The sequence below is a fragment of the Euleptes europaea genome, chromosome 5, assembly GCF_029931775.1.
Source record: "Euleptes europaea isolate rEulEur1 chromosome 5, rEulEur1.hap1, whole genome shotgun sequence".
Taxonomy (NCBI): domain Eukaryota; kingdom Metazoa; phylum Chordata; class Lepidosauria; order Squamata; family Sphaerodactylidae; genus Euleptes; species Euleptes europaea.
This window is the reverse complement of record NC_079316.1, coordinates 83,737,872-84,026,229: the sequence shown is the minus strand read 5'-3', so window position 1 is coordinate 84,026,229 and position 288,358 is coordinate 83,737,872. Positions and strand designations below refer to the sequence as shown.

The following is a 288,358-nucleotide window of genomic DNA, read 5'->3' as shown; positions in this document are numbered from 1 at the left end:
CGCATGAAATCTCACACGAACACATGCAGCTACCTCATACTGAATCATACCTTTGGTCCATCAAAGTCAGTATTGTCTACTCAGACTGGCTGCAGCTCGCTGGGGTCCCAGGCAGAGGCCTTTTGCATCACCTGCTACCTGGTCCTTTTAACTGGTGATACTGGGGATTGAACTGGACCTTCTGTATACCCACCCAATGCTCTGCCACTGAGCCACAGTGAGCCACTGGAAAGAGGAAAACAGCAATAACGGGGAGAGTGGAAAATGGGGGGGGGGAGATAAAGTCGAGAAAGGGCTTAGAAGGGGGAGTTGGCCCAATGGGGGTTGAAGGGACTAATGTTCTTCATGAATCTTGCAGTTCTGTAGCTTGTATTGATATACTTGCCATTTCCCAACATTCCAGCATCATACTGTAGTGTGGCCAAGAAACAACTTAAATGAACTCAATGTCCCATAGGACTGCATGGTGCTTTGCCGGCACTCATAAAGTCTTGCTGTTGCATTTGAGCTGCCCCTTGACCAATGTGGTCCTCAGTTTCACCTGTGGGCATTGCAATAGTGGAAGCCCATCAGCATTTGACAGTCCAAAGAGGAAGATCATCAGGATATTGCCTCATGTCAAATGCACAATTTTTTGATACACAGCAGGATTATTTTGAAGATTACTGGGATCAAGTATGTCAAATTATATTGATTGCTGTATAAGATTCGTCTTCTTCTTCCTCTCCCTCTCCCTTTCCAGTTACAAGCCAAGCCATAAGTCTGATAAATAGCAAATTAAGTTGGAGCAAATGAAGCCATAAGTCTGATAAATAGCAAATTAAGTTGGAGTAAAAACTTTGCCGTTTTTACTTTTTTTTGTTCTGATTACTGAACCAGCTGTATTTGATGGATTTGAATGTTCTCTGGGTTTGTTGTTTTGTTTGAGTTTAGTGCAGTGTAAGCCATGCTGCACTTCACAGTTCTTATGCATATCTATTACATTATGGGCTCTTTCTGTTCTCTTGAGATTTTCTTTGCTTTCCAAATTGCACTCATTGCAAACTGGTACTCACCGATCTCTGCCAAGACTTTGACGGTTTCGGCAGTGACTAACGTATCTCTCTGCCGTTCCATGTGGTATCTTCCTTAAAGCATCCGCAACCTGCCCCTGATAGGTCACCAATCTGTTTCTGGGCTTCTTCATAAAGAAGAAGAAGAAAAAGAGTTTTTATATGCTGACTTTCTCTGCCACTTAAGGGAGAATCAAACCGGCTTACAATCACCTTCCTTCCCCACAACAGACATCTTGTGAGGTGGGTGAGGCTGAGAGAGCGTGACTTACCCAAGGTCACCCAGCTGGCATTGTGTGTAGGAGTGGGGAAACAAATCCAGTTCACCAGATTAGCCTCTGCCACTCATGTGGAGGAGTGGGGGAATCAAACCCGGTTCTCCAGATCAGACTCCACCGCTCCAAACCACTGCTCTTAATCACTACACCACGCTGGCTCTCATATATATAACGGCTTGTATCAAGGACACTTCCTCTTGACTTCCCCCATCAGAATGGACAGCCATTTCCCAACATTGAATTGTCACACTGTAGTGTAGCCAAGAAACAGCGCTCAAGGGCCAGGCACAGGAAGTAAATTCTTAACGACTGGGGTTCACCAAGGCAGGAGCAGGTTTAGGCCCCAGCTGCAATATGGCAGCCATTCATTTGCTGCACTTGGCCACATTTTTGTGGTGATGTCAGAACGTGCCCTCTTCCCCTAACTGTGGACAATCCAGGGTCCAGTGACCGAAATTCTATAGTGGGTGCGCTAATGGGTTTCTGCGTGCAATGATGCATTGGGTCACACAGGAGTCATTCTTGCAATGTCCCACCCTCCAACTCAGCCAACAGGCATTTTTGAACTACTCAGTATTTAGCAATATCCCATTGTTGGGATGGGATTACGACGGACACATAGTACAGTGGAAAGAACAGTCCTATATGGCATGTACTTACTTAGTACTTTGTAGCTCTAGTAGGGGCAACTTTATGTGCTGTTGCAGCTTGGCAGATATTTCAGTTTGGTTTGCTAGTTGTTAACAATACTTGGCTGATTTGGATGGGACAATGAACACTATTCATCTCACCCGGCATTGCTTCTGAAATGGCAGGAAAATAACGAAAGAAATGAATTTCCTTCTGGGTATGTATTTCCATTCCTTTTCCATGGTCATAGAAAAGGGACTGATCCATCTACTTTAAGATAAAATGGATTTAAATATTACCTACATTGCTCCCTGCCTTGCAGTGCAATCCTATTTATGCTACTTTGAAGTAAGTCCCATTTTATTCAGTGGGGTATATATTCAGGTAAATATTTGTAGAATTGCAGTCTGGCTCAGTTTAAGTATGACAGGTTCGTGTCTTTGTTCTCATGAGTAGGTTGAGCTTAAGGACCAGCAAAACATAATACCTTTTCACACAATACAGCAACAATTTATGCAATGCATTGCCACAAGCTGTGGTCATTAGCACAGACAGCTCTATGAAAGGAATAATCAAATCCACGCAGCACAGATCTACCAAGAGAATAATTGAACTGGTTCCAGAGGCAATATACCACTGACCATCAGATGGTGGGAACAAAAGGTATGACTATATGCATCATGTCCTGACCCTGATAGCCCAAGCTAGCCAAATTTTGTCAGCTCTCAGAAGCTAAGTAGGATTGGCCCTAGTCAGTATTTGGATAGAAGACCACCAAGGAATATCAGGGATTTTACCCAGAGGCAGGCAACCCACCTCTGAATGTCTCCTGCCTTGAAACCCCTACGGGGTCCCCAGAAGTTGACTGTGACTTGACAGCAAAAAAAGAAAAGAAAAGAAAAGTCATGTTCACCATCTTTTGGCCAACAGGAAGATTGCAATATCTTACAGGATTGAACTATCGATAGACCTTTAGTATGATCCAGCATGGCAACTCTAATATTATATCCACAACTTAATAGCAAATGGAGTTTTGACTGCTGAAAACTAGTACTGCCCCTCCCCCCCACCCCCTGGGAGTTTGGCTTAAGCTGAGTCAATACACCTTTACATAGCAAGAAACTCCGAGCACATTTGTCCCTGCAAACAACGTCACGGTTGAGCTTCCCCTCTTCCCTGCAGTTGCTTCAGAGGGGAAGAAAGGACTAACCTCTGCTGAACCCTGAGATGATCATTGCACAAGATTTGGGTTAGGAGAGAGGCTGCCAAAGTGCACACGCTGCCTCGGAAGCCGTGGTTGCTTTGGGGGTGAAGGGAGGTTGCAGCCGCCGTTCCCTTCTGAAGCAGCAGTTGAGGACGAGGATTTGTGTTGCTGGTTGTGTTGACTGAAAGAAGCGAGTTGCACTCATTAAGCTGTTCCCTGGCATCTGGTCAATGCAACTGTGTGTGGGGGATATTACCCCAAAGCAGAGGCTACTGCATATATAGGTAATATATAGATGGATCTAGAAGCTAAAATGACTAAACTGAGGCTATCGTATTTTGGTCACATTATGAGAAGACAAGAGTCACTGGAGAAGACAGTCATGCTAGGAAAAGTTGAGGGCAGCAGGAAAAGAGGAAGACCCACCAAGAGATGGATTGACTCAATAAAGGAAGCCATAGCCCTCAATTTGCAAGATCTGAGCAAGGCTGTCAAAGATAGGACATTTTGGAGGACATTAATTCATAGGGTCGCCATGAGCTGGAAGTGACTTGACGGCACTTACACACACACACATAGATGGCACATAAAGCTGAAACCTATTTATTTTTGACATTATATTAATCTAGGCAGCCATTCCAAATAAACATCTCAAGTTGCCATGTGTTTAAGGGTTAGGGTTGCCAACATCCAGGTGGTGGCTGGAGATCTCCTGCTATTACAACTGATCTCCAGCCGATATAGACCAGTTCCCCTGGAACCCTATTGGGGATTCAATATGGAATTCAGATTAGCCCCAAACTAGGAGAAATGTCATCTGGGTTTGAAGGCTATCAGGTTGTTGAAAACACACCAGTACTTACAAGATTGGCAAATTAATCTATATTTACCCATGCAAGAGTTAAGAAGTGAATCAGAAATTAATAAAGAAGCATTATCAGTCTTCTTGGTTCTGGTCCATCTCAGGCAAAATATTGTTCACTGCAAAACAATGTTTTTAGCATTATAAATATCTAATTTGTGCTATTTACATACTCAGATTCCCATTTTTCAATAGACCCTGAACTCATAAAATACTATGTACTGAACACAGTTGCCTCGCATTCTTTCCATTCTTTCTTTTTCTTTCTTTTGGAGTGAGTCAGAGTGCAAAGATTCTTGGACAAGCTGAAAAGAAAGAGATCTGTCTCATTTCCATGGGCACAGAAAGTACCCGCATCTGGACAAAGTTACAGCAGGCAGAAATTGCATGCGGCATTTAAAAATCTGCACGTGGAGTCTCTGTTTCTTGACCATATGAGGCCTTTGGGTAGTTCTATCTGATCAGAAAATATAAAAGTTCAACTCATTATTTAAAAAGGCTCTTTGCCATTTGGCCTCCTGTCTAGTTCTCAGGGAGACTAACAAAAGAAAAAGGATGGAAGCCATTCACCTGGCAGTTACAATGGCTGAAGTTTTTGTTGGCTGGATTCTCCTTTGGGGCCTTCTCTAAAGAAGTCAAAGGAATTCCTTCTACCAAGTTTGATGTGTTCTGGACATGACTTTGTATGCTATGGATTCTTTCTCATTTTCATCCAGAAAATGCTCTGAGCATCTTACACTTTATTGCTGTCTTGTTCACTGGATGGAAATATGCAAATGTGGAGATGGCTGAAATAAATTATGCTGTTTGGTCCACCAGTTTTGAAGGAACAGCAGATCTGATGTGAACTTAAGAACATAAGAAAAACCATTCTAGATAAGACCAAGGCCCACCAAGTCCAGCAGTCTATTCACATATTGGCTATTCAGGTGCCTCTAATAAGCCCACAAACAAGATGACTGCAAAAACCTACTTGCAAAAACCTACTGTGCTATCCTACTTGCAAAAGCTTCCCCATTTAGTTCATGGAGAGGTTGACATGCTTTCTGTGTACCCACAGGACTACTCCCTCTGTTGAAATGAATGGGGGCCTCTATGCACACAGGAATTCAGAATTCCCATTAATGTGCCCATGACTCAAGAACGTAGTAGGAATCTGCACAAATTGTATTTTTTTCATTTCAATTTAGTTTTAATTTTGGACAAGTTCATTTTCTTTATTGAATAATGGGCAATGTTTCCTGTGTCCACTTGGAATGAAATTCTTAAGACTTATACCACTCACCCAAGGGATCTTCCATTCTAAAGTTCAGGCAACTGCCAAGTCTCCATTTCATAACTGTCTCTTGGGTAGAGGCAGATGTGGCAACCCAATAAAGCATGTGGGCCCAAATAATGTATATAAGGGGTTCCTCATTCATAAACTTACACCTAAAGATCCCTTCCAGTCTGGGTTTAGGCCCAGTTATGGGGCTGAAACAGTATTCGTCACCCTGGTGGATGACTTGCTCTGGGAGATGGACAGAGAGAATGTGACTGTTGATTCTCCTGGATCTCTTAGCAGTTTTCAATACCATTGATCATGGTATCCTTCTGGACTGCTGTGATGGATGAAGGCTTAATCGTCAGTAGAAACTGAGAGACAAGGAGTGGGCTGAGCCAAAAGGCTCACTTGGAGTTCTGAGAGAAAGAAAGGATTCTAAGATTGGTCACCTGCGTGTGAAGAAGCTGTGAATGACTCTGTGAACCTGAGGGTCCAGTTTGGCCTAAGCTAGTGAAACACACAACCTGTGGAGTGACAGGATTGAGATTGGGAGGAAAAGGGCCCTTTCTCAGGTCACAAAGAGGGATTAGTCTGGGAAGGAGCTATTCCAGATACAGGGTAATGTGAAGGGATTACTGCCACTGGTGTAGAGTAGTTTAGTAGTGAGAACGGGAAGAGAGATTTGGGTAAATCTCCATACTTCTGCATTTCTCTGGGGAATAGAGATTGAAAGGTCTCTTCCTTCCCTGATAGCCAGGCGGCAGAGTCTGAGTAACTACATCCATAGGAGTTCTGGGGAACAGAACTAAGTTTGTGAACAAAAAGAAACGTAAGGAATGTAACATCTAAGCCAAATACGAACTGAGCTTTTGGGGGCGGAGCCTGAGGAGGGCGGGGTTTGGAGAGGGGAGGGCCTTCAGTGCCATAGAGTCCAATTGCCAAAGCGGCCATTTTCTCCAGGTGAACTGCTCTTTATCGGCTGGAGATCAGTTGTAATAGCAGGAGATTGCCAGCTAATACCTGGAGGTTGGCAACCCTAGAGGGGGGGGTCATCATATCTGGGCTGGGAATGAAAGGCAGTGTTCTGTAGTGATTCTGGTTCAATCTGGAGGGTAGGTTTCAGGAGGTAGTGCTGGGGGGGGGGGAGGACTGCTGCTCAGCCCCTTGGCCTTTGGCCTATGAGGTCCTGCAAGCTTCCTTCTTGTTCCCTATGGTCTTTAACATCTACATGAAACTGCTGGGTGAGATCATCTGGAGATTTGGGCTGAGTTGTCATCAATACAAGGATGACACTCAGCTTTGTCTTGCTGTCCCAGCTGATCCCTGGAAGGCTGTAGAAATCCTGAGCCAGTGCCTGGAGGTAGTTTTGGAGTGGATAAACTGAAGCTTAATCCCAACAAGATAAAGTGTTACTGGTGGATAGAAGGTCTGACTTGGGGTTTAAGGTGTCACCCATTCTGGACGGGGTTGCACTCTCCTTGAAGAAACAGGTCTGTAGTCTGGGGGTGCTCTTGGACTCAGGCCTACTGCTGGATTAGCAGGTGGCAGTTGTGATGAGGAGTGGCTTTTATCAGCTTAAACTGGTTAGCCAGCTGAGGCTTTTCCTGGGCAGAAAAGATCTGGCCACTGTAGTGGCATGCCCTGATTACATTTAGATTAGATTACTGCAATGTGCTCTACATGGGGCTGCCCTTGAGAAGTGTTTGGAAACTTCGGTTAGTACAGAATGCTGCAGCTAGAGTTGCCAGGTCCCTCTTCGCCACTGGCGGGAGGTTTTTGGGGCAGAGCTTGAGGAGGGCAGGGTTTGGGGAGGGACTTCAATGCCATAGAGTCCAATTGCCAAAGTGGCCATTTTCTCCAGGTGAACTTATCTCTGTCAGCTGGAGATCAGTTGTAATAGCAGGAGATCTCCAGCTAGTATCTGGAGGTTGGCCACCCTAGCAGCAGCCAGGATGCTGACTGGAGTGGGGCGTAAAGTCCATATCACTCCAGTCCTGGCTCATCTACGCAGGCTCCCAATTTGTTTCTGGACACACTTCAAGGTGCTGGTCTTGATTTTCAAAGCCCTATATGGTGTGGGACTACTATACCTATTCCCTTATGAAACTGCCTGAACACTATAGTCATCTTTGGAGGCCCTGCTTTGGGTGCCCCTGGCTTCTGAGATTAGGTGAGAGGCAACCCGAGGGCCTGGCCTTCTTGGTCATGGCATCAAAGCTCCGAAGCAGTCACGGGGGTGACTGTAGGGAAACGTCACTACATAAAAGGCCTTGGATAACAGCAGTATTAAGAAAAGGATATATTCAGTTTGTGTTTCGATTGTTACAAGTTCAACTGGACTTTTCTGGATTGGAATGTTGGCTTTCAACTAACAAGGCCCATGTAGAATTAAATACCATCTTTAGTAGTCCTAGCAGATAATTAAGGACATCATAAACTTTGAGTTGGCTGAAGATTCTGAAACAATTCTTGTCAGTAACCTAAGGGGGGAAATTGTGGATGGTCTCTTGGTATTTACTGTGCGCAGTAAGGTTACGTATAACAGTATGCACAACCATTCGGATGCTAAAAATTTTTGAGAACAGCAGAAACAACAAAATGAAAACAATTTATTAGAATTAAAGAGGGCTGACAGTTATCAAACACATTTATTGAAATCTGGCCCATTTTAATTGGAATGACATACACCATAATAAGGTGTATCCTTAGCTGTTGTTTCTTTTACTGTGTGGCTATGTGATTTCTATCACTAACTTCTTCTGCTTTGTTCTTTATTACTGGCTTTTCTTTTTAAACGAAAAGTTAATTAAAAGAAAGACCACTTTGTCTGGAGAGTTAAAAGCAAACTACCAAGAACAAGGAGAACAAAACCCACGTTTCTCCTGGCGATAAGATGAAAGTTTTGCACCCTGGCCTGAATGCCCCAGTTCAGTGGCTGAGAGTGAACACATTGAAACTGAACCCTGACAAGAAGGAGTAGGGTTGCCAGTCCACACTGGGAAACACTATTAGATCCTATTGATTGTATTGACTTAGACTGTGTAATCAGCTTTGAGTTTCAGTGAGAAAGGTAGAGTGTAAATAATGTAAATAAATACATAAATATTACTCCCTCCCATTTTTATACTGGGTGTCCCATGTGCATATGCAAGAAAGCTGGAAGATATTCCTGCCAATGAGGGGCACCCCAGGGTTGCCAGGTCCCTCTTTGCCACCGGTTTTGGGGGCGGAGCCTGAGGAGGATGGGGTTTGGGGAGGGGAGGTACTTCAATGCCATAGAGTCCAATTGCCAAAGCGGCCATTTTCTCCAGGTGAACTGATCTCTATTGGCTGGAGATCAGTTGTGATAGCAGTAGATCTCCAGCTAACACCTGGAGGTTGGCACCCCTAGGCACCCCTGAGATATGCATAAAAGCATTCTGAGGGGCTAAATCAATCCCCTGACAAAAAGCCATTTGCTTTCTTGAACAAGCAGCAAATCCGATGGTATATTTCGATGGTCGGCCACTCTGGAGGAGCAGAGGAAGAGGAGATAAAGGAGGTTGGGTGAGAAGAGGAGAGAGGGTAAAGAGGAAGAGAGGTTGGGCAACAAGAGGAAGGAGTTCAGAGCCTAATCCCTCCTCCCACTAATAAGATTCTTTCAGCTGTGAAAAGAAACACACAGGAGGGCAAAAACTACTTCAGAACTGCCTCCTAACTTTCCCCCCAAGCCAAATCCCCCCCAGGAGAGATCCGCTAAAACCTCTCTTCCAGATGCTTCTAGACTCCAGTAGAAGAGCTACGATGCTTGTTCCCAGAGCTGGTTCCCTCTGGGAAATAGGAGTAAAGGGTGGAAATTGAGTGCATGTGTGTGTGTGTGTGTGTGCGTGTGAGAATCTTCCACTTTGTCCCATAGCTCTTTCAAAGTACAAATGTTTTACATGTCTATGTTGGTTACTATTACTGCAGAAGAAATGCTTATTCCAAAGTAGTCCCCCCTGCCCAGTAAACCAACAAGTAATCACATGGACATTTAGCCATCGTTTTTATGAATTGGCGCCTACTTTGCATTAGCGGAAATAAACTCAGGAAGGCATTTGTATACAGTGCGTCCTTAGTGAAAACAGAGCCCAAGTTCAGAGTAAACTTTCAAAGTGAAAGTCTACAAGCAGTGTTCCCATTAATTCTCATTCATTTATGCAGCTGATTGTCCTGTTTATAATCACTTATAAATTAAAACAAAAAAAACCCTTTGATGGCGTCTCACTCTTCAGGCAGTGTGGGAAGCACAGGGTATGTCTGGAAGGATGTTGTCCCACATGCTTGTAGCTTCTTTTCATCTCAATGGGTACATTGCATAGACAGGGGCCCCTGAGAGGGGAGGACCAAGTGGAAAAATTCCTAGGGCCCAAGTTGGCCGGAGGGCCCCTGAAGTCACTGTCATGCTCTATTAATGGAATGCAATTCACCACCGGCGGGAGATTTTTGTGGGGCAGCCTGAGGAGGGCGGGGTTTGGGGAGGGGGGACTTCAATGCCATAGAGTCCAATTGCCAACGTGGCCATTTTCTCCAGGTGAACTGATCTATATCAGCTGGAGATTAGTTGTAATAGCAGGAGATCTCCAGCTAGTACCTGGGGGTTGGCAACCCTAGCTCTAGTCCATGAATGTTTATGCTGGAATACGATGTTGTTAGTGCCACAAGACTCCGTTTAATCTTTACAGCATGCTGCAACAGAGAACACAGCTGCCCTTCTGGAATTTTTATTGCGGGTCTAAAGCAATTCAGTGGCAACCCTAACCCTTTCCTGACCCAATGAGAATGGTTCTCTATTCTCATGCGTACTATGTGAGACTAATCATTCTTGCTAATTTTTTCCTAGCTTGTTAGTATCTTGGCAGGCAGAAGCGCTAAGATAAATATGGGGGGTGCAGTCCATTTGAAGGCATCGTGGGCCCCAAAGAGTCAGCCGAGGCTAAACTTTATTTTGCACAAGTGGATTGCAAGTGCTTGTTTCCTTCATTACATTTTTAATTCTCAAATTTTTGAGAGTGAAAAAATCGTGGAAGTTTAAGGTGGCATTTGAAATTGATGCTTCCCCACAGAAAACTCACTGGGGGTATCAAACATTACTACGTGAAGGAGAAAACAAGATCACAACTCTTCTCCTTTGGCTTGTTTCGGTTTTCATATGCAGGTTTTGTATAGGAAAGGAAGCATTCAAAAATACAATCACCCTACCTGCAGTACGAAATGGTAATGTTCAGGCATTTTAACCTCTTGATCTGTGGTGAATTGCAGACTTCCACATTGTCTGAAAAAAATGTTTGAAGGCACAGCTCCAGGCAACTTCTCCTCTCTTATAGATGGACATCTGCACAAGGCCTCCCTTTCAGAGCAGGATGGAAAGTGCCATGTCTTACTTTTGGGGGTACTTCCCTGTAAGCAGGCAGGAGAGAGAGAGAGAGAGAGAGAGAGTCCTCAAATGCATCCAGTGTTTTGTGACCTCGGGACTCTTCTTCTTTATCAGAACATTTTCTCAGAGAGGTAGTTAACCTTTCTAAGAAACATATCATAAAATGTCTGGAAAGTCTTGCTCAATCCTGCATCTTTAAAATAGCTGTGGTACAAATCCTAACATATAAAGAGCACAGGAGATAAGGAGCAAACTGCAGAGGCGTCCAAGAAAGTCAGCTGGTGATATGAAAAACATTGTGGGAGAGCAGTTAAAACAAGAGAACAAAAGAGAGATGTTTCCAAGACAATCTTATCTCACCCCCCCCCCACTCCACTGGGACAAGATGCCTGTGGCCCTGAGTTTTGGAAACAGGATCGTTGCCATGTTGTATCTGGCAGACTTGGGAAGGGGCTACTAGTGGCCAGGGAAATGAACAGTAGCCCAACAAAACAGGAAGGAGGTCTGAGGAGATGAGAGATAGGAGTTTGTGTCTTGCTGGCAGGATTCTAGAACGGTTGCAGTCTAGACCCAGAAAGCTTATAGGTGGTATCTAAGTAGAGGTGTCAAACTCCAGGTGGTGGCTGGAGATCTCCTGCTATTACAACTGATCTCCAGAGATCAGTTCCCCTGGAGAAAATGGCCCCTTTGGCAATTGGACTCTATGGCATTAAAGTCCCTCCCCTCTCTAACCCCCCCAGGCTCTATCCCAAAAATCTCCAGGTATTTCCCAGCCTGGAGCTGGCAACCCTATATCTAAGCCAAGCAGAAGGCTGCACTAGGAGCTAGTCAGGATCTGAGAAATCCCTGAAAGAATGGGGGTGGGGAGGAGTGAATGCAGTATCCCAGGCCATTCGCAGTGGTTGTCTAAGAACCAAAGCCAACAAGATGAAGGAAGTTCTGTGAACTGAACTCACAACATTAAAAAAAATTCAATTATCACACACATGGGACTCAATTCAGGTCAGGACTGCGGTGCACAGGGGTTTTAAGCTTGGCCCACACCACTTCTCTGACCTGAACCGATCCTGTGGAACCTGTTTTTGCCTCTTTTGGATAAACATATGGGTATCCTTCCTTTGCTACACTGGGTTTCCCAAATGTGCCTGCACAAGGTTACCATGCAGGCCTTTTCCTGTCTTTCCAGAGAAAAGCCAAGAGAATGATCTGAAGGTACAGGATACAGTCATGAACTGTACTACTGCAGACTGCAGGTGGAATGGTGGAAGGCTTGTGGTAGACTGCTTGTGCAAGAAGTAGGGTTGCCAACCTCCTGGTAGTCGCTGGAGATCTCCAAGGATTACAACTGATCTCCAGCTGACAGAGATCAGTTCACCTGGAGAAAATGGCCACCTTGGAATGTGGACTCTATGGCATTATACCCCAAACCTTGCCCTCCTCAGGCTCCGCCCCCCAAATCTCTAGGTATTGCCCAACCCGGAGCTGGCAACCGTAGCAAGAAAGAATATTGTCGAACGCAGATAACTAATGTGTATGGGAGAAGGCAAGAGCTGCTCTCTCTGACATCTTGTTTTCTGAGTGATTTTTTAAAAATATGGACAAATGTTCAAGCTCTCATCTACTGTCTAACATGGGTGCAGCACAAATAACAGTTTTTTCTACCTCAGTGATAATTATGCTAAAGTTTTACTGCCTGTCAGGACCTATACACTGCTTGAATGGGGGGGGGGCACCTGGGAATTATATTAACGGTGATCAGAGCCCTTCAGAGGAAGAGTGGGGTGTGAATGTGATAAAAGAAAACAGAAGGATCAAGGACTGCTTTTAATTATCAGCTAGAATTCTTGAACCCTGACCTGGATGGCCCAAGCTAGCCTGATCTGGTCAGATCTCAGAAGCTACGCAGGGTCAGCCCTGGTTAGTATTTGGATGGGAGACCACCAAGGAAGTCCAGGGTTGCTGTGCAGAGGAAGGCACTGACAAACCTCCTCTGTTAGTCTCTTGCCTTGAAAACCCCAAAAGGGGCCACCATAAGACGGCTGCGACTTGAAGGCACTTTACACACACACACAGAATTCTTGAGGAACAATCCAGCAGAAATTCAGCCCCTGAGCCACTCAGTAAAATGAAACCCATTCACGCACACACACACACACACACACACACACACACAATCAAAGGGTGTTTAACAAATGGTGGTGTTTATGAGAGATGAAAAATTTCTCACTGACTGCATCCATTTGGCACAGGGAAACGCCTGTCGTTGACATGAACTTATTTGAAATTTGTTTCTGAAAAAAGGTTATGAGTCAAGTGCAGAAGGTACTGCCAGATTATCTGTAGCATCAGTTGTTTGGAATATTAAATGGAGCGTTCCTTGTGTGATCTTTTCACATTCTGTGGGACCAGAGTAAAGTATTGTAAAGGAATATGCTGTTATTCTTTGGTCTTCTGAAGAGTAATTTCTGGAGGGGCCAAAACTCAGTGGTAGAGTATCTGCTTGCCATGAAGAAGGTCCCAGGTTCAATCCCCAGCATCTCCAGTTAAAGGGATTAGGCAAGTAGGTGATGGGAAAGACCTCTGCCTGGAGAGCCACTGCCAGTCAGAGTAGACAATACTGACTTTGATAGACCAAGGGTCTGATTCAGTATAAGGCAGCTTCATGTGTTCATGTATTCATGTGAATACTGCTGCTGCCCATTGATTAAAGTAATTTTAGCTGATCAATTACCTGATTTTTATGCGATTGATTAAATCTTAATTTTAATCTTAATTTAAAGAGTAGGCATGCTACCGAAACCTCGGTACAGGTGCCTTTGTATGAACTTGAAGGAGATGGATTAGACCAGCGGTTCCCAAACTGTGCTCCACAGAGCACTTGGTGCTCCATGAAACATCTCCTAGTGCTCCGTGAAGAGATTGGAAAGAAAACTACTACTGTCATTCAGTTTAGTATATAGGTGCTAGGTGAAAAGTGCTCCATGACTCAAAAAGTTTAGGAACTGATGATCTAGACCCATTTCAGCCTGGATTTGGGACAGAAACAGCCTTGGTCACCCTAATAGATGATAATTTATTTTTGTCCCTTAGCCAGATAAAACAAGAAACATGGACTAATATATTCTTACAAGCAAAGAATTACAGTCCGAGTCTTATAACACTTAAAAAGAAAATTACAACTGAGACACATCTGTCAATTGCGCTAAGAGGCTGTTGCGCTATGGCGTCGAATTTTCATTGCTGCCATGCAAAATTTCGCAACTTGAAGAGTGATAGATGGTCCTCACTAGGAGAGTGACGGGGGAATGCAGCCTTGCTGATTTTCCTGGACCTCTGCGATGTTCAGTAGCATTGATCATGGGATCCTTCTGGAGAGGCAGGTGGGACTGTGCTTCTATGTCCTGCTCTTACTTGACTGGCCAAATCTAGAAGGTGGTGCTAGGGGACTGCTGCTCTGCTTCCTGGCACTTAATGCTTCCTGGCACTTAGTGTCTCCATCGTCCCCCCATGCTGTTTAACATCGACGTGAAACCACTGGGATTCGGAGTAAGGTGCCACCAATATGCAGATGACACCTCGCTTGACTTCTCCCTAACAGCTGAGCCAGGTGGTTCATGTGGAAGTTTTGAACAGGTGCATGGATATGGTAGTAGAAAGGATGAGGACTAGGATCAGCAACCTCCAGGAGGTGGTTGGAGATCCCCTGCTACTACAACTGATCTCCAGGCGACAGAGATAAGTTCACCTGGAGAAAATGGCCACTTTGGAAGGTGGACTCTACGGCATTATACTCCATTGAAGTCCCTCCCCTCCCCAAACCCCATCCTACTCAGGCTCCACCCACCCAAATCTCCAGGTATTTCTCAGTCTGGAGCTGGCAACCCTAATGAAGACTAATAAACTGAAGCTCAGTCCAGATAAGACTGAGGTGTGGTTGGTCAATGACAAAGCTGCTCAAGGGCTGAGCAGTCAGCTTGTCCTGGAGGGGGTTGCCCTCTCCCTGAAGCTTGGGAGTACTGCTGCATCTTGGCCTACAGTTGGAGGCCCAGATCTCCTCTGTGGCACATAGTGCCTTTTATCAGCTTCAGCTGATATGCCAGCTATGGCCACTGTCGTAAAAGTGTGACCTGCCACGATGATCCATGTTGTGATTACATCCAGGTTAAATTACTGTGATGTGCTTTACATGCTTTGAAAACACTGGAAAATTCAGCATTTCCAAAATGTAGCAGCCACGCTATTGTCAGGGGCATGACACAGGGATCACATCACCCCCCACTGCTAAAAGATCTGCACTGGCAGCCCATCTCTTTCCAGGCACAATTCAAAGTGCTGTTTCTTATTTTTAAACCCTAAATGGCTCCTCCCATATTGTCCAGCCCCCCCCCCAATTAACTTTGCCTCATAAGCCCTGCTCTCAGTATTCCCCGCCTTCAGAGGTGAGGCCGGTGGCACTGGCAACCAGAGACAGGGCTTTTTCAGTAGTGGCACCTCGCTTGTGGAATATCCTTGGTGCTCACCTGGCTTTCTTTCAGGCACCAATACATTTCTGTTCACCCCGGATTTTAATTTAGGGGTTGGTTTTTTTAACACTATTTTTGCCTGGCAACTTATTCATTATCTGTTTTTTATAGTGTATGTTCTTATGCTGCACTGTTTCCCCCCTCCCTAATGCTAGATTTTAGTTAAGTGGAGAAAGCAGCCCAGCATAAAAACATACACCATAAAGACAGATCACACACACCTTAAAATAAATTGCCAGGCTAAAACAGTGTCAAAAATTAACTCCTTAATTAATTTATTAATTTATGCTGGGCTTTTCTTCTTCTTTTAATGCTACGGTTTAATTTACTCCAGACAACAGGCTATTGTTAGGACAAAAATGGAGATACAGATGGTTTGAAATGGTTTCCAATTGCCAAAGATGTCAGACAAGGATCTATTTATCTCCTTATCTCTTCAATCTATGTGCAGAACACATTATCAAGAAAGCTGTATTAGATTTAGATGAAGATGGACTGAAAATTGGTGGAAGGAACATTAACAGTTTGAGATATGCAGATGACACCACATTGCTGGCAGAAGATGGTGAAGACTTGAAATGACTACTGATGAAGGTTAAAGCAGTAAGTGGCAATACAGGATTACAGCAGAACATCAAGAAGTCAAAATGGATGTCTGTAGTCATCCATAGATGTCTGAGGAAACTCTTAAAATTGCCAGAGATAGACGAGAAGCAAAAGTAGAAGGTGACAGAAATAGAATCAAAAGTCTAAGTGCAACGTTCCAGTGACTCGCACGTAGAGACAAAGAGACCTATTCTAATAACCAGTGTAAAGAAATAGAAGAGAACAACAAAAAAGGAAGAACAAGAGATCTGTTCCACAAGATCCAAGAAATCAAAGGGAAATTTAAAGCACGGTTAGGCATGCTGAAAGATCAGCATGGAAATACATTAACTAAACAGGACAAAATAAAGAAAAGGTGGGAACAATACGCTGAAGAACTATACAAAAGAGATGAAAGGATAAACGATTATTTCCAAGAAGAATCTTTTGAAGAAGAACCTACAGTTTTAGAAAGTGAAGTGAAAGCTGCATTGAGAGCAATCGGGAGAAACAAATTACCAGGAGCAGATGGGATATCAATAGAATTATTCCAAGCCACAGAAACAGAGTCCATCAAAATCTTGAGAAGAATATGCCAACAGATATGGAAAACAAAACAATGGCCCTCAGACTGGAAACGATCCATTTACATTCCAATTCCCAAAAAAGGAGACATCAAAAATTGCAGCAACTATCGGACCATCGCATTAATTTCTCACGCAAGTAAAGTGATGCTCAAAATCTTACAGCAAAGGCTGTTACCATATATGGAACGAGAAATGCCTGATGTTCAAGCTGGTTTCAGAAAAGGAAGAGGCACTAGAGATCATATTGCAAATATACGCTGGTTACTGGAGCATACGAGAGAATTTCAGAAGAAAATCAGCTTGTGCTTCATAGATTACAGCAAAGCTTTTGACTGTGTGGATCATGAAAAGCTATGTCTGGTTTTAAAGGAAGTAGGTGTGCCACTACATCTGATAGTTTTGATGCGCAATCTGTACTTTGGGCAAGAGGCCACAGTTAGAACAGAATATGGAGAAATGGAATGGTTTCCAATTGGCAAAGGTGTCAGACAAGGATGTATTTTATCTCCCTATCTCTTCAATCTATATGTAGAACATATAATTAGGAAAGCTGGATTAGATTTAGATGAAGGTGGAGTGAAAATTGGAGGGAGGAACATTAATAATTTGAGATATGCTGATGACACTACATTATTGGCAGAAAATAGTGAAGATTTGAAACGACTACTGCTGAAAGTTAAAAGAGAAAGTGCCAAAGCAGGACTACAGCTGAACATCAAGAAAACAAAAGTAATGACTACAGGAGAATTACACAACTTTAAGACTGACAATGGATAAATGGAAATTGTTACATTTTCTATTCCTTGGCTCTACCATAAACCAAAAGGGAGACTGCAACCAAGATATCAGAAGGAGATTGAAAATGGGAAGGGCAGCCATGAAGGAGTTAGAAAAGAAACTTGAGTGTAAGGATGTGTCGCTGATGACCAAGATCAAGATAATTCATACCATAGTATTGCCTATTACTATGTATGGGTATAAAAGTTAAGCAAAGAAGAAAGCTGACGGGAAGAACGTTGATTACTGTGAAATGTGGTGTTGGAAGAGAGTTTTACAGATACCGCAGACAGCCAAAAAGACAAATAAGTGGGTTGTACATTAAATAAAGCCTGAACTCTCCGTAGAAGAGAGTTAAACATTATGAGAACATAAGACTCGCTGGAAAAGACAATAACACTAGGAAAAGTTGAAGGCAGCAGGAAAAGAGGAAAACCCAACATGAGATGGACTGACTCAATCAAGGAAGTCACGGCCCTCTGTTTGCAAGGCCTGAGCAAGGCTGTTACCAATAGAACATTTTGGAGGACATTTGTTCATAGGGTTGCCATGACTCGGAATTGACTTGATGGCACTTAAACCACACATACAGATTTTAAGTAATGTCTTTTAATGTTCTGTTTTGATTATTTTTATTCTGTAAGGTTTCTTGGATTGGTTGCTTGAGAGATGGCACAAGCATTTTCTAAACAAACAAATAAATAAACTTTGAAAAAAGAAAGAGGTGCTAATCCTCATTATTGGAAGGACTGAAAAGAGGAGGAATGTGCTGTGAAGAAGAAAAAGAAGAGTTGCTTTGTATATGCCAACTTTCTCTACCACTTAAGTAAGAATCAAACCAGCTTACAATCACCTTCCTTTCCCCTCCCCACAACAGACACCCTGTGAGGTAGCTGGGGCTGAGAGAGTGTGACTGACTCATGGTGACCCCAGCCATGGGGTGTTCAAGACCTCTCAATGAGAGGTGGTTTGCCATTGCTTTCCGCCATGTAGCAACCCCAGTTTTCCTCAGTGGTCTCCCATCCAAGTACTGATTGTCGCTGACCATGCTTAACTCCCAAGCCCTGACAAGATCAGGCCAAAATGGGCTATTCATAGGGTTGCCTGCTCCGGGTTGGGAAATACCTGGAGATTTTTGGGGCAGAGCCTGAGGAGGACAGGGTTTGGAGAGGGGAGGGACTTCAATGCCATAGAGTCTAATTGCCAAAGTGGCCATTTTCTCCAGGTGAACTGATCTATATCAGCTGGAGATCAGTTGTAATAGCAGGAGATCTCTTGCTAGTACCTGGAGGTTGGCAAACCTAGCTATTCAGGCTGCTATTAGAAGGAAAAGCCACCTTTATTATTTCTTTTTCATTCTGTTACAATAAAACAACAGAGATAAAATAGTCTCCCCTGAATAAATGTGTGCCCTTAACAGTTAGCTCCATTGATTAAAATTTGGCCTCCCTGATTAAACATCTCAAGCCTTACTTGGTTAATCTGTTCATCTGTGCATTTATCTGACTTTTTAAACCCTACCCTTCCATATCTGCTAATTAAACCAGTTAAAGCCTACAGCCCCATTGATTACACATTGATTGTAAACCCGGAGTACTAAGCTTTCTGTTTTAAACCAGAGTTTTATAAAACAGGAACGATCATCAGTATTCATCAACAATGAATTTGGCAGAAGGCACAGTTAGTCAGGTGTGAAGTTGAAATAAAGTATAGACCAATCAGAAAGCATGAGAATACATGAGAATCTGTTGCATTATATCGCATGACGTAATAAAAATAGTTGAATCATTTGCGTCAAGTGAAAGGGACATATAATTGAAATTAAGCAATTTTGATAAATTCAGTGCAAGATCTCATCAGATAATGGCCACATCAGAGCCATACAGAAAAACCAAGGAATTCTCAATATGTCAAAAGAATACAGCAATTCTTCAACAAAGTGCTATTAAAGAGGAGACACAAGAATAAGGGAAACACAGATTAACTCCAGGCAAAACATCCTAATAAAGATGCTAGAAAAAAATGCATGATATCTTGGGGTAGATCTAACCTACTTTTCTTCTAGAGAAAAAGGAAAGAGGCATCCTCTTTTACCAACTAAAAAGGCCATAATGAGAATTATGGGACCTGCGTGCACAAAAGAAATGCGGAATGGGGCTGTAGTATGAAGGGGGACTGGGTGAGATTGGGTGAAAAAAGCCCTCTGGATCCAACCTATTGTACCAAGTAAGGAATTACACCAAATAGAAGAACTGGGGCGTAATCCAGCCAAAGTTAAGTTCTTCTGATTTCTATGAGTGAGTTAAGCACAAAGGAACATACCCAATTCAGGCAATATGGTCCAACTCCCAAATCAAGCAGATGTGAAATAATATTGAGGCATAGCTAAGAGAATGACACAAATGGCTGAGCATAATCATTAAAACTATCTGATGGCTGGTGACTTCTGACTCACAGAAAATTAGTCAATTTTATCATCGTTCCTCTTTGCCAGATTCTTTTAAAGGGAACATAATAAGATGGTGCCATTTCACGTCTTTCCTCAGCTACGATTGCCAACCTGGAGGCACATTATTGATAACAAGTTCCAGATCCTACATTCCACTTTTTCTTTCACTTGGCTTGTGTGTTCTTGATATGTTTTCATTATCCTACTTGCCTAATGGCTCCACGGAAACAGCAAATAATCTGCGTACAGAGATCATCCTTTCGGGCAGCCCATTCCTGAAGGGGTGTGTGGATGCGTGGCAGCCAGGAGCAGCATAGCTGCACCGCCTCCACAGAGGCTTCCTGGCTGCCCCGGAGAAAACAAAACAATTTAAAATGTCAAATGGGGAAAATGCCCCCAGAGAAAACAGCGAGGCGACGCCACCCAAAAGTGGCGTAGCAACGCTGCAACTCGAGGGGGTGTTCCCGGGGCAAAAGGGGTTACGATGCTGCCTAAAGGCAGCTCTGCCCCCTGGAACACCCCCCTGCACTCTGGTGCAGGCTCCCACTTCTGAGATTTCGCTCCTGGTTTGGCTGCACCGGCGGTGGAGCCCTGCACAGTGGCATGGGTTACCAATGCCGGCATGAATGCCCCCCATGCCAGTGTAACTGCCCCTTATCCTGAGATAAATGGGGACTTAAGTTGGTGCAGGGTCACACCTGCTCCTATGCCTATTTGCTCCCCCCCTTCAGCATTGCACTCTAACTTTTGTATTTCTGAAATATAGCATTAACCCAGATTGTCAAAGTAAGATTTACTGTAATCCAGTGCTGGAATTACCACTAGTGTGAAAAGATTCCAGTGTTTATAACTGCAAGAGCGGTTTTAGCCTATCAGAGGTGTCTTCTCAGCACTATTTTTAATGCCCATTCTTTTGATGTATGTATGTATTTATTTATAGCCCACCTTACTCCTCACTGGGGACCCAAAATGACTTACACCATTCTCCTCTACTCCAATTTCCCCACTGTGAAGTAGGTGAGGTTGAGAACGTGACTGACCCAAGGGTAACCCAACCAGCTTCCATGGCAGAGAGGGGATTTAAACCCGGGTCTCTCAGATCCTATTCTGAAATTAACCACTGTACCTTGTTTGTTATTTATGAGTCATCTGGTGCTTTTGTTTAATTTTCTACCTTGTATTATAAATACAGTATTTACCATTTATACAACATGTTCCAGGTTTTCAAAGTGTTTATATTTGTGTGTATCTTACAAGGTGTTGGCTGAGGCGTTGTTTGGACTTCTTCCTTTACAACTCACATTTTCTTGTCCATTGTGTTATGCCACACAGCTTTAGATAAAGTGAAACTGGTCTTTACTGCTGCAATCAAACTGATCTGGTTTTTAGTTAATGCAACGGAATCTATTTTTTTTTTTATATAGATTTTATTGGATTTTATACTAAAAATTTTCCATTGCATTAAACAACATCTATGACAATATAAAATTTCAATTCTAACCTAAAGTTGTTATAGTTCCATAACATATAATAAAGAAAAAAAGAAAAAAAAGAAATAAAAATTTTTGACTTCCCCTTCACCTCTATCTTCCTCTTAATAAAAAGTTCATCTCGTCGTAGTTAATCTAATCTTAATAAACTATCAATATCCTGTATAAAAAAAACCATAATCTGTTAGTAAATATAATTATGCTTATTCATTATAAAAAAAACCAAAAATAATCCTCTGGATCAGATTAGAAAATATTCTTCCATTCTTCCCTATTTTAACTCATATTCACAATAATGCATCCATGCCTCCCATTCCCCCAGAAACCGAACGTCATTTTCTTCATTTAGAATAGCTATGAGTTTTGCCATTTCTGCCACTTCAAACATTTTAACAATCCAGTCTTTTTTCTCAAGAATTTCTAGCCCTTTATTCCCAAAATGATGTCTTAATCTTAATTCCACTACATTAATAGCCATGCCACCCGTCCACACTATCAAAGCCTTTGGATCCAGCAATCATGTTTAAATCAATCCTTTAACCATGGTCTAATACTTCCTTCTGTAACTGAAATAGACCAGTCAGGTATGGGAACAGGATTTCTTTGTTCTCTCTCATTTCCTCAGACAGGATACATATCCAAAAATAACTCTTTCTGGGCTTCATCTCCATCGTGGCTTCAATCTGTATTCCTTGACCTGCTCTCTTCTTCCTTATATCTACACGTCGTTCCATGACTTTTTAAAATGAAAAGTCTATTTCTTGTATGTCTGATCTCTTTATCGCCGGCTGGTTGCTTTCTTGAACATCTGTCTTCTTCTTTGTATCCTTGTATTCTTCCATGACTTTTTGGGCAGAAGAGTCCATTGCTTGTATGTCTGTATTTGTGGTCATCGTTTGAATTTTCAAGACTTTTATGTCTTCTATAACCAGATCCAACTTCTGATTGCCTACCTGTGATGATTGGTCAAGAGTCGTCATCATTGAAATCAGTTGAGCCATCTGTGTTGAAATCTGTTTTAATTGTTTAATTGTCGCCTCAGAATGTTTAGCAAGCATGTCCTGTATTTTTTTTTCCATGTTTGAATTCTGTAAAATTCCCTTTGATTTCATAGGAGCAGGGCTATGTATTAAGCCAAAAGAAGCTGGTAAAATACATGTCCACAGACAGGGCCTTTAAAGTTCTAATTAAAAGATAATAATTCAAACATCAGCCTTATAATTTTTTCGGGTTGAAAAGAGTCGAAATTGGCTCTAGAATTGCGTTTTAAAGTTTTGAAATACCAGTGAGTTTTTTCGGTCGCTCTAGGTCGGGCTGATCAGGAAGTATACAGGAAGTTGCTAGTGCTATGGACCTTCTACCGCCTCTTCTCGATGGTCGTTCCTTCAGGAATGATTTCCAAGTAACTCGAGTGCGACGCGTAATCGGTCCTACAACTACTTCCTGTTATTTTAGTTCCGATGATAGATAGGTTGTTATAGAGGGTCTTCCGTTCCAGGCGCTCCCTTACTGCAAACGTGGCAGGATATTCTTCGCCGGAAAATCAGGAAGAAAAATCACCCTCCCCTTCCCTTGGACCCATTAGTGATAGTTCTTGTCAATCAAAAGGTATCCTTCCGACTCTTTATTATGGTTTAGGCTGATCGGATTGATAAGGCTCCTGTCGCTAATCCCGATGGCTAACTCAGATCAAACTTTTTCAGTTCAGATTAAGGAGGAATGGGGGTCCCAGAAATTTTCTTATCAGCCCCCCGTCTGTTCAAGTTTCCAGTAAGTAGACGAAGAGTTCTTTTGTACTCACTTGGGTGTCAAGAGGTGAGGTTCTTTTCTTTATGTAGTCCTTATGTTGGTATTAAGGTGGTGGAGGGTAGAGCTTGATGCCTAAGTTGCGTTTTGGCGATGTCCTTCCCTAGTGCCCTCGCAGGACCGGCGTCCAGGACTCCGAGGGGCTTAAAAAGCCCCCTCAGAGTACCTAGGAGGTCAAACCGCGTTTGCGGGCTGCAGGGAATTCCTGATTTCCAGCCCACTTGCAAGGGTCGGATTGGGGTATCTATGTACCCCAGAAATAACGCAAACTTGGATTTCTCCCAGGACAGCCTGGGGAAATGGAGTGCTCTCCCCAGCAGCACCACCGGAAGTTCGCAACGGAATCTATTTTAAAGGCCTGATTTTTCTCCTGCTTGATCAAATAAACCAAGATTTTAAGGAAGTGAAGTCTTTTTTTAGAATAGGAATTATATTTGCCTTGGAATGTTCCACTAATTCATTTTCATTGATTCTTTCTGTAGCGTTCTCTTGTGAAATAAAATTCTTCAGACGACAGCATTCACTTTGAGCATTTTCATATTTCAGATTCCATATCAGTATCGTGGGTGTGTAAATCATGCTGATTAAGGGAAATTTCCCTGATCTGTTGAGGCATTTTTATGAAGCAAAAAGGTAGTCAATTTGTCAATACTTCTTTAAGGGAACTGAGTAGAAAAGGCGGTCCTTATGCACAGAACTGAAAGGCTATCAGGCATTTGTTAGTTTATATGAATTTAATCTCCTTTGAAAGATCTTGGCATTGCTGTCTGATTTCAAGTTGCACTTTTATGCAGTTTTGAATATATAACTTTGCATCTCATGCAGGAAGAACTTTTCCTTCTGCATTTTTAAATTTCTGGACAGTTTCAGATGGAGGTAGATCCGGAAGGGCCGTAGCTCAGTGATAGAGCATCTGCTTGGCATGTAGAAGGTCCCAGGTTCATTCCCTGGCATCTCCAGTTAAAAGGACTAGGCAAGTAGGTGATGTGAAAGACCTCTGCCTAAGACCCTGGAGAGCCACTGACTTTGATGGACCAAGGGTCTGATTCAGTATAAGGCAGCTTCATGTGTTCAGGTATGGGTGAAGTATGATGAATCAAATCACCTAACACTGGATATCCACAAGAGAGCTGAGCTGCTTTCTATGTCAATCGTTGCTACTCTAAAAACTATTTCAGAAAGAGATGTCTACTGTACAGTACTTATCAATTAAAACACTCAGAATTTATAAACAATATGCTTTTGTTGTTATTACATTATAGTGACTCACTTATTTCCTTTCCAGGATATATGATGTGCCAATGTAGCTCAATTTCAGCAAATGTATATAGCGGCCATGTTCTGTTATGATCTATGTCTCTTGGCTTTCATATTGTTTAGTAAATAAGATTTTTACAAGTGGGGTACCTGCAAGGACTTACAGGGAGCATCTGATTTCCCCCTCCTTCACTATGTCCTCCTTTTCTGCACAACAGATTTGCAGCAAAATCTGAAATCTAACAAAAGTGGGTTAACCCCCCCCCCCCAATGATAAAAGGAGCACTTGTAGCTTTAAAAAACAGAAGCCCTCAGTGGCCATTGATAGGCAACCACACCATTCTAGGCTAGATTTCTGTCAATGAAAGGCGGGGGGAGGGGAGGGACCCTTTCCAGGCTGTTTTGGCTTTTGAGGGAGGTCTCTTTGGAACCAGGCCTGGCAGCACCACTGGATGACTTGATACTACCCAACTACATGACTCACCTAGGCCTGGCTGCCTGCTACTGTTCAACAGCAGAAACCTTATGAAAGCCAGTGTGGTGTAGCAGTTAGAGCTTCAAAGAAGGGTCTGGGAGATCCAGACTCAAATAGCCACTAGTTGATGTTGGGCCCCTCACATACTGTCAGCCTAACCTTCACGTGGTTGTTGTGAATATAAAAAGGAGAAGAGGAGAATGATATAAGGAGCTTTGGTCCCCACTATACAGAAAGGCAGGCATAAATGAGATAAATAAATATCACTGAAAATGGGAGGCAGATAAAAGGTAGGTTAGTGAATGACTGAGAAGGAGAGAATGAGGCAGGGAAAGGTGAGAGGACATGGGGTTGTAGGAAGTAGGGAAACAATAATGTGAGATGGGGGATTCAGGGGAAAGTGATGTGCCCCCCGCACAAGTCCTTGATTGTTTCCTACCATGCAAGTAGGCCTGACCCAGTGGCCAGCACCGCACAACTGACCCATAGTTTTCCTAGGTAGAGGCTGCTGGGGGGTGGAGAGGGAAAGCTGAAGACTGAGGGACAGATAAAAGTAGGTTGGCTATTTGGTGGGAAGGAGACAAGGAAGCAGGAAAGGTAAGGGGCTATGGGGACTTTCAGGGAAGTAAAAGAGGAAATAGTGGGGAGGGAAGATGCTCCCCCGTGAGTCCTTGTGGGTTCCCGCTTGTATATTGCAATATTCAAGTCGGCCATAGAATCATAGAGTTGGAAGGGACCACCAAGGTCATCTAGTCCAACCCCCTGCACAATGCAGTTAATTAACAACTACCTCCCCCCACATCCCCAGTGACCCCAACCCTCCCCCCGCCATGCAGGATCCCACAATCAAAGCACTCCTGACAGATGGCCATCTATCCTCTGCTTAAAGATCTCCAAAGACGGGGACTCCACCACCCTCCGAGGCAGCACATTCCACCGTTGAACAGCCCTCACCATCAGAAAGTTCTTCCTAATGTTTAGGTGGAATCGCTTTTCTATTAGTTTAAATCCATTACTCTGTGTCCTAGTCTCTGGAGCAACAGAGAACAAGCTAGTTCCCTCATCAACATGACATCCCTTCAAATACTTAAACATGGCTATCAAGTCTCTTCTCAACCTTCTCTTCTCCAAACTAAACAAACTCAACTCCCTAAGTCTCTCCTCATAGGGCATGGATTCCAGATCTTTGACCATTCTGGTCGCTCTCCTCTGGACACGCTCCAACTTGTCAACATCCTTCTTAAATTGTGGAGCCCAAAACTGGACACAGTATTCCAAGTGAGGTTTGACCAATGCAGAATACAGTGGTATTATTACTTCCCTTGATCTAGACACAATACTCCTATTGATGCAGCCCAGAATTACATTGGCCTTCTTAGCCACCATATCACACTGTTGACTCATGTGCAGTTTGTGGTCCACTAAGACTCCCAGATCTCTTTCACATGTACTGTTGTCAAGCCAGCTATCTCCCATCCTGTACCTGGGCCTTATGTTGTTTCTGCCTAGGTGAAATACCTTACACTTCTCCCTATTGAAATCCCTTTTATTGCTTATGGCCCAGCTCTCCAGTCTATCGAGGTCATTCTGAACTCTGACCCTACCCTCTGGGGTATTAACTACCCCTCCTAACTTGGTGTCATCTGCAAATTTGATTAGCATGCTCTCTATTCCATCATCCAAGTCATTTATAAAAGTATTAAATAGTACCGGTCCCAGGACAGACCCCTGTGGTACCCCACTGGTCACTCCTCTCCAGGATGAAGTTGTGCCATTAATGAGCACCCTTTGGGTTCGTTTGGTCAACCAATTACCAATCCACCTAACAGTAGCAGTGTCCAGCCCACATTTTACTAGCTTTGTTTCAAGAAGATCATGGGGGACTTTATCAAAGGCTTTACTGAAATCAAGGGACACTACATCTACAGCATTCCCTTCATCTACCATACTTGTCACTCTTTCAAAAAAAGATATGAGAGATATGAGAAGATACTTATCTGAGAAGATGCCATATCTGAAGATACTTAAATCCAGTAATTGGAGCTGTGAATAGGCAATATAAAATTTTTTTGGGGTGTGTGTGCTGCCCTGTCACAGCTGACTTATGGCGACCCTGTAGGGTTTTCAAGGTAAGAGATGTTCAGAGGTGGTTTGCCATTGCCTGCCTCATGACTCTTGTGTTCCTTGGAGGTTACCCATCCAAATTCTAACCAGAGCCAACCCTGCTTAGCTTCTGAGATCAGGCTAGCCTGGAGCTATCCAGCCCTGACTTGGATGGCTAGGGTTGCCAGCTCCAGGTTGGGAAATACCTGGAGATTTTGGGGGTGGAGTCTGAGGTGGGTGGGGGTTGGAGAAGGGAGAGACTTCAAAGCCATAGAGTCTAATTGCCAAAGCAGCCATTTTGTCCAGGGGAACTGATCTCTATCGGCTGGAGATCAGTTGTAATAGTGGGAGATCTCCAGCCACCACCTGGAGGTTGGCAACCCTATGGATGGCCCAGGCTAGCCTGATCTCATCAGATCTGAGAAATTAAGCAGGGTCAGCCCTGGTTAATACCTGGATTTGAGACCACCAATGAATACCAGAGTTGTTTTGCAAAGGAAAGCAATGGCAAACAACATCTGTTAGTCTCTTGGCTTGACAACCCTACGGAGTTGCCATAAATTGGCTGTGACCAGATGGCATTTTACACACAGATCTTTCTACAAACCTGAAAAAAGCTCCAGGATTGGTGAAAAAAATGAAAGCTAAAAACAATACACTGAAAAAACCCCAATGATCAAAGGAGCACCTGTAACTTTAAGAAATGGATTCCCTCAGTAGCTATTACTTGGCAATCTCAGCATCACAGGCTTGATTTCTGTGAGTAAAAAGCAGGGAGGGGTAGGGTCGTTTCCCAGGCTCTTTTGGTTTTTGAGGAAGGACTCATCAGGGCCAGGCCTTGGCCTGGCAGCAACCACTGAGTGACTTGATGCCACCTGAGTTGCATAACTCAACTAGGCTTGGCTGCCTGCTACTGTTCAACCACAGCCACCCTGTAAAAGCCTGTGTGGTGTTAGCAGTTAGAGCTTCAGAGTAGGATCTGGGTTCAAATCCCCATCTTGCTGTGGCAGCCCACTGGGTGATTTTAGACCAGTTACATACTTTAAGCCTAACCAACCTCACAGCATTGTTGTGAGGATAAAAAGGAGGAGAGGAGAATAATGTAAACTGCTTTGCTCCCCACTGTGGAAAAAATTGGGATATAAATGAAGTAAATAAATATATCTGAAGATCTCTTTTGGGTAAGTGTGGCCCCAATTCGTGGATTTAAATTTCTGCACATAGGGGGCACACTTGGGAAATAGATATATAGATTAGGATTAGGATTTATTTATATAGAAATTTTATACACCACCTTTACAGAGACCTGCTCTGAGGCAGCTTTCAAAGTAAAAACAGCAGAAATACCAATTAAAAACTTTTCATCTGAACACAAAAAGACTTTAAATCAAGCAATAACAATGCAAGATATCAATTCTGCCATTAAAAAAAAGAAGGACAAAGCACCTGGACCAGATGGTTTAATTGCAACTTATTATAAATGCTTTGAAGAAATATTAGCAATTCCATTACAAAGAGTAATGCAAGAAATTCAAAAGAGAATAATAATACCATCCATTTGGCAAGAAGCAAACATAACTGTAATATATAAAGAAGAAAATGATCCTTATTTACTGCAATCATACAAACCAATTCTATTATTAAATGTGGATTACAAAATTTTTACAACAATATGGTGGAAAGATTAAGGAAATGTATCCCAGATGTTATATCAGATCTTTATTGAATGCAACTGAATATTCTAAGAGATATAGAGAAAAAACTGCATTTATTGTCGAAGGCTTTCACGGTCAGAGTTCATTGGTTCTTGTAGGTTATCCGGGCTGTGTGATCGTGGTCTTGGTATTTTTTTTCCTGACGTTTTGCCAGCAGCTGTGGCAAGCATCTTCAGAGGAGTAACACTGACCAGTGTTACTCCTCTGAAGATGCCTGCCACAGCTGCTGGCAAAACGTCAGGAAAGAAAATACCAAGACCACGATCACACAGCCCGGATAACCTACAAGAACCAACTGCATTTATGTTTTTGGATGCAGTGAAAGCTTTTGACAATGTGTCTTGGATATTTCTAATGAAGGTTCTACAAAATATGGACTGTGGAACAGAATTTTTGAATTGGATGCAAAGCATTTATACATGGCATCATGCTAGAATATTAATAAACAGATCTTTAACTGAAAAAAGCAAAACAGCAAAAAGTAGAAGGCAGGGTTGTCCAATATCGCAATACTATTTATATTAGCAATGGAAATATTAGCAATAAAAGTCAGACAAGATAAAAGGATTTCTGGTATAAAGAAAAATAAAGAAGAATACAAAATGAAAAGTTATGCAGATGATGTAGTAATAGCAGTAACGCAACCGAATAATTTTTTAAAATATACAATGGAGCACATAAATAGTTATGGAAAATGTTTGGGATATAAATTGAATAGAAAGAAAACAAAGATAATGTTATTAACAGCAATAAAAGAGGATGAAGTGGAGATAGAAAAAATAACAGGCTGTGTAGTTACAAAAAAACCCAATAAAATATCTTGGTGTATATGTAACAGGGCAAAATGACCCTCTGTTTAAGGGTCTGGATAAACTTCAAATATGTTATGCAAAAATGGGAAAAGTTTAAAATTTCCCAATTGGGAAAAATATCTACAATCATGATGAAAGTATTGCCAAGACAGATTTTTCTATTTCAAATGTTACCAATTGTCCTTTATAAAAAGACTGAAAACATGGCAAAGAACAATAAACAGCTTCATATGGAGTGGGAAAAGACTAAGAGTAAGGTTTAAGATATTACAAGATGAGAAAAAAGAGGAGGGCTGGTGATTCCAAATTATCAAATTATACTGTCAAGCGGTAGCATTGACATGGATAGCAGATTGGATTACAGATCCAAAACGTAGAAATGTGAAAATGGAATTAATTGATATTAAAGATGGAATTCTTAACTATTTGTGGTTTAAGAAAACAACCCAGAAGCAAGATGGGGAACATATCACGAGAGATGGGCTACTTAGAATATGGTTCCAATGTAAAAACAGGATCAGTACCCCAATTTCACTATTGACATTCCCAGTGGATGCAAACTGTGATAATGTCATACAAAGAGAAACAGAGTTTATAACCTTTGAGAATATCATGGACAAGGAGGTTAAGATATAAACTTGGCAAAAAAATTAAGGATGAAGGAAAGAATATCCAATGGCTACGATATAATCAAATGGTCTCAATAATAAAAGAACAGTTAAAAATGAAGGTGGACTTTTAAGAGAAAAAATGGCCTTTGAACATTTAATAACGGGAGATTCTGGACACTTGTTAGGGAAACTATAAACTGTTACTTCAGTATAAAACTAAAACAGAACAGGTAAAGGATCATGATAAAGTGGACGCAAAATCTTGGAGCAGTTATAGATATGTCTCAGTGGGAGAAATTATGGTCAAAAGAAATTAAGTTTATGGAGTGTCAAATGTTGAGAGAAAACTGGTATAAAATGTATTTTAGATGGTATATATCACCTAAAGATATAGCAAAAGCTAGTAAAAGGTCTGATGGGAAGTACTGGAAGTGTCAAAGTATAGCTACAACATTCTATCATACGTGGTGGACCTGTAAAAAAGCAAGAAAATATTGGAAAATGATACATGACGAAATGCAAAGAATATTGAAAATTGAGTTTGTGTTAGATCCAAAAATATATTGTTAAATATTCTCCCACATAACATACCAAAAATATATAACGAACTATTTAAGTATATCATGACAGCGCAAAAGTGGAGTATGCAAGAAAGTGGAAAGCAGAAGATTATCCAGATGCAACTGAATGGGCGAATAAAGTAGCAGAATATGCAACTATGGCTAAACTTACATCTTGCACAATAGATCAACCTGAGTTTTATGATAAAAGTATTCTTTGATTATATAGTTGTTAATTAATAAAAAATAACAGAATTTAAGAATTTAAGTGAAAAATCTATTGAGAAATATGAAAACATAATAATCCAAAGAATGTATAATCGAATTGAAACTATAGAATAAGTTCCAGTATAACGCAAGAATCTGATATGTATGTCTGTATGTTTGTATGTTTTGTTTATCCGTTTATAAATAAAACAATGATTTAAAAAAACCCAGCAAAATAAAAGTGGGAAAAGGAAATAAGATTGCCTGGTCTCACTGTGTTGTGGGACCAATCAGGACTGGGCCAACGTGGCATTTTTAAATGGCCCCAGTTCAGCTCTAAAATGGCAGCGGCATCCATGGGTCAGACCCATGGACACTGTAATGTCTAGGTCAGGGGTGTCGAACTCAATTCTTACGAGGGCCAGATATGGCATAAAGGTCACTTGGTTGGGCCGGCCACGCCTTGCCCGCCCAGATCGAGAATGGGATGAAGGTGGCTGCCTTGGCTGGCTGACGGGCTGGATAAGAGCTCTCAAGGGGCCAGATCTGGCCCGTGGGCCTTATGTTTGACACCCCTGGTTTAGGTTGACTCTGACAGAGAATTTGAGCGCCATTTGACAGGATTATCACTTCAGAATATAGATTCTATATGTAGCACACATTAAATATGGATGAATATAGTGTATCTTCCTTCCAAATGCGGGAAAGGTAACATGTTGTTTGAATGTTCTCATTCTTTCTTCATTTGAAGCTGTGGTTTCACATAGTTATTTAATGCCTCTGTAAAACTAGAGTGCGCTACACCATATCTACTATCCTTTGAAAATTTCTGCTGTAGTTTGACTTGTAAATCAGAAGATGACTAAACAAGTTGAACAATGCGTGAAGCTAATAAATTAGGCTGTGTTTCTGCAGAAAGATCTGGTAATGTGGTGTTTCCAGACCTGTAGCTCATTATCCATATATGTAGTCGATGGCTGTTCTGATGTGGCTTCTTTCCCAGGATTTAATTTGAGTTTGGGCTCTCTGGAAAACAATGCCAGCCCTTCTGTGGTGGGAGACTTCCATGCATTTCTTAATCTGAAAAGAAGCAGGGGGGAGGAGGGCAACTGTATCCACAACCATTGTGGTGTTAGTGGCCAGAATTCCTGATTTGGAATCGGGGACCTGGGTTCAAATCCAGCCTCTGTCATGAAGCTCACTGCTTGACCTTGGACTGATCACTCCTTTTCAGCCTAACTTGTCTAATAGAATTGTCGTGAGTACGTTGCCCTAAGCTCTCCTTGGAGGAAAAGTAGAAAAATAAAGCGGCCAGAGATGGTACCCCCACACTTATCCACTCAATTGGAGATGGTCCAGGGCCAGGAGCAAGCAAGAAGGGCTCTGGAGATCTGGCATCCAGGCCCAACGAATCCCAGGGTGTGGCAACAGCGGAGGAACCATGGTGTGACTCAACCTCATATGGGTAGGGTTGCCAGCTCCCCCCTCTCCATCGGTGGGAGGTTTTTTTGGGGTGGTGGGCTGGGGCGATAGCACATGTGCAGCTGTGCATGCATGCAATCGACAGTCCAGAGAAGCCTAGTAAATAACCACCCACCTGGCAACCCTCCTTATGGGGCAGGTCCAGTCAAGAAGACCAGATATGGGGATATGGGGAGAGCACCTGGTGGGGTGGGAAACTGTAGAGGCAGTCCCAGCCTCATCAAGTCTGAGTGGGCTTAAGGTTAGCTTCTTTAGAGGAGGCCATGGGGGTGATGTGGGGTGTATCAAGACCCAGGGAGAAGCCCCATTGGCCCAAGCTCTTGCCAGTCTCCACAGTCTAGCCCCTGGATTGGAGGGAGAGAGAGAAGCTGGGGATGTCCCCCCCCAGGGAACCCTTCAAAAGGTGAGTCCAGGAATGGCCAGGGAGGAAGGGCTCATCCACTCCCTAGAGTGCAAAGGGGGAGGCCATGAGCAGGCCAGAAAGAGAAGGAACTGGGGGGAAGCACACACCTCAGCCTGTCTGATAACTTTCTAAGACCCTGCCTGGGAAGAAGGGAACCCTGGAGGGTGCTACAGCTTCAGCCCTGTACCAGAGGAATTAAAAATAATGTAATAAATACATAACAAATGGAATAAATATATGTATAGAGTCTGCTTCTTTTTCTGTGGAAAATGTTTCTTCTGGAAATTGTAGCGATGATGCCATTTACAGCAGTAGCATAAATACTTTTTTTCTAATGTCAGAATGGACATCTGAGAATGGTCTTCTTTCTCCTTAATCCTTTCACTCAACCACAGTGGTGTGTGTTGGATTTAACAGAGATGATAGTGGATCTTTTTTGTCTCAAGTCAAAGATTTCTGTCCCAAGTATCTTAGATTTCTATCTTCACAGAAACAGATGTACAGGGCAGAGATGCAAACAGGCAAAGATTCTAGGCAGGAGTCTTCAAACATAGGTACATAATCCAGAGGGCTTATTTTAGGAACATCATGCTGCTCTAGGCTTTCTGTGGGTCCCTCACATTGTCTGGCCTGACTGGATGTAAATAGGGTCATGCAAAAAAAAAAAAAAAATCAGTACAGTTTGGATTTATTAGGCCCAATTTTTTTCGGCACGCCTGGAATAAGCCAAATACCCATACCAGTATAGGGGTATTTCAGCTTTTTTTTCTGTCTTTACCCCCCCCACCCAAAAAATAAATGGTTCCATTATAGTCTTTGGGGATTTTTTCAAAGCTCCTGTGGGGGCATTTTTGGAGGTAGAGTCACTGAATTTGCAGAGTAGCTGCAAGGGAAAGGGCTGTAGCTAAGTGGTAGAGCATCTGCTTGGCATGCAGAAGGTCCCAGGTTCAATCCCCGGCATCTCCAGATAAAGGGACTAGGCAAGTAGGTGATGTGAAATACCTCTGCCTGAGACCCTGGAGAGCCGCTGCCAGTCTGAGTAGACAATACTGACTTTGATGGACCATGGGTCTGATTCACTATAAGGCAGCTTCATGTGTTCATGAGTGTTCCTTAGACGGACACCAAAGTTTGGTGAACGTTCGGACAGGAGGTCCAATTTTATGGGCCTGCAAAGGGGTCACCCCCATCCTCCAGGCATTTGTGAGCCGAACTGTTCATTGATTTTCAGGTTCAGAAGTTCAGTGTTGCTGAGGAGTGGTGGAAGGGGCCAATTGGAGGATGGTGCCTCAAAGTCTGGGGGCTCCGTTCATATCTGTGGCACATAGCATGATGTCCAGGCAAATTAGCTTCCTAACTGAAAGAAAAGGCTTAAATGCAAGAAAAATGAGGCACAGAAAACATTTCTTTTGGTGGCAAATGACATCCTGTGAACTGTCCTTTATTGTGGTCATCAAAAATCTGATTTCAAGAGATGGTCACGGTGCGCGGAAACAAAGCCTCTACTCTGGGTTACCTTCAATTTGACAGCAGGTTTTCGGGAGGGGGGGTGATATTGGAGCCATCCGAAGTCATGACCATAGCAGCTCTTATGAAGGAGATTGATCATCCGCATGGGTGAGCAGTCTTCTTCAGAACAAAGCCTGTTCAGCAGTTGTTGAAGCTGGTGCTTTTAGTTGGAGTTTTTTTAGTTGGTGCTTTTTAGTTGGAGATGGGACTGGGTGAGCCCCGTTTAACAACACCAGTCAAAGATAGAAAAATGGGAGAAAGCACAGAGCTGCACTTTGAGCAAAGGCGAATAGTCGAAACCTGAAATAGCCAAATATTTGTTCAGCTTTTTCAGGAATCGCCTATTCGGCTTCAGGCAGGTTCCCAGGTTTTGGTATTCAGTCTACACAAAACTCGAATATTGCCGAAACGGCTAATTTCGGGTTTATTTTTGGCTCGGATATATCGATAAGCACAACCCTGCTCTATGGCATCGAAGTCCCTCCCCTCTCCAATTCCCATCTTCCTCAGGCTCCGCCACAAAAATCTCCATGTATATCCTGACTTGGAGCTGGCAACCGTATGTATGAATGAAGAAAACATTGTGTGCTGGAGGCCTGAATGGTTCATTGGAGGAGGAGAAGGAGGAGGAAGAGGAGGAGGAGGAGAAGGAGGAGGAGGAGAAGGAGAAGAAGAAGAAGAGCGGCAGTTTGAGAAGTTTTCCATGAAGTTCCATCTGGTTCATTGCAACCATTGTGGCAATTCTAAGAAAAGCAGTGGAATTCTTATCTTAATCACATGAATGCCAAGAATCTTTAACAAGCATTATAATGAATTATGTAATTATACTGTTGCTCCTTGTCTCATCCTCATCTAGACAAACCACTTTCACAATCAAATGCATTTTCTTTTTCGTTGGTAATCAAAAACAATTAAAAAAACACCAAAGCCTAAATTCTATTGCTACTCTTGGATGCATCTAAAACCTATAGTAGGCCTTCAAAGAGGCTCAAATCATTAAAATATAGCTCTTTGTAAAAACCACGGATCATTTTTTGAAGAGAAGCCTAGTCCCATCTTCAGCAGCCATGAAGAGAAAGCATTATTGACTCAGAGCAGACTCTGGCATTTGATTGATTAGTCTGCTAATGTGAGATTCTTCATATGATCAAGGCCGACATGTTCATCCAGGCAAGCAATTCTTAACATTTCATCATGTGTTTCTGAGAACTGGGATATGATTAACTATAACCCACCAGAGAATCATCTAATAGTATCAGTTAGTTCAGTAGAATATTTATGGGGGGGGGGGGAGAGATTAAAGTGGAACCCTATGAAAAATCATACCATCTGACAGTTCTGAGAGCTCTTTAATTTGTATCTTGCAATACTTGATAAAGAAGACTTGTGCTAATCAGAGACGACTTTCTCCTCTGCACTGAATTAGCCCAGAGGATGCTGCAGGTCTGGCATTCAAGCTGCCAGCATTTCTCAGACTAGTTTCACCCAGTTCTGCAGGAGTTCTTTTCTTTGCTTTTTTTGTGGAAAGTCATAAGTGGGTTGGACACTTCATGGGAAAAAGCACTGGCTCCATATTTCAGCATAATGAATCTTTGGAGGCTGCACCAAGGAGGGAAAAAAATCCCCAGCAGATTTCATGTTCTTGGCTAGATGACTACAACCAAGCCTTAATAAGCTAAACAAACAAACAGACCTACATGGAATGATCCAAATGTGAGTTCTTACTGACCACTGATCTTTCTGATTAGCATTTCGCTTTTAGAACTATTATTAAAGCTATTATTGGATTAATTGCATTTCATGTTTATTGAGCCATTTTAGTTGGCCTTCCAACCAATTACCAGTGGGACAACTTTATTCCCAAAGCTGGAACTAGATATTATGAGAGCCACGTGGTATTGCCAAAAACATCAGCCTCTCATATCCTCCCCCTTCTTCCTCCCCTCCCCTCCCGATAAGTCCAGTAAAACCAAATGCACAACTTGACACCATTTGCATTGTGAGTTTTTCAGCCTTCATTCTGTGCACTCCATGAAGTGGAGCAGGGGTATGGGGAACATGTCACATGATGGTATCATACATCATTTTATTAATGATGGGACAAACGTATCTTCGGGACCACCTCTCTTGGTATACCCCCCAACTGAAAAGCATTACGCTCTGCTGATGATAACTTGTTGGTGGTCCCCGGCTCTAGGAGTGTGTGGCTGTCCTCGACTAGGGCCAGGGCCTTTTCGGCCATGGCTCCGGCCTGGTGGAATGCTCTACCTAGTAACATCAGGGCCCTGTGGGACCTGAAAGAGTTCTGCAGGGCCTGCAAGACAGAGCTATTCCACCAGGCCTATAACCGAGGACAGCTGCAGGTGAGATCAATACTGGCCTCCCTACCCCACCCCCCCTTTTATTTTACGATCAACTTGCTGGGGGGTGGATAGCCAACCCTGTTTCAAGCTTTTCTATTTTGGGTCTTTGGTCTGGCATTTTTGCTGCAATAGGCCCTATATACATTTGGTGCCTATCTTTTTAATAATTGGGGGATGGTTTTATTGTTTTATCTGTTTTATTGTTTTACTGTATCATTGTACATTTTAAAGTTGTTACCCGCTCTTAACCCCGCCTTACCAGGGAAGGGCGGGCTAGAAGCATGAAAAATAAATAAATAAATGGTGAAAAGCAAAAAGGTTTGTGAAGAGTCCCAAAAGGATCTCTGCAAAACTGGGAGGCAAATGGGGGGTGGAGGTGGATAACAATATGGCAAATTAGGTTCAGTGTAGGTTCAAATGTAAAATGATGCACATTGGTGCAAAAAAATATCACAAATTTTTTTATCTTGTTTGGTTAAACTTTTGATTTAATGGTAGGTGCAGTGAAAATTCTATGCTTGGGATTATTAGGGAAGCGAGTGATAATAAAATGACCACTATCATAATGCCCTTGTACAGATCTATGGTATGACCTCATTTGGAATACTTTGTACAGTTCTGGTTGGCCCATCTCAAAAAGGATGTATGTTAACTAGATGCTTCTTTCCCACTCCCAACTTAAAATGCAGGGATCTCATATCACTTAACACTGAATAAGTTTATATTTTATATTCTGTGCCCAGTATTTATAAATTGCATATCACTTGTTGGGATTAAGCTTCGGTTTATCATCCACACCCTGGGGTACAAGATGGAACTTTGTGGGACCCCAGAGGCCAAGAAGCTGAACATGAGCCCCCAGCATTACCTTCTAAAACCTAGCTTCCAGACAGGACAGAAATCACTGCAAATTGGTGCCTCCCATTCCCAACTCCAAAAGGCAGTCCAGAAGGTTTCAGGTGGGTCACCCTATCGATCTGCAGTACAAGAGCAAGACTGGAGCCCAGCAGCCCCTTAAAGACCAACAAGATTTCCAGGGTATAAGCTTTCAAGAATCAAAGTTCCCATCACAGATACGATGTTTTGACTCTTCAGAGCTTACACCCTGGAAATCTTGTTGGCTTTTAAGGTGCTACTGGACTCAAATCTTGCTTTTGTACTGCAGATCAACTTGGCTACTCACCTGAAACCTTCTTCCAACTTAAATTGCTCTTCTGCCAGAGAAAGAAGAGCCAGTTAAGTGGAGGAAAGCTCCTTAGGCAAGAAGAAGGCTTCAAACTTTGCTAAACTGAGTGGTAGGGTACAGGCCTGTATGTGATGGGGACTGTGGGGATATGTCAAAGATCCATCATAGGATAACGATGAGAGGCACAGTGCAGAGGACCATGATGCTGAGCTGCACTCCAAAGTGTATTCCCTCAGAAGGTAGTTCCGCTGTAAGCCATTGGATCTCATAGTAAATATGCTGGGATGGTAATTTGGTGAGTTAACTGGTCACAACAATGTAAATAATAATATAAGCTTTATATGTAGTCATAAAAATGTGTTATAAGCCATAATGTTGTTGAAGGAACTACACAAAATCATTTTTAAGGAAGGCTGTTGTTAGCTGAGGGAAGATCTTTTAGACAGAAGATGAAGTGGAGGCTTGCCACCAAATCTAGCCTATTTTTGTTCAGCAGCAAGTTCAGTTGATTTCAATGGACCTTCATAAGAACATAAGAAAGGCCCTGCTGGATCAGACCAAGGCCCATCAAGTCCAGCAGTCTGTTCACACAGTGGCCAACCAGGTGCCTCCAGGAAGCCACAAACAAGATGAGTGCAGCAGCACCATCCTGCCTGTGTTTCACCGCACCCAAAATAATAGTCATGCTCCTCTGATACTAGAGAGAATAGGTATGCAGCATGACTAGTATCCATTCTAACTATAGCCACGAATACCCCTTCACTCTGCATAGGACTGCAACTTTAATTGGGGCTCCTAGACAGGCACAAGGGTATTTCACATGTTCTACAGAGGCTCAGAGAAAGAATACTTTATGGGTCTCATCCAAAGGGCTCTGCCAAAAATACATATTTTGTCCCTTCATTGGGGGCGGGTGTGTACATCTTCCATACTCAGAAAGGACCAGGAGAAAATGTACTGAAAAAAAATGTGCCAATTGCCAGTCCTTCCTCACTGCTTCTTTGAAACCTTAAAAGTTCTTTGAGATGTGTGAAGAAGCTTTCTTGCTTAATTAGGGATCTGGGCAAAGGAAATATTTGTAGAAGACCTGATAAGATAAGGAGTCTGCTGTTGATAAGTTAAGCATAACAAGCAGTGTAGATACGATATATGTGTGTGTAAACTGCCATCAAGTCACAGCTGACTTATGGCAACCCCAGCAAGGGGCTTTCAAGGCAAGTGAGAAGCAGAGGTGGTTTGCCATTGCCTTCCTCAACAGCAATAGGAGAAGGAGGGTACACGGACTGGCCATAGAGATTAATCTAATTGACACCCTCCTGTTCTAACCTTACAAGTAGTGCCACCTGCCGAATGTATTTACTCACTTGTTACATTTATCCTCTGCATTACTTTCATCATTGAATATACATGATATGTATACATGGTGTGGAGTTTGTGACAATTCTGTTGCTTTAATCCAGGCCAGTGTTTTAGACTGCTCTGGTTTACACCAGGACTTACTGAGGACAAGAAAAAAGGAAATTGTTGTTATTACAGCTCCACACAGGAAAAGGACCTGTTTAAGACTATGCTGCCTTATTATTCTGCTGCCTAGCATTAAGGACACAATGCAGGGGATCTTAGAGGGTCTCCCATGCAAGAACAGGGCAGATCCATATCTGTTTGCTGTGTCATGTGCCTTCCAATGATATACTGGGAATGCCTTTCCTTTCCTTTTTCAAGCTCCCATGACCAAGGTCTTGAGCAGTAAATGGGGAGCCTTTGTTTATTTAAGGAAAATATGGTGGAGAGATACTTGGCCACCGCCAGTGTTGTTCTTGGTTCTCTATCCACCAACATAAAGGGGACTATTTTATCTTTTGTTACAGTGGCAGGTAATTTAATTAAAATAGGGGTAATCCATTGATCGTGATAAGAATTGTATTGGGGACATTCCAACATCATATGAAATAGCATGTCAACTCTCTTCAGATCACATGGACAGAGTCTATCTGAATAAGGTAAGTTATCGTATCTTCCATTTAACACCGCCGAAGAAGCGGCATTCAAACGAGGGAGCATAAAAGCTCTACGGTAACAAGGGACTGTTAGGTTACTAAAATAAGCTGGGGTTCACAGAGGTGGAAGGATACCCAAAAAATGGGTAGAGCATACTCTCCGAGCACACATTATAGAGCTGGAATCTAATTTTTAAATATAATTCTTCATGGCTAATATAGTTGCTCTTTTCCCATACTTAATAAGGTATCCTTAGATAGGCCTAGGAATGATAATTTTTTTAAAATCAATTTCTTGCATCCAGCGGGAGAAGAACCAGTCTTGATTTAGTATGCAGATAAGGCTATCCTTCTCAGTTCTCCAGTTATGATACTGGGAATGCAACAGTGATGTTCCTTTGGTAACATCAGAAGTAATGGTGCAGAATTATTTCCTCATGGTCATATGTCACCAAACAGAGCAATCTAGTTACGATGTTCTTTGAATATGTATTTGTCCTTTGGGTACATTCATGCAATTTCTGTCTTGTCCGAGTACTAGGAGACAAAAATCAATTGACAGATGCCTGGATCTGGAAAAGAAAAAAATCAGATTGGAATTAATGTTTGGTCCGTATCACATGGTCTGAGAAGCTCAATGCTGCCCCCCTCCCCAGTAAAAAACATTGCCGAGAGGCATTTGTAGGGGAGAGGGAGGTACAAAAGAAAGGTGCATCCGCTCCCTGCCTGCCACTTTCCTCATAGAAGTCCTCCCCAGCCTTGGACTGAAACTGTTAGCCTCAAATTTAGAGGAGTCTTGAAATGTTGTTATATAGACTTAGGACAACTTGCCATTTTTATTCCTCATTTCTGTCTGAGGTGGGAGTGGTGTTGCCTTTGTATTTTGAAGCGGAGTTCCACTATCACAAAAGAGAAGATTGGAATCAGCAATATTCCGACAACCGCCATTGTCCAGTATACAAGTGTATGTGAACCCAGATGTGGCCTACTGTTGTTTGTTGGGTCTCCCCCCTCTGTCTCCTGAAGCAGACCAGCCTTCAGTTTTGCACCATATCCTGCTTGATTTCCCCAAGACAAAACTGATACTCAAGATTGCTGCTTGGTTGCAGAAGACCCTGGCAGAACCCAGGTAAATCCTCATGAACTCCAGCCAGAGGGACCAGAAAGTCTAGATACTCTTTTTTTACTGTGAAGGTGCAAGCCAGGAACAATGTCCCCTGACTTGCTGCTGAGTACTGTGTACAACATGGGGAAGTTGTGAAAAGAGTCCAGCAAAGCACAGGAAAAGCAGCTGCTAGACAGCGTGCAGATGCCAGCCTGCTGTTTAAGTGAAAGACACCCATAATGCAGTCATCAAACCCCAGGGGAGCAGCCTTCCTGTGGTGCTATTTCTTGCGGCTGTGGTATGAATGCGAAGACTGTGAGGGTGGTATTTGACTGCAGGGCCAGCCATGCGGGACTTTCCTGCTCAACTGGCATTCTGCTAGACAACTTCAAATGGCAGCTTTGAGTTGGGAACTAGGGTTTGTGTGTCACGCTAGTGCTTTCTGTCCATAGAATCTTCAAACCCGCTATATCAGTATGCTCGTAATTCCTTGTGAAATCATTTGTACTCAAATATGATCAAAGGTGATAACAGCAAATGGCTTTGCTGAGACTGTGAAATAATCAAGCAAGCAGATTGCATTTGCTGGGATTAAAAAAGAAGTACCAAAAGGGATTGCTCTGTGAAATTCCCAGTCATTCCCTGTGTGCATACCCTTTTGTACTGTGCATGCATTCCATTGGGTCCTCCATCTGCCTCTTTCAATGTGCAAATAGGTGAGAGATCAGCTAAGGTTAAACCTATGCCTTTGGATTGCCAGAACACCCAGTTGTATGCATGCACCTGATTCCTAAGTAAGTGCCTTGTAGATGTGTCCTGAGATACTGCACTTTGGTGTGTCAGTTCCAGATTATATTTATTTATTTAAAAAAATGCTCCCTTTCCACCCAATCAGGATTATTATTTCTCAGTTGCTGTCATGGCAGAAACTCCCTGAAACAAAGCTATATTCCAGTGACGTTTGTGATACTGATAGTGATGCAGTGAAATTAGGAAGCAAAAATAAGGAACAATGTTGTCATCAGTTGAGGAGGGGGTGGGAGGAGAATCACAATAATAGAATTTATCCTTGTAGCACCATATGCTATGTATAAGTTTTGAGCATTAATAGCATCTGAACCTAAGGAGCACGTAACAGTATGGGTATGTGGAGATGACCTTTGGAATGGAGATCTGTTCCATATGCTTACCGCATACAAAAGCTAAAAATAATACAGAAAACCTCATTGCTGACTCATCTGAGTTCTACATCGGGAAAGATGGGAAATATACAGAAGAAATCGTTTTGCTCGTGCGGCATACTTTTTCACAAGATGTCATTGGGCAGGGTGGGTGAACAATAGGTAGAGCTCTCCGATGAGAGCTTTTCAACCTACCACCACCTGCAGTCACCCTATAGCTATGCAATTTCCCAGCATTCCATTCTTTACTTATAGTCGGCAATGGAGAGAACTGCAGTGTAAGGAAAGTGGAAATTTGTGTTATCTTTTTCTGCTAGCCCTGTAAATGTGTGTGTGTGTGTGTTTGTATAGCTTTAGTTTCCTGAGCTTTCTGGGAGAGGAAGTAGGGCTAAGAGATCAACTGGACCTATGATGAGTAGGAAAGGAAAAGGAAAGAGCAGATATTTTGTAGTCATTTTGTAGTAAACCAACAGCTCTGACCAGAGTACTTTCATAAATAAAGGAGGTAATCAGCCAATAGTACCCAAAGGGATTGGAGGCTGATACATAAATGGCTTCATCCAGTTATTTATTTATTTTTGCAAACAAAGACTATCTTAGGAGATCAAATCCCAGTCACCATTATACCTCTGCAGTCCCAATTCAGGTCCCATTGCATTAAAATCAGTTTCTTCTGCTGAGTTTTCCAACATCTCCAAAGCAGATTAATGAGGCAAAGACAGTGGGAAACAATCACCATAGTTCATCAGTCAATCGGTAGTGAAATGAATAATTAGCACTCTCATGGGTGGTCACTGAGTACTGAATCAAAGACAGCAGTAATCTGCTGACTTTGCGAACCATTGATCATGACTTGAACAGTTATATATAGAAATGAGGGGTTTCTATGCAAAATGCAACATGCTTCCAATAACTGAAAGCTCAAATAAAAGCTTGGTGTGTGAGATCTTGCAGGAAAAAAATTGAGGTTTTCAGCGTGAGTGGGGGTGGATCTAAAAATTAAACAGTGTATACATATACTGACAAGAAAACAGAATTTGCAGGAGAGGTTGGACAGGTTATATTATTCATAGCAATACATATTGGTTTCATCTATCATCCAATGACCCCTCCCAGCAAAAAGTCCATCCACGAGAACATGGCCCTGCCCATTGGCCAGGGTGCACATCCCATTGCAAAACCATTTCTAACTTATAATTTTGCAGAAGACATTTTAAACATTCTGTTATTCCTGAATTTTTAATGCTTCTGCTGGGTTTAAAACCAACTAGATTGCAGTCCGAGCTGGTAAGTGGAAGAAATTATAGGGTTGCCAGTTCTGGGTTGGGAAGTTCCTGGCGAGTTGGGGGTGGAGCCTGAAGAGAGTAGGGTTTGGGGAGGAGAGGGACCTCAGAAGGGTATAACACTCTCCAAAGCAGCCACTTCTTTCAGGGGAACTGATCTCTGTAGTCTGAAGATTAGTTGTAATTCTGATCTCCAGAATTAAGCTTGGCAACCTTATTTCGCATGGATCTTCTTCAGAAGCTACTAATGTACATTTGCTAGTGGCAATTGAACTGAGGATAAAGGAATAAGGTCGTCAGCTCTTGAAATACTGTCTATTCCTTTCAGGTTTATATCTTTTTTGAAGACTGAGTGGGAAACTAAATAGCCATGCCCTTGTGCCTCTGGCAAGGGTTCCCCTCCCCCAAGATGGTTGACAGTCCTACCAGGAAGACCTCCGTGAACTGGTTTCCTCATAATGTTTCAGTTCTTCAAACAGCAGTTTGAAGTGGTTTCTAATCCTGCCTAGGACTTGAAGGTCCAGCACAAACCATGCTTTGTTGGTTCAGATGTAGACAGGGAGTAACAAACATGCGTTTTGAATTCAGAAGTAGGAGTGGGTGGGTGTAGGAGGAGGAGTGGAGAAGGGCTATGCAAATTCAGTGATCCCCCAAACTGTGGTTCAGACCATTATATCTGAACCCAGCCCTCCATGTAAGAATGGATCCACCAATACTTACTGTGTTAGGCTACTTCTAGGGTCAGTGTGACCTGGCCTAAATCCTGGGTTTGTGTATTATCTGCCTCTTCTCTAGTGACAGAAAGAAAGTGTACCAAAATCTCCAAACATTTAAAATCAGCTTGTTAGCTATCTTTTGTTTAAAGAAAGTCGAAACAACAAATGAAGAAAAAAATTCTCATTGGCATAGTACAGTCATTTTGCACATGATTTAAATAAACATTTACGGTGACAAAAATGTTTAAAGCTCTCTTTGTTGTTCTCTGGCATATTCTTTTCAGAAGAACTGGTTTATGAAAAGAATGAGAAAGTACTCCTTCTCCTTAATAACGAAACATCACATATGTGGAAGTTTTACCGCAAAAGAGCATGTCTGCATCTTGAAGAGAAGCAAGGAGTTTGTGAATTATCACACATACATATTTCGATGGCTGTTCCTTTGAAGAATTCTGGTGTCTTGCTGTAGCACTTTGACCTTTTCCTTTTACAGACTGGGCAGTTATTCTGTTCTTCTCCCACAGGCTGGCACAGCTGGAAATGTACCCGTAATAGAACAATAGCAACATTCTACTTGTTTTCCACAAAGAGATCTATCAACTCCTGCTTTAGGTGGACAGCAGATCCAGGGCCTTGGATTTAATAGATTGCAACAGGGTGATTCTTTCTATGTTTCTTTATTGTCCTTGTTCGTATCAAGGAAATATGGCTGAGTACATGTGGAAGCAATCACTTACCAGCTATCACAGTTTGACCTTCGGATTCCGCCCCCCCTTCTCTTTCTCTACCAGGCCTTGTAAGACAAAAATATTTCAGTCCCAGAGATGCCAGCAGAGAATGCTTGCTGTGGGTGGCTCTTAGGCTAGACCTTGGCATGAATTCGATTTTTTTTTAAACCTAAATCTTAGTAAGCAGATAAAGAAGTATTTCCATATCTAATAACACTGCTGCTTCTTAACTTTTTTCCTGTTAACAATAAGACTTGGTTGACATCAATGTCACTCTTCTGTAATTGGGGATTGTTCTGCCACTCCGAATGTCTCTCTATTGATATAAATAAGAATGCACAGTGGTGAGAAAATGGGAATTTTATGATCTTCCTCCCCATTTTCTGCAATGGTACCACTGGCAGCCTGTTTGAGATTAATCTGATCTGAGGTTTACTTCTGAGACACTAGTACAAAAAATAAAATAAAATCCCCAGCTGATAACACTGGCCCAATCTATTAGGCTAAATTTGCTCAGGGTGTCAGTATTCTCTTACATAGCTGTACTACCTTTAAGGGTTCACACACACACACAACTATAAAAAGCCACATTCTACAATGTGGCTGATATTTCACCAAAAGTGGAAAATGTTAAAGAAAATAGAACAATAGAATCATAAGAGTTGGAAGGGACCACCAGGGTCATCTAGTCCAACATCCTGCACAATGCAAAAAATTAACAACTACCTCCCCCCCACACCCCCAGTGACCCATACTCCATGCCCAGAAGATGGCCAAGATGCCCTCCCTCTCATGATCTGCCTAAGGTCATAGAATCAGCATTGCTGACAGATGGCCATCTAGCCTCTGCTTAAAATCCTCCAGGGAAGGAGAGCTTACCACCTCCTGAGGAAGCCTGTTCCACTGAGGAACCACTCTAACTGTTAGAAAATTCTTCCTAATGTCTAGACGGAAACTCTTTTGATTTAATTTCAACCTGTTGGCTCTGGTCTGACCTTTTGGGGCAACAGAAAACAACTCAGCACCATCCTCTATATGACAGCCCTTTAAGTATTTGAAGGCTGATGTTTTACCAAAAGTGAAAGATGTGGCTGATGTTTCACCAAAAGAGGAATGAACTGCTTTAAATGAACAAGTATGATGAAGCTTATTTGCCAGCAATGATATTATGCTAAAAAAGAAAGGTCCTTTCATGGGACAACCCTTTTATTAAAATTGCTCTACATTTTTAACCTAATTGATGGTCACACACAATGTAAGCCATTCAATGTATTTTTAAAAATGCTACAGCTCCTGGTTAAGTTTTCTTCTTTGTTTGGTCATAGATTGCCCTTGGAGAGATTTCTCCCCCCCCCCGAAAAAAAAGAACAATCTAAAAAGCTATGTGACCAAGGCTAGGAAATGTATCAGGTAAGTGACTCATAACAGCTTGACAACAAGTCCGAAGTATATAACAAACAATACAAAGGGTGAGATCCAGCCTGCTTTTTTGCTCACTCTTGCCAAATTATTCTCCTTAATACAGCCCCCCCATCCCACATGGTATTTGGCCATGCAGGTCCCATGATGCTCACCATAGCCTTTTGGGTGGTCAAAGGGGGACTTATTAGTGAAACCCCTCTCATTTTCACCAACAGAGAAGATGATACAGCGGGGATACTACCCCCAAATCTATCCAATTATGAAGCAGAATGGGTTATCTAAAGGGAATACAAAGGATTCTTCACCAGTAAATCCTGACAGTGTGGGATTTACAACAACAGTTGGATTAGCTCTTAACGAAGGACTAAATTCGGTGTGATGGGGACCACAAAATGTTTCCTTGGTTTCTTTGTATCAGTTTCCACGATTGTGCCCTTATCCTTCTAGAAGTTGCCATTCTCAAACAGGGTTGCCAGCTCTGGATAGGGAAATACCTGGAGACTTTGGGGTGGAGCCTGAGGAGGGTGGGGTTTGTGAGAGGGGAGGGACTTCAGTGGGGCGTAAGGCCATACAGTCCACCTTTCAAAGCAGCCATTTTCTCCAGGTGAACTGATCTCTGTTGCCTGGAGATCAGTTGTAATAGCAGGAGATCTCCAGCCCCCACCTGGAGGTTGGCAACCCTACTCTCAAATCAGGGGCCTACTATAGATTATATAATTCATGGCTCATATCTAGGGTTGCCAGTCACCCAGTGGGGGCAGGGGAAACTCTGGTGGGAGAAAAACAAAATTTAAAAATTGCCATTGGGTCCATAGAGGTTTTGGCAATTCCCAGAGAGGACTAATGTTATTTCTGGGTTTTCCACAGAAGGGGCATCAGTCCTGTCTAGGAATCGCCAAAACTCAATGGCCAATTCCCCATGTCCCTGCCCTCCTCAGTCGCCCACTGGTTGCCAGGCTATGCCTGGTAACCCCACTTACCCTATGGTATTAATATGGTTTTGAATTGCTAATTTACTTTGCCTAGCCTTGGCATCTCTAGATTATAGCTAGGAACAACAACAAGAAGAACAGCTTTGCTTTCCCTTGGCAAACAACTGCTTTTCAAGAGTTGGCAGGCTTTTTGTACAATAGAACCAAACCACTGATACTATAATGTGCAGAGAATTGAGCTCTGTTGTAATGTCCTTAAAATAGTCCTTCTGTGTCTATCCTGAAGAAGCGGAAAGCTAGGAAAGAACATAAGCAATAGCTACAGTTTGTCAACAGGAGGCTTGAGGATAGGATTTCAAACATCATTGTGTCCCCTCCCTGAGGAAGGGGAAGAGAAAGCAGGAGCTGACAGAACACCTCCGACAAATTGGGGAAACCCCCTCCCCACACATATATTTTCTACTCCTAGTCTAATACAGTTCCTTACATCATTCTGTTCCCAACAACGTCAAAACAGATGCTTCTGAGAGCTTGTAAGTATGGTATGAAGACAGGGTTGTCCTACTGTTATCCAGATTTTGTGGCAGATTTGGGGGTACAATTAAAAAGCATCATGGCAATGGATGCCATATAAATATTAAGCCTCAGGCACCAAGATGTCTTGGGCTGTATCTGCATGAAGATGATAGTCATTTATTTATTTAGTACATTTTCATCTCACCCTTCCTCAGGAAGTTCAGGGCAGTGTTTACACTCACAATAATCTTGGGAGGCAGGTTAGGTTAGTCCAAAGTCACCCAGTGAAGTTCAGGGTTAGGATTAGAGTTAAGGGGATGGAGATACGAACTTGGGTCTCCCAGATTCTAAGCACTATTAACCCACTGAATTGTGATTGTTGGTCAGACCAAGTTGGCTCCAATGACATGACCCCTACCTCAAAAGGGCCCCAAAGTATGGGGCCCTAACAAAAACCAGTCAAAGACAGAAAAAGGGGAGAAAGCACAGAGCCGTACGTCTCAGCAAAGGCAAATAGCCAAACCCGAAAGGGGCTTTTTTGGGAATCGCATATGTGGCTTCGGGCAGATTCCCAGGTTTGGGTATTTGGTCAACCTGAAATCTGAATATTGCTGAAACGGCTAATTTCGGGTTTATTTTCAGTTTGGGTATATTGATATGCACAACCCTACAAACCACCTCTTTCTGCCTTTTGTCTTGAAAACCCTATGGGGTCGACATAAGTTGGCTGTGACTTGATGGCACTTTACAATCACACAGTATTAACTGAACGTGATGTGTCCTTTGCGCAATACCTTTATATTTCCCTCTTCACACGAACACATGAAGCTGCCTTACACTGAATACGTATACTGAGAACTGTCTGCTTAGACTGGCAGTGGCTCTCCAGGGCCTCAGGCAGAGGTCTTTCACATCACCTACTCCCAGATCCTTTAATTGGAGATGGCAGGGATTGAACCTGGGACCTTCTGCAAGACAAGCAGATGCTGAGCCACAGCCCCTCCCCAATCAAATCAATTCATTCATTCATAAACCTAATCAAATCAATTTATTTGAACTCAGCAAATCATTAATTTAAAAAAGCCTTGCCACTGGCAGAATTTATTACTTTTTGGCTCTCTTTGAGGAAAAAACCCCTCATGTTTTTGTCTTTTTTTTAAATCCTCCAGCTTAAGCAGCAATACTCAAGAGATGAAATTGTGGTAAACTCCCTTCATGGTTGTAAAATTCTACCAGAGAAAAATAAGTAATTTATTTCCTGCACAAAATCATCTGAGGAAGACATTCGATGTATTAATATGTGATTGGTCATTTGAATGTATTAATAAAACTTGACTCTTCTTCTATGGAGATCAGTTCTCCTGGAGAAAATGCAGCTTCAGGAGGCAAACTCGATGGCATGCCAATGATTCTAGGTGAAATCCTTTGCCAGATTTTCTCCTTTTGCCCCTAAATCTCCAGGAACTGCACAAGCCGGAGCTGGCAACCCTATCTGCCATGGATGCTTGCTGGGTGACCTTGACCAGTCACCAATCAAACAGTCTCACCCTAACCCCATGGTTGTTGTGAGAATAAAATGGAGGAGACGACAATAATGTAAGCTGCTTTGGGTCCCTATTAGGGAGAAAGGTGGGGTATTAATGAAATAAAATAAACGTGTGTATTTCCCTGTGAGTGGAGATGCAGGGCTTTTCACATTATATCCTGCAAGTACAACCTCACCATCTTTGGGACAAATGTCACTCAGATAACAAAGAGCAAATGATCATTTATGTATTACTGATGCCTCCCAATGTAGAATTTTGATACATTAATTTGATACATTAATTGAACAAAACCATCTAGAAAGGACTTCTTAGGGAAGCCAGTTACAGACATTCAGTTTTGTTCTAAGGCTTTCTTGTTTGTTTTGTCTGGATTTTGCAGAACTGGCGATGCTATAGCTTCTGCTCCCCTTTCTATTGCAGCATGTAAATGAACTAAGAAACACAGTCATTTGCAAATACTTGTTTTGATAATTCTGGCTGCTCTCTTGCCTGAGCATCAGTGGTAAAAGTCATGTGAGGGCTACCTTCTTTGTAGAAAAAATGAGAATTGATAAAGAAAAGATTCCATGCGTTCTCTGAATTTAAGATCAGCTGAAATGCAAAGCAGTGAGAAGTAAGTTCAGTTCATGACAGATTTTCAGCCCATTCCTGAGCTGGTGGCGTACAGGGACGGCGGGGCGTCTTCCTTAGCCAATTCCCGTACGGCGTTAAACAAAAAAAAAAGTGGTTTCGCGGCCTTTTCTTGTTTAACTGGGGCCTTTCGCCCCATAGGGAACAGTGAGGCTGCGTCTGCTAAAAAGCAGGTGCAGCACCACCGTTCCCAGAGCCGGCAGCCTCTCTACGCCATGGAGGGGTAAGGCACTGTCCCGCGGTGCTCAGCTGCCGGCAGGACTGGCCTCGCCGCCAGCGTAAATGGGTGTAATCATGCAATTACACACACTTACGCTGGCGGCGAGGTCACGCCACCTCCTAAGAGGTTTCGAGGCGTGGGGTTAGGGTGAGACTCCTTGACCTTTTCCCATATGATTTTCCACTTCATCCCTTAGGAAAGGAAGAAAAGGAGATCTCTGACAATGGAACAGCTGTGGTTCGGGGCCAGACTATGCAGTACAGTTTTAAATGAGTCCTGGACCTGACATGCTTTCCCCTCAGTCACACAGCAGCTTTGGGGGGACATAACTTTTACAGCCTTCAGGAGCTCCATTTGGCTTGGGAGCACAGCGTGGAGGAGGGGTTTCTGACTTCCCGTGCCATTTTCCCAAGCCAAAGAACTCCAGCGGGAAGATATTTGCACCACTTTGGAGCTGCACATGCTTGATACTCCACGTGCTTCGGCAGGTTTTAGAAATGATGTTCCCTGCACCTGCTGTGGCGGCTGAAGGGAAAGTGACCCAACACATTTTTAAAAAACAACATATTGTACAGTTTGGCCAAGAACATCTCCTCTGCACGCAGAATGTCCCAGGTTCAATCCCTGGCATCACCAGTTAAATCGATCAAGTAGTCAGTGGCCTGAAAGACATTTCTAAGGAGACCCTGGAGACCCAGTGTCAGAATGAGCAGAAATGGTGACTTTGATAGACCAGCCATCTTACTCACTTGAAGGCAGTTTTATGCAGGGGCGTAAACTATGGGGTGGGTGGGTAGAAGGGCTCAAACCCCCCTGGGATTTCCCAGTGGGGGCAATGCCTCCTCTGGGCAGTTAGGCCCTCCAGGATTTCCCATAAGTCAGCTGTGACTTGATGGTAGGGTTGCCAGGTCCTTCTTTGCCACCAGCAGAAGGCTTTTGGGGTGGAGCCTAAGGAGGGCAGAGTTTGGGGAGGGGAAGGACTTTAATGCCATAGAGTCCAATTGCTGAAGCAGCCATTTTCTCCAGTTCAACTGATCTCTATTGGCTGGATGTCAGTTGTAATAGCAGGAGATTGCCAGCTAGTACCTGGAGGTTGGCAACCCTAATGGACATCCATGACCTTGAGGACTGATTCATACAGTTGTTGTCATGTGATGAAGTCAAGCATTGACTTTCCCTTGCCATTTTGGTGTGGTGCTGGCAAAGCTGCCTTGTGAATGCAACTAAATCTTGTTACTTACTGTGGCTAATAGAAGATTTCAGTGCCCTAGGAATATATTAACAGTGGCTAAATGAATGACATGTAGTTTGGTTTAAAGTGGCAGAAACAAGAAAAACATATTATACGAGAAAAGGGAATGCGTTGTGCTCAATCAGGACAGAACGGTGAATATGAATAAATAAGCTGTAACATAGGAATCCTGTTGTTATCTTATACTGTATATAGATATATTGTATTTTAAATCATGATTGTCATTTTTTCTGCTTCTTTCAGTTGCTGTTATCGTTTATTGTTATTGTTGTTCTCGAATAAATCTCGAATAAATAAAAGAAAAAAGAAAAAAACATATTCTAAAACGGATTATTTTTTGTTAACTACTGGTATCTGAGTCAGAAGCAAAATGTTTAATATTTTGACCTTACTTTGACTTACAGCTAAAGTTATGATTGATACTGGCTTACATGCAATGCTGTGTTTCCGTGGGTGTAGGAACAGCCTTTCAGGAGGCATTTCAGGCTACAGTGGGAGGGGAGAGGCAAGAAACTTGTGCTCCGTGGGCGGAAATCCTTCCATCCAGAGAAACGCAGCATTGGATCCAAGCCACTATATTTTGATACAGTTATGAACGTTAAACGGTATGTTTTAATCACAACAGTGTGGGAGAAAGTCCCCTCATGATGAGTTTAAAACAAATGGATTAATGTGAGGAATTTAATTTGTATGATGACAGACCATTTTTCTATATACCCCACCCCCTCCTCACCAAAATCACAATCACATACGAACACATTCATTTCCTGCACATTAAAAGAAACAGCACTTGGAGAGTAGATGTGATCTCATCTTGGTAGACGTGTTTATGGGCTTTTCCTCTTCCAAGTTCCTTTCTCCAAAGGGATAGCTGAATACCTTTTCAACAATTCCAGCTACCACACACGCATACCACTATCTGCATCAGCAGCACTGGACAAGATCCCTAGAACGATCCCTAGAATGATCTGAATAACATGATGCACTTCTACTGCTGAATTTAAGCACACCTTACACTGTAAGATATACAGATAAGAGGTCACCGGGGAACCATGGGTAAGGTTCTAGGAGGACGAGCAAATAATCAACATTTTAAAAAATCTATGAAGTCCTATATAAATCTTGATTCAACTGTTTTATTCTGCCCTAGTCAGCTGCTGATTTCCTGCAGAGTGCATAATGTATGATCAGCTGCCATCAGCACTGGGGTGGTTGCTGTCGCTATACTATCCTCCAAGTCACAGGGAAGGGAAAAGCTACAAAATTGAGTAGCATACGCTTACAGCAGAACGGTGTCCTGTTAAATTCATAAACCCAAGTCCATTAGAAACAGCAGTGTGCTGACTGGCATCCCAGTTCTAAATGTTATAGCAAAATATATTTTCTTTATCTCCTCCACTGCTCTTCCTCTAAGAGTTCAGAGTTGCTCACATATGATTCCCAGGTGATCTCACATCCAGGTAGCTCATGGGAACAGACCTGCTTAGTTTCAACAACTGCATGAGGTGCAATTAAACCTTTCTCTAGCTGTAGCATGCCTTGCCGAAAAAGTCACTGCACACAGCTGAGGTCTGCAAATCTTTGTGATCCCCCTTTCCCAATCCCTGTTACTCGGGCCTTTCGGTATATACATAATTACAGTAATGTATACTGTCGTCATTGCAGTCCATAGAAAGAAAGAAAGAAAGAAAGAAAGAAAGAAAGAAAGAAAGAAAGAAAGAAAGAAAGAAAGAAAGAAAGAAAGAAAGAAAGAAAGAAAGAAAAGACTCTTTCTTGTGAGAAAATGCAAACCCACAGAAGTCATAAAAACTGCAAACTTTGCAAAATTACAAGGACGCGATCAATGAATTGGACATAGTTGTAAAACTGTTGTCAAAAACAAAAAAACAAAAACCACCACCCTACTGTCCATTCAAGTATCCTTTTAGAGGCTTGAAAATAAAATCTGTTTCCTTACTGAGGACTTTCCTCCCCTCCATTTGGCACGCACTCTGTTGTGTTATTGTATAGTTTTACTCAAGACTGCTGGATTGCTGGCATTTAATTTTGAAGGTGGGGGGAGAGAGAGAGGGACAGAGGCAGGGAGGCAGGGAACAATGAAGCTTTTTACAGAGTCAAGTTTTATATGAACACAACAAGTAGACATTTAAAAAGTGCTCCAGATATGTGGCCTAGCTCACAATCTCCTCCATCTGCGTTTTCAGGATATGTTATCATACACGTTTTTTCTGGGATGTGCATACAGAAGAAAATAACCACAGCCCCCTTCCTTGACTGCGGTAGGGTTAAGGTTGCACTCTGCAACATCTTTCCAAATTTAAACAGATAATAAGCAACGACATTCAAGTTAAGTAAGCAGAAATGATCTGCATCCTCATCGTTGTGCGTTACAGGCGTTCTCGTAGTCTCGTGCATGCTGTTCGGCCATACTGAATATGATACTGCATGGGTCCTCGGCTGCATCAGAGCTCCTACGGAGGCTTAACAACCTAAGGGCATGCCCAGATGGTACTTTTTATGCTCTCAGCTCAGCAGAACCAAATGAATAATTAGTCTAGGCATGTGTTTGCACAGGGCCCTGACTGTGCAGGCCCTCATCAGCCTAAGGGTATGTTTCCTCAATGGTGTCCCATGATTGGGGATGTTTTTATGCTCCACTGAAAACTCAAGGAGTAGGATGAAGCAGGTAACCTAAAAAAACAACAACAGATACCTTACATAGGCTTAAACCATGATTCCTATAGAAAGCTCGCTGCCTGTAGTTCACGGTGTTGTTAGGTGACATGTACTGAACAATAAGGTAAGGTAGGCATCGCTAAATATTCTAAACCTTTCACTGCCTTACTGCCACACCATGTCATGTACCATTCTTAAGAGTTTCCAGGTGTCGATTGTTCTGAGTGTGAGCCAGCGTGGTGTAGTGGTTAAGAATGGCAGATTCTAATCTGAAGAACCGGGTTTGATTCCCGCTCCTCCACATAAAGCCAGCTGGGTAGGGTTGCCAGGTCCCTCTTCTCCACCGGTGGGAGGTTTTTGGGGCGGAGCCAGGGGAGGGCGGGGTTTGGAGAGGGGAGGGACTTCAATGCCATAGAGTCCAATTGCCACCCAATGGCAATAGCATGTAAATGTCCAAAGCAAGTGAATGACACTAGCAGGCGTGATTGGATCAGGTGAGATACGCAGAATGGTAGCAGGCATGGAGAAATCAGCTTTCATAATGAGACAGGAATCCCAGATCTCTATTCAATCCAGGAGAATGCATAGTCTTGAGCATCATTATTAGTTGTAATTCAGCAGTCTCTCTTTCTAATCTCTCTTTGAAATTTCTTTGTAAGAGAACTGCTACTTTATTATTATTATTAGCTACTTGTACAGATCTATTCTTATCCTTCCACTGCCTCTTCATTACATCATCTTTCCCGCTCTCTTCACCTTAAGTGAAATCTGTGCTGTTAGATTTTCAACATATAGCAGCACCTGATCAGCAACGTGGCCATTACAGCTCAAAAATATCAGTCTCTGCTATGTCCATTCCTCTAGTTAAATCAAGGTAAATTTGTACTCAATCTTAGGGTTAATCTGAATGCAGTTTGAATCAGCTAATATGAATGCTACTTGCATCCAGAAATAATGTAACATCTGAAGCCTCGGTAGTGTCTGAGGAGTGGCCATCAACCCAGTGTTGATTCTTCCTTGGTTTTATTACAGCAGCTTGTATAACCATCTGTCAGCATGGCTCTTGAAAGGGTATATGTTGCGGTGCTAACAACCTGTCTAAACATATATACACAAGTGTAGACCTGTGAAATTATTTCATGGTTTGTGTATTTTGGTCCTGTCTCCTTTTATTGCATGCTGCCTTCTTTTTAAAATATATATACTTCCAATTAGGGTTGCCAGGTCCCTCTTCGCAGATGGCGAGAGGTTTTTGGGGTGGAGCCTGAGGAGGGCGGGGTTTGGGGAGGGGAGGGACTCCAATGCCATAGAATCCAATTGCCAAAGTGGCCATTTTCTCCAGGTGAACTGATCTCCATTGGCTGGGGATCAGTTGTAATAGCAGGAGATCTCCAGCTAGTACCTGGAGGTTGGCAACCCTACTTCCAATACAAGATACAACATTTAAAAATAAATAAATATTGCTTTGCAGCCAAAGGTAGACCCACAAAAATCATGGCAAGAAGAGAAGAGTGGCAGTGTGACCCTCTCCTTCTGCTTTTTGGGACATTCAACGAATTCACAGGTAGCCCATGTCTCCACTGAACCCAGCTGCATTCCTTTTATTACTATCCTGTTCCCATTTGCCTGCTTATGGTGGGAGGGCTCCAGTGGGAGAAAGGTCTGGGGGTGGAAATAATGTTGAAAGTACCACGTAAGTATAGGTAGTAGCTGGAGATCTCCTGCTATTGCAACTGATCTCCAGCTGATTGAGATCAGTTCACCTGGAGAAAATGGCTGCTTTGGCAATTGGTCTCTATGGCATTGAAGCCCCTCCCCTGCTCAAACCCCGCCCTCCCCTGGCTCTGCCCCAAAAACCTCCCACCAGTGGTGAAGAGGGACCTGGCAACCCTATGTAAGTACCATCTAAATATGCTAAGTAATACGTTAATAACATTTTGGGGGACTGCCAGAGCACCATTGTCCCTACCCCTTGTCCCATCCCTAAAGCTTCAGGGGATGCCGGCCAGTGGCCTTGCATCCTTAATACTGTTTGATCTAAAAACCACTGAGGCCTCTCTCTCCAAACTTCCATCAAGGGTGCTACCTTCATTGTTAATACTGCTAATTACAACTGAGTTACAGGGACTACGTGGGGCCTGCGCAGCATATAATCCAGTGCTTAAAAAAAAAAAAAAACAATTATTGGAAAAAAACCAATGACAATAACAACAACAACAAAGCAGAATTACTGACAGTTCGTTATTTAAAATTATACACACACACACACACACACACACACACACACACACACACACACACACATATATATATATATATATATATATATATATATATATATATATATATAAAGTCTCCCATGCTACAGCTTATTTCTATGTCTTCATATTCATCATTATGTCCTGACTGAGCGCAATGCATTCCTCTTTCCCGCCCTTATTTATGAAATTCTCTATATTACTTATTGTATGTGACCATACCGCATCTAATCTTATTGTATCTCTGTTTTTCTGATATGCTGTTAGCTTAATTAAAACATATATTTCTTTAACTTTAACCAGCCATTCCTCTATCTTTGGAGTTGATTTTTGTTTCCAGTGACTGGCAAAGGTCGTTCTAGCCACAGTTATCATATGAAACACCATACAAAGTTGATCTTTAGCTAGATCCAGTGCTTTTTAAGGAGACAGGAAGGGTATTTTTAAAATTGAACCGAAACACCTCAGACAGATTAGCCAATTTAGAATTTTTCCCATTGTGAATCTTTCAGGGCAGGAAAGCTGCTTGATGTCAATGGACTTGGGGTGTAACCCTGTTTAGGATTGTGCTGTAACTAGGGTTGCCAACTTTAGGTTGGAAAATACCTGGGGTTTTTTTGAGCGGAGCCTGAGGAGGGAGGGGTTTGGGGAGGGGAGGGACTTCAGTGCCATAGAGACCGATTGCCAAAGCGGCCAGTTTCTCCAGGGGAACTGATGTCTATCGCCTAGAAATCAGTTGTAATAGCGGGACCTGGAGGTTGGCAACCCTAGCTATAACCCATTTTTTTTCTTGAAGAAACTAGGGTGATGTGCTCTTATAACAAGTCCTCAAATTACTAGTCCTTTAACACTTGTAACTTTCATAAGGCAATGTCTCTAATTTATAGATTCTACCACTACAACTTCTGTATTGAGTAGGACGGAGTTGTTCATCTCATCCAAAGAAGATCTTCCATTAGAAATATCCCACACACAGCCTCCAGAATCAGAGCCCAGAGGAGGGAAAAGGATGCCCTTCTTGGAGTCTGCTGTCCAAAGACACTGCTTCACCTGGTTTTGCGGTGAGGCTGATCATGGTTACTAGATGGGTTAAGGTTCCTTTTCATTTAGGAATCAGAGCTTCAAGGTAACAGGACCTGTCAATATAAATGTATGTATTTACTTACTTCAATATACCCTGCCTTTCTACCCTCTGGGTACCCAAAGTGCCTTACATTGTTCTCCTCTCCTCCATTTTATCCTCAGAACAACCTGTAAGGTAGACTAGGCCGAGAGAGTGTGACTGACCCAAGGTTACTCAGCAAGCTTCCACAGCAGAGAGGTGTTTTGGACCCAGGTCTCCCAGATCCTAGTATGAACCCTAACCTTTTGAGTTTGGACACGAAATCAGTATTGCCATAAATCACAAACAATCAGACCAGGAGATATGAAAAATCCCTTTCAAAACAGACACCCTGAAGAGGCACCTCGGTGGTCTTTGCTGAGAATAATAATAATATTTTATTTGAATTTCTACAACTCAAATCTTTAGTCTCTGCCAAATTGTTTCATTGAAACCAAATTAAAGGCAACAACAACAACCACCTGGAAAGATGCCAGACGAACAGAATCCACAAGAAGGTGAAAAGCTATTCCTGACAGATTAGACAACTATCAATCATTTTCTGGAACGAGTTTCCCAAGACCCTTAATATTAATTCATACACGAAGCTGACAAAGCAACGCAAAAGCGCCCTGAGGAAAGTCTTTGCATGCTGTCGTTTGCACATCTGCAGCAACTGATTTTTAGCAGTCATTTCTCTTTCTTTCGTTCCAAAAGGGTAATGCTGGATAATGGTCAACTGTTCACCTTTTGCAAAGTACGAGTCTCTGCTCCCATTCGTCACATGAAAAAAAGAATAAAATTTGTGGATGCATTTTAATGAGGTGTATAAATAGCAACTAACAATCTATTATGCCCGTAAGGCTGAAGTACATCTAATAAAAAAATATGCTAAAGCATGGATGAACTCTGAGTCTTCTGCTAGTAATGGCCAATTGGGAATAAGAGTTATTTCTCTATAACAGATGTGGAGATTAAAGTTCACTGGAAGAGCATTCTCATAGTGAGCATAGCATGTATTATTCTGTAAAAAGAAAAACTAGTCCTTCAAGAGACTGTGGAACAACTAATTTCATTATTCAGAGGAAGTAAGGGGGGCAGAGGGGGAAATGGGAGAATTAACTCTTTTCTTCTGAGTGTTCCTTTTGGTGATTTCTTTTTTGTCCTCTCGGGGTCTGCTGTACATGTTTCTCATTAGAGGCAAGAGAGTGGTACTCATATGGACAGTCAGCAAGGCAATGCACATATAGAGGCCTTGCTCATCAACTTTTGTCTTCAGTGTAAAAATTCATTTCAAACAGATGTCCTTTCTAAAATTACCGGTTTTACTGGGCACAAAACTTGGCTTCCCAGGACTGAATCCTTTGGGTTTGACAATAAATCAAATGATGCCACTCGGGGGTTGCTGTCTGAAAACAATTACCACCAACTCCATCCCTTCCCCCTTTCCCAGATCTTTTATGCTTTACTTTCATACATAGAGGCAGGCATAAGGAATATAAGAAGTAGAATGGTAAGAAAATAATTTTTACCCTTGCTAATGGATGATGAGGAGAAACTGTGGAAATATGGGCAGATAAAGGCTTTTGGATGCACACCTTAACGTGGTGAGGGGGTTTGTGTGTGTCAGGGAAGCTGAGAGCAATACCATAAGGGGTCTAGACTCCATCAAGAGACTCCTAGCGGAGTCACTCAAGACAGGAAGAAAGTAGACTCCTTTGAAATGTAGTGTTGGAGGAGAGTGTTACGGATACCGTGTACTGTCAAAAAAAAAAACAAATTAGTGGGTTATAGATCAAATCAAGCCTGAACTGACCCTAGAAGCTAAAATGACTAAACTGAGGCTGTCATACTTTGGTCACATTATCAGAAGACGAGTCACTGGAAAAGAATCAGGCTAGGAGAAGTGGAAGGCAGCAGGAAAAGAGGAAGACCCAACAAGAGATGGGTTGACTCTATAAAGGAAGCCACAGCCCTCAGTTTGCAAGACCTGAGCCAGGCTGTCAAAGATAGGGTATTTTGGAGGATGTTGATTCATAGGGTCGCCATGAGTTGGAAGCGACTTGACGGCACTTAACACACACACATACAAAGGCTTATCACAAGCTCTTTGTCCCTGTTGATTTTGTGTGTCATCCTTTGCTGGCCCAAAGAAACCTGAGGCATTAAATTGAAAAACTGGTCTGACTCAGGACGACATCTAAGGCTACCTGAATGGCATAGTTAGCCTTTCCTCATGTAGCTGCTTCCCACAAAACCACACTGGTAATAAAAGAAATGTCAGAGGGCATGCACAGTGCAGTCCTAAGCAGGCTTGCATCCTTCTAAGCCCATGGACTTTAATTGACTTCCTATGCCAGTGCTTCCAAGGGGAAGGTTGTACTGGCACAGGGTGCGAGTAATGCCCCATCCATGTGATGTTCTCATTTCCAGCATGACCAGAGTAGTGTAGGACATGGGCCTTGTCAGCCATACCAGTCAGGTAGCATAAAAAGGACCCTCGGTTATTTGAAAATTTAGCAGCAACTGTGGTGGTACAGAGAAGGGTGGAGGTTTAAAAATCTAGCCCATAGTCCAACTTTATATAGAGGCTCCACAGCAGTATATGCAGAGACTGCTGGTAGTCTCTTCTCTGTCAGGGAGACATCGAGGAACAGCATGTGTATTGGAATCCTGGATGAGCGGCTTGCATTCCATGGGTACACCAACTAACATCTGTACATTTTTTCAAGTCCAAGGTCTGGGTCACGCATTCATTTGATTCCTTTACAGCAGCGACCTTGAAGCTCTGGAAGTAGGGTTACCAACCCCCAGGTGAGGTCCGGAGTTCTCCTGGAATTACAAGTGATCTTCAAACTACAGAGATCAGTTCTCCTGGAAATGGCAGCTTCAAAGGGTACACCATAGTATACCAAAGAGACTAGGAGAAATAGGGTTGCCAGTTCCCCATTAGGGATAGGGGATCCCCTCCCTATGCTCCTGTTTCCCACTGCAGCTCTGAGAAAAAAAAGGCTTGCGGGCCTATGGCATGATATCGCTTCTGGGTTTTCCCCAGAAATAGGGTTGCCAGCTCCAGGTTGGGAAATACCTGGAGATTTTTGGGGAGAAGCTGGAGGAGGGTGGGGTTTGGGTAGGGGAGGGGCTTCAATGCGAGAGTCCAATTGCCAAAGTTGCCATTTTCTCCAGGGGAACTGATCTCTATCAGCTGGAGATCAGTTGTAATAGCAGGAGATCTCCAGCCACCACCTGGACACTGGCAACCCTACCAGAAGTGTTGACATGCTGTTGCAGATGGCCTCCACCATGTCCCTGCCCCCTACTGCTAGCCAGGCCTAGTAACCTTAAGTAGAAACCAAAGTTCCCCCCACAAGCACTGCTCCCAAAACTCTAGTAATTTATCAAACCAGAGTTGACAACTTTACCTGGAAGCCACTGATAGAATAGAGAAAGGAAGCCCCTGGTCACTACAACAGAGAGTGTGCACCATCATAAAATGGCTGTTATGGGGTGCCAAGGCCAGTCACAACATGTTGGGAGGTTACCAGCTCTTCTGTGATGGTCCATTCAAACATGCAAGTTATCGCTTATGAACTTAAGATGCTGGCGAATATCCAGACACTGGCCCATTGAGCTCTGTACACCCTGTCCCACTTCTCTGGTAGATCTCTGTAGTCTTTCTTAACACCCGAGACCCTTTAACTGGAGATACCAGGGAATGAACCTGGGAACTTGTTGATGCAAAGCTTGTATTGTGTGCTGTGCAGCTGAGACACGGACCCTCCCCACGAGGCTATACTTCATGTACCAAGTCAACAAGTAATGAACATACATGCATGAACCCGCCCTTCATCATACAGAAACGATAGCTGTACAAAAAAGGAATTTGAACTATTAAGTAGCTGGCTGAAACCAAATTCATTGGTGTGAATATACTAATGTTAAACTGGCTTTGTGCTCCATGATAACTGATAACTTTTCAAAATGCTTTACAATTATTTTGAAGGGAAAGCTTTAAGAAATAACTAGGATTTAATCAAATGGAAAAGAATAAATGGATGATCAGAATGTTCTTCATCCACAACAATCACACAACCACCTTACATCAACAATACTTGCTAACACTAGCAAAGGAGAATCAATTTTGCTTGCAACGTGTCAGTTTGTGGTTTGAATGCTGGGCAAACCAGTTTTTCTAGAGATAGAGGCACACTGTGAAAGAAAATCATCATTATCCTTCACAACCAAAAGGTCCATTGTGATTCCCCCCAAATTGCAGTGATACATGTGCTCGGCATCTCTGAGCAGTGAGAAGTCTGAAGTATTTACTTTATTTATGTACAGGTGGAAACACAGATCCACTACCACCCATCAGCTCCAAAGAGGGAGAGAGATCCTGCATTCCTGAAATGCTTCAGCCCAGAAGACAGCCTTCTTCTCTTTCTGACTCTTCTAATGTTGTGTTTTCTTTTCACACAAATACCCATCTGCTCCTTCCCTTCAGCTGAGGAGGAGTCACATCTTCCAAGCCCTGAAGGATACTGAACAAGACCACCTTCTGATACCTAAGGCCCATTTGAGGGGATATCTACAGATGTCAAAACATATTACAGCATCTTTTGTCATGCAGGATAGAATATCTGCAGATGCCCCAAGAGACTTCTGCCCTCTGTCTTTCTTTCTGGTCTTTACCCATGGGAAAATCTAGGGCAAATCTAAATGTAAAATATACACTGTGCTATAGTTCTTCTATCAAAGATCCATCCCCCTTTTTTCACCAGTGGGGTCTACTAGATTTGGCCCGATTTCCAGTGTGCCACACAATTCTTGAATGTATGAAATAATAAGAGGGGAAAGGTGTTGCTATGGCAGCTGTACACTTTTCTGCTTGGAGAGAACCCATGAGAAATTCCAACTGAGTCAGCAGCAAGAATTCTTCCCTCCTGGGGACTGCTGCAGCTACATACGGCTTCCATCTTCCTGTTCTCTTCTTGGTGAGAATGTGCTGTCTGTTTCCATTTCTTAAATATTTCATTGTTTTCAGTCTTTTAAGGTTCCTCAATTTTGGTATTACTTTACCTTTTTTGTTTTGTTTTGCTATTACCTTTGGTCAGAAATGTGGTAAAGGGTTTAGATTTAGAGCTTGATAATAAAAGGTGATTCAGAACCACACAGAGACAATATCAGAGGACAGCCGTGTTCTGCGGAAGAACAGCTAGATTATAGAGTCCGGTAGCAACACAGAGACCAACAAGATTTTTTTGGGTATAAGGTTCTGAGAGTCAAAGCTTCCTTTGTCAGATCTGACGAAGGGAGCATTGACTCGTGAAATCTTATACCTCAATTTTTTTTTGTTGGTCTCTAAGTTGTTACTGGACTCGAATCTAACAATTACACAGTAGTTGCTCCCACATGGAAGTTTTGTTCTGGTTTTGCATCCAAACCATTGGGGGGGGGAGCGCCTTAATCAATCATGCACTATGCAGGTTTTTTCCTGCTTCACTTCGAACTTTCCCAAACCTGGTTTAGCACGATCTTCTGGGAAATATCACATTCAAGTTGTTTGCACATCATGTGGACAAGGAGGTGGGCATTTATGCTGGTCCCACTCACACCAGTGCCATTTACTTTTCATCAGCACACACCCCGCCATGGCCACCATTCTCTACCCCACTGGAGGAATTTTTAAAAAATCAGTAATTGCTAGATCGCTGTAGTGTTATAGTGATAAAGCTATTGATGGTTTTTGAAAGCCCCCCCCGCAACGTCCACCAGGGGTAAGGGGGAGTACTGTGGCAGGCTGAGGGAAGGAAAGTACAGAAACTTTGCATTATCAGCAGCAATGACAGCCCCATCAAGAAGAGTTGCCATGTGGAAGCCACCAAGATGTATAATTCAGCGATATGAATTAAAATAGAAGTAAATTGGTGACCACTGGTAAAGTAGTGACCATGGTATTATGTAATGGCAAATAACAAGTCTAATGTTACCTTAAAGAATAACAAGACTCAATGTGGAATGAACTGATGGGGTAAGATCTTACTGCATCATAGGCAGCAGGAATATTTAGCAGGAGAAACAGGAGTGTGTGTAATGTGCTTGTTTGAAACCTAGGTTGCTATTTCTGTCAACCTAGTTTTTGAACTTCTGCAGAGTTATGATTACCATATTCCATTTCCCCAAACCTAGGCAGGCTAATTTGCTTACTATACACATTGCTAATTATGCAAATCAAGCATGTGAATGGATGCCTTGTTTACTAGTTGCTTTGTGCCTGTTCCTTGCAACTTGGGAGAAAAGTTGGGGGATCCATGGCAGCAACTTTTTACCAGCCGTTTCCTCAAGTCAAAGCTTGAAATTAGGAAGAAATGTAACAAATATGCTAATCAGAGCTATAACTTCTTTCATTAGCTAGGTTCAAAGACGTTCAGGAGTGGGCTTGTTTTTCACTGAAAAATAATACAGCCTATGTATTTTATGTTGTATCGCTAGATCTAGAGTTTCTATAAAATAAAAGCTTGGGATCTGGATCAGGCGAGGGATCAAACAGGCACTAGATGTCCTGACCAGAACCTGGATGGATCATCGTTTCAACGCTCGTTTCTGTATGAACCAAAATGCAGGCAAAGGGCACTCTTAGCTCCCCCCTGTTGAATCGGGTTGCCAAGCTCCAGGTACTAGCTGGAGAACTCCTGCTATTACAACTGACTTCCTGCTGATAGAGTTCAGTTCACCTGGAGAAAATGGCCGCTTTGGCAATTGGACTTGATGGCATTGAAGTCCCTCCACTCCCCAAACCCTCCCCTCTGCAGGCTCCAGCCCAAAACTTCCCTCCGTTGGCAAAGAGGGACCTGGCAACCCTAGAGAGAGAGGAGCAAAGGAGCAGCCCAAAGAGAAGTGACAGTTCAACTGCAGAGAGGAGGGAGAGTAAAATCAAGCACCCAGTGGTCACCAGGGATGACAGGCTGCTGGCTGGCATCCTCAGAAGCTTTTAGGATAGGGCGACTTAAGATGTACACATCCACTCGACAACCTGATGTGACGTCACTGCACTGGGTGATACTCTGGCATTTTGGGGGATGGCCAGAGTGTTGCTTTATGCACTGACGACACATCTGCGTTTTGGGCGGATGTGATGTCATGTGTCGCCAGGTGTTGTTTCCAGTCCCTGGCCTTTCTTTTGCAGCTCTGAGGAGCTAGGGAGACCTCTCACTACAAGGAGCAGGGAGGAGAAATGGATGCTTGTACTAGCCTACTCGGGCAAAGGCCTGCTCAGGAGTAGGGTAGGAGAGCTAGGAATTCGGTGTGGCACTGGGCAAGCTGTTAAAAGGCAGAGGCAGGTGGTGTTAAGGGGAACTGAAGGGTTAGTTTACTGGTAGTGGGAAGAAAGCATGCGAGAAAGGCAGGTCTAGAGTCTCTATAGCCTTGGAAGACCAAATCCTGCTTGGGGCAAGGGTGAAGGTATTTCTGCCCAGGAGGAAAGGGGAATGGCAATCTGCTCTATCAGGGACAATGTAGGCTTAACTATCTCATGGTCGAATCCTTAATTCAAGGTGTAGGAGCCTGAGGCAAGCGATGAAGAGGACATGTGCTGCTCAGAAACCAGGCCACCTTCGCCAGAAACCTGTGTTAAAGGCAATTGCTACCATTGCCAGGGTTGTCCTTCCCTGACGTTGCTGTTGGAGAGGCTGGAGGAGTCAGGGATGCCCCAGTGGGCATGAGGTCCCTGGCCCAATGAGCTGTACACTACCTGCTAGTTCTTACCACCTAGTTTCATTTCAGCTGGCTTACTTCTGGAATGTGAGGGGGAGAATGTTTTTAAATGACTTGGAAAGAAATCAGCAGATACGGAAACAAAGTATCATTTCCTTGCATTTGCCATAAAGAAACCACAAACTGGGAACAGTGTTTGCCTCGTGAAGTCTAGTTTTGCCCTTCAATCAGTGAGTTTTGAATGGTGCACCTGGGATTTCTTAGAAGCTCCTTAGAGCTTTCTTCAATTAAAAGCGTAAAGATGGAGAAAGCTTTCCTGAGAGGCAGCTCGCTCAAAGCTCACCGGTAGCGATCCTTCCCTGCAACGTGCCAGTTCTTGGTTATGTTTGGCTGCACTTTCATGTGGGAGCATGATGTAACCTAACTTGCTTGCACGGGTGTAAACTGATGGTATGGCCTAGTATGCAGCCCAGAACCTCTGAAACATACACTAGTGGTAGAGCGGTTTGAGCGTCCAACTAAGATCTGAGAGCTCGAATCCCTACTCTATCATGGAAGCTTGCTGGGTGACATTGGGCCAGAAACTCTCTCCCAGCCAAACCTTCCTCATAGGGTTGTTGTTGTGTGGATAACATTGAGGAGGGGAAATTAGGTCTCTAATGAGGAGAATGGGTATAAATATCTAAAATAAATTAATTGAAATAGTTCATCAGCAGGCAAATCAGTAAGGGAGGGGAAGCCTGGAGTTAGGACGGTTGAAAGCAACTGCCTTGAATTGTTAAGCTTTATTGCCTTCAACACCTGGAAGTCCAGCTGTGTCTGGCCCTTGACACTATTTGTTTTCAGCAGCACAGGAATACATTACAAGGTTTACAACAGGAATAGGTAACAGCGAGGGCTTCTGGGGGACCAAATTGGGTTCCCAAAGACGACTCGGGTAGACCAAACATATTACTGATTACAAGGATCCCAAGTCTTCATCGTCCCACAAACTACGGTGCATCTCAGCTACTTTCTCTTAAGCTGAGGCACAGGCAAAGGGCTCTTTAACCCCCTGTCCAGATGTGAACAGCAACAAAGGCTTCTGACAGGGTTCTCCCTTTATGTACCTTAGTTGTTCACTCCTGTCACACGCCAAAGCACAGCAAATGGTAGTGAGCCCCTGCAAAGCCAAAAAGGAGGCTTCTGCCAACAGTAGGGTTGCCAAGTCTCTCTTTGCAATCGGCGTGAGGTTTTTGGGGCAGAGCCTGAGGAGGGCAGGGTTTGGGGAGGGACTTGAATGCCATCGAGTCCAATTGCCAAAGTGGCCATTTTCTCCAGGGGAACTGAACTCTATCAGTGGGAAGTCAGTTGTAATAGCAGGAGTACTCCAGCTAGTGCCTGGAGGTTGGCAACCCTATTCAACAGGGGGGAGCTAAGAGTGCCCTTTGCCTGCATTTTGGTTCATACAGAAACGAGCGTGCAGAACTAATATTGCTGCCGCTTGAGCCCTTCATTGAATTCAAAAGATGTCCCCTGTTAAAAAGTAGTTGTCGGTATGAATGTGCACTGGAGTTCTTTTTGTTGGCACAGCCATGAAAAGAAGAGGGGGCTCCCCCCCCAAACACATATACACACACAGAGCAGTTTGTTGCCTGCGATCCTGCAAAGGAGAATTAATCAGGGCTGATCCGAAACGCTCATCTAGCTTTGCATCATTTGCCCTTGCCATGGAAGGGAAGGAGCAGCCCAGCCTTTAAGCCAAAGCAGTGGGAGTCGAAGCGATACGTGGAGTACGTCAGCTGCACAGCGACGTGGTGGGAATTTTCAGAATACTCATGCTCAGCTCACAAAAATAACAGACAGCTTCCCAGACGTTATGAAAACAACAAGAATAGCAATAATTGAGAGCGCGAGGAGTGAGGAATGACATCACTCAGCTGCAGTCGGAGAAATGCACGCAGGAGCAGGTTGTACTGCTGAGATGTCTGCTCCACAGCTGTAATTTTAGGAGCAGCTTCAAATCTGGGTTATGTGGCTGTTTTACGGATACTAAAGCCGGCATTTTCTCCCATTTAGAAGCAGCGCTGCTGGCTTATACAACCAGCCAGGGGACAGGGAATAGGGAGCAGAAGACCATTTTTCTCCCTCTCTCTCTCCGCCCCGCTCTTTTTTGGACGGGGCTGCCCGCAGCGCCAGTGACGATTTGACTCATTGGGGGATGAATGCTCATATTTTTCTTTTCCTTAAATGACTTGAAAAAAGTTGGCTCCTCTGTGGTTAACCCATCCAAGGCCTCTTCCTGTAACGCAGAGGACAGCAAGATTCAACATGTGCTGGCTGTTTGAAGAACAGATTTGTGCGAAATTAAAATAGCAGTTTGGGAAGCGAGGAAGATACTTTAAAAGGTAGTAATCTGAAGACCATACAGCAGTCGGCCTATTAAAATGATACAGTGGAGGGACAAATGAGTTGATAAAAGGGGTATCTTAAGATAACTGTACTTGGAAAGGGTACAAGAGGAAAAGTGTGAGACTTGTAGGGGAGGCGAATTTCCTCCCCCTCCCCGGTCCCTATTTCCCACCCTTTTGTTTTATATTCCTTGCCTCCTTGCTCCCCCCACTGAATGCTCATGAGACATCAAGAGATCTCAGCAGACAAATGGCTGTTGAGATCTGGTGAGGTAGTATTGCAGCATCTGGACACAAATGATTTTATGTTTAACTCCCCCTCTTTTACGTTTCTGCAATACTGAGGATTCCTCCTGGTTAGTAGAAGCAAGTGCCTGTACTGTACCTTGCTCCATTTTGGGGATTTTTAAATCTATACCCTGTGGCCATGTTCAGACTTCTGCTGACTGATTGAGATCGAGCCCATTGGGAAGAGTGTGTATAGGGGGGGATTGTACTTGTCATCCACAGCAGGCACAGATCTAAAGGGGGAAAGAAAGAAGCTATTAGTGCCCCACAGAAGGCAGTTTGCCGAATTCCCTGTCTTTTGCTCATGGTGAGTTTGGTGGGAAAGAAAAACGGCAATGATAGTGTTTGCTAGAAATCACTTTCAATGTGTGCTTTGCATGGTGTGACAAACAGACGAACTACTTATCATATGTGTGTACTCAGTATGATTAACACTTGAGAACACAGCGTTTGTGTCCACTGTGAATAATCATGGTAACATACAAGATAGTGATAGTAATTAACTTATGGAATTCACTGTCATAAGATATGTATCAAATTGGTGAAGAACAAACAGGAGAGAGTAGTCTAGATGTATAACTGAAAAAAAGGTCTGGAAAATGCATCACAAAGCACTTGGGGTAAAAGTTGGAAACCAGGCTAACACATTTTTGCATATGCTGATTCTGAAATTTCAGGTTCCAAAACTGAAATTGGAAGTTGAAAAACTTCTGATGTAATGATTAAGAGCAGTGATTTGGAGCAGTGGACTCTGATCTGGAGAATCGGGTTTGATTTCTCCACTCTTCCACATGAGCGGAGAACCAGGTTGGTTTCCCTACTCCCACACATGAAGCCAGCTGGGTGACCTTGGGCTAGTCACAGCTCTCTTAGACCTCTCTCAGCCTCAGCTACCTCACAGGGTGTCTGTTGTGGGGAGGGGAAGGGAAGGTGATTGTAAGCTGGTTTGAGTCTCCCTTAAGTGGTAGAGAAAGTTGGCATATAAAAACCAACTCTTCTTCTACCTACCCACCCATCTAACTTAAGCCCCATACCTCACAGGAGACTTGGAATGGTTTACAACATTTAAAATACAATAAATACAAATACAATACAAATAAATATATGTATAAAACAATAAAACCAATTAGAACATCAATTTTAAAAACCAATCCGAAGGATTAAAACAACTGACTAGCTCCCCGGTTTGTAACATTGGCCAAAGGCCGCATGAAACAAAGCAGGCTTGCCTTATGGAATGCTAGAAGGTCCCGCAGGGCACGAACCTTCCCCTGGAGCTAGTTCCAGAGACAGGGGGCAGCCACTGAAAATGGCCTTGCCTTGGTGGTTGACAGGCGGGCAATCCATGGGCCAGGCACCTGCAGAAGGTCCTGAAATGATGATCAAAGGAGGTGCGGGGGTCATGCAGGTAAGACAGTCCCAGACCATTTAGGCCTTTATAGGGCAAAACCAGCACTTTGAATTGGCACTTGAAGCTGATCAGAAGCCACTGCAGGTCCTGAAGTATATTGGTGTTAGTGTGCATACCAGGGAGACCAGGGATGACCACATCCTTTGTCTGAGGCAGCCACATTCTGGATTGCCTGAAGCTTTCAAAGCATCTTCAAAGGCAGCCCTACGTAGAGTGTGTTGCAGTATTCTAATGTGGAGGTGACTGTTGCATGGCCCACAGTGGCAAGGTCAGAGAGGGACAGATAGGAGGCCAAGCTGGTGGGCTTGGCATAGTTGATAAAACACTGTCTTTGCCACCCTGGACATGTGTTTGTCCAGGGTAAGGGAAGAACTGAGTTACACCCTTAAGCTCCTAATGGAATCCACTGCAGAGAGCTGGACTCAGTCAAGCGTAGAGTTGTCCTCAACAACATTTCCTAGCATCTCCACACAATTATAGATTCCTTGTGGGGAAACCATGACAGCTAAGCCAATGTCAGATTCATTTAAATGTGTAAATGCCCCTATAGAATAAACAATATTTCTGATAATTAAGCTTTGAAACCCTTATGACACATCTTCACTCCAGACTTCTAACATTTTTAAACTACAATCATTTAAGCTAATGGCTTCCCTTCAAAGAATTCCGGTCTGCTAGGAATTCCATTCCTCTTACAAAGCTGCAGTTCCAAGCAATTGTCATGGTGAGGCCAAACATTTTAAAGGTATGGGAGGGGAGGTATGCAGACGATCCCAGGTTCAATCCCTGGCATCTCCAGTTAAAGGGACTATGCGAGTAGGTGATGTCAAAGACCTCTATCTATGACCCTGGAGAGCCGCTGCTGGGCTGAGCAGACAATACTGACTTTGATGGACCAAGGGTCTGATTCACTATAAGGCAGCTTCATGTGTTCATGTGTAGTATAGACATGATCATATATGCAAAACGTTTATTCTGTTGCTGAGCAGCTCTTCTGCTCTTGAGGTAATCAAGATAATGCTTGGCTGAAGAGCGTGCTGTCTTCCTCTTCATGTATTGTCTGATGATCTCTAGAGTTGGCTCTTTCTTTTTTTGATTTCTTCTCCTCTCCTTATTTCATGAATTTCTGCTTTTGTCTTCGTCATTTACTTAATACATTATGACCACATCCTTTGTTATGCACATTCTGGCTTCCAAAGCCTAGTATCATGCACACAAAAAAAGACTCCGCACACATCCTTTGCAATTTAACCCATGATTATATCACATATGCCACAGAGAAATTCAGCATGTAGTAAAGCTTGGCTTGGCCATCTGCCCATCTCCCTCAACCCATCTCTAACAATTCTTTTGTGGAGTAGCCTGATAATCAGGCCCAAGAGAAGTTTATACACTTTAGTCAGTTTCCCAAACTGGAGAACAAACTGCATGCTGAGCTGTTGCTGCTATGTCGTTGTACCTGTGCAGTGCCACAGCGTGTACATGTGCCCTTAGGCCATTATGCGGAATTAGTGGTTGATTCTGCAGTGTGTGCACCGTGAATGGTGCATACACTACATGCAAAAGCATGGCACTGTGATGCCATGTGGATACCACACTTTGCTGAGAGATACATGGAAAGTATATTAGGATGTGTGTTGGATTCCTGGCTGCTGCCCAATCCAAGCCAGTCAGCCCAATCCAAGTAGAGCCCATCTTATTTCAGTTCACTGTTTTCCTGCCATCTTGAACCAGCTTCTTCTCAACTTAACAAGTCAGTGCTACCCTGGGCTGGCAGCATAAAGATGATAGCTTCCTTTGGTATCATACATTACCAAAAACCTATGTCATGTCTGCATTTATTTATTTTTGCTGTCTTTCTGAAAAGACCATTTAGCTATACATCACATGGTCAGGGGCTCTCAGGCCAAGATTCCAAGAACCTTTGAAATTGAAGATGGCACTCCAACAAACCCACATTTTAAACTTCTGATGGTACCTCCATTTCTTTTGGTACTCTGAAATGTATGTTATGGTCTCCGTAATTGTAAAATATTAAACCAGGCTTATTTCGGGTAAAGAGCAAACAGTAAAGAATTATTCTAGGGCTTGGTTGCAAGGCAGAGGACCACAGCAAAAGCAGCTGACCTATATTCTAGTAAGATGCAATAGCATTAATAAGTTGGTTATACTGGAAACTGAGGAGAATAGCCAGCTTTGAATACTGGGCTTGCCGGTATCCCAGATAATCAGTGGTTGGAATCAGATTTTGTGGCACACACAACAACTAAATGTAATGCTGCAAGAGAATGTAAGGCAGCAACAGAATGAGAGTCCAAAGTCAGTTTTTACTGTAAATGCTGCAGATGATAGGCCTCAAGTGGCACTTGTACTTGAACTGTGGTTTTCCATCCCAAACACAACCTACGTTTTAGCACATGGTGGTATGTCAGGGACTCAGAGGTCATTTATGCATGTTCACCCCCGGTCTGCCTTGGTTGTTCCTTGGAGTTATGCATGAGTTTCCCATCCATTAGAGATGACCTCGCTTCCAGCCCTCACAAATCTCAGGACTTCCTGTTCCTCTATTAACCCAGTTCTTCCATCTCCCCTGAGCTCAGCCCAGGTGAAATCCCCATGCCTAAGTGCGGGAAACGGAAGCTTGAGGGAGTGATGTTTCTCTCACAGAAAGCACTACAGCCAATTACAAAGCAGTCTGTCAAGGAGTGGGCATTAAAATGCTTCCTGCTTCCTCAGAGTTCTTTCTGAGCAGAAGACAGGATTTTAGAAATGAAGATTGGGTCCCCCCCCCCTCATTCCTTTAAGAGAGCTCTGTGTTTTAAAATGCTTTTTTATGCGGCAATTTGGTTTTGGGGAGGGGACTTTTCTCTCACAGTGAGTACTACAGCCAATTACAAAGCAGCATTTCAAGGGGTGGGGACTCAAATGCTTCTTGATTCGAGCTTTGAGACTGCTGGTGCATAAATTCCCAACTGGAAAGTGTGGGTCCAGTGAGCAACGAACCTCAGGTAAAACTCCCATGCATAAACAACCAGAATGGGAACTTCTGAAGGTGGATCTTGTACATGTTACTGTTGCTTCAAGGCCCATTTCTGGAAAACCTGTAGCAAGAAGAGACTGAAGTAACATGACAGGAAACTGGGAGGAAGCTCAGCCCCAACCTAGCGGAGCCTCACTGTGAATGTTAATTATATTGAAGTCAGTATGTAGACTTGCTGAACCGTAATCTTGCTTTGCTGAGATTGTGACAACGGCAGACTGTGCGCAATCCATTTCGACAGCAATGTGAAGAAAAGATAAAAGATGAGGAAGGAAGGCGATCTCTGTGGTGGAGCAGGTGATGCAAAAGGGTGCCATCCAGCCCCAGCGGAACCATGTTCTAAAAAAGACATTTGAAGCTTAGTTGCGGTTGACCACAATGTTCTAGTGATCAGCTGAGTGGTCAGATGCCTAGGGTAACTGAAAGTCGGTTCATTTTCCCACAGTAAGAGAAATGTACACATTTGCAAGTGCATGTACGCACACATACACAAAACCTTTATGCATGCATGCATGCAGAATTCATTTGTACATTACAGATGTTGGCTGCAGCAGCAAAGCTGAGGATTGTTTTCCCTAACCCGTGTGACTTTAGACTGAGGCAGATCTTTGGGATACAAACAAACCTCTGTCCTTTTAATTGCATCAGCCTAACCCTTTCTCCCTTTTAAAATTTCACTTATAAACATAAGCAGCCTTTTGAGTACATTATTGATATATGCGCTCCCACAGTTCAAGAAGGCATGAGAGCCAAGCGCTCTCTCTTTTTCTATTAAGGGCTGAGGCCAGCAACAAACAAAGACGCCTCCATCTCCAGGTCTTAGGACAATGGGACATTGTTGGGTTTTAATACTTGAAGGAGCCAGATCCTTATGTAATAACGTGAATCAAAAGAGCTCTGTTGAGGCTTTGTGGAGGATTCCTGGCCCTCCAGTGGTTTAGTCAGCAAGTACTTGTAACTTGGCCTTCTTAGTTGTGGCACCGAACCTCTAGCATTTTCTCCCTGCACAGGCATTACCGGCTGTGGCTGCCTATGGTTTTAAGCAGTTAGAATGCTTTTGCTGTGCCACGTTTTGCAGTTTGAATGGGAATACGTGCTCAACTGTTTATACAGCCAAGTGTGATAGTTCTGGATTATTGTTCTCCCCCTACTGGGGAGGGGCTGTGGCTCAGTGGTAGAGCCTCTTCCTGGCATGCAGAAGGTCCTAGGTTCAATCCCCGGCATCTCCAGTTAAAGGGACTAGGCAAGTAGGTGATGTGAAAGACCCCTGCCTGAGACCCTGGAGAGCCGCTGCCGGTCTGAGTAGACAATACTGACTTTGATGGACTGAGGGTCTGATTCAGTATAAGGCAGCTTCATGTGTGTTCATGCGTGTATCCTTTTTTTTGGGGGGGGGATCATGATGATATTGGACTAGGTCTTTTTGTACACCCCTTTGTACACTTCTGCTGCAAGAGTGGTTTGTAAGCTTTTAAAAATAAATCAAATGAACAGCAGATCCAGGCGAAGCTATCAAGGGCTGAGGAGCCGGTCAACTAACAGGGACAAATCATTCTGGTGCATTCTGTGTGACACACAGACAGCAACAAGAGGGTGCTTAAAAGGGCTGTGTGCGCGTGTGGAATTCAAGGGGTTAAGGTATCATCTGTGGCTGCTGCAATGGCTTTTAGCATTAATCCTCCTATGCTGTGGGGTTTGGGAAGGGTGGATGGGTCGTTTTAATGCTGTTCAATTCTCTTTTATGATGATATGCACTCCAGTCATTCCACTTGTAATTTAATGATAGTGCTGAATGGCTTTTCAAGTGGGACAGTTATCTTCTCTCCCCAATCAGATGTTTTTAGACAGTGAGCACAGCAGGGAGTTCAAAATATAATGTCAAAAAAATATAATCTTTTGCTGGCTTTACTCTGGCAGGAGATTAATAGTGCTAGTCTTGGGCAATGGGTAACCTTTCCTTTGGAAGCCTCCTCTCTTTTCCTAACACAATGGGTGTTAACGCATGGCATTTTGTCTGGCGATTCTCCTTCTCATGTCCCACGCCTTTCTATCCCGTGATCCAAATTGAAACACATGGTGAAGTCTGAGAAAAGACTGTTCATTCTGCGGCCTGATGTCTGCTGGAAATTCCCCCTTTTCGCCCTGTATTCCGCCGGTCTCTGGCTCTGGAGGCTGAGCCCCAGCAGTGCCATTGCTGCCATGGGCTCCAGACTGAGCAGGCACACAAGCCCGCAGAAGGGCTGGGTGTCCAGACCGCTTCCCATTAGCCTCCCTGATCTGTGGCTCCCAAAAGCCACCTGTCATGCTGAGGATGGGTGGAGAGAGAAAGGGGCGCGGGACTCATGGGGCGGAAAGTTGCTGCCACCAGGGCCAGGCAGTGGCTTCTACCTGGTGGGGAGTCAACCCGGGAACTGAAATGCACCGGCAAACACCCGTGGCTGCTGTGAAACTTCAATTTTAATCGTGACAAAGCAGGACTTGGAAAACCTGGAAAAGTTTCGGAAGGAGGTGGGTTGATCCCGTGGGAGGGAGAAGAGCATGCATGTTCACTGCGGAGATTCGTGACATTCGCGTGAGAGTCGCAGGACAAAACGGCCATGCGTTAATGCCCAATAGCTGCAATCCTGCATGCTGTTTTAGCCAGAGTCATGTAAGTGTCAGAGTCAATGAGTCTAGATCTCAGATTTGGACCACTGATATTAGCCAGGGAAGAGGAATGCTAATTATGGGTTTTTGCAAAGTTTGGACCCCTCTTTACAAGTGTGCAAGCAGCAGCAGCCCACAGAACTGCAGTTGTTGTTTCAGGAAAGGGGATGAAGGTTTGCAAGAGAGAGAACATGGATGACAGATCATAAGGGCTTATGGGGAGAGGCTGTGGCTCAGTGGTGGAGCACCTGCTCGGCATGCAGAAGGTCTGTAAGGTCTGAGTTCACCTGTTGAATCCCAAGCACCAAACGTCCAGACAGGGTATTCTAAGAGGCTGGTTTATTTGGGAAGCATAAGGTGAGTAGCAGTAACTTACAGGGGAAGGTACGAGGACTCTACTGGGGGGAATACAAGCAGGTTGGAACATATACAGAAAACCAAAGGCACAGTTGGTTACCAGGCCGAGCCTGGTTCCCATGGTAGATTACAGTTATCACGCAAACGGGGAGTAAGCAGTCATAACAAGCTTCTGAGAAACAGAACCTTGAAGGCCAGCTGCGCTCCCAGGCCTGGAGCTCACATTCTGCCCCCCTAAGGCCCCCCTCCCCTTCTCGTTCAATGGGGCGGGTTTATCCGGATATGAGGCATGACGAGGCATGACGTAGTAGGCAAGGGGTGGAGATATGACGATGGTTAACCTATTCATCATGGGAGGGGCTGAAATGCTTCCAACGGACTAGGTACTCCAGCCCCCCCTATGGATACGGGAGTTAAGAATCTTGGAAACTTCGCAGTGTCCCTCCCCCCCCCCCACCATTTCGGGAACCTCTGGGGGATTTTCTGGGTGCCACTGAGGTGCTGGCACGTACTGTTTCAGTAAACTGACATGAAACACTGGATGGATTCTCTTTAACGTTTTAGGCAGTTGCAACTCCACCGTTACCTCATTAATGATTCGAGAAATAGGAAAAGGCCCGATGTACTTCTCACTTAGCTTTCTAGAGGGTCACAGAGACCGCAGATTCTTGGTGGAGAGATAAACCAGATCACCCACCCTGAATGTCGAACCAGGGGCCCGATGCTTGTCAGCCTGGGCTTTATACTGTCTCTTGGCCCATTCTAGGTTTTTGGTTAACCAAGGCCACATAGACTGTATGGTTTGAATCCAATCTGATATCTCTGCACCCCCCCTCCTCCCCCGACACATCCATCTGACCTACAGGTCCAAATTCTTTGCCTTGCACAATGCGGAAGGGGCTGAAACTCGTGGATTGATGAACAGAATTATTATATGCAAAAGGTAATAGGTCAACCCAATCATCTTGGTGATAATTCACATAACAACGGAGATAACATTCTAGTACAGCATTGACTCTTTCGGTTTGTCCATCTGTTTGGGGGTGGAACGCACTTGACAACCCTTGTTCCACTCCAACTAATTTGAGGAACGCTTTCCAAAATTTGGCTACGAATACCGACCCGCGGTCAGAAATTATCTTGCGCGGGAACGAATGATATTTGAAAACATGTGTTACAAACAAGTGAGCCAGTTTTTGAGCTGAGGGCATGCCAGCGCAAGGGACTAGATGCACCTGTTTGGAAAAAAGGTCAGTAATCACCCATAGTACAGTTTCCCCCCGGCTTAACGGCAGATCAGTCATGAAATCCATGGCAATGACTTCCCATGGCCCCTGAGGCACTTCTAAAGGTTTTAGTAGCCTGGTTGGCTTGCCGGTAGGACATTTTGTGGTGGCGATATTGGACAGCTGCAGATGAAGGAGTCCAGATCTGAACGCATACCCGCCCACCAGAACTGACGACGGAGCAAATGCAACGTTTTAATGAAACCAAAGTGTCCAGCGGTTTTTGCTCCATGAGCAAGTCCTAACACTTCCGCCAGTAAAGCTTTAGGTATGTACAATTTAGTGTCTTTCACCCACATTTCCCCCCATCACTCAAGACCAGAAGGTAGGGCATTGTTATTCATCTCTGCTTGGCATTCGCGGATCAAAGCGCGAACTGTGCAGTCCTTCCGGGACGACAGGTTCACTCCCTGCTGGGGGCTGGGCTGGAGTGTTACCGCTAGCATCTCCGAGCGACAGTGGAGGTGAAGCTCCCTCAGTGGGCAGAGAGGAGTTACTCACGGTTTGGGTTTGCCACGCTTGAGCATGTGTTTGAACTGCTTGGGTGGGTAAGATACCTCTTTGCTCTGGAGTAAACAGGGATTTGGTGGGGCACTCCACCTTAACTGGGTATTGGGGAAAGAGCGTCAGCTAAGAGGTTTTTCCTGCCCGGAATGTGTTTGATCACAAAACGAAATTGAGAAAAGAAGTCCGCCTATCTAACTTGTTTTGCGGTGAGTTTGTGAGTTAAGGCCTCAAGGTTCTTGTGATCCGTCCAAACCTGGAAGGGAGTTTCAGAACCTTCAAGAAAGTGTCTCCAGACTGTCAAAACATGTTTCACCGCTGCTGCCTCTTTTTCGGAAATGGGCCAATTAAGCTGAGCTTGGGAAAACTTTTTTGAGAAATAGGCACATGGGTATAACTGGCCGTCCTCACCCTCTTGCAAAAGAGCCCCTCCCATGGCAACTTCAGAAGCGTCTACTTGGACAATGAACGGGCGGTCACAATCCGGATGCTTCAGCCCCGGTTCGGTCGTAAACAAATGTTTCAAAGTCTCAAAGGCTACCTGACATTCCGGGGTCCAGTCTATTTTTGCGGAAGGCTGGGTAGCAGCAACCCCCTTCCCCTTGGTTTTTAGGAGAACAGTAATTGGAAGCACCACCTGTGCAAAATTGCTGAGGAAATTCCGGTAAAAGTTAGTGAAACCGAGAAATCTTTGCACCTCTTTGCGAGAAGTTGGCGGCTCCCAATGTGGCGGCTCCCAGGTTCAATCCCCGAAATCTCCAGTTAAAGGGACTAGGCAGGTAGGTGATGTGAAAGACCTCAGCCTGAGACCCTGGAGAGCCGCTGCCGGTCTGAGTAGACAATATTGACTCTGATGGACTGAGGGTCTGGTTCAGTGTAAGGCGGCTTCGTGTGTTCATGTGTATCTATGTTGGAATGGACACGAGTTGTGTTCAGAACTATACATGCACAGGGAAATTCACCTTTACAAAGAGTTTCACTGCTCAGTGTGGCTATGAGTGCTGCGAGGGGGGAGGAGGGCTTCAGGCTTCCCTTCTACTCCATTTTTGCAAGCAGAAACAGCTGCAGGAACAAACGAGCCTGTTTGCCTCTTCCTGGACTCCACGTGCCATGTCAGGTAGCCGTTGTAATGCATTGATAAGCCTTACCTGTGTTACCACCAAATTCTGGTAGGTAGATTTCTTCAATCATACCGCAAGAACTCCATATTAATCTGCTGTAACAACAAAGAGTTACGCTTCTCTGTCTCCCATCTTTGTGTCCAAAATCATAATATGCACCCCCTGCCCAGTGGTCTCAATGGATCCCTGTGTCTTATTAACCATAACCATGTGCAGGTTGGCAGCCGACATGACCAAGACTCTGCCTCATTCACTAGTAGGGTCGCCAGGTCCCTCTTCGCCACCAGCAAAAGGTTTTTGGGTCAGAGCCTGAGGAGGGTGGGGTTTGGGGGGGAAGTACTTCATTGCCGTAGAGTCCAATTGCCAAAGCGGCCATTTTTCTCCAGGTGAACCGATCTCTATCAGCTGGAGATCAGTTGTAATAGCAGCCAGATTGTACCTGGAGGTTGGCAACCCTATTCACTAGATGTAGGTGTGTTTTATCAAACAGTCAAACACCAGGCACATTTCCAAACAGTATTTTGGTACCATTCTGGATGCAGGTTGCTTTGATAGACAGGGCAATCCCAAACAAACAGCAAGGATACTACCCAACCAATACAATGCCTGGACAGTAGCTGAAGATGACATCATCAGTTGATGATGGATTTCAGCAAAGCGGCTTACCAATTGCACATGAAAAGCTGGATTAGAAACAAAAGCACCCCCTCTCATTCCTTATGAATGTCTGCTTGCCGGCTCAAAGTAAAAAGGCTCAGGAAGAAGCTTCCTTTCTTCTTTCATTTGCGCTGCCAGACACAATCACATGTAAACTCTCCTTTATGATATGATTTTGAACGTCACAGTTCATTGTTTCACTTCTGGTTTGTGAGGTTACAAGCCAAGGAGAGGGGGAGAAGCAACGTTCTATGGTCTGATGTGCAAAAGTTATGCTATATAGCTGGGTTATATCAGCCACTGAGTTCTGCATTTTCCAAACAGGAACTCACCACTTGACATGATTTGCTATTTGAGGAACAGCTGTTAAGAAACATGCATGCTTCTGCCAGATGAGGTTCTGTAATATTTAAAAAGAGGTATGGAGGTTGTGGGTAGATTTGCCACTGAAATTGGGCTTAAAGCAAAATTTTATGTGGATTTGGGGGGGGGGGAACTCCTTAGGTGAACCTTTGGGAAAATTAGCAAGTTTTTTAATGTAACTTTCGACATTTCTGTGTGTGTGTGTGTGGGGGGGGGAATAGTGGTGATGGCTTCACACCCTTCAGTTATGGGCAAACACAGTCCAATCTAGTTAGGTTGAAATAGCATGAATTAAACTGATTAGACCTGTTGTTTTTAATGGGACTACATTTCCTTTAATTGTCTGTATGCTTTGTTTGCATGCAGAGAGCTGATTCATGCGTGCATATAAATCACTTGATTTCTTCTACATTACTCTGCATGTGATGTCTTGCAGCAGACAGTGGTGCGGTTAAATACTTTTCGACCTTGGACCTAATGCTGTTATGTGTGTGTACAGTGCCGTCAAGTCACAGCTGACTTATGACAACCCAGAAGGGTGTCCAAGGCAAGAGACTAACAGAAGTGGTTTGCCATTGCCTTCCTCTGCATAGTGACCCTGGTATTTCTTGGTGGTCTCCTATCCAAATACCAGCCAGGATCGACCCTGCTTAGCTTCTGAGATCGGACGAGATCAGGCTAGCTTGGGCCACCCAGGTCAGGGCGATGCTGTTATAGGAGATGGTCATATATGCTTTAAAAGTGAAGCTGCACCCTGTTTTTGAGGGACCTCCTGCTGAATCCCGGAAGCAAGATGACTCCATTGTAAAGCACCGTGTTTTAGGAGATGTGTGGTGATATCAAAATTCTACCAGTGGAGGCAGATTTGTGATGGTTCATTCATTCATTTTGAGCAGCACTTGATGCTTTTGCATCCCAGTGGTGAACCTTAAGCAGACTGGAGAGCAGGGTATAGAAAAGCTCCTCAGAGACTCAGCCAAACACTCCTCGCTGTACCGTGTGGCTCCCATGCTAAGGTTACTTTTGGTGTGTCATGCATGATGTAATTCTCTAGGCTGCTAATAGCAAGCCAAGAACCTCCTAGACCTCAGCTTGATGCATCCAGGCATCCACTGCTGTGTGGAATACACACAGCCCCTCAAATACATATATCTCTTATGGTCCTGAGTAATTGCTTTCTCACAAGCACTACTTGTGAAGTGAACAACCTATGTATTCCCTCCCCACATCAAAAGCAAACTGTTCACTGCCCTCACACCACTTTACTGGGATCTCAAGCTAAACAAGCCTAAAACCTGCAGTTGGCCATCTCAAAACAATCCAAGATGCAATCAGATATAGGGAATGATGGGGAGCTATCTTCACAGTCCTTTTCCTTCTATCAATAATAAATATTTGTTTAGACTCGAGCCAAAAGTATGCTAGGCACTTTGTAATCCATGGAACGGAGATGATCCATGACCCAACTGGGTTACAATTTATATAAGACTTGAAAGGGATGATTAGAAAACAAGCATGGATTACTGATTCACTAGAGTGCATTATTACTAGGTTTGGAATATGAATTTTTCTAGTTTGGCAGCATTATGAAATGAGTGCCAATTCCTTGATAAATTCTCCTCTCCAATTCAGAAAGTTAAATGAGCTCCTGACATCTGCTATTCAATAAGGAGCTAAAGCACATGTATGGTTCCGCGTATGATGTCAGGAGGGGACGTCAGGTGCCCCGGAAGCAAAATGTTCCTGGGGTATGTAGTTCCCAGTGCTTCAGAAATCCCTACTGAATATTCAGGCACCTTAAAATGTTTTAATCCCGGACACCTGAAGGGGTTTATGTGGTGGTAGTTATGTGGCGCCCTGACCTGGATGGCCCAGGCTAGCCTGATCTCGTCAGATCTCAGAAGCTAAGCAGGGTCAGCCCTGGTTAGTATTTGGATGGGAGACCACCAAGGAATACCAGGGCTGCTGTGCAGAGGAAAGCACTGGCAAACCACCTCTGTTAGTCTCTTGCCATGAAAACCCCAAAAGGGGTCGCCATATGTTGGCTGCGACTTGACGGCACTTTACACACACACAGTTATGTGGCAGTAGTTGCTAAACCGAAACTAGAATAGTCCAGAAAGAGGATCAGTGTATCCAGTTTCTTTATAAGTATGCCAGAAGTTGATTCATTTAAATCTTACAGTAGACTTGGCAATGATGCAACAGAAAGCCATAGATGGGGAAGCCCCTTTTAAATAGGTTCCCTAGAACTACAGATCCTTGGCCTGAGCTACCATGTTTGTTGATAGGGACACTGGACAGTATAGTCGATGTATGTGTGTCAGAAAGGCACAGACCTAGCAAATTAACCTGACATAAAAGCATAAAAACCGTCTTATTGGATCAGACTGAGGGTTCTTCTAATCCAGTATCCTAATTTTGAAAGTAGCCAGCCAGATGCTTCTGGGAAGCCCACAGCATGGCATGGAAGCAAGGCAACACCATTTCCTCATTATTCCCCAACAGCTACCTGGAGTTGGTTCTTGTAGGTTATCCGGGCTGTGTAACCGTGGTCTTGGAATTTTCTTTCCTGACGTTTCGCCAGCAACTGTGGCAGGCATCTTCAGAGTAGTAACACTGAAGGACAGTGTCTCTCCTCTCTCCTATTTAATAATCCCCAGCAAGCCAGGCTCAGGGCGGATAACAATAATTAAAACATAAATACATCCAATATATAAATCCCGTACATCCTTAAAACCATAACCATTAAAACCCTACTCAGATGGCCGTAACTAAAATCTAGGTGCCACAGCAACAAATGTCAGCAGATCAGCCCCCCAGATTTCAAGATGGGGGCAGGATGGGGAGGCCAGTAAAGATGGATCTTCTTGTGGCTGTCCTCAGTTATAGGCCTGGCGGAATAGCTCCATTTTACAAGCCCTGTGGAACTCCTTAAGGTCCCGCAGGGCCCTGATGTCACCAGGAAGACTATTCCACCAGGCCGGGGCCAGGGCCGAAAAAGCCCTGGCCCTTGTTGAGGACAGCTGCACATTTTTAACGATGAAGAGGATGTAGGATCCTGGTACAACCCAACTCCCTCCTCAGAAAGTAATGGGAAGATCTTCTAGGAAGAAAAAACGATTCACCGTCCCCAGTCATTTTCTTGAAGAGGTGGACTGTACGAGGCAGAACCACTGTACTAATGTCTACTCGAGGTTTCAGCTGATTATTTTACTGATTATGCAAAGACTAGCAATGGAACCTGGCCATGTGTGCATGAATCATTGTACCATCATCGACCAAAAAACAGTGTATCGCCACAGCTAATCACTTTAAGAGCAATGAGGGCAAATAAGGCTGAAGGCAGTGAAGGCAAAGAGGATAAAGGAGAAGGGAGCCAAGGAGCAGCAGTCGCCACCAGGGTAATAAAAGACACCGAAGAGTGTTTAAGTAACAGAAATATATGCACGATTGTCAAAAGTCACTGCAAACACATGACTCCCAGCATTCTCGCTCTCTATTGCCAAAGTACCCATAGAGATAAAATGGCTATAAAAAGAGGTCTAAACAAGCTTTTGTTTAGCAGCTCTTGGTGCACTGTTTGTTTCTAGGGATGCTGTGAATTTTGTTCAACGGTGGTGATCAGATGTGATCTGATTACTAGGCCTGTTCTTCAGCACTAAATGTCTCAAATGCCTGTGATGAACAGGTGTGTATTGGGTTTGTGTGTGTGTGTGTGTGCAAATCTACACATGCATGGAAACACTGTCAGTTCGACTAGGTCAGCAGCCGTTAACACTGCTATGTAGTCAAACACTGAATGGGAGGCAATTTTTTTTAGACACAGAGTTTATTTATGACTGATTTATATGATTTGAATGCATGAACACATGAAGCTGCCTTATACTAAATCAGACCCTTTGTCCATCAAAGTCTACTCAGACTGGCAGCAGCTCTCCAGGGTCTCAGGAAGAGGTCTTTCACATCACCTACTTGCCTAGTTCCTTTAACTGGAGATGCCGGGGAGTGAACCTGGGACCTTCTGCATGCCAAGCAGATGCTCTACCACTGAGCCACTGCCCCTCCCCTGAAGGGGATTGATTCTACTGTCTGCATGTCTGCCAAACAAAGCAGCAGTTCAGAAAGGCTGGAGGAAAGTAGAACTCCATGAGGCTTTGTGAGAGCTCACAGGCATGTAAAGTTAATTGTGTTGTGCAGTACTGCTACGAAGGAACAGTTGAAGAAATCTGCTCAACAGCTATGAATGGATTGCTGAAGAGATGAACAGTCTGTCAAAAAACTGGTTTTCAGTTCACAACTGATGAATAGAACATGAGCCAAACTGGTTGGGTGTTTGAGCATCTCTGTTTCTTGGATGACGGGAGATGCATGGTCTCTTATTATATCTTGGTGATGGTGTAGTAGAGAGGCTCTTATGTGACAGGGACAATCCACATGGCAAGGGACACAACACATTACAGAGCATTTGCCATGCACAAGAAATCTGTACTTGGCTTTAGCAGCATGTAGACAGGCTTAAGCAGGGTGAGTCAGAGTGAATGTCTAATGTCTGGCTCACACAGGCATGTACTTTCTCTGCACTTAATTACCGAAAACCACACGGCCAATTGAATGTGTGAACTGACACTTTTTGAAAAGTTTTGCTTTTGAAGGGATGTGAAAATTCTATCTGTGGTATTGTATCTGTGATAATTGAGTCACACCATAAGCCATCAGTTGGGGGAACATGCACATGTGGACTACGCATAGGGCTTTAGCCTACCATGAGTCCTTCTATGGAGAAACTTTCTGACAGTTAGATTCCTCAGTGGAACAGGCTTCCTCGGGAGGTGAAGGGCTCTCCTTCTTTGGAGGTTTTTAAGCAGATGCTAGATGGCCATCTGCCAGCAATGCTGATTCTGTGAATTTAGGTAGATTATGAGAGGGAGGGCAGGAAGGGTTGTGTCAAAGTTTGGCTCTCATGGCCCTTTCTTGCATGCCCACAGTAATGCTAATCACCACATTGTGGTCTTTATGCCAATAAAGGTGTTTCTGATCACATTGGGGTCAGGAAGCAATTTTTCTCTAGGCCAGATTGGCCTGGGATCCTGGAGGGTTTTTGTTGCCATCTTCTGGGAATGGAGTGGAGGTCACTGGGAGTGTGGGGGTTGGACTGGATTGTGCAGGGTGTTGGAATGGATGACCCTGGTGGTCCCTTCCAACTCTATGATTCTAAGATTCTGTGAAAGGAGGGCTTTCTTCTACATGGTCGGCGACTGACAAACTTCCTTCTTTCCAGTTTCATAGTCCATGGGTCTAGTTAACACAGCCCCATTATGCAGGCTTTACTCATGGTGCATTGTAGGTGTGACCCTTGGGTTCTCACCTCCTCTTTACTGTGCATAGAACTTTCGGTGTAAACTGGAGCCTATGAATGAACAACCACAAACAAGCCCTAAGCCATCCGTTGTGAGAAAAGAGGCTGCATATCCTGGCCCGAGGAATTTAGTCAAGTTAGGCCCTATTCCATCTTTAAAGGTGCATTGAAGCTGAGTGTACAGTCTTTGCATTCTGCCTTGACACACATATAACCTACATTCCAGATCATGTGTGAGCCTTCCCTTAGATTGCTGCATTGATTCATCATCCCTTCTGCTGAAATTACATTGACTGTTGCAGGCTGATGTCATTAGTAGAGTTGCCAGCTCTGGGTTGGGAAATACCTGGAGATTTTTGGGGCAGAGCTTGAGGAGGGAAGGTTTGGAAGGAGAGGGGCTTCAATGCCATAGAGTCCAATGACCAAAGTGGCCATTTTCTCCAGGCGAACTGATCTCTATTGGCTGGAGATCAGTTGTAGTAGCAGGAGATCTCCAGCTAGTACCTGGAGGCTATAGCAAAACAATTGACAGTGCGATGCTAATTGGCTGTGCAAAAATAATCAACACTAGGCTCAGTTCTACACATATATTCAAAAGGAGACAGTCAATACAAAAAGTAGTGCAAGCAATATCTACAAGTGAGCGATAGTTATACTTCAGATTCCTGGCACCCTAATTTCTTGGACTGAACTTGGCTCGCGCCTTGGACTGCCCTTGTCTGTGTTGATATGTTGGACACTGCCTGAACCGTGAACGACCTTGGACTACTTTCCAGACTACGCTTCATGCCTCTGGACCTCGCTTTCTGCATGCAGAATGACACTGCTTGTCTTTCGGCAAGAATGGATGCCAAAGAATTCTCTGATGGTGCCATTTTCAAGTTCAATGAGTTTTGGTCTTAATCCACTTTTTCAAAATTGGAGTTTTGAACTTTCTACACAAACTACTTCCCCTTCTTTACAGGAGCGGGAAGGATCTGCCAGTTCAAAGGGAGAGGACATGCCTTGATGTTTTGTCTAGGAAGGACCTGTAAGGCTGTGAGCAGGAGGAAGAAGAGTGGGTGTGAGCTCCTTGAAACCCATAATTAAAACCACATACGTAGGCATTGTCGTTTTGATGGAACCCTACTGGCCTAAATAATTAAGCTTCTTTTTATAATAAAACACCCATTTTTTTTAACATTTGCATGCAACGTTACACTAACCAACTGGTGCCTGTGATATAAAATACCATGCGGAATATATCTGGAATGGTGTGAAAGTCACCAGTTTCAAAGGCCTAGAGGAGAATTCACAAGGCTGGAGAAGAATTGAAAGGGCCATTGTATGTTACACTAGAAATGAGTAACCCAGATCTGTGGATCTGCTAGTAAACCACTGTGTGCCTCTGGTTTTCAAAAGGTCTGGTCATAAATAAAGAACAACTGCAGGGGTGGAAGCAAGGTTGTAGTCCAAATTCCAAGCTGCCTGTGAGGGATTGGGATGCTTGTCCAAGTTACAGCCTATGACAGGTGGAGACAATGGTTGTTTATGAATGGGAGTTTTACCTGAGGTTTGTTGCTGGCTGGACCCACACTTTCCTGTTGGGAATCGATGCATCAGCAGTCTCCAAGCTCAAATCAAGTCCCTGCCCCTAAAAATGCTGCTTTTTAATTGGCTTACTTGTAGTGCTTCCTGTGAGAGAAAATTCCCCCCAACCCAATCGCCACATAAAAAAGCATTTTAAGACCACCACCAACAACAACAACAGAAACCCAGACCAATCTGAAAGGGAAGGGGGGGGGGGAGAAATTCAAGCCTCGGTTTTAAAAAGCCTTTCTTGTGCTCAGAAAGAGCTTGCAGGAAGTATTTGAATCCCCGCCTCTGGACATGCTGCTTTGCAACTGGCTGTGAAAGAAACCTAGTTTGCCTGCCCCACACTTTGCCTTATGCATGGGGATTTCACCCAGGCTGAGCTCAGGGAAGATGGCAGAGTCGGGTTAACAGAGGAATGGGAAGACCCGGACAATGTGAGGATTGGCAGTGAGGTCATCACTAATGGACAGAAAACTCATGCATAACTCCAAGGAACAACTGAGACAGACCAGGGGGCAAACATGAGTGAAAGTTCACATGCATAACCGACCTGAATTCGGGTTAATATATTCTGCTTCTGACAAGAGCAGCGGGTTAGTTGGATACAGCTGTAGTTCCTAGGGCCACAAAGAGGATGGAACTAGGGGGACAAAATTCCAGGATCCCCGGTCACTCCGAGGGCCCACAGAACTGAAGTGAGGTGGAATCCCAGAGGGAATCTTTGTCTGGAAGCCCAAGGTGACTCTGGGTGGCCCTGGTAATCCCTGGGCATTTTGTGCTTCACGCCAATGACACTTTTCTCTTCAACCAGACTTTCTGAGAAGGTGCGAGAGGCCTCACAAGAGAAAAATAATTTGGTCATGGTTGGGTTTTATGTTTCCCCTCAGAACATATTCAGAATCTAAGATCTGGCTTACCTTTTATCCTTACTTTCTTTACCTTCCCAAGCCCTTCTTTTTCTTCTCAGTTCTGGTTTCTCAGGCCATTTTTGAAATTCAGGCAGATTGCTGAGTATACATTAATACAGCTCTGGGAAAAAAACAAACCCATAGGTCTCATAGCTTAACATAAGTTTATGCACTCCTCAGGAATATGTTATTGATTTCACTCTTAGCAGCCAACAAATTCTGCAGTCTATAATTTTGAAGAATGTTTGCCTGGCTGAAAAACACCCATCTTAATTTGATTTTAGTTGACTTTTATCTCTGAAGTTAATGGGGAAATTGTATACCAATTAATACTGCTCCAGTATAGGGACTGATGGGGTCTGTTTAGATTTTTACGGCTATCGAAAGCTGATTGATGGGTGGGAATCACTGTGGTGTCAGGTTGCTGGCGTGTGTGAAATCAGAGATCAAATTCCCACAATGTCATGAAACTTCTTACGTTAACATGGGCCAGCCACACTTTCTCAATCTAACCTACCTTGTGAAGATATAATGGGGATGGGAGAACCATGTACATTGCCCTGATCTCCTTGGAGGAAAGATGGGGTGAGAGTAATAGAAAGATAGCACATCTATCAAATGGATATTTATTTATTTAGAAAATTCATATGCCACTGTGGCACACTCTTTGGAACGACCCACCTGGTGGGGCAGAACATGCCCCTAGGCCCAGCAGCAGGACTCACCTGGGTGGAGCAGAATGGGACCAGTAACAGAAGGCTGCAGCCAGGGTAGCCTCAGCAACAGGGCAGCGTTGACAGTCTGCTACAGGGAGGCTCAGAAGGCAGGTAGGGTTGCCAACCTCCAAGTAGTAGCTGGAGATCTCCGACTATTACAACTGATCTCCAGTCAATAGAGATCAGTTCACCTGGAGAAAATGGCCACTTTGGCGATTGGACTCTATGGCATTTAAGTCCCTCCCCTCCCCAAACCCTGCCTTCCTCAGGCTCTGCCCCAAAAATCTCCAGGTATTTCCCAACCTGGAGCTGGCAACCCTAGTAGAAGGTGAGCCTAGATGAGGGAGCAATGGCTGCCTAGGCCCAGGTGGTTTAAAGCTGTGGAGAACAAGAGCTGGCTATGGAGCAGGGAACACAGACAAGGTTATTGCTTAGCACAAGGACCAGGTGAGGAGCTATAAAAAAGGAGGAAGGGGGGAAGAGAAAGGCAGAGAGAGGAGCTGGCTCAGAGAGAGTCCCAGGCAAGGAGGCTGGTTACAGTGTTGTGGCCCTTGCAATGTATTGTAACACTGAGGTGGGTAAAGCTAACCAACACCTTCAGGGGCTTGGATTGGTCGACTTCCAATAAAACAGCCCGTGCAAGTAATAAGTGACTGGGTTGGTGCTTTCAAGCCCCCCATGAGTCCCAGGTATGAAATCCCCTTGCCCCCAGAGGGCATCACAACCATGTATCCAGAAAGCCTGCTTGAAGCAGCTCACAAAGCAAAACACAATAAAATGCTGAAGACATCATAAAACTAATAAACAATCTAGCCATTAGAAACCCAACCAGCTTAAAATATTCAGCAGCCTGAAATGATCCTCTTAGCCATGACTAATTCTGCAGAAATAGCAAGAGCAGTTAATAGGGTTGCAAGCCACCAGGTACTAGCTGGAGATCTACTATTACAACTGATCTTCAGCCGATAGAGTTCACCTGGAGAAAATGGCCACTTTGGCAATTGGACTCTATGGCATCGAAGTCCCTCCCTTCCACAAACCCAGCCCTCCTCAGGTTCCGCCCCCAAAATCTGTCGCCGGTGGCGAGGAGGGACCTAGCAACCTTAGCAGTTAGGGAAGGAAGGAAGGAAGGAGGGAGGGAGGGGGAGAAGTAAACAGTAAAGAAGTAAAGAGTAAAAACCTTCCAGGAGTCAAGTACTAGAACAATTCTATTTTGCGGCTGAGTCTTAATTCTACTGTGGAGATAATGGCATGCAGGGTGTTAGAAGCTGATCCCGGCATTTGTTGCATGAGAATAGGCTAGCTACACAGTGAGATATTGCCCCAGGCAAATCTATTGGAAGCCTCATGGTGAAATTTTCTTGTTCTAAGAAATCAAGATTGTGGTCCATGGATTAATACATCCCCAATGCAGTAGTGAGTTGGAGTGGCAGTCCATTAACTCAGGATTGCTGTTCATTGGTGGTAGACAGCTTAGGGGGAAAGTCAGCTCTTTCCTACTCAAGCTTATAGTTTGGGTCTGCTCCCAGGAAGAGAGAAAGGAGAAAGTGGCTACTAGTCTGGTGTTGATCCCTAAAAAAATCTCCATGCAAATGCTGATTAAAAGAATTCCCCTTTCACTGTTACTTCCAGTGTGGTGTGGCGGTTAAGAGTGGTGGGCTCTAATCTGGAGAACTGGGTTTGATTCTCCACTCCTCCATGTGAGCGGCGGAGGCTAATCTGGTGAACCAGGCTGGTTCCCCCACTCCTACGCACAAAGCCAGCTGGGTGACCTTGGGCTAGTCACAGCTCTCTTAGAGCTCTCTCAGCCCCACCTACCTCACAGGGTGTCTGTTGTGGGGAAGGGAAGGTGATTGTAAGCCGGTTTGATTCTTCCTTAAGTGGTGGAGAAAGTCGGCATATAAAAACCAACTCTTCTTCTTCCCCTCCCGTCCATACTGTGATCAAAGTGCAGATGTTAGTTTTAACAGTACATTTATTTCCCCAAAGATACAATACAGACTGTTAAAATACTTTCCCTATTTTTTTTATTTTTTTTGGGCAAGGTAATTTTCTGCCTCCGGAAAACGTTCAAGGTGTGTGTGCGTGTGTGTGTGTGTGGGGGAGGGAATATGGCTTGCTTGCGATCATTTGTCATCCTCAGTTCCTGAACAGGACATGCGGGCTGACAGTTTGTTAATTAAGCTTTTCCAACACAGCATCGTAAAGCCTTCTTTCAGCAAAGAGTGCACTTCTTAGCCAACACGCATTATATCAGACAACTAGTAACTCCATTTCTCAGCTGAACACTTTCCCCCAAAAAGTTCTGTTTTGTTTACTTTATTTACTAAAATATTTATATCCCACTTTTGTTTTTATTAATATCACCATAGTGAATAACAACAATTAAAACAAGCAGAAAACCCTGCATAAAAATAAGTAATTGTAGCAGAAGAGCAGTGCAAAAAGGAGAAACATAAGCCAGCAACAACATCAAAAAGAGCAACAGAAGAGAGGAAACTGTTTAGTCAGGTAAGCTTTTCATGAAAATCGCCATATTTGAATGCACACAAAGCTGCCTTATGCTGAATCAGACCCTTGGTCCATCAATGTCTACTTGGACTGCAGCGGCTCTCCAGGGTCTCAGGAAGAGGTCTTTCACATCACCTACTGGTCCCTTTAACTGGAGATGCAGGGGATTGAACCTGGGACCTTCTGCATGCCAAGCAGAATGCTCTACCATTGAGCCACAGCCCCTCCCTAAATGACAGTGTCTTATACTTTATCAGACCATTGAAGAAGCCAGACCAATGAGAAGCCAAGGATTGAACCTGGGACTTTCTGCATGCCAAGCAGATACTCTTCCACTGAGCCATGGCCCCTCCTAACCTGGAATGCTATTAGTGAGGAAGCAGGACAGATATCACTTGGGAGAGAATTCCAGAGGCTTAGCACTACTATAAAGCTTCTGAGTAGCAGCTCACAATATTTGTGAGGCTGAAGGTATGGAGATAGGCCTCTGAGGAAGGTAAAAATGTGACAGTTTGTATAGGAAATCTAAAGTGGTGTAGTGGTTAGAAGCTGGATTAAAACAAGGGACTCCTGGTTTAGCCATGAAGCTTGCTTGGTGTTCTTGAGCAAAAGAAAAGAGGGCCACACCAAACCAAATGAAGATAAAATGATTGTTTTATTGCTTGCTTGGGACATTTGAGTTAAGAAAGATCAGGGGCAATTTAATTATTAAATACTTTCCCCTTGCACCAATTGCTGTTTTTTGTCTTTGTTTGGTGACCTTGAGGCAAATTCTCTCTCTCAACATAACCTACCTCACAGGATAAAATAAGGAGGGGAGAACCAGGTAAGCCACTCTCAGCCCTTTAGAGGAAAAACGTGATGAAAATATATTAGACAGACATTTTGGGGAGATGATGAAATGATATTAAAGTTTCTCCATGAAATCAGTACATATAAATAAGCCTGTAAAGGGTCCCTGTAATGCTTAATCTGTTAAGTAAGAAATACCAGGACTGAATCCTGGATGGAAGTGATGAAGGTACAGCAACATGAAGAGATAAGGGGATGGCTTTTGAAAATGGAGGAAACACGTTGGGTGAGTAATGGTTGGGGTTAGCCTCAATTTTATCATTAAAGCAGGAGCCCAAAGTCTTCTGAGCAGAGAGTGAGGAGGTGGGAAGTCAGTGATGCGGCACTCAGTAACATCAAACGTACAAAATCGTTGTAATTATATTTAGCCATGTAGACATAAGAGAGTAGTGGAGTTGTACCGAATGAACTTCCAAAGTTGAGAAGTAGTGGGAAGGGGTGTCTAGTCTTTGTGAACAAAGACTAGAACTGGCAGAATCTAAAAAGAAGTTGGCCAACTCCACCGCTTATGGGGTGAGGTGTGTGGGAGAAGGAGACCCATCCAAAAGAGCACGAAGCAACTGTGGTGGGATCAGAGAAGGAGAAACAAACTTCAGTGGAAAAGCTTATTGATGTTGACTGTTTTCTACATGATTCCAGACGGAGGTGGAGATGCAAGTAGCCATGAATGGAAAGAAAAAGAGGCGATTTTACTTGATTTTCCACAGTTGTTGCAGCTCCCTCCCCCTAGTGGCACAGTTTCCTTCCAAGACTCTCCTGGTAAAAGACTTGAGACCAATGGCAAAGTGACTGGGAAAGGGGAAGATGGGAAAATCCACTCTGTCCAACTCCTTCTGTGAACTTTTCCAATGGATCCAACCCTATTTGGATGGGGGTGGGAAGGGACTTGTGGACATAGGCAGTGGTTTAATTGAAGCTTCCATCGCTGAAGAGGCAAGTTACTTTGTGTGTTATCGTTAAGTGTTAAACTTGAAACACAAGTGGATTGTGTCTTGAGCACACTTCAGAGGACCACCTCTGGGTCTTCGGCATTTCTTTCTGTTTCCATTGTGGTGTAGGAGCCTGCCTTTCAATCACAAGTAATCAACGTCTGAACCAAACAGGTCTTGCTTGTTAGTGCAGGTATAACTAATCTGTGCAAATAAAATTAACAACAATCAGAAACAATGAGGGACGTTTGTTAACTAATCATGAAGAAGGATCAGATCATCGCTTTATGTGATAAAGAACTGCTGATTCAGGATCTGAGATGGCTTAAAGTCTTTGATTTCATGTAAAAGCATCCATTTCCCCCCAAATAAACCTTCTCTTCCCAGCTGTTTTTACCTGCAGTAGGGAAAAAACTCAAAGACAGCCTTCCTGCCATGTGCAAAGAAAACAATGTGTGCGTGCGTGAAGGGCTTATTTTTAAACAAAACCCAATTCCTTCCCACATCTTATTCCAGTGCTCTAACCATTTTCTTCTGTCCACTCTCCAGTATGGGGAGTTATCTGGGCAGGGATTAAAAAAATGAAATCAGCTTAGTATAATATGGGAAGATAGTAGTAGGGGAGGTCCTCTGTCCTTGCTAATGTGTTCTAAATTTTGTTTAAAAACAGACCCCTCCTAATTCCCCTACTTGGGAATCCAGGGAGAGGAAGAAAAAAACTTGCATGCCGACTCACACCTTGGTATACATGGAGCATTAAATTGCTTCCAAAGACATAGATTTTTCTTCTATCCACCGGAATATCATCCCAAATGGATGGGAAGCAAAGAAATCACAGATGGAAATGTGTCTTCCACTGAAACCAATGGAAAAGAACAAGGAATAAAGAATCTGGTAACGGAGTAGTAAGTATAACAAAAACCAGATACGAAATATTAATAAATAAAATGGTTTGATAGCAACGCCAATAAAATTTCTATGCACATCCTTATCAAAGGCTGAAAGTGGAGGAGGAAGAAGAGGAGGAGGAGGGAGTTGCTTTTTATATGCCAACTTTCTCCACCACTTAAGGAAGACTCAAACCAGCTTACAATCACCTTCCCTTCCCCTCCCCACAACAGACACCCTGTGAGGTAGGTGGGGCTGAGAGAGCTCTAAGAGAGCTTGACTAGCCTAGGGTCACAAAGCTGGCTTCATGTGTAGGAGTGGGGAAACAAATCCAGTTCACCAGATTAGCCTCTGCAGCTCATGTGTAGGAGTGGGGAATCAAACCCGGTTCTCCAGAGTCCACTGCTCCAAACCACTGCTCTTAACCACTATACAACGCTGGCTTTCTGGACCATGAAAAAGTACACCAGTCACCAGTTGCTGGTGATCCTTATGCCACATTTCCAGTGTTTTAGTTTCCTTTAAATCATTATCACCCACTGTGGATGCAACGCAAAGGATGCCTTTCGTTGTGGTCAGAAACATTTTTTTATTCCTTGATGCTTGCAATGCTGCAGCCCAATGGAAAGAGCGTGCGTGTTAGAGAACACTTCAAGGTAACAACTCAAGTGGAATGAGATTGCTGGAGACATAAATCTACTTAGTTTCTTGCAAATCCTCTTAATTCTTCCTTTCATGTGCACAGCCAGATTGTTCCTGGCCAGACCGTTTGCAGCATAAGCAACACATTTCATCGCTATAGGCAAGTAAATGGGGGTGGGGGGAGGGAGGGTAAGATCTCTAATATTCTGGTAGTGACACATTGCGGACATTGTGACACACCAGATAAATGTAATGGTTGAAGCTCAGTTAATTGTCATAACACATTCTTTATCATTTCGCCCAGTCATTAGCAAGCTGTGTGCTGAGCACCACAATGCTCTGCAAGAAAGCATGGTTTCCCTTGAAGAGTCAAAGCATTCACGGGCGTGAATTCACTACTATTGAATTCATGCCATCAGAAGGGGGAAGATCCTTACAGCATTAATTTGGCCTTGTTCTGCCCTGTAGGGGCAGGATCATAATCACCAGTGAGACAGTAAAGATGCATTGGACTTCTCCAGTGTAGCCCATGCAACATTGGACAGGTGTGGTGGATCTCATGCACATCACATAGGACCAGGAAGCATGGTTCCATCTCTGACTAGGGCTGACAACCTCCAGGTACTAGCTGGAGATCTCCAGCTATTACAACTGATCTCCAGCTGATAGAGATCAGTTCCCCTGGAGAAAATGGCCACTTTGGCCACGGGACTCTATGGCATTGAAGTCCCTACCCTCTCCAAATCCCGCCCTTCTCAGGCTCTGCCCCCAAAACCTCCCACTGGTGGCAAAGAGGGACTTGGCAACCCTATCTCTGACCCTTGACTGACTGGGTAATACAGAAGTGTGGGGCTTCTGGAAGGCAATGTTAAATGGGCTACCTTGCAATGACAAGCATGTCTGCTTGCAGTTTTGGGAGCTGATGGAGAAAATCTATGTGCATCCTTTTGAGAGTATTTCTTTTTGCATCCCATCACATCTCGCTCTTCCCTCAAGAACCCCATGGTGGTGTACAAAGTTCTGCCTCTGTTTTTCTTTGTTACAGCACGGTGAGCTAGGTTAGCCTGAGTGACTAGCCTAGTGGGTTTATGATTAACATATTTTGAACCTGGGCCTCCCAAGTCCTAATTTGACACTGTAATCACTACACTGTGATGGATGTTGGTGTAAGATTTCCTTCAGTTTAATCCAGAAGAAAACTGTGCCTCAGGTACCAAAGGGCTGGCAAACATCGATCAAATTAAATAGTAATCGCCTTAATACTTACAAGGGTCTGATCCTACACCTCGAGTGTTTTGAACCTGGCACCAATAGGACTCATGGGCTCCAGTCTGTGGTTTTGTGTCAGCTCAAGTAACTGATTGCTGTTTCATGATTGCTGTCTCATCACCTCTGACTTGGTCCTTTTAACTGGGGATTCCAGGGATTGAACCTGGGACCTTCTGCATGCCAGGCAGATGCCATGCCCCCCTTCATTTTGGTGCCATATCTTGGCCCAGCAGTCCTCATGAAATTCCTGGAAGAAGAGGCTGTTTGAAGGTAATTGGGACTCCACTGCTGGGCAAGGTGTAAAGTTGCCAAGAGAGGCAAGTTCAGGTGAAGGCTTCGGCCTCTATGCCCTGTTATTGGACCTCCAGAGGAACTGGTTGGCCACTGCGTGAGACAGGATGCTGGACTAGATGGACCACTGGTCTGATCCAGCAGGGCTGTTCTTCTGTTCTTATACCCGGCCCAACTTCCTTCATTGTGGCTGTTTCATTGAAAGTTGGCCTTTACCATGCTGAAAGGCAGAGATAAAACTAATTGTCTGGGAGGATTCAAGGCCCTGCATCACTCCAGATATAATTATATTGTTTGGAGACTTGGATGGCTCTATTTTTTTTGTCACTATGAGATATCATTGCAGCTCTACTTGTGTCAACAAAACTACCACGGCCCCACAAAATTCAAATGTTTTGAAATATGCTCTGCAGGGGCATCAAGTAATCCCACATCTCACAAAGCACCTATTCTGTGACAGTTGCTTCTAAGGTCTGATCTACTGAGTCATGTGTAAGGTGGAAGAGTCACCATAAGGTAATGTTTCCTCTCAGTTATTTATGTGGTTAAATGCTCTTGCCAAATGAGTCTACAGGTAGTATGGGAAAGTTTCAAAGTTATCTTGTTGCTTGGGAACAGGATATGCTTGTCCCATTTACTTCCTGTTCCTCTGCAACACCACCACATCCAAAATACAGCTTTCTCATAACCACAATGGGGAAGATATAGAGGCTGCATTTGGGACATGACATTGTTGCAGAGAAACAGGAAGCAGAAGGAACTGGAGCATTCTCTTCCTGTACAGTAAAATAACATCCAAAGCATGTTTTGAAACCAACACCCATCCCCCATATCCTAGTCTTGTTTATGACTGGGTCACTTGAACATTTCACAAGCCCATTTTGACATGTGACTATGAAAGAGGAACATGACACCATGGTGGCTCTTTTACTGTTCATTGGGTGTTGGATGCTACAAGAATGAAGAATGTATGTTTCTCCTCCCAGCTTCTCATTTTGGATGACCCACATTTTCATCAATTTCAGGGGATGACTTGGGTGAAGGCAGTAAGCATACTGCCCTTTTCCGTATACTTTGGACACCCAGAAAAGCCAGAAAAGTTATGGCAGTTATTGTCCCGAGACAGAGCAAATAAATAAGCAACATTCACTACTACTGCTATAAATCTGAGAAACTTCTGAAGTCTTTTCATGATTTATTTTCTTAAAACAGAGGACATGTGGGTCAAATATACTGAGTTTTAGTATATCATTGTATAATTCATCATCGATATGAACTGATGTTGGAAAAGAAGCCCAATGAAAATCCTACAAACTGGACTTTAAAGCCTCCACAATACTCATGGCTGACTCTATACAACCATCAAAGTTGGAATGAATAAATCCATCGCCGCCGCACAGAAGGAACGGTTTGGTATGAAGAGTTATTTGTCCTGGACAGCCAAGGAATGCTTTAGTAACCTGTAAAAAAGAGGTGCAGGAGTGAGAGGAGGTAGCTATTAATTAAATTGAATGATGTATGAGTCATAGCTCAAGGAAATGTGTCTTAATTGGAAGTGACAATCCCCTAATTGTAATAATAATTAACATCTATCACAATAAACATTTTATGTTTAATGCTCTGTTGTTATTTGGTAATGTGCTTTATGACTTGAGATTGAGAAAAGAATTGAAACCTTTATAAAGCTCAGAAATATATTCGCACCCACTAATTTCTGGATGATTTATACCTGGGAAAATTTTTTGAACAGCTTAAATGGTACACACCCATTTCTTGTCCCAATTAGAGCTCAAGATTTCTTAACATGAGAATTAGGACCTCATTAAACAGATGCTACTTTACCATAATGTCACTTGCTTGGTTTGGACAAATTTCACATGGTCCTTTGCCCTGGCCATTGTCTCAGGCATCCTACTCAGTTATAAAAGTCAGGTTTTTTATGCTGACTTTACACATACCCACAAGACGATTTTGGAATGAGGTATTAAAGGGAAGCCATTTCTAATCTAGTTCTATCATTGCAACTTTGCAGGGACACGGCAACGTCTCAATTTTCTCCCCTCAACTGGCACTGCTATTGCTACACTAGCTTGTATTTTCACCATTATTATTTTTTAAAAGGAAACAAAGAATAACACGGAAGCCTGAGATGAGAAGGTGCATAGGTACTGAGAACAGTTCCGGAGGGCCTGTAAGATGGAGATGTTCTGCCAGGCCTATGGTTGAGGGCAGCAGCAGCTCACATCAGCTGGCCTCCCCTCCTCCCCCCTCTCCTTTTCCTTTTCTCTTCCCCTATTGGACTCTACTGAATGACTGACTACTGACTTCCCCTATTGGACTCTACTGATATTGATACTGATGTTAGTCTGGCCATTCTCTTTTCCTACCTATTCCACCTCCCCCTGGATCAATGCCACCTCACAATGTTGGTGGCTCCTTTCCCTAATTATTGAAACAATAGATAGGTTTTATAAGGTGGGGAGCCTAATCTTGGAGTGCCACTTTTTATAGGCAATGATTGGGAGCATTTTATTAGGAATATATGATTTTACTGTAAATGTGTGAAATGTTGTTTTAATTTTTGTAATTTATGGTATTATAGATTGTATTAATTACTTGTTGGAAGCTGCCCTGAGCCCGGCTTTTGCCAGGAAAGGGTGGGAGACAAATCAAATCAAATCAAAATAAACAAGAGCGCTGCAGAAACAATGGCGACAATCCAGTACATCTGAAACCTAATGTATGTCCAACCTCTGATGGGAAAATAATTCACTCAATGGTAAACAGCATTCATTTCACAGGGCAAAATAGGCACAACATGTTTTTTTGGCGCTGATTATTTTGGAGGAGGAGGGAAAGAGATTCCTTTTAGCATCAAACAGACCTGTTTACAGAAGGAGAGTACATTATAAATAAAGGGAACATGGCCTATGGTTACTGCTGATGTAGATGAGAACAACTGTTTATATGTTTATAGATATGGAATGTGTCTGGAGTCTTTAAAAGGACAGATCTACAAATTTATGTCAACAGGGCAAAATACCAGCGGTCACTTATCAAAACCTCTCGCTCAGATAAAAGAAGTGATATTGCAATTTTTTATCCTGACCAATTGAGATGCCAACCAGATGCAGGAAATGTGTACAGAAGGTCTTGAGGGCTGGCCAACAGAAAACGACAGCCCCAACGCCTCTTGTTCTCTGTTGGCTTTGCCCCATCTTCTCTTCACTGAGCTCTGGTTTCCCTTCATTTGGTTCTCTTGCCCTGCCTTTGCTTCCTCTTTCTCCGAGGCCTCTTACCCCATCTCCTCTATTCCATGTCCTTGACTTCCTCCCTCTTTCCTTAGTCTCACCAGCTGGTCAGCTCCTGCATCCCCTCCCTTGGTCGTCAATTACTTTTTCTACATCTCTGCATACATAGGCTGTCTGGCTCTTGGCTGCATCCTTCCCCTTTTCCACAGCCTACAACCTTATTTCCATATGGAGCCCCCATAGGAATGTTTACAAAAGTATAGCCTTTGGATAGGTGAAACCTTCCATGCTGAGTAGAGTCTTGTTTCCCCCCCACCATGTGATCTTGAAAAAACCTAGACAAATTATGTCCCTGTTTCCCAAAGTCACATACGATCTTGTAGTGGAGGAACAAGGCAGTATCTGTGTAGAAGCACAACTAAATAGGAGCTGCTCACTCCTGCATGCCCACATTCATTCTTGACACTGGGAGCCAACGTAGTGTGGTGGTTAAGAGCAGTGGTTTGGAGCATTGGAGTCTGATCTAGTGGTTGATTCCCCACTCCTCCACATGAGTGGCAGAGGCTAATTTGGTGAACTGGAATTGTTTCCCCACTCCTATACATGAAGCCAGCTGGGTGACCTTGGGCTAGTCACAGAATTCTCTCAGCCCCACCTACCTTACAGGGTGTCTGTTGTGGGGAGGGGAAGGGAAGGTGATTGTAAGCTGGTTTGATTCTTCCTTAAGTGATAGAGAAAGTTGGCATATAAAAGCCAACTCTTCTTCCTCTTCCTCTTTTTGACGGTTAGTGCCAGGCTTATTCAACTCAGCCTCTTTGCAGCTTGCCCACACTACTGCACACATATTTTCCTTCGTGTAAAGTGAAGCAGGTCTGGTAGCCAGCCAACCTTTTGAATTACCATCACGGAAAGCTTAACATTCACATTTTAGCAATAGCTAGCGAAAGCATGCAAATAGGTGTGGGTAGAAGAAAGGGGCTGATCTACTGGCTGTTAAATGTCAGATCTGCACAGTTAGACGGCAGACGCCCACCCATGCTATTTCTGGGAAGAAAGGACTGTGAGGGGCTTTCCCTGGCTAGAGGTTATCCAAACACTCTCCTGGTTGGAGAGATAGAAGGCTTGAGCAGAAAAGGGAGATGGACATGCAGACATATGGGATGCTATTTAAAGAAATATCTGTCAACTCTCTTTTCTAGTTTAATGCCTGTTTATATGGGATTATGTTCAAACTTTTGTCAGACACACTCACACATCAAACGGCATCAGTAATCCTGGAACGTGCAACTTTTAACTCTTTTCAGCCCCAAACTAAATGCAGCTTCCAGATGAAGCATTTCTTATGGAATACCCACCACCGGGCTTCGACTTCAGCAGTCCCATTTCATATAGCCAATTTTTTGATAAAAGCAGTAAAGCCATCTTTCTGATTAAAGCCATTCCGTATTAATCTGCTTTATTTGATGATTGCATTGCTTTATTTTATTCTTGTTTATCACCAAACATTGCAATGCTTTAGCTTCATTTAGCAGGACAGTTGTTAAGAAAGAATACAAGCCTTGGTATCACAAATATTGTAACAATGTGTGAACTGAAGAGTCCTACATGTCTTTTCTGAGAGTCTACTGAAAGCCTGAAGAATAAAGTAAGGTAGAAATTAAAGGGAAAACAATATGAACACTGCTAATGGATGTATGTGGAGAAGAAACATTAGATGTAGGTAAGCAAGATGTCATTACTTTTCTTGTTAGATTTTTCCATTATAATGCAAATTTGTATGAACATTCCCAGGCAAACCTTCATGTTCTTTTTAAAAATACAGCTATTGAACATTTACAGTCCTAAACACTGCTCTTAACTACACCATGCTGGCTCTCTGGTAAGTCAACATAGTGAAAGGGTTATATATTGTGCTAACTGGAATTAGTCATTAATTACAGGTGGATCTACATGTTCTACTATTGTATATAAAGGCAATGTTGACCACTATAAGACAGACATGCCTAAGAATGTGATTGCGTAAAACTTCATTGCACCACCGTAAAGCAGCTTTTATGTCATACTGTTGCTGATCTGTTTTCTTAATCCCATTTCTCAACCTTCAGCTTTCAAATGATCGACAAAAAATGTATTCACTTAGAGCATTTCAAACCCACTCTTCTCCAAAATCTGACTCAAGGGTGCAGTGCCTTGAGTGCCTTTTAAAAAATTGTTTTTTAAATGTAATTTTAGCTAAAACTATACAAATACCTCTGAAATATCCCACACCCAACCCAACACCAATCTTATCTGCTCACTTAGCACAAAGAACAAACTTGTGAGCCAATGGGCGGGGGGAGGGAAGGGAAGACAGATAGTACCATATCTTGGGTTGTACAGTACCGTCAAGTCACAGCGGCCCTAGCAAGGGGCTTTCAAGGCAAGGTACAAGGAGAGGTGGTTTGCCATTGCCTTCCTCTGCAGAGCCTTCCTTGGAGGTCTCTTCCAAGTACTGACCCTGCTTAGCTTCCGAGATCTGACGAGATTGAGCTATACCGTGCCACCTTCCCTCTCACAGTCTTATCTACATGCCCTCTCTTTGTGATGGACCTGAAGCATTGATGCAGGAAGGCAGCAAAACCTTGTGTGTCCCCCCCCCATGCATCTGCACCCTTTAGAAAGCTTGGTGGCTTCCCAGAAACCACCACGTCCACTTCTCTCATTGCCTACCAGCTGTCATAGGCGCACCATGGCAGGGAATTATAACTTCCTTGGATAATGGAAAGGACAGGCTTTTAGGAAACAGTCTGAGATCCGACAGCCTCTGGTAGCCTGTTCTGGCTTGCTTGATTCCACCTTCAGCAAATGAAGCCCATAGAAAAAGCAGCCTCTCTCTGGAGGGTGCAGGATACAGTGGATGAGTCATGCAGAGTATCACGGTGACATCTGCTAGCACTGCTACAGTTATGGCTCCATAAGCCTGCCTGTGTAAAGCCCCTATTCAAAAGGAAGGGGAGGGGGAGAGTTAATGGCTGGGGGGGGGGATCTCTTCCCTGAACTGTAAGGCAGTGCCAGACTGAATTTTTTAAAAGCTGCAGCTGCTCAAGAGACATGTGTGCAGGATGAATCCAAGCGCACAAGTGCAGGACCGACTCGTGCTGTGGCGTGCTCATAGAAAGGTGGGCAAGGCTATCAAAATAGCAAGGGTGGAAAAGAAAAATCGATTGAATTAGAACCCGTGTATTCATTTAAAATGTGACTAACTGTAGATAACATTTATCAAAATGCCTAGTTTTCTGAAGTTCAACAATTCTATTGAAACAGGCATGGTATTGCTACCTTGTCTTTCTCTCTCTTGTTCACCTGTTCTTTTGCTCCATTACTCTAGAAGGTGAAGCTTGTTTTTCCTCTTCCTCCTCCCTACGTTTATTGGGATCACAAAGGGGGTATTTCGCAGGCAACTTCAACAGAAATTTCAAGACATGGAGCAGAACTCAGCACTGATGGTCATTTTGGTGCATTTCAAACTACTGCTGACATAGACAATATAGAATCACCAAACAAAATGTTTTTCTCTTTTGGGTTGAGACATCATGGGAATGCAAGACACAGATGAAAAAGACAGCAAAATATGTTGTTGTTGTTTTTTTAAAAAGGAGAGAGAGAAAGACTGAATTGGAAAAATAACGCCCCCAATGTTAAGCTTCCTCCTTAAATCTTCCTGGATTTTTTTATTTAGTTTTGTGCTCCTTCTTCTGGATCAAAAGATTTGTTTAGAAGTGCAACTGAACTACAAATGTCAGGTTTACTGCTCTAGTTCCTTTTCGTTATGCTTGCCACTAGGAACAGGAAAACATAAAAGCCTCACCCTTGGTAAGAACGCAGGCTACTGAGTAATAACAACATCTCTGATAATACCGCACTGTTGCTAACAAAAAAAAGAAAAGAAAAAGAAAAAAGGAAGAAAAAGATTGCCCCCAAGATAACAAGCCTGTTTGCCTCTGGTGTTGAACTGGCACAGAGAAAATCCAGTCTCCGTGCCATTCAGCATGTAGTCAGATCAACTAAGCTCACCTGAACTTGGGTAGTGATGGGGATGAGAATGGGCAAGGTTTTTTTTTTCCTGCTACAGAGATCCCTTAAGTGAGTCCCTGGTAGTGAGGGATACAGAAAGAGATAACAGGGGGTGAACACAAGTAAGTGGGTAAGGCAAATGTAGACACACAATGAGAATCTGCCAGTCAAGCATCCCCCCTTTTTCCTTTGGGCATTGTATTGCATTTTATTGTATTTTAACATTGTTTTTATTGTAAGAACCAAGTCTGGTGGAGCATGCAGGAATGCATGCTTAAAGTAAATACATATATATCTAACTTGTACCCTGCATTTGAGAATGCAATTGCAGTGCTAAAGATTAAGAGCTGGGAGCTGGAAAATCCACTGTCAGAATCTCAGCTCAGTTGCAGATGTACCGTTGTATGAAGTGGAAATAATATCACTGGCCCAACTTTATAGGTTGTTTTTTTTAAAAAAGATGGTTCAGTTACTGTGTATGCAAATCCCCTTGAGGACGCAGCATACTAGAAAGCATGGAAATTGCTATGCCCCATCCACACCCGTTCTGGAAGAAGGAATGCTTTGCTGCCAGCTCACCTCTGGACAGAGTCAAAGGTAGGAGGAATAAATTGCCTGGGCTCAAAGTGGTCGAACTCCATGAGGTGGGCAACTGCAGAGAGCTCGCTCTGTGTTTCAGTCCTTGGTTGGAGGTCTAAAAGGTGGGGAAGAGGCTGTGGAGGGGAAGTGAACCTATGAGGGGTAATGGGTATCCTCTGTCCCTGAACATTCTTGAGGACACACGCACACCCTAGACATTCAGCATGACCATATAAGGTTATGATGACCTGATGATGCTATCTTTCCCAACTCTGGTGGCTTCCGCAGGGATACTTGGCTTGGCTTTCAAACCAGAGCTTTCTTCTCCCTAGCAAATCCTCCAATGATCCTCCAATCCTGGTATTTCTCTTGTTGTTTCCCATACCAGCTTTTCTACATTCTGAAACACCACAGTCAAAGCGGGTTTGCTTGCCATGTGGATGGGAAGGTTCAGATTTTTAAACCTCCCTGGGCACATGTGTGCCATTTTACAACACCCATCCTCCTTGTAACTGCCACTCCTGGAGGGCTTTAAAAAACCCAGCATTCATGCTAAAAGCTGGTTTGGAAGCCAACCGATGATGGGAAAAGGGCTTCTCTTATCCACCCCCTTCTCACAGGCTGCTCTGTGATCAGTACTTACGTGCCCCCTTTTCTCCACTCCCCTTGGAGCTCCCACCTCACACGCTCCTCTGTTGAGCTCCAGTCTCACACTACATGCTACTGCCTACCTGCCAGTCCTACCTCTGCCCACTAGCTCCTTCCAGGCACAGCATGCAGAATGGGATTGGAGCCTAACAGAGATGCACTCTCAGCAGGGGTTCAGAGGGGACAGAAGACCAATTTCCAGCCTGCAAGCGCTGATCACAGCCTCAGGCTGAGAGGAGAAGCTCCTTTCCCAGCCCGTTCTTAGATTCCCAGCCAGCTCCAAGCACTAACACTGACTTTTTTTTTTTTTTTAATCCTCTAGTGCAGGAGTGGGGACGGAAGGCAGCATGGTATAGCCTGATCTTGTCAGATCTCGGAAGCTAAGCAGGGTCAGCCCTGGTTAGTATTTGGATGGGGGACCACCAAAGAATACCAGGGCTGATATGCAGAGGAAGGCACTGGCAAACCACCTGTTAGTCTCTTGCCTTGAAAACCCCATAAGGGGCCGCCATACGTCAGCTGTGACTTGACGGCACTTTACACACACACAGTGCAGGAGTGTCGAACTCAATTGTTATGAGGGCCGCATTTGACATAGATGCTACTTGGTCGGGCTGGGCCTTGCCACGCCAGACCAGAGTGTGTGTGCGTGTGTGTGTGGCTTCCTCGGCTGGCTCGCGGGCCGGATAAGAACTCTCAAGGGGCCGGATCCAGCCAACGGGCCTTGTTTGACACCCCTGCTCTAGTGTGTATGCAAAAATGGCAGCCACGGGGCAAGCGTGAAGGGAAGTCCAATGTAGACTCCCCACCGTGGCTACAAATGTTTCTTCCCTCAGGGCAGTAATGAACGAAGAAACACTGCCAGGAGAAAGCAACCCTTCTGTATGAAGTGTGAGAGGAATGCCTTTCAGATGTGCTAATGGAGGCAAATCCATCTTGCCTCCTTCTTGACCCTTTGCATTTTGAAGGGGAGGGCCCCTTTTCAGCTGGTGCTCAGTTCACGATATTGCCAGGTAAACATATTCTTTTACTGATGCTTCAGGCACGCCATACATAAAGTTCCTACACCGCCGTACTGCTTTAGGCCGCTCTCTAGTCTCACCACACTGTAACTGGATTCTGTCAGAGAGACTTTCTGGCTAGAGAAGCTTTTGATTGCTGGTGCTAATGTTGTCTTATCATAATTAAACCACAGGATCGAGTGCTACAGCTGTGCTGCTAAGCAGTATCAATAGAAATTCGGGAGGACTAATCCCACATCTTCCATGGATAATTGTAATGTCTGCATTTTAATCCTAGGATTGTATTTGGCCCATTTGAAGGACATAATGGCTGCACTGAATTAACAAAAAGGATAAATCCTGCTTGACAGGGTCTGGGGAAAACCCGTCCATCCTTCATTTCCCTATTGCTGCTGTGGCAAGTGATGACTGAAATTTTAAAACAAAGAAGGTAATTATTGAGCACCATTGTATGATTCTTAACAGTGGTCAATTCTTGCACAGAGCTTCTCTTCTGGAGCTTAGTGGTAAGTTTTCATCATCTGTGATGGACTAAAAAACTGGCTGCGTTGACAATATAACCAAGTGCGGATAAATGGAGCATCTTTAGAGCATGCAATCTGACATGAGGGGACACACTATGAAGACCTGAAATGTGATGCGGCAGGAACCTCTGTGACTTTTCATGCAGTGCGGCAAAACAGCAATGCAAGAAGGAAAAAAAGAACTGGAATTTCTTCTGAGCTAGCTCAATCACATGTAGGAAAAATCTGATGCTCTCTCCTGGCGTTATCTGATTAAGGTTGCCTATGTACATGGGATTAAATTCCACTGAACTCAGGGTGTCTTGCTTCTAGACTGGTTTCAGTTCTAACATTTCTTTTTTGAGGGAGGGGGTGTGTGTTATCTAAATTTGGGCTAAATCTGTAATCCATTTGGGGGTGTCTTCACACATTACCTTTTAAGATGCACACCTGAAATGTAAAGGAGTAGTGTGAAACTCAGATGCTTGCAGCACTTGTCATGCCTGTATATGTGTGAAGAAGTCAGAAGGGGCAAACCCGCGTTTTGCTCTGCAGAGAGTGTGAAATGGCCCAAAAACTATGACTCTTTTGCAGACTCTTGCTAATCTATCTCAGAGCTCTGAGGATTAAATACCTTGGCCCTAATTTCATCCAACTATTACACTGTAGGCATTGTGGGCGCTACAGTAGTATGAATGATAAATTATAATAACCACAATAAACCTAATTAACAACCTGGTGTTTTTATCTTTGTAATTAAATCTAGCTGCCATAATGATAACCACTCTGGAAATCCTGCTGCTGCTGCTATTATATTATCATCAACATAGATTACCTTATGATGGTATTTTTAACCTCTGGTCCTCAGACAGCTTCTTGCTGCTTTGGAAGGCTGCTTCTTGCCATTCTGCCACCAGAATGCCTTTTGCCACTCTGGGGAAAGCTCTATTTTTCACTTTTCTCCAGCAGCAACACAAGCCTCAGTCTCCAGCAGTTACAGACTTTTGCTAGAGGAGACTAGGAGGCTGCATAAATGAAAGAGTGCCCCAGGAGGTCAGGGTCTGAAGACATGAAAAGCGGCAACCATGTTGAAATGGAGCAGATCTGGGTCTGGTCCTTTATGGAAGACCATAGAGGGATCCATTTGTATGCCGCTTTGAGTTGGATTGGAAGAAAAGTGGGGTATAAATGTAACAAAAGTCTGAACTTGTTGATCAAAGACATGAAGAAGAAGAGGAGGAGGAGGAGGAGTTGGTTTCTATACCCCGATTTTCTCTACTGAAAGGAGTCTCAAACCAGCTTCCAATCACCTTCCCTTCCTCTCCCCACAACAGATACCTTGTGAGGTAGGTGGGGCTAAGAGAGTTCGAAGAGAACAGTGACTAGGCCGAAGTCAATCAGCAGGCTTCATGCATAGGAGTAGGGAAATCAACCCGGTTCACCAGATTAGAGTCCGCCGCTCATGTGGAGGAGTGGGGAATCAAACCAGGTTTTCCAGATTAGAGTCCACTGCTCTTAACCACTACTCTGCTGTGCCTGTTGGCAGTAACATTAAAAAAAGACAACCCCCACCTCACAATATTAGTAGAAAACGTGCATATCTGACTGAGTGTGTGTGTGTGTGCGCGCGCGCGTGTGTGTGTGTGTGTGTAAAGTGTCGTCAAGTCGCAGCCGACTTATGGCGACCCCTTTTGGGGTTTTCATGGCAAGAGACTAACAGAGGTGGTTTGCCAGTGCCTTCCTCGGCACAGCAACCCTGGTATTCCTTGGTGGTCTCCCATCCAAATACTAACCAGGGCTGACCCTGCTTAGCTTCTGAGATCAGACGAGATCAGGCTAGCCTGGGCCATCCACGTCAGGGCGCATACCTGACTAGACTGTCTTTAAAAAAATTAAAAACATTAGCTCCAGGGGAAATGTCAGGGGATAGACTTACTGATTTGTTTATGATGATAAAATGGAAGAACCACCCACACTCCTGTGTAATCAATGAAAGAAGGACAGGATACTTGTTAAGGGCTGAATGACAGGGTTTGCTACTAGGGTTGCCAGGTCCCTCTTCATCACCTGTGGGAGGTTTTTGGGGTGGAGCCTGAGGGTGGGGTTTGGGGATGGGAGGGACTTCAATGCCATAGAGTCCAATTACCACAGTGGCCATTTTCTCCAGGTGAACTGATCTCTATAAGCTGGAGATCAGTTGTAATAGCAGGAGATCTCCAGCTACTACCTGGAGGTTGGCAACCCTATTTGCTACCTGGGCCAATAAAGGCAGCCTTGCTGATATGCCTCTCTCTGATGCAGCCAAATGGAATGAATCGATAAAAGTGGAGATAGGAGTTTGGTGAAATGTGAATGTCTTGGATGGATCTAGGGCTAGGATCAGCTGCAAAATATCTTAATTAATCTGCCTCTGAAATGTATGTGCTTTTATATGTCAGACCATAAAATGCAGATGCTAACAGGCCTTTTCCTGTCCTGTCAGGCTTAGATGCACAACCACATTGGGAGGAACAGTTCGTATGCTTGCCTGATAGCATCTATGGTGGAAAAGTGACTTCAGGATTATTTCCCAGTAGTGCGCCTACTGGCCAATATACCAGAATAACAGCCTTTACCTCAACAGAAATGCTTTTATAGGCGGTGCCAGTTCTTGAACTAATTATAATATTATTAAAGTTCTAATCCTTGAGAAATTTGGAAAAAGAAATCTAACAGAGCGATGTAACCAAATTTTGTGACACCTCTGGTTCAATTTAAAAGTGCAAGGGTTTTTTTTAAAAAGGTTTCTCTCTATTCAGGATGAAACTGCAATTGACCTTTCCCCCAAGCATAACAGAAACATAACTATAAAAATTGATGCCCGTTTTCTGTGTCAAATGCATATAAATGGCAGAAACAAAGAAATGAAAATGGGAAATTGGCCAAAGAAAATAGGCTGAATGGAAATGGCCATACTAACCATGCACAAAAAATGAAATAAACAAATCATACATACCTAAACACATTGAACTAAATGTAAATAATAAACCACATATAACATATAAACAAACTGCAGCCCATTTTCCACAATGTAAACAAAAATTCACTTTCACAAATTATATCACTAGATATATTCACACAATTCTCTTATAGCAACAAGGCTAGATTTTTAACGTGGTTGAAGGCTATAGGGTTTTGAGAAACTCAAATCAAACTGACATCATCTAGCTTTAAGTTTCCCCATCTCACCAATCAATGCTATGGGGTTGGGAGGGAGTAACTGGTAAAATCACAGCATGATGACATCAAAGAACACGGACAGATTTAATAGACATCTTGTGATAGATTATAGTTCACCTTGGAATGAAGCTCAAATGAATCAAGTAATTGTGACAGAACTTATGATTTCAAGATATTCCCTTATGTTAGTCCAGTGTGTTAATTTGTAGACCTTCCCTCAAGTCACATGTTCACATAGGCAGTTCAGTTAGTTGAGAGTGCTTGCATGAACTGGTTGGAGTTGCTCCTTAGATTAAAGCTGTTTGAACAACTCCTCATTCTCTATTTGGGAACCCAGAAACATTATACAAATGGCAAATATTTCTGAACCTGATTCCAAGTGCTCAGAACCCCACAGAGTATCCCAACCCGCCTCCATCCCAGTGTAACAGTTGATGCTGTTGTGGAGGGAGATAAAAGCAGACAGTTGGTCAGGAACAGGAATGCCAGTCCCCCCTTCCTTCTCTTCCCCTCACAACTAAGGTCATTTATGCATGGGTACTTTCACTCATGTTCGCCCAGGTCTGAATCGGTTGTTCCTTGGAGTTATGCATGAGTTTTCCGTCCATTAGAGACGATCTCACTGCCAGCCCTCGTAATGTCTGGGTCTTCCCATTCCTCTGTTAACCCGACTCTTTCATCTTCCCTGAGCAAAGCCCGGGTGAAATCCCCATGCACAAGGCAAACTGCGGGGCACACTAGCTTAGTTTTGCTCACAGCCAATTACAAAGCAGCATGTTCAGAGGCGGGGATCGTAATCTCACAGTAATCACTACAAGCCAATTACAAAGCAGCATTTAAAGGGGTGGGACTTGGTCTGAGTTTGGAGACTGCTGGTGCAGAGATTCCCAATAGGAAAGTGTGGGTCCAGCAAGCAACAAACCTCAGGTAAAACTCCTATGCATAAATGACCGAATATTTGTTGTGGCAAGGGTTACATATCCTAGAGTACACCAGGTGCCTTAGAAGCAGTGTATCTGAAGCACCCATGAGAGGGGTAGAGGAATGCGGAAGAAGGCTAGAGAGAATCTTTCCTCCTACTGGCCAGCTGGCCTGCTGACCGCCACCACTGCATGCCTCCAAAACAATATGCAGGTGAACTGACAGTGAGAACTGGACGAGGAGAGGGGATGGACCATTTTTTCTCTGAGGCAGAGAAGTGTTTGGGGGCTTTAATGCTAATCTCACTTTGATGGTGAACTGATGAGGGGGTATCATTTACAGCAGCAGCAACCCTATACTTCATAAAGGGGGAAAAAGATTTTGAAGGGGCTGACTTTTAGCAAAACATTTTACATGGTGGTCCATGTTTATTTTCCCCAGTCTAGCTGGAGAGTTTTTGAATAACAGTTTGGATATAATTTTTTAGGCAGTTGTTTAAAAGATATGAATTTCACTGCTCTTCAAATTTTATGGCTTCAGCTATTTTATGGGACGGCAACAGGAGACCATGAAGGGCCATGAAGAAGTTGCAGTTTTTGTTTCATTGTGAGCAACTGCCAGAGGTATTCTTCCCAACCACTGTGGGATAATAAGCCCTACAGCAGGAAGTGAGCTATATATTTAGCTTTCTCATCCAATCCCAGGGAGAGCAAAGAAGCAGTCTGGCTGAAGGCACAGCCTATGATTGTGGCACATATATTTGGAAATTAGCAGGCAATCGAGGTACGGATGCCTCCTCTCTCCATTTTAAAAAACACACTTAATTAAATTTTGGCCTGCAAATTCTTTTGTTCTGTCATAGAATAAAGAAGTAAGTTAGGCCCACATATGTGGTCAGGTCAGTGATGGTGTTGGTGTAGAAACTTTCTGCGTGACCAGCCTGACCAAACATGACTGCATTCGGTACCTCTGCAGCACGCAGCCCCAACCATGTGGAAGAAGCAACCACATCAAAAATATAAATATGAATTTTCCTCTAGGGTAAGTCAGTTCTACAAGCTCATCTAACCAAGCTCGACATACTTTCCACAGTTTCAGGAATAATTCTTAACTGGAAATTCTAGGGACTTGGATTTATCTTTTACAGTGCATGTGCTGCTGAGTTTCAGCAAAGGTGCAGAATATTGATAAAACAGTAATTCCTCGGTATCTAAGCATTTCACTATCATCTGTTACTAGAGATTACCTGAGAATATCTCCACCTCTGGCACTTGATGCTTGCAGGTTCAGGTACAATAGGTATAATATCTCTTAAGTGTTCGAGGATCAATTGCTGAACCTTTTCTATGTCCCACTCCAAATGTTCAATTCCAAAGGACACACTAGTGTGGACAACGACAGATGGCCCAGTGTCTGATGATTCTGCAAGAAAGACATAAAAAGATGGAAAGACCTCTAGCGATGGCTCAAAGTGAGATTTCCATCCCATCAAAATATTAATCATAGCTCTGCTGAATTCAAAATGGTAAGACGCAGCCAAGGACGTCAGCCTACCTAGAAAGTGTGGCACCACAGGAGGCATCTGCAATACTTGAGATGAATCTTCTCTTCTGTCCCAGCAGAACATTCAGATTCAACTTCAAGCAGTTTTCAGATGCAACAGGAGATGGTTGGCAGGTTTGAAGAAGGCCGAATTTTGGCAGCTGCTGCTTTTCTCGCTCCTGCAACTCCACTGACATAATATACTGCATTGCCAAAATCCCCTCTTCTACTTGGCTATTAAAGGTTTGGCCACGCCAGCTTTTCCTCCAAAGTAATAATACTAGCTTGAACATCGAATAATATAATGTCTTTTTCAAAAATTTGTTGCTAACCTAAATTAGGAGCAGACCTTACCTCTTTAGAGATTTGAAAGTGTCACTGCTCAGGGATATATATAATGATAGCATGTAATAGCCTCTCATCAAACAGTTTTGCTAAGATCATAAATGTATGCACAAGAAAGAGTTGTCACCCAACACCACCAGAGGCCTGCTACCTCTCTGGACTCACCACCTGCCTCTTCTCCACCTGCTATGCACCATACATGGACTCCTCCTGCTCACCACAGCACATGATTGACAGGACTGAGTGAACATATTCATGGAGGAGAGGGGTATTCATGGCTACTAGTAAAAATGGATTCTAGTCATGATGCATACCGATTCTCTCCAAATCAGAGGAGCATGCCTATTATGTCAGGTGCTTTGGAACACAGGCAGGACAATGCTGCTGCAGTTGTCTTGTTTGTGGGCTTCCTAGAGGCACTTGGCTGGCCACTGTGTGAACAGACTGCTGGACTTGATGGACCTTGATCCAGCATGGCCTTTCCTATGTTCTTATGACCAGGAAGAAGACAAATAAGACAAGTTATGGGCACACTGTCTCACGCTAGAGTTGGAAACTTAAAGGCTGGGCTTGAAAACTGGTAGCAATGGGCTACACCTGACTAAAGGTAGTGCTATCATACCTCTTTCAAGTCTCAGAAATAATCACCTACTCTCAGCTCCATGCATTCCTCCTTTCTTGTCTCTGTTGTTGGTTACTCTAGATTCTAGACTCCTAGCCATGTGTATGAGATTTATTTGCCAGCATAAACTCTACTTGGTTTGTTCCCCCAAGGAGTACTGTGAGGGTTGTGTTGCCCAGAAGCAATGAACCACAGCAAAGAAGGGAAGCATCCCAGCAAAGTAAATGAAGAAATGGCTGAGAGGGACATGGTGCTCGCTCAGCAAGAAGGAATAGCAATCAAGAAGCTGTTTTTGTTGGGATGGCAGCAGGGAACTTTGTGTGACTTCGGCTGAAACTTAAACTGCTATGGATTTTAACACTGAGGTTATTGGAGCAAGATCATTCTTAAAATTAAGGGTTATTCTTGGAAGATGACATTCAAAAACACACTGAGCAAAAATCAGATTTTGAAGGCGATGGCTATGTTTTTGGAAAAATATCACAGCTAAATTCTGTGAAAAGAGTGGTGTGGTGAAGTGTGGAAACTGACCAAAAATAAAAGTGATATAATAGGATTACGTCTTTCTGTAATTTGTATATTTGGTGCTCTGTCTACACTTTGCTTAGCATGTGTCTCATCTGATCGCAGGCACACAAGTCATTTATCACTGAGAAATGTCAAACACACTTGCATTTCTGGCCTTATTTTGGAGCCAAAATGTAAACAAGGGCTCAAACGTTTGGGACAGTCCCACTTCTGTTGTGTATGACCCCTGTGATACTTCAGAAGCAAACCTAACAAACTCATTACCACTCAAGGGGGATGCTGATTATTTATCAGGAGCCAGAAAACAGAGTTGCATTTACCTGTAACTACTGTTCATCAAGGTCTTCCGTGCAGGCACACATAGGGACTGCGCTTGCGCAGGCTGAACACTGAAGATTTTCAAGCTTTTAGCCACCAGGGTGTGCTGTGCGTCAGAACCCGCAGGTGCGAGAGCTGGAAACACGAGTTACCGGCATGCTGCGCCCCCTTCCCTCAGTTCCTCCTGAGCCGCCAGAGTCAGGATTAGTCAAGAGCTCACAGAGGGGCAGGAGGAAGGGAATGTGTGCCTGCACTGAAGACCTCGATGAACAGCGATGACAGTGTGCAACTCTGTTTTCATCGTTGGTCTTCAAGTGCAGTCCCACATAGGGATAGTCCCAAGCTTTACCAGGATGATGAGGGGAGCTCTGTCACTTCACAGGAACAATGACTAGAGGACTGCTTTCCCAAATGATGCTTCATCTCTTGCCTGAAGATCTAAGGCGTAATGATGGATAAAGGTGTTGGCTGAATACCAGGTTGCTGCCCTGCAGTTCTCCTTGATGGAAACTTCCTGCAAACAAGCAGCTGACAAGGCTTGGGCTCTGGTTGAATGTGCAGGATTCTTTATGGGGCATGGGACCCCCAGCTTTCTCATAGCGCAGCCTGATGGTAGCCACAATCCACCCAGAAAGGGTTTGTGGCGATTACCTTTTACCCTTATTGGGACCCAAATGACACAAAAACAAGGATGTATCCTTCCTAAACTCCTTAACCCTGTTAAACCCTTCCTAATCCAATGAATGGAGGGCGCTTTCAGCATCAGAAGAAGGTTTTGGGGGGAAAACTGGGAGAACAACCTCCTGATTCAAATGGAAGAGTGTTGCTCCCTTAGGTAGAAACCGTGCAGACTGCCTCAGTACCACCCGCTAAGGAAAGACCTTCATGAAGGGTGGGTCTATTCTTAAGGTCACAATCTCCCTCACCCTGTGGGCCAAAACTATGGCAACTAAGAAACAGGCTTTCATGGAAGCCAAATGTAAGGGGCATGACGCCAGAGGCTCAAATGATCTTAGCCCCATGATCTTAGCCAACACCAGGGAAAGGGACCACTGAGGAACAATCAGAGCCTTGGGTTAAATAGACCTTTCAGAAAGGTCTTGGAGGTTCTGTGGGAAAACACAGTGGAGCCCTCCACTGGTACGTGGTGTGCTGAGATAGCAGCTAGGTATACCTTTATGGAGGAGAAGACCATACCCTCCTTTTTGAGGTCTAGTAGGTACTCAAACACAGCCGGCAAAGGAGCTTCAGCCAGCAACAAACTCCTATTTTTACACCACTCTAAAAATTTTGCCCACTTAAGCCCGTACTAGTAGATGGTCTACGTGCCTGGAGAAGAACGTTCCTCACATCTTCTGAGAACCCTACCATGGAGCCTGTTATTCCCCATGCTGCTAAATGCAGATGGTTGACCTGATAGTGGTTGAGCCTCCCATTCAGGAGCAGGAACGGATCCGAAGACTCTTGTAAGCATTCTCTCCAATCACTCGCTCCTGTCTGTTCCATGGGAGCCCATAGGGTGTCCATCCCCAGGGCATCGGAACCATGGTCGCAATCCGAAGGGCATCCCACTCGGGTTTGCACTCCAAAAAAGACATAGGTAGAGATTCCAAACGGGACATTGGAATCTTAGGCGACATAGGTAAAGCCTCCTCGCCTTCAGGAGAGGTTCTCGGTGCTGGCTTCTCTGAGTGGTTCAACAGATCTCTTAGGTTCAGTGACCCTTTTTTCTGGATCCGGCCACTTCTTCTTGTTCCTCTTCTTGTCATTAGACCTAGGATGTTTACTAGGATGCTCAGACGAGCATCTCGGGACCGGGGATATTGATTGGTGTCTCAGTTCTGCGCAATGGGTCAGGGTAGATCTGACTTGGGTCTGCTGAAGAGCTCTTTGGTGTGTGTGTGTGTGGAAAGCGGCAGTTCCGACATCAGTTTGATTGGGGCAGATAAAGAAACTACAGCCTATTGCCAAAGGGCAGCTTTAAGTTTGGCAGCTCTGTCATTCCTCGCCTTGAGGGTGAATTTTTGGCAAACGTGACAGGCGGATACATTATGCCCCTCACCCAGGCAGAGCTCATGCTCGTCACTCTGGGTCATCTTAGCCCTACAGCTGGTACATTTTTTGAATAAAACCTTTTGGACTATATTAAAGGATGTAGGTCACCAATATCTATGCAGGATAGGAACCCCAAACAGAGTACTTTACGGCAACTACTAGAAGAAAACAGCATGGCTTGCAATGAACTGACTTCGATGGTGGCAAAGTAAGAACTCAGGGAAGGGGGTGCAGCACACCATTAACATGTGTTTCCAGTTCTCATGCCTGTGCATTCTGGCATGCAGTGACCCTGGAGGCTAAAAGCTTGAAAATCGTTCAGTGGTCGGCCTGCGCAAGCAAAGTCCCTATGTGGGACAGCACTTGAAGACTGACAATGAATTTCTTATTATGGTTGAAGTTTCCTTGCCTAGCCCAAGAGAAGATAGCAGATGCCAAATGGAAAACAAGCAAATAGCATCAACAAACCCAACTTGAGACAAACAGATTTAGCAATTGTGGAGAGCGACTGAGTGAGAGTCCAGCAAGGAAGACATGCTACAGAAGAACTCCTTTATTAAACCAGCTCATTATACCCAAGTGAATTCTTGGTAACATTCTAAGAAGTGGAGTAAAATAACTATATTTGGTTAAACATTTCTAAAAATAAAAGACAAATTAGGCATTCCTCTTGTCAACCACATGGCATTCAGGTCCTGTTGATTCTCCCCCTCCCCATCCGATTCTCATTGCATCTTTATCATAAACCTCTTGTGTAGGCATATATTCTCTCTCTCTCAGCTGTATTTCCCACCCCCACATGTTCTTTTTCCTCATTGTGACTGACAATGCAATCTTAAGCAGAGTTACACTCTTCTAAGTCCAAAGAAGTCAATGGTCTGAGCTGCATGGGTGGATATGTCACTGCTTAGTGGCCAAGCTACATGACTTCTGACAACTTTCGATATGACCCTATTAATGCTACTACTTTTGCTGCTCTTTATCATCCATATACCATGTTTCCAACTCATAGGCTGTGTTATCTGGCAGTGAGTAGTTGACTGACCTACAAGATGTGTAGCAAATTGCTATATGCTCACAAACAAACAACTAGAATGTTAAGGATGCTTTTTTTTACAAAACATCCTCTAAACAGAAAGGTGAAAATACAATGGCTGATTCCACAATTCTCCATGTACAATATTCAGAGCTTTGAAGCTTTTGCAGCCGTCTTTCCTCTGTTACTGTCAAATGAACAGCCTTTCATGGTATTTATAAACATTGGTCTTTCTGCCAAGGGGTCAAAGTGCTTGTATTCTTCATAGAGAGGGGTTTTAGAAGCAGTAAAATCCCATGGTGACCCCCTATATATAATTTCTTTCAGTTGGTAAAGCAAATTTTGAAGTGGTCGGACTGGCTTTGCTAAATATTTCTGCTTGTCCTTCTGCTTTATCTACTCACCCCTCCCCCATCTGTTTGCATATGCTTCTGCCTCAACACTTCATTCTAGCCCTGCTCTGAAAGAATTTCTCATTTCATACGCTGTCTTGCATATGACTCTAAAAAGGTAAAGGCAGTCCCCAGTGCAAGCACTGGGTCATTACTGACCCATGGGGTGACGTCACATCCTGACATTTACTAGGCAGACTATGTTTTACGGGGTGGTTTGCCATTGCCTTCCCCATCTACACTTTACCCCAGCAAGCTGGGTACTCATTTTACCGACCTCGTAACGCTGGAAGGCTGAGTCGACCTTGAGCCAGCTACCTGAAACCGACTTCCGTTGGAATGGAACTCAGGTCATGAGCAGAGCTTTTGACTGCAGTACAGCAGCTTACCACTCTGCGCCACAGGGCTCCTTATGACTGCTTCCATATTAATCCTCTGTGGATCTATACCAGCACACTACCCAATTCTCATCCCAATCATGCCAGGACTCCCATTTCAACTTCTATGCACTTCGCCGCCTAGGCTTGTTGCTGCCAATGGTGCCAAGCAAACAACTGAATGTGCCCAGTAAATAGCTTGGAAAACGGATTGAACCAAGGCATGTGAGATGTTCTGGGTACCTACTGAACTACCCAGATGAGTTAGGTACATTTTGAAACACTACTACCAAACTGACTGAAAAAGTCGTCAAGTGCTCACTTCAACACCCAGAAAACGGGCTCTTCTGTTCTGGCTGCCATTGCTGTAATGAAGTCTAGACAGCGAACTCTGTGAACATGATAGGCTTCCTCTTGCATGGGGTGGACAGTATGCTGCCTGGAAAGCCGTTACCATCAAGCACATTAAGGACAGCATCTTGGATCATCTATACAGCATTGCCCTAGTAGCTGATAGTGGTCTGCTGGCATGATCAAGAAGATTGCCAAATAGACCAGGATTAAATCCTGCATGAAAGCATACCATGGCAGCCACTTGATACCAATCAGAAATATTCTCTTGATATTTCCATAGACAAGCCACTGGACATGTTTAAGGACTATAGCACATGGGACAAGGTCGACATGAAATATGAGGAAAGTTAGAAGGCAGCCAAGATCAAGTAGTTTTTCCAAAGATTCAGATTCTGCATCACATGCAATGACATCAATAAATACTTTCAATGCTGTACCCACTACCAACCTAAACAAAGGTCCTTGTGTCCCAATGTTGATATTCAAAACATATAATGGGTCAGAATGTTTAGGGGGGAAAATCTTAATGCTACTGGTGGTGGAAAGTGCCACCACGTTGCGGCTGACTTATGGCAACCCAGTAGGGTTTTCAAGGCAAGAGTTGAACAGAGGTGGTTTGCTATTGCCTGCCTCTGCATAGCAACCCTGAATTTCCTTGGTTGTCTCCCATCCAAGTACCAACCAGAGCTGACTCTACTTAGCTTCTGAGACAGGGCTAGCCTGGGCCATCCAGGTCAGGGTCTTAGTGCTACTAAGCCCTACTAAAGATATGATTTAAATTAATTGCTTTCAGTTTTCATTTGATGAGCTGTATTATGCATGGACTGTAACTTACTGATGAACACCATTAACAAAGTCCCATCTAAACAGTTCAATTAAATGACAATATTATTGCTGGATAAATTATTTCTCCCTTGCTTCTAATAAAAAAGGGTCTTTGGAATGGAATGGATTCTTTCATGCTCTCCCAGAGATCATACACAAATGTAAAAAGCAAAAGGGAGTGTTAATTATTAATACAATTAATTAAAGAATACAGCTTCAAAATGGCTGCCAACATCAGGATAAGTAAGAATTGATGTTAAATGGCCATTTAAATATTCTAAAGGCTCTAGCAATTTGCAGTTGACACTGATAGACTTGCGAGTTATTAAAGATGCCCAAACAAACAAGTATTAATACTTCAGAAAACACATTTATACTATTCCTAACTAAGTTACACAGCTGAATTCAGTAATGTCCAAAACTATGTTTTTTTTGCCATCAAGTCAAAGCTGTTTCACTATGTAGAGTTTTTGAGGCAAGAGATGTTCAGAGGTTGTTTGCCATTGCCTGCCTCTGCGTAGCAACCCTGGACTTCCCTGGTGGTCACCCATCCAAATAGTGACCAGGTCCAACCCTGCTTAACTTTCAAGATTTGACGAAATTGGGCTAGCCTGGGTTTTAGAGTAAAACTATCTCAGGAAACTGTAAGTCAAAAAGAATCAAAGAACTGGCATAACAAAAAAATCTCTCTCAACATATTCTACAACTTGAGAACACCCATCCTGGGGATCAGAGGTGTGTATATGTATGTGTGTAAAGTGCTGTCAAGTGGCAGCAGACCTATGGCCACCCCAGCAAGGGGCTTTTAAGGCAAGTGAGAATCAGTGGGAGTTTTCCATTGCCTTCCTTGGTTAGGGTTGCCAGACCCCTCTTTGCTAGCGATGGGAGGCTTTTGGGGCGGAGCCTGAGGGCGGGGTTTGGGGAGGGACGTCAATGCCATAGAGTCCAATTGCCAAAGCAGCCATTTTCTCCAGGTGAACTGATCTCTATTGGCTGGAGATCAATTGTAATAGCAGGAGATCTCCAGCTAGTACTGGTGTGTGTGTGTGCAAAAATAATCAACACTAGGCTCAGTTCTATACATATATTCAAAAGGAGATAGTCAATACAAAAAGTAGTGCAAGCAATATCTACAAGTGAGCGATAGTCGAACAAGAGAACATAGTACAAGTATCAAAGAACAAGTCAAAAAACATCATATACAACAAATCTATGTCTAATGTTTCTCTCTAGATCTTTAAGACTTTCCAATTATAATATCAGTCTTTGTAAGAGCTGGTCCAAAAAGTGGAAAAGATTCCTTTAGATTTTTCATAGAGTCCGTGTCGGGAATCAGACTCTTTAATCCGCTGGCCGTGTGCTGTGGGAGATTCAAACGAGGACCAAGCTGGCACTTAATGTAAAATGGAAACATCTTCCAGGTTATAGACGCTTTCACCAATAATGGCTTCTTCAGCCTTGTTACTTGTCCCCCTGGACAAACAGGTTCCTGTTCTGTTAAAACAGTACAAAATTTATTTTGTAAAATCCATTGCTGTATGTCAGCTATAAGAGGAATAAGAGGTCTTTAAGCTGGGAAATGTTTGAGCCCCCCTCTACTTTTTGACCAACTATAATTATGTTCTGTGAAAGCTGAGTTCGTGATCGCTACCCAGTTCCGATCTTAAAAGAGCTGATGTCAAAAGTCACGGCCACAATCAACACCTTTGTTCATGGTTTCTCCACAGGGTTGTGAAGAACAGAACGTGCAGACAAACTGAACCACATTGCTTTTAGAAGTGGCTGCTTCGGTTGGTGATTGAAGCGATGTTTGCAGGGCAAGCTGAGAAAACACGTGCTCTAGTTTCAATCAGCGGACCGAGTCTGCAGTTCAAAGTAAAATTTTTATTCATGTGTAAAATGCAGCGATTCAGAAACTGTCTTACACAGTTACAAGTGTTAAGCAGTTACAAGTGTTAGTCCTATTTTCCATAGCAAAGTTCTTTGTGTGATGGGGTCTGGTAACAGAAACATGCCTGGGCAACGCATGTGCTTCACAGCAGTGTGAATATCATATGTGATCTGGGCAGTTACATGCTCAAGGATACAACTGATGTGCTTGGCCTTTCCCCCTGCTCCCTCAAAAGCTGAATGGCTTAACCATGCCTCAGGCAACTCTGTAACAAAAGCCCAGCCTGTGGTTTCCCTAATAAGGTATTTTAGTGGGCCGCTTGACATTAAATTAAAATTCAAATACCTTTATTGGCATAGTACAATGTGTAGTGTATAAAAGGATAAAAAGATAAAAGGATAAAAGTTAGAGTAAAATAGATTACCGGTAATATAAATCGTTCCTTAATGTTGTGAGTCTACTTTTGACCATCGGTTGACTACTATCGTCAGAAATTTGGCCACGTTTTTGGTTATCTCAGGGTCCTTATCAGCTAATAGTTTGTAAAGTATTTTTGTATTATTTGAGGAGAAATTCAGAACTATAGGTTTTATTAGGTTTCCTCTTGGTGAATCATAAAAGTGGCAGTCCAAGAGAATATGAGACAGGGAGTCAGGACATCCTGCGCCACATCCACAGATCCTTTCAGAGTAAGGTGTTTTCAGAAATCTGCCACAGAGGATCGCTGAAGGCAATGAATTATTCCTAGCTTGCATAAAGACTTTCCTGAGCTTAGGATCGTCAAGACGGTCCAGGTAGTTTAAATGGAAATTAGGTGGAAGTCCGAAGTATTGAGGTGAGCAAATTGGCGGCGTTAAAGGAAATTTGCGCTGGAACTCGTGATCGACTAGTCTTTGTTTTATTAGATTTAGAATATAACTCTCGCTGGACAAAAGCAGGGAGTCCAGGTCGATGCCTATCTGGGCAATTTTCTTTCTTATCTTGATTGCCCATTCAGAGCGTTCAGTCCAGTGGGGGTCTTCTAGTAGGTATTTTAACAGGGTTGATTCCCCCACATGACAGTGGCTCCATAGCCAACATTTTTTGGCAGATGACAAGGCCCTAGTTGTTACTAATTTTTGATTTGTTTCGGAGCAAACACTTGACATTAAGATGTTGGCCACATAGAACGGAAGTTAGTCAACAAGAACAAGGGTGGAGAAATGCCCTCTGCCCTAGAATTCACCACAATAATTAGGGTTGCCAACCTCCAGGTACTTAGTAAACAGAATGTTAGCCTGCTGTATGGAATTAGCAGAAATAGACCAGCAGTTTTGTAAAGCCTATAGTATATTAATGTGCATAAATAGCAACCACAGAATAAACAAAAATGATATTGACATTGGTTCTTGTAGGTTATCCGGGCTGTGTAACCGTGGTCTTGGAATTTTCTTTCCTGACGTTTCGCCAGCAACTGTGGCAGGCATCTTCAGAGTAGTAACACTGAAGGACAGTGTCTCTCAGTGTCAAGGGTGTAGGAAGAGTAATATATAGTCAGAAAGGGGTTGGGTTTGAGCTGAGTATTGTCCTGCAAAAGTATTGTCCTGTAAGTATCAAGATAATGTGCTAATGAGGGTATGGTATGTTAATATGGAACCATTGTATCCTGAAGTGATCTGTTAATGTGTGTAATCCAAAGCTAATCTGTATGGCTATTGTTGAATGTTGTCTTTGTCTGGAGGTTTTTCAGGGCAGGAAGCCAAGCCTTATTCATTCTTAAACTCTCCTCTTTTCTGTTAAAGTTGTGCTGATGTTTATGAATTTCAATGGCTTCTCTGTGCAATCTGACAAAATAGTTGGTAGAATTGTCCAGTCTTTCAGTGTCTTGGAATAAGACCCTGTGTCCTGTTTGTGTCAGTCCATGTTCAGCCACTGCTGATTTCTCAGGTTGGCCAAGTCTGCAGTATCTTTCATGTTCTTTTATCCTTGTTTGTATGCTGCGTTTTGTGGTCCCGATGTAAACTTCTCCACAGCTGCAAGGTATACGATATACTCCTGCAGAGGTGAGGGGGTCTCTTTTGTCTTTTGCTGATCGTAGCATTTGTTGTATTTTCTTGGTGGGTTTAAACACTGTTTGTAGGTTATGTTTTTTCAAAAGTTTCTCCATCCTATCAGTGACTCCTTTAATAAATGGCAAGAATACCTTTCCTATGGGAGACTGTTTTTCTTGAGTTTTCTGATTTTTGTTTGGTTTAATGGCCCTTCTGATTTCATTCTTGGAGTAGCCGTTTGCTAGCAGTGCGTGATTTAGATGATTAGTTTCTTCCTTGAGAAACTGTGGTTCACAGATCCGTCTTGCACGGTCCATTAATGTTTTGATTATTCCTCTTTTTTGTCGGGGGTGGTGGTTGGAGTTTTTGTGTAAGTAGCGATCTGTGTGAGTTGGTTTCCGGTAGACCTTGTGACCTAACTGAAGGTTTGTTTTACGGATGACAAGGGTATCAAGAAATGGGAGTTTACCCTCAATTTCCTTTTCCATGGTAAACTGAATGTTTGGATGGATATTATTAAGATGGTTTAGAAAGTCCATTAATTTTTCTTCACCATGGCTCCAAATGGTAAATGTATCATCTACGAACCTGAACCAGACTGTAGGTTTGTAAGGTGCTGATTCTAATGCTGTCTTTTCAAAATATTCCATGTAAAAGTTTGCTATTACTGGACTGAGTGGACTTCCCATAGCTACTCCATCAATCTGTTCATAAAATTCTTGATCCCATAGGAAATAACTTGTTGTCAAACAATGGTGAAATAAGGCTGTTATATCTTCTGGAAAAATCTGGTTAATCAATGAGATTGTGTCTTTAACTGGAACCTTGGTAAAGAGGGATACAACATCAAAACTGATTAAAATATCCTTTGGATTGAGTCTTAACGGACTGATTTTGTTGATGAAGTGAGTTGAATCTTTGATGTAAGAAGTGGTTTTTCCAATGTGGTCCTGTAGGAGGGTGGTCAAATATTTAGCTAATTCATATGTTGGGGAACCAATGGCACTCACGATGGGTTCCGTTCCACTCCGACCCATCGTGAGTGCCATTGGTTCCCCAACATATGAATTAGCTAAATATTTGACCACCCTCCTACAGGACCACATTGGAAAAACCACTTCTTACATCAAAGATTCAACTCACTTCATCAACAAAATCAGTCCGTTAAGACTCAATCCAAAGGATATTTTAATCAGTTTTGATGTTGTATCCCTCTTTACCAAGGTTCCAGTAAAAGACACAATCTCATTGATTAACCAGATTTTTCCAGAAGATATAACAGCCTTATTTCACCATTGTTTGACAACAAGTTATTTCCTATGGGATCAAGAATTTTATGAACAGATTGATGGAGTAGCTATGGGAAGTCCACTCAGTCCAGTAATAGCAAACTTTTACATGGAATATTTTGAAAAGACAGCATTAGAATCAGCACCTTACAAACCTACAGTCTGGTTCAGGTTCGTAGATGATACATTTACCATTTGGAGCCATGGTGAAGAAAAATTAATGGACTTTCTAAACCATCTTAATAATATCCATCCAAACATTCAGTTTACCATGGAAAAGGAAATTGAGGGTAAACTCCCATTTCTTGATACCCTTGTCATCCGTAAAACAAACCTTCAGTTAGGTCACAAGGTCTACCGGAAACCAACTCACACAGATCGCTACTTACACAAAAACTCCAACCACCACCCCCGACAAAAAAGAGGAATAATCAAAACATTAATGGACCGTGCAAGACGGATCTGTGAACCACAGTTTCTCAAGGAAGAAACTAATCATCTAAATCACGCACTGCTAGCAAACGGCTACTCCAAGAATGAAATCAGAAGGGCCATTAAACCAAACAAAAATCAGAAAACTCAAGAAAAACAGTCTCCCATAGGAAAGGTATTCTTGCCATTTATTAAAGGAGTCACTGATAGGATGGAGAAACTTTTGAAAAAACATAACCTACAAACAGTGTTTAAACCCACCAAGAAAATACAACAAATGCTACGATCAGCAAAAGACAAAAGAGACCCCCTCACCTCTGCAGGAGTATATCGTATACCTTGCAGCTGTGGAGAAGTTTACATCGGGACCACAAAACGCAGCATACAAACAAGGATAAAAGAACATGAAAGATACTGCAGACTTGGCCAACCTGAGAAATCAGCAGTGGCTGAACATGGACTGACACAAACAGGACACAGGGTCTTATTCCAAGACACTGAAAGACTGGACAATTCTACCAACTATTTTGTCAGATTGCACAGAGAAGCCATTGAAATTCATAAACATCAGCACAACTTTAACAGAAAAGAGGAGAGTTTAAGAATGAATAAGGCTTGGCTTCCTGCCCTGAAAAACCTCCAGACAAAGACAACATTCAACAATAGCCATACAGATTAGCTTTGGATTACACACATTAACAGATCACTTCAGGATACAATGGTTCCATATTAACATACCATACCCTCATTAGCACATTATCTTGATACTTACAGGACAATACTTTTGCAGGACAATACTCAGCTCAAACCCAACCCCTTTCTGACTATATATTACTCTTCCTACACCCTTGACACTGAGAGACACTGTCCTTCAGTGTTACTACTCTGAAGATGCCTGCCACAGTTGCTGGCGAAACGTCAGGAAAGAAAATTCCAAGACCACGGTTACACAGCCCGGATAACCTACAAGAACCAATGAACTCTGACCGTGAAAGCCTTCGACGATATTGACATTCATATCATGTTGTTGGGAACATACATTGTCCCAAAATAAGTCACAGAGTTACAGATATTTTGGACCGTTAACATTGACGGTGAGTTGAACAATAGCGTACCACGTAAAATAGCACATGTTGACGTCTTGCGTAAGTGGCTCTTAATGTCCGTAACTTTGAGGTTCCGTACTTCCCCTTTATAAATATTGGGGTGCGGTCCTTGCTTGACAGGGGTCCAGTTGTCACCCTGTTTCGGCCTATTTAGGCCTTCTTCAGGAACCACTATAATTATGAAATTATAATAATGACAAAATAGTACAAATGTACAGAATGAAAGGCATCTAGGCATATAGGGAAATTTGCCTTATACATTTAGCTGTTACATATACCAAGCTAAAAAACATTGTCAAACTTCTTCTATGCACATTAATATACTATAGGCTTTACAAACCTCCAGGTACTAGCTGGAGGTCTCCCACTATTACAACTCCAGCCGACTGAGACTAGTTCACCTGGAGAAAATGGCCGCTTTGGCAATTGGATTCTATGGTATTTGAGTCTATGGCATTGAATGCTAGACTCGATGGGCTTTGGTCTGATCCATGGCTCTTCTTTTAGGTCCATGTTTTCACCTTTTCTTTGTATCCTTGTATCACCTTTTCTTTGTATCCTTGTATCCTGCCTGATGCTTGAGCAGACCTTTTCTTTGTATCCTTGCTCTGTCTGATGCTTGAATACATCTTTTCTTTGCATCCTTGCTCTGTCTGATGCTTGAACATACCATGTGAATTCTTTTTATTTTTTGTTTATCAAAATTTCTTATATTTTGAATGTTCAAAGTCTCATCTCTGTAAACACACCAAGCCTATTTGGATTGCTATTGAAAGTGCGAAAAAGGGAAGGGTCTGTGGGTCAGCTTCCCATCCCTTGAGCATGATAGCTTGAAACTGAGAAGGTACGATACATCATTCCCCTGCTAGCTTGAAGGGGTGAAGTAGGAGATGTGGCAACTAGGCAGAGCCTCTAAATGGTATTGCAAATACAGAGTGCTATATATGAAACTTTGTCTAGTAGGAGATACTCTTCGATTTGCTGGTGGCAGTGTTTACTACCTAGAGAGAAGTCAGGAAGTGAGGGAAAGGGGACTTGGGACTGCTGCAAGCCTTCCCAACCTTCTGGAACAAAGAGGGAAAGGGGCTTACAAGTTCCTTCACACCCCATATAGATTTGGATTGCAAATACTGGTCAAGGAACACGAGGATCTCAACTGCAGATATACGAACGTAAGACCCTGTATGCCGTATACACTTTAGATGATTGCTTCATCTACCTCAGTACTGTCTAGTCTGACTGGCAGCAATGCTCCAGAGTTTTATGCAGAGAAGGGTCTTTCTTGCTAGCTTTAATTGCTTTAATTGGTTGTTCTAGGGATGGAAACTAAAGACCTTCTGGCTGTCCAACACCTTATACCTTTGGCCATTTCAGTAGTGACATTATCCTGCTGAAAACTTTTCAAGAGAAAACCACACCATGCTTCTTCTCTCATGAGATTTTTGGGATACTGGAGCCAGAAAACCAAGTCTGTTTTTATACATCAGCTTGCTGTTAATTTGGGTTTAAATTATATTATTGATTTCATTGTGCTTTTGTCGTTGTATAATTGTACATGTTGTTAGTCACTTCAAGGGTCTAATAGGCTCAGAATATAGGATAACATCTTTTAAATAAATAACAAAAAATAAACAGAATACTAGAAGTCAGCATCCATCATAATTGCATTTAACTGTAGAATGAAATGGGAGAAAAATAATTTTCTGAGGGATTCTCCCTTTCTGCCTTTACTGTATTGAATAGAAAGGTCTGAATGGAAAAGAACTGATCTTAAAAGGAAAAATGGCACCCTTGTTTTGTCGTAGAGTAACACTATATAAAGGACAGTTGGTGTTCAATTCTTTGATTGGATTGGATGTCTCTAAATTGTCACAGTACTTTTCTGTAGAGAAAAATAGTCTCCAGTCTAATAAGATGTATCTAGCTATGAATAATGAATAAAAATAAATTCCTTCGAGTCTAAAAATAAACTTGGAATTTCCTCTGAAATGTCAGCACTGACGTTAATGTACTACTTTGCAAACGGATGGGCTGCTCTTGATTCTCCTATTAAAAATTCACTTGGCTTGCTAAGTTTCTTCTATCCCACATGGAATCACAGTAATGTATAGACCACATATTAGAGGGACCCATGCAGCGAGAATGCTGGGTAACTTGTTCAGACTTTTCTCATCTTTGTGAATAATTTCTCAGTGTCCTTGTAAGGAACAGGCAGACAATAAAAGGTGCTATAAAGCAAATAAGCGAGTGTAAAGCATTGGTGGAGCAAAATGCTGAGGCAGGGAAGGCTATCCTATAGAAAGAAAAGTAATACGTAAAAACAGGTCAGAGCTTAAGCAAGTGTTTCTTTTAAATCTCATACCTGCAAAGACAGCCACAGAAGAGTTGATAACATGCTGACATTTAATGGTATTGGAATTTAGAAGTTCCCACAGAATGTGAAGCCCCCCCTCCCAGATTTACACATATAAATTGGGTAATTTATTTGGTCAAATTCCCAGTGTACCACAGATCTGGTTATAAACATGATTGATATTTAAAAATCAGACTATGCCACAAAGATTTACTGTGAACATATGCTACAAAGGAAGACAGTATACAACCACCAGCCCCTTTTCATTATGGAACACGTTGCACCTTTGAGCCAGTTCCTTATTAGCAGAGGGTCAGCATTTCAATGGACAATGGCTGGCTATGAATCACATAGGCATCTGAATGACCATGGCTTCACACCTTTAACAGGGATTTGCTTTTGATATTTTGGTTATTTAAAAAAATCAGAAATGTGGGATGTCATATTCCATAATTGAGCTAGAATTTTTTGAAAGATCCATATTAACGTTGGCGTGATCAGAACAAGCAACTAGCATAGTACTAAGGAAAATACAGGAAAAACTATCAGGAGCTCATTTTGTCCTTGTGCGGAGAGCACACAAGTGCATGGAACCATTGTATAGTCCATGATATATTTGGATTGTTTTTCAAAACATGATCAAATCCCCCCGCCCCCAAATCATTTTGGATAATGCTGTCCTTCAAAGGTCAGCATGCCTTTTATACTGGTATATACATGCATCCAGTTGACAGATGTCTATAGATAGAAGACAGATATATTGATCACATGGAAGCAGCCTGAAATACCCTCCATTTGGTGACAGAGTCATACCCCAGGTATGACTTCTAGAGTAGCTTGATGTATGAATCTTTCCTGATCTTGCATACCAACACCAGCTACTGCTAATGTGGAACTCTTCCTTTGATCAGGAGCATCCCTGTGGCAAGGCGTTCTAGATACTAGGTGGAATGCTGCACTGATCCAACAAGGCTCTTCTAATGCTAGTGTTGCCAGCTCTGGGTTGGGAAATACCTGGAGATTTCTGAAGCGGAGCAGGGGTTTGGGGAGGGGAGGGACTTCAATGCCATAGAGTCCAACTGCCAAAGCTGCCATTTTCTCCAGGGGAACTGATCTCTATCAGCTAGAGGTCAGTTGTAATAGCAGGAGATCTCCAGCCAGTACCTGGAGCTTGGCAACCCAATCTAATGCACAGAAGGAGGAGCAATTGCTAAAAGGAAGTGGCCTCCATGTGGAACAGATAAGGCATCAACCAGCCATACATGAACGACATATCCCTTTAATACGAAGTTTCTACTTCTTGCTATGCCTTTTTAAAATTTTTTTAGCTTGGTCTATTCCTAGGTCATGGAGTGGGTTACAAATTTTAAAAGAGCAATCATCATCCAAAACACTAATCAACTGATTGAGAAAAGATCAGGCTAAATAAATAGAATGCTTGCTAAGCCAATTCTGAGTTTATTTCCAATTTACCTGACTGCAGTTTTGCATTATTAAAACATGCTTCCTTTTGCACAACAGCCCTCATATAAAGATGGCTGCATCCCTCCTCCATCTCTAACTATTGTGACCAGAATTAATTAGCAAACTAAGAAAAAAGGCATATATTTGCTTGCTCCCCACAAAGAATTCATTCTTCTTCTGAAAGCTGAGGATTTTGGAATATTTGACATGAGTTGTGGGACTGGAAACAGGGAATGTTAGGGGCTGTGTTGCATGGACGGCAAGGCCAGTGATTAGATGACAAAGAAAAAAAATAAGGAGATGTGTTCTAAAAAATGAAAAGCAGATTCCATCAGGGTACCCATGCAGCAAAAAACGAGAAAGAATTCTTGTGTCACCTTAAAAATGAACAGATCTATTGACTCATAAGCTTTTCGTGGGCTTCAGCCCATCTGATGAAGTGGGCTTTAGCCTACGAAAGCTTCTGCTACAATAAATCTGTTTGTCTTTAATGTGTTACAGGACTCCCTCTTGTTTTATGTCAAATTACAGCAGCTCTGGCTTCTGAGATTTCGTCATCCACTCATTTTTTACAAGTTCCCTTTTGTTAAAGCACAGAACCTGGCTTTAAATAAATGAGAAAGCTAGGAGTCTCAGAATGCCAACATCCATGCTACATACCAAATTATGAGCCTGTGAAATGGGGAGGGGCTGTGGCTCAGTGATAGAGCATCATTTGGCAAAAATGTTGTCTGTACCTTTGGCATCAAGGGCTTCCCTGTGAGTGGGTGAATGTTGGCCCCAAGTAATATACAACAAGTGAAGAGAACTAAGTATGATCTTAATGTCAAAAATCCCCTTAGCTCTTCTTTACTGTTTATCTTTCCCCCGTTCAGCTCCTTTTATAGCCATTCCTTAATGGAGAGTAGAGAACCATCTTACAAAACCTTTGAGATTAAATAGACACACCCACCATCACAACTATTTCTGTGTTGCTGCTAAAGCACTATTGTCCTGATACTTTTCTTGGAAGAGAATTGCAATTTGCAAAATTCAACTAAGTTAACAAGGGACAACAGAGCACAAAAGAGAAGGAGGACCATATGTCATAATGAGGTCCTGTGGGACGCAATTCATCTACAACTGCTGGTCTTTGGTGTGCTTTAAAAAACAACAACCTTACAACAGTTATATAGTTCACTCCCCTTGAGAAAGCTGGCTTTCTTAGACAAATTTTTGCCAACAAATATTGGCAGATCTCCTCCCCCCATACCTCCATTCCTGTTTATAAATCTGTGTCATTTAGGATGAGCGTGCTTTGGTACATTTTAGCCTGCTTTTAATCCGCTAGCAGCAGTTGGTTTAAATCAAACTTCCTTGAGTACTGGCACAACGTTTCCGCCCAAAAAGGACCAATTTAGAGAGCAGTGAAAAGAGTTATTGGGAGGTGTGGGAGAAAGAGGTGTTTGGAGACGGGGTGGTGATGGGAGTGCTTAGGAACTACAGATAGTCCTGGCAGGACAAGGCAGCAGTAGGGTAAAGAAAAATCAGACTGATTGCGATAGAACAGGTTGTGGTCAGCCTAGAAGGGTTGCTTCGGCGCAGGGGGTGATATTGAGAATTGCACAAGACAGGGAGACTTCTAGGAATCCTGTCTAGTGGCACATGCAAAGTGGCTCTTTTCAAAAGACCAAAACTGGTCAAGGGTGAGGGAAGCCATGGAAATGGGGAAGGAAAAAGAAATGGGGAAGAAAAAAGTAGCCAGCTAAGGAAGATTCCTTGGCAGATGCTGATAATTTAGAGAGAGAGAGATCTGGCATAAGGAGGAGGAGTTGGGTAGGGAAAAAACCCCACCTTCCCTGCTTTATCTTGGGAAGTGTTTTTCTCAAGGGTTAATTCCCATGGGCCATTGTCATACCTATACTAATCCATGTAAAATAAAGATACTGGCTCTTTTAAAAAATATGGGAATAACCACAGTATATGTGTAGTGCAAAAATCGAGAAGAAAATATTTGGACTAATGTATCTTCCCCATCAGAAATGTACATGGCATTTCCCCCCCCCCCCCCCGGGGAACAGAGTGAGATTGGCAAGAGGTGCTGACTGAAGCGAAAACTGGGAAGACACTGGTGACCCTTACAGAGGAATGGAGCCGCAAGGATATTGTGGTTCACTGTATATGCTGACCCACAGTTGGAGATGCGAATTCCCTTCTCTTGGTGCACGGCTGAGGACAGAGACTTTTGCTATGTCTGACATTAAAAACAGCTATACTGTTCAGAAAACTGCACTTTACGAACCCACCAGTGCAGAACACTGCATCCCTTCCTGTATAACCAGGATAAATCCATACAACTGTTCATTGCAAATCTGAGGACAGAAATGAAGATGCCCACCCATTTATGAATGGTCCATGTATATCCAAGTTATCCATGTACGAAACAGCAGGCTGCGAGAGGAAACACATCACTCCGGTGCTCCTTATGCTTCGCTGCTCTTTGTTCAATACTGGATTTAGGACAAAGGTCTGGTTCTTGACCTCCCGTGCCCCCCTTGGGCTGCACCTTCATTGGCCTCTCAAAACTACTTACATGACAGATGCATTCATTAGGGTTGCTGCAGTTTCATGGCCCAGGGTGAAATGAGCAGGTGCAGAGGGCAGACGCTCCGGGCAGATGGCCCACAGCTGTGCCCCCAAACAGCAGACCCCTCAAAGATGACTGATCTTTTCTAAACTTGCCAGAGCAAAGTGCCATTGCGACAGCATCTTTGCAATAGTAACTCTGCAGAGCAGCTTGGCATAGGTCACCTGAAATAAGCTATTCATGACTATAGTGTTCAATCTGTGTGCCTGCCTAGATATAAGGCAAAGGGCACTTGAGCCGTTCAAAGTGGGGCAACTTGAAATGTACATTTTGGCTGGAGTTCTACCAAAGGGCACATTATTAAGACAGACCGATACTCACCGATACACATATGCCACAAAGCCCAAACAAAAACAAACAAACAAAAACTTGCACAAACACAACATAACCGGTTCATGATTTTTTTCCCATTGAAGAAACAGTAATTCTTTGCAGATGCCAGTACTGGGGCAGATTCTGAAAATGCTTATGCACCCAATTCATGTGGTCAACTGTACTTTCCAACAGTTTTAAATCTATTGTATAACAGCAACAGAAAGCTCATGAATATAGAGAAACATTTCTATTTTACATGAAGTGAAACTGGTTAAAGTGATACAGGAAAGGAAACTGGTATCTGCTAAGCCCAAAACCTGCTAGTCGGCAAAGGGAGACAATGTTTAAATAATACATTTCAGAATTAAAACAGATTTATTTAGATTCTCTATCCATTAATCATATTTACTTATTAGCAAAAGATAACATAATGACCGCAGTCTACTGATGTGCGCAACACAAGTACATGATCAGGGCTGAAGCGGGGAGGGGGCTTCCCCCCCAGGTAGCTCTTTTTGAGGTAGAACTCCTTTTATACTCTGCTGAGTTCAATGTGGGAGTGTGCATTACACATGGACACTGAAGCTCTAAGGGTCCAATCAACCTGGATGTGCAACCATGATAATTTGTGCACCACTGAATCTATGCACAAAATGTGTAAGTCTTGAGATGTAGGGCTAAACTAGATGTGACATTTGTCACGTGGTCGCCACAGGAAATTGCAGCCACATACCAGCTGCCAGTTCCCCTTGGGAACTCCATGGAAAAGCACTCCATGTAAAAGCAAGGCAGGAGCCCAATTCTGGTCAAGAATGTGTGGGGGGGAGGAGAAGCTCCCATCCTCCCCCTCACACCATTTTTAAAACCCAAAACAGTGTCAGGGGGACATTTTATGCTTTGTTGGGGTCTGTACATGCAAGCATTCAGTGCTCATGCAGACACCCGACAGAGCAAATAGTGTTTCTGGGGTGTTTTGGCTCTAGAACAGGGGTGTCAAACATAAGGACAGAGGGCCGGATCCAGCCCCTAGAGAGCTCTTATATGGCCACGAGCCAGCCACCCCCCTCTCAGTCTGGGCTGGTGAGACATGGCCTGTCCTGACATTTATGTTATATCCAGCCCTCGTGACAATTGAGTTTATCATCCCTGCTCTAGAAAATGGCACCGGGGCGGGGCGAGGGGGGGGGGAGGCACTAATCCAAATCAGGCCCCTGCAGTGCTTTTACACCAAGTTGCCATGGGGACTCACAGCTGCAATATGGCTGCCAGTTCCCTCTGGGAATATGTGACAAACATCATATCTAATTTGGCCCTTATTCAAATCATTGCACAGCATTTAGTGAATGTATGCATAAGCACCTTGAACTCTGGAAACAGAAAGGTCTGGACTTCATTCAAGTATTAAACTTGGCTCCATAGCAGCACCTCTATTAACTGAACTGCCATGAACTCAACGTAAGGACTGACTGGATTCAGCTTCTTCAGTCCGGATAACCTGATGCCAATCTAACACATTATAGACAGCACTATTTATCTCAGCCTCCTATTACCTAAATATTGGGGTGTATCCTTCAAGCTCATCAGACAAATTAGTAGCAGTTTCCCAATGTTTTCAGAAAAGCCATGAAGGTCACCAGTTACTTCTAAGTAAGCCTTTTTGGCCCTGAGTCTGTGCTGATGACCGGAGCATTCAAGTCATGCTGGCAGCTTTCCCCCTTTTGTTTGTCTGTGGAAAGAGGACTCTGTGTACCCAGTTGGCAGAAGGGGTGGGATATTGTGGATGGAAGAGGGAATGTGAGCATTAAAATACATGAAAAGTGTCCAGTAATTCCTTGTGGAACAGTCACATGTGGAACTCTTTGACTGCAAGAGCATCTCTTACCACTTCCCTGAAAGAGTCAGCACTGTATGTTTAAAGAACAAACATACATAGCGGTGCTCTGCTGAAGGGAAGGGAGAAATTTACACATTAAGAACTCTGACTGCATCAGAGTACATTTTGGACTATGACCCAGGCTTATGGAACCCACTATGGGCATCTTAACTGTGTATTTACGTCTAGTCATTTATTACAAAAATTTTTTTATGCTGCCTGTAGTGGAAATCGCAGAAGACAATTGTACCCACGAGGAGGTAGGTGGTGCTCAATACAGCCCTTCTCCATGTGAGAGCAATCTCAGGGTATCAGGGAGTTAATTGTCACACCGTACTGTAAATAATGAGCACCTGGTGGTGGGGAAATAAATCTGGCTTCACTCACTACTGGAGAGAGGAGAAGAGGGCTCCAGATAAGAAACCAGAGACAGAGAGAAGGAGGGTCTGAAGAAGAAGGTCAGGCTGCCAGACAGGACGGAATGGCTTGCTTGCCTCCCAGGAGATGACTTCCCATCTTCTTAAGGTTATTAGCCTGGATAAAGGGTTATTTTTGTTTCATGAAGCTGCATACCTTTTTCTCCCCAATACCTGCCTGTTGGAATCCGTTTTTTCTGAACCATGGGTAATACAGCTGCCTTTGCACCTAACTTATGGTCCCCAAAGAGGTGAGCAATCAAAAACATTAAAATAGGCTTTAGAATAAACATACACACATAAAACAATTAAACAAAACATATAAATGGGAAGGAGGGTCAGTGAGGGAATGTCATACAAAACAGAAAAGTCTTCACCCACCAGCGGAATGTGGGGGGGACGACGGATGGGACAGACTAATCTCCCAGAGAAGGAATTCCATAATTTTAGTACTGTGACCAAGAAGGCCCTTTCTTGTGTTCCCTCTTACCTAGTCTCAGATGGCAGGGATATTCAAAACAAGGCCCCCTCAAGATGTTCGTAGGGGTTGGGTAGGTCTATATGGGAGTGAGGGGTCTTTAAGGTATGCTGGCTCCAAGCTGCATAGGTCTTTAAGGGTCAATACAGCACCTTGAATTGGGCCTGGAAGCAAACTTGGGCCTTGTGTAGGTGAAACAAAACGTGTGTGTATGTGTGTAAAGTGCCTTCAAGTCGCAGCCGACTTATGGCGACCCCTTTTGGGGTTTTCATGGCAAGAGACTAACAGAGGTAGTTTGCCAGTGCCTTCCTCGGCACAGCAACCCTGGTATTCCTTGGTGGAATCCCATCCAAATACTAACCAGGGCTGACCCTGCTTAGCTTCTGAGATCTGACGAGATCAGGCTAGCCTGGGTCATCCAGGTCAGGGCAGGTGAAAAAAATACTGGAGCAATATTGTCCCCATTCCAGTCAAAATTCTGGCGCAGTATTCTATACCAATTTAGCGTACCATCACTCTTCGAGGACAGCCCCACATAGAACACGTTGCACTAGTTAAATCTAGAGGTCACCAGGGAATGCGCCAAAGTGGCAAGATCTTTGCCCTTGTGTATGCCCTTCAGCCAATCAAAATATTCAGTATTAGTCACCCATTGGGGATGTGGGTGGGTGGGGGAGAGCTGGTTTAATTCACCCCTTAACTGGGAGAGCTGGTTTAATTCACCCCTTAACTGGGAACCCATGACTGGTGCTATTAATGCTTACAGTGCTGCTATGTTAATTGGGCTACATTCATGAATCCTGGTCTAGTCACAAGAACTGCACTGGGAGGCTGCATGCAGCCTGGGACCATGTAGGAAAATACCTATCTGCACACAGGGTTTCCAGGTCAATGTGGGATACACCGTAGAACACGCATTGTTCTAGCTGGGTAGGGATAATATTCTTTAGGGGTACAGCACTGGTGGCTTGAAAACTGGTACAAACCCAAGCTTCTCATCATTTAGAGAAAGGCCTCGATGTTCTAAAAAATATTACTTGCCACTCTCACTCCCCTTCCCCGGATTCATTCTACATTAATGTACTTAATTAAGCGGAACGCAACATCTTCTTCACAGTCATTTTCATTGATGCTCCCCAGAACGCTCATAAAAACAGCTCTTTGCAAAGGGGGTCTTTGTACAAATATACTAAATTACAGTAACCTCAACATTTTTTCCATGTTAAAACGTGCACTCAAAGAGTTGGACTCAGCCACGATTATACATACAATTCCTTCCTGGATCTGAGCACCCTCAGCTGAGTGGGGGAGGTGACCCTACGGATGGATGGCAGAATATACGGATGAAACAACAGACCCAGGGTACTTCTTAGAAAAGCAGTGTTTTGATGTGTGTATGTGTTTAAATTCTCTGACACTGCTTTCATAAAAATGCTGTAATATAAACCATGGGCTGGGCAATGTCCCCCCCCCCCCTTGAAGAACCCTCCTACTTTCATTGCACGTTTTATTATGGGCCAAATGTGACATTAAAGTTTTATCCCCTATGGCATGGAGTTAAATACTTGCTCGGTTCAGAATAGCAACACTCAATTAAGTAGAATTTTTTCCCCATGATCTACACCCTCCATTGTTACTGTGTTTAAAGGGAATAATGGAAGCACTGACCTATATTGCGCTTCTTATTATCGATGGAGATGAAGCGTATGCAGGGATTACTGGAGATGTACTGTGCTGCCCAAGGGACATCAATCTGTGTGCCAGCTTCATAAAAAAGGCCCAGAGCAAAGCGAGAGGAGTAGTTCACGGATTCCAGTTGCTGCCTTTGACTTCTGTTAATTACTGTGGTAGGGAGGAAAAAAAGGAATTAGTCAATTACTTTTCTCTCAGAGCATTAAACCTGCAAATAATACTAGAGTTAAGCTGCTTAATCTTTTTCCTAAAACAGCACTTGTTATGTGCCTAGGAAAGGACTGTACATACCATGTCATGATTTAAAATCATGTTAAAATAATGTTTAAAATCTCTGTTATTCTTCTGTGAACAATGACCAGATAATTTTAGAAATGTATCAGTATACCCTTTTCAGAAGTCTATTTTTGGAATCTTAGCTTCTTATAAATATCCAGTTTTTAAAGGTTTTTAAAAAAATGTATTTATGTAAGCTTTCTCAACTATTTTTAAATCCTGTAACGGTTAGTCTTGTATTATTTTGTATTAATTCCTTAAATTTTATAAAATTTGCAGTACGTTCAAAGTTAGGGGGGAAATTTCTTTATAAAGTTTATAACATAAAAGCTTGATCAAAAAATTAAAATAAAAGTTTTGTACTCTTGACAGTATATTAGGGGTGTGCACTAGAAAAATATTGTTTTAATTCTGTAATCAGTCTTAAGAATTCTCAGAAATGTTGTCATATCATGAACACTCATCAGATTCCATTTCTAGGGCTGCCAACTCCAGGTACTAGCTGGAGATCTCCTGCTATTACAACTGATTTCCAGGAGATAGAGATCAGCTCACCTGGAGAAAAAATGTCTGCTTTGGCAATTGAATACTATGGAATTGAAGTCCCTCCCCTCCCCAAACCCCACCCTCCTCAGGCTCTGCCCCCAAAACCTCCCACTGGTGGTGAAGAGGGACCTGGCAACCCTATTCCATTTCTGATTTCATTAAGATGTCTGCCCATTTTTTCCCATGAGGGAAAAATGGCAGATTTTCCTGAGAGTATTTGCTGAAAAATATCCAATCAAAATATCAGGAAACTTAGTCTACCCTCTCTTCTAAAGATTATCCAAGTTTCAATTGACTTGGACAAAGGGGTGCTCCCAGCACAGAGGAAAAAGGCACGAAAATGGCTGCCGGTTTTCTGAAATGGCTTTAAAAAAAACCCCAAACTTAGTAACTGCAAATACACGTGAACACATGACGCTGCCTTATAGTGAATCAGACCCTGGGTCCATCAAAGTCAGTATTGTCTACTCAGACCGGAAGCAGCTCTCCAGGGTCTCAGGTAGAGGTCTTTCACATCATCTACCTGCCTTGCCCTTTAACTGGAGATGCCGGGGGTTGAACCTGGGACCTTCTGCATGCCAAGCAGATGCTCTACTACTGAGCCACAGCCCCTCCCCAAATAAAAGTAGCCCTTCCAGACTGTCTGTCTAGTGACACATCCACCTGCATCACTGACCATGCTGCAGAAGAAAGGGAGCCTACCTATCCAAACCTAAGCAATGGAAATGTGATTTTACCAAAAAATAACAACAATAACCACACACTAATTAATCAGCAAAACAGTGGAAAACGCGTAACCCAACAACTGAAGGCAACCAGGAAAGCCAACAAACCATGAAAAAACCCACAATGAGAAACAAGAACCACACTCCTGAAAAGCGCAAAAAAAGAAAAAAAGAAGAAAACACAGATAATCAACACAAAACAAATATTAAACTGCAGAGAACCCCAAACAACAGCAAAAATCATACCGCTCCGGAACTAGAAGAAGAGAAGAAGGTTGGTTTTTATATGCCGACTTTCTCTACCACTTTAGGGAGACTCAAACCTTCCCTTCCCCTCCCCACAACAGACACCCTGTGAGGAACTACCTCCCTACAACCAAACGTTGCCCTCCCCCAGTAACCCCTTTCCAGGGGAAAAGGACGGAGGAAAGCAGATCTGTCTGTCGAGAAGTGCAGTCCGGGCAGGATCCAGCCGGCCTGAATCGAGTGTAATGCAAGCAAGGTGTTTCTCCCAAGATGCAAGGAGCAGAGCGGCACACACGCGGCGCAAAATGGCCAACGTAACAGGTGGCTGCGGTTTTAAAATATTCTTCCCTCCAAGAAAGACTAGCCACGGAAACTTGCCTGATCAGTCCCAGGGCTAACACTGGCTGGGGAGTGGGAGAACCATTTTTAAAAAATAAAACAACAGGCAGGCAGGCTCTGTTACCTTCCTGAGAATTATTTGACAATGCTGCCACAGTTCTGGGAGTTATTCTGGGGAGACTTTGAGTGTCTCAGATACAGCCTACCCAGTCTGATGCCAGTTAAGTTGGACGACTTTAGGGTCAACAATAGCTGACTGTACACCCTTAATGTATATAGCGTAGGGTTGCCATGGGGAGGGGGGGCTTATGAGCTGTAAATTGAGGCCTCAGCCTGGTCACTGTTGGCACGTTGACATCACTTCTGGAAGTGACGTCGTCATGTCACCGACAATGTGAGAGAAGCTCTGGTATTTGGGCAAAAACTCTATGGTAGAAGCTGTTTTTACCATAGAGTTTTGTCCAAATACCAGAGTGTCTCCCACATCATCAGTAATGTGATGATGTCACTTCCAGAAGTGACGTCAATGTGCTGTTACCAGGATGAGGCCTCTATTTACGGCTCATAAGACCCCCCCGCCGGCCAGCTGAACCACACTGGGGAGAGGGCCCCCAAAGTGGGGGATCCTCCACCTCTGGTGGGGCCTGGCAACCCTAATATGGCACCTCTTCAGAGACCTATTTGAGGTGGCTCACCACATAAATATCCTTATATATATAAATATCCACATAAATATCCACATAAATAAAACACGATAAACACAAAATCATTAAAATTAACAAACCATTAAAAATCCAGCCAATAAAAACCCAGCGGATATAACATCATAAAAAAGAGCATCAAAGGTTTAGCTTTCACCCAAAATTGTGAAGTGTTCTGTATTCTTAATTCACGTCCCAATACATGGTATCCGATTTCTTAACAAAGCTGAGTTTTCAAGTCTCCTGTCCTAACTGCCATGGGTTTTCCCATTCACTTCAATGATAGTGTGCAAATACCAACTTTGTTCCTGGAGAGTTCCTGGTACAGAAGGGAACGAGGAAGGCCACCTTTGCATTCATTTTGCACATGCACCAGGGTACCTTTGTCACCTAGATCTGTGGCCTTGTGTGCTTATTCATTTCATTCAATAATCTCTAGTTCATTCATTCCAGTATTTCAGTATCACTGCTATTCATATCAGCTGCTCAGGGTTTTACACTAATCCCCCCTCCCAGATTCCAAAAGCAACAGCCACGATGAAAAGTTCTAGAGAACTTGAAATCTTGTAAACTGTTCCGTGTCATTTTTGGCTGGTTCTAGTAAAAGTAGAGCCCCTTGAGGAGCCCCGTGGCGCAGAGTGTTAAGCTGCAGTACTGCAGTCAAAAGCTCTGCTCACAACCTGAGTTCGATCCCAACGGAAGTTGGTTTCAGGTAGACAGCCCAAGGCTGACTCAGCCTTCCATCCTTCCGAGGTCGGTGAAATGAGTACCCAGCCTGCTGGGGGTAAAGGGAAGATGACTGGGGAAGGCACTGGCAAACCACCCCGCAAACAAAGTCTGCCTTGGAAACATCAGGATGTGATGTCACCCCATGGGTCAGGAATGACCCGGTGCTTGCACAGGGGACCTTTACCTTACCTTTTAGTAAAAGTACTATGTGGGTTCTATTTTTGGATTCTGCTTTGGAACAATGAGGTTATCTGCATCTTTCTCTGAAATATCTTAATCTTCAATTCTTTGCAACTAACAACGCAGTCTGGGACAGTTACCCATAGTGCACTTAAAGTAACTGACTATAAGAATAGCTTCCACTGAATGTGAAATTGCCGAAAATTTGTCACAGCAATTTAGAAGTGCAATCAACATGTGTGTTTAGAACAGTGATCTTAAGACCAACTTATCTTCTCATTACTAATCAGTAAAGTTCTTGAGTACATGATGAGCTCTGGGCTTGGCTCTTAGTGACTTCCAGATTTGGGAGTTCATGGGTACAAAAATATATCTATATTGCTATGAGTACAGATAAGGTCATGAGCCACAGACAAGAACGAGTACATTCATGATCTTAAGTTAGAAGAGCTGAATCATTCAACATAGCATCAAAGTGATTCTCATGACAGAACACAGCGAGATATTTATCCCACTTTTCAGCACTCTAGACTCCCCTTCTACAGCAGCTTCCATTGTAAAAGGAAAAAAACAAAACAAAAGCATGCTTTAAGATATAATGGCAGATACCTAAAAAAAAAACCCTACTAAAAATGCTTGAATTAAAAATACAGTAGATAAACGAGTTGCTTTAAAAATTGCAAACTGTTTTGTGGATTCTGTATTATGAATAAAACCCTTTTACATAAGTAAAAAACTAACAATCTATAAGAAATTTTAATTGGCTTGTAGCTTACAAAAGCCTGGAGGATTGCTTTTTACTGGGCAGCCGATTGCACATTTATGCAAGCCTACTTTCACATGCATCCAGTCCAAAGAAACACAGAGCCCCCTTCTTGGTCTTAAAAACAAAACAAAACCCTACCTTGAAAATGCAGCATTGTCACCACAGAAGGGGATGGACATATCTGGGGAAATGATCAGCTAGAATATTGCGTAAAGTGAAAAGCTAGGAGTGCTGAATTTTGCTTGATCGACACAGTGGGAATCAATATTATTGTTGGCAGTTTAGGGATGGCTGTCACTACATTGTATTACCCACAGAGCAATTCTAAACAGAATTACACCCTTCTAAATCCATTGAAGTCAGTGGGCTTAGAAGGGCGTAGCTGGTTAGGATGGCATTGCCCAGGGGCATTTCTGAAGCACACACTACTCAGTTGCCATTCCCATAGAGCAGAAGGAAGGGCTGCTAATCCAGAACTGTCATATACTTCAGTTGCAATGGGAGAATCTGCCTTTACCATTCTTTTCACTCATTCATCAATGCCTAACCCCCAACCCCACTGAGGTTGAGGTTGACCAACTCTTTAAAAAGGGCACTGCATTACGTCTTCACTAGCCTCCATGATCTGGTATTCAATGAAGAAAGTATCACCCAGTGGCATAAAATTCACTTTCAGTTATTTCTCTACCACAGCCCTAGTATGTAAGAAAGGCACTAGGAAAAGTTTTTTGCTTTCCAGATAACAATCTGGTAATTCTTCTTTACCTTTAAACCCTTGAAGTCAATGGGATGAGAAGGGTATAATTGCACCAGGAGGAGATGTGGGTTCTCCCACTTGCTCCACAATTCCAATCCTGTCATCTATCACCTACCCTTACCTAGGGAGAGTTCAGGCTTTATTTGATCTAGAACCCATTTATTTGTCTTTTTGGCAGTCCATGGTATCCGTAAAATTTTCCTCCAACACCACATTTCAAAGGAATCAACTTTCTTCCTGTCAGCTTTCTTCAGTGGCCTACTTTCACACCCATACATAGTAATGGGGAATACTATAGTTTGAATTATCTTGATTTTGGTCACCAGCAACACATCATTACAATTAAGTTTCTTTTGTAGCTCCTTCATGGCTGCCCTTCCCAATCTCAATCTCCTTCTGATTTCTTGGTTGCAGTCTGCCTATTGGTTGATGATGGAGCCAAGGAATAGAAAATCCTGAACAGTTTTAATCTCTTCATTGTCAATCTTACAGTTGTGTAATTCCTCAGTAGTCATTACTTTTGTCTTCTTGCTTTTGCCAATTGCTTTGAGTGCACCTTCCCTTCACTTTCTAAAACCACAGGTTCTTCTTGAAAATATTCTTCTTTGAAGGAATCTGTCATCCTTTCATCTCTCCTGACAGTTCTTCAATGTATGTTCCCATCTTTTCTTTATTTTGTCTTGTTCAGTTAATGTGTTTCCAACTTCTTACATTTTTACATTAATGTTTTATATTTACATGTGATGTCTGATGTGTCTTCCGAATGATCTGTGAACACACATGATCTCACACGATCTGTCCTATTCGTGTTTGCTTTGTGCTCAGTTCACAAAATGAAGTCTTGCCCTAGGTTATTCAAACGCTTCACTAGTGTTACTTCTAAACCAGGGGTAGCCAACCCCTGGCATGCAAGTCAAACCAGACCAGTTTGCTTGGCAAATTGGCATGAGATGTTGGTTCTCTGCTCAAGTGACCAAAGTAAGTTCGTGCCACAAGTTTTCCCTTAAGATGGTTTGCGCCAAAGAAAACAATTCACCGGTTAATCTTTTAAAATAAATTTATACAGTTTCTTAGTTACTGGCTGTTTCCACAATAATTATTTGTAGAATTTAATTAAATGTATCTTTTCGTGTCCACATTTTATATCGGAAATGTTTTGCAATCGGTTAATCTGCATAGTTTTGACAAACACTTATATGACAATGTATTTCCTTTCTCTGTTTCAAAGACGACTTCCCCTTTGGTGCAGACATGTCAGAAACGCTGTTCATTTCTCTACCCATCTCCCTCCCCCTCCTCCTGCCAGCCATTTTCCAGCATAATTTTTTTTTAAAATTAAAGCATTGGGACTAACGAAGCAATGTAGAAGCGTTTCAGTGACCCTCCACGTTGATCTGCGTGGGGTCTTGACTGCTGTATTTTCTGTGTGTTTCCTTCATGCACAGGGACGAGTGGGTGGTGCTTTGCGGCTTCCAGTGATAACTGAAAACAGGCATGCCCCCTAGAGAACATACAAACAAGCGGGCAGGCAGGATAGCCGAGCTTGCATCTGCAATCTCCAGAGGAACCACAGTGTGGGGGAAATGACTGAGCTAGCTACATCAGAGTAACGGTGGTATGGTTACTGTTACATTTCTTTGGATTAAGCCCGTGTTGGCGAACCTATGGCACACGTGTCAAGTCCGACACGCCAAGCCGTCTCTGTGGGCATGCGCGGGGGTGCTGGGGGCTTTGAAGGGAGAGCGGAGCCATTCAAAGCCCCCCCTTCCCTGGACTCCCCGCAGCCCAGCTGGCCGAGCTGGGAGGAAACCTGAGTATTCAGGTTAAATTGCTGTGTTGGCACTTTGCGATAAATAAGTGGGTTTTGGGTTGCAGTTTGGGCACTCAATCTCTAAAAGGTTCGCCATCACTGGATTAAGCTATGTGTTCCGCCACAGCGTTGCGTTCATCTCTGCTGCCTCTGAGGCAGTGTCAGTTGACACCACCATCTTGCTTGCAGAGACCCATGCAACCCCTCCTACTGATTTACCACCACGGCTCGTGGCCATGACTGGCCCCTAAGCGGTGATGGCGACAGCGGGAAAGGGGAGGATGCTGCACCTTCTCCATCCGCCAGGAACCGCCTCAGCTGATTCAGCCAGGCCGCTTTGGCCTCACCACTTTGGACACCCCCACTGGCTGGGCAGCTCCTCCAGACCCGCCCTCTCCGCAGCCATTGGCTGTCCCTGGGTGTGAGCGTCATGTCAGTCCCTGCCATACCCTGCCAGAAAATATTTTTGTTAGTCTTTAAGGTGCTACTGGACTCTTGCTCTTTTCTACTATGTCAGTCCCTGACACAGATCAAAGGGCACAGCGTTTCATGCCTCTCCTATCATTTTTTTTTGGGGGGGGGGGAAGTGCAGACTGCATGAAACATTCCATGAGGAAAATAGGTAGTAAGTGATTCATGCAGAAATGGCCACTGGTGTGCTTTTTCTTTTAACCAGAAGAAGGACGTACACAAACTAAACTGTATCTCTGCCAAGAATCTATACTGTTGCAATGTTATTTTACTAAGACGTTATTTGACAAGTGAGGGTTTTGCAGGCATGGGCGTGTTTGGGGGCACAGCCTGACTCTGGGAGACACGCATAAAAGCCCTATTGAACTGTATGTGAAAGTAACATTCATGTTTTGTATCAAAGAGACAAAATAAAGATCATTTAAGTGTTATCTTTCACCATTTGCTTAGATCAGGGTAAAAGAAACACTGTATAACGGTGCATGGATATATATGTCTGCCATCTTAAGTTTTAAGCTAAGGACAATTAGGTTAGCCAAGTAGGTTAGCTAAGGACAATTAGGTTAGCCAAGTATAGTGAGAGTTTCAGTTTTTTTGGAAATTCCTTTGGGGAAGGGCAGCTGGATAGAAAATCCTTCCCATCCCCCCCCCCATTTCTTGAGAATGCAGATATCATGATTTAGTAACAGTCTGAGTGTGTGAATGTGGTGGGATATGTTTTAGACTATACTTTAACAAAACAAAACAAGTTAATTATAATTACAAAACATATTTAATGCAACAGAAAAGCCTAACAGACAATCCCAGTATGAGCACAAGCAATTGAATTACAGTGTAACAGGGATGGTAAAGCTGCAATATTATTGTAACACTTCAATTATGACACAGATTTCTTTGTAAATCTACCTTCCAGATATTGTAACATCCAAACAAGCATTTGCAGGTTCCCAACAGGAATTTTAGTGTGGCCAAGGAATAAATCAGAGACATCCATGTCCAGAAGACAGGAGAGCACTTGCACAAATCATATAGGCTGTGTTGATTCCCATAAATCTAGGAACCAGGATACAAATCAAAACCTATCAAGTGTAAGGAATTAGCTTGAATATTTAATGTGCAAGGAGAAGCCATGGTCCAGTGACAGAGCATCTTTTTTGCATACAAAAAGCCTCAGGTTCAATTCTTGAAACTTTAGTTAAAAAGATACAATCTATTGGCTACCCCACCACTTAGAAGAAGAAGAGTTGGTTTTTATGTTCCGACTTTCTCTACCACTTAAGGGAGAATCAAACCGGCTTAAAATTTCCTTCCCCTCCCCACAACAGACACCCTGGGAGGTAGGTGACTAGCCCAAGGTCACCCAGCAGGCTTCAGGTGTAGGAGTGGGGAAACAAATCCAGTTCACCAGATCAGCATCCACCGCTCATGTGGAGGAGTGGGGAATCAAACCTGGTTCTCCAGATCGGAGTTCTGCTCCAAACTACTGCTCTTCACAACTACACCATGCTGGGTGACCTGTCTGGCATTGACCAGAACCTTGGCCTTTTCTATCATCTGTTTAATGGCCTCTCTGCAAAGGTGAGGGGCTCCCCTTCCTTGGAGATCTTCAGGAGGCACTACAAAGCCTGCCTGTTTGCCAGGGCTTTTGAGGGGTTTGAATGGCATAAAACTTTTCATGGGGGGGAGGGGGAGAGATTTGGGGTTTCTGCAACATCCTTTTTGAGAAACTAAGACCAGAACTGTACAAAGTATCCCAAATGAGGCCGCACCATTGTAATACAAAAGCATTACAATGCTAACCATTTTGTTCTCAATCTCTTTCCGAATATTCCAGTTGGGAGTTTGTCTTTTTCACTGCTTCTGCCCACTGACTCTACATTTTCATCGAGCTATCCACTACAATTCCATAGCGTATTAATTTAGACATACTTACAGTGCATTCCTGAGCCTGGGGGCCCAATGGGCTTAGGAGGCGCCCAGACCACAACGCCAGCGTCCGTGCCACTTGTGCCATGCAAACTGGCACAGACTCCAGTGTAGTGCCACTTGCACTAGCCCTTTAGGACTGCTGCAACAGCGCAGCCCTTGGCTGCTGGCTCAGCCTCCCGCCGGGCTCCTCTTAGCCCAAGTCCTTGCACCGACGTCCTGGGAGGCGTTCCCGAGGGTTGAGCCATCGGTAGGCAGACTCCGAACCCCTCTCAGGCCGGAAATGCCCCCTTACACTTCAGTGGTGCTGTGCCAGGTTTTTGCTGGCGCAGCATCACTGTCCTCTATGGGGCTTTCTCCCCCTTTTTAATTTTTTTCTTTAAAAATGCCCCCTTTTTCCTCTGCAGCGGCAGCAAAAACTCCTTAGAGGCACTGTGGTGCCGCCGTTGCTGGTCGCTGCAGGGCTCAGGAATGAGCTGTTAGTAAACAAAGTTTTAAATGCTAATTTCATGTCCCAATTGACAACGCCTACATGAAAAGAAATACTTGATTAGGAAAAAAAATCAAGTGGGGCTAAAATGCAATATCTGCCTTGGGATATACCACTTGGATGGAGTTGTCCACCCTGATGTGCACGAACAATTCTTTTGGCCCTGGTCAAAAACACATGCACGCCCTCATACCTCAGGATGTTCCTTACGAGCGGGCAGTGACAGAAGGGTCTGCTTGGATCTGAAGCCGTCATGGGAACGGTGATACCACCCGTGATAGTGAGTGACCATAACATCAAGGTGTTGTGCGGTGAGTGGGAGGGGTCCCGTCACCTCCTTGACCCTGCAGGTGGGCTCTCCCCCAGCCACCCCCCTTCTTACACCCCCAACACTAGCGGTGCCACAGTTATGCAATGGCCAGCCGCTGCAGTACAGGCATTCCTCAGAATTGCTTGGCCCATGTACTTCCGGTTGTAGTTCCCCGATTTACAAATCAATAACACATATATGAACTCACTTACACAATTCATAGGGGTAATCAACTGAAAAAAAAAAAAACATTTATTGCAACTTTAAAACTGCCAAGCTTTGCTGAATATTGTATGTCTGTGTAATGGCAGAAGATCACCAATATTGCTACATACATTTATAGAACTAAGATGCTAGAAATAAATAATAAATGGTTTTATTTTACAATTCGAATGGGACTAATAGGCCATTCACAGAGAGAGATGATAATAAGTGTTCCTAGCAACTGATGACATCTTGGTATGTTTTTAGATGTGCTTTTTTCAAACTGTGAACTTGCATCATCAGGGAGAGTGCAACCGCATCTAACACAGTTGGAACACCTAATTCTTGACTAAGGGTGCTTTCACACATGCTGAATAATGCACTTTCAATCCACTTTCAGTGCACTTTAATGATCGTTTGCGAGTGGATTTTGCCGTTTCACACGGTAAAGTCCTGCTGCAAAGTGCATTGAAAGTGGGTTGAAAGTGTGTTATTCAGCATGTTTGAAAGAGGTCTAGGTGTGTCCTCCATTAACAGTACTTCTGTCTTGCCTGGCTAAAGCTTCAATTTTTTCGGATCCATCCAATCCTTTTCTCACTTCAGAGATTGATACAGAACCTTTTTAAAAAGTCTATAATTAACCTTTTTATTTTGGGACATGGTTACTTTCTTTTCGTACATACATGGCACACGGTTACTTTCTTTTCATGTGTACAAAAAACCATTGTTCAAAAATGTTGATTTCTTCCATCAACAGACTGTTTTGCTTAAATTGATTTTATTTGTAGTGTCTGACTAAACTGTGTTTTGGCAAAGAATCTAAAACTAGTCAATCAGATACAGATTGTCCGAACAAGCTGTAGTATTTTGAAGCTGCTGCTGATTGCTGTGTTAAGTTAAAAAGGAAATTGTGGTTAAACTGTAACATAGGTATTTTTAGCGTGGGCACTGTGTTAACAGAATTCAGAAGAACGCTGCCCTGGCAAATTATGCAGCCTGACCTTTTTTACCTTATAGCCTTAAAAGTTGCCAAGTCAAAATTCTAGGAACAAGGGATACAAGAAACATGTGGCATTAGTTCAGTGGGACTGGAATGTTCTGAAACAAGGAATATCTACTGTGCCATGGCTAGAGATATGATGTTGGAAGTTGTGCCCAATTAAATGTTCTTTTGGGATGACTCACTGGATGGGATCTGATCAACATACTTGGAGTGGGAAGGATTCTTTCTTCCTGCCCCCTGGCTAAATTGGCTACAGACCTTGGGAATTTTATGCTTCCCCTGCATTGTGTGGCTGGGCATGCTGCCTGATTCCTCTGCAGCGCTTCACAAGTATTGTGCTATGCTGCACCTGCTCTCTGTGCAGACAGTTGGTAGGTGGATAGATGACCATAGCTTTCTTTAAAGGGGGGAACCAGATGATATTTAGCCCTTTCCAGCTTTCTTATTCTACTTTTGGTGGGGTTGTGATGGTCTGGACGAAGGAACAAAAAAACTGAAAAGGAAAAGTTGTAGTAAATTTCCCCTGCCCTATTCTTCTGCGGTTTATACGGGTGTGCATATCTATACATGCATGGATAAATAGTTTATTTGCGGCCCTTGGCCAGATAAAACAATATACATGGACTAAAATGGTCTTACCGACAAAGGCTTACAGTCCGAGTCCAAGTTACATCTGCCATTTGGACTAAGAGACTACTCTGTGGCAATGAATTTTCATTGCAGCCGTACAAAATTTTGCTACCTGAGAGGTGATTGAGGGATTATCTCCTTGTAGGAGCTTTTCTATCTTTTCTCTTTCCCTGTTGGGTCAAATTCTCAGTATGAGGGGCTCAATAAACTTAGAACGGGGTATAGTGTAAAAGTTACAGTTCAGGAGAACATGTTCAGTGGCATATCTATACAAGCACAAACACACATATACATGTAACAGTTTTTTTTTGTGCGGCAGTATTCACTGGTATAGAGTACTGGCACCTTTTTGGGGGACTCTCCAAAATCCTGAGGGGGGAATTGGTGGAAATCAGTGCAACCTTATGTGGAGGTACTGGCTTTTGTGTTAGGGCTATATTTCAAAATGTCAATGTTACCTGAATCCTACCCAAGGGTTAGTATATGTAAAGAGCACAGACATGGTAAGAACCAGTGACTAGCTGCAGGCATATGAAGTCAACATATCCCTTGAAACAAACTTGAATTTTTACAGTGGTTTAAACAAATTCAATATGCTTGCTATAACCCAACAAACTAATTTCAAAAATGCTAACTCAGGCTAACAGTTAAGATGTAACAACCTCCTTATATCACCTTATGCGGTGGTACTTTCACTATGGTTACTTGGCCACATCAACTGACTGAATTCTCCAAGAAAATGGTATTGCACAACCATGTACTTTTGTCTTCTTTTAAGCTGTTATAATTCATACCTACAGCTGCGGGGAATTACCCTGTTTGTCACAGAAGCACACTGGGGAAATATTTCTGCGACTCAAACTCCTAGCATGGGAAGCTGTCTTTAAACACTGTTGTGACTTGCAACGGTAGACCTGTGTTTTTCAAATGCAACGTGAGACTGAAGCCTTAGGGGTGCCCCTTAAAATAAGGGGTATTTTGCAATTAAAAGCTACACTGTTCAAACCTGACAGCCTTTCACATTGCATAGCTTTGTGTCTGAGGACGTGAATTACCCAAAATTACACATTACATCAAAAGTTGATGAAGTCAGCGTGCGAGACAGCCATTCCTTTGTGGGATTTCTCTACCAGAGAATCAGAAGCTGCTTATTAAGATGCTATCTGTGAGGAGGCTATAAAGAAGAGACTCTTAAGGGGGGGGGGAAGCCATTTGTTAATCATTAAGAATTTTTTTAACTGACACAGTGAAACGAGGCTGGCTGGGTGCCACAGCATAGGCCATTTCCAGCTGCAGAGCATTTGACTGTTTTTATACTTACGTAGGAGGTAGCAAAGGTTATGAGAAAGACATGGTTTTCTTGCTGTGTTTCTTTATCATGTCTTCAGATTTTAAAGGGCAGTGCACTAGATAAATTCAGCCGCATTCAGCCTTCCAATGATAACAGCAATTAAAAAAATCCTACGATGTGCAAAATATATATATATATATATATAGGTGTATATTGAATATGCTGAATTTTCCTTTAGGTATTTTGTCCCGAGCACTGTGGCATAATAGTTATGCCTCCAAGAGCACAATGTTTAGAAACATTACAGCAATTGTCTATTAACGAGCAGCATTTCTAAATCACTGTAACCACAAATGATTTGCTATAAAGTTTATTGCCTAAAGTTTGTGATACGTGAAAGATGTGTAAAGGGTACATTTATGGAGTTATATAATCAAAGTAGGGGAAAAGACACTAAAACGGAATTATATTACAATGAGTTTTATGAAGTATTGTAATGGGCTATGACAACTTACTGAAAGTGTGAATCAGTTTGGGGAAAAATTATTGACAAATTTCAGTCCACTTTACATGATAAGAAATTCAACTGACTATTTGGCGAGGGGCTTAAATTACTCACTAAGAACATTGTTCCACATGTCAGCCTCGCTTTAATGACACCCCTGTCCTAAATTCAGCAAACAGATGTAAGTCTCAATGATGTTAATGTGAGATATTTTCAGATAATAGACACGATTTAACCAAAGCTGAACACTCAAGTCCCTCCTTCCTTCAATGGGAGAGAGTTAAGTATGTCTAATACAAAATGCAACAAAGGAGCTAAAGCTGTGTAAATTTTTATGCACTGAGATTATGAAACATCCTTCTGTGTAAGGAAGGGAAAGCGCACAGACAAAAATAATACATTTAATTTAATTTCAATTTTTTAGAATTTTTTTTGCTTCGGTCTGATTTGAGTCTTTTAGATGGCCTTACTTGTACATATATTGTTCTACAGAATGTGGATAAATGGCTTTTCTTTAGGACTAGCATTGGTCACTCTCTCAAACTCACACACACAATTGCTCTTGGTATGATCAGATACTATAGTGGCCCTTTGTCCTAAAAGCTTTCATGACAACCTGATTGTTCTGAACTGACATTCGAATATTATATTTGGGTTGGACCTTTGTTTTCAAGAGGTCACAATTTATGCATGATCACTACCTTGCTCTACGCCTTTTAGAAAAGCAGGTAGTTTCCTAGCTAAAATTACGAATTCCTATTGTCTGGCTTTAAGAGGTGTTTGCTGGCAAAAGTGCACTATATAGCAGCAGTTTTTTCCCCTCTCATAGACCTATTAATTAAGTTGTAAGTGCTCAATGACCTTTGCCGTAATTTGGAATGCCCATGGCAGTTTTGTTTCCTACCTTGAAGTACAGAGCTTCAGACAATGAATCGGCTCACGGTGCATGCCATCAATGTACAGAATCTCATTGCTTATGTAATCTTAACAAAGCACTTGGCAAAGTAACTTTTGCATATAGCGTAGCACACCTCAAGCAGTTGAGGTGAACAATGAAACGAAAGCATTTATTTTCATCATGCATTACACTGTTAGCAAAAAATGGCACTAAGAAGCTTTCAAGTCACACAAAGGAGAGTTTAGGTTTCCTAGATGGCCCTACAGTCTCGCCAGTGACAAAGGCTGGCCGAGTGATCTTGATGTTTTACCTCCTCCACAAATGTGAGGCAAGAGTGATTTACTGATATACCACACAGGTCTTCATATGAAAAAGGGAGGCTGTCTTGCAATTCTCCATTCTGGCATGGGTAGACAGTGCTGTGAGGTGGGGGCAAAAGTCAGGGAGCCCATGCGATTTGTTTTTATATGTTTGGGTTGGATTTTGAATGTATTTGGGGGAGCTGGAAGGGATCACTGTCCTGGGGCCTATGGTGGTTCTTGAGAGCCTTGTCAGTAGAGAAGACACCCTGAAATTAGGAAGTCCCCTTCCTCAGGGAATAGAAGGCAGGAAGTAAAATATGACTTTGTCTAATGTAGGAAATATTTCTGTTCCCTCCCCCTCAATTTGGCACAGTTGCAGGCTGAAGCGATCCAAATAACTGAATAGATTATGGAACAGTTGAACAGGAAAAAAAACACAGGGAATTTCATTCTAAAAACTAAAGGAGAATCAGGAAGAATTACATTGAACAGGCAGGAACATCTCTGAGCTCTTAGAGCAGAGATTTACAGTGTGAGACAAATCCTGGCTCTTGCTTTTCAGGGGTATTCTGGGAGTAGGATTTATAATTCATTTCAGGAAGGATTAAAGGCCATGGAGAAAGGGTTTCCCAGTGACTTTATGGCTTTCTGGAGCGGGTTTTTGTTGAGATCTACAGGGCTGCTAGATGTGCTAACCCAATTCATCAGCCAGGCACAGAGAGATGGACTCTTAGGTCCCTTTCAGATGAGCTCTTTAACTCACTTTAACTCACTTTGGTTTCTGAAGACAAACTGATTTTTAAAAAAAGTTTTCACAACCTTAGGGAGAAAATGCGGTCCTCCTGCAGTTAATGAAGCCTTACCGTGCATTCCTGAGCCTGGGGGCTGAATCCTGTTAGAAGGCAGCGTGAACTCGCTGCCAGCGTAAGTGCATCTAATCACAGCACAAGACGCACTTACACTGGTGGTGAGGGCAGTTCCGTCGACGTGGGGGGGGGCATTCCTGGGGTGGGCTGGGAGAAGAAGCTGCCGGAAGGCGTCTTCCTCTCCCCTTTCGCCCCGTAACGCCAGCGCCGAGAACAGCGTTGCTGCACCGAGTTTTTAGCAGGTGCAGCCTTGCTGTTCTCTATGGGGTAAAAAGGCCCCATTTATCAAAACCGCAGCAAAAAGGCTTTTTTTTTGTTTCTCGGCGTAGGTGGAACTGCTTAGGAGGCGGCTCGACTGCGCCTTCTCCCCGCTGTCCCCCTATGCCCATTCTCAGGAATGCACGGTTCATCTGGGTTTTCCAAAATTTGTTTTGATGTTTGGGGGGGGGGGTTGGGGCCTTTTATCTTTAAGGTGTTCGAAAAATCTGTTTGCCTTCAGAAGTGGAAGCAGGTTTGAAGAACCCTTTTGAAAGGGATTTCACACAACGTTACATAGCTACCTGGCTATGATATGCACCTAAAATTACAAAAGACCTCTGCCTCATCTTGGATCCTTCAAGGGAGGCCTACAGACAGTGTTCAACTGCCACTTTTTCTCCAGTTTGTGAGATGGATATATACAGAAAAAAAGAAATGCCAGTGCCAAGGAATGAGGAACACAGAAGGTGATCTTTATCATATATGAAGAATCTGATCAAAACATAAATTATTTTTCTGGAATGTTTCGGGGTCTTCTCCCACCAGTTTCCAGCTATGAAAACTCTCCTAGCCACTATAATATTGATCACTTTAATTATAAAATTAAAAATTCAGCGATTCAAAAGAAAGACTACATGATAAGCTTTTCCTTGCTTTTTCAAATTAGATCAGATTGTTTGGGGTAACTAGCTAGAATCTAAGCAACTGGCATTAATTCTGAATTATGCCCATTAATTCTGAAGTATGTCCATATTGGTCAATGTTCATTAGCTTATACAACTACATAGCTTTTATTCTCCAGCATGCCAAAACTGTGGCTGTGGATCAGTTCATATTTCAAATATTTTCCGGGTCATAGTGAATTGTGATACTGTGTCTGCCAGTGCATTTAGACATCTAGAGAGCAATCTGCAGAAGGTCAATTTAGATGGAAGTTGCATTTTATTCAATGAGGTGTGCTCCCAGGAAAGTGTTCTTAAGGATTGCAGCCCTGGTCATCAAACCACCACCTCGTGTTTGTATGTGCCTAAAGTAAACAAGAACAACAACACCCAGTTTGCCTCAATACCCTGAATTATATGGTAGTCATCACTTCTTTACGTATAAAACCATATCAAAAGGTAATCTCAGAAGCACAGGAGTACGACAGATGGACTAACTTGACTCAGCCAGGGTTCAGGACTGAGACCACTTGGTGTCCTTGGTTGACATCTTTTATCAGGAGAGAGACAGGGTAAAGCTGACCCTATTAATTCTCTTACCCATTCTCAGTGATATCCTTCAAAACTGATTAAGCAGGAATGGGAAGCACTACATTGCAGTGATTCTGCTCCTGCCTTATCAGGAGATTCCACAAGAATCTATATTATCTCCCATATCTTTTAACAGCTATGCAAATCCATTAGGAGTTTTCCCCCCTTTGTTTTGGGGACACGGTCATCAATATGGTGATGCCGCTCTGCTGAGTTGTGGTTTCCCCCTGAATCAGTTGTGGAAAAAGGTAGAAACTGAGCTGAAGAACCTCTGCACGTTAATCGTTTACTGTGAAGTTTAAAAGTTTGCAGTAGAAATGAGAAGGCAACAGCTGCACAGGAAAAATCAGGTTTAAAGCAGGAAGATGGAGAAGATGAAGTTTAACCTTTCCCTGCATGTAGGTATCTAGTTGCCTTTGGAACTACTGAAAAGCAAGGCAAAGAAAGATGGCAGGTATCAAGGAGATGTGACCTAGAGATTCTAATGCATCTCAGGTGGGTGAATTAGACTTCCTTGGTTCTAAATACAGCCACAAAATCTGCCAGTCATTGGAATGTTCCTAGACGGCATTGTCACGGTAACACATTATTATAATTGTATTGCATATTTTATTCATTGGAACTAGCACCACCAATCATGTAATGAAATCTTTGCACCAAACACTTCCTTCATGTACCCTCCCCCCAAAAAACGGAGTCTTGGTCATTTATTTAGCTGCAATATTGGGGTGGCCAGACACTGAAGAAGATTTTTAGCAGTGCCCCACAGAGCTGATTGAACAGAAACAAAGGCTTAGGTACCTGCAGCAAACTGAAAGATCATTTGCCCTCACTTCTCTTTGGGTCCCATTCAACGAAATGGGGGAGAGTAGAATAGAATCCCCCATGGGAAAGCACCCAAGGCACTATCCTTTTGGGACCTCTCCTGCAGAAAATAATGAAACCAGGACAAAGAACTGACATCTACTCCCACTTGAGTCCTCAAACTGAGTCAGCAAAACCACATCAAAACACTATTGGAAGCAGCTGAAGGGCTGAACACCACAAAGGACATAATACAAGCATAAAACAATGTTTCTTCACGTATATATATATTCTGTCAGCATGCTCAGTTCTTTTCTTGGCATGCCTTTTTTTATAAACCTCTTATGACATACATTACTTACTCCATTGTCTTGATATTCTTTGCCATTTCATATTGTCCTCTCAACCCAGCCACTAAAGATTTGATCCTGAACAGCAATCTTTTCCTATTTTCATTCCCATTACAGTATGCTATGCATGAAATAGACTGAATGCTATGCAAGACAATGTCCCCACGGTCTTATAGCCTCAATATTTTGAAATGTATGCTTTCATCGACTTAGCTCTTTTTGTGCTCACCCTACCTAGCATTTCAATCTAAAATTGCTCAATTCCCCTCCCTGATCTCTTTTTAAAAACGAGAGGGAGAGAGAGAGACTGACTGAGTGACTGACTGGGGTTTTTTTTATTACTAAAGCTGCTTCATATTTGAATGGATTCTTTTTGCTTCCAAAAGTCACAATCTTTATATCCTGTATCTTGTGAAGTAGGTTCTTTTCTATGACAATTTATTCCACAACAAACCAGTCCTTTCTGTCTTGTTCAAGAACATTTTAAAACACCTGGGGCCTTATACTAGAACACAGCCGGGAACTCCTTCCTCCCACAGAGGTCCCAATGCAAAAGCTCACTCCCTGATGAACTTTTTGGAAACCATGGCTGCTGCAACCATGCCTAGTGTGTTTTTCCAATAGTCCATCCACATGTTTCATTAGAAGTAATGGTTTTCACAGGCAGAGGTAATGGTTTTCATCATGGTAGCAAACACAATGATTAATTTAATATTGCATAAAGGCAACTTAAAAAACATGGCACCCATTTTTCCTAGGACAATCATGCCCAGCCGGACAACAGGGTTGGTCCTGCCAGGGAAGTGGTAATACTCTGGAGTCTCTCTAGTGAAAACAAAAACACTGAAATATATTGAATTTAAAGACGAAGCCATGTTCTGTGTAAGCCAAACTGTGGTTTCTTAGCGGACAGTTGGATAAAACTTCTAGATCAGTAGATATCATAGACAATAAAAAGAATAGGGATGGATATCCAACTGTCCACTAAGAAAGCACTCTGGCTTACACAGATCATGGAACTACCTTTAAATTCAATCTGTCAGCAATGCTGATTCTTAGTCAGATCATGAGGAAGGGCATCTTGGCGATCTTCTGGGCATGGAGAAGGGGTCACTGGGGGTATGTGGGAGAGGTAGTTGTGAATTTCCTGCATTCTGCAGGAGGTTGGACTAGAAGACCCTGGTGGTCCCTTCCAACTCTATGATTCTATGAGACTATATTTTTATCAAAAATCCCTTACACAAACACATCCCTCCCCACAACAACCTTTACAAGAAAATGGTAGTGAAGCCACTGGTGCAATCCAAGTTAGGTCAAGGATGACGCAGTTTAGGTATCATGACTGACTAGTTGAAGGGCAACACACTGGGAAATTCTCTCGAGGTTTTTTTTTTTAAAAAACTTTTTTTAGCACAAGTCACATTAGAAGAAATAGCTCCAAGGTTAAAGCCATGTCAATATCCATCAACTCCATGCCAAATAAATGAAATAGGAAACAAAATACAATTTCAAATTCTATAAAGAGATATGGGAATTGTTAAAGGACACATTTTATTTCCTGTTGCTGCATTTCTTGGAAAGCAATGACTTGAGTGTGTTGTATTGGACCAAGGAGCTACTTCCTTCAAGGCGGAGTCAATGAACAAAAAGCCAGATGATGACATGACCCCCATGTCCTTGACCCCAAGTTTTCACTGACTGCCAGGCAAAGACTAAAATGTACAAAGAAATATCAAAACAATGATCTATTTCCAGTTTTGTATTTGTGTCCGCTGACTCCTAAATCCTTGAAATAAAACTGCAACTGGCTACTTAAAGCAGCATCTCTCTTATTGAATCACTGAAAAAGTGCTGTAAAGCTGCCATAAAACATAAAGCTAGAGAATAGAGAATAAAATTGTATGTTTATCAATTATACCTTTTCCTATCACCATAGATCGCAATGATTTCAAAGATTCACATAGAACTTCAGTGAGATGGATGCCTATCCCTAGGGCTTAAACTTTTAGATAATGACCTACGTGCTGTGACACCCCTCCCCTCACTTGGACTTTATTTTTTAAATCAGGATTAGCATATTTTTATCTGTTGTACCAGTTCTTCTTTGTGTGATGCATTTAGAAAGCAGCGTAGCTTATATTCTCATACTGATTAAAAATAAGCTAACTGTGCGCCATCTATCTTATTTGCTGAAATTAATTTTATGTGCACTTTTAAAGAAACCCTTGAAGAGCCAGCCAACTACATGTGAGCTCATCTCTGTAGGCTCCCGCGGACTCTGCGCTTCAGATACAGTGGATAAAATCACCAACATTGTAAGACTAAAAGGTTCAGAAAACAATCTCAAAATTCACACATCTGACCAACATTGAATGAAGATACCTAATTCAATTTTTGACATAAATTGGCATCTCTTGGAACCTTTCCAAGACAAATTCAAAAGAAAATGGGAAGAAAAAAAAAGAAAAAACAACCATAGTTTTCCAACTGGGACGTGTGATTTATAATAATAGAAATAATCAAACTACATTTTAAAAAACTACATTAAAACTGGACTGTTGGTTACACAGTTGAATTTAGACTCTGTAGACTTTTTTAATGCCCTGACCTGAATGCCCCAGGCTAGCGCAGTCTCATATCTCAGAAGCTAAGCAGGGTCAGCCCTGGTCAGTACTTGGATGGGAAGCCACCAAGGAAGTCCAGGGTCGCTACACAGAGGCAGGCAATGGCAAACCATGTATGTTAGTCTCTTGCTTTGAAAACCCTACAGGTTCGCCGTAAGTTAGCTGTGACTTGACGAGACTTTACACACAAACACAGAATTTAAAAATAATTTAATCTGGTTTTTTTAAAAAAACATTCTGGCTATACAAGGACCACCACCGTTCCAGTTATTAAACTGTGTATCTTCTCTTACTATTTTACTGCCATTTTGGGATGGAGGAGGAAGGGCTTGGAAGAACGAGCACAGATTCCTTATATATCCTATCCTTCTACATCTCCATTTGTCCAGCCTACAGATTCCTGAGTTGGGGAGAGATGTGATTTCAGCTAAAGTGGAGAGGTTGAGAAGAAGTAGTGTGAGGTGCGCTCAATTTCTGATCCCACTGCAGCACACCAGAAACTAGCTTTGTTCCCATCATATTGTGACGAACAAAGAGTTAATCTTTGAGAGAAGCTCAGGGAAAAAAAACCTGGCAGGGAGTGGGAGGAACTAAGGAGCTCACTCTCTCTTTTCTGTAAAAGGGGGGTGTCTGTTTTTGGTAACCTGCGAGTTCAGTAGCAGTTTTTGACTCTAGGAACCTAAGGGTTCAAATTTCCCTAAGCAGTTGTGAAACAACTCCTGTGGTGTGACAGGCAGAGATTGGGAGGAAAGGGACCCTTTCTCAGGTCACTGAATGGGAATTGACTATGGGAAGGAGATATTCCAGACATGGACAGGGTTTTTGTTAAGGGATTACAGCCACAAAAGTGGGGTAGATCTTCAGCGAGAACTGGAAGAGAGATTTGAGGAACAATCTCTATTCTTCTTTGTTTTCTGGGGGGGGGGGGAGATTGTATAATCTCCATACTTCCCTGTTAGCTAGGCAGCAGAGTCTGATTAGGAACATCTATAGGAAGTTCTGTGAACTGAATTTGGGAACTTACTTTAAGAATTGTAATTTTGTACTAACTAAGCCATCTAACATCTATGCCTCCTCTGTAATAAAACTTATAAACTAACTCTGGTTCTATGCCTTCCCTACCTACCATTTTCCCTCCAAGTCTATCCCTTGTACAGTGTTTAATAAATCTCTGTTGTGTGTGTGTTAAGTGCCGTCAAGTCGCTTCCGACTCATGGCGACCCTATGAATGAAAGTCCTCCAAAATGTCCTATCTTTGACACCCCTGCTCAGATCCTGCAAATTGAAGACCGTGGCTTCCTTTATTGAGTCAATCCATCTCTTGTTGGGTCTTCCTCTTTTCCTGCTGCCCTCAACTTTTCCTAGCATGACTGTCTTTTCCAGTGACTCTTGTCGTCTCATGACGTGACCAAAATACGACAGCCTCAGACAGAAATCTCTGTTACTTGCTTGTTAACTTGAAAAAAGCCTCTGGTGTCTCATTTCTATTCAGGTAAAATAAGTAAAGGGACTAAGGGGAAAAAAATTAAATCTCCAATCGAACATTTTGGAAAGCAGTGTCTCTCTCTCTTGGTATGCACGGATCGTGATACACCCATACACAATTCATTGCTGCTCTCAGTATCCACCAGATTCAGTGCTATAACAACTGCGCAATCTTATGATACTCTGCTTTCCAGTTCCAGTGCAAAAAGAGCACCTGTATGCAAATGAGCATTTAGGCATTAACTTGATTATAACTTTCAGCATAACTTCAAAGCGGTCGTTAAAGAATAAACTACAGATAAAGTAACAGCCTTATCTTTACCAGACAGCAGATATAGTGGTAGTCATGAAAACATACAGGAAAGTGTGACATCAATGGAGTAATAAAAGATCTTATAGAGGAATATAAATCACAACTGAATAAAAAATGGATAAGTGTTTCTGCCTTTCCACACGAGCAGACTCTCTGTTTGACTGGGGTATTTAAGAATCTCCCAAATAATTCATTGAGGGGTAAGGCATTATGTCTGGCCAAGAAGAAAAATCTTCGAAACTCTGCTTTCCTCTCCTTTTCCTTTGTGCTCCTTTTAACTTACCTGGATAAAAGGTGGGGTGTAAATTCACAGAGATCAAATGGTTAACCACAGCCAGCCAGATCAGCCGAATCAACCCTGGTGATCAATGGAGTGACAGATGCTGCAGCCAGATCGCCCTCACATCCGTTAACCACAAGAATACAAGTTGATTATTAAAAGCTTCTTTTGTACCACCCACAGAGTTTGTATATTTGCTTTTCTGAATTTCAGTAAGATTTCTTTTAAAACAATGTTTATTATTTCTCCCCTTGTATTCTTTAAAATAGAAAATTTTGATTAATAATTGTTTAAAAGCTTGGTTATAGCCATGGATAAAAAATAAGAAGTTAAGGCAAAGGATTTGTAAAAAGGGAAAGGGACTATTTTTTATCCTTTTCTTTGCTAGTTTATTTGGCAAAATGTAGCTTGCTATGCCTCCTGCCCATGTTGCAGCAGAGTTGTGATATTATTGTGCTTTTATATTGCCTTTTAAAACAATGACAATCACAAGTATTAAGAATTATTAAAGAATCAACGCTTACAGTAGTCAAGAACAGTGTTAAAGCTGGAACTGAAATGAGTTTTTTTAGGTGGAGGAAATGTCATGCAACTTTTCCCATATGAATTTTGTATATATCCCTCTAATTCAATTTTTTCAACATTTCCAATAGCAGATGCTGTTGGGTTCAGGGAAAATATGACATAAAATCACCAAATCAATCAAAACATTATGACCAACATTATGTCCTTAAGCTTTATCAACAGGAGTTAAAACTTATAGGAGCATTCCTCAAAGTCAAATAAAAAACAACATTTGGATGGATCATTGAGGGGAGTATTGCTTTACTTCTAGCTAGGTAGACATTTTCCACCAGTCCTCAAGAGCTTTTAAGTTTCTGTTCCTGCTGAACCGATGAGGTTAAAAATATTTTAACTGAAGCACAAATAATAATTTAAACAATTTAAATCCATTGACACAGAAATGTTTCCCAAAATTTCTACCCTCTTAATTTCAAGCCAAGTTGCAGCATTCCTGGTGACCTGGTCCTAGAGACAGAGGAGGAGGAACAGAAGAAGAAGACTTAGTTTTTATATGCTGACTTTCTCTACCACTTAAGGAAGAATCAAACTGGCTTACCTTACCTTCCCCTCCCCACAACAGACACCCTGTGAGGTAGGTGAGGCTGAGAGAGCTCTAAGAGACCTGTGACTAGCCCAAGGTCACCCAGCTGGCTTCATGTGTAGGAGTGGGGAAACCAACCTGGTTCGCCAGATTAGCGTCTGCCGCTCATGTAGAGGAGCGGGGAATCAAACCTGGTTCTCTAGATTAGAGTCCACAGCTCCAAACCACCACTCTTGACCACTACACCACACTAGCTCTCAAGAGGACACCTGTTGGACAATTACCTGAGTGTAAAGTCATCTCTAGAGGTTTACTGTGCTGTACAAGTTATCTCTATCTCTGAAATTTCTCCCTGCTTTTATTATATATGAGAACTTCTTTTTAATATCTGTTATAGCTCAGTTGTCTGTTTCAGACTGCTTATAACTGGTATTTCAGTTATGAAGAAAGATCAGGAAAAGTTCTCAAGCTCTTATAGCAGGAACTGGAATTTCTGAAGATCAAACATATCATTATATAAAGTACCATCCAATCATGGTAAAAAAAATCTTTTTGTAGAGTATTACTACATTAGTATGTATAATTTAAGAGTGTTTGGGGTCTGAAGTATTCAAGGACCCAAATATTGATATAAATTTGCATAATATTGAAATCCCATCATTTATTGATGAGCGAACCTATTAAATAATAGAGGTGATGCTTGCAGCAGTTAGAAAGCTAATGTATAATTTACAAATCAAAACATAGGTGGAATTTCAGTTTACTTGCACATAAGTTCTATGCATACTGTACCTTAAACAGCCAGTTTTTGGTTTCTATTTCCCCAAAAAACGTTTGGAGATGATAAAAGTTGGTGAAAGCTCTCATTTCAAGACAAAGAGCAAGATCACTTTGTTAAGTAAAATCTTTTTTCAACATTAAATATTACTACTAGTGATAATGAAGATTGACCCTGGCAAATGGTGGCGCCACCCTAGAAAATAGAAGCCCTAATTATAGGTGCCCTGACCTGGATGGCCCAGGCTAGCCTGATCTCGTCAGATCTCAGAAGCTAAGCAGGGTCAGCCCTGGTTAGTATTTGGATGGGAGACCACCAAGGAATACCAGGGCTGCTGTGCAGAGGAAGGCACTGGCAAACCACCTGTTAGTCTCTTGCCATGAAAACTCCAAAAAAGGGGTTGCCATAAGTTGGCTGCGACTTGACGGCACTTTACACACACAATTATAGGCAGGGAAGTGGACAGATTTGGGTTACTAGTGGAGTGCAGCGATCAGTCAGTGTTTATTACAAGTGGGGGACATACAAGGACTTGTGGGGGTATCTCCTTTTCTCCACCTCCACTATTTCTTCTTTCTCCTCCCTGAAAGCCCCTTCTCTCCCCCTTTTCCTGCTTCCTTCTCTCCTTCCTGTTCACCAGTCAACCTACCTTTATCTGTGCCCCTATCTTCAGCTTTCTTTCCTTCCCTACAGCTGGCAGGCTTCCCCTGGGAAAATTCTGTGCATATCTGCCTACCAGACTGGGTCAGGCCCAGCTGCATGTAGGGGAGCCTGCATGGACTTGTGGGGACATCTCACTTTCCCCTGTATCCTCCTCCCCATACTATTTTCTCTTTTCCTCCTCCTGGCAGCCCCCATATTCCTTGCCTTTTCTTGCTTCCTTTTCTCCTTCCCACCCACCACCAAACCAACCAACATTTTATTTGCCCCACTTTCCATTATATTTATTATTTATTTACTTCATTTATACCCTGCCTTTCCCCATAACCGGGACCCCAAAGTGGCTTACATCATTCTTTTCTTCTCAATTTTATCCTCACAACCTTGCGAGGTAAGTTGGGCTGAGAGTTAGTGACTAGCCCAAGGTCACCCAGTGAGCTTTTATGTCAGAGTGGGGAGTCAAACATGGATCTTCTGATCCTTGTCTGAAACTCTAACACCACACTGACTTTCATGGAGTGGTGAGCCTGGGTGAGTCTTGCAAGTCAGGTGGTAACAAGTTGCCTGGTGGTTGCTGGCAAGCTTGACACTGATGGGAGCTCCTTCAAAGGCCAAAACAGCCCTGGAAAGGGCCCTGTCCACTCCCCTGCCTTTTACTGACAAAAAACAAGGCTTGAAGTCTGGCCATACTATTGTGGTTGCTTAGCGGCAGCCTCTTGTTTCTTAAAGCTAGAGGCCCTGTTTCTATCATTTTGGAGTGTTTTAAACCCACCCACCTCCCAGGTATTTTAAGATTTCAGATTTTTCTGCAAACCTGGCGCTTTTCTCATGTTTGTAGAAAGATCTGGCTTGTCTGTCCATGGTCCCATCTCTGGATTTAAGTATCCACAAATGAGGCTATGTTGAGAATTAGATATATTGATTATGTTGTATCACCATAAGAAGTACAGCACTTAAGTGAGAAATGGCCATATAGTTCCAGGCATTTTTGGATGAGATGGGTTATCTGGGTTGATTTCAATCTAGCTTCCAGACTTGGTCACCAAATGACCAAATGTGCTGAAAGAGATGGGGGAGGGGACACCATTGATTCTCATAAGCCTCTTCATAGCATTGGCCATAGCATCCCTTTGGAATGATTGGATATCACAGGAACCACTCTCCAGTGGTTCTGGTTCTATTTGTCTCAGTAGTTCCATTGGGCTCATTTTAATGTCTACATGGTATCATTGGAAAAGTCATTGGAGGATTTGGAATGACAAGTCATCAGTAGACTGATGTCATAAAAGTCTACTTTGTCTTATAGGTAAAGGTAAGGACCCCTGTGCAAGCACCGGGTCATTCCTGACCCATGGGGTGATGTCACATCCCAATGTTTACTAGGCAGACTTTTGTTTACGGGGTGGTTTGCCAGTGCCTTCCCCAGTCATCTTCCCTTTACCCCTAGCAAACTGGGTACTCATTTTACCGACCTTGGAAGGATGGAAGGCTGAGTCAACCTTGAGCCGGCTACCTGAAACCAACTTCCATTGGGATCGAACTGAGGTCGTGAGCAGAGCTTGGACTGCAGTACTGCAACTTACCACTCTGCGCTACGGGGCTTTTTCTTGCCACTGGAGAAATAAGTCAAAGGATGCTTGAATGCTTGGATGCATCAATGGGTTCAGGAGGCCTAATGAAATGATATTGTTGCACTCCCTTAAAATACCCAAATGTTACATGCTATTTTTATTTTATTTAAGGTATTCATAGGCCGTGTTTAAGGCAGCTTACAGAATTAAAGCATAAAATAACAAAGATTAATTATCAATAAAGTAATTAAAAGAGCATAGATCACAACCATCAAGAAGCATGTTAAAAGCAGCTGATAGAACATTGTGATACAACAATTCAAAGAGCAGATAAAATATTTTTAAATGTTAGATACAAGCACACAGTATTAACAGATGGAATTCTAACATGAGGGCAAGGGGAAATAACACTATACACCGAACAAAAGGTCAGGGTAAACAACAGAGTTTTTATCTGTTATCTGAAGGTTGTGATTGACCAACCATTATGGATAACGCATTCCATAACAAGTGCGCCACCATGTCAAAGATTCTGTCTCTGGTTGCCACTCTTGTTATCCAAATGTTTACATGTATATAGCCCCCAACATTTGGAGTGTTCCCCTTGTGTGTTAAGATTACAGACATGCATATTCTGGGGCAAACTAATATTAAGGGCCCACTGCTTCTTGTATACCAAGGTCCAGAATCTGGTAGTAGTGCTTAATTATGGGAATGGGGAGATTCCCAGATATAAAACAGAATCAAAGACTATTACTGCACCACCAATTTACAGCATATTATCATTGTGCTCGGTGTGTGTGTTTTGGATGCGTATTCTCCATTTCCGATTGTACCGTTTAAATCTTTATTTAGAAAATTAGTGCAAGAAAAGCAGGAGGCACACAGCGAGCCATAGGCTTGCATGTGTGCACATATTCACACACACATACACACTGAAACCTAATCTTAGGCAACCTAACACCTAAGCAATAAAAGAGTGGGCAAATAATGACACGCAAGTCTGTTCTGATGGCGTAGAACTCCTGGATAGTCTAGGGTGGAAGGAGCATGAATAAGAAAAAGCAAAGCAGAGACTGAGACCAGCACAAGATCTCTGGGGATCTCTGGAGATCTTCCTTTGATGAGGCACAGGGGCAGAAGGTATACGGTTCAAAAAAACGCTGCAAAATTCTGCAGGTTTAGAGGCTGTATTTATATCGAAGAAATATTGGTAGATGAGTGACCAGTGGGCTCCAAAGCGGGAATTGGGTTCAAGCCAAAGAGTTTGAATTTTATTGGTGATTTTGAATCTAGTTGCTAGGTGGGAAATTATAGATGCAAAAGTGACGTAGGGTGAGTGACGGGAATTAACTGGTCACTTGCTGGTCTGGAGGATGAACAAATAACAAGCAGTGGGCTAATGAATGTGTAAGATACAGACAATGTATCTAAATATGGGGGTTCCTACGTGAATGTCTACACAGTCTGTTATTGGCCTTCTTACTTCAGAAAGCGTGGGTACATAATGCAAGACCTCTGATGTGTATCTCAGCCGATGGATTGAATCATATAGGAGCAGGCAAATTTCAGATCCTTTGGTCCCAGGCTGTTTAGAGTTTTGAAGATGATAAACCCGTGCTTTGAATCATGTGTGAGACAAAATTGGCAGCCAGAGTAGTCTTTTAAGACTGGCAGAATATGTTTCCTCTAACCTGCTCCAGATAACACTCTCACCAAACAGTTTTCAAGTCAGTCCCACTTAAACTGCATTGCATAATCAAACCTGAAAGTATTCAGAATATAGGTAACTGTAGCCAGATCATACTTCTCAAGAAAAGACTGCAACTGACAGCAGCCAAAACTGGTGAAAAGTGCCACGTGCCACAGAGGAGATCTGGACCTCCATGTCTAAGTATGGATCTAATAATACTGCCAAGAAGTGAACCTGCTATTCTGCTTCACATACTGATATATTGGGCCATTTCTGGGTATAGCCTCAAATTCATGAACAAATGCAGGCCTCTACTGAATAAACTATTCTTGGATCCAAATGATCTGAACATTGTCTGGTGGCCAGCATCTCCTTCTTGAGAAAGTGCTCCAAGATTTCTTGGATAATATATTACCTAGAAACATTTAAATGTGTTTGCTGATCTGGAATTGGATCTGAATTCCTTAGTCACCCTTTATTGATGCTCCTTGACTCTTGGTGGATTTCCTTACCATCGACCACTATATCTTTCCGTACTGATTGCCTGAAATGGGTAATGAAGACAGCATGCTGACATGGTTCTGGTCCTGTCTGGTGGACTGGTATCAAACGGTGGTACTGGTGAGGCAACTGCTCAGTTCCTTGGCAACTTGGGCAATTGTGTTAGTTCCATAAATAGTCTGGGGCCAGGGCACTTTGAAGGTCAGGATGTTCACGTAGGAATCTGATGGCCAATCTTCTAAAGAGGCTGGTTTATTATTATTTTTACCTGCTGGTTTATTATTTTATTATTGCCACGATTTAAAAATTGCGAGTCATCTCAAGAGCCCTTGGAGTTGATAGTGTGGGATTTTATTTCAATGTTTCATGTTTTATTAAAAATGATAACAATTAGCATTTACATCGTGATTTCAGGACAGAAACTATTGTTAAATAAAATGTGAGGCATGGTACTCATTAGGGACACAATCTGAGACACAATTTGTTATAATTATAGATCCGGGATTGGGGGACTTTACTGTGACTGCTGTTTTTGGGTAGGACATTACCAGTTCAGGATTCAAATATGGGTTTTTTTGGGCGGGGGGGGGGTTAGAGTTTCGGGACCATTATTTTCAATGGGGAACCAATTCAAGGGTCTGGAGCAGCAGATTTTAAACGGAATGTCACCAAATTTGCACAGAACACAGTCCTCCCTCGAATCTAAAGACCCCCTAAGTTTCAAGCAGAAAGTTTCACTTTTGATAGAGGGGAGAAATACCTCTCCTGCTGATCATGATTTATGGGTTTGGGATGGGAGTTTACGGACCCAGATCATACAAGCTCAAAACTGTTCTTCAGTTTCTTCTGCAAACAAATTGGCCATCATTAACGCTCACGCACACACGCACAAATTCAGACAAAAAGGGAATTTGGGGGTTTAACAAGAATAAAAAAAAGTTTTCCTGAAACCACTGCGCAAGCTGAAAGACAGACCAATCCCACAGTCTAACACTTCTGGAAAAACATTCCGTCTCTACTTCAGTGAGTTTCCAAAAGCAAGAAATTTCATAACTGTGGGACAGGCACAAGAATGTCTTCCTACATACCTTAGTACAATTCTCCTGAACGGAGGAGAACATTTGAGAGCACCTTTGGTTAACCTTAGCTAAGAACCAAAGGGGAAGAGGTAATTTTTTAAAGGTAGGCAGAACAAACCCATTTTACACAGCAAGTATTCGGTTAAACAGCTGACACCAACTCATTTCAACTTGCCTGTCCTCACTCCAGAGCATGAAACACAAGATTGGTCTCACATATGAGAACTAGAGCTGAAAAAGAGTGCCTTTGAAACTCTACTTGTGTAAGTTTCTAAACTAATTTGATTTTTTTTTTAAATTTGAGAAAATGTTTTCAGTCTGAGACAGTCCGCCTCGAGCAAATTTTTACAGCTAAGCAATAAACCTCTTAAAACATGGCTTATAATAGAAATCCTGTCAGAGCCTTAATTAAAGTAGGCGCCACAACAGTGCAACCACTTAGAAAACAAATAGATTTGCTGAGAACACTGGGCATCTACTGACCCCTCTGCCTTAAACGCTTCCATTTCTATTGAATTCCTGCCAGTTTCCTCCATTATTCCAAACTACAGCTGCAAGCAAAGATCTCTGAACCAGATCTCTTGCTCAGCTTCCTCTGGAATCCATGTCACATTCTGCAAAGACACAGCAAAGAGCATTGCCTGATAAATGTTTTAAGAAGGGTCAACAGTGCCCTGACAAGTCATTTTGAAAGAATCCTTTCCACTCCTGCTGAGGGACCACTGCATGTTTAGCATAACTCTCCTGCACACTGCAGAGGCTTTGGGGCAGAGTTTACATGAGATCTATTCTTTACAAAAACGACGGGTGAAGATATGCTGAGAAAACCTATGCCCAGGTACCTCATATGTGCGGAGGCTTTGCATAAGGTTTTGTATCAATGCTTAGACGTTGAGGTTCGCAACAATTGCCTCATCCAGGTAATGATTCTATACAGATGTGTTGTCTGTACACAGCTAGAGTACCGGATGTCAACCAGGAAGACCCGGATTCAAGTGTCTGTTCAACCACGAAGCACACTAGTTGGCCTTGGACAATCACCAGTTCTTAGCTTAACGTATCTCCCAGAATAGCTTTAATGATTCCATGCGATAAGTCTCTTGAAGGCCTAGAGTAGGAGATAAAGAATACATTTCTGTCCACACCAGCCCCTACGTCAGATAGAAGCTGTAATCCTGTCATGCCCTGCAACCAACCTTTTCTTTCCCTCCAACTGGAGCTCAGAGGAAAAGAACTAATGATCAGCCTTATTAAAACCCTACATAAAATGAGAATATTAATGACTTATCTCTCACAGGGCTGTTGTGAGGCAGAATGGGGTCATCATGCTTGTAAAAACATTTTGAACATTAAATGTGCTATAAAAACATTATGAACAATTGCTTAGCATTGATGAGCAAACGAGACTTCAGAGAGGAATCTGTGTTTCAAACAATGTAGGTTGCTTGTATTTCCCGAGGGACCACAAAGGCATTCTTCTTTCAATGTTAAAATACGCCACGAGTGTTTATGCCCTTCTATACATAAACACAAACTGCGTTTGGGGAACTGTCTGCCGCTTCCCACTTCAAGCCCTTACAAAGGACGACAGAAATGAACTTCATTGTAAGAATTCTCAGGGCGGATTCAGAAAAATCCAGTCTTTTGCTATGCAGGTTTCTTTCTTTCTTTTAAAAGCCTACAATCACCCCTGTAGCAGAAATCACAAGAAAAGAGACCCCCGCGCTTTTTGTACGTTGGATGCTTGAAGCGTGTTTATGACGGGCAGCATTTAACTTCTGAAAATCACCATGTGGTGCGAAGACGCAGTCGCCTGGCTCGACCGGCTGCATATTAACAAAGTAGCACAGCGAGGATGGTGCCAAACGGAATATAAATAAAGGCACTTATTGTGCCATTCTTTTCACTTGTCCACAGGGAAGTTCCTATTCTGCTTCTGTTCTCCTCCCTCCTCTTTATTTCCTCCTGCAATATAGACCTTTTTACGTCCTGAAGAGATGTTTGAAAAATTATTGGTCAATTCCATAGCAATTTTCCGATCTGATAAGGGGAAAAAAGGAAATGGAGAAAGGTCACTTGTTAAGAGTGCACTGACAGGACTGGAACAAAATAAGCCAAACTATAAAAGAATTGAATGACTCAATATGAATCATTCTAAAGAAAAGGAGGGCCAGAGAGGCATTTTGTGAATTCCTGAGATGAGAGAAATAATATTGGACTCTGGACATTCTTTTCTTCTTCACATATTAGAATAACATGATTTGCAAATAACTAATAGGTTAGTAAACAGGAAAGAAATCTCATCAGATCACTGTATTATGTAAAGTGAAAGCATTTTTTTCCCTTCGGTCGTTGTGTGCTTTTTACCTGACATGTGACATGACCGTACAACAAATCCCAACAACTGGAATACTTAAAAAAAAAAAGAAACTCATGAATTCCTTACAAAATTTGTTAACATTTTTCTATTCCATGACCTCCTGTTCAATATGTATGAGGCCCAAACAAGATATTATATGAGTGAACAGTGTCCAAACTTTTTAAAACAAAACAAAACAGTAAAGCAGTTGTGGAAGGCTGTGTGGGTGGAATTGTGGAAGGTGGGTGGAAGGTGTGGCTGGAACTGTTACTCAGTGGCTCAGGAGCCACATGTGGCTCTTTGATGCACTAGCTGTGGCTCTTCCCCAATGTGGCACCCTTCTCATGTTCCAGAAAAGAGGACCTGGTGAGTCCTGTGGTTGGCAGATGGTTCCCACCTTAAAACAGAGAGTCCCTCACTATTGGAGGAACTGGAGGATGCGAAAGCTGTGAGCCTCCCTGAGCTGTGGGCCTCATTCTGGGATGGAGCTAAAGTGCCTGTCCTTTCTACACACACACACACACACACACACACACACCTCAGCATCTGTGCTCTCATCCCAGCACCAGGGCAACTGCTAGGAGGAAAGCAAGACGACTGCCGAGAAGAGAGTGAAGCCAACATAGCAGCCACCCATTGAAAGAACACAGTGGAGTAGTGGTTGTCTTTTTTTTACAGTCAGGACCTGCCAGACTCTGCTTTTAGGTTCTTAGGATACCCACAAAAGAACAGATTGCTTGTGATGACAAGAGTGTTTATTACCTGCAGGGCTGCCTCTGCTATAAACAGGTTGGTGGTTACCGAGCAAAATCACACAAAGATAGGCGTAAGCATCCCTCTCTGAAGACTGGGAATTCCTGACAGTCCTCTTGAGAGGTCACTTTGCGGTGCTAATTGCTGGACATGCATCCATGCAGTTCTCTGTCAGCAAGATCCAAAGGCATTAACATTTCTCCTTTGGTTATTTTGCTGCTCAAAATTGTCCCCTTCCTGTCTTCTTTCCCATGTACAGCTGGGAGAGGGGGTGAGCTTGAGCAGAAAAGCAGGCAGAAAGAAAAGGGTTAAGCATCCACTGTTCATCTGCTCAGACTCAAAGCTTCTTGTGGCAGTCTTTCATTTGAGGGAAAAAAACCCTTTGGGGAGGCTTGTCACAGGAGACTGCTAATCTCTAGTTTGGCCTGAGGCTGCTGGTGAGGCTATACTAAGGTATAATGTCTAGTGATGTTAGTATAACGGTAATAAACAGATGTGCCTCTCGTTTGCATCCTACCTATTCCTGCAGCCTTAGGGTGTTTTCCTTATACCAGGTTTAAAGCAGCTTTCCTTTCTGTTGGGTTTATAATGCAAAATGAATGCTCATTCAAATTGCAAGGACTTCTCCATCTTATCTTCCACACAAACAGTGATCAAACGAACAAAGAGTCTTGCAGCACCTTTAAGACTAACAAATTTATTGTGACATAAGATTTCATGATCCACGGTCTACTTTGTCAGATGCATGAAGTACTTATAGTTTGCTAGCAGAGCTATGTGGAAGCAGGCAAGGGCAAACCACCTCCGAACTTCTCATGCCTTGAAAACCCTACCGGGTCACCGTAAGTCAGCTGTGACTTGATGGCATAAAAAAAAGAAGAAAAGCAGAGCTAGGGACAGGGTTGCCAATCTTCAGATGGAGGCCTGGAGATATCCCAGAATTACAACTGATCTCCAGATTACGAAGATCAATACCCTGGAGAAAATGGGTGCTTTAGAGGGTGGGCTCTATGGCACTATGCCCCACTAAGGTCCCTCCCTTCCCCAAAGCCTGGCCTCCCCAGTTTCTACCCCCAAATCTCCAGGAATTTCCCAACATGGGGCTGGCAACCCTAAAGTTACAAACAGCAGAAGAGCTAGGGGAGGAGAGCTTGATCAAACAGTGCCATAGGTCATTGGTAGCAATTATCAAATGGTATATAGATTACAGTGCAAGAAAGGAGGGGTGGAGATGAAGTCAGGAGGCTGGGTTGTACTCAAGGGGACGGCCCACAGTTAACTTATTTTGCCTAAATAAAGCTCTGCTCACGACCTGAGTTAGATCCCAATGGAAGTCGGTTTCAGGTAGCCGGCTCAAGGTTGACTCAGCCTTCCATCCTTTTGAGGTCGGTGAAATGAGCTTGCTGAGGGTAAAGGGAAGATGTCTGGGGAAGGCACTGCCAAACCACCCCGCAAACAAAGTCTGCCTTGGAAACGTCGGGATGTGACGTCACCCCATGGGTCAGGAATGACCTGGTGCTTGCACAGGGGACCTTTACCTTTTAAATAAAATCCTAAAAAGTGGCTATCTAAACATGCAGTTCCAAACTATCTTAAGAAGTCTCATTTATCTGGATCAGTGTTTTGTATGTGAAATGTAAAAAGGTATTTTTATGATGATTTCTATTTTCTAGGACAGGGAAGTCTCTCGAAAACCTGCTGTTGAAATAGCTTGCAAACTATTCAGAAGTGCAATATGACTATAAGTTTTTTTTAATGAGCAAACTGTAGAGCTTAACAGATGCACTGAAATATTTAAAACAGCCTTGTGACCTACTTCTGATTCCATTGTTTCGCCTCTCTAATGATCTTCAGAATGGCACTATAACCATTTTAAATGCTGTACCTTCTTATAATATGGGCAACTTTTCAGGGTTTAAATGCATTACATTATTATTATTAGCAATATCTTGCTGGCATTATGGTGGAATTACGTTCTCAAAATATCCACTTTCAAATTACGTCTTTATGTTGCCCTAATGGGGGGAAAAACTCATGTAAAAACTCCACATATTTGCATTTCCTTGTTATAAATTTACAAATTGAAGGAACATTCTGCTCTACCTTTGTTGTCGGTTAATTTAATTTAGAACAATGAAGACAGGGTCTTGCAGTGTTCTTTAGAAGCATTCACACCCTCCACAGAAGCAGGACTGAGTTTCAAACCACAAATGAGCTGAGGAAAATATTGCTGTACGCATAAGATTTTTTGATTTAATAAATTATAACTACATCAAATTAGGTCACAACAGACTGTGTGTTTTAAACAGGAAATATACATATAGTCAACTATATAACAATGTAACAAGGGAATGTAGCCCTGTTACTCACCGAGAGGGCTCTTTCCGCTCCGAGGTAAAGGGGGCATCTTGAAGCTCGGGTTTTCCCGCCCTTTGCTCGGGGAGAGGCAGGACTAAAATTCTCATTTCCTGTCTCTTGGGCGGGAAAGCCTCCAACTTCCAGTTTTCCAAGAAGCCGGATGCTAGAGACAGGAAGAATAAACTAGAGAGAAAAAACATTGATAACCACAACCCAACAGGGCATGGAACATATTGAACATTGAAAAAACACCATAGTTACACATAAGGAAACAAACATAGTGTAGTATGGAATAATCAACTATGGATCTGCCCTAGTGAATCAGGGTAACTAGTGTAAGACGGGCATGTGTCCACTTAGTAGAAGAACGGTCAATGACCTTTGTTTGTGACCTAGGCAATTAGAGTAACAGAGGGGAAAAATGATTGTCAGTAGGTATAGCTAAATAGGCCCAGGAGGTAATACCTGCCCCTTAAATGGGTGGGGCAAGATGCCCCCTTTACCTTGGAGCGGAAAGAGCCCTCTCGGTGAGTAACAGGGCTACATTCCCGCTCCAGGCAAAGGGGGGCATCTTGAAGCTCGGGATGTCCAAGAGCTTAGGTATTTCCCGGGTGGGAGTTAATTTTCCCCTTCAGAGATCACGTGCTGTAAGACTCTTCTCCCAAAGGCCGCATCTGCGGAGGCGTAGCTATTGATGTGGTAATGGCGAATGAAGGTTGAGACTGACGACCAGGTGGCCGCTCGACAGATTTCGTCTACTGAAGCGTGCCTGTTCGCTGCTGCTGTAGTGGCTGCGCTTCGGATTGAGTGGGCAGTGAGCCCCGTCGGAGTTGGAAGAGTACTGTTCCGATATGCTTCGGAGATGCAGCGTTTAAGTGCTCGACCTATGGATGGCCTTGATAAGCGATGGCCTTTGTTTGGAGGCGAAACCGAGATAAAGAGAGCCTCAGAAGACCGGAAGGGTTCTGTTCTGCTGATATAAATTCTAATAGCCCTTCGGACATCTAATGTGTGCCATTCTCTTTCTTTTGCATTACTAGGGTTTGGGCAAAATGAAGGTAGATAAATTTCCTGCTCCCTGTGGAAGGTGAAATTGACCTTAGGAATGAAAGAAGGATCAAGGCGGAGCACAACTTTATCCTTTTGGAAAGAGCATAACTCTTTTCTGATCGAGAGGGCACCAAGCTCGGAGATTCTCCTTGCCGAGGTGACCGCAGTGAGAAAAATGGTTTTCATGCCCAGGAACTGATGTGGAACTTCTCTTAGAGGTTCAAAAGGTTGTTTTGTTAAGGCCCAAACAACCAGGTTAAGGCTCCAGGATGGAAACCTATGTATTGGAGCAGGATGTGTCTGAGATACTCCTTTGAGGAATGCCCTAACCTGTGGATGGGTTGCTAGAGGAAAACCATCCAGGAAAGGGACCAATGTCGCTATAGCTGAGACTTGTTTTCGTAGGGTATTAGTCTTGAGGCTTTGTCTTACTCCGTCCTGCAGAAAGGCTAGTAGGGATGAAAGGTCCACCTTAAAAGGATCTTTAGATTTCCTTCGGCACCATCTGACAAATGTCCTCCAGGTGTATTCATATACCCTGCGTGTGGAAGGTCATCTGGCTTCAATAATGGTAGCAATGACATCATCACTCAGACCTAGACGGGAGAGAGTCAACCTCTCAATGTCCACGCGTTGAGCTTGAACCAAGCAGGGTTGGGATGAATGATGGGTCCCTGCTGGAGAAGGTTGGGAAGCGATGGTAGACGCCAAGGTCTCCGAACTGACATAGCCCTTAAGTCCGCATACCAAGGGCGACGTGGCCAATCTGGTGCAATAGTACCACTAGGGCCTTCTCCGTCTGAATCTTCCTGATCACTCTTGGAAGGATGGGGAGAGGAGGGAAGGCGTACAGAATCCCGGATGGCCAGTGGGCTAGTAGAGCATCCACTTGTTCCGCATCTGGATGGAAGAAGCGGGAGAAGAACCTGGGGAGTAGGTGGTTCTGGCCTGACGCAAAGAGATCCACTTGAAGAGGGCCAAGTTGCTGGTTGATCATCTGGAATACCTGTTGACATAAGGACCACTCCCCCTCGTCTATAGTCCGTCAGCTCAACCAGTCGGCTTGAATATTCTGGACTCCTTGAATGTGTTCTGCTTGAATGTGGAGGAGGTTCTTCTCTGCCCATCTGAAAATCCTTTCGGCCTATGGGTGGAGGGAGGTTGACTTGGATCCGCCCTGCTTGTTTACGTACGCCTTTGTAGAAATGTTGTCCGTTCGAACGAGAATGTTCTTGGTACGGACTTGTCGGTGGAAATGGAGCAAGGCCAGGCGTACCGCTCTTAATTCGAGGAGATTGATGTGAAATCTTGCCTCTTCTTGCGTCCAAGTACCCTGGACCATCTCGTTTCCTAGGGTTGCCCCCCAACCCTGGAGGGATGCATCTGTGAACAGTTGAGTAGGTTCTGGCAGTATGAACAGCTTGCCCCCCCGGAGATTGACTGGACGACTCCACCATTTGAGGCTTGTCCTGGTCCGTTGGTTCAACGGAACGACCTTGTTGATTTTTCTGGTGATGAGATGTTGGTAGGGTCTCAACAACCACTGGAGGGGGCGCGCATGGAAGCGAGCCCAGGGAACTGCTGGAGTGTATGAAATCATCAAATCTTGTAGGCTGGCTAGAGTAAGGAGACGAGACGATGAGGCCTTGGATAACTGAGAGGCAAGGGTGGAGATCTTGGAAACCTTGTCCTCTGGAAGAATGATGGTGTCTGAGGCCGTGTTGATGACAACACCTAGGTGCAGTATGGTCTGTGACGGTTGTAGGAGACTCTTGTCGTAGTTTACCAGGTATCCGTGGTCTTCTAAAGTGTGGAGTACCTTGTCGGTGTGAGATAGAGACTGCTGGAATGACGGAGCACAGATCAGCAGGTCGTCCAGATATGGATGAATTTGTATCCCCTCCTGACGAAGCTCCGCTATGAGGGTCACCAGGACTTTGGTGAACACTCGGGGGGCGGAACCCAAGCCGAAGGGGAGGGCTTTGAACTGCAGGTGAATCCCGTCGTATGCAAACCTGAGGTACCGTCGGTGAAGTTTGTGGATTGGCACATGGAGGTATGCCTCCGTTAGATCGATAGATGTCATGAAGGCACCGTGCTTTAGAGCCTCTATTATGGAGTGAAGGGTCTCCATCCTGAAGTGTTTTGTGGGCACATACCTGTTCAGGAATTTTAGGTCTAGTATGGCCCTCCAATCTCCATTTTTCTTCGGGACTGTGAAAAAGGTTGAGTACACTCTGGTTTGCAGTTCTTGAAGAGGTACTCTTTCCACTGCACCAATGGTTAGCAGATGGTCTATGGCAGCCATGGTTCGAAGATGCTTTGTGTTTAAGAGTGCTCTTGGGGAATGGAAAAAGCGGTCTGGAGGAGTGCTTCGAGATTCGATTTTGTAGCCGTTTTGAATCAACTGTAACACCCAGGCATCCGTCTGAGAGGCCGCCCACTGTGGGTAGAAGTGTTGAAGTCTTCCGCCCACAGGAACAGGTCCGTAGTCACTGTTTGTTAGGTTTCTGGAACTTGCCCGACTTGTCTCCTCTGAAATGGGACTGTTGAGGTGGATGGTTGAAACGTCCCTGCCTTCGGAATTGTTGGTTGTTGCTGTTGTTGTTGTTGGTCCATGAACGTCTCTGATCCGGTCGGAAGCGATGGAGGGTGTGTGCAGAATGAAAGGAATGGGAGAATCCCTTTGATTCCTTTTTAGAAGTTTTGGGCATGGTACGTTTCTTATCCTTATTTTCAGCCAACATCTTGTCCAGGCGCTCTCCAAACAACTTGCCCTCTTGTAGAGGGTAGGACAAAGGGACTAACTTGAATTTGGAGTCGACTTGCCAGGTTCTGAGCCATAGTGCTCTGCGAATTGCGGCATTTGAGGACATGGATCTGGCCGAGAAGGAAAGGGAATCCAGTGATGCATCGGTGAGGAAGGAAGTAGCTTTAATAATCCTTTCCATGCCATCAGATATTCTCCTATCCGCCCCCATAACCAGTTGTGAGACCTTCTTTGCCCATGCTATAGAGGCCCTGGCAATAATGGCTGTAGTAGCCGTGGCCTGAATGGTGAGGAATGTAGATTCATGGACCTTTCTAGAAAGAAACTCCATTTTTCGGTCAAATTGGTCCTTAATGGTGCCTATTCCCTCTTCAGAAAGGCCATCTGGTGACTGGAGGGAGGCTACTGGAGCATCTACCACCGGTAGGCTGAGGAGCTCCATGGCTGGGGGAGACATCTCATATAACTTCTTGATGGAGGAGGAAAATTGCCTGTTTTGGGTAGGTTTTTCCCACTCTGCTCTAATGAGTCTAACAAAGTAGTCTGGTAGAGGGACCCTCCTACTTTGGGGAGTGCCCTGGGGGAAGTAATCCTTGGTACCAACAGGCCAAACCTTGGTAGCAGTGTCGTCTGGCTTAGGTGGAGGTTGAGGCTGCTCAGAGAGCTCTAGGGCGATGAGAGCTTTAGATAGTAGGTATTGGTAATCTTCAGGAGAGAACAGCCTAGGCTGCTCTTCCCCAGGATTAATAGCAACCTCGGAGTCAGAGTCATATTCATCTTCCTCTCTATAATCCTCCTCGGAGAAAAAGGTGGAATAAGCTTCCCCCGCTTGCCCCTGGAAATTCCTGGAGTGGCTGCAGCAAGGTTCACTCTCCATGGAGGGGGGTGGGGGAATGCCCTGCCCCCTATGCTGTGGGGCCGTAGGTTGGGCTGGAGGCTGGCTATGGGCTGGAGGCTGGGCTAGGGGAGGAGGTTGAGAGTGGGCCGCTTGCCTAGCCTGTCTACGGTCTAAAACCCTATGACCGCTTCCATATCTTCAATGGTAAAGGTCCTCCCCCCTTCCTGTGGGTTCCCGGGGACGGGTACATTACCGTCCGGCGAACTCCGGGGCTGCTGCATGCTGCTGCCTGCCGACTGCTCCACGCACCGGGAGGAGGAGGAGAGGTCGGAAGACACCCGAGCCGGGCTTTGGGTCCTGCCGCTGCTTTCGGCTCGAGCTTGAGGAGCCGCCGGCGCCTGTATGCTTTCGCTTACAGGCTGCCATTCCTGACTTCTTTGAAGTGGAGGCTGCCGCGCCGCCGGGCTCCTTGTGCTCCGAGAGTCCGCCTTGGCGGCTGACGGAGAAATCCTCCGGAGGCTGGGCTCCCTGTGGTCGGAGGGAAGGATTGTAGTCCTTCAGAGATAGTAAATCATCCTCTCTGGGGACGTCTTTTACCGCGGCCGCCATTTTGGGTCGCAGCGGGCGGTAGGCAGAGACAGGAGAGGACAGGGAGAAAAGAATTTTTTTCTTTTAGAAGAACAGTAAACGCAAGAAGGACAACCAGACAGAGAAATACTAACACAGAGAAGAAGACAAAGGTAAGTAATAGTAGAGGAGCTCTGCTACTGCGTGCTACTCCCCGCAAAGGCAGGAGGGAAACTGGAAGTTGGAGGCTTTCCCGCCCAAGAGACAGGAAATGAGAATTTTAGTCCTGCCTCTCCCCGAGCAAAGGGCAGGAAAACCCGAGCTTCAAGATGCCCCCCTTTGCCTGGAGCGGGAAATGGTCCTCAGCAGTTTCTCATGAAAAAGATAAGCAGTTCAGATAAAAAGTGAAGGTTGCCTGTATCTGAGGTAACCTTTGCCCTGGAATAAAAAATAATAATGTAGTGCCGTCGAGTCGCAGCCGACTTATGACGACCCCTTTTGGGGTTTTCAAGGCAAGAGACTAACAGAGGTGGTTTGCCAGTGCCTTCCTCTGTATAACAACCCTGGACTTCCTTGGTGGTCTCCCATCCAAATACTAACCAGGGCTGACCCTGCTTAGCTTCTGAGATCTGACAAGATCAGGCTAGCCTGGGTTACTGCTCACTTATTCAGATGTTTACGCTGTAATAAAATAATATGAACTCATGAATCAGCAATTCTTAATTACAGGTAACCCACATCCTATCAATAGAAGACCCAAAGTCACATGCAGCTGCCTTCTACTGAATCAGACTCTTGGTCCATCAAGGTCCATACCATCTATTCACACTGGCAGTGGTTCTCCAGGTTTTAGGTGGAGATTTTTCATATCACCTACCACTTGATCCCTTTAACTGGAGGTGCCAAGGATTGAACCTGGGACGTTCTGTATGCCAAGCAGATGCACTACCACTGAGCCAGAGCCCTTTCCCAAGCTCAATATTAACATGACATTCCTCCAACTTTTCATTGAAATGTAAGAAAATTATTGAAGCAGGTTACTATCGTGTTCCTCATGTCCATCAGCACACCAAATCTATGAGACACGGAGCTGCTTGTTTATCAGTTTTGGAGATTTGTGCATTGTACCTGGGGTAGGCATAGTCTGGGTAGGGCAGGAGCTCAGTGAGGATGTGATGCCATGTCCTGCGATGTCATATCCAGGTCAAAAGTCAGCTTCACAAACTCTTCCACTTCCTGTGAAGTCCCTTTCTCCCAACAAACTTCAATTTCCTGCCTATATCACACAACCTAAAAAAATGCTTATCCTAATCTCTATGATACATGATACGACTTCTATGGTATACCACTGGAGAAATGAAAGTCCTAAACGTCTACTCTTTGTAGCCATTCCAGGACTTCCACTTCTCCTACAGCCTACAGGCAACTGATCTCTGTAGCCTGGGGGCAGTTGTAATTCTGGGACAACTCCATGTCTCACCTGGAAGTTGGCAGTCTAATCTATTTGTATTTGCACCCTCTTTCTTCTTCATGGCTTTGTGGCAGATATTTATATTGCCAGAGGTTCCAGGTTCAATCTCCGTGTTTTTGTAGAGACAGTCTAAGGTAGCAGGTGTTTTAAAGACCTTTAAGAAGAACCTGCTGGGCTAGCCCAGTGGTCCATCTAGTCCAGCATACTGTCTCATACAGTGGCCAACCAACTGCCCTGGAGGACCAAACAAACAAGGCAGAGAGGCTGAAGCCCTGCCATGCTTCTCCCTCTCAGGACTGGTATTCGGAGATTTGCTGCCTATGTAGTTGGAGGCTCCCTTCAGTCACCATGGCTAATAGCCAATGATGGACCTCTTCTCCATGCATCTGCCTAACCCCTTTTTAAAGCTACCTATGCTTGTGAGCCCTGTAGCACAGAGTGGTAAGCTGCAGTACTGCAGTCAAAAGGTCTGCTCACGACTTGAGTTCAATCCCGACGGAAGTCAGTTTCAGGTAGCCGGCTCAAGGTTGACTCAGCCTTCTATCTTTCCGAGGTTGGTAAAATGAGTACCCAGCTTCCTGGGGGTAAAGTGTAGATGGCTGGGGAAGGCAATGGCAAACCACCCCATAAACATAGTCTGCCTAGTAAACGTCGGGATATGATGTCAGCCCGGGGCTCAGTAATGACCCGGTGCTTGCACAGGGGACTACCTTTACACGTGTAGTCATTATTTATTTATTTGTTTGTTTAATTTATACCTCACCCTCCCTAGCCAAAGGCTGGGCTCAGAGCGGCTCCCATTACATTCCAACATATATTAAAATAGCACAAAACATTTAAAGAGCAATTAAAACAGCCCTATAAAATCCTCTGTTAGTCTCTTGCCATGAAACCCCCCCAAAAAGGGGTCGCCATAAGTCGGCTACGACTTGACGGCACTTTACACACACATAAAATCCTAAATAGCCTAAAAATATCCAATATCCAAGAGCGCCCCCACATTGTAACATAGAGCTATAGCGGGGACGAACAGATGGATAGACCCCCATAGGTGGTGAAAGGTGAAATCAGCAGTGGAAGGTTCGGGAGGCCAGCATTTATAGAAAAAGGAACCATAGCTGGCCTCAACCGTAAGCCTGGCGGAACAGCTCTGTTTTGCAGGCCCTGCGGAACTCTCCAAGGTCCCGCTGGGCCCTGGTCTCATTGGAGAGACTATTCATCATTATGTCTGCCACCACTTAATTCCAATTCATTTACTTGTTTAAGTAAACAAATATTTCCTTTTCTGCTTTGATATCTTTCAAGATATATTAGCATCTCTAGGTGGCTGCGGCTCTGTCTTTTGCAAATATGTTTTAACTGGGGAAACTTTAATACTGCTCCCTTCCCTTGAATTCCTGACATAGCTGTGGTGTCTCAGAGCTTGCTCACATTGACTGGTTATTTCATGTTAACAACAGCTTAACTCGCTTTACAAGGGACAAAGATTACATAACCTGGAAATGAATAACAAAAGATACACATAAAAGGACTCACACAAATCAAGCTACAACCATACAGTTAGACACTAGTATTTTTAAACATCACCTAAAATGTGCAGATAGGAACTCATGCAACAGTTAAGTTGGAAAGCCCCCATTTCAGTTCTCACTTCAGATCAGTTCTCCCCCACCATACACTTCATGAGCATAACATTAAAAAGTATCAAAAGAACTATTAAGAGAACACTCTGAAGAGCTAAGTACGTTTTAAAACCAAATTATTAAACCAAATTAAACATCAATGTTGATGATGATGATGATGAAAAAGAAGAAGAGTTGGTTTTTATATGCTGACTTTCTCTACCACTTAAGAATTAAACCAGCTTACAATCGCCTTCCCTTCCCCACAACAGACACCTTGTGAGATAGGTGGGGCTGAGAAATCTGTGACTAGCCCAAGGTCACCCAGCTGGCTTCATGTGTAGGAGTGGGGAAACCAATCCGGTTCACCAGATTAGCGTCTGCCGCTCATGGGGAGGAGTGGGGAATCAAACCCGGCTCTCCAGATCTGAGTCCACCACTCCAAACCACCGCTCTTAACCACTACACCACGCTGGCTTTCATCTCGCTTAGTCTCATAAACCATTTGTGTTATACGTCGTGTTAGGGCTGGGTTTGGAACCAAGATGGCTTCTGTTGCACTGGTGGACAATATTCATTTAAATTTGGACAGTCACCTCTGCTGCCACTCTTAGGTCTGTCAATTGACCCAGTTGACCACTCCATTCTTATCCCTCAGATGGAACATGGAGTTGAATCCAGACAAGTCAGAGGTAATGCTGGTCAGGAAGGCTGATGTTAGTGGGATTGGGTCCACTTGTTCTGGTTAGGGTGGAGCTGGCTTTTGCAGAACAGGTTAAGAGCTTGGGTATGCTCAAAGACCCAGCCTTGCTGTTTGGAAAGCAGCTGGTACCGTGGCCAAGAGCACCTCCCATCAGCTGCACCTGCTTCACCATTTCTCTCCTTAGACTCAACCAATCTTGCCACACTGATCCGTGTTGTTGTAACTTCACTCTTACTGTAAAGCACTACATTGAGCTGCCCACGAAGATAACCCCAAAACTGCAGCTGCTCCAAACTGCAGCAGTTTATGGTTAAGGGGTAGTTGATGGGAACATACCTTGCCCATTTTGAGACAGCTACATTGGCTGTCTGTTTCTGAGTCCGATTCAAGATGCTGGTTATGACCTTTAAAGTCCTTCATGGCCTGAGTCCCAGATATCCAATGGCTAGCCTCCTCTCATATGTTTCTGTGCACCTGTGTCTTAAGGATGTCACCTGCTGGTTGTTCCCCTACTTAGGCGGCCCATCTTACAATGACCAGGGCTTGGGCACTTTCCATCATGGCTCCCAATTTGTGGAGGTGAGAGGAGGACCCTCGGTGGAGATCTTCATGTGTTTCCACAAAGCTTATTTGACTGAATTTTTATGGGGTATGAACAGCAGTCAGCTTTTTTTTTTAGGGGGGGGGTTTAAATTTTATTTGGTTTTAATTATTACCTGTAAGCCACCTTGAGACAAGAGCAAAGGTTGGGCACAAATATTTTAATAAACAAATAACTTCCAATGCAGGGGTTTTTTTTTGGGGGGAGGGGGCAGAGGGAGCTTAACTGATGTTGTTGGTACAGAATATGGAACCTGATCTAGTGACTCCTTACGCATATAGGCACTCGGGGGAATTCCTGTGTGCATAGGACTTTTGATCAATGCAAATGGAGCGCTGCTGCCTGAGAACAGAGAAGTCCATGTTTGCCTAGAGGGCCATGTGCAAACTGCGGTGTCTGTGGAACACAGGCTCACTGCTTTGTGATGAAGGACGCCAGTTTTGTGGCAAATTTGTCAACAGAATGTTCTCCAAATTCTAGAAACTAAACAGACCATAAATGCTCCTACTTATTTTTTTATATAAGTAAAACCTCTGTTCACTAAATATCAGACAGCCAATTCTCATCCTACAAAAGATGACTGTTTGGACAGAAAGACATTATTTTCATCTACTGATGTCTGGACATTCTGTATTTATGAGTGGGAGCTTTCTTTAAAATCCACATGAAAGAACACTTACACAAGAAGCCCAACCATAGTCAAGCAAATAATAAATAACAGAAGATCAGAAAGACAGGACAGCAAAACTTCACACTTCTCTTTTTTAAAGTTCAAAGGTCCGACTTCTTAAAAACATTTTTTAAAAAACCGATATATATTGTAACAATGATATAATTACGTATCAGGATAATGTCTCAGCTCAAACCCAACCCCCCTTCTGACTATATATTACTCTTCCTACACTCTTGACACTGAGAGACACTGTCCTTCAGTGTTACTCCTCTGAAGATGCCTACCACAGCTGCTTGGCGAAACGTCAGGAAAGAAAATACCAAGACCACGGTTACACAGGATAACCTACGAGAACCAATTATATTTTTATTCCATACTTCCTCGATGGAGTTCAGGGTAGCATTTTATCCTTTCACCCTGTGAAAGAGATTAGGCTGAGAGAGAGAGTAACTGCCCCAAGATCACCCAGTGAATTTTATGGCTCAGTGGGATTTGGACTCAGGTCTCAGTCCAATATGCTAACCACTACAACACACACACTCTCTCTTCCGTCCCAGCTCACTTCAGTTGGATTCATGCGAGGCACCATGTAAGGCGCCTGCCTCTTGTGTATGTAAGGAACCAGGCTACTTTATTCACCTTCTACTTGAAGTGAATTATTCTGCAACCTCATACGCAGACTCTCTCTGAACTTTGCTGGACATCTTAAAAAGAAAGGTTACAATCCAGAAAAAAGCCCCAAACCACCTTCTTTTAACAGGTGATTTGTGGCTTAATGGGCACACAGGTAGGAAAACAGTGTTGGTTTGGTTCATATATCTTATCTCTACAAATGTGCTCAAGGACAGTTTACAACAATAGCATCAAACAAAATAGAGTGAAGTCAAAAAGGGAAATAAACTGGACAGCAATGAGTTAAAAAGCACAACATATTTTACCTCACATACAGCCTTCCTTTATAGGCCAAATGCCTTTCCACATTATAGAATCCTTTATAAATGTCAAGAGGGATATATTCCAACATATCTTTTCAGAGATGTCACTACATAACTTTATTGCCACAGGGGGAAATTACCCCCCCACACACACACACGACAACAAGGGCCTCCACATGACAAAGTCTACAGGATCAGGGCCCCTCCCTGCACATCTTAACAAGCAAGTGGGCTCATATGGGGAGACACAGGAGGGGGGGATCTTTTTAGTTGTAATGAAGCCAGTTCACATCCAGAAAGACATTTCGGGCTGCTCTTAACGGGTCAAATTTATCTACTGTCATGAGGACTAAGGCTCTTATTTACATGTATCCAGCAGGTTCCACCTGAGAGAAATGGTAGGGCTGCTCTAGTGCTCATTTGTGCTAGTAGGACAATGGAATGCCACCCTGAACAATTTTTTTGGGGTGAAAATTATGCTCATCCTAATGGCCAGGCTCTTCAGATCGCAAATCAGTACCCAATGCAAGAGAGCATAATTGATGAAATCAGTTATTAGAATTCTACAAAGGGAAGAAGAGTTCTACTCTCTGACTCTGCCCCTGCCCAGAATGCCCAAACGTCTCTGCCCACATGGGAGCCTCCAAAGCCCCATGATCTTTATACTCCAATTTTGCAGTGTATAGTTTGTGTAATTCAGGCTCATTTGTATAGGATGTGCAAATATGACGCCCACACATGGATTCTGGGTGCCCTGGAGTCATGTCAGAATAAACTGTAACAAGTATACACTATTTTTAAAAAAATAAAAAGAAGGGATAAATACCAAAGATTTAACAAGTCTCTTATGTATGCAGCAGAACATTCTAGATGCTGTTACTAGGTATTTTTAAATAAGCCGTTAGCCATATCCTGAAACATAAACCCTGACACACTCAGTAACTAATAATTTGGCTTCAAAGATACATTGTGACAATTCTATAGGTTAAACCCTTTAAGGATTCCTTTTATTACTTGACATTGTTCTATATCATGAAGAAATCCAGAGAATTTCATATATGCTCACATTAGTGTATTACATGGTTTCTGCAAACTACTAAATCTGGCTGTATAATGAGATATAGGTTCATGTTAGGCTTTGGACAGATGTATTTTCTTTTGCAGTCTACGTAAACACTCAAATGAGCAGGAAAATTAATGTCTGTAACTGCTCATCAGTTTCATCTAATAAAAGACTAGAATTAAAATCTTGTCAAATTTGTAATGTTGATTATGTCACCCCTACCACAGAGGGATGGGCTGCAAGTTAATAAGGCTGTGTTTCCCAAAGTATGTGCTAGGGCACACTAATATCCAGTACAACAGGCTGAAGTGTGCACTGAAAAATTAAGCCACCTTGCTGTATGCATCTGCCATTCCATTGCCCTCATAGTGGGTCCCCATCTGGGGTGGCAATCTTTACAGAAATAAATGAGCTGCCAAATGTAATTTGCACACCCGCACATTCAATGCACAATAAAATTATACAAGCTCTACAAGGCCAAACCACATCACACTGTGATCGAACCCCCAGATGTGTAACCGAGGTCCAAAAAGGAGACATGAGGCCAGGCTGATATGGATTGGGGCTATAGCAATAGGGAAGGTTGCTTTTTTAAAAAAACTGTCCTGTGCAGTGTTCCTTATTGGGTCCCTTTCTGCAACATTAAATTTCAGCAGGGGATATAGCTCTTATGCAGGCTTTTGATCTTTAAGTTTGATGGTTTAGGATTGATTTTTATCGTGTCAGTTAACTGTGTCAGATTGTCGTACTGTAGTCATAGTTTTGAAATGTGTTTTAAGATTGATTGCTCTACACTTTGAGCATCTGTATAAAATAAGAAGATATTAAACATCTCTAAGAAATAAAAGAAACAATATCTGATATTAATTCCTCATAGCAGTGAGTTATTGACTGCTGAAGCATAGAATTAAGATCGTATCACTTTCTCTGTGTCTATCAAGATAGTTTTACTGGGGGGAAACCAAGAAATACTTTGCCTAGTATGTCACTTTGTTCAAGTTCTTTATTATTACAGTCTACGACCAGTATATAAATAAAGGAAACATTAATTGCAAAAAAAGGATAAAAGTAATATACAAAAATTCATTAATAAACACAGGATAGTCCTAATGGATGCCGGCTAATTCTGACAACAAATTGGCACTAGTATGTGACAACAAATTGGCACTAGTATGTCACTTAAATATCACCACTTTTAAAAAAGTGGTGATGTGTACTTGAATAAAAAGGTTCAAATTATTCTCCCTTATTAATTCTTTTTAAAGGTATAGGTCAACAGATGAGAGAAGATAACCCTAATAATCGTATAATTTTCATCAAGAGAAGGGAAGATTAATTAACTGTGAGTTTAGAAATGGAGAAAGGTGGCAAAGGCAAGGAACATTCAATTCACAGTGCAATCAAACAGAAAATAAACTAACACATGCTTCTTACTGAGGAAACTAACACATGCTTCTTACTGCGGAAAAAGAGTTCAGGTTTGGAGAACTAGAACCAAACCAGATATGATGCTGGGGGTTCTTGTTTAACTCCTACAATGTGTAAATGAGCTGCAAAAGCAGTCACAGAGGGCTGATATGGATTGGGGCCACAGTACTCTGGAGAGTTCATCTCCCCACTCTTCCCCCTGCCCTATTTCACCAATGGGAAGTGATTCTCTTTGGCTGCTTTTTGTGGAAAGGTTGAGTCTTAACAGGTCTTCGGGTGAGGAGAAGACAAGATTTCATCGTCATGCCAGACAGCAGTATAAACAAAATACTTTTAATAATTTCAACTTGATCTATACAATACTGAAGTTAACCAAGGGTAGCAGGTAAATAGAGCTCGTCTGGGAGACAAGCTGGAGGCCCTTATGCTTTCTAATGCATACAAGGAAAATAAATAACAGCCAAAAAAAAGTATCATTAAAAGAATTCAAAGCAATAACAAGGGAGACAGTAATGGGAGAATGGGGCACAAAGAAGCATGTTTATATGCTGATGCAAATTATGATATTGCTCTTTTTCCACATCTGCATTTTAAGAGGGTCACAAAGCATCGTTTTATGCAGACATTAAGAATCTTTGTTCTACTTCACAATACAATCACAAATTGCCCGTAGGAAATTAATATGACCCTGAGAATCTTTAATACGTGCAGCAGGAATTCGATTCTTTCCTTTTTTCCAAGCAGATTTTATCTTTAATATATCAAAGAAGGATGCTGTTTTCCCTCCCCCCTTTCTTCTTTCTCTCCGGTTGCTGGGGGAAAAAAGATTCAAGGAATAATCATGCTCATCAAGTGCTAGATTTTTAAAAGTCTTGCGTAAGGTTCACAATCCTTATGAAATTGATGTATCATGACTTGAGCCGTCGGCTGGTCAAAACTGCTACCCAAATTGCTGTTACAGGATGGGCTTATTGTACATGTTTACTTTTAGCCAATCAACTTCTGAAAGCGTGTGAACTCAGATATGGAATATAATTTCAAAAATGCAATTAATTCTAATCGTAATAAGCAGAAAGGACAGGGGAAGCTCGTACTTTAAGGAAACCCCCCCCCCATCATGTACATCATCATCCCCTCTTTTATGGGATACACTGATGCATGCTGATTTTTCTGATGGTTGCTTCGCAGCTCAGGGGGTCAGAGAAGGCTAGAGAGGATATGCAGCCAGCAAAGCTGCTTGTAAGACACAGGAAATAACAGACCACTGAAGATTCCTGTTAATCTGGATGGATGCCAGGAGTACAAATGTAGGAGGAGAAGCCACAGGGTGCTGTTTGATGTCCCTTACTTCTTGACCTGGGGTCTTAGCTAGGATATGTCTGGCATTCTTGTAAGAGCTTTACCAGCTCTTTCCCACATACAGCCCTTGCAGACTCAGCTGCAACTTGAATAATTCCACATAATGGATGATGATAATTTCAAGTTGCCATCTGAAGAATGTGCATTTTACCTTAAATGCTCCAATAAAACCGGAGACAAAATAGCTGAGGCGTCTTGTATTGCTCTCTCGCTGTGGACTAAGGACATTTATGCATGGGTACTTTCACTCACGTTCGCCCCGTCTGACTCGGTTATTCCTTGGAGTTCTGCATGAGTTTTCCGTCTATTAGAAATGACCTCACTGCCAGCCCTCACAATGTCCGGGTCTTCCCATTCCTCTGTCAACCCGACTCTTCCCTTTCCCCTGAGCTCAGCCAGGGTGAAATCTCCGTGCAGAAGGCAAATCACAGGCCACAGAAGCTTGGCTTCTCTCACAGCCTATCACAAAGCAGCGTGTAAAGAGGCAGAGATCCAAATGCTTCCTGCCTCCTCTTTCTGAGCAGAGGAAAGGCTTTTTAAAACTGAGGCTTGGACTCCCCTCCCCTTTTTTCAGATTGCTGCGTTTTTTGTTCTTAAAATGCTTTTTTATGCAGTAATTGGGTTTTGGTGGGGTTCTCTCACAGTGAGCACTGCAAAGTAAGCCAATTACAAAGCAGCATTTAAAGGGGTGGGACTTGATTTGAGCTTGGAGACTGCTGGTTCAGAGATTCCCGACAGGCAAGTGTGGGTCCAGCCAGCAACAAACCCCATAAAACTCCCATACATAAATGACCAAGGTTTCTTTGCCAGCTGTAGTAAGACAAATGTGGAGTTATCATCTGTACTGCAGGGAGAAAGGGTGGGGGGGATGGATGGATAAAAAGACCAGGAGAATATCAGGCGAAAAAAGCCATTAACTACCCTGATTCCTGCTTTATTAGTCTGTTTAAAAATATGCATTCTCTGGTTGTAGCAAGGGAACACGACTACAGAGAATTATTGTTTTTGTAGCAACTGAATCATATACCCCAGTCCTTTATCAAACTAAGAGACAATATCAGATTTGACTCCAGCTAAGCATCCTCACATTAAATCTCATCATGAGGACTTTACCACAGCAAGCGAGAATGTGACAGTCAAGCCTAAACAATCCCCCAAATGAAACCTAGCTACTGTTCTTTTTGTAAGTAACAGGACTGGATCTTGATCTTCCCAACACAATGGTTCCTTCAATATGACTGAATCATGAAAATAGGCAAGATGGCAAACAGGTGCATGATTCAGGACTGTCTACTCTAGTGAGAAAGCAAGTAACCTTCAGTTCCTCAGGTTCCAATGTGCTTACCATCTTTTTGAGAAAAGGCCATGCTGTAATGGCAGAGCACATGCTTTGCATGCAGAAGATCCCAGGTTCGATTCCTGGCATCTCCAGCTAAAGAAGAAGCAGGTATTGAGAAAGACCCCTCTCTACCAAACATCTGCTGCTAGTCAGAACAGACAATACTGAGAGGGACCAGGGGTTAGACCTGATATGAGGCAACTTCATATGTTCATCTTCTATCTGATGCTGAACCTGGCCCATGTGTAGATCGACAGACCCAGAGAATGGGGCCAAGTTCACATAGGAAGCATTCTTGTGCAGATCTGGGGGGCTGCCCAGGTTTGCAGAAATACACGAACCCCCTTCCCCAATAGAGAGGAAATTAAATTTTCCCCAAACAAGGGGCCATTGTCTGCTCTAATGCAGACAACGTAAACCTACTGACTGGGGAGGGGAGGAGGGAGAAAAACGAGCCACATTGAGCTGCTAGAGCACCCTATGTTGATGCCAGCCCTGCTGCTACTGCATCTCCTCTGCAGGGGGTTGGGCAGAGGAGGAGCAGGAGCCCACACTGCCACCCCCCACCACTGATAACAACCCTGCTGCTGCCACCTCTCCTCTGTAGACAGGGGAAGAAGAGCAGGAGCTGCCTCCCTGGCACATCCCTCCACTGCCAACACCAGCCCTTCCACCACGCCTCTCCTCTGCAGGCAGGCAGGCGAGGAGATGCAGGAGGCACCTCCCCCCTCCCCCCCGCGGCCTCCCTCCACTGCTGCTGCCCGCCCCACTACCTCAGCAGGCAGGTGGACAAGGGAGGAGGAGCCATATCTGACCCCTCTGCCAGTAAGCCAGGTGGGTGGCTACGTGAGGAAGGAACAGAAGCAGTGCTGCAGTGAGTGGCTGACCCAGTGGGCGAGTGGGGGGGGAGGGGGAGATGATGGGATTCCGTCCTCTGTGAGTCTCCCGGGCATCCTGCTTGTGTATGCTTATTGCGTCTCCTGTGTCCTTACTGAGGGAAGAAGAAGAAGAGTTGTTTTTTATATGCCGACTTTCTCTACCACTTTAAGGAAGAATCAAACCAGCTTACAATCACCTTCCCTTCCCCTCCCCACAAAAGATACCTTGTGAGCTAGGTGGGGCTGAGAGAGTGTGACTAGCCCAAGGTCACCCAGTTGGTTTCATATGGAGGAGAGGGGAAACCAATCCAGTTCCCCAGATTAGCCTCCGCCACTCATGTGGAGGAGTGGGGAATCATACCTGGTTCTCCAGATCAGAGTCCACTGCTCCAAACCACCGCTCTTAACCACTACACCACGCTAACTCTCTAGGGAAGGGCAGCCTTGCACAAGGGAGGGGCAGCCTTGCACAAAAAGGCTGTGATGTTGCGAGGAGTGTTGTGGTTCACATTGAGGCTGGCCGTGCCAGAAGCAGCGCATAAGTCCAGGCTCTTGTGGTGCTTCTGGAAAGATTGTACAGCTTCCAGAGATGGCTGCCTATTCTGTTAGTATGGTCAAGCTGGGCTTGAGTTTTATGGACCAGGAAATCTCTCCCCTGAGTAGAATCTGAGAGATGAAGTGCTAAAAGTCCAAATCTTAATGCAAATCCACATAAAGGCGTCTAATCACTGGTAAGTAAAATCAATACAGTAAATGGAAGGAAGAACAATATTGGCCTCTGCATTATACCTTTTGTCTTATATTAATTTGCCCCCATGAGCCACTCTTGTGAGCCGCAGAAATTTGTCTTCTCTCCTTTAATTGTAGCATATAATTTACAGCTTTCTTTTGTAGCTTTTATGAAAGTCATTTTTAGCTGTCCCGTGTGAGTTGCTAACATCTGCACTGATGAAGAAATTGTAAAAAGAAAGTGCATCTCACAAAGGATTACAACTATCAGATTTTTATAAGAGCAGTTATATATTATAATTTGATGTGCTGATAGTTTTTGAAGTAGAGTCCAATGTAAACTTCAAAAGACAATGAATGTTTCATTACCATGCAGCTGACAGAAAAGTTCAAAATTAGGACACTTAGACTATATATAACTACTTAAACTGCCTCAGCCATATTTAAAGACTACAGTTGTATTTCCTGATTGGTTATGAATTGTCCTTTTCGGCTTTGCAGTATTTAGGGATGTTGGTGAGAAATGCTTTCACATCAAGAGTTATCAAGGAGGTCACCAGGGGACTTCTTATGGATGCTTTAAACTAACATCATCCTTAAAACCCCATTTCCTCTGCCCCATTACAATGTCTCAACCTTCTGATCTATAAAATAAATACTTAAATTTTCTCTAGCTCAGCATCCTGTATGTGGGATTTTTTTTTTGGTGGACTTCAACTGTGGGTGGGCTTGTTATGAAACAGTGCCAAATGAAGGCCTAAATCCTGACAAGAGAGACTTAAATCCCATGAACACAGCCATGCTGGTTTGAACAAGGAGCCATGGAAAAGCAGTGGTTTGCATTCCTAAGGTCCCAGAGTCGGTCCTTAGCAACTCCCATGACAAGGATCACAGATATCAGGGCTGGGAAAGATCCTTGTAAGTTTTCCACAGCAGGGGGAAGCAGATTGGGGGAAGCAATTTTCCATGAGAAAACGGTTAAATAGGCCCTTTCCCCAATGCAAGTCTCCCCCTTTAAATGCCAGCTACCGACGAGTGTGCTTTGTCAACAAAACACATTGTGAGGTAAAAGAACTGTGGAACTACACATACTGTGTCATTCCTCTCCCCAACCTTGGAGAGCCACCCCTCAGCACAAGGCAGTGGCGGACCGGCCATCGGGTTAACTTGCCCGATGGCAAGTGGGCCCTGTGGGCCTCTGACGAAGTGGGCCCCCTTAAACATTAGACAATATGTTAAAAAATAAAAATTAATAAAAATTAAATGATAGCCTTATAGTTGTGGGTGGGCCCCCTTTGTCTCCTGGCAACCAATATTTTTAGACCCAGTCCGCCACTGGCACATAGCGCTGAGGTAGATGAATGAATGGTCTGACTCAGTGTAAGGCAGAGGATTCCAGATTCTGCTCCAAATTCTAGCAGAAACTGCTCCAGATTCTAGTATCCTGGATCTAATCTAAAACATGAAACGGATTCACATAATTTAGCTTCAGTAGGCAATGGGCTGAGCATCGTCAAAGGACTTTTGTGATCTTATTGTTGGATTATCTAGAGTACAGTATATTTCCAGACTCTGGACCCACTGAGCTGCAAGGATGTGACAGGAAGTTGCATGATGTAGTCCTGTCACTGGAAGGGGCAGAGTTATGACCTCATTGCTGTCATGACCAGGTCTGCAGGTAGCCAAACAAGAGAGGTTACGACAGGAAACACAAGACAAGTCCCAGGAGATGTACCATGGTGAAGAACAAGCCAAAGATCAGAGCTGCAAGGAATCTTCTCTACCAAGTGATGTTGCCTTGCTGCCCTTCTGCTCCTCTAAGCATGTGTGCAAAGAGAGGCAATAGATGGGTTGCCTTGCTATTTATCCATGCACACTTGCAGCAGGTTCTGCCAAAGGGCAGTACAAAATGGCGGCTCTCTAGAGGCTTATGTCCTATCAGGCGTGATTGAAAAACCCTGAGGGTCCCAACCCTTGGACTGAAAACTGCTGATACAGAGAGTTGTTACTAGAGGAACAGTTGGAAGTTGAAAGAGGTGTTACCTGAAGTTTTTAGTTACACCTGAAACTCTTATTAGAGCTAAATTACCAATTTAACAGGTCCTATAAAGCCTAGAATAAGGGGCGATATGCCCATTTTATTTTCATCATTAACCACCAGAGTGGTCGGATTCGATAGAAATCTGAGATGCTGCACTTCTTAAACGAACTCTTCTGGGCTATTTGACCTACCCAGCACCACCACACGTACGGGGGTGGGTAGGGCTATCCAGCGATCCAATCTTCTGAGGACAAGCAGGCCTTGCCCAAATACCAAACCGACAAGAAGAGCAGCAGTAGAGGCTTCTTTCTCTGATGGTGGCGAAGAAGGAACTGAGGGGAGGGGGCTCAGCAGTGTCAGGGTATGTGATTGCCTTTAGGTGGGAACGAAGGACGGAACTGACACACTGCACCCTCCTAGTGGTAGAGCTTGGTTATAAACCTCTGGCGGGCAGGCCTGCACATGTGTAGTCCAATGGGGGACTGCACAGAAGACCGAAAATGAACATATAGTAACATCATTCTGGATAAATGAATGAAGGAATGCAAAGCCTATCGCATCTTTTTTGTGATGTTTTCTGGTCTACTAACCTGAGGACCGTTTTGTTAATATCATTTTAGACTTTGCGGATGTTTTTTATGTCTTTATGCATTGGCTTGCTTTTAGTTGTGGTTTTTATTATCAATGACTAGGATTGTTTTATTATGCTTTTAGTGTTATTTGTTTTTATTATTGTTAGCTTTGTTTTGTTTTATTGTAATGAGCCTCTTCCAACAGGCCTAGGGAGGCAGCATACACAATTTCTAAACAGAAAATAAATAAATAAAAGTGACAGGTCTAAATTGGTTGCAAGCCAAATATTTTAGTTTAACAGGTTGTTTGGAGGTTCTAGCAGGGGAGCGCAGCTATCGTATACCCTTGTCCGAAGAATGCTACACTCCTTCTGTCTGGGATGGTCGTCCTCTTCCACCAAGCGCGCAGCTTTGGGAGGGACGCACATGGAGCGGTGAGGGAGGTAGGGGACACCCGCCTAGCCAGCCACATCAGCCGAATCAACCCTGGCGATCAATGGGGTGACAGATGTCGCAGCCTCTCTCTCGAGGGACTCAAAGCAGAAGGTGCAAGTTACCACTTCTGCCACTTTCTTACTGGCTCATACTGGCTTCCTTTCAACAGTGTTGACTGTAGTGTTGAGTGATGACTTGCATACGTAAATGACCCATCACAGATCAATCACTTCGGACAGAACTTTTATATCATCTGATATAACTCAAAACAAAGGGTTTGTTCAGATACTTGACAGGAGCAGGCCCATATATTAGGAATGAGTATGCTGCCATCAAGCAAATGGCATCATGTGTGTACCAGGCATTTATATAACACATATATATGATTCTTCGACCCCTTTCTTGACAGGCAAGGATTGTAAAGGTCAGTTTAGCCAACTATGCAGCAATGCCAGGCTCAAATGCCAGATCGCTCATGTGTTTGTGGGAGTGCTTGTTCCCAGTAGACATAGAAGTTTGTTTCTGGGTTGAGTGTTTGAACTGACCCAAAACTTTTACGGGATGCAATCTGCACATTTTGACTCTCAGCTATCAAGTGATGTATATGCATGTATGGACCAGACCAATAAATTCTGGATCCAGAAAAGGCAGACTTTTGTATTAGACCCTGAATACAGTGTAATTACCTCAAACTGCCGACTGGGAAACTATATGGTTAATTTCTCTGGTAAACTATAAAAATCACTAAACTAAGCTGAAAGTAGTAACTAGTTTTAAAAGCTATTAATTAATGAGATAACCTCTGAATGCACTACTGCTTTCAGGAATATAGTTGCTAGTTAAATATGAACATCTGGGAAGCCATAATGAATTCACTATGCATAAACCCACTGACCTGTACATACAGCTTCATTTAATTACAAAGAAATTAAAACAATAAGAAATGAAACAACAACAGCAAAAACATGGTTTTCTTGAACATGAACCCATTTTCACCCCTACCGATTATAAAAGGCAGCAACACCTTGAGAGCACCTGGAAACATTTTCTCTATGTATGATTTGATGAGAGATACATCGTACAGCATAGAGAATGCCTTACATCTTATTTATTTGGAAATTCTCAAGGATTATACAACTTGTGTTTGCAGAGAAAGAAATTTGTGTTTGGTAAAATAAGGTAGATACGTTTCTACACAATCAGAGGATAGAAGCATGGTCTTGAATTTGAGGGGAGAATTACAAAGAATAATGGAGCCAATATTTGGAAAGGAATGTGTGTTAAAAACCAAATCCTCGAAGATTTAAGTATGTCTACACTTACTCTGTTAGGAGCTAAACTCAGCCATTTTAGAAGATTGGGTACAGCTCATGATGGGTTAAACCCATTATGATTCCTCTCACAACTGTTGTCACCTCCTTCCCTTTCCCATACAAATTTATATAGTGGCAATGGAAAAAATCATGTCAGGGCCTAGAGGCTGGCCCTATCCAGGGCCACCAGCAGACATAGAATTATATGGAAATCCAATGTAGAGGTACTCCAATAAGACTACTGGAATATATATTCCTTATACTGGAGTAACTTCAGCACAGAGATGCACAGTTACATGGCCATCCTCACACCTTTCTAAGCTTACGGACCCAGAAGAGTGTAACTCTTTTAGAGAACACTTAGTTCTCCAATTCCCAATCAAACCCAAATTAATGTGTTTAAACTGAAATAATTCAAAACCAAAGCCAGTGAGGTTCATTAATCTGTAATGATAAGTATAGAGGCAAGGACTGCAAGGAACATGTAAAGGTAAAAAAGGTAAAGGCATTGACCCATGCAGCACCGGGTCAATACTGACCCATGGGGTGGAGTCATATGACGATGTTTACTAGGCAGACTATGTTTATGGGATGGTTTGTCATTGCCTTCCCCAGTCATCTACACTTTACCCTCAGCAAGCTGGGTACTCATTTTACCGACCTTGGAAGGATGGAAAGCTGAGTCAACCTTGAGCCGGCTACATGAAGCAGACTTCCATTGGGATCAAACTCAGGTTGTGAGCAGAGCTTTTGACTGCTGTACTGCAGCTTACCGCACTGCACCACTGGGCTCCTAAGGAACTTGTAGGGAGGGTGAAATTCTCCCACTGGTCCCCGCTTCCTCCTGCAGCTTCCTCCTTTAAATGTTAGTAATGCAATGGAAACTGTAATGAAGAACCATGTGGTAGAGCCAATCACACGGCACCTTACCATACAACTGTTGTATGCCCAAGATTAGGGCAGTGACTGGATAGAACCTGCACAGCTGGCCTCTCCCCTATTATGCCATGGGATGAACCTCAAAAAGCAGCTCCTGCTGCAATGCTGCATGTAACATCTGAAAGGCACCAAAATAATTAAAGAACCTTTAATGTAATAAATCCAAATAAAATTGTAAGTGGCAATAGAGACCAAAGGGATAACAGCAGAGTGGTAATCTGCAGTACTGCAGTCAAAAGCTCTGCTCACGACCTGAGTTCAATCCTGATGGAAGTCGGTTTCAGGTAGATAGCTCAAGGTTGACTCACTCTTCCATCCTTCCGAGGTCGGTAAAATGAGTACCCAGCTTGCTGGGGGTAAAGTGTAGATGACTGGGGAAGGCAGTGGCAAACCACCCTGTAAACATAGTCTGCCTAGAAACGTTGGGGTGTGACGTCACCCCATGGGTCAGTAATGACCCGGTGGTTGCACAGGGGACTACCTTTACCTTTTTAATTAACAGGTAATATACTGTTTTTTTTAAAAAGAAAGAAGATCCCCTCCCCCCAGTGGCGTATAACACTGTATTGAATATTCTTTATCTCATAACTCTCATGGCAGCTGCATGTATATGTAAAAACAGCATGGGAGACAAATCTGAACTTTGAGGAATCCCACAAGACAGGTCCCATGAGAAAAAATGAAGCCACTATCTTCTCCAGAATGCAATACTCCATCTCTGAGATCCAAGCCAGAAAGATATCATAGTCAAAGATATTAAAACCTGCCGAGAAGTCCAGGAAAGTCAACACAATTGATTTCCTTCTCCCAGTATGTCAATTATTAGGGTAACCAACACATTTTCTAATGCAAAACTTGACAAAAAATAGATTGAAATCAATCCATATACTAAGCTTCATCCAACAGCACCCAGAGTTATTCAACCATAACCCTATCATTCTTGTCATCTCTAAACTGCAAATTAGAGACAGGCATGTAATTACACACAGTCTGAAGACAGTTTGTTAAGAAGGAGCCTAACAACTACTTGCTTCAAAGTTGCTGGCAGACAACCTTAACTCAACATTATTTATCAAACAGCCAGCGTGGTGTAGTGGTTAACAGCAGCTGACTCTAATATGGAGAACCGGGTTCAATTCCCCACTCCTCCACATGAAGCCTGCTGGGTGACCTTGGGCCAGTCACAGTTCTCTCAGAACTCTTTCAGCCCATGAAGAGGCAAGCAATGGCAAACCACCTCTGAACGTCTCTTGCCTTGAAAACCCTATGGGGTGGTCATAAGTCAGCTGTGATTTAACAGCACACACACACAGCAATTGACCAGCTTGCCACTGCTAGATGTCACCAGGGTCAACAGGTCAAAGACAATTTTATCATAAAGGGACTTGTCAAAGGTCATTTATGCATGGATACTTTTCACTCATGTTTGCCACCGGTCTGACTCGGTCGTTCCTAGGAGTTATGCATGAGTTTTCCATCCATTAGAGATTATCTCTTGGCCAGCCCTCACAAATCCTGGGCCTTCTGTTGCTGTGAAATCCCAATTCTTTGATCTCTCCTGAGTTCAGCCTGGGTGAAATCTCCATGCATAAGCCAAAGCACATGACAGGGGCGTTGGGGTGTGTGTGATATTTTTCTCACAGAAAGCACTACAGCCATTTACAAAGCAGCGTTTCAAGCGGCGGGGACTCAAAATGCTTCCTGCTTTCTCAGAGTTCTGCAGACTCACACAAGAAAGGATTTTTAGAAGACGCTTGGGTTTCTGCCCATCTCATTCCTTTTAAAGAGCTCAATTTTTTGAAAAGGTTTGTAAGACGGCACTTGTGTTTCTGCCTGGGTAAGAGGGGAAATGGACATTTCACTCACAGAAAGCACTACAGCCAATTAAAAAGCAACGTTTCAAGGGGCAGGGACTCAAATGCTTCCTGATTTGAGCTTGGTGACTGCTGGTGAAAGATTTGAAACAGAAAAGTGTGAGTCGAGCGACCTTCAAGCCCCAGGTAAAACTCCCATGCAGAAATGACCAGAGAGTCACAGCAAGCCACTGCTAATGGCTCTGTGGGATTCTGTACTAAAGGTTTAGGGAGCAATCTAGTCAGTATCCTACTCAGGTTTATTCAACGGGGCTTACTTCCAAGAAAATGTTTTTAGAAGGTCATTGTAAACCACCTGGAATTAGCTTTGTTGGACTGCATCTTGTAGATGCAGCGCTGGCAGAGAAACAAGATGTCTTCACTATCAGCACTGTAATGAAATAGGCCTTTAAAATGGGCTCTGAGTAGTGTAGGCTTTGTATTCCACCAGTTACATTGTTCCAACCATTTCATCCCCAGCGATTTCCTAGGAACTAACTAGTGATTTCAGATCTACGCAGTGGGAGCAATCATGCCAACAGCCTGGTTCACCTCCTTATTCCACGAATAGACAGGAGAACCCTTACGGTTTGCTGACATCTCTCCACAAGCTTTCTGGAAGTCCATAGATGCTAGGGATCTTTAGTGGAAGAGACCCATTTTAATTATATATTACAACCAGGGCCTTTTTGCTGGTAATATTCACTGGTATTGAGTACCAGCATCTTTTGTGGGGGGCTTTCTCAAGTCCTAAGAGGGGAATCGGTGGAAATTAGCACAACCTTATATACAAGTACTGGCATATTTTTTTTACAAAAAAAGTACTGGCCTAACAAACCTTGTTAATAAATTAAAGTAAAAACAGAAAAACACCTGGTATTTTACAACTAATGTATGTTAAAAAAGAAAACATTTCAATTTAGTTGGCTAGGCCAAAGAGAAATTAAGATTTTTGTCAAACAAACAGGACACAGTTCTTTCTTGAAATAGAGGGGGGAAACCACACTCTGGGTGAAAGCCACAACAGAATCTCAAAATTCTCCTAGCAGTTATTTTTTATAGCTAAATTGCTAATACTTTTCCTTGCACACATGAACATTCAGGTGATACTGTCAGATAGTAAAGCTCAGAACTTTATATAACATCTTATCACCTTCAACTAGCCTGTCCAGGTCCACCAAATTAAAATGGTATTTGTCCTCACGCCCATCTGTGTAACCTCTTCCTCTTCTATACAGTTCTGGCCAGCCTATTCTTACCTATATCATTCTAAATGCAAACAGCAGAATTATATAAGGGTTAACAGGCAGCTGATGTTGACATATAGCAGTTGTCTGCCTTAGGGCAGCACTTCGGGCCTTTTGGGAAGTAGTGGTGAGAGAGAAGAGGGAAGTTCTCCCCAATTCTTATTTTTCTTTTTAATTTTGCACCATACCTGTGTAACCTATTCACAGTCTTAAAAAAAAACCTGTTGAAAAACACACAACTGTGCAGCATTTTGCATGAAATTCATGCTCAGACATTCTTCTCCACCTGACTACTCAAAATCCCAATAAGTGTCTTCACTTCGTTTCCTCACAGGACTGGGTATCTTATTATCCTATATGTTTTTCTGTATATTAATAAAAGTTCAGTTAGTCTCACATTAAGATATTCATACTCAGGTTCTTACGGCAGCCTTATTACTGCCAAAAGCAAGTAAAAATTCACAAGAAATATAAGGAAAGCAGAACGTTTACATTTCATAAGCTATACATTCCTTGAATTTACTTTGATGAAGTTTAATAAGATGCAGTTCTTTTCATTTGCTCCTCAGGATGTGATCACATTGTCAGAAACGTGTTGACAGGGACATCCACACTGTAGGAATTAAATGTAAAGCATCTGGAGCTGTGGATTGTGGACCTAGCTAAAAGCCTACTGATCATGAGTTGGAAAAGACAGAAGATGGTTAATTCTGAACCCAACAGCCAATGAGCAGGATTTCAGTTTCCCCCCATTAAAAAGAGTTCTGGCTGTTAGATTGAGGAAAAGAGCTTGGATATACAGAAGTAGATGTGAATCTCCATTGTCCTAGGAATATGTACAGTCTGTTTTGGTGTGCAGAGAGCCGCAGCTGCATCATATTACTAAGTGTACATGTAGGCGTACAGTAAAGCACCTTTTAAAATGGTATGAGCTCTTGAGACAGACATGGAATATAACCATAAACTACTTGAATATTAACAAATACCAAAATGTAAAAGATCTGAAACAGTACCATGTGAAACATATAAGATCTACTGGAAAATTTTGCTTTGGACCTGCCTTAACTTGTTTTGCTTTTAAAAGAAACTGGATCACAGCAAGCCATCATTATTTTATTTATCTCCTTACTATAAATCTGCTAAAATGAATCATTCCTCTTTCCATATACGTGAAAGACCAGAACTTTTAAGGGATTATCTATTTGTAGCTACTCATCAAACCAAGTAAATTGAAACCATTGATTTAAAACAAAAATATAAGAGTGAGAAGCAGCTTGTACTGTATTTTTTTTAAAGACGAGAAATCTTGTTACTGTACTTTGAACATGTTGCTACTGTAGGCTTCAAATATGTTTGATTACATATATTTCCCTTTCATCTGAAAAGCAGGGAACTCCTGCAGAAAACTGCCAATAGCACTATAATTGCAAGCCAAAAGCAAGAGCCGATATAATTGAGCCCAAAGACGGTATGCTTGACTGCCGAAGCTAACTGGTGCAGTAATTTCCTTTGTTGAAGACAAGCAGAGAGAAGCAAAGTATCACAAAGTATTTCAATTTATATCTCAAATTAGAGTTGAGAAAGAAATGCAGAAAGCCTGGTAGATTTCAAAAGCTGTGATTCAGCAAAACAGAGAGGTCGTCCCACCCCACGATCTTTTTTTTTTTTTTTTTACTAAGAACCCATAAGCTATTTCCCCTCCGAATGGAAAGTATGCTGTACTGAAAATGGAAGGTAGACAGGAAGAACATTTCAAGTACTGAGAAATAGAAAGTTATTCAGCACATTCTTGGTAAGAATTCATGAGAAAGGGAAAGCTTCCTTTTGAACTGGTCAGGCCTTCTTATTTAGTGTTTCCAATGTCTGATTTCAAAAGAAATTGTCATTTACATGTGGTGTCACTGGAGAAGAGAAGGGGCATGAGGAGCCTGGAAAATTCTGCAAGCTGGTGGGGGAATCCAACAAACCATGGGTGGAACTTGGTGGAATGTGGCATTTATTGGCTCGTTTCTAGCTATCTGGAAGATCAAGCTTTATTTGTCAGATCACTGAACTGGTTGGTATGCACCACACTCCTAATTCACTTCCTATACCAGTCCTAGCTGTTTTCACCAAGTAGGGAGGGCAGGAATAATGATTTGATTTCAGTTCACTCTTTGTCTTAAAAGTAAAGTAGCACATACTTTAAACAATGGGCAGCCCATTCCTGAAAGGGGGGGTAGATCTGCAGTGGTCGGGAGTGGCACCGCTGCGCTGCCTACTCAGAGGCTTCCCAGCCGCCACAAGGAAAATCAAACAGTTTAAAATGTTTAAAAAAGAAAACGCCCCCAAAGAAAGCAATGGGGCTATGCCCCCCAAAAAGGTGGCACAGCCATACCACTAGAAGAGGGGGCATTCCCATGGCAAAAGGGGTTAGGAAGTTGCCTAAAGGCAGCCCTGCCCCCAGAAACGCCCCGGGAACGCCCCCCACGCCAGCACAGGCTTTCCCTTTCAGGAATTCCCTGCCAGCGTGGCTGCAATGGTTGCCAGGGCCGGCACAGCTCCACAGCGCCGCTGTTTTTGCCCCTGGGATGGCCCATAATCTGGGATAAATGGGCACTTATGCCGGCGTGGGGTCACGCTGCCTCCCCCTTCAAGATTGCAGCCTTAGTCCCTCCATTTATAAAAGGCTACTCAGTGAGGGTATACGTTAAAAATCATTGTTCACTGTGAGGAAGATGGACTATAAAATGAATGAGCAAATAAATAATTATGAAAACAACATTAAGTACTGATACCGGATAGTCACAAACACTTAAGCTGATAGCAAACGTAGGACAGAAAACAGCTTTGCTATTTTACCATTTACTCCCAGCATCCACAAATCGAAAATGTTCAGTTAACTTGGCTAGGATATAAATAACTGTGAAAGGAGCTTCTTGACCACCAGATTAAATAACAAAAGAAGCACCATGTAAGTGGAGTTGATTCATTAGTGATAATTAGAACAGCGTAGGAAGCAAAGTAATTTTTAGAGTAAGGATAAGTAGAGACATTTTCGGGTCCTGGAGAGACTGTTTTTGATTTGGGTATTTACTTGTTTTTCTGTCTTTTAACAGGGTGGATTTTTAGCAATGAAAATACTGAACAATCTAGGACACTGAATATAGCACACATCTATTACAAAGAAAAGAATTACAAACTTTAATTTAATCCTATTAAGAAAAGAGAAATATCTGAAAAGTATACACATAAGGAAACGATTCACTATGCAGCAATACAACTTCCTACCCAACCCTGGTCAGCCGAACCAAACCAAAGGGAAATCTAGGCAGACATACCGTGCAATCCTAAACAGCGTTACACCCTTCTAAACCAATGGACTTCAACAGATTTAGAAGGGTGTAACTCTGCTTAAGATTGCACTGTTAGTAAATGATCAGCGGAGTAGACTTTAGATGTAAAGCTGAAATCCCCTTGTCTGTTTCTACCAAACGGTATTCACCGAGTTTTAGGAGAAGCACGTTAGAAAGGTAGATGAGTGGAAGGAGGGAGAATTGATAGTGACAGGAGATTTTGAAAAACTGCATAGGTAGCAAGTGATGCACATCTTCCCAAGGTGTTCCAGCCCTGGATAATAAAGAAATGACATGTAGTCGAGATCGAGAGATTATATATCCCACTCACGCCTCCGTAACTCATACAATCGATTACGTTTTTGTCTCTTTGGTTATTGTTTAAAATATAAAAACTAGAATGTTTGGCAGAAGGATATGTGCTTTCCCCCACACCCATTAGCATTGGATGGATTTAGAAACCAGGGAATACGGGGGGAGGAACTGTTGAAGATTGGAAACACTATTTTCTACAAAACATAAACACTGAAGATAAATTAAAACATACCACTTAAAGAATGGGCCATGTTAGAGAGGGATAAACCTTTGGCTAAGAAAGAAGAGATTGGATTGGACCAAAAGTGAGGCACTTCCATTTGCACAAGGCTGTTTGTGTGTGTGTGTGTGTGTGTGTGTGTGTGTGTGTGTGACCGATTCTGGGATTTCTCACCTGGGCGACAACCATGCTGTTCTATTTTTATTTCACAAAATTTATAGAACTATATTAATTCAGAAAAGTTATACAAATATATTATTAATAAAGAAGTGATGCCTGAGAAAATAAACAGATTCTAAATCCCATGCTATTCCTGAAGCGCCCTCACCCCCAACTCCGGAACAGCGTTTCAGGTGGCACAAGAGGGTTCAGAAGATGGAAGACCATTTTTTGTTAGCACAACTTTACTTTGGGTTCTTCATATCCAAAACATAATATTAAAAAAAAATATTATGAATATCTGGGGAAAGTACAAAACATATCTGGTATCTATCATGTCACCAATATCTTCATTATTTTCGCATAAATACTTCTGTAGAAAGAAACATGAGTAACTTTACTGCCTGGAAATCTGCCAGTTTGACAAGATTTTGTGATTTATCTGTTGGTAACAGATTCATTGCGTTTAATGAGGTATGAGATAAATTACAAGGTTAACCATGAAATCCTAAAAAAAGTTAAATCACTCTAAGTTAACTGATTTTAATTAATTTAGAATGGTGTAACTCTATTTAGGATTGCACTGTTAGCCTGCCTTGTATTTCTAATATCTACAAATTAGGGACCTGGTTTTAAGGGTACAAAGGAACTATCACAGCTTGAAGGTATATTGGAAAAATGTATAATGAACTTTTATTAGAAATGTATGGCATCTTGAGGAAAATAATTCCTTAGGATAAAGATATGAATAAAAAATAGGAACGGGGATTTCAGACTGACTCATCAAAGAAGAATGGGAAATGTATTTGCAACTCAAGTCTCACTGAAACTTTAAAAGGAACTATTATGCGGAAGTTTATATTATTATTATTTTCTAGTGATATTTCACAGTTGAAAGACTTGCTCAAATATATTGCAACTATTAATATAAAATATATATTAATATAAAATATTAACTATAAAATATATTGCAACTATTAATGACAGGTTTGGGAGACGGCAGGCAGAAGAAACCAACCTTACATATATGTCACAGCTATAAAATTATGAAATATCATTGGAAAGAAGTAATGGGAATAATACAGAGAACAACTAGTGGCAAGTTTTTATTTCTCTTAAATGACACCAGGTAGAGCGCAAAAAAGAAAAATATTGAGGTAAGGGAAGACATATATTAAGAGCAGCTTAAAATTATTATAGGAAAAATGTGAAAGGACTTGTAAAACAACTAGTAAAGAATGGCTTTGGAAAGTCCAGGACATACATATTTGCAGCAATTTTATACATCCATTTAGGGAAAGAAAAGGCCATGCAAACCTGTATAGAAAAATTGCTATAATATTTTAGAATTGTAAAAATGCTGCAGGTATAGTATGTATAAAGATATTGTCAGCGTCATAATCTAAATTTAAGGGCTGGTGCAAAGACAGTAAACATCCATATTTCTGGCACAATGAACAGAGAAAATGGCCCTTGCAATTTATAATCATTAAATAGCTATTATCAATAGTTGTGTTCCTTTTAAATTAAAAAGCAATCTGTATGCTAAAATGTAGTAGACAAATGTTAAGTGACAGCCTGTCTTTATGTACCGTACATGGTTCCTTCTTCCAGCATCGTAATATTCCTCAGCAACTTCCTACAGCTAGCATTAGTTTCCTATCTAGTTTGTAAAATGCTTCTCCTACCCACATATTTCTGCCTTTTTACTCTTTCACAACGTTTCCTAGGATGAACTCTTGGGAATATATATAAGAAGTGGTCACAGACGATGAACAGTCAAAGAAGCAGTTCTCCGATGATTAATTTCTGGCACTTTATATGAAAATAAAATGAAATTAAAATACAGCTTTATGTTGTGGAAAGACTTCCTTCTTTTTTTGGGGTGTGTTTTATGAGACAGTGTGTGCTGGAAATGAAAGTTGGCATGCATGAGCAGCCTGCTCTTCAGAGGAACTGGTCTATAATGCTAAATAATGGAATAATTTCCCCAGCAATGTTCTTGGTAAGTGCACGGCGCATGGCACGCTAACATTAACAATGCAGTCCATTTTCACCCCAGATTTCCTGAGTTTAGTGGTTGTGAATGGGAGAATCTTGTTCATTCGTGACCAAGTTCTTCAAATAGTCACTTAAAGCTGTCTTTCTAGAGGAACGGTCTTATAAAGGCCCTCTCTCCTGATATTACATAACAGACGTTCATTTTTGTGCGTGCTAAAAACAGTCTGGGAGCAAGTAAATATTGCCTGTGAGCAACATGGATGGTAAAAATTCCGCAATTTTATATTCAAATTAAAAATTCAACAGATTTGAGGCATATCCCTTCTCCCAACAGCTCATGGGGATGCTGATAGACCCTGTTGATGCCATCATTGATCACTATTTAATCGACCAGTTTTGCTTTAATAACCTCCAGTCTCCCTCGCCCCCCCCACCCCCACACTTCTTCCTAATTTTGTATATTTATAAACTGTGCTTTGGTTGAAAAGGACCATGATCAGATGGCCCAAAAAGAAAGCCATTCTGTTGACGTGCTTCTTTGACTCAAAGCATCACAAGGGAACTGCCCAGATTGTCCTCAGGTTGTTTCCATATGTGCCCCGATTCATTCAGGACAAGCTGACCCAAGTTGCAACCTCGCTCGTTATATAACTGCAGAGCACAACATAGAGCGTGCCTGACTTAGCCTCGGCCATTAAAAATAGCACATTGATACACGTTTCAAGAGCTCGGCTTAAATAATTCTCCAGCATGTAATGTTCAAGGATGCAACAGAAAGCCAGGTGGACCCATGCTGAACTGCCACGGCTAAAAGTACCTTTGAGGTAGTTTGTATGGAGGACTATGTTCCTCCGGAGCTTCTTCAACCCTGTGTCGATTGGCCCAGGTTGCTATTCTGGTCATGTTGTGTTGAATGTGGGCATGGGGAAGCAGACAAATGGGTGCCCCACTACTAGGGTTGCCAGATCCCTCTTCACCACCGGTGGGAGATTTTTGAGGCAGAGCCTGAAGAGGGCAGGGTTTGTGGAGGGGAGAGACTTCAATGCCATAGAGTCCAATTGCCAAAGTGGCCATTTTCTCCAGGTGAACTGATCTCTATCAGCTGGAGATCAGTTGTAATAGCAGGAGATCTCCAGCTACTACCTGGAGGTTGGCAACCCTACCCACTATGTTTCCGGATGCAAATGATGACGATTAGTTATGAAGTGCCTAATGTTGGACTAATTCCAATCTGTTGAACTATGACAACACTTGCAATATTTTAATAGCAGAACCGAATTCATGCATAAACCAAGTAAACTACAGTTTAGAGCCTCAGATTATGAAGGGTCTCTAAATTTAAAAATAACTAAATTTCTTAAACCTGACATAGGTTAAGGCCTTGGCACAGCTTAAATTTTTTTTAATCCCCTAGCTATGATTTTTCTTGATATTAGGTAGGGACAGCATGGACAAGATTGCCACTGTTTCAGCATGTCTTTATCCAGATCTGATTTGGAGTGCTGTGCTGGATTCTTGGCCCATGGTTGGAGAAAAAGAGAAGATAGTTGTGTGAGTGTACCTACGGGTTTCGATTTTTAGGTTTTAATTGTATACCTATGCTGCTTGGAAAGAAACCCAAGTCAGCAATGGAATGGGGTGCAGTAGCATTTAAAGTACAATTTTGAATCTCCAGATGTTTACTTTAATATCAAAAAGTGGTAATGGGGAGTGAGATCTGGATCAGAGCCCCTAGTGCTAGGGCAGAGGGTAGTTAATCCTTTCCAATAATTTCTCTTATAGAAACAGAGTCCTCCAGTTGCTATTAGCCCTGGTATAGGGTTGCCAACCTCCAGGTACTAGCTGGAGATCTGCTATTACAACTGATCTCCAGCCAATAGAGATCAGTTCACCTGGAGAAAATAGCCGCTTTGGCAACTGGACTCTATGGCATTGAAGTCCCGCCTCAAACCCCACCCTCCTAGGCTCTGCCCCAAAAACCTCCCGCCGGTGGAGAAGAGGGACCTGGCAACCCTACCCTGGGGGGGGGAAATAGGTACAATATGAATACATGTCTTTCCCCCCTACTGACAACCCATACCAGCTCAAGAGCAATTTCAGTAACAGTAGAGGAGATGTCACAGCCTTGCTCCTTGGGCTTGGTCATAGATACATATGTCTCTGGACTAGGAAACCTCTCCCTGTGGCCTTGCAGGGAGCAAATCCTCCACTTTCGTTAAAACTAAAATCAAACAGCATCTTTTTCCCACCTCCACTGTGAGATGATGTTTGGCTTGGGCCCTCCCAACATTCAATGCAGCCTCTCAACAATGTCTGATTGGCTCTGTCTCCCGCGGCAGCCCTGTTGAGGTAGAACCCACAACCCTTTCCCAAAATTCTAAAAATGGTCAGAATCTAAACATGTTTACAGCTCAATCCTATGCAAAGTTACTCCAGTTACTCAATCCTATCCAAAGTTACTCCACTGGGCTTGGAGGGGAGTAACTCTCTTTAGGATTGCACTGTTAGAGACCCCAAATCTATTGCTCTGTAAAGCTTAAGAGAGCATTTATTTTAATAGCCAAGGAGGGTAAGTAGAATTTTATGTACTTTGACTGTTTAGGGGCTCTCAACTAGGAAAAAAAAGAGGTGTTTTTTTTTAAGTTTTTATTATTATTTTTAATAATATCAGAACAATATGTATTATATTGATTTAAAAAGATATAAACATTACTAATTTAATCACTGTCAAAAAAGAAAAGAAAAAAGAAAAATATTGACTTCCCCTCCATCCTCCTCTATCCATTTATACTCTTAGTACTTCCCTTTGCATATATTTTCTAATTTAAATCATTCTTTATCCTAGGATTATGTCATATATTTCAATGTTTAAAAACTAATAATAACACGCTTATATAAACCTATACATTCAGATTAATTCGAATCCTTGGATATTTGCTAAGTTAAATTCATTTCCACAATACGTTCTCCATGCCTCCCATTCCCCTACAAATCCCCCATTGTCCTTTTGATTTATTAATGCTGTCAGTTTAGCCATTTCTGCTAGTTCCATTAAAAAAAAAGAGTTAAGATAAATTCAACATACAGTTTTATCTCCTCTCCTTATCTAGTCTGCACATTTGTGAATTCAGAATGTAGAAAGCCTTGCGCTACTATCCGTTCTCAATAGGGCATCCATAAATCACGGCTCTTTTAGAACAATTTCACATAGGTTTGCCACTCCCTGATGGGGGTGGGGGACCCCGCTTCCCCAGCAGGTGTTTTCCAACGTCAGGAGAAAACTAAAATTAAAAAATGGCGTGCAGCCGATGTCACTTCTGGGAAAACCTAGTAGTGACACCACATTTCTCTAGGAAGTGGTTCAAACTATGTTAAAACCAGAGAGTTTTTGTAGATTCTTAGACAGATCTGACATCACATTCGGGGAAAGCCAACAGTTTCTCTCCCCAACCCCCATGTCTGGCAACCCTCATTCCACTTAGCCACATCCCCTGTGACTTGCGACACACAATTTTCACACAAAACAGATGTTTTCACTGCATGTGTTTTCTTGAACGTCTAGCAGACTTCTCTCACCAGAGTCAAAATAAGGCACCTGTGACCAGACTAGTTAGCAAGAGGACACCTACTCAAATAAAACTGCACAACAGAGTGAATGAACACACCGAACCCCAGGTAGTCACTTCCCACACCTGAAGAGCTCAATGGGGTAAGGACTTCTTTCAACTAAGCTCAGTGCACATGGGCTTAAAATTCTTTCCTATGAGGAAGGTAGGCCCGTAATTTCCGCAAGGAATAAAATAAAAATACACAAGAAGGAAATAGTCTTGTCATGTTGCTGATGCCCCATCAACTCAGCCACACTCTTAATGCTGAAGGCTAGGACAACAGAAATACAAGGGACAAACTAAAGCGGAAGGTGCAGTTTGTTCCTGGGATTACTCATCCTCCTATATTCTTTTCCTCAATGACGATGGGAGCTTAATTGGTCCACCAACTGTCTACTAAGTTGGGGGAGAGGGATATCAGTGACTGAAGATTCGACAGGTAACCAACTGCAGCCTTGAACAATTTATAACGTGCTGCGTGGAATGAAGCCACGGGGAAATATTCCAAAAAGGCAGCTGAGGATAAATGTCAACAACCCTACCCACTACGGTGTTGCCAGTAATGCCAAGCTGGTTCATAACGTGAAGAGTCACCGAGTTCTACAATCGGGCAAGATCTACAATATTGCTCTCGATTCATAACATTTTCTTCTTACTTAAGGTATGTTTTGCTCACTTCGCAAATTACAGAAAGTCGGAGGGGGCACAGTTCAGACATTTAGTTAAATTTAGTTAATTTTAGGTAAATTTCATTTTTAAGCTATGTATTTATTCAGTGTATTTTAAATTCCCTTTTAAATTCATAATATAGAATACAAAGAAAACAGAAAAAACCCCACAAAGGTATATAGAATACTTATCCGTCCATACAATTTGTTACTTAATAATTTAAAAGACAAGCCAATATATCAAAATGAAATTGCTACAATGTACACTATTATTCCAACATAATACTATAATTGCTACTAAACATATAATTATATTTCCCTATTCAACTAAATATCTACCTCCCCCCCAACTGTAATTTCTAATAATTCTAGGTTGTAACTTTACACCTTATACTTTTGAAAAACCAATACCTTAAATATACAATCCTCTATATATCTCCTGTTGCTTTTATATATATGGTTTCCTGTATCTTAACTGCTTCAATAATTTTAAATTAATCTTTTCTGATATCTTATTTGTGGTGTTTTAACATTATACAGAGAAAATAATCCTGATTAATCTATAATTTCATTTTAGTTTCAATTGTTCTTACCCGCCCTGAGTCCTGCTATATAGGGGGAAGTGTGGGGCTACAAATATAAGTATAAAATAAAATGAATAAATAAAAACAGGAAAAGTAGCAACATATGGTAAAAGGAGTGAAGGGGTTTGCCTACAGTCTGATGCAATCTCCCACCACCACACCTCAAACTGAAGTTCAATTGCTGGAACTACCCAAAATACAAACGGGCGAGGAGAAAGGAGAGTTCTTCTAATATGAATATAAAAAAGGAACTAAAGGAGGGACCTTAAAGGTCAGGGTTGCAAATGCAGCCTTTCAAATTACTGCGTGTGCATGCACACACGCTCATACAAAATGCCATATTAAGGACATGTCTGCTGGTTTTCCTCTGGTAGCTACACCAAGGCATTCCAGGTTTGGAGGAGCCTTGACATTGGGATTTATTTATTTAATTAATTAATTTATCTTGTGAGGATCTAACAGCGCAGTCCTAAAACAGTTTCTGGGAATGGGGCCCATTGAGTAGACTTCTGTAGGGTTCTCAAAACCCCTGATTAGGATCAGTCTCTTAGTAACTGAATATGGGCTCTTCTGTAATTTGTGACTAATTACTACAGAGATATGTCCCCAATTTTTAAAATATAAAGGAAGAAAGAGAATTTATTTTCCTTTTTCCTCGCATTTTAACTGTAAAAAAGAACAATGGAGAGGACAAATTACAGTTCAAGGAATCGCTAAAAATTATCCCTAGCGGTCTAAACCAGCTGTAGTTTTTTTCCAGAAGCCTTTGATATAGTCATTTCAAAGACCATTAGAATGCTGCCACCCACTGTCTCTTTACATTACTGCAATGAAGTACAGAATTGCCTCATCTGCTGCAAGATTAGTTCCTGTGCAACATATAAAAATACTTCCAGGTTTATTAGCTGCTAACCCTTCAAATGCCAAACGTTTTCCACACATAAAAATACAAAGTGGGGAACTGCCGGATCTTACATCTAAAACATATAATCATTAACATTTTGTAACAGTACTGAGTTTATATTTTTCTTCTGTCAAGGCAAAATTGCTAACGGAAGATTTCAAGGGGGGGGAGAATCTGCTTAAACTTAATAATGTAAGAACTGCTTTTCTTTTCTCCTTAAGGGATTTTAGCCATTTGGTGATCTTTGCCCGATAAGGAGACAGGGCTCCTGAAATACTGGATCCCGGACCAGCGGCAGAGTCACAGCCTTAACACAGAAAGCATAAAATCAACATGAAGCACCAACAAAATGGAGCCGCTTGGAAAAGCCGATGCCTTAAATGTAAGCCGCACAAACAAGGACAGAAAGAAAACATCATGCCCCTTACTAAATATTTCACTTTTATTTCCTCATTTTTTGAGCACGAAAAAACACATCAACTGCAGATATATTTAGTAGCAATATTCACTTATCCCTTCCCTCTTAAACATGCAGACCTACACCCTAATGACGTCAACTGAATTTCCTTCCGAATTCGTTCTTATAGCACCAAATCTTTAAGCACCAAATCCTGAGAATTCTCTGGTTGTTCTTTAGAATCGACAACAGTGTAAAATTGCAAAACATGGTATTTGGCCACCATTACGCAAACATCTCAACAGGATCTCAGACAGCTCCACAGGAGGGAAACGTTTAGGATTGAGGCTTAACCTTTCACGGGGCCATAACTGCTAAAAGACGACATTCTACAATGCCCTGCACAATGAATACAACTGACTTGGCACATGGCGGTGATCTTAGTGATTAGTCAATACACTGACAGATATACACAATTAATTCTTTGAGTTGCTTAATCACGGAAGAGACTGATTTTAAAGAGAACATGAACGGTTTAGGCAACATCCATTCATGAAAGCTGCACACGTTTCCCCTTGAAACTGACTAGAAGGACATGTTGCATTAAAACACTGGCTGCCAAAAAAAAATGTTTTTTGAACGTAATTCTCTCCTATATAACATCTAGCTTTATTCACTCATGCCCTGATGATACAACAGCTCTCTACCCAGCTGCTCCAGTCAGGCAACAGAATGAGGCTTGAACAAGGAAATACACAATGTTATTATACCATGACACAGGTCAAGGGTGTTATCACCGAGGCCGCAAATCGGAGTTTTGGGCTGCAGCACCTCCTACTGCAAAGGCGAGGGGAGCAGGTTTCAGCTCAATGAAATGGAAAATAAAGAGACAAATCCCAGCACACAGAAAGCTAGCAATTCAGGAGGAAGGAATCATTACAACCCCTTTTCTTGACTATCTCCAGTTCCAGTGCAAAAAGAGCGCCTGTATGCAAATAAGCATTTAGGCGTAACTTGATTATAACTTTTGGCGTATCTTCAAAGCGGCCGTTAAGTAGTAAACTACTGATAGGGTAACAGCCTTATCATGAGCAGACAGATTAATAGGTGGTCATGAGAACATACAGGAAAGTGTTAAATCAATGGAGTAATCAAAGATCTTATAGAAGAATATTAATCACAACTGAATAAAAAATGGGTGTTTCCTTCTTTGCCTTTCCACATGGGCAGACTCTCTGTTTGATTGGGGTTTTCAAAAATCTGCCAGTTAATTCATTGAGGGATAAGGCATTATGTCTGGCCAAGAAGAAAAGTCTGCAAAAAGTTGGAATGGTTAAGAATTCAAGATAATGTGGGAGCACTGGAAAAGATGGGGTGCTTTGTCCCTAGATGGAGGGTGCGCATTTCCTTCTGGCATCACCACATAGTTCAAGATGGTCCCTTTGTTCTAAGTCCGTTGAGTATCTTATTCATTACTAAAGAGAGGTCTGAGGGAAAACCTGGATAGGAAATCTGTAAACTTGAAAGCCTTTTGTCTGTTAGCTTTGTCCAAGAGGACTCTTGACTAACTAGTGTTCTGTGCGCTGGGACTGATTTATGCAGGTACATAAGAACATTTAATCATTTAAGCCCCCACTTTCAGTACAGAGTGCAGGCCAGGCATACGTCTGCCCCACCAGTGAGAACTAGAGGAACAGGCAGAAATCAAATGCGTGCCTGCCGCTTTCGACAATAGCAGCCCCATGTTTAATGTTTACTCCCTCTGAAGCAAAGCTGTAAAAGGAGAACGCAACTTGCAAATGCTCGCGTAGCAGCTTGCTAAGGAACCTCTCATGTTCCTAAACCTGTCTGCAATTCTAGGGAGAAACGGACAGTCTCTCTCATTGTAAAAAAGAAATGACAAATCTTAGTACACTGTGAAAACCATGGTTACTTTCCTCACCGGTCAGTGGCCTTTCAGTTGCTACAGCCTTACTGAGCTAACAAGACAGGAGATAAGGATTTTGTATTATGCCCGCTGCACACAGCATGACCTCTGCAGACCACAAAATATCCTCTCCTTTTCAAAGAACCAGAAACAGCCCTGCTCAACTTGATCCTTCTTGAATACGCATAGATTAAATTAAGCAAAACAAAATGCGGCACATGGAAACTTACTGTTTGCAATGTCCCCTTGAAGCTGAAGAATTTGCGGAACGGGAATGGTGAGAATAACAATATCAAACTGTTCCAAGAGGCCTGTGTTGTTGCGAACTTCCCACTTCCCATCCTTGAGACAGATCTGCATAACACGGTGCTCAAAGAAGATCTCGGCACCTGCTTTGAAAAAGAGAGGCCATGAAACACACCAGACTAATTACTCAAACAGCTAAAAGTTGAATACTAAGCATTTTTTATGCAACACCGCTCTCTTTTCATGGCTTGGGCGTTTACTTTTATGTGTTACTCTCGAACTGGAGAGATCTCTCTTGCCCTTAGCTTGTCCTCTCTAAACATGTTATATGGCAGCAACCCCAGTGGAACTAATGGACCTTATTTTCACTTCCCCCCCCCCCACGTGTTTAATGGAAGCATTTCCTGGTTGCACGGCTTCTTGACCTTGCCTTCAATCCTAATGAACTTGTTCTTTCCCGCCCTCTAACAAGATGTACAGGGCAAGAAAATCAATCTGCCAACAATCTTTTCTCCTTGACCTAGCTTACTGTTCTGTCTTCTCAGCCCTGCAGTGCCAACTTAGACAAGAGATTTCCTCTTCTTTCACTAACGTGAGCCCTACATACAGAAGCTCTGAGAACCTGCTTGGTGTAGTGGTTAAGAGCGGTGGTTTGGAGCAGTGGACTCTGATCTGGAGAACCGGGTTTGACTTCCCACTCCTCCACATAAGCAACGGACGCTAATCTGGGGAACTGGGTTGGTTTCCTCACTCCTACACATGAAGCCAACTGGGTGACCTTGGGCTAGTCACAGCTCTCTCAGCCCCACCTACCTCACCAAGGTGGGGAGGGGAAGGTGTTGTAAGCAGGTTTGATTCTTCCTTAAGTGGGAGAGAAAGTCAGCATATAAAAACCAACTCTTCTTGAGAGCAAAAGAGTAGGTAGTGAATCCACTTCTATCAGTGCTCTGGGGCAGGACAGGTATGGCAATAAGAGAAGTCGATTTATAGTGAAGGCAGAACGCAATCCAGAGCTTTATCCCTTCCAGCTATCTTGCCACTTGAGCAATTCAAAGTTGATGGTCTCTTCATTCCAACTTGACCTTATGGTTGGTTAATTGCATATCAGCAGTAAGAAAAACTGTCCTCCTCCATTTGAGGTTGGAAGATGAAGTCAACCTGGCATGTTGACTGCCTGACTCATTAAGACCCATTTTGGATGAGTCAGGCAATCTGGTCTTGGCTCACCAACCTCAGGACAGAGGCTGGGGAAGTGAAGAGCTGTAATATACCATAAAAAGTGCTGAAGGGTTTTTTAATATTTTTATTATGATTATTGTCAACTGGGGGCTGCCATGGTCAGTTTTCCCTAGAGGGCTAAAGGGGCAACCTGACACTAGCACCATCTTATCTATTAAAGCCTGCATTTTACAGAGGATGCAGACAAGAAGCCCGAAACATTTTTTTCTTTTCCCACACCACCCCCCCTTTAAAAATATCCAGCCTGATACAAGAGTCTCGCGAAGTTGAAAGCTTCCACACTGCACTGTGTGTGTGTTTGTTTTCCTGGTTGGTCTTTATAAAAGGTATTACATGGTTTTTGTTTCTGGATTTTCCTGAAGAATATATCCGGTACAACCAATATGGATACTGGTAGTGGGTACCAGAATCAGACTGAGGAATTCGTTATTCCACCACTGACCCAACTGTGCAGTGGATTTTTGCTTGGGCCAGTCTCAAGTCTGTTGTCGGGGACTCCTAGGCTGCTGGAACTTGGGGGATATCAATATCCATGCTGAGTGAGGCCTACTTCATGGCAGATTATGACTTCGTGGACTCTGCAGCAACCATGGACTTGATGATGGTCAGAATGGGCCCTAGACAATTAGCAAAACACAGTTTGGGTTTACTGTTTTGTACTGGCCAGTATTCAGAAGATGTATGTCTTGGAATTAGATTGTTGTTCTAGACGGGTCATTATCTGATTAAGACGTAGGAGGAAGAATGAGTGCACTGCTTTCAGAGGTTTACAGACTTATACGTTTTAGATTCCTCTGAAGGGTTCTGCGAGACTTAGTAGGATAGTAGCTCTGTTGAGTTCCTTGTTGCAGGGGGGTGAATAATTGGTGTGGGCAATGAAAGGGTTGCACCTGGATGTACTCTTTGCCAGCTGAGTAGAGCCTTAGACTCCTAGGATTCAGAGGAATTGTGGACCACGAGGCAGGAAGACAGACAACTGCAGATCTAACCACTGAAGACTCATGCTGAATGTGACAGAGCACACTGCAAGATTACTGCAATGCACTCTGCATAGGGCTGCCCTCGAGAACTGTTTCCAAACTTCAATTGGTTGATAATGCTGCCATTAGGGCACTCACTGGAGTCCACTCGAGTCTTGTTCCATCTACATTGACTTCCAATTTGATTCTGGGACCAATTCAAGGTGCTGGAGTTGACCTGTAAAGTCCTATACAGTTTGGGACCATCTACCTACCTGACCAATATAGTAATCTTTTGAAGCCCTGCTTTGGGTGTCCTGCCTTCAGAGATTAGACGGTTGGCAATCCAAGGGCCTTCTCGGTCATGACACCAAAACTCTGGAAATCTCTCCTTTAGCGGACCCATCTGTCCCCTTCTGTTGCTATTTTCCACCAGCAAGTGAAGGCTTTTTGTTTCATTTGGCATTCCTTCAGTGATCCTTCCTTCCTGCTCAATTTTTTTTTATTTTTATGTCTTTGTATGCATTTCAGTTCAGTCTTTATTTGTTAGCCATCTTGGTGGCCCTTGTGAGGACAGAGGCGGAGTGTAAATTTTGTAAATAAAATAAAATAAAAATTTGCAAGCCTGACGATGAAGCAGCAATGGAAGCAGCAAGGCAATTGTTTTCTTTGCCCCCAGTGCACCAACTGAATCGTGTCTAGCAGAGCCCTTTAGAATGGTCAATGAGCTAACATGCTCTGACCGACGTACCAGATTTCAAGTTATCTAGTGATCGCTGCGATAGCTTTTCTCTGTCCTTCCCTAATAAAAGCATTCAGATCTTTTAGACCTGGATGTTACTATTATGGCACAGTCTGAGTCGGACATATTAGATACCCCCTTCTATGTGGCCAGGGTGCTGTGAGCTGTGAAGGCCGCCATATGCATCTGAGACCCATCCCCCTCTTGGTTGGTTAAGGCACACCTGGATATCATTAAAGTAATACTGCCCAGAATGCTCATTGCCTCACTGAAAGAGGGCAACACATGAACCTGCCTTATACTGAATCAGACCTAGTCCATCAAAGTCAGTATTGTCTACTCAGACCGGCAGCGGCTCTCCAGAGTCTCAAGTAGAGGTCTTTCACATCACCTACCTGCCTAGTCCCTTTAACTGGAGATGCCGGGGACTGAACCTGGGACCTTCCGCATGCCAAGCAGATGTTCTATCACTGAGCCACAGCCCTTCCCCTATACTTAAACTGGCTGCTGTTTATCTTCAAGGATTGATGCAAAGTGATGGTTTTTAATCTTTAAACCTTTAATGACCCAGAATATGCATGCCTATGGGACTATCATTCTTCTCCACACCCACACCACATACACCAATTAAGATTTGCATCTTTGAGTTCACTTAACCAAGCAAAAGAGTTCACTGTTTTTAGTGAAGGAGCCGAGGTTTCTGGTGGTGGCCCCAGAATCATGGAATGTTCCCTTCAAGTCATCCTTGCAGGTTTTTTAGAATGGACTGCAAGACCTACTTATTCAAAAAAGGCTTTCGGCCTCTGCAGTCAGCTAACCTGGATACTTAACTGCCGCTGCTCTGTGTATTTTGCTTGTTCTTAATTTTGTTTTGATTTACAAAGAGCGGTGTGATATCAATTTTGATTGACAGCCACCTCCAGTATACAATGAGGTAATTTTTTAAAAAATATATAAAATTAAGGAGGCATGGTACCAAAGCCACTGGTGGCGCAAGGATATGGCATCTTGGAGAATATAAGGCATCTTCCCTGAATTTATATGTTTGTACACTTACTCTCATGCTTTTCTCTCTCTCACACACACACTCTCTCATATACACACACAAACACATAGATTTCATGCAGCATCCATTTTGTTGGCCTTCCTCTGTTGCCCACCATCTTGGTGACTGAAACAAGATCTTCTGTGCCAGTCTCATGAAATCCAGTGAGTGAGTTTTGGATCATCTGTAGCACAATCTCTGTGATTCAGAAGAAAAGGGGTAAGATTGGGCATAATTCTACATAAGCACGGTCGCTGGAAATAATAGCAGCCTCAGAGAGATACAAGCCTCCCTTTTATCTAACCCTCGGGTGGTTAAACCCTGACCTGGATGGCCCAGGCTAGCCCAACTTCATAAGATCTTGCAGGATCAGCCCTGGTTAGCATTTGGATGTGAGACCACCAAGAAAGTCCAGGGTCACGATGCAGAGGCAGGCAATGGCAAACCACCGTTTGCTTTGAAAACCCTACGGGGTTGCCATAAGTTGGCTGTGACTTGATGGTACTTCCTACCATCACCACCAGGTGGTGGACCAGCATGGTGTAATGGTTAAGAGCGGTGGACTCTGATCTGAAGAACTTGATTTGTTTCCCCACTCCTACACATGAAGCCAGCTGGGTGACCTTGTCTAGTCACATTCTCTCAGCCCCATCTACCTCATAGGGTGTCTGTTGTGGGGAGGGGAAGGTGATTGTGAGCCAGTTTGATTCTTCCTTAAGTGGTAGAGAAACTTGGCATATAAAAACCAAATCTTCTTCTTCTCTCAGTAATGAACCAGTAATATATATGGGTCAGTTTAGGATCCAGAAGACCCAGGTTCAAATCCCCAGTCTGTCATGGTAGCTCACTGGGTGAACTTGGGCCAAGTCACTCTCTCCCACCCTAACTTACCTTACAGAGTTGTGAGGATAAAATGGAGGAGAAAATAATGATGTAAGCCATCCTGAGCTCCTTAGAGGAAGAGTGGGATACAAATGTATTAAACAAAATTAAAAAATTCATCAGGAGTACTTTAGTACTAAGGATCTAGCTGACCAAGTGCTGAAGCCTTAGAAAGAGCTGAAGCAGATATTAGCATTTCCCACTGAGAGGTTCCTACTTCATAGTGATCTCATTTGGACTAATTTCCTACTGAAAGTTCATCCTAAGCAGAGTTACACCCTTCTAAGTCCATTGAAGCTAATGGGCTTAGAAGGGTGTAACTTTGCTTAGGATGGCACTGTAAGCCTGCCTCCAGTCCCTCTTTTCCCCACCCAGACACTTCCCCTTCCCTTCGTTGCAGCATTTCCCCTGGATTACCCTTTTGAACTATGTGACGCTGAGATATTTGAAGGGGGCGCCTGGGGAAGCACGGAGCTTACCACTGTTTTGTGGAACTGGTCAACATTTTGTAATGTGCACGAGGCCCTAAATGGAAACCATTTTGTCACTGGCCCCACTGCAACTACTTGGTGCTGGTGCTGATTACCCTTCCTCAAAATTTTAACAATGTCTGCAGGCTCAGCAAGGGTGGGAAGTGGGAAACCCTGATCGAAGGAATGGGGAAGAGTACATTTTATACCATCTTCCACTAAATGCTTTCATCATTTACCATGGCTGCCAAGGCGAGCCAGGAGTTGCAGAGAGCCAGCGTGGTGTAGTGGTTAAGAACAGTGGTTTGGAGCAGTGGACTCTGATCTGGAGATCCGGGTTTGATTCCCCACTCCTCCACATGAGTGGCGGAGGCTAATCTGGTGAGCCGGGTTGGTTTCCCCACTCCTCCACATGAAGCCAGCTGGGTGACCTTGGGCTACTCACATTCTCTCAGCCCTACCTGCCTCACAGGGTGTCTGTTGTGGGGAGGAGAAGGGAAGGTGATTGTAAGCCGGTTTGGTTCTTCCTTAAGTGGGAGAGAAAGTTGGCATATCAAAACCAACTCTTCTTCTTTCTATCTGTTTGGGGGAAAGAAAAGCCTTGTCCCCAAGGAGTTGAAGTATCTGGCGCAACTTGGCCAACTTAGCACACTTTGAGGGCAGGATCTCTGTTTAGCATGGACATTGTGGAACTTTTACATGGCAGCATTCATTCTGGGACGATGGTAGACTGGAAATGGAAGGCGTATCAATTTGCTCAGGCATGCACTATGGAGACAAGGATCAGAGGAGACTGACAAAGGTAGGGGGATGAGTGTGAATCAACACCCCCATATTCCGTACCAAGCTACGAAAGAGTATGGTGGTGGACATTAAGATTCGGCCTGTAACGAGGCAAGAAAAACTCCTAAAGAGGGGTGGAGACTGACTGCCTTCAACACTGGGCTGGAGCTGAGTTCCCTGAGGCCCCAAGGCCTAGTAGAAACATGACACTTTAAAAAACAGCAGTTGGAGCAAGACAACTGCGCAGAGGGCATGGATGAGAATCAGAGATGTGAGGAAAGGGGGGGGATTAACTCTTGCCCCCAGACAATGCCTCTCCCATCAAATGACCCTGCCATCCTCCTTTTTGGCAGCCCTGGGATAAAAAGGCTGGCATCCCCGTAGACCCCATCTTCTTCTTTACGGAGAGCTGGAGGGAGGCAGCTTTGAACCTTCACTCCCCAGTGTGGTAGCCCTAATCCATATCCTTTCCTCTCCCAGTTATTTTTAGGGCCAAAACACATAGGAGTTCCAAGTGAAAAGTTCCAATTATGGAGCTCCAAGTTCGACCTAACCTTTAATCAGTGAGATGTGAGACTACATAAATGTATTTTTGGATCACCATCTCCAAAAGTGTGTCTGAAGCATTAACTATTTTTCAGGGGATAATTGTGATTCTAAAAACAAAGCCAATAGAACCTGTCCTTCACAAATATCCTGGACATTACCTGACTCGTTTAAATAATGCTTGACAATGGATGAAATTCCCTGAGGCGTTACAAAATTCTCCACTCCTTCCTTTACTGCCATTCCTTCCACTGTAGCTGTCATTGGCTTCAGCACTCCATGGGACAACAGTTCTTCATAAAAGCTGAAAGAAAAACAGAAACAGAAAATTAATCTGCTAACTAGCCAGCTGGGCAGGTGTGTCCCCAGAAGAGAACTTTGGTATTTTCTTTCCAAGTTTCTAACTTTAGGCACCTGGGGGTATGCTTCTCCTAATACCTCCCCAGGCTCACTGGTACCTTGAAGGCTGGAAGGCCAAGAAGTTTCACATTAAATGGCTGCTAAAGGCAGCGGACGCCCTGACCTGGATGGGCCAGGCTAGCCTGATCTCGTCAGATCTCAGAAGCTAAGCAGGGTCAGCCCTGGTTAGCATTTGGATGGGAGACCACCAAGGAAGTCCAGGGTTGCTATACAGAGGAAGGCACTGGCAAACCACCTCTGTTAGTCTCTTGCCTTGAAAACCCCATAAGGGGTCGCCATGAGTCGGACGCGATTTGACGGCACTTTACACACACACAAAGGCAGCGGACAGTTATGTAGTTGGCAACTTTAGGCTAACTGTTGTTGGAAACAGAATCGTAGAAGAGATGGACTGATCTCAGCTGAGCTTGCAAGTCAATTCCAACGGTAACTGAGATGTCATTTGTATCTAAAAACCCCTACGTTCATATATCTATATCTGGAAAAGCCCGAAGTGAGTCACTGTACGTATCAAGATAGTCCAACACCGTCACCCACTCCCTGAAACACACAGCATGGCTCCTCACGCCAGTAAACACAACAGTGGGCACATGTAAGAATAAACCAAGCAAGAGAAAGCAGTGCAAGGATGGAGAATGCATGCTGAAATTGTTTCTGTTTCAATAACGGCGCGGCTTTCAGTGCAATTGGGCTTCTTTGGCTCAAAAAAGGTTTTTCTTCCTCTTAGAAGTCACTTGAGCATGTTTTATTTTTTTTTAACAAGCAAACAAACACCGGGGCTGATGCCACTGTCGTAGCAAATGGTTGTTGAGACCCTTTTAACATTTCCTCGGTGCCAATGAATGAAATGTGTGTTTGCTTGCTCTCTCTCTCTCTCTGTATATATATATATATATATATATATATATATATATATATATATATATATATATATATATATATATATATATATATATATAATATATCATATATATATTATTGTTTTTATATATATTGTTTTTTAATATAATTTTTATTAGTTTTCATATATATATATATATATATATATATATATATATATATATATATGAAAACTAATAAAAATTATATAAAAAACAACAATAAAAAACTAATAAAAATTATATAAAAAACAACAACAAGCAAACAAACACACATTTCATTCATTGGCACCGAGGCAATATTAAAAGGGTCTCAACAACCATCTGCTACGACAGTGGCATCAGCCCCGGTGACGCACCCCCAAAACAATTCCTTTGACCCGTCCATTCCTGCTCACCTGTGATGTTTCCGGGCATATTCGGGCTCCTGCGTGATATACTGAGCTCCCAGATCCGCCGTGCATTTCGGGTCGCTGCTCCGGCTCGTAGACATTCTTCCCCCTGAAAATCACGTGCGTGGAGACAGAAGTTTTTTAAAGCGCCGCCGCCCGCGTCCAATCAGCTTCCTGCGAGGGGCAAACCTGCTCCCGGGAGCCTTGGCAACTGGCGAGCGGCAGGGACGCGATTGGCGCGCGCGGCCGGGGCTCGGCCGCCTCGCTTTTCGAAGCCGCCAACCCCGGCCGGCCGACGGCTGCTCCGCGCTCCCAGCCGGGAGCCAATCAGCTCCTTCGGAGGGGGGGACTGCGCGCGGCGCGGACGCCTCCGGGGCCGAGCCCCAAGCGAGCGCGCGCGTGCGTACCCGGGAGGAAGAGCCCCTCGGCTCCATCAGACGCTACTCTGAAGCAATCCGCAGGAAAGGATGCTGCCGTCCCTGAACGCAAAGGGGAAGGCAATAGCAACAGGCTGGCACCTGAAAGATTAATTCGGGCGCAAACGCACGGGGAGGTTTTGCCTTGGCTTTGCCGCTCTCTAAATGCACATTTCCCCCCAGCCAAATCCCCAATGCCATTTATGCATGGGAGGTTTTGCCTTGGCTTTGCCACTCTCTAGACCAGTGGTTCCCAACCTTTTTTTGACCAGGGACCACTAGGACTTTTTTGTTCGGTGCAGGGACCCCAAGGTTCAAAATAAAAATTCCGAGAATTTGAAAATAAACTTTAATCAGAACTGTTAGTTAAACATTAAACGTAGAATAATATTTGAATATATATATTTTATAATAGAGAACTTTTAATTGAAAATATTAATTTATTATGGGTTTATAACTTTGTTTCGCGGACCTTAATTTAGTTCTCGCGGACCCCTGGGGGTCCATGGACCCCTGGTTGGGAACCAGTGCTCTAGACGCACATTTCCCCCCAGCCAAATCCCCAATGCCATTTATGCATGGGAGGTTTTGCCTTGGCTTTGCCGCTCTCTAAATGCACATTTCCCCCCATCCAAATTCTCAAAACTCAACAATAAACCCCCCTGCAGGACTTTGAGAATTCGGATGGGGAAAATGCGCATCTAGAGAGTGACAAAGCCAATGCAAAACCTTCCATGAATAAATGGCCCCAAACTCAACAATGAGCCCCCATGCAGGGTTTGGAGAATTCAGGTGGGGACAGTGCGCATCTAGAGAGCGGCAAAGCCAAGGCAAAACCTCCCCGTGCGTTTGCACCTGAGCATTTCTCAGCGTCAAGGCACCCGTGGGTGTCTTGAAGGCCGCCGCTTCCAGATGCAGGATGGCGACCTTAGTGCGGGTCTGCTCACAGCAGGGTTGCCAATCTCCAGGTTGGGCCTGGAGATGCGTTCGCAGCTGATCTCCAGACGACAGAGCTCTCCTGATGTTTAGGAGGGCGGACTCTATGGGCCATTCATTCATGGAAGGTTTTGCATTGGATTTGTCACTCTAAAAAGGTAAAGGTCCCGTGTGCGCAAGCACCGGGTCATTCCCGACCCATGGGGTGACGTCACATCCCGACGTTTACTAGGCAGACTTTGTTTACAGGGTGGTTTGCCAGTGCCTTCCCCAGTTGTCTTCCCTTTACCCCCAGCAAGCTGGGTACTCATTTTAGCGACCTCGGAAGGATGGAAAGCTGAGTCAACCTGGAGCCGGCTACCTAAACTGACTTCTGTTGGGATCGAACTCAGGTTGTGAGCAGAGCTTTGGACTGCAGTACTGCAGCTGAACACTCTGCGCCACGGGGCTCCTATAGCTGCACTCTCTAGATCACTGGTTCCCAACCGGGGGTTCGCGAGAACTAAATTAAGGCCCGCGAAACAAAGTTATAAACCCATAATAAATTAATATTTTCAATTAAAAGTTCTCTATTATAAAATATATAAATTCAAATATTATTCTAAGTTTAATGTTTAACTAACAGTTCTGATTAAAGTTTATTTTCAAATTCTCGGAATTTTTATTTTGAACCTTGGGGTCCCTGCGCCGAACAAAAAAGTCCTAGTGGTCCCTGGTCCAAAAAAGGTTGGGAACCACTGCTCTAGATGCCCATTTCCCCCTCCTGAATTCTCAAAACTCTGCACGGCGGCTTATCGTTGAGTTTTGAGAATACGGATGGGGGGAAAGCGCACCTAAAGAGTGGCAACTCCAATGCACCAGATGGGTCAACTGCTGAGCTCCCTAGAAGGCTGGGCTTACAATCGGGTATCCAGAGGTTGGCTCCCCACCAATTATTCTTGCGGCGGAGGGGCCGCCCCTCGGGAAACCCCACCCTCCCCAGACGCGGCCTCCAAACCGGCCAGCGCTTCCCGGCGCAGAGCTGCCCCCCCCTAAAGGTAAAGGTCCCCTGTGCAAGCACCGGGTCATTCCTGACCCATGGGGTGACGTCACATCCAGACGTTTCCAAGGCAGACTTTGTTCACAGGGTGGTTTGGCATTGCCTTCCCCAGTCATCTTCCCTTTACCCCCAGCAAGCTGCCCCCCCCCTAGCTCGCACTATTTGGAGAAGGGGGCTCGGCGAGCGCGTGCGGGGAGGAAGCGTCCGTCTCTGGGGCGCCGCCAAACCCCCGCTGGTCTTTGCGGCCACAGGACAGCCCAACCCACCCCCCTCCACCCCCCGGGGATTAGGAAGGAAATGAGCTTGCATCCACGTCCGAGGGGGGAAAAACCGCGCTGCCTCGACGGGACGCCCTGCACCCACCTGCGCCCCGGGCCTTGTCCCACACCGCGACCGCCAAGGCGCGCGGGGGAAGCGCCCTGCGCAAGAGCGCAGCGCACAAGCTGCCCGTCAGCCCCGCGCCCACGATCAGCACCCGCGCCATCGCCGCGGCCGCCGGGCAGGAGGAGGGGTCGGGGGTGGGGTGGGGGGTTCCCCAGGGGCGGCCGCGGAGGACTCCCCTCCCCTCTTCGGGGCTGAGCCCGGCGGAGCCTTTCCCCGCCCTTAGAGGGAGAGAGGGACGGCCTCGCTGCGGCTGCCTGGGCGTGTGTGCTTGGCACCGCGTAAGAACATAAAGGCCATTTATCCGTGTAAGGTTTGGCATTGGGTTTATCATTCTCTAGATGCACATTTCCCCCGTCTGACTTCTCAAAACTCTGCATGGCGGCTTATGGTTGAGTTTGGAGAATATGGATGGGGTCAATGTGCATCTCTGTGCATGGCCATTTATTCGTGGAAGGTTTGGCATTGGGTTGGTCACTCTCTAGATGCCCATTTCCCCCGTCTGACTTCTCAAAACGCTGCATGGCGGCTTATGGTTGAGTTTGGAGAATATGGATGGGGGGAAAGTGCACCTAAAGCAGTGGTTCCCAACCTTTTTTTGACCAGGGACCACTAGGACTTTTTTGTTCGGTGCAGGGACCCCAAGGTTCAAAATAAAAATTCCGAGAATTTGAAAATAAACTTTAATCATAACTGTTAGTTAAACATTAAACTTAGAATAATATTTGAATATATTATTTTATAATAGAGAACTTTTAATTGAAAACATTAATTTATTATGGGTTTATAACTTTGTTTCGCGGACATTAATTTAGTTCTCGCGGACCCCTGGGGGTCCATGGACCCCTGGTTGGGAACCAGTGATCTAAAGAGTGGCAAATCCAATGCAAAACCTTCCATGGATAAATGGCCAAAGAGAAACTGCTGCATTACAGTTGATATTCAAACTAAAGCCAATGCATTGACCTGGGCTGAATAAAGACCTTGCATTCATGGCTCGTGACCAATGCTGATTTCTCCACACCCGTCTCTCCCCTGGACATCACAGGCTCTTCTGCAGACCAACCCTAACCCCATCACGCCTGCTATTCATTTACATACTGTGAACATCTACATACTAATGCTTGTCTGAATTCACTCTCCTCTACTTAAAGACAGATGGATTCACATTCTAGCTGTATCTGATGAAGTGAGCTGTGGCTCACGAAAGCTCATACCCTACCAGAAAATAGTTTTGTTAGTCTTTAAGGTGCTACTGTACTCTTGCCCTTTTCTACTACATAAGAACATAAGGAAAGCCATGCTGGATTAGACCAAGGTCCATCCAGTCCAGCAGTCTGTTCACACAGTGGCCAACCAGGTGCCTCTAGGAAGCCCACAAACAAGTCGACTGCAGCAGCACCGTCCTGCCTGTGTTCCACGGCACCTAATAAAATGTGTGTGTGTGTGTTAAGTGCCTTCAAGTCGCTTCCGACTCATGGTGACCCTGGCTGTTACCGCACTTGTATTCCCAGCGATGTATTAAGAGTTTGAAAACGTTATAAAAAAGACTGTTCACACTTTCTATGGATTCCCACCGATGTATTAAGAGTTTGAAAACAGTGTAAAAAAAAAGACTGTTCGCACTTTGTTTGGCCCCTTTAGCTGTGAAGACGTCTTCCAACCATTTATAAGCTGTGGTATCCAAAAACCCTTTTAAAGCGATGTTTTTTACAACATTTTCAAACTCTTAATACATCACTGGGAATACAAAGTGCGGTAACGCCCCACCCCCCCATGAATCTATGTCCTCCGAAACGTCCTATCTTTGAAAGCCTTGCTCAGGTCTTGCAAATTGAGGGCTCTGGCTTCCTTTATTGAGTCAATCCATCTCTTGTTGGGTCTCCCCCCACCCCAATATAATAGGCATGTTATTATAGGCATGCTCCTCTGATCCTGGAAAGAATAGGTATGCATCATGACTAGTATCCATTTTTACTAGTAGCCATGAACATGCCCACTCCCCTCTTAAAGCCTTCCAAGTTGGCAGCCATCGTCACATCCTGGGGCAGGGAGTTCCACAATTTAACTGTGCGTTGAACTTTAGCATTTTGCGAGTGCCAGTGTGCAAAGATGAGCGAGTTATGGACCCGAATTGTTCCGTCTCACATAACTCTCCCCACACCCCAGTGAGCTCTATCCTGCCTCAAAACCACATCTTCTGATTGGGAGATGCTGATTTATCTTTAAGGTGTGAGGCCTGGCAGCCATTCTCCAGCGCTGAAGTACCCTTCCCGCTGTGCTTTCAACAGCTTGCCATCTCAAAGCAATGAAGCTTTTGGTATTAGGGGGGTAAAATTGATTCTCTTCTGTTCTGTAAACCAGGTGGCTGCTGAAGTTCTGGCAGGAGGTCAGAGGGAGGGAACGGGGCAAGACTAGTTGGGAGGGGAGCATGCTCCCTGCATATGTTTTAGATTTTAGCTTGTATTACATTATCAAACGTTCTGTGGGCAAACCTTATAAGATTGAGTTTTAGTACTTTTCCCTATTAAGGCCAGCCAACTAAAGAATTGTTTTCTTAGCCAATCATCTTTTAAACTGATTAATCAATTATCGATCTATCCATCTAATCTGTCTCTCTAGCTGTCTAATCTATCCCCCCACCTCTGAATATCTCTTGCCTTGAAAACTTTACAGGGTCACCACAAATCAAGTGTGGCTTGACGGCACACAAAAAAAAAAACTCACTGTCTCTCTATACAGATATAGATAGATACACATGAATACGTGAAGCTGCCTTATACTGAATCAGACACTTGGTCCATCAAAGTCAGCATTGTCTACTCAGACTGGCAGTGGCTCTCCAGGGTCTCAGGCAGGGGGGATGCTGTACAAACTGAGCCACAGCCCCTCCCCCAAATATCTAGATTTTAGACATATTTAGATATGTCTGTCTATCTATCTAGATCAGTATTAGCATTTTAATATATTGAATGAAGTATGTGTTTACTGGTAATCAGAAGGTCTGACCCAAGAGTTAAGGTGTCACCAAATTCTGGATGGGCTTGCACTTCCCTTGAAGGAACAGGTCTGGAGTTTGGGGGTGCTCTTGGACCTACTGCTGGATAAGCAGATGACAGCTGTGGCCAGGAGTGCCTTTTACCAGTTTTGATTGGTTAGCCAACTGTGGCCTTTCCTGGGCAGGAAAGATCTGGCCACTGTTGCACCTTCTCAGTTGTGGCACTGAAACTCTGGAATTCCCTCCCCAGGGAGATTCATCCGTCTCCCTCCCCAGGGAGATTCATCTGTTTCCCTCTATCTGTGTCTCCCTCTATCTGTGTCCCTCTATCTGTGTTAACCAGTGGGTTAAGACTTTTTTTTTTTTTGGCATTCCCCAACTGACGGTTATTGGCCTTCTTGCCTGGTTGTGTTGTTATATGTGTTTATATGTTTTATTGAATTGTGTAAGTCTTTTGTATACACTTATATTTTAAATGCTGTTTTAATATCTGGATGTTTTAATGTTGAAATATTTCACTGTTTTGATGTTTGCTGCCTTGACACAATTTGTGGGGGAAGGCAGAGTAGAAATGCTTTGAATAAATAAACACCATCGGGGGGGGGGGAAAGGGGGGGATTGCTCTGAGGAGTAAAAGTGGTTTAAGAGCAGGGTGATATCTGAAAATACTAAAAAAAATACAAGTTAACTCTACTTTGAAATTTTACTTGATGTGGCTTTTTCTTTCATAACTATGTGGACGTATATGATGAAAAAAGGTACAAAATACCCAAAATACAGATTCTTGGGGAAAGATGAGTTATTTTTAATAAAATGTACCCAGTGACCATAGTTATGGTTGCACTTATCTCTCTTTCAGTGACATTCTATACATAATAAAATTTATCTTACTGTTTTAAGAGTAGCCAGTAGAGGGGAGCATTGGTCTTTAGAAAACCTCCTAGCCCCTCTAACACTTCAAGCAAAACTATAGCATGCAGGTGAGGGAAGCTGAACCATGTCATATACTGTGTTGCTCTGCTGGTCAGGCAGAATGGAAGTGAAAATTTGAAAGCTTTTAACTCGTAATTAACAACATGAAAATGTTTGAACCCACTCAGTTTGGGAAATATTACTATAAGGACGCTGAATTCTCACCCAGTGAGCAAAGGCAGGCAGGAATGGGTTAACTGCTGAGCTCCCTAGAAGGCTGGGCTTAAAATCTGATATCAAGAGGTTGGCTCCCCACCAATTATTCTTGTCATAACATGAAAGTAGAGTTTTTGCAACCTCCTAGATGGCACGTTTTGTAATTTCTCTTTTAAAATGAACAACGCCACAGTTCCTTAATATTCATCAATTGGATTCAGCCTTAATTGGTGGTGCTTGGTGCAATTCGGACCATTTGTGCCACAGATCTTGTCCTTGGTCTTCTCTGCCTTAGACTGTAGGCATAACCATAGATGAAAGCACTTACCTATTTACTCTGGATCCAAATACAACTAGGCTTCTTTTTCCTGTGTGGTAAAATAAATAAATGCTCATAACGTGGGTCCTAAAGAAGGCCCAAAATTGTAATTGAATGAATCAACTGAAGTGCCTTTAAGCTGTTGGCAGTCCAAGTCTATAGAGATCTGATGGAAAGATTACCCAGTACACATATATATGCTGAAAATTACCAACCTAATCTCTGTTCCTACAATTATCCAGCCAGTTTTAGAATCTTCATTTTGTTTCCTTGTCTGGGATTCATTCCACTGTACTGGCAATTGTAGAGGTTATCTATATTCATGCCACATATGTTATTCCTATGCAGTTGCAGACCTCTGGGTGATAAGCAGCATAATTCAAATCTTATTACTCTTTTGCAGAATTGATCTCTTCATCTTTGATTTGTGCAGAACAAGGGGAAATCATTTGTTGGAAGAAGATTTGAGCAAGGAAGAAGATAAATCTAAATATTTCATCAGTTCTGATGCATACCATACACAGTTTCCGGGTCCAGAGCGTTATCACAGGACGTTACGAACAGGGTGGATTTGATTTAAATCAAATCGATTTGCATCACAATTTAAATAACAATTTAAATTACTAGTCAGTAAGACTTGGTTTCAATCATGGCTTTCTACATAAAGACTCGTTCTTGCTGGTATATTCTTAATATTTACAACCAGGTGAAGATTTAATTTTTAGAATAATATCTTTTCAGATTAGTGTTACAGTTATATCAAAAAATACTGATGCGGTTATACTACTAGAAATATAGTACATAGATAGATAATTGTGAAATTATTGCAAAGTGAACTATCTCCAGTTTCATTTGGGCCACCAAGCCTTGCATTTCTTTGTTGCAGTGTTTGCATTTTGCATGCATGCATGCCTTATGTATAGGTAGAAAAACTTCATTAAAATATTCCCAAACTGGGTCTCTTACAGCCTGCTGCCATTACAGATTGTCTCCTCCAGGGAGATAATAATATGATAAACCTCAGGCTGTACAAAGATCCCAAAACTTGCTGAGTATTCTGCTCAAAAACTTTCACTTTCATTTTGACAGCTTGCCCCTCCTCATACTTAGCTCCTTGTGCAGACCTATTCCACTCCAAACAATTTCTCTATTCATTGAGCTACTTGAAACTTAGCATTAAGAGGTAAGGGATTGATTCTGTGTACATAGATTTGCAAAGGGATTAAGGTCTTTTTCTCAACTCTATGTTTATTTTATAACATTTTTACTGTGAAGAAGAGGCCTGTTATCTCTGCAGACATAAATGCACAGTTTTGAGAACCACAAAACCAAGCATCTATATGATAACTTCTAGATGGAAAAATTGCCCAAAATAATCTTAAATAAACCTCTGGAAGAGCATGGCATCATGAATGGTTTAATGGAATTCATGTACCAAAAAAATTAAACATTGCATGAATATCCAGTCTCATGCTATGTAATTAAAAATGAATCCTCATTTCATGATTAATAATCTTTGAACTACCATTTAAACTATCTTTACAGCCCATTCATGAGGCTGGGGGCCAAATCACCTTAGGAGGCGAAGTGCCCCTATGCCAGCATCCGTGCCACTTGAGCCGTGCAAACTGGCATGGATGCCAGTGTAGTGCCACTTACGCTGGCCCCCCTGGACCGCAGTGGCAGGGTGGCCCTTTTACGCAAGTCCCTGCACCAACATTCCCAGAGGCATTCCTGGGGCATTCTGGGGTGTGTGTGTGGAGTTGCCTTTAGGCAGTTTCCAAACGCCTTTCAGCCCAGGAATGCCCCCTGAAGCAATGGCAGTGCTGCACCACCTTTTTGTTGGCACAGCATCGCTGTTTTCAATGGGCCTTCCCCCACCCCCTTTTTTGATTTTTTTTGTATTTTATATACCCTTTTTTAGCCTTGCAGCGGCCAGGAAACCTCATTGGAGGCACCGCAGCAGCACCTAGGCCACACTGTTCCCGGCCGTTGCTTCTTTCAGGAATGGACTATTAGAAAGAGCTTTCATCAAAAAGCATATTATTGTAAAAATCCAATTTAATTTTTTTAAAAAACATTTTTTATATTTTTTTTAAAAAAATCATTGGTTTTTTATCTAGCCTGGTTACGAGTCAGTGCTCCCTCTCCAGGGCTTTTCTTTTATCTCAAGTTATCTTAGTTTTTATTCTAATTTTGTTTAACTTCACTCTCGTCCTTTGCTTTACGTTCTACTTTATCAGTTCTTTATTGTTTGCTTGTTCTTTTTATCTTTGTTTTGTAGACTCAATGTTGGAGTCTCTTTTCCTCCCCTGTCGGGAATGGGTGTGGTTGGAAAACAGTTCAAAGGGTTTCTCACATTAACTGGTTTCCCCCCTTATCATTCCTCTCTTTTTTTTTTCTTTTTTTTTAGTTTCCTCCTCTGGGGAATTACTAGTGCGTGCTTTAGGCTGTGAGATAAGTGTTCTGAGTTTTGAATGTATGGCATATGCCCATTTAGCTTATGTGTATATTTTTTTAACTGTTAATTTTTTGTTGTATTTTATACAAGTTGTGTACTCTTCATATATCATATACATATTTCTGACCCTGGCTAACATGCCAATAGAAAAACCTAGAGTATGGGGCCAGGTTCAGACTGGGGTGGTGGTGGTATTCCTGTACAGACCTGGGGGATCTTCCTGATTTGTGGAAAAATGTAAAAAACAAAATAGATAACTAAATTAAATAGAAGGGAGTTTAAATCTCCCTCAAAGTGAAGAATGTTATGTGCACTTATGCAGACATTGTAAGGAAGTTTCTCTTTCTAGGTGGCTGTGGGTGAGTGCAGGGAGCTGCTGTTGCTACCTATGCTGGACAGGTGGGAAGGAGAGAGAGATGGAGCCACCACATGGGTTTATCATTTACTATTCAATGATTCTGTAAAACTGAAGTGCTTTTAAAAAGAAACAACATATAAAAAAACCCATCGAATATTCTTACATGCTACTGTTAAAATATTTCCAACTACATGAACCAAGTGATTGACTCTGATGTACCAGCTGGATATTAGTGATTGACTCTTATGTACCGGCTGGACAGTAGGAGTTGTTCAACGGTTGAATCAGCTACCTAGAGAGATGGTGAGCTCATCCTCACTGGCAGTCTTTAAGCAGAGGCTGGACAATCTCTTGACAGGGATGCTCTAGGCTGATCCTGCATTGAGCAGGGGGTTGGCAACAATTCCACCATCTGGATTAATTGTAACAGATCTTGATACTCTTGCAGGTTATAAACAGTTAACTGTAACCTTTTCTGTTGTGCGTGTGTGAGCGTGTGCGCATGCGCGCGCGTGTGTGTGTAGGGGGTTTTTTTACTAGTAAAAAACCTATCACTTTCTAACTCTAGATTTTATCACTCCCATTGCTTCATTCTTAGCCAGCACACTCCCCAACTCTCATTTCTCAGCTCTTAACTCTTCCTTCATCCTTCTTAAGATTCTCCCCAAAGGGGTCTCCTTAACTGGATGCAGGTCTGCTTGTTCAACCAATCATGAACCAGTTCTCTTCCTGTAATTTTCAGTGCCACCATCGGAGTTTGGTGGTTTGGTTTCTCGTTATTTGTAACTGGGGAAATGCTGCTTGCGCCTCACGTTTCCATCCACGTGGGAGTTTGGAAAGACCTGCCTTGCCTTATTCCTGAGTCACCTACTTCTCTAGGTATTTCAGCAGCCACCTTTCTAGCCTTAGAGAGTTTCTTTTGCTGAAGGACTAGCACTTCAGCCCAATTAACCATGTTGCCACTTAAAGGCTCCACCTCCTTGTCGCCTACTGTGCACTCATCAGCTACTGTGGGTCTCTCTTGTACACGGGTGTACTCTGGGGAAGAGGGGATCTACAGCTGATTTACTGCACCCCCATAAACACGGGAACATATATTCAGATTAACATGGGGAATCAGCTTGCGTGTTTGTGCTGGGCACAGCAAACCAGGATTTCCGGGAATGTGAAGAAAAATCAGCTCCATTATAATAACCTATAGGGAATATTTTCAGGGCTCTGGGGGGCTGCTTTTTAAGGCAGAGGCACCAAATTGTCAGCATAGCTTCTGGTGACTCATCTTAGAGGAACCCCCCAAATTTGGTAAACCCACCCCAAAGTGGGTGCCCCCATCCAGCCTCCAATGGAGGAAAAATGGGGGCCTATATAATTGGGTATTTTATTTGGGGGGACCAATATTTCATAAAACAAATGATATAGGTATTAAGAGAATTTAGTCCAAGTATATGCACATTTGTAGTGGTCTGTACAAATGGGTGGCCACAAAAGCCCTTTTTGACTGTAGCATGTTATTAAAGGCTCTTTGAAGGTGTTGGCAAATGTGGCTTTCCTCTTGGGACAGAAAGCCTTTCAGGCATATAAAGGAGATTAACCACTTTATAGTTGATGTTTGTGATAAACTTTGCACTGAGCTTGAAAAACAGCAACATTTACAAAAATTGTATTGAAACATTCATAACTGTTTATACTCTGTTAAAGCATGCTCAGTCATATATTGCTGCTATAATAAGTCTTTTAAATCCACATATGGAATTGTATGCATGCCTAGCATCATCCATATTATATTAGCATCTCCTGGTATTTCTCTCCTCTGTTGTCTTATGAAACATAATGCTTAAACATTAGAAAACGCTGATTAGAAAAAGGCACTGGATGCTGCCAATTCTGCCAATTGTATGCATATATTGCAGTTTTTTTGTATTGTTTTAGCCCCCAAATTGGGCCAACCACCCTGGCTCTCAGCAAGAAATCAAACCATGGGTATCACCATCCGTTTTGTTATTTTCTAGCTTTAATCTGAAGAAAAACCTTTTAAAAGTGAGGAAAATGTTGGCAGATAATTCCTCCCGTGCCCCAAACATGGATCAAAACTGTCCCTACAGGTCAGAATATGGAAATCCGCTGTATCCCATTCAGCAACTAACTCACAGAGCTGTGTCCAGTTTCCCGAGCTTTCCGGTTAGTGGAGGCAAGCTGTTTGCACAAGAGAAGTCAAAAACCAACCGTCATGGGAGGGCTCTGAACTCTGTGCCGCTTGAACTCTTCATTTCGAAGACTAGAAGCAAGTAAACATTTCCTGAGTATCTGGTGCAGAACTGGGTGGTCTGAGTGGCATTTCGGTGATACTCTGACAGGACCTCCTGGTTTTGGTAACTTCATGGACGCTTCATTTACCTATTGAGAAACAGCAACTAGGAGATTTGTAATTAACTAATGCTATTGTATCATTGCTGGAGGAGAAATTATATGATGAGTGATAAATCTTTGTATATAAACTGTGATACCATGAACACAATTTCCTGTTGTCAATTAATCCCTTGAATTTTTGGTCTGTCTTGATCCTTCTTTTGGTAATGATGGAAAGGCAAGTTACTACCGTGTATTGCTTGAATCGTAGAGGGGTTTTCATGGAACAAGAAAACATTATACTATGGCACAGCTTTTGGAAGTCTGTTGCTCAATGTAGCCTTAGTACATTCTCCTCTTTCCATGTGAGGCTCTTTGTATATAAAAAAAGCAGCAGCACCTAAATACCTATTTGGATTGTAATAATGTATGATAACCTTATTCTAGGTAGATTGAAGATGTTGTGGATTTTATTTGCAATTTGCTGCCTGTACACCACAATGAAAGTCCAAGGAATTCCTCATGATGGAAAAAATAAGCCAAGAGCTTTAAGGAATACTGTAAGTAATACTGAAAAAAAACCTAAAAATGCCTTTGAAATTTAAGTCTAAAGATGGAATGTGAAAACTTGTTTTTGTCGCCATTCAGCATTCTAGTTCTTTGTCAGTGGGGGCGGGGGTCAGAGAGAGTGGTGGAGATAGTTTGGGGGTCATTTGTTATTTTTCATTTTTCTTATATCTGTAATATTGGAATTAAAGCTAGTTGTAGAATGATGCTTCTGGGTGCGATTTCCCTCTCTGAACCGGGATGAAATTCTCAGGGGCTGAGCCTCCCTTCCAAATTTCAGGCTGAAGGGAAGAAGAGTCCCCATGCTATAGGCAATTAAAATCCTCCCATGATGGATCGGGAGAGGCAAAAACTGGCTGCTGAATCACAGGATTTCATAGCATTTCTGTCTGTTTTAAACATAACAGATACTGCCTTGCCTGTTCCAAGAATTTTGGAAAAGCACTGGGGACTGTATAAAGGTGAAGAGTTTGTTTATATTTTCCCAGTTACATTGGGGCTATTTTTTTCCTCTGCAGAAAGAACTGATCAACTATTATGGATACCCCTGTGAGGAGTATGATGTTGTAACACAAGATGGCTATATCCTTAGTATCTTCCGAATTCCACATGGGAGAAAAGAGAATGCAAGCACAAGTATTACCTTGTATTATACAATAATGCAATCTCTGTATTTTGATGCATTGCACATGGCCGGCATAACAACACTGCTTGCCCTTATCTGCATGCATACTGCTTGTCCATTTCAGACCTTCAGAGACACCGAAAGTGCATTTGATGATCAAAACAAATGAATCTTGACTATGGCATGAAAATATAGCATATCATTAAGTCACTTCTGCAGACTCTGCACAGTTTACCTGATAGTCAAACACTGTGGCAAAGCAAGCCCAGTTTGGGGGAAGAAGAGTGGATAGTACAGACAGTGTTGCCAACTGGCCTGGGGAAAAACACCCTATCCTTTTCATGGAAGCTTAATTCGATGTTATTTGTTGGGTGATATCATTTACCTCCATGCCATCAAACGATTGAACTGGCTGTTTACGTACGACTTCTTTCAAGGGGACAAGACGTTGTTCTTCCGACCAGTTGGCAAACCTAGGCATGAACCTAATATCCAATACAAGTAATTGTGTGTGTGTGTGTGTTTATTAATTGGGCAGTGGCAAAATGGGTACCACAATGGGAGAAGGGGGTGGTGTGCCCTACACATGCTGCTATTTATTGGAAGACTTTACCCGTGGCACAGAGTGGTAAGCTGCAGTACTGCAGTCCAAGCTCTGCTCACGGCCTGAGTTCGATCCCGACGGAAGTTGGTTTCAGGTAGCCGGCTCAAGGTTGACTCAGCCTTCCATCCTTCCGAGGTCAGTAAAATGAGTACCCAGCTTGCGGGGCTAAAGGGAAGATGACTGGGGAAGGCCCTGGCAAACCACCCTGTAAACAAGGGATGTGAAGTCACCCCATGGGTCAGGAATGATCGTGTGCTTGCACAGGGGACCTTTACCTTTACTTTTTTTTACCCCAATCACCAATTTTCTTGGCAAAATAGATTATGATAACCTAGATTTGACGAGAGGAATCTTTGTCACACTGCATAATCTCCATATTTTCCTTTCAGGTTCGAAGCCTGTAGTGCTTCTGCAACACGGATTGCTTCTGGAAGCTTTTGTTTGGGTCTCCAGTGGTCCTTATAACAGCCTTGGCTTTGTCCTAGCAGATAATGGCTGTGATGTTTGGCTAGGAAACAGCAGGGGGAGCCGGTGGTCTAGAAAACATGTCTCTCTCTCAATAGAAGATGAGAATTTCTGGGCATTCAGGTAGATTGTTTCCTAAAGGAGTGCTATTAACGTGTTGTTGTTTTTTTCCAGTCCTGCGTGGAAGAGAGGTCACTATTTGAAAGAGTGACCTGTTGAAGAACAAGAAAAGGCTTGCTGGAAAAAGCAGTAGTCACAGGAGTTGTTATCTCAAGAGTTTTCTGTATGAAGGTTTTGAGTTCCAGGATAGTCTAAGAGAGGATCTTCTGGTATATTAATAGTGAATTGAACCGAATGCCATGATTATGCATGTAGTTCCCTACATCCACTTTAAATACAGTGTAAATTAAATGTGGAGCGTGGAACCACAACATTTCTTTTGGATTCCTCAGATAGGTCCTGCTTTCAAAGTGATACGGACGAGCAAGAAGAAATTCCCCATGCAGCGTCTCCAGTAAACATGCAGCGACTTCTCAGCCACTACACAGGCCGTGTTACCATGCCAGCTCAGGCTCTGCTAACACCGCAAATGGGGCGACACAGTTTAAACCAGGTGCTGTATGCATACAACCCTGCATGGGAAAGTTTCTTCTTGACATCCGGTATCATGTTCAAATTGGGCTTGACATAGCTAAAGAAGAGTAATAATAATATGAAGCACTGCATCCCTACAACAGTGGCTAGCTTCCAAAGCAGCGCAAGAGGCGCTCTGAGAGAGGGAAAGAACATTCCCACCACCCCCTTTCCCACTGCAGCTCACTGTACCCCACAAAATGCCGACCCCGAGCTGGTCAGAAAACTACCAGGAATAGCACTATGTGGTGTGTATGTGTGCAGTGTTTGGAGGGAGAAATCAGCACAAAAAAGCCTCACCTGCAAGGCTGCCAAGCTCTCAGTGGGGGTGAGGGAGTCCCCAGCACTCATTGACTGCTTTCATCCCATGTGTCAGTGGAAGAAAAATAAAATACCTGGTAGCAGTGCTGTGTTTTTTTACTGGAAGTGATGCAGGGTAGATCTAGGAACAGCTACTCTAGCAATTCTTAGAGCTACCCATAATCACTTCTGGTTTTTGCCGGAAGTGACGTCATCATGCCTGTGATGCCCCCCTCCACACCACGTTGCCACCCCCAACCCACCTGCTAGTTTCCAGGCTTGATAGGCTTGATCTGGCAACCCTACTCACCTCCGCTTGTGGAAACACCCTTTTCACTGGTAGAAAACAAAGCTTGGATCCAAGCCAATGTGTTTACTCACCGCGTTACAAAGTATTGTGTGGTAACTATGCTTGGATACTCCAAGAATTCAAGCATAGCTACAATACGCCTTTGAAGGCTTTTGTGTAGTTTTGGTACAGAACTTAACTGAGTTTGAGACGTTTCTCAGATTGCTTTCACTCGTTCTGAAGACCACAGAATTCAAAGTCACATAGCTTCTTGAGAGCCAAATCAGATGTGATTTTGGGTATCTCTGAGTGAGCCCCCAGACGTGTAATTTAGTTTCAAAAAGCAGCTGCAGGTAGGATTTCCAGGCCTCCTTCTATGATGGGAGGCCTCCCACCAATAGCTCCTGTTGTCCATCACTACTTGGCAATAGACAAATAAAGAATGCTGTCTGCCTCTGCATTGGTACATCATTTCCAGGTACAGCCCAGAAGTGACAATGGGTAGCTCTAAAAATTGCTGGATACTCTGTGGTTGTGTCAGGAAGTGACATAAACAATGCCATATGCCCCCGAGTGTCCCTGACCCCAAACCCTCCCTGTGGCAACTCTAACTGCAGGGGGACACTGACATGGAATAGGTCTGTGGCACTTCTGGAGCGGGGAAGTTAACTCTTCCTCCTTGTACCATTTCTGCAGTTAGAAGTGCCCTCATTGCATCTTTAATCCCCAGAGGAAAAAGAAGGCATTGTGGCTGTTTTCTCCCCCTCCTGAGGCATAAAGTAGCCCAGGAGTGCCATTTCTGTTCCAGCAAATGTTGCTTAAGGGGGCAAAGATCACTGTCTCCAGTCCTACCACCCCATCCATATCAGGCCTCCCCACAGCAGCTGTCTGCAACTGAATTACACATGCACTGAATGGCTCCTCTTATTTAATTTAATGAAATCAGATTATGATCTTCAGATATATCTGGCTCACATCCCGCCTTAGCAAATGGCATTTCCATTCACAGCTTTGATCACATGGCTCAATATGATCTTCCAGCAACGATAGATTTTATCCTGCAGAAAACTGGACAGCAGCAGCTCTTTTATGTTGGCCACTCACAAGGAAGCACTACAGGTAAGCTGACAAGGTTGCCATGTCCAAACAAAACTGACTCAAAGGTTAGCTCTGATTATTATTTTTTAATTCAGTGGGAAATGCATGGAAATGTGGACTGCTACTTACCCTCAGCTGGGGGCTGCTGCCAAATGTGGTATCTCAAGTTCCCTTCACCATCCCTCTAATGTGTAGGATCATTTAGCTAGTGTCCTGATAAAAATCATATCATACGTTTTTCCCCAGTGGAGGATAATGATATGAAGTAGGGGCATGAAAATATATGACATGATGGTGTTAGGACATGGAGTATGTGGCAGTGTAGGGATAATCTGCCTTGATCTGGATAGCCCAGGCTAGCCTGATCTTGTCAGACCTCAGTAGCTAAGCAGGGTTGACCCTGGCAAGTATTTGGATGGGAGATCTCCAAGGAATACGAGGGTCATGACATGAAGGCAGGCAGTGGCAAAACATCTCTGAATGTCTCTTGCCTTGAAAAACCCACTAAGGGTTCCCTGTCTTTTGTATGAGGAGGGGCCATGGCTCAGTGGCAGAGCATCTGCTTGGTATGCAGAAGGTCCCCTGTTCAATCCCTGGCATCTCCAGTCAAAGGGACTAGGCAAGTAGGTGATGCGAAAGACCTCTGCCTGAGACCCTGGGGGGCCGCTGCCGGTCTGAGTAGACAATACTGACTTTGATGGACTGAGGGTCTGATTCAGTATAAAGCAGCTTCATGTGTGAACTTCCACTTGAAGAGCCCCGTGGTGCAGAGTGGTAAGCTGCAGTACTGCAGTCAAAAGCTCTGCTCACGACCTGAGTTTGATCCCAACGGAAGTTGGTTTCAGGTAACCGGCTCAAGGTTGACTCAGCCGTCCATCCTTCCAAGGTCAGTATAATGAGTACCCAGCTTGCTGGGGGTAAAGGGAAGATGACTGGGGAAGGCAGTGGCAAACCACCCCGTAAACAAGGTCTGCCTAGTAAACGTCGGGATGTAACATCACCCCATGGGTCAGGAATGACCTGGTGTTTGCACAGGGGACCACCTTTACCTTTATAATCCACTTGCATCCCCGGAAGTAATCATTTGCCTGCTTCTCCCCTCAGGTTTTATAGCGTTTTCCACTATGCCTCATTTGGCTAGAAAAATCAAGATAAACTTTGCTTTAGCTCCTGTAGTTTCAGTGAAATACGCCATCCCGTCATTAAGGAAGTTTGTTATGCTTCCTGATTTCATTTACAAGGTATGTACTTCTTTTGACTTAGTTCTGTCATGTAAAAATGGAACTGCCTGTTAGTTCTGTGATCACTGTGAAGGTATTGTGACCGCACGAAGCAGCCTGACACCAAGTCAGGTTGCTGGTCCATGCTATCTACACTGAGGTGGTTCCCACATGGGGACAGGCTTGTGTGGCTTTCCTTTGGCTGGTGCAGTGGCAACAGGACCTCCACGTAGCAGCTTTCCTTGCAGTTTTCCTGCTTTAGTCCTCCAACAGCAGCCACTACCCCCCTTCTCTGGGCCACCAGGGCTTTTGCAATTTTTTTAAAAAAATTAGCACGAAGAAGAAGAAGAGTTGGTTTTTATATGCTGACTTTCTCTGCGCTTAAGGGAGAATCAAACCGGCTTACAATCACCTTCCCTTCCCCTCCCAACAACAGACACCCTGTGAGGTAGGTGAGGCTGAGAGACTAGCTCAAGGTCACGACTGTAGAGCCAGTTTATTTTCTTCCACACATGCCTTAAAGAATCGGGATTTTCAAGTGAGGATGCTGTCATCATCAGTGGCGTCATTGTTATGGCACCCCCTTTTATATTTTTGTGCATGCTAATAATGATATATCAATATCATGGCTACATTTTTTTAAAAAAATGGCACGAAACTATTGATATACCATTGTAATGATAGCGAAATAGGTTCTCTGAATTCCCAGCTTTCATTTTTTTAAAAAGTACCTTTCTAGACCCTTCCTTTGTGGAGACATAAGGAAAAAGGCGTTTCTCTACAAGGGAAGTACCGAGACATTTAAGAAAATGAAAGCTTCTTCTTCTAAATTAGCTGAAGTCTTTGACTAGAAACATTTCAATCTATCCAAGAAATGTAATTTAGGAGGCATAAAATTAAAATAATAATTGCTAATAAAACTTAATGTCACTGTCTATTCAGCTGGTGGTAATGTTCTTTCAAAGGGTGTGGTAAAAGACACATCGATGTTTGCAAATAAATGCTAGTAGGTAGAATAATAACTTCTGGGTTGTTGCATAGTTATAACAGTGCATGCCTCTCTGAATCTTACAGATCATGTTTGGCACTAAGGAATTTAAGTGGCGAAGAAGGACATCTCATGACAAGTCTGGATTTTGTAGTTTTTTCGAATTTTCAATTATTTGCCAAAACGTCATACAAAACTTGTCTGGATCAGAGCAAAAGACCCTAAATGTGGTTTGTAGAATTCTACAGACACTAGTGACCTAAATAATCATTTATTCCTAGAAAGGCCAACCATAGCTTTTGAAAGAGAAATTATTCAAGAGAATCCTTTGTACCTTTCAGAGTCAAGTAGATGAAAATGAAGTTCATCTTTTAGGTGGAACATCTGTACAAAACCTGATACACTGGTTTCAGGTAAGTACTGTGCAATCAAATCAACTGATCTGGCATAATAGAATTTGTAAAAAAAATCTCACACTCTAGATATATATGGGTTAACTTGGATCTACTTTATATGAAGGTGGACAAATTTGCACACAATGGTCATTTATGCATGGGAGTTTTATCTGAGGCTCGTTGCTTGCTGGGCCCACACTTTCCTGTTGGGAATCTATGCACCAGCAGTCTCCAAGCTCAAATCAAGTCCCCGCCCCTTTAAATGCTGCTTTGCAATTGGTTTACTTTGTAGTGCTTACTGGGAGAGAAAATCCCCCCCCAAACCCAATTGCCAAATAAAAAAAGGAGCCATAACCTCCTGACCTTCCCCAACCAGTCACAGGGATGTCTCCATGGAACTCTCTGGAGAGGAGCGAGCTCCCCCTCCCATACTGGATTCACAGCTGAACTGTGTGAACTAATTAACAGGCCTGAGAGAGGACCTTGAGAGAACCTGTTTGGTGGTGGTGGTGGTGGTGGGGTTGATTGGCTGACACCTGCAGAACAATCAGAGTACAAGAAGATGAGGGTTTAGCTGGAATTTTTCCTCTTAAGATTTATTTATTTATTATTTTCAATTGGTATCCGCCAATGCCAGAGATGGCTTCTCTCTTGATGGGGTCAATCAACCTGAACTTCACACTCATCCAAAATCTCCACACTTCAGGTAGAAAGCCAGTAGGATGGGACTATGGAACTGTGGAAACAAGGAAGTTAGGTCATTTTGTGGGATAAAAGACTACTCTCTTGCTGGGGTGATGGTGGTCACTTTTGTTGTTGCATATGTCTTGCTTAGGTAATCACAATATCTTGAGTATGATTCAATATTGCCTTCCAATATTATTTGTAGTAGGAAAAAATCCTGTTCCTTTCATCTCCATCTTCCTAGCATGGGTGGGAGGTGAGACAACTCTGCAGATAGTCCTCAGAGAGAAAAACCTGGAAGGCTAGAGCAGCCATATGGGTTAGGATTATGGATTAGAAAGCATGCAGTTCAGTTTGATAGACCCTTCAAACATCCATGAGCCCCAGGCAGCAGTGAAGCCAGTGGGAGGTGTGCAAGAGAGGGGTATTTTAGGGCCTTGGACCCCATCTCCCTACACCTTTGCCATCTAGACATAAAGCATCCCCTGACACATGCGTACAATGATAATGGCATATATTTTTCCAAGCGACATATGAGATTTTCCTTGATGATATGCATCAGCCCCTGTTCCAAGGTATTATGGCCAGCTGCAGCTCCCTTCTGTGGCATGAGCAGTTCAAGTAACAATGTAATCTTGAGACATCAGTGTGATGGCTTTGGGATACTTTTGGCTCAGGGACATGCCTTAGCTGAGCAGAATTCCCTTTACAACAGGCACAACTCCGTTACCCTAAGCTTAATGTCTAAGGGAAAGAAATGCAGCCTTCCCTTGGGCATTAAAATAATTGGCTAGGAGGAGCCTGAGTAGAAGATATTAATCTGTGAGTCCCAGAGCCAGGGTGAAGTCATCCAGATTAAGAATGGAAGTTGATGGAGGAAGCCAAGCTCTGCCTGCTGTCCTTTAAGATTATTACCTGTGACATAATGAAACAACAGGATATTGACTAGTTCTAATTGCTTGTTGCAAACTCTTTAGAGTCTTACTAAAGTTGTAACCCTTTATTTTGTAACAGCTTTTCATTCAGAATCTGTATGTAAACATCACTGTGGAAAATCTTGAATCTTTCTAGGTGCTGAAGAGCGGCAAACTCCAAGCCTATGATTATGGAAGGTTGGAAAACTTAGAACGCTATGAGGAGGTATGGTGTTTGGATTTTCCTAAAAACAGTATAATGGTGTCTTTTCTTATGAGGAGGGGCTGTAGCTCAGTGGTAGAGCATCTGCTTGGCATGCAGAAGGTCCTAGGTTCAATCCCTGGCATCTCCAATTCAAGGGACTAGGTAAGTAGGTGATATGAAAGACCTCTCCCTGAGACCCTGGAGAGTAGGGCTGTTGAAAAAAAAATTTCAGTAAAATTTGGATTTGGCAAAATTTGGCCCATTTTGATTCGGGAAATGCCGAAGTCCAAATTCCCTCAATTCGGATCCGTGGAATTCAGTGCCAAGTTCCGAGTTCGGGGAAAAATTTGGCCAAATAAAGGCATTAAAAACACATTTGCGCCTTTCCACGGCTCCGGGGGGGGGGGGCAGTGCCTTCCCGCGGCTCTGGGGGAGCATGTTTGGAGGTAAATGTCCCAAAATTTCAGTGTAGCTTGAGGGGACTCTTCTTGCAAGAACCCCCAAGTTTTGTGAAGATTGGGTCAGGGGCCCCCGAGGTATGGGGCCCGGAAGAGGTCCCCCCATCTGCCTATTGGAATAAAGCCATTAAAAGGGATGTACTAAAAGGAATCGCAAGTCAGCTCATTGGAAGCAATGTGAGTGGCTGCCCAGCCCATTGAAGATAATGGGAGAGGGGAATGTCGGTTGACTTGCATTGACTCCACTGAAATACATTACAGGGGATGTACTAAAACGAATGACAGGCTAGCCCATTCGAAACAACAGGAGCGGCTGCACAGCCCATTGGAAACAATAGGAAGCAGCAAGAGAGAGACTCACTGACCCACAGTTAACTCCACATGAAGTTGACAACCGGTGAAAACAGTAGAAAGCACAGTCCCACACAGAGGCAATCAAGCCCACCCCCCAGCAGAACAGGTAAACCCACCCCCTTTGGCTCCCCCCCCCACACACAGAATCTCCCCCCCACATACACACACACAGGAAAAAATTATAGAGAAAAGCCCCCAAATGGGTCTTACTGTAGATGTCTTCTTCTCTTCTATCAGGAGCAGGGACTGGGAGGACTCAGGAGTAATCCAGTACGATTCTAGCAGACTCACACACACATACTCTCTGGCACAGGAGGTTTTGCCTTGGATTTGCCGCTCTCTAGATGCACATTAAGGATTGCCTGCTCCCATTCATTCCAATGGGTGGATGGTGGGGGGGACCCCATAATTTGGGATTAATTGCCTTTTAGTCAGACCCCCGGGCTGGGGTAATGTTATGGTCCATCTCGAATGTGTTTTTAAAGGCTGTAATGGGCAGATGTAGGGGGGACCCCTTCCGAGTCACATAACTCGGGACCCACTGCCCCAATTGTCACCAAACTTGGGGGTTCTTGCAAGAAGGGTCACCTCAGGCTACGCTGAAAGTTTGGGGCCTCTATCTCCAAAAATGCCCCCCCAGAGCCGCGGAAAGGTGCAAATGTGTTTTTAATGCCTTTATTCCTGTGGGCAATTTTGGGGGGACCCCTTCTGAGCCCCATATCTCGAGACCCCCTGAGCCAATCATCACCAAACTTGGGGGTTCTTGCAAGAAGGGTCACCTCAAGCTACGCTGAAAGTGTGGGGCCTCTACCTCCAAAAATGCCCCCCCCCCCGGAGCTGCGGAAAGGTGTGGATGTGTTTTTAATGCCTTTATTCCTGTGGGTGATTTTGAGGGGGGACCCCTTCCGTGCCCCATAACTCGGGACCCCATGCCCCAATCATCACCAAACTTGGGGGTTCTTGCAAGAAGGGTCACCTCAAGCTACGCTGAAAGTTTGGGACCTCTGCCTCCAAAAATGCCCCCCCAGAGCCGCAGAAAGGCTCGAATGTGTTTTTAATGCCTTTATGGTTATGCTGCTGATTCGGAGCCCCCGAATTTGCTGAATTTATTCGGCGATCGCCCCGAACTCGCCGAATTCGGCTTGTTGTTTCCCCCCCTTTTTTGAATTTGGTTCCGTCCGAACTAGAAACCGCTGAATTGGGGAAAATTCGGCTGTTTTTTGGTTTGGGACGAACTGAATCGACAGCCCTACTGGATAGCTGCTGTCAGTCTGAGTAGACAATACTGACTTTGATGGACCAAGGGTCTGATTCAATATAAGGCAGCTTCATGTGTTCAAACAACAGGCGTTATGGTAGCCTCTGAAGCCACTTCAATAGTTCCTCAGTTTTCAGGACAGACAAGCAACAATAGGCCAATCCCTTCCCACCCACATGTGACTAAACTGAGGAGCAAAAATAGAAAGTTCTCACTAAATTTGCAACACATCTAAGTACCATATATTTTTTATTGTACCCATCCTTCACACACCTCAGGATATACTTCTGCCCTCCTCCATTTTATGCTTACAACAACTGTATGAGGTAGGGTGTGGAAGAGGATTATTTGCCCAAGGTTACGCAGTGAGCCTCAGGACGGAGTTGGGATTTGAAGCCAGTCTCCCTGGGCCTAGTCTGACAATCTAACCATCATGCCACATTACTTTATACCTAGATGAAGCTCAAACAATTTATTTTATTTATTTAAATTTATTAAATTCATATATACCCTGCCTTTCTCGCCAGTGAGGTCCCAAAGCAGCTTACATCGTTCTCTTCACGACCATTTTATCCTCACAACAACCATGTAAGGTAGGTTAGGCTGAGAAGAGTGTGACTGGCCCAAGGTCACCCAGCAAGCTTCCATGGCATGAGCGGGGATTGGAACCTGGGTGTCCCAGATACTAGTCCGCACCGCACTGGCTCTCATAGGAACACAGGAAACATAAATGGTACAGAAAACAGAACAATATTCAGAATGTGTACAACCTTTTCTCTTTGTTATTTGAATATATCTTGCAACAGCCTACACTCTTGTAGCTTTCAACAGCTGTGTGATAGGCAGAAAATGCATAGCCATTATAGTCATAAAAGAGTGGCAGCATCCCCATACGCCAGTACATTGAATCAGGGTCCAGACAAGATGAAGCTGTTGTTGGCTAATAATGGATGTAATCCAAGATTCCAGCCTGACCTCGATGAAGTTCACACTTCCTCAGATGATGTTGAGCTTGTTGGCATGGACATGTTGGCAGTGCTGTTAGTTGCAGATCTGCGGGTAGAGACACAGCTCTCTGTTGTATGTAGAACCTTTCACAAGCAAGTCAGGATTTGACTAGGGCTGTTCATGCACTGATCACTACCAGGTTAAATTACTCCATGCTTTTCTTGGGGCTGCCTTGGGAGTTGTTTTGGAAGCTTCGGGTGGTGCACAGTGTGGCTGTGATATTCATGGTGGGCACAGCTGCTCAATATTAGAATAAATTCACTGGCTGCCTATTTGCTTCTGTGCCCAAGTCATTATTACCCTCTTTAAAGCAATGAACATCTTGGGGCCAAGATTAGGGCTGTTGATTCGGTTCGGCCCGAACTGAAAAACAGCCGAATTTCCCCTGATTTGGTGGTTTTTATTTCGGGACGAACCGAACTCAAAAATGGAGGGTAACCGGGGGAGCCGAATTCAGCGAGTTCGGGAGTTCACGAATAAATCCGGCCAATTCGGGGCGGCAGTAAGCAGCATAACCGGCAGTAAGCAGCATTCTCCTCCCCCGGCTAATTGGTGGCCAAGCTGGGTCTTCTTCTGGCCAATCAGTCAGGATTGAGTACTGGAGGAATCAGCTGATGTGCGGCCCGGCCGGGGAGAGAGAGAGAGGGAAATCCTCGTGTGTGTGTGTGTGTGGGGGTGCTTGTGCACATTCACTCCTTTCTGTGGCTGCAGGGGGCGTATTCTTGGGGGTACAGACCCCAAACTTTCAGCAGAGATTCAGACAAGCCTTCTTAAGAGACCACCCAAGTTTTGTAAACATTGGGTCAGGGAGTCCCGAGATATGGGCTCCCCCCTTTTTTCTTTCCATGGCTGCAGGGGGCGCATTTTTGGGGTACAGAACCCAAACTTTCAGTGGAGCTTCAGATGAGCCTTCTTAAGATACCCCCCAAGTTTTGTAAACATTGGGTCAGGGGGTCTCGAGATATGGGCTCCACCCCTTTTCCTTCCCCCCTTTCCCATTTACGTGGCTGCAGGGGGGCGCTTTTTTGGGGATACAGCCCCCAAACTTTCAGCATAGCTTCAGACAATCCTTCTTAAGATACAACCCAAGTTTTGTAAAGATGGGTTCAGTGGGGGCAGAAATATCGACTCCCCCCTTTTCTCTTTCCGTGGCTGCAGGGGGCGCATTTTTGGGGGTGCAGATCCCAAACTTTGAGCGGAGCTTCAGACAAGCCTTCTTAAGAGACCACCCAAGTTTTGTAAACATTGGGTCAGGGGTCCCGAGATATCGGCTTTCCCTTTTCCCCTTTTTCCTATTGGGATGAATGGATCAGCTGATCCTGTGCATCTCCAGAGCAAAATGTCCCGTGCCTAATTGGAATCGTCTTGGATTACAAGTCCTCCCCAGCCCCTCCTGATGGAACAGAAGACAGCCACAGTAAGACCCCTTTGGGGGCTTTAATCTATATTTTTTCTCCTGTGTGTGTTTGTGGGGGGGAAGCAGAGTCTGCGTGTGTGTGGGGAGGGAGCAATTTCTGTGGGTGGGGGGAAGCCAAAGGGGGCTTTTGCCAGTTCTGCCTGGGGGTGTGTTCCCCCTCGAGTCTCTCTCTCCCTGGTTTGAGGGGGAGTTTCAGTTGTGTGTCTTCGGGTTTTCCCTCATTCATAAGAGCGGTTAGGTCTATTTGGATGCTTGCTCAAAACTGGTTTTCAAATGGTGACTTAAAGAATGCATTTGGAGTCCCATGCAAAAGGGGAAATTCCACCCCTCCTGCTCATTATGCATAGCTAGCTGCCTCTGTCTCTTTCCATGGTTTGCAAACTCCCAGGTGTCAGGTGTTGCTTTGCACAGTTGCAAAGGTGTGGCTTACAAGGTTGTATCACTTTGTAGTGGTGTTGCAATGCTTTGCAAACTTCTCAGCTGTATGTCGGGGCTGGGAGCTTTGTGCGTGGGCTGCAAGCTCTGCTCAGAGATGCACATTAAGGGTGGGGGGACCCCTTTCGGGGCCCATATCTCAGCCCCCCCTGACCCAATCTTTACAAAACTTGGGGGTCTTTCAAGAAACGTCCTTTGAAGCTCCGCTGAAAGTTTGGGACCTCTACCCCCAAAAATGCCCCCCCAGAGCCGCAGAAAGGCGCGCTTGTGTTTTTAATGGCTTTATTAGGCCAAATTTTTTCCCCGAACTTTGAATTCCCACCGAATTGCACGTACCCGAAGTGGGGGAGTTCAGACTTCGGCATATCCCGAATCTAAACAGGCCGAATTCAGCCGAATCCGAACTATACCGATTTTTTTTAATTCAACAGCCCTAGCCAAGATATCTAAAGGACTGTGCCCATCCTTTGAGATCTGAAGCGTTTCTCTCCCTCCCTCCCTTTTCAGATGTAAGGCACGAAGCAACTAGAAGCAAGGGATTTCGATAGTGGCTCCCAAACTCTGGAGTTCCCTCCCCTTTCTGCCCCTGCCTGCCACTGGATTTGCTGTTTTTCTGCCCCCCTCATTTTAATGGAATTAGAGTTGCCAACCTCCAGGTGGGGCCTGGAGATCTCCTACAATTACAACTGATCTCCAGACTACAGAGACCAGTTCCCCTGGAGTAAATGGCTGCTTTGGAGGGTGGGATCTGTGGCATTATACCCCGCTGTGGTCCCTCCCCAAACCTCACCCTCCTCAGGCTCCACCCCCAAATCTCCAAGAATTTTCCAACCTGGAGCTGGCAAACCCTAAAATGGAATGTTTGACATATAACATGCCTGATGTTCATTTTTACACCCATGTTGCATGCCTGTATTAAAAAGCGCTTTTAAAAATGGTCACCAGTAACACGTCTTGTGTAGCCTATTTGTTTCCTTGATTCCCCCCTTTTCCTTTTTTTTAAAGACACATCCTCCGGAATACAATGTAACGGACATGAATGTATTAACTGCGGTTTGGAGTGCTGGATATGATGCGCTTGCTGACCCTGAGGATATTGCCCTCTTACTCACTCAAATCGCAAACCTCACATACCACAAGTTTATTCCTGAATGGGATCATGAGTCTTTCATCTATGATTTGGATGCATATGTTCAACTGCATAGTGAAATCCTTAATATGATCAAGGAGTCTTATTGAGAACAGGGTAAGCAATGCAGAGGGCATAAAGTGTATCTTCCCATGTAATCCTGTGCAAAACCCAAACCCATCCATTTCAGTTTGCTTAGTCTGGAGAAACTCTGCAAAGGCTTGCACTAAAGCCTCAAAGGACTTCGTCTGGATTTCACACTTCTAAACTTTTAAGGTCACACCACGTTTTAGGGCATTAAGTCCTGGCGAAAAATGTGTCCAAGTTTCTTGTGAATTTTCACGATTTGGACATTGTTTCACCTTCCTTGAAATTCCCATAGACACTTGCCCAAGAAGGACCCGCCATCCCACCCCACCCTCAGAGTCAACCATAAGTAAAATTTGGTACTGATTTGAAGGGCTAAACCTAACACTGCAGAAGAGTGTAATGACACACTAACAACCTAATCTCCCTGTAAAAGAGCCCCTTGGAGGGGTCCCTTTGCAGCAGGAAAGGGATGGGGGAGGCAGAAGACACTTTGTCTTTTACTTCCTAACTCCCTCTGACATGACTCTCCCTGCTAGTGTTTCCACATCTGTATTTGCTTTGAAGGTATATGCCTGGAATCCCAGAGAGAAAAAGCCGGAACAAAAGGCTGCAGGGGGATGACTAGCAGGGAATAAAGGTGGAAAAGTGAAAATATTTTTCGGGGGGTGGGGACGGGACCTTAGTGGGCAAGATATATAGGCTACTTCTCATCTTGTGAATTTTCCTCTGTGTATCACTTTGGTTTCATATGTGATTTTTTTGTTATTGTGTGTAGCTAATTTCTTAGACGTAATTTGTGTGTGTGTGTGTGTGTGTGTGTGTGTGTGTGTGTGTGTGTGTGTGTATATATATATATATATATATATATATATATATATATATATATATATTCATTATGTTCGCTCTACACTATCAGAGTGGAGAAGTGTTTGATTCAAATCTTCCCTCAGCCACAGACTCGCTAGCGGTTCTCAGACAAGCGTCATCACTCTATGCCATCTCCTTTATGGGGATAACTGTTGTACTGAAATCATTGGGACATAAAAGCAGTTAACTTCAGGAGGCATTTGAATCAGGACTACATGGGATTGCCGACTCCAGGTTTAGAAATTCCTGGAGATATGGGGGCAGAGCCTGGGGAGGGCTGGGCTTAGGTAGGGGGGGAGACCTCAGCTGAAACCTCAGCCCCGAGTACACCCTCGAAAGCAGCTGTTTTCTCCAGGGGAGCTGATTTCTGACATCTGGAGATCAGTTGTAATTCTGGGAGATCTCCAGACCCCACCTGGAGGCTGGCAACCCTAGTGCTTCAACACTTTGGAGAGTAGTGGTTAACCTCTTCCTACTGTGTTGTTTTTCCAGTGTTACACGCCCAGAACTGATAACAGCGGCTAGAATCACATTTGCAGAAAAATGGAAAGCAGAACATTTCTCTGAACAAGACTGAGAAAATAAACTAACGGAATATGCAGTGATGGCAAAACTAACGAATTATGCGAATAAAAGATCAATTAAAGAATTTCAAGATACACGGAAAGCATACTACTTATATTTTTCTTGTAAAACTGGGGGCAGAGAAGGAGGTTGTTGAAATGATATATATGAATTATTAATAATATTCTTGATACATGAAAATGTGTCAAAAGGGAGGAAAAACATTTAAATTTTAATTGTTGTTTTGATATGGGTCTTTAATTTTTCTTCTTTTTTGGTTCTGCTTATATCTATAAAAATAAAATATTTTTAAAAAAGAACTGTTACTAAAGGATATAAATGAAGTAAATAAAATCTCTACCATGGAAGCTCATTGGGTGACCTTGGGCTGGTCACGCACTTTCAGCCTAGCCTACCTCATAGGGTTGTTGTGAAGAGAAACTGGAGGACAGGAGAATGATGCAAGCCACTTTGGGTCCCCAGTGGGGAGAAAAGGGATGTATAAATGAAGTAAATAAAAGCTGTCATATAGGAAGTTGGGTGTTAAAAAAAGAACTAATCCAAAGCTTTACAGTTTTGTAGAACTGGACATGTGGCTCTCTGGATCTTGGCCATAATAATCACACAGTAATATTCTGGAAGCATTTGCTTTTACACAGCCCAGAGTTTGTAGCAGCTAATTTATCCAACTCTGGCTCCTTGTTTTTCCCCACAGTTATTCATTTGTTTTGACCATTTGTTCAGTGTGGGCACTGGAAGAAGGTAAGAGCAATAGCATAGAAGTAACAGGAGATGCACAATTCCTTGGCTTCCAGGACAAACAAGGCTTTGCTTTTATTATAGGGTTAGTCTTAACTTGCCTGCTAGATGAGGTGAGCCCAAATGCCCCCAACAGTTTACTCTCACAAAGTTGCAAATGCAACCCCCCACCCCGCAAAACTGTGTTTAATTTTTTGAGCCTTCTTCTCTCCTAGGCAATTGGGTCCCAAGGTGGTTAATAGATTAAAAACTATATAAATCCTAAAGTTGAAAACAGAAACCTTATAAATAACCTCTATAAGAGACTGCTGCCCCTACAAACCATCAGCATCCATCGAGGGATTCCAAAGGCTCTCATAAAAAGATCAGTCTCTATTGCTGCAGTTGTAGTTTACAGTTTGGCTTGTTTGTGAGCTGATGCATTTATTTATTCTTTCCTTCTTTCAATTTATACCACCACCACAGCAGAGCTCAGCAGAGCAGAACATATCTCCATGTTCTGCCTTACTAAAGCCAAGCAGACCTGGGTCTGGTCAATGCATGAATGAGTGTTTGCCTGAGATTTTTTATCCACATTAGCTTGAATTCCTTTTAAGCAGTGGTTCCCAACCTTTTTTTGACCAGGGACCACTAGGACTTTTTTGTTCGGTGCAGGGACCCCAAGGTTCAAAATAAAAATTCTGAGAATTTGAAAATAAACTTTAATCATAACTGTTAGTTAAACATTAAACTTTGAATAATATTTGAATATGTATATTTTATAATAGAGAACTTTTAATTGAAAATATTAATTTATTATGGGTTTATAACTTTGTTATAATGTTTATTATGGGTTTATAATTTAGTTCTCGCGGACCCCGGGGGGTCCATGGACCCCTGGTTGGGAACCAATGCTTTTAAGAAAAGTGAGATCTAAACATAATGAATCCATACAAACGGACCTCAGGTGCAAGGCTAATGCTTTTTGTGACAGTCTTGCCATGGTGCCATGAATAAACCTTCACACCCAGTGGGGTTTCGGAACACTTCCTGCAACCAGCAGAACTGGGCGGGCAAGCCGTTGTTTGAACTGTACCATTTCTGTGTGCAGATGGGATGGATGGTGGTAGGCTTTCATGTTTCACGCTCTTCCATAGGGGAGGGGAAAAGCTGGCTTGGGATAGAACAACAGAATGTCAGAAGGAAGGGTTCAGCCTGACATGATATTTGTGTACATTACGTGAGGGTTTTTAAAATGGAGTATTCATGCATCCAACCTGCTTATCAACACTCTCAGTCCAGGAAAAACTTTGCCAGTTGCCTCTGCTGTGTTTAATCCTTACTAGTAAAAAGCACTGCTTATTGCAGCCTCTCCCATCTGTTCTGATACACCCTGACACTAGATAGACTCAGAAAAGAGCTATTCTCTTTCTTTGGTCAAATTCTAGGTTATTTGAAGATAGCTTCATCTTCTTTTCCATTAATTAAATATACTTCTAGTTCCTTACCAGAAGTCCCCTGTGAGCAAAGGTTATGGATGCACACACTACTCATTGATCTTTTTGTTTTTGTTTTTTTACTTTCAGTTATGAAGAAATAGGTGTCTACTGCTCTGCCCTGATACACCGTGTGTGTGTATAAAGTGCTATCAAGTTGCAGCCAACTTAGGCTGTTACCGCACTAGGTATTCCCAGCGATGTATTAAGAGTTTGGAAATGTTATAAAAAATACTGTTCGCACTTTGTTTGGCCCCTTTAGCTGTGAAGACGTCTTCCAACCAATTTTAAGCCGCGGCATCCAAAAACCCTTTTAAAGCAATGTTTTTTATAACATTTCCAAACTCTTGATACATCGCTGGGAATACCTAGTGCGGTAACAGTCTTACAGCAACCCCTTATGGGGTTTTCAAGACAAGAGAGGTGGTTTGCCAGTGCCTTCCTCTGCACAGCAACCCTGGTATTCCTTGGTGGTCTCCCATCCAAATACTAACCAGGGCTGACCCTGCTTAGCTTCTGAGATCTGACAAGATCGAGCTACACTATGCTGCCTTTCCTACCCTGATACACCATATTCTGCAGAAAATCCCATAGGAGAACCTCGGTTATTCTGGCTGAGCTCAGAAAAATGCCATATGTACATCAAGTATGTAGAAGAGGATCATATATAGTAATCATTTCAGGTGGGGAGCTGTGTTGATCTGTAGCAGAAAAAGATTCAAGCCCAGTGGTACTTTAAAGAACGACAAGATATTCAAAGTATAAGCTTTCATGAGCCAAAGCTCTTAAAGGGTATCTGATGAAGGGAGCTTTGGCTCTTGAAACTTAACCCAGGATATCATGTTAGTCTTTAAGGTGCTCCCAACTCAAATATGTGGTGATGGAATAGCTTTAGCTGATCTTAACTTGCATAACACCTTGACCATCTTTGGATGGAAAGGCAGTTGCAAAAATAGTCCAAATAAATAAAATATATGCTCTTGGAATGCTCTCCTGCCAAAGATTGACAGTAGAAAATGAGAGGAAGATGGAAGGTAGGTAGTACCACCGCATCAGCATTATTGCAGATGGGAAAGCCCCTCTGTTGAAATAGCTCAAGCTGCTTGCAGAAAGCAAATAGCACTTCAGCTGTTACATGAACACACAACTGATCCATGGATTTCCCCCCAATCAGCTACTTAATTTCTACACTAAATATGCTTTGCTTGGAAAACTATCTGTTACACCACAGTGGATAATCTTAACAAATGTGCCTTTTATTTCATTTTTTTTCTTCCTTCCATGTAGCCTTGCTTTGATAAATGGTTGAAACCAACAGGTGGCGCCAAAAGCCTACAAAAATGCTGTATACTTACTAAGCAGACAGTTTTTTGTCTGGAGTCTCATTCTTCAGAAGCAAAAATTCAAAATCAAAATCAAAATCCAAGTGCCCCCTGCCCAGTCAATTGGAAATGTCAGCAAAACTAGTCCTCAGCTGACCCATCCTTCTGTGAATGTTGCCCGAGCCCCATGACCCCAACTATTTTTGCTAGGAAAAATTGCACCCTCCCTGTATCAAGACCCAGACACACACTGACACACACTCATTGTGGCCAATGAGGTGCCAGTACAGTGCAGAGCTGAAAGCTCGGGATCGTTCCCCTGGTAGTTGTTCTGGGTCAGTCCACGCACACCAAAACCCCTTCTGTGAGGTGGCAAATGTATGTGGGGGAATTTGGGGTTCCAGTTGCCCTCACTGGCTGCTGGGATTGGGTGTGGGAGACAATGTTTCCAGGATGGGGGAAGGAGGTTGGGGGAATGGTCCCCTGCTTACCTATCAGTATGTGGCTGCCCCTTTGGGTCCTGGCTGAGGAGATGGGGTACCTGTTTGGGTTCAGAACTGAGAGAAGTCAGCCGCAGAGTGTGGACTATACTCTCCCATTTGTGTGCGAAGTGCTCACCCATTAGTGCTAAGTGCGGCGCGCTTTCTGTGCTTTTTCCATCGCCAAAGTGCTTCGCCACTCACTCTAAGTCTGCACTGCAGGGAGCTGTCAGACAGCATCCTTTGCAGCGTGCCCTACCTTGTGAGTTGTGTTTGTCCAGCTGGGGGTTTTGTAGGGCTAGAAAGACACAATTAGTTGCTGGGGAGGGTGCTTGGCCTCCACAGAGGAAGGAGGAGATTGGCCACACCATCAGTCCTGATGGGCATGAAAAAGACAGTGGGGAGCACTTGTTTTTTTACCATTCCATGGGTGCCTGTAGGCTGCACTGCAATTTTTCTTGGCACAGCTTTGTGCCTCGCTCAGGGGGTGTTCCCAGGCTGAAAGGGTTTAGGGAGCTGACTAACTCCGGCCATACCCTGCAATCCACCCATCCACTCACACTGTGACCGAAAGGAATCATGCAGTGTCCGAAAGGCATCATGCAGTGTCCGAAAGGCATCATGCAGTGTCTGCCCGGAGTAGCCCTACAAAACCCCCAGCTGGACAAACACAACTCACAAGGTAGGGCACGCTGCAAAGGATGCTGTCTGACAGCTCCCTGCAGTGCAGACTTAGAGTGAGTGGTGAAGCACTTTGGCGATGGGAAAAGCACAGAAAGCGCACCGCACTTAGCACTAATGGGTGAGCACTTCACACACAAATGGGAGAGTATAGTCCACACTCTGCGGCTGACTTCTCTCAGTTCTGAACCTAAAACTCCCATGGGTTTTGGCCTTTCTTGACCTCCCATTTTTAACTAATTTGTCCAAGCTGGGGCTATGCTTGAACATTATCACACCCCTAGAAGAGTTTAGGCAGGAGCAGAAAATTTTCTTTTGGCCAAGGAGTTCCTACTGCCTCTGTGCTGCTGTTCAACTTAGGAGAGGGTTCAGCCTGACATATTTGTGTACATTACGTGAGGTTTTTTTAAAAATGGAGTATTCATGCATCGAACCTGCTTATCAACACCCTCAATCCAGGATAAACTTTGCCAGCTTTCTCTGCTATGTTTGATCCTTACTTACTAGTAAAAAGTACTGCTTACTGCAGTCTCTCCATCTGTTCTGATACACCCTGAAACTAGATAGACTCAGAAAAGAAGTATTATCTTTCTTCGGTCAAATTCTAGGTATTTGAAGATAGCTTCATCTTTTTTTCCATTAATTAAATATGCTTCTAGTTCCTTATCAGCAGTTTGTATGAGCAAAGGTTATGGATGGACACACTACTCACTGTTTTTTGTTTTTTACTTTCAGTTTTGAAGAAATAGGTGTCTATGACTGCTCTGCCCTAATACACCATATTCTACAAAAAATCCAATAGGAGAACATCCATTACTCTGGCTGCACTCAGAAGTAAGTATGTAGAAGGATTATATATAGTATTAGTTTCATGTGGGTAGCTGTGTTGGTTTGCAGAAGAAGAGCAAGATTCAAGCCCTGTGGTACTTTAAAGACTGATAAGATTTTCAAGGTACAAGATTTCAAGAGCCAAAGCTCTCAAAGGTAGGGTTGGCAAGTCCCTCACTGCCACCAGCAGGAGGTTTTAAGGGCGGAGCCTGAGGAGGGCAGGGTTTGGGGAGGGGAGGGACTTCAATGTCATAGAGTCCAATGGCCAAAGCAGCCATTTTCTCCAGGGGAACTGATCTATATGGGCTGGAGAACAGTTGTAATAGCAGATCTCCAGCTACTACCTGGAGGTTGGCAACCCTACTCAAAGGGTATCAGAGGAAGGGAGTTTTGACCCTTGAAAGCTTATACCCAGGAAATTGTGTTGGTCTTTAAGGTCCTTCCAACTCAAATATGTGGTGATGGAATTGTTTTAGCTGATCTTAACTTGTACAACCTCTTGACCATGTTTGGATGGAAGGGCAGTTGCAAAATAGTCTAAATAAATAAAATATATGTTCTTGGAATGCTCTCCTGCTAAAGATTGACAGTAGAAAATGAGAGGAAGGTGGAAGGGTAGTACCACAGCATCAGCGTTATTGCAGACGTCAAAGCCTTGTGTTGTCTTTCATTTTTTTCTTCTTCCCTGCAGCCTTGCTTTGAGAAATGGTTGAAACCAACAGATGGTACCAAAAGTCTACAGAAACTCAATATACTTACTAAGCAGACAGGTTTTTGTCTCAAGTCTCATTCTTCATAGGCAAAGATTGAAATCCGAAAAGCATGCTATTACACTAGGGTTTTTATTGTCTGCAAAATTGTGTCTATCTTAAGCAAAGGATGCTAAATTAAATATCTCTTTCCCCGTCTATCTTTTCTAGCATTTTCTTTAATGTTTCAACTGGCTGAGAAAATTAATGTCTTCCGTGTTGGAAATTGCACCGGCATTACAGCGTAGGTTTCCCGCTATGTTTGTCAGAGAGTTTGCTGATAGTATGTATTCAATGATAATGTTTTATCTGCCCTGCTGAGAGCCATGGGACCTGCATGTACAAAACCCATGTCGGGCAGGGGTTTTAGTATGGAGGGGAATTGGGAGAGACAAAGTGAAAAGGATAACTGGATATTTCCAAAAGTATGTAATACTTATTAGAATAAGATAATTTTTAAAAATTGGGTTTCACAAAAGCCTGAAAGATTAATAAGTATTGTTATGTCACTCTGTTAAAGGTTCATACTAGGATCGTGTGATAAAATTTGAAAAGCCCAGGTGCATTTATACTCAAAAAAAGGAAAGAATGGAAAGAAAAACAAGAGTATCATCTGTGCAGTTCGGATGCAAGATTATAAGAAGGAAGTCCAGACAGGGTTGTTAAGTTGCCATTACAAGTACATAAAGAATAGGCAGCCTGGTGGAGAAATTAGTAGGGCGAAAGAGCCGCTTGTGTGATGCAGGGCACCTCAGATCCAGTGGTTTTCATGAGAGAGTGCATACTAAGCTCTCTAGAAAGTGAGGGCTGCCTCTTTCATGCTAGTGTTTCATGCAACAGCATAGAAGCAATTTGGGTACATGCACAAGGCTCTGCCCAACACTAAATTCAATTTGGCATTTACATGTGCTCTGGAGTCCTCCAAAGTCAGGTCAACAAAACCAGTAGTCATTTTCCAAAAAACAAAACAAAAAACCAAAAAAACCCTTTGGGGAAGTATGGTGATAACACAGCTGTTGGCATCTTTTATACCTCTGATCATTGTTAGTTGCCTTGGTGCTTTTAAAACCAGACTTTTGATCAGTGCTTTTTTAATTGCACATATATCTCTTTGGGGTGAAAGCAAACTATAATTTGGTGAGAGCATGACAGCACCTCCAAAATTTCTAATCTTGTTTTTTTTTCTTTAAATGAGGCCACTCTATCATTTAACTCTCGTGTTCTTTTTAATATTCTAGTCAGCTGAAAAAGAGGTCTTTAGGTATTCTGATTACAGCTCAGACTATGACAGTAGAGAACTGCAACCAGGTAAGGATGTGCTGGATTTTGTTTTACTGTATATACTTTGGAGGAGTGTGAATAGTGAATATCTGTGTCCTTAATTTTACCCTGTAGTTCAATAGGATACACTGTCTACAAAGGGATGCAGTGTTTTGGTAGGAAGATAGTACCTTATCATCAGGGCTTTGACATATCAGAAAAAGATTTTGAAATTCAGTATAACAGGTGAGAAAGGTTTGAACTGGCTTAGTTATAAATATAATTATAGCTATAACTATTAAGATTTTTTGTATGATAGGTCGGATCTGTTCCATTCCCCAGTCTTGTTCTTTTTTTATGTTACTATCTATGTATCGATTGTACATATATACCTATCAATTTTTGTTTTCCTTTTTTTCTTTTTTCTTTCTTGAAAATCAATAAAAAAGATATTGGGGAAAAAAAAGAAATTTAGACACATTGTTTTTATAGGTTCACATTGCAATAACAAGAAACTCTTAATCAAACATCTCTGACTTATTCTGACCTCATGCCCTCCAGGAGTTGGTAATAGAACTGACTAAAAATGACGCTTGAAAATTACATTTTATTGCAATGTGCACATAAGAAAGTAATGAAGGGGGGGATGAACCAAATCAAACATGTGTGTGTGAAAAAGGACAGCCCAGGGATTTTTCACAAACAAATTATCTCTGAAGGTTTGCATGCTAAAGGCACTTTGGGAATGTTTAACATGGTGCAACAATATTAACAAATGCAATCTTGATGCATAGGGTTGCCAACCTCCAGGTGGGGCCTGGAGAGCTCTGGGAATTACAACTGATTTTTGTTACATTGATGATTTCTCCTGAAGAAAATGGCTGGCTTGGAGGGCAAACTCTATGGCAGTATATCCCACTGAGATCTGTTCCTCAAACCCGGGCCTCCCCAGGTTCCACCCCCAAATCAGCAGGAATTTTCCAACCCAAAGCTGGCAACCCTGATGCAGTATTGACAAACAAAACAGAAACTTGAAAACAAAATCTTCATACGTGCTAAATGCCGTTCTCATCTTTGTTATGTCTTTTTATGCCTGTAATTTTTAACATGTTGATTGCAATTCCTACTTATGTGTAAATTGCATGCCCTCTTGCACAGTTAATTAAATCCTTTGAAAAATGCATGAGTTACCAGGGGATTGGTTCTTGTAGGTTATCCGGGCTGTGTAACCGTGGTCTTGGAATTTTCTTTCTTGACGTTTCGCCAGCAACTGTGGCAGGCATCTTCAGAGTAGTAACACTGAAGGACAGTGTCTCTGTCCTTCAGTGTTACTACTCTGAAGATGCCTGCCACAGTTGCTGGCGAAACGTCAGGAAAGAAAATTCCAAGACCACGGTTACACAGCCCGGATAACCTACAAGAACCAATGAACTCTGACCGTGAAAGCCTTCGACAATACCAGGGGATTGTTTCCTAACTGTTAATACCCATTATCCATTCCGAGTCATTGCTCTAACAAAGGAATAGTCTGCAGAGGTGAACGTATTTATAATTCTTAAACCCTGAACAATAAGGCATTAAATGGATATATACTGACTGTTCAAAGAATTCTAAAAGGAAAGTGAGACCAAAATTCCCTTTATCAGGAAAGAAAACTAGCAATCTGGATAAGAGGATACGACCTCTTACAGACTGGAAACTGGATGTTGACCAGGAAGCAGAGGGGAGGAATAAATGGTCTTTTTCTGCATGGGATGGAAGTAAAGAGAGGAGGTCCTAAGGCAGGGGTGGGGAATGTCAAGCCTGGGGGCTGTTTAAGGCCCGCGAAATCATTTGGTCTGGCGGCTGGCCCTTTGTGGGTCCTGGCAGATCTCTAACTCAGAAGGATCTAAGACTGGCGTTCCGCCCCCTCCCGTGAACAGGAATAGCCTCTATTCAAGGCGGATGTGAGTTTGTTTTGCCGAGAAAAGGAACCTTTCCCCTCCCCTTACAGAAGAGTTGTTAGCTATGGAGCTGCTAGGACCACCCAAGAAACTGTGTTATCCCTTTCCCACCTGAGCCATGGAGAAACATATTCCCTCTGTACTACAAGAGGGCTGGGGGCAGAAGTGGCAACAATGGAGGGGTTAAAGGGGGCAGGGCCAAAATGCACTGGGGGGGGGGGAATTCTTAGGCAGTGTGTCCTCATTTCATCCCTGCAGGTGGAGGTGGCAGGAGCCGGCTGTAGAATCCGGCCCTGACCATGCAGAGCAGGAGCAACTCCGGCGTGTGGCTGGATGGCTACACCCGGCTGGGGCAACAGACCATCCTGTGCCACCAGGTGGGCGAGTGCACCACTGGTTGGATGCCTGCCTGCTTGCCCATGCCGGGGGGGGGGCGTCATCTGGGGCAGCTGCCTGCTTGGGGCTTGGTCGGCTAGTTTTTAAGTTGATAATTTTGTATGGCCCGCGAATGATGTTATAAATATCCAAATGGCCCTTGGCGGAAAAAAGGTTCCCCACCCCTGTCCTAAGGATATGAACTGTAAGAAGTGCTAGTTATTTTTTTTAAAGATAAAAATGTATGAAATTGGCTGATACATTATGGAAGCAAAGTTTGCAGATGGCAACAATTTATTTAATGGGAAGGGTAATTCTGTAAGGTACTTTATTTTAAGCTGAACTTCCCCAAACTGTGGAATCTCTTCCCTTCTTCAGTTTTTTCCCAAAACCATTCAGCAATCATGCAATTATCTCATGATAACTCATACTCTTTAGGGAAACATGAGCCTACCATTCTGAGTCATCAACAAAAGAAAGGATTAGTCAGCAGAGCTTCATGTTAGGAAAAAAGCTACTTTTAAGCCCAAGAGTCTGAACATTAGGCATCAGTACCAACATCTGTCTATTAGATGAATGTGCGTCCCTTCCTTCCGAAGAGCCTTTATGCTTGCCCGTTTAAATGCTGCACCCTCAGCAGTATTAAATAGGAGATATGGAAATCTACCATACTCTGACAGACTTTGCTCATGCGATTCAAAGAAAATTGACACATTATCTCATAAGATGATAGAATGCCCCCTCTTTAAACACGACTGAGATAAATGGATCACCCCCCTATTGGCGAGAATTCCTGCCCCCTTAACAAAAGACAAAATAGTCCCCTTTTTGCTGATGGGCTGAGATCCAAATATAACACTGGCCATGGCCAAATATCTCTTCATCATATTTTCCTCTAAGAAATAACTGCTCAGGACCTATTGATCATAGGAGCAAAGAAAGAAGGAAGGATGAATGGATGTGCTTGGCAGCTAAATTTTGTCATGTGCTTTAGAAGAATCCATGCAAACTACCAGAGTTTGAGTTGTAGCTCCTATAACCCCCCTGCACCATTAGTCAGAATAGAGAGCCCGCTAAAATAGGTATTTTACAGGTGAGCTTCATAAATATGTACAATACTTATACATGCAATACTTGAAGAAACAGCACAGAATTTTTTTCAAATAAATTAAGTAAATATCAACAACCTCTACAGAACAATTAACAGTACCATTGTAAACAGAGTTATTTGAAGGGAAGAGACATTCAAGTCTGTATCTTGAATTCTTGGAGAATACTCTGCCTTCCCTCAGAGCATCCAAGGTTTTTATTAAGCAATATTACAATGGATATCAAAAGGTCAATCAGTATTTTAGACAATGGAACTTAGACAAGGCATACCACGATTAATGATTAATAAGATCAAGGCATAGAGAAGACAATGAAACATTCCTTTCTGAGGACAGCATTCCTTAAGCAAACACTGGCTGTCTGTTACAAAGGATGATGAGCTTAGTAGACTTTAATCCTTTTAGAGTTGCTAATCCCTTTAAGGCTGCTCCACTGAGGTTATTAGGGCACTATACAGACAATAGCCTTGTACATTATATTTCCATAGATGGGACCTAGAAATTGTTGGAGCCAGTGCATAACATGCCCAGGGTTTTCCCAGCGGACACCGCACGTGACCACAAGAATAACTACATCTCACCTTTTTCTTCTTTATATTGCAAAAGCAATTTATATGCATATGGAAGATGGTCCCTGGTCAGGTAGAAGACCTGTGGAGCAGGAAAAAATTAACTGCTTGCCTTGCTGGAATAAAGCAGGTATACATTGTAGAAAACAGCAGAGGGTCACGCAAAGAAATAAAAAACAAAGGCTATACATCTGCAACTGGGTAAGCTGATAGATTGGCAGGAATATAATTAAAGGTTCGCTGTCCACATGTAAAAAACCATCCAAGTGGCAAAGGAATATGGGCATAGTTAAAAGATACATTTTGAGATTTAGAACAGTTCCATAAAGCTTGCTTAAGATGAACACATCCTTCAGAAATCTTAGAGGAGGTACAAGTTACAATGTGAATACAGGAATTGTTTTTATGTGAAGCAACAAAAAGGAATATATAAAGATCAGGCATCTGCAGGGAGTTTACATACAGGAATAAGACAAATGCTCAAAAACATGTGAAAATTATTATGTTCAAACAAACAAAAGTGTGATACATTATATTCATTATATACATTAGATATATTAGATAAACGTTCCCAGATATTAAATTGTAAGTGATCAGCAAAACTGACAGCTTGAACACTTTGACTTCCTATTATTAACATAATACACAAAATTGTCATTGGATTAGCAGTGAGCAAAAATTCTCAAAATTAACAGTTAAATGATTAAGAATAAATAAAATTATGTTAAGTTGTGATTGTATTCACTTCTGATGTAGGGGCCCACATTTCATCCTTTTTAATTGTTTTTGCAGAACTGTTTTTACAATAGTCTGGGCAGTAGAATTGTATGGAATTCCATGGCATAGCATGACATCTCATTGTGTACAAAACATTTGAAATTCTTGGAACACAGATGCATCATCAGTGCAGGGGCATTATCAGTGGCTTAAGGGGCAGTCCCTTGTAGTTTTATTACATAATGAAAGTATATGGAAGATCACCTCCCTTCCTCGGCAGGAGTAACTGAGGCAGCGGCAGCCGAATCAGTTGACATACGTCTTCTTTGGGGGTGTTCAGGTCTGACCTGGAGGTTGGCACAAAGGGAGCCCTGGATATGAATGTCAGCACAGGGTCCCACTTGAACCAGTTATAGCAGCGCGTGCATATAAAAGAACCATGTACTGTTATGGCTCCTGCATTGCATGCTAGATGTCTGCATGCAGAAACATTCAATGAACAGTATCATAGACTTTTTTAGTCAGAAAAGGCAAATGAGGTGAGAAACTTTGTAAAGAACGAAAACATAAAGATTAAAATATGCAGGATTGACAATAAAACACAAAATAGTCAAGCACTTAAGCAAAGGCAAATAAATAAAACCCATGAGATTCAGTTTTTATAAGGGAAACTAGTGGAGGGTTCCTTCTTTTCAGTTGCTCTACCCCTGTCAGGTGACTTGGAGGGTGGAGACCAGCAGGGAGGCTGCAGCAGTTAAACTGTCATTGCTGCAGACCAGGAGTCTCCTGTCTGGAGATGGCATAGAGGAACCACGGGGAAGCCTGCAGCAGGGAGGTCTACCAGTAGTTGCAGTGGTCGAGAGCAGACACCTGCATGCTTAGAGATAGAACTTAGACACATTAGCGGCTAGAGGGGGGCACTGGATGAGAACAGTGCCTTGAGGCATGGCAGAAAAATAAAATCATTTAGGTGGAGAGAGCTGAACGCAATCAGCACTTCAAGAAGAAAGGACCTTGAAGGATGAAAGCTAGCCAGAGGCGGCTGGCAGGGCATACCAGGGCATGCATAGTACCATTAACTGAAGCCTGATTAAAAACTTTTATTTTTCTCCCTTCGTTGCTTCTTAAAGAATGAGAGGTACTTTTCGGTTGCTAAGAACCAGGCAGAAGTCTAAATGATAAAAAAAAAAAAACCAGTTGGCAGGATAGGCATAGAAAGCAGGTTGACATAACTAATCAAGGCAATATAGATATTTATAAAACAAATTGAAAAAGGTGTCTCTCACACTGCTAGAAGAGAGAAAGCAAGATTACTGAGGGGTCCTTTAGGGGAACCCCAGCATTCATGAAGTTAAAACAAAGGTGTACTCAAAAGGGAAAGGAAACAAAAAATAAACAAAGAGCCTATGGTTAAAAAAACACTTAAAACAAGTAAAAATACTTACCAAGAAGGGTAGAGTGTACAAACTTAACAATAGCTTTCCAAAAATAGAAAAAGACAGACTTAACAAAACTTGTGTTGCCGGTTGGCTGAACATGACAAAGAGGCATGATGCCCATGAGCATATACAGAATGCCATGTGGTAAGGCAGCCACAATTGTGATAGTAAAACAAAGTCCAATTTGACACCTTTCCAAATTAAAACCAAAATTTCCAAAGTAAAGCTTTTCCTTAGGCGTCGTGTGTAATTTGCAAGCAAGTGTGAAAGGTTCCTATAAGAGAAGGAACGGGGGTGAGAGCAACAAAAAGGAGTGCAAAGGGACTGTATCTCTGTGCATGTGCAGAGCGCCGTTGAGGACAGTGAGCGGCACAAACAAAAGACTGTTGGAGCTTGCTGTGGAAGGCAAACACACACAAAAACAAAAAAGGCAGAAGATTGGGGGCAGGACAGAAGCCCAGAGGCTATTCCTTGCCTCTCAATTCTTGACAATTCAAAATGCATACTGAGTGCCAATTAATTTTTGAAACAAAATAATAAAAGCAAGAACTATTTGATTATGGTACTTATGAAATAAACTGTATGTTTCCATATAAGTGTAACATAAAATTGATTCACTCAAAAAGGAAGAAAGCTTGCCCCTGGGAGGAGCAGCGCTTCCCAGGTGAGAGAGGAAGATTCATGAGACCATCAGGGCCTAGAGAGCCCATGTGGCTGTAACACAAACATAAAATCCTTGAGGGAAAACAAAAATGGAGGGGTTCGAGTGCTCGGATGCACTCCTACCTAATTTGTATCTGCTTATTTCTAGACCAGGGGTCGCCAAAGTCATTAGTCAAGAGAGCCAAATATCAACAGTACAACGATTGAGATTTCTTTTGAGAGACAAATTTTTTAAACTCAAACTATATAGGTAGGTACACTGTTTATTAACTTAATAAACGTTAATTAAAATTTAGCAGAAGTGGAAACCAGTAGAGCACTTACTGCACAGTGGGGTGAATGGCTGTGGGGAGAGTGTAAACCCCCACCCCCGGTTCCTTTTGAAAGAGGCACAAAGTAGCAGGAAGAGGGGAAACCTGTAGTAATAGGCCAGGGGAGGGCTAACAATTGCCAGACAAAAGGGCCACTGTTTCCTCCCCCCCACCACCATCACCCAGCGAGGGTCCAGATGTCCAGGGATCCCAGGCACAGAGGAAGAGGCCAGCAGGTCCCCGGTCTGTGTGTGTTCCATGCAAACAAACAAGGGGGAGATGCACAGTCCATCCTTCCTTCCCCCCGCCACGGACATGCCAGTTCCCTCCTGGCCAGAGGGAGGGGCAGGTGCTCACCCCCCCACCACCATTCTGGGACCGACGGGCTCCAGATTCAGGGCAGGCAGGCGGGTGCCCGGGCAAGGTGGCTTGGCTGGAGGAGCCCCCCCCAGCTGGGGGGCAGGCAGGCAGGGCCGCGCGCCCAGGCGGCTTCCACGGGGGGGAAGAAAGGAGAGTCCCCCAACTGCCCCTTCCTCCCTCCCTCCCTCCCTCCCTCCCTCGAGGCCACGGCGCCAGCCCCCTCCCCTCTCCCAGGGGCGGCCTGAGCACGGCCTTGGGCCCGCTCTGCAGCCCTGGGGGCGAGAGTGGCCATACCGAAAGAGAGGCCCGCGCGGCAGGGAGGGGGGAGGTGGCGGCTGCCGGGGCAGCTCGCTCTCTGCCTCCCCTCTGGGCTGCGGGCGGCCTCAAGCGAGAAAGGCGCTGCGCGGGGCTTCCTCGTCCGGGTGAAGCGCGTCCAAAGCAATGAGAATTTCTCTCGAGCCTTTCTGAAGAGGGACTCGAGGAGCCAACAGTAGAAGCCAAGAGGCAGCGGGTGGGCTTACCATGCAAATATCGAAACGGTGGCTGCTCCCTCCGCTGCTTAAGAAACCCCCAATCCCCACAGCAGGCCAGCCAGCAGCAGCAGCACGTGGTCGCTCCTTTGTAATTCAAGTGCCTCCTGCGCAGACTTCTCCCCACAGCAGGCCCGCCAGCAGCAGCGGCACGTGGTCGCTCCTACGAAACCCAAGCGCCTCCTGCGCAGACTCTCTCCCGCCCCCCGCCCCCCCGCCCCTTTCGCTACTCAGCCGGGCCCGGACATGGAAAGAGCCGCACTCAAGGGCTCAAAGAGCCACATGCGGCTCGGGAGCCGCACTTTTGCGACCCCTGTTCTAGACAATTCAAAAACTTTCACCGAGTTCCTATTAAAAAATCCCATTCTGTGGCTTCTGAGCTACAGTCTCAGGCAAAAAGCTATTCCTACAATTTTTACTTTCTCAAATACCTACTTCTCTATACATCATTTCTATATACTGTACCCTTTGATTTTTATCAGAATATAGGCAAGGGGGGTGGAGAGCGGAGCTTAGTGGACTCTCCCCCGCCCCTTTTGATTTCCTTAAGGAAGAAAAGGCGGCAAAGGCCACTTTCAATATAATTTCTAAAAATGCAATCAACAATTTTCAATATATGCAAAAATGAAGCAATAGACATATTACTGCGCAGTAATACACACCAAAAGTAAATAAAATTGCATAACTTATACTCTATACTTAAACTATAATGCAAAATAAGCAGGTTAAAAGAGACTAAGGGATAGATAACTTTCCTAAAATTCATATCACAGAAGAACTGTAGCAAGACTTTTATTAATCCATGGTACCTTAAGGACTAACAAAAACCCCGCTTAGAAAATTCTAGAATTTTTGTCTTGCCAATTTTTGTTCCTTTTCTACGCAAAATGCGTTTTTATTCTTTTTTCTTCGTGACTGACATTAGAAAAGCTGGCCGGGCTTTTGAAATGCCATTCACTGCTGTTCCAAGTGAACATTCTAAATGGTACAGAGGAAAACACAAATCAAAACCAAACTTTTAACTCAGATATACTTCCCCTGACTGGAGAGGTTCTATTTCTGCTGAACATCATGACATACAAAAAGATTGCAAAATTTTCAAATAGCAACCACATTAAAGTAAAGGTGATCATAATGGGTTATCCAACTATAAATATATCTTCAGATTGCTAGCAATAACTTTAAACTAAATAAATAGGTCAAGAGAACACATTCACACTGCCATTCATTCAAGAAAGAGACCTGAAATTGGAGAAACAAACTGTTCCACTGGGTTGCTTGTTCAGGATAGCTCTATGAATCTTGTTTGCTGCAAAATAAAGCCTGGAAAACATTTTAGCCATCAACAATAACTTGAAATAAATGGAAAACGTTAGACCCATAGGGTATGGATTTTTTCGCTTTATAAGGATAAGCTTTGGTTCCCGCCTCTACAGGAGCCATGTTTGCTGCCCCGGGGAAGGAGGGGGGCCGAGCGCTGAGAGCAGGGAGAGAGTAGAGGTGTTGGGAGGAATTTGGTATTGGGTACCCTTGGCCTGCCGGGAAGAAGGTGAGATAACAATGACAGCTTCCATTGTGAATATAAAAGACAGTGGTTAATCAGGTGTCTGTTGGGTAAGCTGGGTATGCCACAGAACTGGCAGAGGTCCCTCAGGGGAGTGATTCCTGATAGCATCTAGATTGACAGCTGCAATATATACAATTAGGAAACTCTAGTGATAAAGTTTTTCTTGGATTCCATTTCAGGCAGCAAGTGGGTGACTGCACCTGTAGATGTCCCCTATGCATGAACAGATAGAAATTACTGCACAATCATAAAAAAATAAATATTTCTAAGAGACGAGTTCAGCCTAGTATTTTCCATTACAGATGGGGAGATTTCCCCCCTCTTTTTGTAGGAGGACGTTTAAATACACTTCCTTTCCCCTGTACTTGAAAGTGATAAAGTACAATTTGGTCTGAAAATATGTCATTGCTGTCTTGAATCCAAACACATTTTAAAAACAGTGAAGTATTTTTTTTTTCCCAAGTCTAAAATATAATGTGTTTTTCAGGTTCTCCAGGATGTGGCTACTGATCATTATGGTGGTTGTGCAAGGAACTGTGGCTCTAGGAGACACCCAGACCAAAATGAATCCGGAACAATTTATGAATGTGGTACATTGAGTTCAGATAAAAACAATCATTGTAGCAGTTTTGCATAGCCCCTATTCTGGCATCACATCCTGTTAAGGATTTCCACACAAGTGCCTTATGTGAAGAAGGCCCAGTTGATTTGATTTCTACCCCCTCCTTTCCCTCATGCATCTCCACAAGAAACTAAACTTAACTCATAGGATTGTCCTTTTATCATCTATCTTGCATTACTAGCTCTCAGGAGCCATCATTCAATGTCTACCAAAAATTTAATTTTTGCTGAAAATTGTCTTTTTGTACCTGCAGACTGAGAAAATCCAGTACTGGGGATATCCTTGTGAAGAATATGAAGTACTCACATATGATGGGTACTATCTGAGCATCAGCAGAATTCCAGGAGGTAAAGGAAAATTGGGAACATAAGATCATAGGCTTTTACTTAGACAAAAGAATATGATGTGAAGTTCTGCTTTTGTCACTGCCTTCATAAGGAACCATAAAGACAGTGCTGTGTATATCTGTTGTTTCTTAATGAGTGCAAAATATCACAAAACACGTAAACATGCACACAAGGAGGAGGGCTAATAAGAGTAAATGACAGAATGCCAAACCAAACCAGCAAACAAGCAAAAACCTCACCCACTGGCAAAAGACAGTGACCGAGGGAGAAAGATGCATTTTGCTTGTGGAGGGAATTCCATAGTTTCAGTATCATGACAAAGGCCCTTTTGTTGGTTTGCTACCTGTAGGGTTGCCAACCCCCAAGTACCAACTGGAGATCTCCTGCTATTACAACTGATCTCCAGCCGATAGAGATCCGTTCACTTGGAGAAAATGGCCACTTTGGCAATTGGACTCTATGGCATTGAAGTCCCTCACCTCCCCAAACCCCGCTCTCCTCAGTCTCCACCTCCAACACCTCCCACCAGTGGTGAAGAGGGACCTGGCAACCCTAGCTACCTGTCTAACTTGAGATGGCATTGATGAGGGCCCATGCTTTCTCTATGGTTGCTCCCATTTTATGGAACAGGCTCCCTGAAAAGGTAGAGGTCACTGTCCTTGGAAACCTTTGGAGGCGCTGTATGGCTATTCTATTTGCCGGAGCATTTAATAGATTGCATGCTGCAAGAATTTTATTGGATTGGATCAGGAATTGGGGTTTAACTGTGGTTTGATATTTTTAATTATGTATTGTGAGCTGCCTTGAGCCACTGGGAAAGCCAGGATATAAATGTTTTGATAAATTAATGATGGCAGTGAAATGGGTTCACCCGCAAACATGGCCAGGATTTTTCCATTCTCAGGGGGTTCTTTAGGTATCCAGAAAGCATTAATTTGTAAAGAAAAAAAGAAAATAAAACAACGTGAGCGGCCCCGCCTGGGCTCGTGCCCCTCCCTGCCCTGGGGTAGTCGTTGGGGTAGAGGGCTGTGGGGCTTCCTCAGCCTCAGACCATTCCGAGGGGGAATCGGAACTGTCTTCCCCCTTGGATGAAGTCAGGGTCGTAGCCCACGGAGCTCAGGCAGTAGGGCAGACTCTGACTCTCTCCTCCCTGGCCTCCGCCTCATAGCCTCTTTTATCCCAGCTGTCCCCCGTTCCACCCCTACAGCCTACCTCCGCCCCCGCCCCCAGAGTCCATATAAGGGTGAGAGAGGCTTGCGTCAGCCTTCTCCCCCTCCTTCCGAACACGTGTGTCCCATCTTCCCCGACCCAGCAGTGGCCACAGAATATTGAGGACAGTTGAGTGTCGTTTGAAGAGGAGAAAATCCACGGAATGAGATAGGAAATTCGGCCTTCTCAAGGCTCTTAAAGCATCCAGAAAATGATGGTTAAGGGGTGGAGTATGGAATTTCTCAAATATAGGCCTTCTGAAGTTCATCATTGGTAGGGTTGCCAGCTCCGAGTTGGGAAATACCTGGAGATTTTGGGGGCAGAGCCTGATGAGGGTGGGGGTTGGGGAAGAGTCATAGAGTCATAGAGTCCAATTGTCCAAGCAGCCATTTTCTCCAGGTGAACTGATCGCTGTCGGCTAGAGATGAGTTGTAATAGCAGGAGATCTCCAGCTAGTACCTGGGGGTTGGCAACCCTAATCATTATCCTCAACTTGTTAAATATGACAGGATAAAGGCTCATCAGAACCCCTGTGTGTGGGGATGAATGACAGGTATGTTTGGGAGCATAGAATCTTTGGAGAACAAGAGTTTAAGCACACATACACAAACATGCCTCTTCCCAAATTCAAATGCCCCGTTTCCCATAAGTTTTGTTTTAATTTAAAAAAGGAGCTGTCAGGATTTTTTTAATATGCATTGGTGTATAACTGTAGCTCCTCCCTGAGTTTTCCAGCTGAACATGGATTTAAATCTTTCTACCTTATATCAATCTCCAACATTCTAACCATGCTATGGATGTTTTAATTTTATGTGCCATATCACAGAGGATTTAGCTTCATTACTCCTTCATATTTTTCAGGAACAAAGGCAGCTATACTGCTGATGCACGGCTTGAATGAAGATGGCAGTGTTTGGGTAGCAAATCTGCCCAATAATAGCCTGGGCTTTTTCCTAGCAGATGCTGGGTATGATGTGTGGATTGGAAATAGTAGAGGCAATTCCTGGTCTAGAAGGCACCAATTCCTTACAATTGATGAACAGGAATTTTGGGATTTTAGGTAAGTTCATTTGGTGTGAAATGACTGAAATGTGATATTCGTTTCAGTCCTTATATCCCTCAAATATTAGATATATGCTGCTTAAGATCAATGGATCAAGGAGCTTCTAAGGGATAAAAGGTAAAGGAAAGGAAATGTGACATTCAAGGAGTTGCCCAACCATCTTCCTACTTGAGCTTTCAGAAGTGGTCTCATATCTAGTGTTGAGGTGGCTGAAATTTTTGTTACATGGTGATCACTGCATCCATAATAAGGACCTGCAGGTAGGAATAATGCTGGATTTCATGGCCTGCACGACATCTCAGAATATCTTGGGACTCATACATGAAGTAAGGCATATGTCTGATATGGCATTCAGTTCTGATCTAGCTTGGGACCAGAGTATTTGTAGGATTAGTTATACAATTCAGCCTGGGCAATATATTCACCTTTATGCAGGTTTTGAGAAATAGAGAGATTTTGGTGATTGTTCCCCTGTTTTGAAATGTCCTCCTCATTTCCCTTTGCCTGGCGTCTTCTCTGGACATTTTGTGATGTCAATTTTTCTTTAAATAACCTTAACATCTTTAACTGTGTTGATTTTTGTTTGTTGTTTTATGGTTAATGTGGTTCTATTTGTTGTTTTGTTATATCACCTTTGTGTGCTTGTTATTTTTTTTTGAGTTGCTCCTTTATAACACGTTGTATACTAAAGGTGGAAAAATGATCTGTAACTATTAAATAAATATGTTGTTATTTAATTACAAAATATCAAGACACACCCAAAACATAAACAGGAAAACCCTCAATTTATAGCCGCACATTTCACAAGAAGGAAAGTTAACCTCTAACAGTTGACTGCTTATCATTCCAAACATTCTGAACAAATGGCTTTTTTTCTTAAATTTTCTGCTGTCCCTCTTTAACCTAAGTATTTATCTGTCCACTTACCCCATTTATATTAAATTGTTCTCTCAGAGACTCAGGGCCAAACTAGACTTGACTTGCAGACATGAGGCCAACAACCTTGTTCGGGGTCCATAAAACTGGACTCCTTTGTCCAATCTGCTTACAGCTTGGAAGAATTCAGGAGAGAGAAAGACTTGGTACCCTGCAATTCTGGTGCTGTTTGCTCTACAAATACCCACTCTAGACCCAGAGAAACCTCCCATTTTTACCCCATAGGAAACAATGGAACCAGACGGCTGGGGGCACCAATTTAGGGTTCCATATATTTGAACGCCTCCATTCAACCCCCTTCAAACTTGGAGGTCTTTAGGGGAGAATGTGGACTTGGTTCCCTGCTAATTTGGTGCTATTTGCTCTAAAACCACCTGCTCCAGACCCCAGACGTATCCCGTATTCCAGCTAAAATTTTTTTTTGGGGTAGGGTTTTTTCTAGGAGCCCCGTGGCGCAGAGTGTTCAGCTGCAGTACTGCAGTCCAAGCTTTGCTCACGACCTGAGTTCAATCCCAATGGGAGTCAGTTTCAGGTAGCTGGCTCAAGGTTGACTCAGCCTTCCATCCTTCTGAGGTTGGTAAAATGAGTACCCGGCTTGCTGGGGGTAAAGGGAAGATGACTGGGGAAGGCACTGGCAAACCACCCTGTAAACAAAGTCTGCCTAGTAAACGTCGGGATGTGACGTCACCCCATGGGTCAGGAATGACCCAGGGCTTGCACAGGGGACCTTTATCTTTTTTAAAAGGTTTTTGTTGTTGTTGTTTGTTTGCTGGGCATTTTGGTATGACAAGAACTGTAGACAATTCTATTGGCTGAGCGTACATCACAGTGCAAAGAGTTGTTGCCAGACCTGTGACATTTTACAGCACATAGAGCATGATAGAGACATACATAGAGCACTGCTTCAGCTGTGTCCTATTGAAGGCCAGCCCTTTGAGAAGTGGGAAATGGATATTATTGGCCCATGCGATTGGGGAAAAAATAATTTTGACTGTCATTGATGTTTGCACCCACTTTTGTGAAGTTATTCCCCTTACAAAGATTATTGCCCACAATGTGGCCAGAGCCTTAATACCTGTTTGCTGTTGCTTGGAATTTCGTAAGATCATCACTGATCTGATGTGGTTGCTGCATTCACATCTGTCCTGATGCAGAAGCCATTTGAGATTCTCAAGGTTGAACACAGAATCAGTCCTGCCTATTGTTAGTGGAATAACAGCTTGGTGGAATGTCTGAACAAAACTATTGGGCAAATGTTAAAGAAGTATGCTCTTGCTCATTTTTCTGATTGGGATCAGTCTTTACTTTTTCTGATATGTGTGCCTGTCATGATACAATCCAAGAAAGTTTAGGGTTATCATTCAATGAATTGGTTTTTGGAAGATCCCTCAGAGGCTTCTTAAGTTTTTTAAAGCAACAATGGGAAGGAATTCTTGAGACTTCTTCCCATATCATAAATGAATATATGCAGAGACTTTGCATCACTTGGAGTGGTGTGTGGCAAACTGCCCAAGAGCATTTAAAAAGACCTCAGTTTAGCCAAAAACGATTTATGATCATACTGCTGTGGAGAGAAACCTTTTCCCTACTGGCAAAGTGTTAATTAAATGTGTGTAATGTGGTTTGGCCCTGGAGAGGTTCTCAAGCAATTGAATTCTATTAATTATCTCGTGGCTTGTCCAGAAGAGCATTCTAAGCCAAACATCTCTCATGTAAAGACTCTGTGGCTCTGTCAGGGTGGCTTGGGGCGGGGTGCTGGCTCCTGACACTTGACGGCATGCAATTAACATCTGCACCTGCCATCAAGAGTCTGGGTGTGATCCTTGATGCCTCCTTATCTATGGAGGCTCATGTTACAGCCGTGGTCAAGATGGTATTTTTCCATCTCCATCGGGTCCGGCAGCTGGTGCTTTACCTCTCCCGCCTGGATCTAGCCACAGTTATCCATGCAACAGTCACCTTTAGGCTGGATTACTGTAATTCATTCTATGTAGGGCTGCCCTCAAGACTGATCTGGAGGTTCCAGCTGGTACATAATGCAGTGGTGAGACTCCTTATCGGGACCTCGCTCCGAGAACATATACAGCCAGTGTTCCATCAACTGCACTAGCTCCAGCTGAAGAATCGGATCAGTTTTAAGGTGCTGTTTTTCACCTTTTATTTGGCTGCCTCCTAAGGAGGTTTTGGGCCCACCGAAACCTCTGCCCGGTTCCAAAAATCCATGCAACCCTCATAGGGTTGCATGGGAGATACTCCACCTAAAAGGTGGCATATCTCTGCCTAAAAAAAGGGGGTGTTCCCGAGCCATAACGGCTTAGGAGGCCACCTAATGGCAGCCCTGCCTCCTGTCCTGCGCCATGACACCCTGGGAAAGCCTCCTGGGACATCGTGGCCTTTGCTGGCATCCGGACGCCGGCAGAAGGCTTCATTGGTGTCCCAGACCAGCACTGCCATGGCAGTGGACAGCAACTGGCGTCTGGGCCTTCACACTGGCGTTGGGGCCACAAACGCCGGGGTATACTGCCTGGACACCAGTGCTGTGGGCCCTTGTGCCGGTGCAGGCCTTCGCTGGCCTCCAGAGTACTTTTGTCCTGGCCGGCGGCGCAGCTCAGGAATACGCGATTAGAGTGAGTCTCCTGTCCCCACTTAGAATGTGCATTTCCATGCCACTTTAAAAAAGAAATAAACTCAGTTCAATCCACAACTGCTTTTGGTATAAACTCTCTTTCTCAAGCAGGCATCATTAAAAAAATCAATATGTCCTTTTTTGATTTAGTAGTTACACCATGTGTGTGATTGACAGACGGAGATATTTCTTTCACCAACAAATTTGCATAGTAGAATGACAGCTCAAAAAACAAAGCAGATGATTGCTTACAAAAGAGGAGGAATAGCAGTGCAGAGGATGGGTAAATGACCATCATTGGTCATTGCTACTAAAGTTATCATATGGAAGAGAGATTGTATAATATAATTTCTAAAATTACATATCTGTCATTGGAAATCTCATAAGGCAGAATAAAGTTGGTTCTTGTAGGTTATCCGGGCTGTGTGACCGTGGTCTTGGTATTTTCTTTCCTGACGTTTCGCCAGCAGCTGTGGCAGGCATCTTCAGAGAAGTAACACTGAAGGACAGTGTCTCTCAGTGTCAAGTGTGTAGGAAGAGTAATATAGTCCACAATAGCCATGCGGGTTAGCTTTGGATTTCACACATTAACAGATCACTTCAGGATACAATAGTTCCATATTAACATACCACACCCTCATTAGCATATTATCTTGATACTTACAGGACAATGATTAGCACATTACCTTTGATACTTTTTGCAGGACAATGATTCAGCTCAAGGCCAACCCCTTTCTGACTATATATTACTCTTCCTACACACTTGACACTGAGAGACACTGTCCTTCAGTGTTACTCCTCTGAAGATGCCTGCCACAGCTGCTGGCGAAACGTCAGGAAAGAAAATACCAAGACCACGGTCACACAGCCCGGATAACCTACAAGAACCAATGAACTCTGACCGTGAAAGCCTTCGACAATACAGAATAAAGTTATTTGCATTGTGCAGCCATTGTGTATGCCATGGAACAATCATGACTTAGTATAGAATAATATAAAAACACTGTTATAAATCACCATGGGAGACTTGTCCTGAATCTTGGGCTCTGAAGGAAGGCAAACAAAAACAAACAAACAAACAAACAAACAAACAAGAAAGCAAAAATCTCATCTCCATAGGGGACCACAATCCAGAACTCTAAAAAGGATGTAAATGGACAAAAGGAATGTATTTAAGAAACTAGTTGGGAACTAATTAGAAGTGAGTTGGTAGAATAAATAATCTGTTTTTAAACATCACAAGACAGTTACATGTTTGATAGTCAAGGATCTGTCATGTGGCTTAAAAGAACCTATACTGTTAGAATTGAACCGACAAAATTGAAATGTATTGTATGTTCCTATTTCTTACTAGAAACAGTTGCAGTGCTTATGAACAAAGGTTTATGAATGCAGTTAATATTAATTAATGTGTGTTCTCCTTTTCAGTTTTCATGAAATGGGCATTTATGATATTCCAGCCATGACAGACTTTATTCTGCAAAAAAGTGGACAGGAAAAAATCTATTATGCTGGTCATGCTGAGGGAGGCGCCATAGGTATGTAAAGCACGAAGTTTATCATTCACCTAGGCGGAAGAGGTTGGTTTTATCTGTTCTTAGATATGTTTGCCTTCTAATCCATACTGTTATATGCACAATGGTATTTAAAACGGAGAGAAAAGGTTCTGAGAATTATTGTAGCCCAAATGTTTGGGTCAGTCTGGATTAGATATCTCTAGAAATGTACCATTTCTGGAAATGTTGAAACCCTGGGGAAATACTGTGAATTTCCTATTTTTTTCCTGACCCGCCTCCTCAGAAATGTTGGTAAAAACTGCGGTATATTCAATACCTTTTTTGTGAAGCCTAAACATATTACTGCTTCAACAAGATAAAATGGATCAAGCATATAAAATTGTACTTGGGACTGGTCAAGTGGTTATGCAGGGCCCGACCAGTGGTGGGACACTCTTAACAGCTCAGCCAGATGTGAACATGGCTACTCCGGAAGTGGTGTAGTGCCACTGACGGTGGTGGGGACAAAGCCAGACCCAGCTACAATGACTTTTAGAATCTAGCAGCAAGCCAGCAAGGTGGGGGAGTGTTCTGACCTCAGGCTGGTCTCCCCAAGAGTCAAGACTTACCCTGCAGGTGGTCACTGAGCAGAGTTTGGGCTTCAGGAGCAGGCAAGGACTAGAGAAGGCTGGGTCTGGAGTACTGGAGTAGTCAAGGTACTCAGCCACGCCGGCAGGGAATTCCCAGAAGGGAAAGCCCAAGCCGGCATGGGGAGCACGTTCCTGAGCCATTCCTGGGGTCAGAGCTGCCTAACCCCTTTTGCCCCAGGAACGCCCACTCTCGCAGTGGTGTTGCTGTGCCACCTTTTTTGAAGGCAAGGGGGCATTTCCCTCCTTTTTACTTATTAAAAGAGTTAAAATTATTCTTTGGCAGCTGGGAAACCTCTGAGGAGGCGGAAACCTCCCAGCCGCCATGGATCTACCCCCCCTTCTGGAATGGGTTGCCCCTGTCCAAAAATGCCCCTGTCTGATGATGTTAGGAGCTTTTGAGAGAATGGCAAGAGCAGCTGCCTGGCTGAAGCAACAATGGGTTGTGATTCTGGGGCCTTTAGTTCTTAACACAACTAGCTCTAGTGACCTATCAGGCCTTAAAGGCAGCTGGTGTGGCTGACTATGAGACAGTTAGAAAAAAAATAACAATTCTCAGGAAATTGCACATAACAGAAGAAACCTACCAGCAGCAATTTATTCACATTGTGAGTAGTTATCATGCTTAAACAATAGATAAATGCTTGAAAAAATGTTGCATCTACAGTATGTACAGGAATTTCCCTTATCTAATGCATCATCTAATAACTTTTATACTATGCAGTCTGAATGAGTAAAGCCTTGTCTTAAAAAGCATTTCATGAATTCTAAAAAGAAGATTTCATGGGATTTTTTTTAGCTCCCAAATATTTATGATTTTTGCTTCCTCAGATGAATTTCACCCATTGCCTCAGATAAAATTCACAGCTTTTGGCATTTATTTATTCATTTGGAATGTTTCTATGCTGCCTCTTCAGGGTCCTTCTTTTTACACTTAGGCAATTTCTCCTCAGGTTTTTATATGCTAAGTTTTTAAATAACCATCTGTCTATGAATAATGCATTAATTTTTTTTAAAGTAAGTGTGCAAAATGAAATTTTTCATTATTACAGCTTTTGTGGCACTTTCTGTGCTGCCTCAACTTGCCGAAAAAATTAAGATATTTTTTGCCCTGGGACCGGCATATACATTTCATTACAGCAAGAGTCCTCTTATACAAGTATTTCGGTTGCCACCAGCAATTCTGGAGGTATGTGCATAATGATGAGTGTGACATCCAATCCAGTTTTTCCAGCAAAAATGAAAAAAAAAAAAAGGAAAATCAAACGCATGACGCCAGCCCATCCCACTATAAGTCTCTAACAAGTAGCTGCTGGAGGCTCCCCGTTCGTTTGAACCAACCATATAATGTGGGATAGTTCGCAATGTGGGATAGCAGGGGAGTGACATCGCCCAAGAATTGGCTGAGGAGTTATCCAATCAAAGGGCGATTCTCCCCCTTTTTTTTTCTTGGAACACCAGCGTTCCGGTATACCATCGTCTCAACCAATTGCTCGCGCAGGAAAGGGGGCGGGACGGGAGACTGGAAGCGGCAATTGCTCGCTCAGGAAAGGGGGCGGGACGGAGGAGTTATCCAATCAAAGGGCATTAGTAGCGAGCATTAGTAAGCATTAGTAAGGGGCATTAGTAGCGAGCTAGTCGAGTCATTACACCCACGTCAGCGTTCCGGTAATGTGGCGAAATTTAAAAAAAGTAGCGGTTTAGCACTGAAAAGATTGCTAGAAACCAGGGATTGCTTAACCCGGTTCGCGACTAAGGTGGGTCCGATGCACAGCCCTTGGACGGTCGTGCGTGTGGACCATGGGGATTCGCTACTTTTAAGGCACAAAGGCGAGACAAATTGGCCGTGCGTTAAACCCCAATATCTAATACCATAAAAGCAATAGTTCCCGACTTTAATATTTTCACTCCTGACAATATCAGATATATCAGGCTGTTTTGCCAGCTGCTTGCAGTTTTTTTTCCTGGTTCCCAGGAAACAGAAAGGAAGGGGAAAGGGGAGACAATCTGATCCCAGGAAGGCGTCAGCCGATTGTCTATTAATCAGGCAATCCTCCATAGCACAGAAGAAGGGGCAGAAGGTCTAAGGAAGGGAATATAACTGAGTGCCAGAATGTTCTTGTGGTGCTCTGTTGCCATTAGGCCTGTGTGTGTGGCTTCTTCTCATGTCTGCCATAGGGCCCGTTTAGATTTTCCCCACATTAACACTATTGGTCCAAAGCAAAACCCTCAGACAAAATTACACCAAATGGGACAAGCTTTTTACTTCTTCCAAACTCGTTGTTAGACTGGATGTTTGTGAACCCCTCCTCCCTTCCAAACAAGGGAGGGAGCAAGATGTTTCTGGCTATGATCTTGAAGAAAACCATAGACAACAATGGTGAGAAGAATGCACGGGGGCACCTTTTTCGGGGTCCATAGAATCAGACTTCTTTGTCCAATATAAGTTAAACTTGGGGAGGCCTTAGCATTTGTGGTGCCATTTGCTTAAAATAAATCTTCTCCAGAAAGCTGACTTTATTTCCCTATAGGAAATATGGGACAGACATCCTACATTGACTGAAATGGAAAATTTCCCTCATAATTCCTTTCCAGTATGATAACAATATTCCTGCTCTTTTATAATAATGATCATCATGCCATTCCCAACATTATGATATGGAATTAAAATGATAATTTTTAAAGTGCATATTCATAACGATGGGAGGGGGAACAACACAGCAAGATTAATCACTGTAGTATTTGATCTTGGGCCATTTTGTTTGCCTGATGTTGAAGCTGTTACGCTAAAAGCTGCCAACCCCAGAAACCAAACGACTTGAATCATTTCTCATTTTAAATGATGACCAAATTATCAGTGTGATTATACTGGAGTGCTTGAGTCAAAGTAATATGAACAGTGTGAGCATGGTAAATCCAGTTTTTAACATTCTTTTTTTTTTTAAGAACAGTTATACCTCAATTTTCTCTACCTTTAAAAAGTCTCACACTGACTTACAATTGCCTTCCCTTCCTCTCCCCACCACAGACAAGTTGTGAGGTAGGTGGGGCTGAGAGAGTTCTGCAACTAGCCCAAAGTCACCCAGCATGCTTCATGTGTAGGAGTAGAGAAACAAACTAGGTTCTCCAGATTAGAGTCCGCCACTCTTAACCACTTCATCATGCTGAGTCAACTGGTTTCAAAAATTAAGATGTGTTTTACCTCACAACCTGTATAGACATTACAACATAGTACCAGTGTTGCTAACTTCAGCTTGGGAAATTCTTGGAGATTTTGGTGCTGTGCCTAGGGAAGATGGAATATGGGGAGGGAACTCAGTATGTCCAGGTCAAAGGTCAGCTCTTCCAGTTCATCCCCTTCCTTGTAAGGTCACTTCTTCCCATCAACATTCAGATTTTAAATTTGAATTTCCTGCTTCCTATTGCTTCCCCTTTCTCCCTCCTTACACATTTGTGGGCTCCTGTGTGTGGGTTTGTGTTACTAATCATTTATACAAAACATTTGTACTGGTATAAGTGGCTGTTCTCCAATTATGCTCCACTTAACCTAAAACAAATCTCAAAATCATCTTCACGTTTTTCTCAGTGTTAAGGAGAGAAATTTACTCTGAAAGGCCACAGGAGGATGCTCGCTAACAACAGTCTCATTCCAACCAACATCTGGCCTTTACAAGAGGTGGTAATTTTCTCCTAGTCTCTGTGACATACTGTAGAATCACTGGGGTATACTACAAGAGAAATGGAAGTCCTAGAGCATCTGAAGCCACTTTAGGACTCCTGTTTCTCAAGGACTCTATACTATAACATAGAGTCCACTTTCCAAAGCTGATGTTTCCTGCACGGGAACTAATATCTGTAGTCTGGAGATCAGTTGTAATTCTGCGAAGCTCTCGGCCCCATTTTGAGTTTGGTAACCCTATATAGTCCTTATCCCATTAAATGGCCGGGATGTTTTGTGTATTAAAACACTGGTTTTCCAGGTGAAATACGAAAAGATCAGTAGTCTTGCAAGAAAAACAAATGTTCTGTTAGGGCTTTCTGTAAAAATGGTTTCTGATATGAGTACTTTTGTGATCCAAACAAACCCCTGTGTACATGACACATCTGTCTTCTTTGAACACTATATATTGACATAGATAGATAGATAGATAGATAGATAGATAGATAGATAGTACAGAGTTGAGAACACTTGGAAAGACCAATTAAAAATAATTTTGCAAATTGCTCTATTAATACTTCATAGGAAAATATTGCAATCTGGCTACCAAGACCATAACAAGAAAGAGATTTCCTTGCTGTATGTTTTTATAGCAGATGTGCACCAATTTTGCAGTGCCATGGTACAATATGCCCTGACCTGGATGGCCCAGGCAAGCCTGGTCACATCAGATCTCAGAAACTAAGCAAGGTTGATCCCGGGTAGTACTTGGATGGGAGACCACCAAGGAATACCAGGGTCTCTTTACAGAGGAAGGCAATGGCAAACCACCTTTGAATGTCTCTTGCCTTGAAAACCCTTCTTGGTTGCCATAGGTTGGCTGCAACTTGCTGGCACTTTACACACATGTGGTACAGTAACAGACTGCTTTTAGTTGTTTTCTGTTTTCTGAAAAGAGGCACAAGAAAGAGAAGCTGGAAATACAGACAACTTCTGTAATTTGTGTGATCGAAGTTTTCTCTGCCTCAAACTGGATGGCCCAGGCTAGCCTGATGTCATCAGATCTCAGAAGCTAAGCAGGGTCAGCTGTGATTACTACTTGGATGGAAGACCACCAAGAGCCATTATGCAGAGGAAGTCAATGGCAAACCCCCTCTTGTCTTGAAAACCCAACTGGGTTGCCATGAGTCAGCTGTGACTTAACAGCACTTCTTACGCACAAGTTTTCTCTGAATCTTCCAGATAGCTTTGTACATAAATTGTTCCTAGTTATCCACAGAAGTGCCTCAGTTTTTTTAATGCCCTTGTTGGGGCAGCACAACAAAAATATCTGTAACTGTTTAAATGCAAGATCATACTGAGGGAGTCCAGACAGGATTTGTAGATGCAAAGGGAGTATTCTCTGTTTGCATTCGTCTGTGCAGGTACACTACATCACCCCACAGTATTTGATCAGGGCACTACAATGGGCAACCCTCTGTCCTCCCATTGCTTTCATTTGTATACATGTGCGTGCATGTGCACACATATATGTATTATAATCTATAAGAATATATTTATTGTTGTATTAAGAAATGTATTTGAGCAATTCATGGAGTAAAGACTCCCCTCCTTTCATATAGATTTTATTTGGCACAAAAGAAGTGCGTTTGTTGAATCCAAGACTGAAAGCGTTTCTGGCCCGAAGATGTAGTTGCCAGCCAGTGGATGTGCTTTGCAAGCAAGCTCTTTTACTTGTCAGCGGATTTAATGAAAAAAATCTAAATCAGGTATTCTTGTGTATTAAAAAACATTTTTAGCATTCTACATTAAGGTTTGAAGAGTGTACACATTTAACTTGTTTGAAAACAAGGCCCTTTTTTCAAGAATGTCAGAGGATGGTCCCGTGCAATTGAGGATTGGTTGAGGCAACTGTAGAATGGAGCAAGGTGAAGGTCAGGTCTACAGACAGCAACAGCAGATTATTCTTTTTTTTTTTTTTTTTAAGGAGTAGAAATATTTTATTACAGTTTTTCCAGTATTGGCTCAATGACTCCTGGCATTGCGCTCTGTCTCTGCCAAACATTCTTACCAGTGCTTGGACATGGATAATCCCTCGCTTCAGCCACTCCATGGCACTCTTGCTGCTTGCATAAGTAGGTCGGATCTCCTTGCCCATCTCTTCAATGACAGAGAGCAGGTCCATGTATGTGCTCTGGGAACCTTGGGCACCCATAGCCTTCACATAGCCCATTGATGGGGGCCCAAAATAGTTGAAAAGAGGTCTAAAGGGGGCAGAGGCTCCAGGAACAGATCCAGATTGAGATGGGACACTTGTGGCGACTGGTGGGGCTCTGGGGCTGGCGCTGCTATTGCTGGTGCCAGTGGCTCTGGAGTTGGTGGGGGCAGGCGCGATGGGCTTGTAGGACATCCCTGACTGCACCCTCTGTTGCTGGCTAACCAGCAATTGGTGTGACCCTCCGGCCCGCAACAGCAGATTATTCTGTTGCTCTTTTGTGGGCACACCATATTATAGGTGTATAGGGTTTGAATATAGATAATAAATTGATGGAAATGCTGATGCTACATATAATAGGTTAAAGAATTTTTGTTATAATGCTTTGAGTAGGCCATAGTGTTAGAGAAACAGGCTTCACAAATCAAAACAATAAGATTAGCAACTTCACAAATCAAAACAATAAGATTAAAAGATAATTCACAGATTGAATAGTCCTTGAAAAATGATATAAAAAGAGCTGAAGAGTGAGCCTCTTCAGAGGTTTTGTAAGTAGACTTCTCATACGGTAGGGTGTGGATATGGAAATTTGATCTGTGTATTTTGTGAATTCTTGTGAGCTAAGCCTGTTTAAGTTTGAATACTTTTTGCATTTTCTGACTTTGAGTTGCATTGAAACTGTTAGAATTTGAAACTGTTAGAGTTTAAGTTTGAATTTCACTGAAAACTGTTTGAGCACTGCCAATATTACATATTGCCTGCTTATGTGATTTGCCTATGTCTTTGATGAAACTGTTTGCATATGTGAAGTGTTTGTAATTTTTGAATGCATTGCTTGCCCATGTGACGTCAATGAATACTTGCCTCACATTGCTGTATATGTGTTGACATCATTTGACTGTTAAATTCTGCATTTCATACTGTATTCTGTCATTTCCTATCATTGCCTTTATACTTTTGAAATATAGCAATTGTATTGCATTTGCCTATACATTTCTGTTAAACTCTGCTTTACAAGTTCTGGAACTCACCTTTATATTACTGAAGTTTAGCAATAAAAAGAATCTTTTGGATTCAAGTGGTTGCCCCGCATACTTTGGCTACGTAGTCTAACAAAGAACCATGTCTCTTAGTGAGATAAAAGTCTTACAGATTTTGTTGCAGATACAGTATCCGAGCCTACTTCAGCTCAAACAACAGTAAGATTGACCTTCAAGCTCTTGTACATAACAAGAAATAATGACTTACCTACCTCTGATATTGGTACAAACAGGCTTTCTTGACTAGTTTGACTAATTTTCCACAGTCATATATAAAACGAACCTGCCACTGCTCAAGTCTTTGGTTTAAGACATGTTGCCAACTTGGTTTTTGACAGAGCTAAAGGGTACCTTCTAATTTACTATCTCATTTGACAGGTTGGATGTCTAGTGAATGTCCTTCCACTTAGAATTCTCTTCACAGCCTTGCCATCCCAGTACCTCTGCTTGCTAGTTAGCAAATCTCTTCAACTTTCCAGAAAGATCCCTTAGCTATTATTTCTAAACTTTTCCCCAGCACAGAAATTTCACTTGGCCACTAGTGACATATGATGCTTTTTTTTCTGAAGAAACTAACCCTTGCTCTGAGACTGTTCATGGAGGATACTATAAAGTATAGGATTTTTTTTTTTGGGGGTGGAGTCTTTCACAGCCCCCATGCTTTAAACTAGAACAGAGATAGCATACAAGCCACAAATTTTCTCATGCTTCCACTGCCTTTCTTGGATACTCCATAAATAAAAAAGGCAGCACTATGCATTAAATGGCCCTCTTTATGTTCTGGCACACCCAGAAGATGCCCTGCCTTGCCAATGTCTGGAGTAGCGCCTGACTGATAATGTAGCTATTATAATGAATCCATGCCTTAAAGTCCATTTGTAGTGCATGAGAGATTGTGTCCTGTTTTAATAGAAAAAAGTCAAATGACCTACAAATCCTTTCCTACAGAGCCGGACAGATGTGTATGTATCAATATTCCCGGATTATACATCTGTGAAAACTATTCTCCACTGGAGTCAGGTATAGTTACTATAATTGAATGTTGTCTGTTTACAGTAGTGAAATATAATAACTTTGTTTAGGGGAAAACCCTCCAGCTCTATTTTTGAGGCAAAATAACCATACTTAGTAGTGAAAATTCTAGACCCAACCAATAAGTACTGGTTGTCTAACCAGATGTATGGCAAACTGGTGACAAATGAAAAGTTCACAGAAATGTTCTTGCTCCAATAGAAAACTTCTCTCTTGTAATTAAAAACAAAAACAAGAATGAAAATCAGTCAGTGAAAGAAATCTGGGCTGCTACATAGTGGATCAATCACCTAACTTTCCCCCTTGAGTATAGATGGCCAGGGATTTTGTAGTAAGGAAAATTGTACAAATGAGGTCACTCAGGATTTTCTACGTATGGCAAATTACAGCCAAATTAACTACAGCCAACTCCTTTATCATGAACAAAATGGCAACTACATTTTCTTTAACAAAATCCTGTTGTAGCAAGAGTTAAATAAACTGACATTCTCAGGAATATGGTGACATTTATCCATTATGCTGAATAATGTTGGAAAACAGTGAAAATACCACACACTAGTTTTTCATTAATTAAAAACATTTATTACCCACTAGGGGTGTGCATTCGGCAAAGCTGTAACCAAAACAATGGTGGTGATTTAAATGGAGTTAAAAAGTGTATCCCGAATAATGCCAATTTGGGGGGGGGCATTTTTCAGGCCGCTTTGGCCCCACAACCATTTAATTTTTTTTAAAAAAGACTCCCCACCTTCCCTCCCTCCCTCTTCCTCTCATTTACCTGGTGGCCGGACAAGCAGGAACAGAACTCGACTCCCACCGCCTCCGGGCACCACGTGGGTCTTGGAGGCAGTGGGCCACGCAGAGCTGCAAGTCAGGCTCGGCCCCGCCAAGTAGGGTTGCCAGGTCCCTCTTCGCAGCCGGTGGGAGATTTTGGGGCGGAGCCTGAAGAGGACGGGGTTTGGGGAGGGGAGGGACTTCAATGCCATAGAGTTCAATTGCCAAAGCGGCCACTTTTCTCCAGGTGATCTGATCTCTATCGGCTGGAGATCAGTTGAATTAGCAGGAGATCTCCTGCTACTACCTGGCAGTTGGCAACCCTACAGCCAAGCCTTGTGTGCATATCTTCACCACCAGCCGCCACCTGGTAGTCATGCTGCAAACCTATTCTCTCCAGGATCAGAGGAGCATGCCTATTGTCTTAGGTGCTGTGGAACACAGGCAGGATGGTGCTGCTGCAGTCGTCTCGTTTGTGGGTTTCCTAGAGGCACCTGGTTGGTCATTGTGTGAACAGACTGCTGGACTTGGTGGGCCTTGGTGTCAGTTTCAGGCGTCTGTCCCTAGCATCCCATAAGCAAACTCATCCAGGCAGGTAGCTCTGAAACAGTAATACTTTATTAAGAGCAAAAGACAGATTAAAGGACTGACTGCCTACAGGCAGGTGAGGCTAGTAATGGGGAACACAGGCAGGTTACACATTAAAGACACTACGGACTGAAAAGGTAAACATTGCTAGGCAACCTCAAGATAAGCGGTTCCCAGGAAGACAGACTAAACATTACCACAGCTGCAGAAAACAGGATGAGCAAAACTGTACACAGACGTTCATAGTCATGAGAACCAAGTACTTTACGTGTGGCCAGAACCTGGCCTAACTCATGTCAAGAGCCTTTGTTCCAGCAAAAAAGGCAAAGGCCTGACACTTGGTCTGATCCAGCAGGGCCTTTCTTATGTTCTTACGTTCTTATGCCTCCGGTGGAGCTTGGAGGCAGCTCTGTGCTGGCCACTACCACTGCCTCTGGACTCTATGTGGAGCTCAGTGGCAGCTACCATGGCTTCTTGAATTGAAGGTAAGTGAGGGGAGGGGAGAGGGGGAGGAGAGGTTGGGGTGTTTATTTCAGATTTGGGTCTAATGGACCAGATTTTTGTGGGGTGAATCCGGATATTCCCGATATGGGAATTTGGGGGAAATTTCAGGCCATTAGACCTGAATCTGAAATTTACCAGTTGTTTTTTGCACACCCCTATTAGCCACCCTTTCTACCTTATAGAAACTGAAGGAAGTTTGCATTGTTAATAACAACAAAATACAATCAAATACTTAAAGTACATAAAAACCACTAGTTAAAACCATCAATTTAAAACTGCTGGTAGGCAGAAGAACTAATCAACTAATCAAATGCTTTCATGAATAAAACTGTCTTCAGCTCGCACCTAAAAATTGAGAGTAAAGGGGTTCTTGGGAAGCAAAGCAAAGCTAGCATGCAGCTGTAAGGATGAAGGTTGAATCTGCTTGGAGATATAGAGATGCTTGCACTTTCTAAAGTACAATTGAAAATTAGATAATTGTCTTTATGTCAGTGTTTAATCCTTTGAGATGGTAAAGAACTATAATAATGAAATATTCTTAACACGTACTCTCTCCCAAACTCTTCATCTTGGCTTTTTGTGAGATATTAATATACTCATTCAACTCTTGGGTTTTCCATTTCATTTTCTAGTTGACTAAAACAGGAGAATTCAGATACTTTGACTATGGCTCAAGAAATATAGAAAAATATAACCAGGTAAGAATATGATGGATATATGGAGTCTTTCCGGGGGAAAAACTTGATATAGCTTCCGTAAGTAATTATATGCATTGAGACTTTCTGAGAAAAAAAATAGCCGATATGTCTTCTGAATTAAATTGATTCACCACAATTTCAAATATTGCTCTAGCTGGAATTTCTGCATTGAATTAAATTAATTTTGTTTGTTATTTGCCTTTTTCCAGACTGATCCTCCTTTCTATAGGATAGAAGAGATAACAGTGCCAATAGCATTGTGGAGTGGAGGACAGGACTGGGTTTGCTCGCCTCAGGATATCCTGCTATTAAAGTCTCGAATCACTAATCTCATTTATTACAAACATTTTCCTGACTGGGACCATTGGGACTTCATTTGGGGACTAGATGCTGCTCAGCGCATGTATGTGGAAGTCCTTGGATTGATGGAGAAACAGCTGTGAATCCATTTGTACCGGGATTAAGCAGTTGATTTTTTTTAGGGTTACATCTGTTGGTTTCATGGTGTTAATCTTGTGTTCTTACTTCCTGTTCTTTTCATTGTGCATGTTTATTAGCTATGGATGAGCTTTAATTGGCTACAATTGGCATCTCTCTCTATAATCTAATATCAAAATATTTTGTTGCATTTCCTAATTTGTTTTTACTGTGGGTGGATACATTTACAAGTCATTTTAACGAATTTCTTGATTTAAAAATTAGAACTTTTTAGCTAGCTCATTTTATATAGTATCAGTTTGATTTAGTTCATTAGTACATAAATGTGTGTGATGGCTCTATTCTGTCAGAAACTAAGTCATTTATGCTTTTTAACTCCCTCTGTTCCAGGACACCTACAGTTATGTCAATTTTAACTCTTCCTTAAATAGTGTTCTCAAATTCCACTGAAACCATATGGGGAGAGGCTGTTTGAAAGTACGTGGTCCAAAGTTCTTTGGAAATATCACAAGTAAAATTATTGCCTCCCCCCTTTTTAATTTATCTGTTCTAGAGATGCAGCTAAGTGGCAAGACATATATTTTAAAATTGTGTGTCTTTCAGTACTAAACTATGTAAATTCATAGCTCATTAGACTGTGTTTGTCAGAGTTGTATCAGTATAGATTAAGTGTAATCATGTTCCTAATGCTAAAAATTGTGCTTCCTTGTCAATCTAAGATTATCACTGAATTAAAGAAATCTTAGCCAATTAATTATGAGTGTGAATTGATCACTTGACTAAATGTGCCCACTTACAGGGACTCCAGTGTTTGCTTATTCCCCTCCAAATAGCCGGGGGGTTAGCCAAGGGTGCCCTAGGCAGCATGAGGTGCTTGCTGGAAGGTGTGGCTGCTGGTGAGCAGAGGACACCTGTGACTACACAGACTGTCCTCAACCTCTCCCTTCCAAGATGAGGGCACTCTTTGCATGATGTGGGCTGAGGACCTGCTTGGGGTCTCTGTGGGAGGGAGGCTGCAGGGGCCCTTGCCAGCTCTGTCAGCTGCCCAGGACTTGTGACATCCCTTTAAGGGGTGAGGCAGAGTACCACAGACATGGAGCCAGCTTCCCAGGCTACACCCCTTCCCAACCCTGGGCTGTGATGAGTGTTGAGTTTGGTCCCTGTGCCGGTAGGCCACTGATTTGTTCTGCCTTCCCTGTTCATCACGGCTCAACTGCCGCAGCACAACACCTGGATGGGACACTACTAGTGCAATCCTTTCAATGGGCTTAGACTGGAGTAATTTTCCTCAGGATTGCACTGTAGGGCACAGCATCCCAACAACTGTGCTGTGGTCTCAGAATCCAAACTGCTCCTACAAGCATCACCCACAAAGCCAGTGGTTCATCTCCATCATCTTTTGTTCCCATCACATTCCCCTTCCTCTGACAGGAAGGATCGAAGAAAACACCACCTGTGCTTCCATTCCCTTCAGCTTCCTCCCGAGAGCTTCATAGTCAGTCTTAATGTTTTCAGTGGTGTTCATGGCCGTGTCGTTGGTTTCTACATGAACCATCACAAATGGGAAATGATCTGTAGGTATGACCAGTTTTGGTATTCGGTATTCAATATCTTTAATTTT

At 43.2% G+C, this 288,358-nt stretch overlaps 3 protein-coding genes and 1 pseudogene across 4 annotated transcripts; 2 read left to right on the top strand and 2 right to left on the bottom strand.

The window, feature by feature from the left end:
* Positions 1-96,059: 96,059 nt before the first annotated feature.
* RNLS (renalase, FAD dependent amine oxidase) lies at positions 96,060-220,860 on the bottom strand. 2 transcript variants are annotated; one of them, XM_056849271.1, is made up of 6 exons: positions 220,766-220,860; positions 219,231-219,373; positions 212,388-212,546; positions 135,395-135,568; positions 110,306-110,481; positions 96,066-96,323 (listed from the first exon to the last, which is right to left on the bottom strand). In XM_056849271.1, exons 1-6 carry the CDS (start codon positions 220,858-220,860, stop codon positions 96,171-96,173), a joined length of 900 nt encoding a protein of 299 aa, XP_056705249.1. In that variant the 3' UTR covers positions 96,066-96,170. The 2 variants fall into 2 exon arrangements, with proteins under 2 accessions (XP_056705250.1, XP_056705249.1); XM_056849272.1 differs by lacking the exon at positions 135,395-135,568 and having other exon boundaries at positions 96,060-96,323.
* Positions 220,861-233,599: 12,739 nt separating this feature from the next.
* Positions 233,600-248,297, top strand: LOC130477345 (lipase member M-like). Its single transcript, XM_056849270.1, has 9 exons — positions 233,600-233,701; positions 234,227-234,344; positions 235,327-235,525; positions 237,634-237,743; positions 238,827-238,963; positions 240,017-240,160; positions 240,272-240,343; positions 242,081-242,149; positions 248,064-248,297. The coding sequence occupies exons 1-9, from the start codon at positions 233,600-233,602 to the stop codon at positions 248,295-248,297; spliced, it is 1,185 nt and encodes a 394-aa protein (XP_056705248.1).
* A 9,003-nt stretch (positions 248,298-257,300) lies between these two features.
* Positions 257,301-286,742, top strand: LOC130477349 (lipase member M-like). Its single transcript, XM_056849273.1, has 10 exons — positions 257,301-257,309; positions 267,332-267,434; positions 267,720-267,813; positions 269,884-270,082; positions 275,076-275,185; positions 276,843-276,979; positions 281,071-281,217; positions 283,652-283,723; positions 286,234-286,299; positions 286,509-286,742. Exons 2-10 carry the CDS (start codon positions 267,342-267,344, stop codon positions 286,740-286,742), a joined length of 1,152 nt encoding a protein of 383 aa, XP_056705251.1. The 5' UTR covers positions 257,301-257,309; positions 267,332-267,341.
* Positions 281,474-281,858, bottom strand: LOC130477773 (cyclin-dependent kinase 2-associated protein 2-like; annotated as a pseudogene).
* Positions 286,743-288,358: the final 1,616 nt, after the last annotated feature.

What these genes read in the sequence shown, in the direction of transcription:
- RNLS (XM_056849271.1), bottom strand. Translation starts at nt 220,860, where the DNA reads ATGTCTACGAGCCGGAGCAGCGACCCGAAATGCACGGCGGATCTGGGA. An exon ending in TAATAAGAAGCGCAATATAG is followed by an intron (nt 110,482 to 135,394) that starts GTCAGTGCTTCC and finishes TCTTTCTTGCAG; the next exon opens with AATCATCAGACACTGGGCCA. An exon ending in AGAGGTGGAGATATTCTCAG is followed by an intron (nt 96,324 to 110,305) that starts GTAATCTCTAGT and finishes TCTTTTTTACAG; the next exon opens with GTTACTAAAGCATTCCTTGG.
- LOC130477349 (XM_056849273.1), top strand. Translation starts at nt 267,342, where the DNA reads ATGTGGCTACTGATCATTATGGTGGTTGTGCAAGGAACTGTGGCTCTA. An exon ending in ATGAAAAAAATCTAAATCAG is followed by an intron (nt 281,218 to 283,651) that starts GTATTCTTGTGT and finishes CCTTTCCTACAG; the next exon opens with AGCCGGACAGATGTGTATGT. An exon ending in ATATAGAAAAATATAACCAG is followed by an intron (nt 286,300 to 286,508) that starts GTAAGAATATGA and finishes GCCTTTTTCCAG; the next exon opens with ACTGATCCTCCTTTCTATAG.
- LOC130477345 (XM_056849270.1), top strand. Translation starts at nt 233,600, where the DNA reads ATGTTGTGGATTTTATTTGCAATTTGCTGCCTGTACACCACAATGAAA. An exon ending in AAAAGAGAATGCAAGCACAA is followed by an intron (nt 234,345 to 235,326) that starts GTATTACCTTGT and finishes TTTTCCTTTCAG; the next exon opens with GTTCGAAGCCTGTAGTGCTT. An exon ending in CTCACAAGGAAGCACTACAG is followed by an intron (nt 237,744 to 238,826) that starts GTAAGCTGACAA and finishes TTCTCCCCTCAG; the next exon opens with GTTTTATAGCGTTTTCCACT.